Raw genomic sequence first — 288358 nt, forward strand, 5'->3', positions numbered from 1 at the left:
TTTTGTAGGTGGCGCTATCGAACCATTTTGCCACACCTAATTCTGAAACCCATATCAGATGTATGTTTTCACCACTTCTGATGCGTGTGCAAAGTTTCATGAGTTTTCATGCGTGTTTAGGCCCTCAAAAATGTAATTCATTTGGGAAAAGAAAAATGATGGTTTGAGCAATTACAATAAGGTCCTCACACCTTAAGCCCTAAATATCTGAGTTCCTGTTCGTCGGAGCTAATGACTGTAAATTAGAAAGTTGTTCGGCTCAAAGAGAACAATATATATACAGAGTTTGGTGACTGAAGATAAAACTAACCCCCCCACTTTTGACAAAATATTGCATTACTTTTGTCAAAAGATGGCGCTACTGAGCTCCTCCACCACGCCCGTTTCTGAGTCTTTGCCCTTATCTACTGGACAGCATGTCTGATGTGTGTGTTGAGTTTCATGTAATTTGAAGCATTTTAAGAGTCTCAAAAGCAGCGAAAAAGAATGTTATAGTTTGATGTGTTGCCGTGGCAACAGTATATACAATATCAGGAAGTGCTTACCAGCTTTATATCTGCTATGTTTTGCCATTATACTGATGAAGTTTGAAGTAAATCGGGTAAAAATAAGATGGTGATTTCAAAGCATTTTGAAAGTGACACACTTCCTGCTGCCAGTTGGTGGCGCTATAACTTTGACTCACAAAAGTCATATCCATGTGATCAGCCTCTTACAACGAACACACAGCTGAAGTTTCATCAATATGAATTAATGAATGCAGAAGTTATAACACACTTCCTGTTTCCCTTTTCTCGCCATAAATTCGTCTCCTCGCCACAGCCTAACCGTTTGAGGTATCAAAAAGTTGCTCGCAATTTAGCATCCTCAGTGTCTTGACTTCATGCCGAGTTTGGTGCTGATCGGGTGAATCGTCTAGGAGGAGTATCGCAAATTCCAGAGCATGCGTTTTCCGAACAACCCATAATAGCTCACTTCCTGTTGGGCTGACGCATAACTTAGAGCACGAAAGTTGTTCGGCCCGATGAGCTCTATATGTGTACCGAGTTTCATATATGTACGTGCAAGTGTGTTTGATTTATAGACCATGTTTTCAGACCCCACTTTAGGGGGCGCTGTCGAGCCCCCCTGCCACGCCCAGGTACCAGCCTCAGCCCGGCCCTGATGGCCGCAGGTTCCGATGTGTGTGCAAAGTTTCAAGAGTTTTCGAGCATGATAAGGGCACCGAAAGTGCCCGAATAGTCGAAAAAGCTAAATTGTCCTTAGAAGAACAATAGGGCTCTGCGCCCTTTCAGGGCTTGGGCCCTAATTGAAATTCTTCAAAAATCATATTATCCATTAGAAAAGCTTGAAGTTGTATAAGAACTATCTTTTCTAGTACTTTTGAAATAAAAGGTAAGGTGGAAATCGGGCGAAAATTTGTAAGAATAGTAGTGTCGAGTGATGGTTTTTTCAACACAGGTGTAACTGTGGCCATTTTCAGGCTGACTGGAACAGACCCAGTTTGAAGGCTTTTATTTAAAAATGACACCAGCCCTGGACCGACAGAGTCCACTATTTGTTTAAAATATCTTGGATGGATTACATCATTAGGACACAGAGGGTTTAAGATTAGCAATTACTTCCTTGATTTGTTGTAATGAGACACTATCAAAGTTGAGCCAAGAAGCTGATATGTTAACATGTTCAAACATGTCAACATCTACCACCTTTGACGGGCCCTTTAAGAGTATGATTTTATCATGGAAAAAATGCAAAAAAGCCTCACATAGTGCAGCAGAAGGTGTGAAATGTGGTTTACATGGGGGTGTAGCACTGAATTTATAACAGAAAACAATATTTTCGGAGTATGATGGTGTTTGGTGATCATGTTTGAAAAATCTTTTGCCTTAGCTTTCTTGACAGCTCGCTGATACAAAGACAAAGCATTTTTTAAGATTTCATAAGAGATTTGCAATTTGTCATTTTTCCATTTTCTTTCCGCTTTCCAGCATGCTTGTCTCAAAGTGCGAATATTTTGGTTCATCCAAGGACACAATTTAGTTTTTGGTTTATACACCCTAAAAGGTGCAGTTCTGTTTAAAATATCCAGCCAAGCCATACTTAAGACATTAAAATGTTGATCTGCATCCAAGTCAGGTAGTTCAGACTCAAGAGACATGGAAGTACAGACCTCATTAAATAATCTGATAAAATCTTTGCAGAATTGAGACGAGTAAAAACGTACATGCTTTGTGTCAGGAACTGATTTCTGAGAAAGTTGCGGTAGAGACAGATGAAACATAACAGGAAAATGATCAGAAATAAGAGATTCAACGACACAAATATCAGTGATAAACAACCCATATGACAGCACTAAATCCAGTATAAGACCATGAATGTGTGTTGGACGCTTAGAGCACTGAAGCAAGTTAAAAGAGTCAATAATGTCCAGGAACTCTTTTCAAAGTGGTTTCGAGAGACAGTACACATGAATGTTAAAATTGCCTAACAACAGTATACAATCAAATTTAGTAATAAGATGTCCTAAAAACTCAGAGAATTTGTTCAAAAAGTCCTTTGTTAAGTGTGGTGGCCGATAGATTGTTGCTATGGCAACCGGTCCAGACCAGTCAAGTTGTAAAAGTTGGACTTCAAAACTGTTGAACACGGTGGTCGGTAGTAATCGGCACCGAGGTCTGATAGTTTTCTTCATAATGACAGCTAGCCCGCCACCTCTGCTAGAAGGTCGAGGGGAGTTGTAAAAAGAATAGTCAGCTGGGACCAGCTCGGTAAAAGGGCTTATAGTCCAGGCAAAATAGCGTTTTACGACAGACTAATTGAAAAATAATATTTTTCAGCTTAGATCATTTCTATGAGGTGTCCAGAACAACATACTAAAAGTCCTAAGAAATCCTAGTTGAGGAAATATGTTAAATTCTCATCAATCCGAGATATGTGCCAGTAAGGCCAAACAACAATGGACCCCCAATGGGGCTATTTTTTTCCTTTACTCCTATCAAAATGAAACTTTACACAATGAAAGTCGACATGAAAAGTAAAACATTTTGTATTAGAAGTTTCTTTGAAAATGAATTTGAATATGCAAATGAGCAATATACTAATCGAATATGCCCAAAATATTCGATACTCCCTAAAGGGCTTATTTTTTCCTTTACTCCTATCACAATCAAACCTCACACAGTCAAAGTATACATGAATGAAAAGTAACATTTTTGTTTTCCAAGTTTCTTGGGAAAATCTATTTTAAATATGCAAATGAGCTCAACACTATGCCTAATTGACTTATGGCCAAGAAGCCCTAAAGGTACAAGTAGAAAAAACAGGGGCCAAATATCTAACACATTCATGTCCATTTAGTAAGTTAACCTATGCATAAACACGATACATTTGAAGTCACTTGCTATAAAAGTTTTAAATTGACCTTAGGAATTGATTGCCCAATCTTGCCTCCATCTTTCTAAATTAATTTTTTTATTTGCAAACAAGCCTTACCTAATGACATTCCCACACAGATAACATCAGAAAAAGTCAGAATAGCCATCTTAGTCATTAGTAATGTGGTGAGATAACATTTAACATTGAAGTCTGCTACATCCTGTCCTTTTCCTTTCTTCAAAGTGGGAAAGCTAAAAAAAACGTTCTCCGTTTAGTTTTGACCCTTTCTGTCACAATACTTACTATTGCACCCTACCACACAACAAGAACTGATCATTTTATCACTGAAAAGAAATTAATCAAAAACACAACTCGCGACACTAACAACAGAACCCCACAGCATTGATACCTTACAAATGGCGGCTCCGCCCATAATGCACTTTGTTTCTCAAGAAGGTGACATCACCTGACAAAGACTGATTGATTGACATGCTAGTCTGTTGTCTGAAGGCTGTGTGCACAACTAAAAAGAGAACGCAAACCCCACCTACTTTGATTTGATTGCCCATCTCAATCATTTTGACATTGACGAGCGCTGTGGCAAACCAGACTAAAATATAACTTTTAAAAATGCCCCCCTCAATGGCTATGGTGGTTACGGCCCTGCTCTGATTTGTTTATCATATTTATTTTTAAATAAAAGCAACAGAATTGAAATTGCATCCAGTATATCAGCAATACAGTGCATGAGTGTGCATCCTGTGATATCCGTAACTGATCTCTTCGTGTCTGATCCACTACGAAAAGAGAAAACCGCCTGTACTTTTTTCACTCCTCCCCTTCACTGCAGCCGCCTAGTCTCGGCTTAATTTTAGGCAAGGCGCATCTCAAACAAGCCTTTTGTTCTCTTTCATCATCTCATGTTCGAGATCTATCTATGGGAAGGGCATCCGTACCTGACCTCTGCAGAAGCATCCAATTGCATCAAGTCTAATAAGACAGGCAGGAGCGCGCAGCCAATGCCCAGTAAGGCCCCACCCCTTACCTACGGGCATATATACTGCTTTCGCTAATGTATATCAGTTGACATTCGCTTCTCGCGATCTCTGCACTGACACAGCTCGGTCGAATTTGTGCTGCTCACTTATTGTCTGCAGGAGGAAATATCGCCAGATCAGCCTCTGCCGGGCATGACAGTTCTATTCTGCCAGTTTCTGTGTCTGCATTCAGAGCCGCCCGCGCTCTCATTCGTCTTCCTGTTCCAGGGCTGCCGCCACAGACTTTTCTGAGCCTTTCGCGGGTATGTCGCTCTCTCAGTCTGCTTCTTCTGGTGCTAACCTATCACAGGCCTGCCCGGTTGTGGTGCTCTTATCACCACTAAGGATCTTCCTCCGTTCTGTATGGTCTGCTTGGGTCTCAAGCACGCAGAAGAGACAATAGAGGACTTGGAGAACTGCCGTTACTGCCTGGTACTGCCCAAGAAACTCTGGGCAGTACCAGATGCTGCCTAAAAGTTGCCACTACCCAGTGCGGCGAGCTCGACTTGTCGGACTTGGATGTAGGACACAGTGACGACAGCATTCCACTGGGGACCCTCCGGGGCGTGACTACTCTTGTTTGGGCTGATCAGCCCAATTCTGAGTTCCCTGAAGAGGACCTCTTCGCGGATAACCTCCTGCTTGCCGATGATCCGGCCAGAACCGGTGATGACAACGACACTGACACAGGCCTTCTTGGAGTTTCGGAAGATGAGGAGGCCATCTTTTATGATGGTGCTCCCAGGCTAGTGCCCCCATGGCCTCAACATTGAGTGGCCGGCTTCACAGAGCGGCACCGACCAGGAGAAGCACATTTATGATGGTAAAGTGTTGGGAACCTGTCCTGCACTATGGAAGGAGATCATCACGGTTAACAACCTCATTCTCCGTAATGCTTGTCAGGCCACCCAAACCTGCGGGCACTCTATGGCACTTTCCATGGTAAGAGAGCGCGTGCTCTGGCTCAACCTGTCAGGTCTTCCGGATAAAAAGAGCAAAAAGAGATGTATCACAGGGGCCCCGGTAGAACCCGGCCAGCTCTCTTTGGCCCCACATTTGCTATGATGCTACAACGATGTGACGACAAGAAGGAGGACGAGGCCTTCAAGTTGTGTCTTCCCAGGAAGACGGCCCCACGCCAGGCGCCCCCTATTCGTTTGCCTAATCCCCCTGTCCCGGGACGTAATTTTCATCAGGGGAAGGAAAAACCCCGCAACAAGCCTGCGCCATGGCAGAGCAACCCACCCTCTTCTAAAGGCGGGCGTACACGGTGTGATTTTTGCTGTCGTACGAACTCGCAGACGATTTTTTTTTCTCGGGAGAAATCGCGTGGACATCGTGGATGCTCGTATGGTCGCGGCTCGCACCGTGTGAGAGGAAATACGAGACGAGCCGAGCACGTTATGAGCACCTCCCGACCTTACGATCATTTTTAAACATGTTTAAAAAGTTGGGGGGTAGTCGGCCCGATTTTTACCAGCATATGGCTGTCCCCTATTGCCAAATCATGCACAAGCACGTCACATAGGCTCAATCTATATGACTATTATTAGCTCAGTGGCTGCCACATACTGCGTTCACACACACACACACACACACACACACAAACACACACACACACACACACACACACACACACACACACACACACACACACACACACACACACACACACTCTCTCTCTCTCTCTCTCTCTCTCTCTCTCTCACGTGCACTCTTCTCTCTCCCTCTGGTTGTTTCGGTTAAAAGGAATGGCTGTTCTCTGCTTTTCAACAAATCATTTCCACACCTTTTTTCTTTATTTTTTCTATCTAAAGGCAAGCTATAGCAGCAACATCGAAAGCTCCGGTGTCTGTGTTACATGAAAACTCGTATGATCGCGGCCGGCTCGCGGTGCAAACAGTCGTGCCGTGTACCAGCTGATTTGATGCGATGATCAAATTAAATGACTCGTAGCGTCTGCAATATTTCACGACCTTCCGTGTGTCTGAATTCGCACAGTGTACGCCCGCCTTAAGGGGAAACCTACCCCTGCCGCTGAACTCTACCCCCACTGATTACAAACGCAAGTGGCCGGCCTGATGTTTGGCCGATGGGGCGTGGGGTTCACATTCTCGAGCGTCAAGCTCTTTGGACTCTCTTCCTGCCCCAGAACCCCTGTCCAAAAGATGGAAGGTTTCTTCTGTAGGGTGCCCCGTCCGGTGGCTGCCCAGCCCATGTGTTTAGTGGGCGATGTGTGTTCCCCTTTGTTCAAGGGGATTGTTGTGAGGAAAAGTTAAAAAGCAGTGTTAACACACAGCACACACTGTGTTTCCCTCACTCAAATAATAAAGGCTTTGGCCCCAGTGTTTCCCAGAAAACAAAACACACAAAACCCCCACAATATATCTAACAAATCAAATGAATTTGTCATAGAGAGATACCCTCTCTCTGCAGCGAAACCTGCGCGTTTTGTCCCTAGTTCCCCACTAGAGGGCACCATTGCATCACAAATAAGCCAGCTGGGCATGCATGTAGCCAGAACGGCTCAGGTGGGCACGCTCAGGAGCTGTGTGTCAGCCTGGCTTACTGTAGCACCACCTGAATGGGTATTGCACACAATATTACAGGGCTACCGTCTGCAGTTTGCTATGAAACCCCCACGTTTCAGCAGTGTTCTCTTTTCTCACACAGAGGAAAGCACGGCCCACGTCCTGAAGGAGGAAATCTCCTCTCTTCTAAACAAAGGTGAAATTCAGGTGGCACCCCACAATCTGATAAACCAGGGTTTCTATTCCCGTTATTTCCTGGTCCCTAAGAATGACGGTTCCCTCTTTTAGACCTCAGGGTGTTGAACAAACATTTGATAAAATACAGATTCAGAATGCTAACCCATGGTTTGCTTGCCGTGCAATAAAATGCAACGACTGGTTCACATCGGTCGATTTGAAAGATGTTTTTTTTCCACATAAGCTTTTATCCACCACACAGGAAGTTTCTTATTTTCGTCTATCAAGGCATTTGTTACGATTTCACAGTACTCCCCTTTGGACTAAATTTAAGCCCCCGAACTTTCTGTTTGTGTGTGGAAGCGGGCTTGACTCCCCTGAGAATGGTTGGTCTACGGATCCCGACATACATAGATGATTGGCTCATCATAGCCCATTCGGAGGAAAAAGTGTCACAGGACACCTCCCGTATGCTGGCGCACATCACATCTCTGGGCTTCAGGGTGAATATGAACAAGAGCAATTTTACACCCAGTCAGAGGGTGACCTTCCTGGGAACGGAGCTGAACTCAGTCTCCATGCTAGCGCATCTCTCTCAAGAGGGCATTCTATCTCTGATGAACTGGCTGTCACAGTTCAGAGAGGGGACGAGGGAGCGATATCGCACATGTCTCAGGCTAAAGGGTCTTATGGCTTCAGCTATCCAGGTTTTGCCACTAGGACTCCTAGAATGAGGGCACTTATGAAATGGGTTTTGTCACTACATTTCAGCCAGTTACATGATCTTTGCTAGCCTAGAAATCTAGACGCACCCTAGCGGCAGCAAATTTAATCTGCCCGCAAGTGTCGTCTAGGAACTCTCAATACCCTTCTGAGCTGTATTCCTCACAATCTAGACGGGCCAAACACAGAAATTGGCGAAAGGCGGCGGTCTTTCGAATCAGCTTTGACTGCGATTCTGGAAGACTTGGAGTTAAGCTTTTCTCTGAGAAAACAACAAAGAACGGCACTGAAGTCATTCTTAAAAAGGGAAGATGTGTTCGGAGTTTAGCCGACCGGATACAGTGAATGCTTAATCTATCAACAAGCTCTGCTTCACCTTCGTTGCTCTGGTTGGTGTAGCGCTATCCTATCGCGTGCAGAGTGAGTTTGAAAGACAACTGTTTATCCTGCCCCTCGGACCGAGTCCTGTCTATGGTGAGTTTCCAGACCAAACATCTTGATGTGGGTCTGGCTTGTCAGGCTAGATCTTTGCCGCTCTGTAACAGTGATGTGCACCTGTGCTGCAGCTCTACGTTACTGGAAGAATGTGGACTTTTACGCACAGGGTACCCCCTCGGGGACTGTAATGTTGCGGAAAGTCGTGACATAATGTATGCTACTGTTTCACCACATTCTGACATCAAGTGTTGATGTATTCTGATATCAAGCGTTTGCTGGGCCTGGTGTCTATAAAAGCTTTTCTTTGAAATTTACAGGATATTCTTATATTACCACAAACTTTTATATATCAAAAACTCAGGGCAAAGTGGTATTCTCAATACATGACCCCTTTCAATATGGCAGGATACTGCAATACTTGGTATCGTGATACTTCAGCTGGTATAGTATCGTAACATTTGTTCATGACAACCCTAGTTGACAGGCAGGTAAGACATTGCATCAGCAGCATTCGGTCCTAAATGAACATCTTATTGTCCCACACATTCCACTGACTATAAATACCACTTACCTTAGTGATTGCTATCAAGATGTGAAGAGACTTTCAACCAGCATAACAAGAAATGTTTCTGAAAGGAATTGTGTACTCTGCCTTTAAACACACACAGGTCAATAAGCTTTCACAGAAGTTCAAGTTGTATTATTGAATTATAATACAATTTTATATTTTTGTAGTTGTAATAATTTACTAAGGTTGTTACTTGAAAATGCCCCCCCCCCCCACTAATCTTTGTAGGCTATGATTTTGTTAAAGATTAATTTTATAACATTTTAATGAATGTTGCAACTCCCTATTATACGGTCATGTTGCAACATTTGACTTTAACTATTCAAGCATAAACTGTACATAATTTGTAAGTGTGTAGCTGACAGATACAAATTATTTTTCTTGTATTACAAATTTAGCTTTACAATACAAACAGTCTATGAGAAACTCAGAGAAATGCAAGAAGTGCTTTACCCCTGGGAAAGTTTTAAGATCATTTGTCTTATAGGGTGTTTTGCTAATTAAAATGTTGGGTGAGGGGTACTGAATTGTGATTGATTGTTAAATATAACAAATCATTGCTTATCTGATCTGTTTCTGGCACTACAGTTTTTCTTGTTGCAAGGGGTTAGGTCACAGGACCTTTGCAGAAAATAAAAATAAATTTTTACGTTTTCTTAATTGAAAGTCAACTAAACTGACAGGTTGTCCTGTAAGAGGGAAGGGAAGTTATCTTGATTACCAGGGCACATGAATTTAAAATGTAAATAAATAAATAATGATGTGCACGGATGAATCACTGCAATATTATAAGAATTGCCAATTTTGATTTCATGTGACTTAAAAAAAAATTGAAGTAGATTTTCAAAATAAATGTAATATTGATAATGCTCACTTTAAAATTTTTGAGACTCATACGCTGCAAAAAACTGTAATGTAAAGGATATCAAGGCTATTCAAACAATCTGAATCATAGTGTGCACAAATTATTTGTTTAAAATGACGACATGCTTTTCTTAATGGAAAGCCTAAAATATGTTTGTTTTTTTGTGCTACCAGGCCCGGCTCCACAGGGGGGCCATGTTGGGCATGGTCCACCCAATCAGGGTGTAAAAAAAAATAAAAAATTCCACAAAAAACTAGAAAGCAGAGAAACTAGAAACCATGGTCTTCATAAACATTTAATAAACATTCATTGGCGTTTACATGCACTTTCTTAAGCCGATTATGCCCAATAAGCCGACAATGAACATGGTCATGTAAACGCGGTAACCCGTTTTCTTTTATCGGAGTAAGGTCATAAACGGCGTAAGCATAAACCGGTCGGAACAGGTAGTTTTTTGCCTCTTACCTCTATTTCGTGATGCATGTAAACGCATTAACCTGCTTTCTGTCGGCTTATTGAAGTGCGCATGTGTTATAGGTGACAAAAACGCAAATTTAGAGCAGATTTAAACGCATCCAGACAGAGTGAGCTAGCATTTTGCATGAAATAAGGACATATAACACAAACGCAGTCTCGTTTAAGACCCAGAAAATTGTAAAGATGTGTTATTCTCACCACATGTAGCAGAAGTAGAAGGGGTTCAGTCAAAACGCTTCATAACTGCATAAGGGTTAATATGAGCCGTAAATCTCCCGCTGACACGGTGCACGCTTTATTTAACATCACAACTGACATAACATTTGAAAAACTTCAGATATACGGACATTATTATTTTTGACGGCACTACAAGGAAATAACCCGGTTTATAAATAGTCATGTAAACGCGGTTTACTTGCGTTGTCCATTTACTGGTTTGCATGTAAATGGGGAAAACTGGTTATTTCAATAAACTGTTTTTTGGAGTTATCAGCTGGTGTGCATGTAAACGCACCCATTAACTTCATTAAACTGATTTTAAACTGTTCATGCACAAGAAAACTCAAAGGAAACTCAATTTGGTACCTGCAGGCTGTTTTTTGTGCGCACATATGGCGCTTGAACGGACGAGTATACACAAAATTATCCATTAAATTACTATGTCCATTTTAAACTTAAAAAGCCCATTTTGCCGAGAATTCTCGTAAGGACAGTCTTCACTGAGGTAAAATAAAAAAGTGTTATATAAACAGTTTTGGGAGAATATCTGAAATAGTTTAGATCCATGCATTTGGTCTTAAAGTGACAGTAGATTAAAATAGGCTACCTGCTAAAAAAAAAATCCGGCTTAAATCTGCTCTTAATTGAATAACGTTTTTAGCTTTAGTTAGGATGATTATATATTTCATTACATTATATTATTTTGTACCTGAATACTGTTAGACCTACCTGAAGTCCTGAAATACCTCAAAAGCTGGAGCTGGAGCTGGGGCTTCAAAACTCTTTTCACAATACTCCAAAAAAGCCACACATGTAAGCTCATGTATGATTCACACCTAATACTGTTCTTTCATTAATGTAATGTTGTTAATATCGTGTCAAACACAAATATTTCGATGAGAAGATGCTGTCAGGTTTCTCGGTTTCTTCGTCGCCAAAAACCTGGAGTCAGAATGTCCACCCGCAAGAGTGGCGCTGTGCGTTTGGAGCTTTCTGCGAATATCCGGAGGAGAAGAAGAAGAAGGAAACATCCGGGTATTGTTCCGCCGCAAGAGAAACGGATGATTGAAGAAGGAGCTGTACGAGTTTTATTGATAACTACAGGGACACAACCAATCCGTTTCTTTATTCTTTATCATGGCGGCAAGTATATTTGATTATTGTTTTGGTCAAGCTAATATTTTTCAGACGCACACAATTTATGATACAGCGATTGATGGGCTGCTCCTGTACTCAGAAAATGGCGGATAGCCTAAGCTTAATCGAAAATAATTAATCTCTAGGCTCAAAACAATGCTGGGAACTAAAATGGCACCCATTGTGTTCAAAATTAGAGTGTATTTGAGATGACAAGAATTATTAGAATTTGCCATCCGGCATATAACGTTAGTGCACGCAAACAGGAGGCGATAATCTCGATAATTCGACTTATCCAGTGGGACTGTGCATTTTGTAGTGCTTGTATACTTTTGTGTTGGATGTTTATATTGGTTTTGTGATTTTTATCAGGCAAATGACGCCGAGTTCGGCTTGGAAACCTGCAAAACATCCAGGAGCTCGAAGCATTGTTCACGGTCCAGATCGCGCTCAGTGGAGCGAAAGCGCAAGTCAGGTAAACCAGACTCACCAATAATATGTTGCTGTCATTCTCATTAAAATACTCGTTGCATTAATAAACGCACCATCAAATCAATCTGTTAGACGTTTAAAACGCACATTAACGCCCCCACTAAGTCGTCAAAACATATGGGGTGCTTAAGATCTTCAGAACGGGATATTCTTTATTTCGCGATCTTTACGAACCCGGGAGTGTGAGTGAGAAACATGGCGGAATACCACAATATTAATAGGTGTTTACTTATTGTCAGGCTGTTTTATTTACAACAAAAGCTAATTCCCTGCACAAAATATAATATCTTAGCATTATAACAATATGTAACGATAAAGTTTACAGTGGTGTTATTGTTATAGATTAATAATAAAAACATTACATCATATAAAATACATTTCTACTTTCAACATTATTTGTTGTTCAGATATTCCTCTTAAAAAAAAACAACAACAACAACAATGCGAAGTGACCCACATTTGATATTTTTCCACTGAAAATGTGTGCAGTTGACTAATATACTGATGGAGCCACATTAAGATCCTCATATATCTGGAAATGAATTAAGATACTAAAAGAAGGATTTAAGAACCAGAATCAAAAACCAATATTTTTAATACTACAGGCATGCAAACTTGGGACACAAAACACAAGAAGTGCTTTTTCCCATTTTTTTTAACAGTCACTGATGGCATTTTTTTAGGTTAACAGATTTTACTAGACCTACCATTCTCTGTGTAAAGTTAAAATAAAGATGCTGCCATCTTTCTATAGTAATTTTCACCCCCCCCCCCCCCCCCTGCAATCTGGCTCCAAATCTCAGGTGAAAATTGTAATTTTGACCTTCAAAATGGTGAATTACTCAGTAAATATACATAATTTAATATATTCGCTTGCTTTCTTCATTTCTGTATTGCTTTCACCACATTTTGGTATTTTATATTAGAATAAAATGCAACTTTGGCTATGTCTCGCATGTTTAACCATGCAGCAAACATTTAAAATATCTTTATAAACTGTTTAAATATTAAGCTGTCAAATATGTAATTATGAGCATACAAAAACATACCATGGCTTATTTATTGCTAGGATGATGTAAATGCTTGCGAGAGCTTGTCTCACTGTTTCCACAGTGACATTTAAAACTATTTGCCTGACTATGTCAAAAGAGTTTACCCCCACCATGTCTGTATAATGTTCTGGTGCCAAAATATGGCATATAATTTTTTACTCTACATTTGCTTGGGTGTGGCTTCACACTTGGTATTTGTGTTATAAATATAGTATGTGTGTGTAGAATAATTTGGGAGTAATATGAAAAAAAACTAGGAAGGCCTCTGTTACACACACACACACACACACACACACACACACACACACACACACACACACACACACACACACACACACACACACACACACACACACACACACGTTGGTCTATGTGGTTTACAGGGACTCTCCATAGGTGTAATGGTTTTTATACTGTACAAACCGTATTTTCTATCCCCTTACACTGCCCCTGCCCCTAAACCTACCCATCACAGGAAACATTCTGCATTTTTACTTTCTCAAAAAAACATCATTTAGTATGTTTTTAAGGCCATTTGAACTATGAGGACATTTGATATGTCCTCATAAACCACATTTATAGTGTAATACCAGTGTAATACCCATGTAGTTATACAAATTTGTGTCCTCATAAACCACATAAACAGGCACACACACACACACACACACACACACACACACACACACACACACACACACACACACTATATGACTTGCACCAGCTCCTGTACTTAGGCTGTTCTCTGGATTTAAAGGTTGTTTATGCTCTTCTGACAAAAAAAAAATAGACTAGTTGGCAATGTGCCAACATTAAAAAAGAAGCCACAAAGGTTATGAAATGACTGGCGAAGGGAATGGGGATTGGACAAAAGGCTGGAAAGTACCTATATATACAGTTATTGGTCAGAACGGGTTAGATAAACTGTATAAAAGAGATAGGTGCGGTTGAGGTTGGCAGATGTACAGCTAGATCAATAAAGCCTTATCTTGGACAACTAGAGCTTCTTGACTAGGAGATTTCTTGCAAAGAGAGAAGACTTTTTCTACAACATTGGCAAGTTGATATTTAATTGTCTACTTGAAAGTCTAGGCCAAAAGAGCCCATCCTCATATTGCTATGATGTCCATGTTGCTGGGGTAATACCTAAAGCCTTTTTAAAAGAGGAAAGAAAATTGTGATTGTTAAACCATTTTATTTTAAACAGTTACATGTAATTTACATCCTCCAGTGTCCTTCAAGCAATAATTTATTTGTATCTTTTTTTTGTTGTTGCCTTTTAGGAGACAAGAGGCACAGACGAAGCCACAGCAGAAGCAAAGAGGTAACTAATTTTAGTCCATTGATGTCATGTAGACCTAAATTAAACTGGTCACATCATCATCAGTAGTTTTACAGCTGGCATTTCTAGTTTTAGCCCGTGGTAAGTATGCAGCTTAGACAGAAAGGAATGAAATGCCAGACTGAGAAGAAAAGCACTGATATAATCACAAGTGCATGTAATCTTAAATGATATTAATGTTGAATACAGATGGAGAGAAATGTCTGTTTGGGAGCTTTTTTAACGTCCTGTATTTTAGATCATATGATAACATTTGTATAATAAATTACACTCAGCGTGCTAATGCACGAAGAGACACTCTGAACAGAAGACGCTGCTGACAGATAGCAAAATTATATGCCTACTACCTGGACAGGTAACTATCAGTCATTTAAACTTATTTGCCTATAAATAGATCTTTTTGTCTCACAACCCCTTTTTTGTAGATACCAGCTCAGAATTGCAATGAAAAAAAAAACTGAGCGAAAATGGCCATTCCCCATGTGAATGCATGCAGATTTGCACAGTATTATAATCCGTTTTAAAACAACCAAAATAATTTTTCAATTTGGTCATAATTGGCTGTTAACGCTGTAAACCGTGACGGAGTTCATTTTCAATGGGAGAGCAGGGCAGGAGGTAGAACAGACTCATTCGCATGAATCATGCCACTTTGTTGTGTACAACCGCAGCTGCTGAGATACTTTATTCAAATTATATTATATTTAATATTTAGTTAACCTATTCTGCCCTACAAAGCCTAAACACAGTGATTACACATTTTTAGGTTGTGTATGTGTGTGTGAACTGCAGTACAGTGTTATTTTAGTTTTATTCATATTTTAATTAGCTTTAATTTTTATATATTTGGTTTTCATGTTCATTTTAAGTAACATTTTTATTCTCTTTGTTTATTTTACTTTACATTTCAGTTTGTCTTATTTATTTCCAGTTAATAATGTTAGCACTATAACACAAATGTATTTCAGTTTGTTTTTCAACTAATATTTATATTTTATTTTAGCTTTATTTCAACTAACAGAAACATTTTACATTTGGTGACGTACTTACTGAAATGCATAATAAATAATATTAACTACTTATTTACTATAGGGTCAGGTTTAGGCTAAATTACTTGTAGTTATGCATATTTTATTGCTATAGTAAGTATATGTATTAACATCTATGTCACCTTTATATAGTGTTACCATATTTTTTTATTTAGTTAACAATAATAACTGTACTGCAGTAACTATAAGATCCACTCAAACTTTTAAAGCCATTTTTCATTAGGTGTTGTTACTCTGGTTTGCCTTTGTAGTGCAGTATTATCGTTGCATTTCTCAAATGAACACCCACACATTTTATAGAAAAATAAATGCCATTACACCAAAAATGAATAAATACTCACTTGCATTTAACACAATGCAATGTTTAAACCGTAATCATGTCAGAATTAGGATTTTTTTCGTTCACTTGCACAAGCAGGCATCATTAATTGTTTCCATTTCACCCACTTGCACTTCTGTGTTTTACATGGCTTATATGTATGGCAATGTGCCTGTACACATAAGAGATGGCAAGATTGCAAGAAAAGTTTTTCTCGTATCATGTAAAATGACCTTTAAAGTCAACATGAAACTGGATTCCCAACCCAATTTACTTCCATAATGTGACATTTCTAAATAGGGTTACCTCACGATACGAGACTTGGGTCATGATACTGATAATATCACGATAAATCAATTGTGCGATAATATATTGCTAGACAGTCTATAATGATACTTCACAATATCTGTCTAACTGTTAAAAAGAAAATGCCTGTGAAAAGGTTAAAGGCCCACTGAAGTGCCTTGAAACGCGCCGCATTATTCAATGTGTTGACGTAATTTCCCCTGAAACGGCTCCAACTGTTAGCAGCTCCTCCCCTTTTAATGTGTATTAACAAAGTAAATGTTTGTTAACAACTGACCGATTTCAGTCGCAGCTTAGGGGGCGTGGCTTTAAATTCTAGAGAGCATTTTGATTGGACAGAAGATTTGACGAGAAAGTGAAGTCTGCGATGATGTCACCAAAATCTGAGATTCATTTTAAAGGAAGTGGGAGACTGTAAATTTTGAATGCTTATATCTCCTAAATGCAAATTTTGTCATAGTTTTGGAACATACCAGCTTATTCATAACCTTAAGGCTAACACAGTCATACTAAAAGCAAAAAAACTTAAATTTTGATTTCAGTGGACCTTTAAGTGCCGGCATCCCATTAAAACCTCTTTTTCTTAGGCTAGTTAACTTGATCATATTTCCTTCATTATTGTATTAAGCACCACCTCAAGGGGCCATGAAGTAGTGATGCCGGGAGTAGGGAAATCTGTTTAGAAATCTGTTAGTTCTCTTATTTTATTAATTTATTCTGATATTTGGTGCCAGCATATCGATTTTTGCTTTGCATGAGGGAGGACAATGATATATTGCCCTATTGATATTTTGTCCCACCCCTATTTCTAAATGAAATGCCGTATTCTGTATCAAGATACATTTGATTAATGTTGTTTTGACTCAGTGGACTACTTGCACAACTGCTTCGTTATTGCTGCTCAGGAGTTTCAGTGTTCAGTAAAAGCGTTCAGCGCACTTACATGCGTTTGATGGCTGTCAATTAATAACATAAATTATTAATTGAACCTGCTAAAATGTTCCTATAAATATATTTTCATTCCAACTGTGCATTCAAAATATTAAATATATTTTTCCACTACCTGCAGCAGTCCAGTGCTCGTCTTCTCATTAACAGTGCTTTTCTTTTACTGATCATATTTCATACCTTTTGAATTACATTTGTCTGATTAAAAGGATTGCTGTATGCGTTGGCGCTCTTGCCGTTGTATTTTGCAATAATTGTAAGATTGAATGTGCAGGTATGTGCCATAAATAAATGTGATGTTACATATTTAATTAATCATAAACCATAACACGTTAACAGTGCTACTACTTTGAATATTAATTAAGAATTCTGACATAAGCGTGATTACATACAGTGAAATGACTGACAATGAAAAAATTACAGAATAATGATTAAAATATTTAATACAAATAAATAAAGGTTGTGTCTAATTCAAAACAAAAAAATAAAATATACGTTTAAAAATAACCGTAAATTGAACCCTTCCTGTCTAATGTTGGGCTGGAGTTATCAAGTTATCAATGCTGGCAAATGATCATGGTATAAGGTAGATAATCCACAGCTAGCGGTGCATTAAATCAGTGGTTCTCAAACCTGTCCTGGGGACCCCTCACCACTGCACATTTTACATGTCTCCCTCATCAGACACCCAATTCAAATCTTAGAGTCTCTACTAATGAGCTGATTATTTGAATCAGGTGTGTTTGATGAGGGAGACATGCAAAATGTGTACTGGTTGGGGGTCCCCAGGACAGGTTTAAGAACCACTGCATTAAATGATATAAATGTACTTTGCGGAGGCAACCCCTCACTGCCTTATGTCGGGCGGTTCTTTGCCTCCGTCAAACCATTTAATGCCATCTAACGCCCTTACATGTTTTGTTGAGTTTGTAAAATGCTGTACACAGTAATCATCAGAGTATCTTCTCTGGTCTCTGAAAATGTTCAGATTTCTTAATCTTCTTGCTGACATTCAATTTATGTGGCGTTCAGTCAACTAATTGACAAAAGGACATTGAAAATATAAATTTTTTAACCATTTTATAGGAGTATATAATTTTTTTAAACATTTTATCTATAGTATATTATTAGTATATTATACATTTTATAACCGGATATAAATGAGTTGTAATATGCGTCACAAAGCTCGGTGCAAGTAGTCCATTGGGGCCAAATCTGAGTTTGTGGTCAGATATGTGGAGATTTATGGTGGAAAAGATTTAAAAATCAAATTGTTATATTTTGAGACTCTCCCTGCAGGGTGGCTAGCTCAAATTGACTCTCGTGAGCATCTCAACAAATTCCAAAGCTATAATGTGACAAATAAGTCAAGTAGAATAAGACAAGAACATGCAAGTAAATGGGGTTTATTTTGATTTCATGTTGACTTTTTGTAAACTAGAAAAGACAAAGCCAGTTCCAATCCATTAAATCTGTCGAATTCTCACAATGAAGTTTTGCCCTCTGGTAGACCAAAATCTCCCATGCTATTTTTATTTTTTGGTACTGAACTAGGTGTAAATGTGCTGGTTAAATGCACTCTAATTAAACGTAATTAAACGTAACTGTACATGCTGCACTCGGATGGTGGTGGAAGGGCTTTTGTAATTTAAATAGTGTTTTTCTTGTCAGAATTATTTTGGCAAGTTTGTTGTTAAATCAACTTACTAACTCTCTTTATTGCACTATTTTCCTGAAAGAGACCAATTCTTCTTAAAACAGGCACGGAAGAAAGACTCTGAGAAAGCTCTGAAATGTCAGAGTGGATCAGAGGAGCAGATGGAGCTGTCGGATAAAGGGCGCGACAGGCTGTCTGAAGACATAGAGGAGCGACATCGCAGAAAAGACAAGAAGTCCTCCAGACCGAGAAGCCTATCGAGATCACGCTCAAAGGAAAGGTATTTTCGTTTGTCATTTTGCCATTTTGGTTTGATTTCATTCATGGAACAAGTCAGTATGTGAAGGCTTAGTGTGCTTAGATGTGCATTAATGTTTTCCTGAAGACGACATCATGGTCGCAACTGGGACAAAAGAAGATCTCGCTCACGCAGCGGTGAAAGGCGATCGAGGAGTCGCGACAAAAAGAGACGGGCCAGGTCTCGATCAAACTCCAGGGGCAAGCACAGGCATCGCAGCAGGAGCCGTAGCAAGAGCAGGTGGACAAAGATTTTGTGTTCGGGATCTTGTTTGTGAGTGAAACTGAATGAAAATGCTGATTTGTGCTTAAACCGTGAGATGGTCCGATTTTATCTAGGGAGAAGAAGAAGAGGACAGAGAAAGCGCGGAGAAAAAGCCACAGTCGGTCAGTTAGCCCTGTGACCTTCAGGGGTAGAAACACAGCCATGGATGCTCAGGAAGCATTGGCTAGAAGGTAGAGTGACATCTGTTGCCTGGAAGCACAAAATAAACTTTTTGGATTTTATACGGAGTATATAACAGAAGTGAGTACACACCTGTGCAATATCACTTGGTCACCATGAAATCAAAATCATTCTTTTTTTTTTTTTTTAAATTCATGTGCCCTTATAATCTTTAATCAAAATAATTTCCCTTCCCTCTTGCAGTGACATCTCTTCTCTTCTCTGATGATGCGTTTACTGGTGTGAGGGCGGGGCAACCTGTCACTCACATGAGATCGACCAATAGCAAACCACAACCATCCAATCAATTCCCAATAGACAAAATCAAGTCCAGCCCTACATTTGTTTTCTTGTGCAAGAACTCTATATACGTCACAATAGGGAAGAAAAGACTGTTGCATCATCTTTTTCATGTCAACTTGTATCACCTTGCAGTAATTGCATTACTTCTAAGTTGAACAGGTGACCTCACTTTTGTTGAGTTTGTACTTTGGGGCCTGTATTTTAAGGGTGGGTTGCACCAGTAAGGATTGAATTAAGCACAGTTTAGAGCTAATCTAGGATTTGTTGATCTGGGCTTTATTTTAAATCGAATGATGTTGCACCACTTAATTTTAAACCCAAACAAATTTAGCCTTAGGATTAGAATTTACCCTCCATTTACAATTAATTTTCTCTGCCATGATGGATTTACCATTGACAGCAAAACATTTTATATTCCATTTCCTCCTACAGAAACATTCTCTCTGACATAAGTAGTGGATTTCATAAGCCTGGAAATATATTATAGTATCAATTAATGGAGTATTATGGTAGCATAACTTGACAAAACAACTGGCATGATTGGCAGAGTGACTATCTCTGCCCTGTCCTTTTCAGTGCCGCCCAGCAGTCTCGCGTGGAGCGGACATGTGAAACGAGAGGCGCAGTAGCGATCGTTGGCGCTTGCCTTTAAATGCTAAATATATAACTCATATAGGCGTAAGCTTACGAGCCGCCACAACCCTCACACTCTGCCGGCTAAATTAGCTGTTTCATAAATTGCACTGGTATATTTGTGCCAAATCTGTTTTTGTTTTATGCCCAAAATCATTAGGATATTAAGTAAAGATCGAAGATATTTGAAGACTTTGCGACTTCATTTGGACAACTTTAAAGACGATTTTCTCCTTATTTAGACATTTTCGGACCCTTTAATTTGAGATTTTCAAATAGTTGTATCTTGGCCAAATATTATCCTATCCTTACAAACCATACATCAATAGAAAGCTTTTTTATTCAGCTAATTGTCAAAAAATTGACCCGTAGGACCTTTTGTGGTCCAGGGTCACATTTGTAATAAACACCTCTCTAAGACCTGAAGGCACAGCCACTTTTTCGATCTCTGTTCAATCATCCACATATTTGAATTATAGATGCACTTTATATTTAAACCTCCTCACCTGTAAATTTAAAATTAATCCCCACCCAATTGAGATTTAAATTTAAATGGAGTAACAAGATTCAATTTAATCTATTTTAAATATAAATTAAGTCCAGGAATCATCCATCAATCCATCAAAATGATGGTTTAAATGTAAATCTGCTTATTTTTAAACAAGGTTTAAAGTTTGGTGCAACAGAATTATTAGATAAACCTTGATTTAATCTAGATTAAGATTAATCCTAGTTGGTGCAACTCATCCTAAGTGTTTGATTTTGATTGTTCATGATAGGAAATACCCTATTTGTGGAACTAGAATTAAAGCAGGTTTACTCACTTTTGTTGTATACTGTGTGTATGTGCATATATTCTCCCAGAAAATATTATAACTGTTTGACTAGAAATATACTCTAGCTATTAACTAAAACAGGGGCCGGATTCACGAAACATTCTTAAGAAAAAATAATCTTCTCTCTAACTGCAAATTTCTTCTTATTTTCTAACTTAAGAAAAAAAGATAAGAATATTTTGTATTCCCAAAAACTTTTCTTAAGGATGTTCTTATCTTTTTTTCCTTCTTAATATTTAAGAAGTATTCATATTCCCATAGAGAATGTTCGGTTACACTTTATTTTAAGGTGTAATTATATATTTAAGTACTGAGTAATATAAATGAACTACATGAAATTATTATATGTTTAAAATTAGGGTTTGGTTAAGGATTAGTTGCATGTAATGATGCATAATTTACTGTGATTACTATGGTAAGTACTTGTGACATATGTTACAATGACACTGTAAAATAAGTGTTACCAAATGTTCTTAAAAATCACTAAATAACTTCTTAAAGTTAGGATAAACTCCAACCTGTCTCCATACCCAAATGTTAGATGGTTAATGAATTTGTTTGGGTTGTTTCAAATATTAAGCATTAAAACACTGCACTAGCTAGCTAAATAAAAGACATATTGCTACTAGTACCACGACGAGTACTCTAAAGTGACATCAATGCTAGAATGCAAGAAAGACAGAGCGCAGATGAATGGGATTAACCACTGCATCTTGAGACGGGCTCTTTTAAAATAAGGATTTTAATTTAACTGTGGCACAGTAAAAGCAACGCTGAGTGATAAACTCCCATCAAGCCAGTCACAACAAAAATTGTCTGCAGGCTTTTTATGATATCTACGGTAGTCTGCAGGCAGTGCAAAAAGACGGGCTTTAGGGCGTTTTTCATTTAGTGAGTCCTCAACAATACCCATCTTTCATTCAAATAACACAAAATATCTCTTTTAATTTCCTTAAGTGAAACAAAAATCAAGGATGTTCTTAAGAAAATATTTGAGAGATTCTTATAGGGATAGATCACCCAAAAATTACAGTTCTGTCCTTAATTTCTCACTCTCATGTCGTTCCAAAACCCGTAAGACCTTCGTTCATCTTTAGAACACTAAGATATTTTTGATTAAATCCGAGTGCTCGCTGACTCCTTCATAGACAGCTATTTAATTACCACTTTCAAGGTCCAGAAATGTAGTAAAGTCATCCGTTAAAATCATACATATGACTACAGTGGTTCAATCTTAATTTTATAAAGCTACGATAACACTGTTTGTGTGCAAAAAGCCTGTGTAACGATGTCTTTCGTACCTTTCTGGATCTTGAAAGTGTTAATTAAATTGCTCTCTGTGGAGGAGGGGTCAGAGAGCTAGGATTTCATCAAAAATCTGTTCGTGTTCTTAAGATGAACAAAGGTCTTACGGGTTTAGAATGACGATGAGTTATTAATGACAGAATTTTCATTTGAGTGAACTATCTCTAAGATTTTTTTCAAGAATTGTACTAACTTAAGATATTTGTGAATCCGACCCCAATATAAGCAAATTAATATCTCACCTCACAAACCTGTAGTCTGCATACTTAAGTGAACACTGCATCAACAAATGTCAAAGCAATGATTGGCTGCTGTTAGCAGAGACAAATTAAGACACAAAATTAAGTGTTTTAACATGCTGACTGTTAGAAAAATAAGCAGGCTTTCACACTGGCAGTTTAGTCTGATGAAGAGCACTGTTTGCATGACAGATTAGTTATGTGAAAGCTGACGTGCTGATCAGGAAGCAGACTGTGGCGTTGAACCTGAGACTATAGCTGTTTTTCCATCTAAAGTTGCGAATTTAACTTGCGCGCAAAATTGGCACAAAAAAACTGAATATAGCAGCATTTCCATTCTGTGTGTTCAAGAGAACAAAACTCACTTCCTGCTAAATTGGTGCAAAATATCTGGTTTAAAAATGGAAGCTACTGCAATCGGGGAAGAAACTTTGGCTCTTTTTTTCATACATCACTTGAGCCTCAAAGCACACAGAACACAATGAGCGGTTTCATGTCGTCTTGCATTCAGATGCCTGGTGTTTGAGAACACACTCATGAGAGACACTTCTGGGAGGTCATTATACCAAATCATTCTGATGACAGACTTTGGCTCAGGCGTTTCAGAATGACCAAACCAACATTTGAGATGCTGTGCCATGAAACCGATCCGCTGGTTAGTCCAGTTATCCAATCACATCCTCTGTAGAGGCAAAGTCACCTGAGCTTTTAGTTGTGCATCGAGGGATTTATTCAGTAAATGTGTTACCATTGTAGTTTATGCGCATGTCTTCTTAGAGTATAAAATTATCAGCTAAAGTTTTTAATGTGCATTTTTACATTCATGCACATCTTGGCATTTCCATCTAGCATTTTAGTTTTTTTTAACCATATCCAAAAATTCAGAAACAGATAGGTGGATGGAAACAGCTTACGTGATTTCATGTAAGTGACTCAGGTGTGTTAATGTTACATAACTTGCACGCGTGTTTTTGCTGACGTTGACATCACTAGGTCCAAACGTGCGTAAGGGATGACAGTAGTTATGACTTGACCGTGCATACGAGCATGCAAATGTAATCAGAGTTGCTAATGAAATGCTCTGCTCTCGTCAAAAAAACCCTGAGAACAGCATAAAGCCACTTTCCCCCGGACATCTGTTGAATTACGTCTTGTGTCTATTATTGCGCATAATAGAACCAAATGAGTAAAAAACTTGTGATCTGCATTGTGCTCACCATGGCCATTTGTAAAGCAAAATGAATGGAAATGCACCACTGTTCTGAATCCAATGTGTCTGAAGGCAAATCAACACGGCGGTGGTGCCGGAATAATCACACTCTGATTTGGACCGCAGCAAACGTGCCCAGTGTGAAAACCACCTAAAGTATCCAACTAGCTGATTAGTGACGTTTTAACTGCTTTTTAGTCTTCATGCTCAGTAAACACATTCTCTTCACACTCCTAGGTTGGAGAGGGCAAAGAAGCTTCAAGAACAGAAAGAAAAAGAGTTGTTGGAAAAACGGCAACAAGAGCAAGCAGCAGGCAAGTAACTGCCACAAGTTGGCGCAATATTGGCGTAATGGTTTCACATCTGTCCCACTCCATCTGATGGTTTGTTGGTTGTTTCCCCAACAGCAGCTGCTCCACTGTTGTGTGATCCGGTCACCGCTGCACCCAGTCCAGCCCTGAACGTCGCAGCACTGCTTGCCTCTGGCACACAGGTCACTCCCCAGATCGCAATGGCTGCTCAGATGGCGGCGCTTCAGGCCAAGACGCTAGCAGAGACTGGCATTGCAGTGCCAAGCTACTACAATCCCTCGGCGGTCAACCCAATGAAGTTTGCCGAGCAGGAAAAGAAGAGGAAAATGTTGTGGCAGGGGAAGAAAGAAGGGGTGAGGACAAAAGTTGCTGTTATGCAAGGGATAAAGCATCAGCCTGAAGTGGTTGATTCTGCCGTAACCGGCTGGATGTATATATCATGCTTATTACATGGTTACTTGCCACATAAATAATTAGACATAGAATATTGATAGTTTAAATATTTTATTAGGTCTTTAAACCCAAAGCTTTTGTGAAGAAAGCAATTGCTAGCAAGCGCATTTTCAAACTAGATGGCCATTTAAGGAACACTGTACAGTCATACAACTTTTTACATGGCATTTCACCACATAAATACTTATGGGAATAAGAGATATTGATTTAAGATGAAACTGTTTTAAATTCTACCCATTTACTATCATATAACCTACAGTGTACAAAACCCATCGCAAAACGGCAGCAGCTGCGGATGTCATAATTAAATAACTACATATGTGGTTTCAACAACCAGATGCATTTATATTTGTTCGGTTTCGTCTGGAATGAGTCAGACACTGTGTCTAGTATTTTTATCTGCCGCGCGTCTGCACTCTCCTCTTTGTGTCAGTCTTCAGAGTGTCCCATCTCTGACCTGTGCTAACGTCCGTTTACAGACTTCGTAATATTTTCACACAAATGACATTCAGGAAACGATTGCAATGCAGTTTGTGTGCAAGTCCGGAATAGAGATCAGCCACAATTAAACTAAAAACCGTCCGGTTGCTAATTGTGTGTTTGGAGCACATAACCTGGCTGTTTCTGATTTATGGCCGGTCGAATTTGTGCAAATTGCTTTCAGAGAATACATTTTGGGAGCATATGGAGCAATTTTGAGCCAAGATGACGTGGGCTTATTTTTCGGTTATTTAAGATCTACCAGTCGATTGCGACGGTTGGTGAGCACTGCAATAGAGTTTAAGAATATGATGCATGTTTAGCACCATTTGAGAGCATTAGAGCAAATTATTTGAACAAAGTTTTAGTAATAGCATTTATTTCAGAAAGACAAAGAAATATCTTGATCAATTTATTGGATGTTTAAATAAATATACACATTTCTTTCAAAATCAGACAGTTTTGATTTCATAAGAAATCATGCTTTACTGGGACAATGCAAGCTTGGTATGCCTGAAAGCCTCTTCATCTATATGATCATTGGTCAATCTCCTAAATGAACTGACAAACAACCAACAATTGAAGCGGTGATATTCATGACGTTTGATATTAAAAACACAGCATAAATAGGACATGCAGTTTAACATTCACATTTACATTTACATTTAATCATTTAGCAGACGCTTTTATCCAAAGCGACTTACAAAAAAGGGGAGAGTAATAGAAGCAACGAAACAGACAAGGCCAACAACCTGTAAGAGCTGTAAGAAATCTCAATTAATTAGCACAATAAACAATTTTTTTTTATTTTTTTATTTTTTTAAGACATCTACAACAAAAACTCACGTACGCAAAATGCCGAACACTGGATTTTGATAGCTATGATATCAAAACATTCATAATCTTTTCTCATAACTATAGCCTTTATAGTTGGCAGATGATTAAGAATGCTGCATTTTGTAAATAGTGTTGAGCTTGATCAATCATTTTCATTAAAGGAAGCGTATGTAAGATTATTGCCAAAACTGGTACTGCAGTCACTTTCAAATGACTGTATGAATGCGGTAACTTTCGTTTTGGGTCCAATTATGATTATTAACTAGATGTTTATTAGCATGGATATTGGCTGTTTATTTGTACTTATAATGCACATATTAATGCCTTATTCTGCGTGATCATATTCTACATTCTGTAATCCTACCCAATATCTGAACTTAACAACTACCTTACTAACTATTAGTAAGCAGTAATTAGCAGTTTGAGGCAAAAGTTGGACCTTAATCTAAAGTGTGACCGTAATTGTTTAGTGGCAGTTTGAGAATCTGTTATTTCAGAGCATTTCAGACATCAAAGCATGTCCAGTATTAATATATCATTTTTTGTTGTAGGACAAGTCGCAGACAGCTGAGCTTTGGGAGAAGCTGAATTTTGGCAATAAAGACCAAAATGTGAAGTTTCGCAAGCTTATGGGAATTAAAGTAAGTGTTTTTCTGTATTAAATATTATAATTTCTATTCAAAATGTTCTTACTGTGTGTAATGGAGAAATCTCATATGCAAAGGGCCGGGGTCCTTTTATGCTTTTTTATTTTATTTTTTTACATTCTCAACTTTCTTTAAAGGGGGGGGTGAAATGCTGTTTCATGCATACTGAGCTTTTTACACTGTTAAAGACTAGGATTCCCATCCTAAACATATACACAAAGTTTCAAAAACTAATGTTGGACGTTTGATGGAGTATTTCTGTGTTAAAAATACTCCTTCCGGTTTCTCGATACGCCTCCATCCGTTCGTTTTGTTTTTCCGGAAAGACTTGGGACAGCCTATCTTTCTTTTATGAATATTTGAGATTGACTGAAACTCAGTGTTTCACCTCCCCTTTAATGTTGCTGTTTGCGCATGAAAAAAGTCTGCAAAGTACAAAGTCACTCCAGCGGGAGTTATTCTCTATATCAGTGTCACTTTTTCTGAACTCCCTAAAGCGCCTCCTTTGTGGTTGAGCTTTCTTCTGTGAAGTCACAATATCACAATATTCCTCATTTAAATAATTCCCATCAGGGCCTGACATTAACCTATTTGTTCAGCAGCCACTGTGGCTGTGGTTTTTCAAAGTTACAAACTCAGCATTTTTGACATCGATACCATGGAGAAAATCTGCAATATAGATATTTGTAATATTATCTCATAATTTGGCAGCAGGTATATTAGGCTGCTGTTACTTTAAGACCAGATCCATTATACTGTTACACATACGTTTTCTTTCTCAACGGTTTCCGTTCACTTAAAACACAACTTGCTGTGTTTAAGTGAATGCTCACCAAGACCGGCATTTTGGCATTATTTAGTGTTTATTGGACTGTTTAAACTTTAAGCACTATAAGCAGTGAAAAATAACTCAATTTAGAAGTGAGAGGAGTTATGTACGCACAATTTGGGTGTAACCACAAAATCTGTGTTAATAAATAAATGTATGTGCAATAAGCTCAATTCCAAGCTGAAATTCAAGCCCTGTAACAACAACAAGTCTTCATCCGGAGCAAATGAAACTAGTGAGTGAGGAGAGCGTTTTGTGTCAACTCACTGTCGGAGCGATGAGAGAGAGAAAGAAAGCGTAGCTGGTATCGTGCATCTTTTCGGCTGAATATTTCAGTATCTCATTTTTTTTTTTACACTACATTGCACTTTATTTACAGTTTATTATTTCAGATGCCTTTTAAAATGTATATAGTATACTGTATTTAAAATTCATCCCAAAAAAAGTGGTTAGTAGAAGTGACTGCGTTACACGCCACTGCTGAAATCCACCCGCATTTGGCGGGATGTCAAGCCCTGATTTCCACACAAGGCATTCACAAAATATAGGGGCAGGTCCTGGTTTAATCGTATTAGTAGTGCTACTTATGTAAAACTAGCAGTTATGGCAAGCGGTTACCCAATCAAAACACACTAGTCCAGCCGACCAATCAGAGCACATTGTGGTTTAGAGAAGGGAGGGCTTCATAGAGACAGGAACTAAATGGTGCACTGCTGAGATGAAAGGTGTTGCACAATGTAACATATGTAACATTAATGTTTTTTGTTTTTTTTTGAACATTCAAGTCTGAAAACCTATTCTAGTCGAGAACCAAGACTGAAAAATGGCATAAATGGGCTCTGCAATATACAACCGTTCTGATTGATTGTGTTCCCCATAGGGTGAAGAGGAAGCCACTTCATCAGGAACTACCACTGAAGAAGGTCTTAAAACCTTGCAGCAGCAGGAAGAGATGTTCCGCAACCTGGACGTCCAGTACGAGATGGCCCGCTCACAGACACACACGCAGAGGGGCATGGGCCTTGGGTTCTCCTCCTCGTTTTCATCAAGGGGCATGGATGCCGTCTGAAGTGAACATTCTGTACTTGTGCTTCTCGTTTCTGTAAATTCTGGCCGATGTTGCCCCTGTAAAGCTGGTTTGTACGTGCTTGTAGAGAATGCTGGTGCATTAGCGTGCATGTATAATTCATCAGATCTGTCGTTTTATTCATTTTGCAAATTCACATGTAAATACAGTCGATTGCACAAACATATATCATGGCTTGGTCTCTGAAAAGTGTTTAATATTGTAAAGATTTCATTTGGATTTTGGGTGGGGAATGTTACTGTATATTTCACTGTGTTTGCACTGAAACTCTGAAGCTAGCGATTCCTAAAATATCAACGACCAACGCGTGCGAATCCATTTCTGCCTTGGGTATTAGGGGGATGATGCTACATTGTTGATGCTTTATTGCTTTAATAAAATGGTTACTACATAGATATATAAAGGGCACACATTAACATGGCAGACAGTTCATTAGTTTCAGTTCAGAAACAAAAAACAGATTAACACATTTCACAATAAAACAATTTATCATGTAAAATACTTCTCATCATAAATGGAAGATCAAATATTTTTGATATTTGGTGTGTTCATATTACAATAAGAAGAACCCCAGCTTTTACCGTAACATCTGTGCTATCTTAGGTTATTGCAAGTGTGATCATTAATAGGCAAATTAAATCTAGATGGGTTCGGCTTACTCGTAACTAAATGAAATATGTATAGTTGAGTACTACTCAAATAATTAGATTTATCGTTCTGCAACACGCCATATTTGCACTTGTGTAGTGGTAATTAGGGAGTGTCTGAAATAGAAGTTTCCTAACTTTTGCATACGCTTAAAAAGAGCTATTAAGTTAAAAAGAGATACACCTGTAATAATTGATTAATGATAACGATAAACTAAAAAAGCTTTTTTGCATGTAGACAATACTGTCAAATCAACCAACTAAAAACGCTGTATTCTGTTGCCAGGCCTGTAGTTGGCGATGTCACTTGGTAAAGAAACACAATGCGCATGCCCATGTAAGTCTTCTATTTCGTTCAAAAATTCACGTTTTTGTCATTTACATCGAGACTATAATGGTATCGGTTAAAACTTGCACTTCGACATCCGTTTTCGAAAGTTTGCATTTTCAGGCCCCAAAACGCTGTTGTGTAAATGTGTCCAAAACTCTTCCATTTTTAGTTGAAAATCGTGTCGTGTAAACGCCCCAATGTTTGTTTTTCATTTAATATCCTCTTCAAACTGAAGTGCCTCATTGACTTATGATGAACATACATTATTATTGTGATTATTATATTAGAAGTGTACAATACTAATATTGAATCAATTTAGTGCTCTTGTGTGGGAAATTATAGTAATGGATTACTATAAAAGGAATACAAAATGTCTTATTTCATGACCAAGTGAGTCCATTATGCATTTCTCATAAAATGAAGAAAAAACCCTTATTTGTTACATTTGACTTACATTATGTGCTGTTTACATTCACTTTTGCTACATGATGTAGTCTCTTGCAATTTTGTGCCTCAGCCATAATGGAGATGACCTCTTTAGTCTCAAACTTTTTTTCAATGGATATGACTCGTCTAACATCTGGTGACTAATTTGACTCGTGGATGAGATTGTTCTGGTTTGCATCTAAAGCTATACAATGCGCTGACAGCCAGCAGATACACTTCTGTGTCTGGTAGATCAAATTTATTCACATTAGTTCCTCTTCCTGGTTGGTATGAGTTGACAATCCTGTTATTGTTGGAACATTCCTAATCTTGCTTGTGACAGAAACATCTCCTTTTTTCCCCCTCCATTTTTTATTGAGTGTTCATCGGAGTGGCCAAAGACACACTTGACCATGAATACACACAAAAAAAAAATGACTGGATTGGAGGAGTTTAAGTAGTTGTAATAAAAAAAAGTAACAAATCTTTCCCTCCTGGGTCCTCTAGGAATGAATGTGATGCGAGGAATTCTTCAGTAAATAAATGCTCAAAATGCAAACTAAAAATGCCAAAAGTTTACCAAAAAAATAATTTATAATGTCTACATAGCTACTGTGTATCTGAATGCATACTGAAGAAATACCTCAAGAACTGACTTTAGGACCCAGCGGAAAAGCTCATTTGCTCCATATATTATAGAGCTATAAGGCCATCTTTAAGTCATAAAATATGTTATATATTTTCTTTTTCCACAGAGACACCAAAAATGACCCAATGTAAGCTATTTTGAGCTGGGTATAAAATATAGTAACTCATGGGTAGAAACCAATTAAATGATATAAGATAAAAGTATAATTTTAGGGCTTCTGGTCATTTTACCCAAATGGAAAGATTTGTTACAGATTGCAAGGGACAGATGCTTCAATGTTAAGGGCATACATTATGTAGCAAAAACTAATGGGTTGTGAGAAGTGTGATAAATGTGTGTACACATACAGTCTTGTTCAAAATAATAGCAGTACAATGTGACTAACCAGAATAATCAAGGTTTTTCGTATTTTTTTTATTGCTACGTGGCAAACAAGTTACCAGTAGGTTCAGTAGATTCTCAGAAAACAAATGAGACCCAGCATTCATGATATGCACGCTCTTAAGGCTGTGCAGTTGGGCAATTAGTTGATAGTTGAAAGGGGTGTGTTCAAAAAAATAGCAGTGTGGCATTCAATCACTGAGGTCATCAATTTTGTGAAGAAACAGGTGTGAATCAGGTGGCCCCTATTTAAGGATGAAGCCAACACTTGTTGAACATGCATTTGAAAGCTGAGGAAAATGGGTCGTTCAAGACATTGTTCAGAAGAACAGCGTACTTTGATTAAAAAGTTGATTAGAGAGGGGAAAACCTATAAAGAGGTGCAAAAAATGATAGGCTGCTCAGCTAAAATGATCTCCAATGCCTTAAAATGGAGAGCAAAACCAGAGAGACGTGGAAGAAAACGGAAGACAACCATCAAAATGGATAGAAGAATAACCAGAATGGCAAAGGCTCAGCCAATGATCACCTCCAGGATGATCAAAGACAGTCTGGAGTTACCTGTAAGTACTGTGACAGTTAGAAGACGTCTGTGTGAAGCTAATCTATTTTCAAGAATCCCCCGCAAAGTCCCTCTGTTAAAAAAAAGGCATGTGCAGAAGAGGTTACAATTTGCCAAAGAACACATCAACTGGCCTAAAGAGAAATGGAGGAACATTTTGTGGACTGATGAGAGTAAAATTGTTCTTTTTGGGTCCAAGGGCCACAGGCAGTTTGTGAGACGACCCCCAAACTCTGAATTCAAGCCACAGTACACAGTGAAGACAGTGAAGCATGGAGGTGCAAGCATCATGATATGGGCATGTTTCTCCTACTATGGTGTTGGGCCTATTTATCGCATACCAGGGATCATGGATCAGTTTGCATATGTTAAAATACTTGAAGAGGTCATGTTGCCCTATGCTGAAGAGGACATGCCCTTGAAACGGTTGTTTCAACAAGACAATGACCCAAAACACACTAGTAAACGGGCAAAGTCTTGGTTCCAAACCAACAAAATTAATGTTATGGAGTGGCCAGCCCAATCTCCAGACCTTAATCCAATTGAGAACTTGTGGGGTGATATCAAAAATGCTGTTTCTGAAGCAAAACCAAGAAATGTGAATGAATTGTGGAATGTTGTTAAAGAATCATGGAGTGGAATAACAGCTGAGAGGTGCCACAAGTTGGTTGACTCCATGCCACACAGATGTCAAGCAGTTTTAAAAAACTGTGGTCATACAACTAAATATTAGTTTAGTGATTCACAGGATTGCCATGATTGCCCATCCCAGAAAAAAAAAAATGTTTGTACAAAATAGTTTTGAGTTTGTACAGTCAAAGGTAGACACTGCTATTTTTTTGAACACACCCCTTTCAACTATCAACTAATTGCCCAATTGCACAGCCTTAAGAGCGTGCATATCATGAATGCTGGGTCTTGTTTGTTTTCTGACTATCTACTGAACCTACTGGTAACTTGTTTGCCACGTAGCAATAAAAAATATACTAAAAACCTTGATTATTCTGGTTAGTCACATTGTACTGCTATTATTTTGAACAAGACTGTAAATCTATGCAGAAACTGGGTTGGGCATGTTTATCAATCTTGTTATAAAGATCCAATAGCAGAGGCATTGTCATTCTGCTGCACAAGAACCTTCCTTTTAAATTAGAAAAATCTGTCAACTATATCAAATTGTATGTGATTATATGAAAAGGGTGCATAACTTAACCCACAAACAAGATTATCCTGAAAGAAAAATAGCTTCCTTCTGCTCTGACAATGTTCCCTAACTCGAAGGGTTATTTTTTCCGGCAGTACAATGCTCTGATCCACTCAGCCAGGCCAATCAAAGTGTGCATCAAGGATGTACACAGGAATATGTACTTCTGCTTGAAAATTGTGATATCTTTCATATTAGCATCCTTCTGAAAAAGGTTGATATTCCCTCTGATAGTAAAGTTTCTTTTGCAGGTGAGTTAGTTTTTGTTTTCATTGCTCCTGTTCTTCCCCATGTTTATTCGGTCTGTTTACTGGCTCCGCTGTAACTTTATTTGAGATGTAATGTGAATGTATTTGGATTCTGCCTGTTTCTGTTGCTGTTTTTACGCTTTGCCAGCAATACTGTGCCTCTCAGATCATCGTTAAGCCATGCCGGCCAAAGTCAATTTGCGTTATTTCCTCACTACTAAATATTCTACGGTCAACGGTTAGTGGTATTATAACAAAGTGAAAGCAATTGGGAACAACAACTTAGGTAGGCCCTGTGAAATCACAAGAGGGGTCAGCGAATGCTGAGGCACAACAGTGCACAGAAGTTGCCAACTTTCTGCAGAATCAATAGCTACAGACCTCCAAACTTCATGTGGCCTTCAGAATAGCTTAAGAACAGTGCGTAGAGAGCTTCATAGAATGGGTTTCCATGGCCGAGTAACTCATCCATTCCTTACATCACCAAGTGCAACGCAAAACGTGGGATGCAGTGGTGTAAAGCACGCCACCACTGGACTGTAGAGGAGTCGAAACGTGTTCTCTGGAATGACCAATCACGCTTCCCTGTCTGCCAATCTGATGGACGAGTCTGGGTTTGGCTGCTGCCAGAAGAACGCTAGTTGCCTGACTGCATTGTGCCAATTGTAAAGTTTGGTGGATGGGGGGTTAGTGTGTGGTTGTTTGTCAGGGGTTGGGCTTAGCCCCTTAGTTCAAGTGAAAGGAACTCTTTATGCTTCAGCATACCATGACATTTTCATGCTCCCAAATTTGTGGGAAGTTTGGGAATGGCCTCTTCCTGTTCCAACATGACTGTGTGCACCATTGCACAAAGCGTCGGCCAAGGCGTGGATGAGCGAGTTTGGTGTGGAGGAACTTGACTGGCCTGCACAGTCCTGACCTCAACCCGACAGAACACCTTTGGGATGAATTAGAGCGGAGACTGAGAGTCAGGCCTTCTCGTCCAGCATCAGTGACTGACCTCACAAATGCGCTTCTAGAACAATGGTCAGAAATTCCCATAAACACACTACTAAACCTTGTGGAAAGCCTTCCCAGAAGAGTTGAAGCTGTTATAGCTGCAAAGGGTGGGCTGACTCCATATTAAACCCTACAGATTAAGAATGGGATGTCATTAATGTTCATGTGCATGGAAAGGCAGGCGTCCCAAAACTTTTGGCAATATAGTGCATGAACTATGAAGAATAGCCATTTTCATAGCCTACATTTGTGCCCTAAACATGAACATAATAAACATAAAACTCTTTATTTGGAATCATTTGTGTTTTAAGGCTATACAACTATAAAAATGGCACCATGACATATAATGAATAACTGACATACATAACATAATATGCAGAAATAACAACCTATTTGCATATTAGACTGGAATACAATACATGGGCGACTCCAGTGATAAGATTGTGATTGGCAAATTCAAGGATCAGCAATAAAATGGGGTATTCACTGTGTCGTTTCCAGTTTTCTGCCTCGTCACTCAGACCCATCCAGTGTGCAAGAAGATTCCGCATCGCCTCTGGGAAAAGTTCGTTTGCCAGCTCCTCTGGAGGGGGCAAATTCGTAATGTGCTCAATGTGTTGGGCCTTAAAACCTTCGACCCGGTGGCTAATGGTGCTGTTGGCAGCACTGAACTGCTGGCCAAGCCAACCCGCCACAGCCTTTAACAGACAGCTCGAGTAGATGGAGTAGCTCTTAAAATGAGTGTGAAACAGAGCCATCACAGTATCCGTCAGTCTTTCCTCATCAATCATCCCGGTAATAGAGTATTCAACATAGTCCAAGACCTTGGTGGTAGTGTTTAATTGTTCCTCTTCAATATTTGTAAGTAACTTCACTTTTTCCGCTAGGCTGTGAAGTTTCTCAGCAAGTAAAGTAGACTGGCTTAAGTGTGTTTGCTCTAAGGAACAGTAGTCATGGTCTGTAGATGATGAAATATCTGACTGAACTGTGGCTATCGGAGAGCTGTTCATTTCCCCTCTGTCAGAGTGTCGATGGCTTTGGTATGATGGACATTTTGCCAAAATTGTTTGCGACTCTTGATCAATTTGGGGTTGAACGTCCTGGGCACCAAGATGATAGGTCGTGTTTAAGTTGTTGTCATTTATTCGAGATTTCCATAGATCCTTACGGACAGAATTATTTAGAAAAATAACAAACAAAAAACATTATTAGAAATTGTCATCAAATAAATATCACAAAATGACAAACTCAGATTACCTGAAATGACTCCATGATTGAGAGCTGGTCTTGTTTGGTATATAGCTCAAACGCCACTCGGAAAACCCCTTGAACACTATAGAACCACAGACTGTTGCTGGAATAAGGAAGTCGTAGCCCTTGGAATCGGAAATCTAGGGAGCAATGAGTAAAATATTAACCTCTTATAGTTCAGGAATATTAACTATTATCATCCAATGCCCAGGCCAAAATATGATCATCATCACATACCTGATGAGAAAACCAGTTTAGTTGCCAATCCCCGTTTAGCAAATTTGGCATGGTATCTGGATTGGTTTTCACTGCGGACGTCTGTGTCTGAGAACAGATCGGCTCCAAGAAAGAGAGGGATCATCTGATCCTACAAAATAAACTAATTAATGAATACACAAAATCTAATTCATTTGAGAACCACACAAAATTAATGTACATACAGTATATGAGTAAATTAAATTGGGTTTTTTGAGGAATGATCAAGTTCTACAAAAAAAAAATCCTGCAAAAAGTACTTTTCTACACTTTCTTCATTTAAAATGGCTTTACAAGCAACAGTAACACTTTATTTTACAGTATCATTGTTACATATGTTACATGCAGTAACTATAGTAATAGCTATAAATTATGCATAATAACATGACAATAACCCTCAATCAAACCCTAATCATAACCCTATAGTAAGCACATAGTTAATTAATATTACTCAATACTTAAATGTATAATTACAGTGTAACAATGACACCTTAAAATAAAGCATAACCTACTTTATTTTAAGCAGATGTAGTGTGATTACTATATGTACTTAGCAGTAAATGATGCATATGTACAAGCAACAAACCATAAACCATATCCAGTAGTTATTACTCAGTAAATATTCGAGTAAGTGCAATGAAACTGCGCAACCCTAAAATAATGTGTAATCCAAAAACAACTTTAAACTGATATGAATTAAAGAGATTTGTAAACGTTCATTTATTTTATCAATAATCAAGCAAAGGGTGAACGCTCACTTGAAAAATGAGAAGCCACAGTGGAAACCCGGCTGAAATAACCCATCTGGTTTTTGTTGGTCTTCCAGAGCCTGGTCACACCTGGTTTTGCAGGCTGGATTTAAACGTTTTTTGACCACGTCATTAGCTGACCAACCATCTAAAACCAGTTGAACAGCAGCTTGGCCAGGCTGTGGGACCAGATTAAACCAGCTAAGACCAGCCAACCAACATAGACTGGCTTTAGCTGTGTTTTTTCCAGCAGTGAAAGCACCTCTTTGTTATGATGATAAGTAAAGGACATTGCAATTCTTTCCATACAGGGAAAACTATTGCTAAGACCAGCCTAATAAATCAGATGTGACCAGGTGTAGGCTGGTTTCAGCAGGGTATGTGGTAAAAAAAAAATTTTTTTTGTTTGTTTATAAAACACCACTTTTGAAGAAGAATGCACATTGTTATGTATATAGTGTGAAGTCTGATGTTTGAGAAAATATAAGGGGTCACTAACTTTGTCAATTCTTTTACTTTTTTTTATATGGTGAGACAGAAAGAATTAAGTACCTAGGGGTGTCGCACCAAAGGACAACATAAATTAACACTTTTATAGTGGTTCCAAAAAATGAAATATTTAAACAATTCTGAGACACAATATCACCATGTGCAGATGTCATGGGCTTTACAGTAACAAGACCTTGAATTGGGTCCTTCAACTAATTAAAATTGTCAATGGAATAGGCCTGATTTAAAACCAGGATATGGTGTCACACCAGAGGACATGGTTTTTAGTGACAAATTTATAAAGTTCCTACGCTTTTAGAAATATATGGATGAATATAAAATTGTACAATTATGTCTGAGGTATTTTTCTTTTTAATTTATAAAAGCTATAATTCATTGAACCATGCTTGAGACAGTCACACCATATGACAATTTTAAGATTTGGCTAAAATACATTTTTAAAAAGGTTTTATATGAATAGTTCCATGTAAGACACAAATGTTTAACCATTTACTGCAATTTATATGATGACAATACAAATGTTATTCATGTGTGACAGTCACATCAACAACTCATGTATACACGTCCAAATAAACAGTACTATTGTGTTTTTGTTAGTGGTACACTTACCTCATTTGTACTTCGTTTAGTAACGTGAAACGTGTTGTTGTTTGTAAGATACAAGAATCGTATCCTCCTCTTTCCACTCTCCCAATGCGACATGTTGATGAGAGACACTCCTCCAGATGTCATGATGCTTTACAGACAGGAATATGTTAAAAAAGTAGAGAAATTAAGTGCTTTATTGCAAATGACATGACATGCCAGATATCCCATTTAATGTGGTTACAGAAGAGCATGGTAAAACAGCAAACTCTAACTTAGGAACGGTCATATAGCCCGCTTATGCTTAAAGTATGAAGTATTCCTCAGACGCCGTGATGTTTGCATGGATGTTTACTTCCGGATTGGGTCAATCAGCAGACAGCGCGTTGTAGGATTTGCCCTTCGAACCGGACGCGCATTGTGATCATCAAACATGGCGGCGGTGGAGTTTGGAGATGCAGAATTGTTCGAGCAATTCGAAGAGAAAGCGCCAACGCATATTCGTCTGATAGATGAAGACGAGGAGGAAGAGGGTGAGAGTTCAGAGCGACTCCGGGGGCTTCGGCAGACGTTAGAAGTGTGCGAAGAAACGATAGAGCGTCTGAACGCAGAGAATATCCTTCTAGTGTCTCGTCCAGTGCGCGCGCTGGCTTTCGTTCTCGGATTATATATGTATATTTGTCTGCTTTACTGGGTTGTTGAGTATGGATGTATCCCTGCATACAACTGTATTTATTATTGTGTTTTTGATTGTATGCATATGTTAAAAGGCAATGTAGGGGGGAAATGTGTGTGCAAATCAGTTACGATGACAGTATGATTAACGGGATAGTGCTCCCAAAAAGGACATTTCTGTCATTAATCCCTCACCCTCATGTCGTTCCAAGACCCATAAGACGTTCGTTCATTTTCGGAACTCAAATGAAGATAGTTTTGAATGAAGTCTGATAGCTTTAATATCTTTCTGCGTCTTGATTACCTTTCTGGGGCTTGAATGTGGTAGTTGCGTAGCTGTCAATGGAGGGAAAAGAAAGATCTCTCAGATTTCATCAAAATATCTTGTTTTGTGTTTTGACGATAAAAGAAAGTCTTATGGGTTTGGGAAAACCACGAGGGTGAGTAGTTAATAATAACAATTTCATTTCTGAGTGAACTATTCCTGTAAGTTTGCACCAACAGCAGATTTGTTTGTTTGTTTGTGTTTGTTATGGTCAAATATAATAACTGTTATTTTTAATGTTTCTGTTAGAAAAGCATACTTAATTTACAGTTGCACATTCTGCAAGTGACATCAAGCACAAAGACTGAAAATGTACAGGTGAAAAAAGAAAATTGAATGTTTAGTACTTAGATTTGTTTTTTTTAAATCTTCAGTCAAGATGATTTAAGATAGGAAGTTTCTGTAATATAACCACTGGTGTAGAAAGACGATTCACTGGATTAAATATGCTTTTGTATTATCTAATTTCAAAATTAACCTAATCAATCAGATGAAAAATGCTGATACGTTTACACAATACGCTTGTGCACCCCACCCCACCCCTACTATCTGCTATTTCTATTTTTTTTGTTTTTCCCACTGCTTGTTGTCTGTCTTTATATCGAGTGTTGAATTTTGTACCTTAATGATGATCCACATGAGGAACTGAAGAGAAAGTTGAACATATTAAGTCGTCCCACGTGAGTGAATAATAATTATTTACGCTTTATTTTAATAGACAGTTAAACCGGGCATGTGAAATTATTGTTTTATTGATTCAACGGTCATTTTGATGCCAGGGGTATAAAAATAGCAGATTCCAAAACTGATGGGCCACTTTGTCAGGTTAATTATGGAAACAGCATCATTTCCAAGTAGGTACTTTGTGGATCATCCTTCATTTTTTTATGTTTTCGAAAATGTAGTTTTATTGCGAGATGTCACTCTCTCTCTGTGTGTGTGTGTGTGTGTGTGTGTGTGTGTGTGTGTGTTTAGGCAGTGTCGGAAAGATATCGAAGACTTCATCTACTGTCTTGTCCAGAAACGCCTACATGAGTGTAACAATGATCCAGAAGGCTCTGCTCTTCATGTCAACCCACATGTACATCTTTAATATTACTTGACAAGGAATTTGATACAATAGTCTTCATTAGTAAGCAACAATTCTGTTTGTTTCTTTGTTTTTGTAGCATTCAAGTTTCGTCATGGAGGAGAGCTATAAAGCGAAGACTTCCAGTGACTCCAAACACTTAAAAAATGCTTTCAGTGTGAGTTTTATAAAGCAGTGACACATCGCTCATTATTCATATTCATTTAGACCATTGAAGCCACTAAAAATCAAACTTTTTTTTGGTTTGTAGATAATAGGAAGTGTTTTATACTTCACCAACTTCTGTGTTGATAAACTTGGCCAGCCGCTGCTGAATGAAAACCCCCAACTGACCGAGGGATGGGAAGTTCCCAAGTATCCTAAAAGTGTATAGCCAGCTTACACTTGCTGTGCTTTTTGTAATCTAGGTAATGCTTTTACTCTGTCTTACACGTCTATGTACATCACTGCTCCTGAATCATTTTTTTGCAAAGATACCAGCAGATCTTTGGACAGATCATTGCCCTCGAGGGCCAAGAGGTGCAGGTAAAGGAGAAAAGGTATGTTTACAATAGCAGCATTTGGATATTAATATTTTTATGGCATTGCAACCAGGCTGATGCTTGTCTTCAGATGACATTTTTTGCAAATCAGTATTGTTTTAGATTGCTTGTGTTGTCTTTCCAGACCTAGACCATGCTGTTTTAACTGCTGTTCTGAGGCCCATCAGCTGCGTGACTGTCCTGAGGTGTTTCTCTTTAATTATTGACATGATATCTGTACTAGATTGATATTTTTACAGGTGCATTATTGTGTTTTATAATTTGCGTAAGATCATTTATATAACAGTTAAATAAATCAAACTTTGAGCCTTAACTTTTAACTAGGACTGTAGTAACTTTTTCAACTTTACCGTTTAAGCCCAAAGATATGGCTCGTATCAATGAAAAAAGAAAGGAGTTTTCACAGAACAACAATCAGAGCAACCAACGCTACCATGCAGAAGAGGTTGAGGAGCGATTTGCAAAGTACAAGCCAGGAATAATGAGGTCAGCCATCTAATGAAGTGTTTGGTTTTATGTCGGGGTAAAAGAAAATTTGTATTCAGTGTCTAAACAATTTATTAATTTAACAAACTAGTGTAGTCTGAGACCGTGTCGGCTGCAAAGATGAAGTTGATGACTGGCTGTCATCTCCACAGTAGAGTTGTCAAAAGTACCGACTTCGGTATTAATTGACATTTTAAAAATGTGACGCTTCGAGCGGAATTGTAAACACCTCTGACTGGCCATCGTTTTCACGTATTCATCCAATATGTCTTTGATTGGCTACAATGATCAGCACTTCAAAAACATGTTTTAAATATACATCAATGTTGTTCTTCACAGAGCGTTTACACTGATACAAACGGGAGCGTTTGAAAGCATAAGCTCCCATGTGCTTTCAAACGTGCTGATCATTGTAGCCAACAGACAAATCTGATGAGTGTGTGAATACAATGTCCAATCAGAGGTGTTTATGATTCCGCTCAGTGTCACATTTTTAAAATTTAAGTACTGACTTGCTACCAAAGTTAGTACCTTTTACAACACAACTTCACAGTATAGTGAATGCACCTATAGAGAGATATGCACGTTAAGTCAAGTCACGCAGTAAGCACTGTACTAATTTAGCTTCCACACAAATTTATCAATGTTCGTTAGGCGATTTTAAGTGACTAATGTTAGACTACTACTTGTATGTTTCAAATGATAGGCCATGTTTGAGGTCAATAAATGATTGGTGAACGTTTGAATTTCCTGTCTGAGCAGCCGTTTTAACAATCTGTCCATCACAAACTGCGTGACTTCACTTCCTGTGCAGTATTTCTTATTCTCTGACTGACCGACTACAATTTGGTCGACTATAGTCTCTTCTTGTTGACAGTTGTTTAGTCGACTATTAGGAGGCAGGCCTAATAAAAGGCGTCAAAGAATATTCTTAATGAAGTAACCTAAGATCAAAACATTAGCACAAAAAAAATATATACAAAAAAGTATGAAGCAATCCTATTCCCAGATCATTTAATATAGGCTTCCAGATGTTCCAAAATAAATCTAGTTTGTCATTGATAAACCGCTGTATCTCTATATGTATAGAGTTCATCTACTCGCATCAAATGTTAAGCATGTCCAGTTTCCACATCTGGACTTTTGTTCATTTTCGAAACACAAATGAAGATATTTTTACTGTTAGCCAAGGTTGTTTTAACAACTTTACCTGTCTAGTTGTAACTGAATCACAAATCTCATAATTATGTAGCCCGCTTTAAATTAGTATACAATTATATAATTCCTAATTTAGCGAATAGTGTAATAAATATTGCATGTAGAATTATAGACCTCTACACTCCAGTACTGATAACATAACAGATACACTTTGTTTTTCCACCCATATTTCCTTCCCCAAATATTTTAATTTGATAATATAAGGCCCGGTTTCACAGTCAGTGCCTAGATTTAGCCAGGATTAGGCATTTAAGGAGCTTTTATAAACATGCCTTAGAAAAAAGCATGACTGGTGTGCATCTTGAGACAGAACAATGGAACTGACATATTTTAAGATCTTTCAGTTAAAACAGCTCAAAATTGCATTTTAGTCTGGGACTAGAGTTAAGCTTTTGTCTGTGAAACCAGGGGTTAAGGACATTTTTCTGATATGGAGTTTATATTGTCTTTGTGTAGTCAAGACCTCCATGATGCTCTTGGGATTACAGTAAACACCCTTCCTCCGTTCATCTATCGCATGAGGGAGCTCGGCTACCCGCCTGGCTGGTTAAAAGAGGCAGAAATGGAAAACTCTGGCCTGATGCTCTATGATGGTAAGAGTGAGTTTGGTATTTACTTATGGCCAGTGAATTGTAAGGTTTTTTTTTCCTTGAGGGGGTTAGTTGCAGCTGACCACGTCACTGCAAGACCTTCACCTTCCAGAAGCATGATTTAAGGAAAGGATTGTGTGTTTTAAATGGAACTATACCACAACTAACTCATTAACTTTTCTTTGCAAGGATCAAATGATGGAGATGAAAATAACTCCAGCCAAAAGATATCGTACGATGTCTCCAAACTGGTTGACTTTCCTGGCTTCAATGTCTCTACACCACCCAACATAAGAGATGTAAGTGTACATACATTCCAATTGGTCACAAAACAAGCAAAGAAATGTTTGTTTCCACCACCTTCAATTCCAAGTATTGACAAACACGTCACAATATTTCATTCACAACCACCTACAACACCCAGGCATAGTAGTGTAAATTTTGAATGAGCAAAGCATCACCGACTAGTGTTGCACAATATACAAATGCTTCATAGTATTGTGCGGTAGGGAACATAGTGAGCATTGCTCCCTGGTTTTCACCTGTGCATAGTGGGATTTTTTGGCATTGTGGATGTTTCAGTGCACTGGACGGATTTGGGAATTGAGACAGCTCTTAAAATGGCTGACTCCCTGATCAGTGTCCTAAGTACTGAAATAGGGAGCTGATTGAGACGCACCTCTTGTTTATAAGCTGACCGTCAACAAATGCAGATGTGGATGGCTGTATATTATGTTCATGTGAATAAACCTGTTTTGCCTCTCAAGTCTCCTGTTGAAATCAAACAAACCCTTCTGTGTTTCCCCTCAATATACAGGATTTCAGGTCTTTCGGTTCCATTCCAATGCAGCCTCAGCAATGGAAGCAAAATTTTGCTGCTTTTTTAACCAGTACCTTTCCAACGGTAAAAACCCTTTTCGATATATCTTTCTAGTTTATTACCTTTATTGATATTTCCCAAGGAATTTATGATATCTATATGTGCACAGCAGGCCAACAGCTGCACTAAGAGGCGTCATGAGTCTGAATCGACACCTGAGAAGACAAAGAAATTGAGATCTAATTCAGAGCAAGCACACCAGGCATCGGATATGGAGATAGAGTCAGGTACACGGCTGTGTAGGTTTTATGAGCACAGATTGTTCCAGAATACATACTTGACATTGCATTATTGCAGTGAATCTATAAACGTATGTTTGTTTTTTGTTTTTTTAAATATGCTACTTAAAGTAGTACACCAAATTATTTTTTTTATTTTTTTTAGAACCACTGAAATGAAAGTTTTCACTTAGCCAAAAACCTTGACTGAAAATAATTTAATAATCAACTAATCACATTTATTTAATAAACAACAAGTGAAAACTAAGATTTCAAACTCATGTAAACATTTACATTGCACATTAGGCAGTTCTCTATAAAACATTTAATTATATAGTTGTTTCATTACTTTGCTTTGTTATTGAAATATAAACATTTAAACTGTAGCTGAAATAACATTTTTTTTGTGAATTGGAAACATTGGTTCATTGATTTACCAGGAAGCTCAAACGTGATGCGTAACATGAGAATGAACCTCATTGGTTCTCAACTGATGTGCGAGTTGATCAAGGTTTAAATGTGAGAAAAAGCTTAAATTCAATCTGTTCCTCATATAAAGCGACTGAGTCTCTTCAGAACATTTTGGTCTAAACCTCAATTCATATTATTAGTTTTTATCATGAAGAAAATCATCATGATTTCGTCCTTCTATAGATCATGACGCGCCTCAAATGAGATCTGATGGTTTCCAGTTCCACCCCCCACTCCCTCCTGGTACTTCGTCCCTAAGTGTTCCTCCACCTCTACCGCTGGGAACGCCTCCATCCACACCTCCAGTCCCTAAGGGTACTCCACCAGCAACTCCACCTACAAGTTATTCTCCATCCACCCACGTGAGGGGCATGACTGAGGGGGAGGAGTCAGAAGATGGGCTGACTTTGGAGGAACTGGAGGAGCAGCAAAGGCTTCTTTGGGCAGCCCTTGAGAAGGCGGATACTACAACCAACAGCGATTCTGAAGCTGGAGCTTCCGTGACCCCTGTCCCAAGTTCCCCCAGTGTTGTCACTTCGCTTAAGCTTGACACCGAGGAAGAGGGAGAAAAGACGGAGGACTCAAGTCATGCATTTGAAATCAAGAGCACACCGACTTCACCCGCTGGTCTAGTAACCACCTGCGAGGTTGAAACGGTAGATAAAACAACCTGTGACGGACAGGAAAAACATTCAGCTAATGAAAACGTGATCGACTTGCCAGAAGAGATGAGTGATATTATCGTCCTGGATGAAATTTACGAGGAAAACAGTAATCAGGATGCAATGAATGGGACTTCAGCCTCTCCGCAGATAAGCACTCAAGAGTCGAGTGCTCAAGCTGCTGATGACACGGAGGAACCTGCCGTAAATAAAGTATCTTTCGTCCCACACCGTAGCAGATTTGCTGCAGGAATAATCCCTTTTGAGGACACTCCTGAGTTTACAGAAGTTGCTGAAGCAACGGGGGTTTACCTCAAGATTCGAGATTTACTAAAAGGCTCTCCAAGAAATCAGGCAAAAAACAAGAAATAACTGAAGTCGTCTGTTTTTATGGCCCACCTGTGGACAATAAGCTTCGTTTTCTTTCTCTTACAGTCCTTTTGTATGTAGTTTTACTTTGGTGCTTTGTATCTTTTTACTGCTATCGTGTGATTTTTAAAAACACAAAAAGGTTACATTTGATTTGTACCTGGATATTAACTGACTGTGGGTACAGTTTTTTTTTATTATTCTTCCTGTTCAGTTTTCTGTTATTTCAATTATTGCTACATCTCATGGTATGCTCATTTGTATGCCCACCGTAGATAATCTGTGTAATTTATTGTGAATATCTTTCAGCTTAAATTTCTTAAGAATTCTCACTCAATTAAAAGTTTTTAACTGGAGCTCGGTAGTAAAATTGTCATTGCACTTTCATTTTTATTAATACATTTCTTTGCCTGTTCTACACAATCTATTTTATTTTTCTTTATACCATGGGCTGTCTAAATACTCACTTCTCATCGGCTACAAGGTGTGCATTAAAAACGATGTAATGCACCAGTAGGGAGATCGCTCTGCGCACCTGTGACTTAACTACTAATTAGCTGCATTATATTTCTCGGCAGTGAGGTGGTAACAACTTTTTTTGAAGTAATTATTACACGTACACTTCTTCATTAGTTAGTTGAGACGCTGCACAGACGTAGTTCACACTCTGCAAATAATTCAAATAAATGTTATAATTCACTCAAATAAATGTAATCTTACTGCACTTTTTATCTCTGTGTCTGATTTAGAGCGTACCGAGTGCTAGATGTAATGAGTTGTAGCTGACAAAAGGAATTCATTTTAATAAACTTCAATACATTTTTTGCTGCTAACACCTTGAGTATATCTTAAAATACTGAAGTATCACAATATACCAAGTAGTATCATAACACCTTGCAGTATTGTGATAATTCATAATTACAATTTACAAAAGAAACATTTTTATAAATCCATAGATAATTGAAAACAACTAGATTAAATTTTCCACTGAATACTTCATTAATGAGAATGAATAATTGGCTATAGCAAAAAGTCTGTAAACAAATTGCATGATTTATTGTGGTGAATCAATTAAATAATAGGCCTACTTTTAAATGTAAACTTATAACCAAGAGGAAACGAAGCAAGGGAATCATTGACTCACCCAAATTATTCACAATTACGAATTAATTCTGAAATGAAACACCCGCAGAGTGTTACAGTCTAGAAACAAACAGGCATCGCCAGTATTTTGAAGCTTTAGTATCGTGATACTACTCTAGTACTGGTATACCGTGCGACCATACTAACATCAATAACAGCTTTAATATCTCAGTATTGGCAGGTGACCATGGTAAGTGGGATAATCAAATCCACGGCTGTGCATTACACTATTTTAATGCATAATGTGCAGGCAAATAACCACTCGACGCAAAATAAGTGCATTAAAATTGTGAAAGGCATTTACTTAATGTGGTTGTATTTTACTATTTTGTAATAATACGTTTACATAGAAAGGTATAAAGGCATCCAGAGGGTTTTGGTTTTTATTAATATTCTTTGCTTTTGAAACTGTTTTGATTTGTCTTGGTCTTTTTGCACAATGTAAATGGAATGGTAAATGGACTGCATTTATATTGCGCTTTTATCCAAAGCGCTTTACATTTTGCCTCACATTCACCCATTCATACACCGACGGCGATGTCAGCCATGTAGGGCGCCATCCAGCTCGTCGGGAGCAGCTGGGGTTAGGTGTCTTGCTCATGGACACTTCGACACTTGGTCAGGTGGAACTGGGGATTGAACCACCAACCTTCTGGTTTGTAGACAACCTACATGAGCCACTGCCGCCCCCTGCGGCAATGTACGACAATGTATGCAAAACAATTGCAAGGAAGGCTATTAGTGAATTTACTGAATGGAAGTTGCATTGGTACATATTTTTTGGCTTCAATATTTGTATTGTGTGGTAACAAAATTGTATTGTGTGGTTTTATAAAAGTAATAAGGTACTTGAGGCTAGTGCTGTATCATGAATAAGGCTGCATTCACGTGCTCTCGGAATTACTGTAAATAATCCTCATCCCTGTTTGGCAAGGTCAAGTCTTAAAATATTGGACAATTTGTCCTTTATATGACATGGACAAGTTAGTTCAGTTTGTAAAATTTCCACTTCCCAGAACGCGATTAATAATTTATGATATATATATAAAAAAAAATTTTTTTAAAGTTCGAGTTAACTTTTCTTGAAAACTGAATGCTTAATAAAAAAAAAAAGCAATTACATAATTTAGAAGAAAATAGAGCCAAAACAAAGTTTGAATTCAGGTGTTCCAATCACATCCATGGCCACAGGTGTATAAAATCAAGTACTAGGCATGCAGACACTTCAACAAACATCTGTGATAGAATGGGTCGCGATCTCAGGAGCTCAGTGAATTCAAGCGGGGTACCATGATAGGAAATTTCACAAATGGATTTATTGCAGAGATGGCAAAACTACTAAATATTCCACATTCAACTGTTAGTGGTATTATAACAAAGTGGAAATAATTGGGAACAACAGCAACTCAGTCATGAAGCGGTATAGGCCACATAAAATCACAGAGCGGGGTCAGCGCATGTTGAGGTGCACAGAAGACGCCAACTTTCTACAGAGTCAATAGATACAGAGCTCCAAACTTCTTGTGGCCTTCAGATTAGCTCAAGAACGGGCCGTAGAGAGCTTCATGGAATGGGTTTTCATGGCCGAGCAGCTCATCCAAGCATTTAATTCACCAAATGCAATGCAAAGTGTCGGATGTAGTAGTAGTGTAGTAGTGTAAAGCTCGTCGCCACTGAACTCTAGAGCAGTGGAGACATGTCCTGGAGTGGCCAATCATGCTTCTCTGTCTGGCAATGTGATGGACGAGTCTGGGTTTGGCATTTGCCAGGAGAACGGTACTTGCCTGATTGCATTGTGCCAAGTTTGGTGGAGGTTTTTTTTAATGGTTTGCGGGGTTTTTTTCAGAGGTTGGGCTTGGCCCCTTTGCTTCTTGAATGCTTGAAAATTCCCCCAAAACACTCCTAAACCTTGTGGAAAGCCTTTCCAGAAGAGTTGAAGCTGTTATAGCTGCAAAGTGTGGGCCAACTCCATACTAATGAGCATGTAAAGGCAGATGTCCTAAAACTTTTGGCAATATAGTGTATCTTTGTTGCCCTGATCAGATGCCTTCTTAACTGCTGTTTTCACACCTCTATAATTTTTAATTGTGTATTTGTAATTGAGATAAAACTGCACATCACACATTTTTATTCATCTAAATGTGCATGGTGTCAGGATGTTTGTATTTTGAACATCTTTTTACCCCTGTGTGAAGACCGAAAAATAACTATAAATAGAGTTTATCTAGGCCTTAAAGGGCCAAACTATTTTTGGTAACACTTTATTTTACAGTGTCCTTGTTAAACATGCTACAATTAGCTACTGTAGTAATAACTATACATTATGCATAATTACATGCAACTAACCCTAAAGTAAACCAACCCCCATTCCTTATCCTAACCCTAAAGTACTTGTAGATACTTAATATCATTCTATATACTTAAATCGTGGTAGAATGGGGGTTCGGGGGTCAGAGCGGTGTAACTCATCATACTGTCTAAATACAATACACTTACAGTAGTACAGATTTGACAGCATAAGCAAAATCTTCAGTCTAAATCAAAATGTAGTACCTTACACCAGGGAATGGTTTGTGCAGCTGAAGCCGCTGCTTTGCGTCACCTTGCTGGCAAAAGAAAACTAAATTTCAGCATTCTGTGCTGGAAGACAAGGCAGATGTCTGATTATTAACTTTACGCCTGCTCCCTTTGATGAAAAGTCAAATTGCTGCATGTTTATTAAGCCACGTGGCGCCACTGTTCATATTTCTGCTTTGTTCCAGAGGGTCTTCTTGGGTGTATGGGGACATAAGCCAATGAAATGGCAGCATTCTGTGGTAAAAGATGGAAAGGATGTCTGATTATTACCTTAAACTTCATACCTGCTCTCTTTTATCGAGAATCAAATTACTACCCACATGTCTTTTGTTACTTTGTTCTGTTTTACATTATAATACTGTACATAACTACAAGTAATCTTTGTGGAAATGAAGATCTTACCTCGTGACAAGCCATGACTGTCTGGATGGGTTGTGCATTCTTGTGTGGCGACCGAGAGTTCTGAAGCTGGGGTGGCCCGTCCGGTCCTTGCGGGTGCTATTTTTTCGGATCACACGGGCCAGCCTTCATTGAGCATCAATGAGCCTTGGCCGCCCTTGACCCTGTCGCCTGTTCACCATTGTTCATTCCTTGGAGCACTTTTGATAGACACTGACCACTACAGACCGGGAACACCCCACAAGAGCTGCAGTTTTGGAGATGCTCTGACCCAGTCGTCTAGCCATCACAATTTGGCCCTTGACAAACGTGCTCATATCCTTACACTTGCCCGTTTTTCCTACTTCTAACACATCGGCTGAATCCGAAATTCGAACCCTATACCCTTAGGAGGGGACAGCCATTTGTAGGGGTTTCCGAAACCACAGTGTACGTTATTGAGTGCACTCATTCAATCTCACACCGATGTACACATAACAGCTGTCCGAATTCACTCACTTGTTTTCATTCACTCCATCAAGTGAACTAAAGTAGGGAATAGTGAACGAGAGGTTTAGGGGGTGATTTTGGATTCAGCCATCAACTTGAAGGGCAAAATGTTCACTTGCTGCCTAATATATCCCACCCAACAGGTGTGGTGATGAAGAGATAATCAGTGTTATAATATTTACACATATATTATATAAACACATACTTTTATTTTAGAATCTATTAATCACTGGTTATTATTGTTAACTATAATAAACTAAAACAGAAGCTTAGTAAAACATAAAAATTATATTACCTTAACTAAAATTAAAACAGAAATTATATTAAAATAGCCCATCTCTTTGGATAAAAACTTTCACCCATTCAATTAAGTAGCTAGCCTACTTTACTTAATGTTATGTTTTTTGTGTTTTTCTCTCTCTCTAACAGACCTTTTCAAAACATCTAGCATTCATATAGATCATATTTTGTCTAAAGCCTTCACTGTAAAAAAATATTTAGAAAAAAAGTTACCTGGTTGCCTTAAAATTTTGAGTTTATTGAAATTAAAATTTTGAGTAAATACAATGAACATTTTTTTGAGATTCGACAACCTTTATTAAAATATTATTAAAGATTTTGTAAACATATTGGGTAATTGCGTGTGTTTTATTTCTGATGACGCAGTGAAACATGCCAAATTGTGCTATTTTCATGATTTATCCAATTTTTTATGTGGTTCAGATACAAAAATATTTCGAGTTTCTATTTATTAAACAAATTTCCTTCAATGTATCAACTCAAATTTTTAATTTCAATAAACTCAAAATTTTAAGGCAACCAGGTTACTTACTTTTTTAAGTTAAACCAACAAAAACCAACATTTTTTTTTTTTACAGTGTTCGTAAATACTCACATATTCTCAAAGTCACCATCATGACTCAAATAGCTTTGAATGGATAGGCTACATCTCTTCTAAGACTTTAACTGGTTTTAGTCTTGGATTGCACACACTTTTATTCACATTATGTGTCGGTTTGTTTGATATCTACTACATCTCAACGTGTTCGGCCGACTGACCGTGTTTGCTTTTTCATCTTCCCGCCTCCCGTTGGCTATGAACGGGCGGGGCGTCATTGCGTCATTACGCCACTCGTGTCACTACTGAAGTGGGTGCTTGAACGCACCAGGTTAAATCCTTAACCAACGCAGGCGTCAAGCTAAGTGGACTGAAGAGAAATCATCTTTGATAGCGTTTCGCAGCCAGAAAATAAAGCAGGTGAGCACGCGATCGCCGGGTTAAGAGCTCTGGTCAGTCGGTGTCGTGGATCTCGAGGAGATCGCATTTTTTCCATCGGAAGTTGCTAAGTCAGAATTTCCCATCTAATACAGGTTGCTTCTCCTCGGCCCTCACACCGCTCGCTAACCTTACCCGTGTTTGTCATCAGCTGTTTTTTTGCCAACAGAGGCTGCGGTTAAAACGCGTTTGGCCGTGGATGTGCTCTGAATAGCTCTGCGGTGTTATTGAACGCGGTTCTCTATTTTGGTTCGGTTAGTCAAGATGTGACATTGCGGAAAGTCGTCATAAGGTCTAGTGAACTTTCTCCATGTTCATTGCGCACTGGAACTTGCGTGTACTTGAAGGGGGAAAGTCAAATGACGCCCAAATATATCATTTAAATCATTTAGTGTTACGTCGGTTTGTAAACTTGTTTTCTGAGGGTTGTTTTGAACTTGTTTTGTTATGATCTTTGAAAACTTACTCATTAAAACTACTCCTTTGGCCGTTAAGGTGTAAACCTTTACGTATTCGTCATCTACCCAATATAGTTTATTTTCAGGTTTTGTAAATGATATGCTGTTCTTCATGTTGTGTTGTTGTTTTGGTTGATATCCTAAACCAGATTTGGTAACTTTTCAAGCTCTGGCGTAAATCGGCTCAGATTTTGAAGCTCCAGATGTGGCGCCTGGATGTTTACACGCTGCGCTAGATTTTATGCCAATGAAATATTGTATTTGATGGAGTTTTGTAAACTGTGCGCTGCAGCATGTCAACATGTACAAGATTGAATTTTGTTAATGGCCTTTCAAGTTTTGGAACTGCTTCTCTTGTTTTTTCAGTGTTTAACCGGGAGCTTGTTTTCATAAAGTGTCAAGACTCATGCTCATTTGAAGTCGTTCATCTGTTAAACGTTTCTAGGCTTTATTGAAGTTTGTTGTTGTTGTTGTTGTTTTTGTTTTTTGTTTTTTTTTTACTATTTGACTTTGGAAAAAAATACAGTTGTGCAAAACACTTGTGCTGCTGTTGAGGTGGGATAGGGGATGTATGGTTAGGTTTAAAGTCCCCTTGAAACCAAAATCGAAGTTTTTTAGTATAAATACATTAGCCTTACTGTCATAAGCTAGTGTGCTCCAACACACTGACACAATTCGTTATTAAAAGATATAAGCATTTAAGCATTCAGCTTCTCATCAGATTTTCTGTCCAATCCAATGCTCTCAAGAGTCTGAAGCTCCGCCCACTATATTGCAAACAGAAGCTGAAGCTCTTACTGAAATCAGTCACTTGTTCACACATTTACTTTTTAAATAGTTTTTTATGGTGCATAGTGAATTATGTTGTGAATAGGGAACAATTCAGAAAATGTAAAAGGGGTGGTTGCATGGGATTTCACTATTTTAACTTTAGTTAGTGTGTAATGTTGCTGCTTGAGCGTAAACAGTATCTGCAAAGAAACAGCGCTGAAAGTTCAATCCAAACGGAGATATTGTCTTTTAAAGTTATGGCAGTTTATTGCCTACAAAAACGGCCGGTTTGGACTACAACGAGCATCTTCCCGGGTTGGTGACATCATAAACCCTTGCTATTCACCGCAGATGTGACTTCTGCCCGTAATGGTAAGGGGCGTGGCGTTTCCACCCCATAAACACAACACACACACACACACACACACACACACAAAGCTCCGGTCCAGATACACAATATCACAGAGTGGCTCATATGCATCGATGTAGTCCACGAAACGAATCAGACCTGTTTGAATTCTACACAGAATGCTTTATTTTTAATAGCCTTGTTGCCAGCCGAACTCAGCCCTGCCAATAACATTTGAGCTCGACATTTAGTTCAATGTTGTTTAAATTTAGCTCAATTACAGTGTCAATGTTGCAAAGTTCATCAATTATGAAACGAATTGAATTCAGCTATAAGCAGCTCTACAGAAGGACAATGTGTCATTGTTCTGCTCAATTCAATGTTGAATCAGTTCAGTTCGTAACCGTGTTGATGTTGCAAAGTTGTCATTATCTCATTTCAGTTCAATTTATGTTCTCATCCTGAACACTGTAACGACAATGCAGTTTAGTTTATAATATCAGTGAATATTAATTGTATTTTAAACCCCAGTGTTAAAGTGTCTGACTTGGGGTAAGGGAAATGTAAGTTAAAGGAAAGTATTATATCTGCTCACCAAAATTTCATGCCACATACTGATCTACAGTCCTGTATTGAGGATATTTTTCTGAATTACTGTCTTGTTGTATTGCTGAAATGTACAGTAGTGGTTTAGACCTCTTTTGTAAATAAAGTGATACAACATTTGCATTGGTTTGAATGGAAACCTTTTTTGGGTTTCATTTGTGCTGTTTTTCTTGCACTCATCTGCCTTGTTTATGGCCAACAGTGGAGCAAAAAACAAAATGGTGGTGAATACAAAAACACAAACGGCTCATTGGATTTGATCCACACTAGATCCCAGAAAACATTTTTTCAGGTCCACAATCCATCTTTTACCAGCAAGAGTCTAATAATCATTCAGGAGGACGTTTGCCAGTAAATGGATTAGATGGATTATTTAGGATTAAATGTATGTGAATGTTACATTTGGTGAGATCTGTAAAAAAAAAAAAAAAATCTGGTCCCTGTTATGGATCAAATCCAATTACTTTACACATTCCAATTACTCTAATCCATTCTTTGCCCCTCTGATGGTGATAAATGACGGGTGAATGGAAAGCCATGCGACTAAAACAAGAACTAAAGTGAAACTTTGGCTTTGAAAGCTGGCAGTGATACCTGGAATCACTTTGATAATGAAAGTATATTTAAGTGCAACGCCATCATTATAATGAGAACCCTATTGTAATAGGAAGTTGTAAATTCTTTGTGCTTTGGTTGTCCGTACTTCAGCATTGTTGATAAGAGCGCATCCACAATGGGCACGTGGTTGTGAAAGCTGCCTGTTATGGTGTGGGGTAGGGCTAGTCTCTGTTGTAGCATTGCACATTTCGGCACTCCCTTCCTTTTGGCGTCCCCATTACTCCTGCAATTATCCCTTTCTCACAACAGTTATACATTCTTTCAGAGTTATACATTCAACTAGAAAGGTCAAGTAGTAATTAGGGCTATCACGATTAACGCTATAAAAAAGAAAAAACCCTTTTCACTGCACAACATTTCCATTTTTTTTCTATATATAAACATGTTATATGGACGGCTATGACTGCCAAGCTCGCATCTCGTGTTTTTTGCAGTATCTCACACGAGTGGCAAGTTTTTGAGACGCCATTTTAAAAAGGGGTGGTTCCGTGTTTTTTTTCTAGGCTTGGTTGTGTTTATGGGGCACAGTCTTAATACTTTTTTTTTTTTAACGCCATATTTTTCTTATATTTGACCTTTATTCTACACCACTGTCTCCACTGTCCTTTGAACGGCTCGTTTGCTTCCTGCTTCTATGAAGCCCATCCTTCCGAAAAACGTAATGGTCTTAGATTGGTTAGATCATAGACATAATATCCGTAGACGCGCCATAGACTTACGCTGCCTATTGGAGCGGACGTATCAGCGCGGCGCCATCTTGGATGGGTCCCCAATGCGCCGCCCCCCGCATTTATTTCTACTGGGGAAGATGTATTCTCAACAACAATGATCATAACTCCCCGAGTTTTTACCAGATTTTCACACGGTTTGGTTTGTTACAAACTGCAGAGACTTAGTTATGATACAAGACGCTGTCACACATTGACAAATTCTGCTTTCATGTAGAAAGACTTTGTATTACGAGCTTTAACTAAGACATATGGTAGACTATGACATATTAATAAATGTATGAATGAATGAATTTTATATTTTAATAAAGAAACCAGTTTGATTGTTAATTTGAATTTATTTCTCTCACACACTCACACAGGCATATTGATAAATGTATACATTTATGAAATTTATATTTTAATAAAGAAACAAGTTTGATTTTTCACTTAGATTTATTTCTCTCTCACACACACACACTCACTCACTCGCACACACGCACGTACGCACGCACGCTCACACACACACACACACACACACACACACACACACAAACACACACACACACACACACTCACCTTCTGTAACACATACAAGCTCCCATATATACTGTACCAGCTCAGAATTATTATTTTTGTAAAGGCCTAAAGTAAACGTTATAATTCCAGGTCATTCCAGCATCTTACATTACCCTGTCAGGCTTGCAACTGGGACTGGGAAGCTAAAATCCTTTAAAAAGAACTGTTTTGCACAGCTTCTTGCGTATGCTTGCACTCTGTAACTCCAGGGTAGTTAATTTTGCGATGTGTTGCAGCCTTACTTTGTGAAATGGGCCTACAGACACCACAAATGACACAAGCATGAAATGATAATGATGTATAAATTGTAAAATAACCTAAATTATTGTTCAATCTTACTTGTGAAATGTAATCCCATGCGATCTGGTATCAATATTGCGTTATTGCAACCATAAGCTGCATAAAATACAGGCATAATTGCTCGCTCTCCATTGACTCTGAATGCTAGCGTTGAGTGGAGAGACCCAACCAATATGGCGGCGACGCTGGATCACGCTCCAGCACATCATGGGGCGTCTACGTATATGATGTCTATGGGTTAGATGGCCAAATGTGGTTTCCTGTATTTTTATTGGCTGAAGTGCCAAGCACAGGTTGTCCGGAAACGCCACGCCCCTCACCATTACAGGCAGAAGTCACATCTACGGTGACTAGGAAGGCTTTATGATGTCACCAACCCGGGAAGAAGCTTGTTGTAGTCCAAACAGGCCGTTTTTATGGGCAATTAACTGCCGTAACTTTAAAAGACAATATCTCCGTTTGCATTGAACTTTCAGCGCTGTTTCTTTGCAGATTCTGTTCATGCTCAAGCAGCAACATTACACACTAACTAAAGTTAAAAAAGTGAAATCAAATCTCCGATCACAGTAAATGCTGCTTCACACGAGCTGTTTTCATTTACATTTATCATTTACAATTGTTATTTAAATGTTTATCACTCCTGAAACTTTGCAGTTTATACATGGCCATTGCAGCATGAAAAACAAACATGTTTAAATTGGGAATATTGTATTCAGAGGGTGAGCAAAGAACCTCCGTCACTCACTTTATTTTCTGTACAAGCTCAAAAACGGAAGCCTGCTGTTACATATTGCTTATGTGTGCAGTGTGAAATAGACTTTACCAATGAAACCATGTGTTGCATGAACACACTGTTACTGAAATGGCAAAAAGCAAGACATACTCCTGCACTAAACAGGCTGACGTGTTTCTCTTTTCATTCTTTCCAGAGACATCGCTGCACACCTTTCTCCCTCACTTATTTTTTATTTCTTTTTTTTCCTACACTGGTGCTCCAACCTCAACAGTCAATGTTTGTTGGAGAGGAAAAGTGCAAGTATAGACAGACAGCAGTTTCAGAGGAACAATGAGCACATCAAAACCCAGTGGACTCAAAGCGCCCAGCAAGATTGGTAGACCAGGCAATGCTGGGGTCACAAAGACAACTACTTCTGCTGGTAAGGGCTTTTTATCATGTGTAATAATATTATCGTAAACTTTCTAATGTAGTCTATTAGTGAATGGGTATGTTAGGAATGGGATATTCTGCAATGTAATAGGGCTGGAACAATAAATCACGATTCGTGGATCATTTCTGAGATATATAGCCTGACAAGCCAGTCCCACATCAAGATGTTTGGTCTGGAAACTCACCATTGATGGCTCAATCCGAGGGGCGGGATAAACGGTTGTCTTTCAAACTCCCTCGGTAGAATAGCACTACAACCAACCAGAGCAATGAAGGTGAAGCAGAGCTCGTTGACAGATTAAACTTTCGCCGTATCCGGTCTGCAAAACTTCGAACACATCTTCCCTTCTTAAGAATGACTTCAGTGCCGCTCTTTGTTCTTTTCTCAGAGGAAAGCTTAACTCCAAGTCTTCCTGAGTCGCGGCCAAAGCTGATTCGAAAGGCCGCTGTTCGCCAGTTTCTGTGTTTACTAGAAGCACGCAAGCGCAACTTTGCCGTCATTATGTTAAGCCCTGCCTACCGACTCTATACACCATGTGATTGGCCCGACCAGAGTTTACAGCTCAGAAGGGTATTGACAGTTGCTAGACGACACTCGCGGCAAATTAGATTTGCTGCCGCTAGGGTGCGTCTAGATTTCTAAGCTATGAGATATACTGAATGTATCGCAAATCGCGATTCTCTCTGGAATCGATTCTGAGCTTATTTTTTAACAGTAGATGACACTCTAGGCTAGTTTTTAACCTTACGCTCAAATGCTCATGAAGAAAAACGCTTGAACGTTCAGCTGAGTCTGAGAATGTACTTGCACCTCAAAATGCTTTTAGGACTAGATTAATGTAAACGGCCCTATGCAAACACTCTTGAAATTCACTTCAACCTTTTTGAACTTTATGATTGATTATTTTATAGACGATTCAAGTGGTCTGTGTGTAAGGAATTGGAAGCAAGCAGAGTATGGCTGTTTCTAAGCTCTAAATCGATCTCAAGAGAGAATCGCGATGTATTTGGTAAATCTCAGAATCAATACAAAAATCATTTCTCGATTCCCGATGCATAGATTTATTGTCCCAGCTCTACTGTGTAGGAATTACAATTGGAAAAAGAAAGTGAAACCATAAGCGTTATGTTGTATTGTAAATTTAATGTAACACATTACACAATTTAGTTGAATGTTAAAGTCAACATTTAGTTCATTTAAGTGAAGTCTTTCGGCTGTCAAAGAAAATGAAGGGTTATTAAATTAATGTTTAATGGGCTTTTTGAGTAAACATGAGGGCCGTTAAATCTGTTTAAATGTTTTATTCTTTCCATCATTTAAATTATGCATTCCAGTTGACTGGTTTAATTAATGATTGCAATTAGTGAATTAAATAAATTGACAGTTGAATGAATTTGAATGAGTAGTTTGGAGTGAATTTGGACATAATACTCTTGTCACATACCGTTTTTCACCTACTATAGAGTAGGCAACTATGTGATTTCAGATGCATATATATAATGTGACGATTCAGTGTTATTTATCAAATGAATACCAATTTGATCAAATCACTCACACAGTCTACATACTGATACTGCATGCTGTAGAAGTAGTAAGTGCAGTAAAGCCTATCTATTTTCTTCCTTTGGAACAGGTGCTTCTAAACCAACTCAAAGTGACAAATCCTCAGCCGAAGCCCAAGATGCTGGCGAGCAGTTCAAGGTCGGGGATCGTGTCTGGGTCAATGGCAACAAGCCGGGCGTCGTTCAGTTTTTAGGAGAGACCCAGTTTGCTCCGGGCCAATGGGCCGGCATTGTGCTTGATGAGCCAATTGGGAAAAATGATGGATCGGTGTCTGGTGTGCGTTATTTTCAGTGTGAAGCATTAAAGGGTATTTTCACACGTCCCTCCAAGCTTTCAAGCACTGAAGGGGAGGCGGATGAGACGACGACGGCCCCTCCGTCTCGTGCTGCGTCACCGACCCCATCTAATGCATCAGTATCGGCTTCCACCAAGAAACCAGCCACGCCCACTAAAACAGCTGCGCCTGCCTCAGATCTGGTGCGGTCGAAAAGTGAATCGGTGTCCAATCTGTCAGAGTCCGGTTCAGTGAAGAAAGGCGATCGGGAGCTGAAGATTAATGATCGAGTGCTGGTGAGTGTGTTGTGATTTACATTATTGTGTGTCCAGTTAGGATAATTCAAGGTTCTCAAGAGGGTCAGTCAAAACATCATCGGGTTCTCCATAATGGTGAGTGTAAATTGTTGTGTATTACACTTTTAAACTACCCTTAGTTAATGTAAACGGAAGCTCAAGCATGTTCACTTGTCGTGTGAGAACCAATGAGGTTCATTCTCATTTTACGCATCACGTTTGAGCTTCTGCAAGAACCAATGAGGTTCATTCTCGTGTTACGCAGCACGTTTGAGCTATTTACATTAACAAATGGTAGTTTTCAGAGCTTGTCATGTCCTGCAGTGCACTATTCTCCTTTTAAAACAATTTTAAACAGCATTTCAGAAACAAGTTCTTTTGTACTTTTTATTAATGCAACTTTTAAAATTTATTTGAAAGACTCACTTGTCACACCGCAGGACCATTCGAAATGAACTAGTAAAAAAGTGACAAAAGTGTGGGTAACGATTTCTTTGCCTACGTTTGTAATGCATTATAAAGGTATTTTTAAGTAGTTATGATGCATGCATAGTGTTTTATTTTGTATAATAACTGTAACAACTTGCCTATTTGTGGTTATACGAGTATGATGATTTATAACTCAGGATGAGCACCATGTTAGAATCACTTAAAGGAATAGTCCACACAAAAATGAAAATTCTGTCATTATTTACTCACCTTCATGTCGTTCCAAACCCATAAGACTTTCGTTCATCTTTGGAACACAAAGATATTTTTGATAAAATCTGAGAGCTTGCTGTCCCTTCCTTGACAGCTATGCAACTACATTAACGCTTCAAAAAATACGAAGAGATTGAATCCATATGAATTGAGCGGTTTAGTCCAAATTTTCTGAAGAGACTCGATTGCTTTATATGATGAACAAGTGGAATTTAAGCTTTTATTCACATTTAAACATTGATAAGTATTTCGTATGCAGTGTTTAGGAATCCTATTTATCGTAATGCATGTTAAAGGGTTAGTTCACCAAAAAAAATGAAAATTAGATGTTTATCTGCTGACCCCCAGTGCATCCAACATGTAGGTGTGTCTGTTTCTTCAGTAGAACATAAATGAAGATTTTTAACTTCAACCGTTAACCTGCTCCTGACGACACATTGATTTGTTAAGAAACACAACAGTATTTGTTATTTTTTTTTTACCTCAAATCCCAACGATTCTCATCTAGTTTTCCTATCCGCTATTACTTCCGTATGATAAGGTCAAACTGGTGCGATATATATATCCGTACATCTTTAGAACACAGTTTAAAATATTTTATATTTAGTCTGAGAGATTCTGTCTCTCCATTGAAAAACATTGAAAAAGTTTACTGTCCCTTTCCAGGAGGACCAGAAAGGTAATAAAAACATCATCAAAGTAGTCCATATGTGACATATGTATGTTAGTTAGAATCTTTTGAAGCATCGAAAATATTGGTCCAAAAATATTTTCGGACCAATAACAAAGATTCGACAAAGATTCGTTAACAAAGATTCGAACGGTTATGAATCAGTATATTGATTCATGATTGACTGCTGAAATCACGTGACATTGGCGATCCGAATCCTGAATTGATTGGCTGATTCATAACCGTTCAAATCTTTGTTTGAGGATTGAAAACAAACACGGAAGAGAAGACAATGCTGGATAAAGTCGCAGTTTTTATTATTTTGGGTCATTCACACGACATCCATTTAATTTTTGGGTGAACTAACCCAAATTGTTAAACTTCAAAACTTCATTTTTTGACGGAGCGGCAACGGCTCAATGGTTCATGTAGATTGTCTACAAACCGAAAGGTTGGTGGTTCAATCCCCGGTTCCACCTGACCAATTGTCGAAGTGTCCATGAGCAAGACACCTAACCCCAGCTGCTCCCGACGAGCTGGATGGCGCCTTACATGGCTGGCATCGCCGTCGGTGTATGAATGGGTGAATGTAAGGCAAAAATGTAAAGCGCTTTGGATGGCCATAGGGTCTGTTAAAGGGTTACTTCAGCGATTAGCATATGGTTTTGTATCAGTAGAAACCCTGGAGAATATTCAAATTATTGTGCTTTCCCCCCTCATATCTCCCTGAGATAAGAGATTTATGCATTTTATTTCTGGAAAAATTCCTCCTATGATGCAAAATGACGATTTTTGCATCATAGGAGGAATGTTTGCCCAGAGGCTAAAGACTACAGCCAGCAGAGGGAGTCATTTCCGCATGTTTTGAATCCGGCATTGGGGGATGGGAGATAACACTCAGCTTGCAGGGAGAGCTCAGCTTGCAGACAGGATCATTTAAACGGAGCTATGGTGAGCAATGTAAGTCTTTTAACTTCTCAAATTCATTTCTATTAAAGTTAAGCTTGAAAAGGCATGAACTGAAACACGTCAGATTGAACTCGCGTTGTGAATGTATGCCACGAGTGTAGTCGCGATTACCTCAGCTCTCATCACTCGTGCAGTAAGTGCTCAGTGCTGTGAGACTCGCGCGGTGACTCACTCATTATATTATACAGACACGTTCAGTTTTTAATTGTAGTGTCTTCTCTAACTCAGTCACTGTAATGAAGTTGGTGGCGTTGGGAATGGCCTCACAGGGCAGCGAAGCATTCTGGGAATTGTAGTCTTTCATCCCCATGGGACAAAAATAAATTTTCTGTCTTTTCTCAGTCTAGAAGACACCAAATTCAAAAATAATTTCACATTTCTACTGCATTGATGACCCAGTTTAAATACAGATTCATCTTCCCAGCGCTGAAGTACCCCTTTAAAAGCGCTATATAAATGCAGTCCATTTACCCTTTTTTATCTTCACATATTTTAGGTTGCTGGCTCGAAAGCTGGTGTAGTGCGTTTCTTAGGTGAAACCGATTTTGCCAAGGGTGAATGGTGTGGAGTTGAGCTGGATGAGCCCTTGGGAAAGAACGATGGTGCTGTTGCTGGAACCAGGTACTGTGTCCTGTTCTTACATTAGTAACGGTAGATTGTCTAGAAAGAAGGCTAGGAGTTTTACACAGATGGATTTGTGTCATCAGATATTTCCAGTGTCAGCCCAAGTATGGCCTCTTTGCACCAGTGCACAAGGTGACCCGTATAGGCTTTCCCTCCACTACCCCAGCGAAGGCAAAGACCACTGTGAGGAAGACGGCGACCACACCGGGAGGACTGAAACGCAGCCCCAGTGCCTCCTCCATCAGCTCCATGAGCTCTGTGGCCTCTTCTGCTAGTTGCAAGCCAAGCCGTACAGGACTGGTGAGTTACAAATTCCACCTCACATGCATACCATACCTATTTTTGGTTACATATTTTGGCCCAGTTAAGCATGCTAAAGCTGTGTAATTTTTTTGGATACAAGCAGCTAGGGATGCACCGAAATTTCAGCTGCTGAAAATGCTCGACATGACATTTCTCTGGACTTGTTTATGTTTTGCAACAGCCCTTCTGTGTTTAACATGGTGTGATATAGCCATGCTGGTAAAATAATGCTACCCTGTCTGACCTGCTCCTCACATGCTCTGATAATGCTAGCTTTCTAAGACAATACTTTATTTTCGATAGTTAGTCAAATTTAATTTGTTAAATCTGATTCTGTTGCATGGAGCTGAATTGATATTGATATTTTATATATTTTTAATATAGGCCTATTTTCTGTCAAATTTTACTCTAAATAAAATAAAATGTTATTTTATTGGCTTGTATTTTTCAAATTAAGATTCAGTAAAATTATTGAAATAAATTAAAAAGTCTCATGATACGGTTATACAAAAAGTAATCAAAAATAAGAAATCAATAATAATTATTGCTTTTTTTTTTTAATGCCATTTTCGGTTTTCCGTCAAGTGAATCTGGATTTTTTGGTTTCTAACAATACTCACAAGGAATTGCAAAATCTTTTCCCAAATTGGGTTTATATATATATATTTTTTAAATCAATTGATTGAGACAGCTGACATTTCATATTTTGAAATCAGATTCTCTATAAAAAAAAAATTTGAACAATGGAAAGCAACATATATGGCTTGCTTTTCACAAAAAACAACTTGCTTTTGACATCGCCAACTACTGGCCTGGCATGCATAATATACAGTGCGACTGGGGATCGACAACGTTGTTTTGTATGTAGGTAAAAAACAGAAAGAAAAAAACTTCCCTTTGTAGTACTTCACTGTCATGTAAATGTACCGTTACAGTGAAGGTTGTCATGCCTGAACAATGGACATAAAGTCCATATCGGCAATACAGTGTCTGATGTGTTTTTAATATCCTGAATGGCTTTCTCTCTGAAGTTGACAGAGACGTCCACGAGGTATGCGAGGAAGATCTCTGGCACGACGGCGCTTCAGGAGGCCCTGAAGGAGAAACAGCAACACATTGAGCAACTCCTGGCAGAGCGTGACCTGGAGAGAGCTGAGGTTGCCAAGGCAACCAGCCATGTGGGTGAAGTGGAGCAGGAGCTTACGTTACTAAGAGAAGGCCAGGAGCAGGTTAGACCCAGGCATTTCCTCTTTTTATTAGGAATTAAGAAATCGTTGAATTATGAAAACATAATGCACACCTGAGGTGGTAACGCAGCCACAATGGTCGTCAATTACATTATGTGCTTTTATTTAAAATTATTTCTCAGGTTTTTGTCCTTAACTATTGAGTTCTGTCTCAGGTCTTCATTGCTATTTCCAAAATATAATTTTTTAATCGGTAACTCTGGCTTGAGTCTGCAAAGTTAAATAATTTGGCAAAATGTTAAAGGTCCCGTTCTTCGCGTGTTTTCGAAGCTTTGATTATGTTTACAGTGTGCAATATAACATGAGTTCATGTTTCGCGTGTAAAAAAACACAGTATTTTTCACACAATTGACTTATCTGTACAGCGCTGTTTCCTCTGTCCTAAAAACGGCCTGATGATTTCATTGTTCTATGAAGTCCCTCCTTCAGAAACACGAAACGAGTTCTGATTGGGCCAGCGCTTCCCGTGTTGTGATTGGACAGCAGCTTAGCGCACTTTGCCCGGAAAGGTCCCGCCTCTTACCATAACGGGGAGATGCAAGCGCTGAATGCGCTCTTCTCCACGGGGGAGAGCAACGAGACCACGCCCCCTATTTTGCGTGTTCTTGTGGGCGGAGGGTTAGTCAATCTCGCTTTGCATTGAACTTTGAGCTTTATAATTTTACAGGTATTATTTATGCACCAACAGCAACATTTCACACTAACTAAAGTTTGAAAGATGGAATCGCGAAGAACGGGACCTTTAAAGAACTGTAATACGGTCATTGAGAAACTATATAAATTGCTCAAAATAGATTTGTACCTTTAAATAGCAACTTCTTGGTTAAAATCAATCCTATTATAGTATTTTTCACAAATAAAGAAATTGTTAAAAAATTAATTAAAGAGGAAGTAAAGAATATAACCAGTGGCTGATTGCGTAAACAGCTTAGACTGGTCTTACAAGTTAGTCATCAAATTAATGTCTTTAAGACTGGTCACGCCTTTGAGTCAGATTTGTCTCATTTAAATCTAAAATGTAAAACTGCTAGTTAGTCAAAGGCACAGTGGATGTGTCTATGCAACTATGTCCAACAGTGCACTCTAATAAATCTGTGCAGACTGGGAATCAAAAGACCATGTAATGTGACATGAATGTAGTCCAGCATACTTAGAAATCAACCTAGAAACCTAGAATCGATTGTGAATGTCCAGTGACTGCAGAACTCTTCTCTGCATATAATTCACACGACTTGGATCCTTCACACAGATGAACCATCATGCCATATTGTGTTACGTCCCTCGTTAAGTAGATGTTAAAATGTCTAGCATATTATCAGACATAACACAATAGAGATGTGTGCGTGACAGATAGTGAAAGGGAACATGCAAATGAACGAGCGACACTTCTTCAATCTCATTTGAAAAGTATTTAATGTGAATATTATTGTAAAGTAATTTAGTGAAAAGTAATGATATAGAAAGTAAATTAACCAATGTACGAGCAGCCAGGATCAAACAGACATCAAAAGTGGGGAGAGAGAAGGAGCAAACGAATGGTGCTTAAATCAAAGAACCAAACATAACACAACTTCTCTAACTAAAGATTCAAAGCAACTAAACTAACTAACAACAAAAGATGTGGAAAAAAAACATCTTCGACGTCCGCAAACGTCATAACTAAACTTCCTAACTAAACCAAAATCAAAACATACATAACAGCACCACTCCTGAGCCTGGTGTGTCTAATACATGATTTGAGCTACGTGTGTGTGAATGTAGGTCGCGACCTGCTTACTGGCTCACAACCTCTCTTACCCCTTTCACTGCGGGAAGTGAACAGATGACAGGACACTCAGAAACTCTCATAAAGTAACCAGATTTGATTAGACTCTCGGACTGGACTCTCGAACGAGAGACCGTCGTCACCGAGCGTGCTCTCTCTCCCCAAAGTCAGAGCACACAGTCTCTTTCAACTTGCTCCATTCATAAAGAGCCTCGCGACCGCTGATTGGTGGTATCCGCCTGGCGTCAGCGGGACGTCCGTCGATTTACAAGCGATCGTCCACTCACGTTCCAGCTCTGAAACAAAGGCAGCTGATACAAATACACACTCACATATCAGGCCCAGCGTGATCTCAAGACAAAATACGTAACCATGTACGTAACACACAACATGTATACATATGTATAACAAACAAAAAAAACTACGTAGCACTGCGTACGTAACAACGGAGTACGTGTTTTATGCTGGTTTTAATGCATAATTCAGACGATTTTGTGCAGTGTATGGATTTAATTGGTTATTAGATGTTCAAGTACTGATTTAAAGTATATATTGTGTATTTTTTCTGAATGCCGATGGTGTCTTGTCTGCTATAACCAGACCAAGCTCAGTTTAAAGCTACACTGTGTGATATTTTCCCCCATCTAGCGGTGTAAAGGTATATGACCATCCAGTGAATAATAGTTTCTGTTCCTCTCAATTCTGATTTCGTTTTAACTCCTACGGTGGCCGATTTAGTACAAGATTAACATGGCAATCCCCCTCTTCACATTCGACACGGTGCCATCGAGTGTTAAAACGTGAAAGGCGAAGCTTGAATTTACGGGTATGTTCCTTTGGCTAATGTATTTTCAAGATGGAGGAGCAACATGGCGACCGGCATTCGAACCCCTCACCCATATGTATTTTCAATGGCATATTATAAACTTACGAGAATACTTTATTACTTGAAAGAAGTAAATATACATTAATGAGCACATATATTTTTGAAAGAACTAATTGTTTTTAGCTAAGAATAAACTAAAAAAGTTACACAATGTAGCTTTAAAGGTCCCGTTCTTCGCGTGTTTTCGAAGCTTTGATTATGTTTACAGTGTGCAATATAACATGAGTTTGTTTCGCGTGTAAAAAAACACAGTATTTTTCACACAATTGACTTATCTGTACAGCGCTGTTTCCTCTGTCCTAAAAACGGCCTGATGATTTCCTTGTTCTATGAAGTCCCTCCTTCAGAAACACGAAACGAGTTCTGATTGGGCCAGCGCTTCCCGTGTTGTGATTGGACAGCATCTTAGCGCACTTTGCCCGGAAAGGTCCCGCCACTTACCATAACGGGGAGATGCAAGCGCTGAATGCGCGCTCTTCTCCACGTGAGAGAGCAATGAGATCACGCCCCCTATTTTGCGTGTTCTTGTGGGCGGAGGGTTAGTCAACAAACGGTTCTAGTGACGTCATTACAGCAGGAAGTGCAGGGGTGTAGTCCAAACCGGCCGTTCGCTGTAGGCTTTGAAAGGGAACTTCTGTTAAATAAAATATCTCGCTTGGCATTGAGCTTTGAGCTTTATAATTTTACAGGTATTATTTATGCTCCAAAAGCAACATTACACACTAACTAAAGTTTGAAAGATGGAATCGCGAAGAACGGGACCTTTAAGATTGAACATTGGTCTGGGGAGTTTGCTCTGTATTTTCTACTGCACAAGAGGCGTGAGCAACGAGCATAATTCGAATAACTCTGTACGAAATTGGATAGTCCTTCAACAAATCAACTAATCAGACCACAAAAGGCGTGATAAACAGGCATCGATTCCTTTCTTCTCTATCCGACTTCCTGTTAAACCAATAGGTGGTAGTCCAGGCCTGGCAATCCAGGTGGATTAGCCAGTCTGTGATTGGTTCCCGTAAAAGTGTGACAGTAGCAGAATAGATAAATGAAAGCACAGGTTTCCAGACCGAGTTGTAGGGCAAAATCAAACCGCCAGCAGATCAGACTAGGTTTACCCAGTCTAGAAGTATTAGAAAAGTATTATAGCCTTTGGCTTTCTGTTATTAGACAAAACTGTTATAAACTAATGAAAAGGGAAGGACAGACACTTATTTGCATCTGCGCTCAGGCACTGGGTTTCTAATAAAAGTCCCACTTCCATTTGTTACATCCACATGGCACTTTCTTTTTTAGTTGTAGTGGTCAATTTATCGTCATAGACTTGTATATGATCTGACCTAAAACACATTCATTTTTACTAATAACTCATTTGTAACATCTGATTAAATAATGCAGACCGAGTAAAAATGTCTAATACATTTATTTTAGTTGCACAATAAAGTTCCATTTATTTAGTCAATCAGTCCAGTTTGTTTTTCTTACAACTTATATTGATTCAAGTTATGAAGTTTGATTAATGAAGTTGTTTTGAATTGTTTGTGTAGTATGTGTTGGAGGTTGATGCCAAAATGGACCAGCTGCGAGCGCTTGTGGAGGCTGCAGACCGAGAGAAGGTGGAACTGCTCAACCAGCTGGAGGAGGAGAAGAGGTCTAGTATTATTGAATCTACTTATGAACATCTAATCATATTAAAGACACATATTGATGATATCAATTAGAATGACTTTTATTTTTTTGTTTGTATATTGATCATCTTAAAACTAATAGACACAATTTTAATTAATAAGGAACATTAATATTGATGCCACAGGGAACCATACATATTTCTGTGCAATAAAATGCATAGAATAAGAATCTCAATCCTCCTAATATTAGCAGTTTCAAGTGGTCTTTAAAGGGATGGTTCACCTCAAAATTATCATTTACGTTCCCCTCATGTCATTTAAAACCTGTGCCTGTTTGTCTTCTGTGGGGGAAAAAAGAAGATATTTTGAAGAATGTTGACAACCAAACATTTTTGGTGAACTTTGACTTCCATTGTATGAACAAAAAAAAATGTCAGACATTTATTTCAAAATATTTTGTTTTAGGTTTTAAAGTCATACAGGTTGGTAAAGGAGTAAATTATGTATTTTAATCTTTGGGTGAACCTTCCCTTAAATGTATTTGTTTTCTAGTTAATTGATCTCCACAGAAGGCCATAAATTCACTATCTCTGGTAACTTTATAAACTAACATTTACTATAACAATACTAGAATTTATTTTAAGGTTATTACTGACATGTGGTCCCTTTGTACTTTGGTTATAGTTTTGCATGTGTGATCTGTATAATTGAACTTCATGTTTGTTTACTTAAGAGTAAGAACGTAGAATGGAAATATAAGCAGAAAATTATAAACTATTATTATCCCAAACAGGAAAGTGGAGGACCTGCAATTTCGTGTGGAGGAAGCTTGCATTACCAAAGGAGATTTGGAGGTATTTTAAGATTTTTGAGTTTTGATTTTAAAATATCACAGATGATTCTTGGCTGAATTCAGAGAACACAACCTTCAAAGCTGCAGGTTTGAGTACTGTGAGTAAGCAGATGGTATATTGTATTCATATCTGTTATTTATATATTATTCTTTTGAAAACAGAAGCCCTAGAGTGCGATACATCTTATCACAGCAATTTAGCTTTTTCAAAGTCTAATGTGGATACAGCTTACTGTAGGTTTGACACCCCCCTACCATCCTTTTCTCATAATCCTTCAGAAATTATTCAAATATGCTGATTTGGTGTTCAAGAAATATTTCTTATTGTCGTCAATGCTGAAAACGGTTGGAAAAAATATTTTTGTGAAAAACTGACCATCAAAAAAATACTTTTAATTTAGCAAGGGTGTTTTTAAATTGATCAGAAGTGACCATAAATATATAATGTTACAAAATATTTCTATTTTAAGTAAATGCTGTTCTTTTGAACTGTTTATTCATAAAAAAAATCCTGAAAAAAATGTATCAGTTTCCACAAAAGATATTAAGCATCAATTTTTAACATTGATAATTATAGGAGCCATTATTAATAATTGAGCACCAATAATTATAGTTGAAAACTGAGCAAATCATCATATTAGAATGATTTCTGAAGGATCATGTGGTGCTGAAGACTCAAGTAATGATGCTAAAAAAATCAGCTTTTTAGATTTTAAAATATATTCAAATAGAAAAAAAATTATTTAAAATTGTAAAAGTCTTTCACACTGGAACCGTTTAGTGTATTTTTTTTAATCAAATAAATGCAGCTTTTGTGACTTTCAAAAACATTACAAAATATAGTAGTAGTGTAGGTGAGAACATGCACGTCCCACAACACCATGCACAATAGCTAAGTTTTGACTGATGAACTATTCCCTGATTTTGATTTTTACATAAAGATGAGTTCAGTTTTACCATAATGAGAGAGGTTGTGATGATGAAGTGCTTTGTCCCAAGTTAACTTAGACATATATTTGCTGTTTCAAATACTATTCCAAATTCTTTAATTTGTTGGTTTTAGTCATACCAAGGTTACCTGTTAATATGAAGGTCATATTCTTACTAATGGTTCACTAAATTGATTGACCTCTAAGATATAACCAAGCACTCACCTGATCTGCAGTTTTGTCATGTGTGGTTTATTCATAACAAATGTCTTGTGGACGATACCCAACATACTAAATGAAGTGAATCGCTAATTTGTTATCAATATGGCAAAAAGAAAATGTTTTTTTATTTTATATCTGGTCTTTTCTCTTGTCCTGTTTGAGAATAAGGTACTTTTTGTATGTGTTTCCAGCCTTCATTATCATTCATTTGAGTTGTTTTCATGTCCTGACCTACTTATTCAAAAATAGCTTCTGGTCTTTTTTTTTGCTATTTAATTTTAAGAAACCTTTAGCTAATGATTTTAAGTTATAAAACATGCAAATCAGCAACCTAGACAATAAAGTCAATAAAGTCTAGTGCAGAAGCTTTCCATACTTAAACAATTTCTTTACATTGAATCTGTTCGTGAGTCCCTTCAAATCAGTGTGACAATCTGTAGAATTTGTAGGATTTATTTTTTATTGTTTATGTTGAACCCTATGGTTTCTGGCCTCTGGTCATGCAAATTTAAATATCGTCTTTTTAACCACACGTACAGTGCATTCAAAAAGTATTCATGCCCCTTCATTTTTCTCACTCAGCTCGGGTGCTTCCTATTTCTCTATCATCTTTGAGATTTACATTATATTTACGTTTATGCATTTGGCTGCTTTTTTACATTTATCACATTTTATCCGTTCTCGTTCTTGATATCGAAGCCATGGCCTTGGTGTTGCTTGTGTCATGCTCTACTATTTGAGCTACAGGAAAGCTAGATGTTTATATACTTTGATTGGTGTCCATCTGTTGCAAATTTCAATTCATTGGCCATGATTTGGAAAAAAAACTGTCTAAGGTCCAAAGCCACGAGGTCAGAGGAACTGCATGAAGAGCTCAGAGAGTGTGTGTATCTAGGATTGCTTTTCAAAACATCTATCGTATCTTGATGTGTATTCGTGTGTCTCGCATGATTTGTCTCGTGCTTCAAAAGTTCCTGTTAAAGGGACATAGTGGGCATTGATGCTCCCTGGTTTTCATGGTGCATTGTGGGACTTTTTAGGGAGTGAATGTTTCAGTGCACATTTTGCCATTGAGACTGCCCCTAAAATGGCCGACTCCCTGATCAGTGCCCTGACTACTGAACAAGAGAGCTGATGAGATGCACCCTTTTAGTGCCTGAGACAGATCAGATATTTGTTATATTTAACACATAATCCACAATAGCCCTCACCCAACAAGCAAGCTATGTGTAGAGTTTCTGTAAACTACCCCCATAATTGCAAATGGAGGACCAGGCCTCTGGTAACCATTCCAAAACCGAGATGAGATGGTTTTACAACCTAAAGGAATTTAGAGAGAGTTTAATTCACTACAAACCCTTTCAAATCATGCATATAAAATCCCTTGATGTATACATGTATCCTATTTTCTGATCTCATGATTTTTCTTTTATATTGTTTTGCGTATGTATAAATTCAAACTCATTTGAAGGAATTATTCAGAATTGGACACTAGTCAAACAAGATCACATGTATAGCATGTTGGGTATCTATGAACTGCAATTTTAATTTCCTTTATGCTCATTTACATTACATTTTGCTAACTTTGTTACATATTAGTATTGTAAGAATCTTAAAAGTTTTTTTTCTTAACACCCAATCCAATTTCATATGCAAAACACCCTACTAGAAGACAAAGGAGCGTAAAGTTCCCCTCCGAAAATACGACTCCTTAATGGCTCATTGACCTCTTGAGGGTGTGACATCCTCACGTGATCACCGATCATGAGGGGTTTCGGGGGTGAAGATGATGCTGAGCTAGAAGTCTTTTAAGGAACCCTAAGTTTGTTCCAGGCTGCGGCCTTGTCTTTCCTTTCATCAAAGCTCCTCACTGGTTCTCTCTCATCAAGACAACTTCAGCAAAGATCAGCTGGAGCTTCAACAAACTGCATCAGATTCAAATGAGTGAGACATGCAAGTATCAAACTTAGTCTCATTATTTGATACATCAAATATCCCCTACCCCTTTTTAAAGAAGGGTGTGTAAGAACTAAGAAACTGATGGTTTGCTCAAGGCTGTTGATCTGCTGAATTTGTGATAACTTCTTGCTTTCCTGTATTCTGCTTCAGCTCTGCTTCCATTGCTAAACTGTATGCATGAATGTGTATGTATGAGGAACCTCTTAGATTAGTTTAAGTGTTTAGTAAACTCGTTGTCTTACACACAGTAAAGTTTTTTTGGTTAATGCTCATATACTAGTGTTCCTAATCATGCAGTTTTTGGCTACATGCTCTGAGTAGCACTGCACAGTAAGAAAGTTTTTTCCCATATCCTGAAAATGATTGTTTCTTTGTATTACTAAGCAATTAACGGTGAGTGTTCGCTGGACAATCGGGTTAGTTGATTGTGGTATTAATACTCTACATCAAGTTAATTCTTCCAGCTGATGTAACTATTTATAATTAATCATATTTCACTTTTGGGCTATTTTGTTACATGTTAATGGTGGAGAATGCAAGCATGATTAAACAAAGGTTATGAGCTTAAACCACTGTCAACCTAAAAGTGTGCATTTGATGATTCTGGTCATAGGACGCAACATGCAATACAAATTTAGGTCTCTAGTTGCTGGCTTGAATTGGACTTGATGCATTTCAGCATATGTTGAATGATGTCAGTGGTTAATCTGATTTTAACAAAGAAACCCTAACAAAGGAATATCTGTTTAGAGGCATGTATAAACTGTACCAGAAGGAATTATTCTGCTTTGGTTGATGAAATCCCATTTGCAGAATTTTCAGTGTAATATAGAAGGTTGTTTTAAGCAATGTTCCTCTTGTAAACCTTGTAAACCTTGTAAATTATAGTTAGATATATGCCGTTTATCTAAATGTTGATTGTGTATCTACAAGCACATCTACCTGGTGATTAGGGTTGGGCATCGAGAACCGGTTCCAACTTGGAACCGTTTAAAAAATAACGATTCCATTGGAATCGTTTAGAAAATTTGTTTTCGGTTCCGATCATCGGTTTCAAACGCAAGTTTTGGTTACCATGGCCACATGATTTCCTGTGCTTGCGCGCCCGCTTGTTCTTTTAGCCATGGAAGCCCGGTAAACGGCGCTCTGAAGTGTGGATTTATTTCACTTTTAAAAAGCCTGGTCGGCACAGTGCAACTAGAGTTGTCAAAAATATCGATACTGAAATATCTGAAAAGATACTAAGCCTGCTCCGTTTCTACAGTATCGATCCCAGCTGCGCCCTCCTCTCCTCTCCTCTCTGACCGACAGCGAGTTGACACGCGGCCGCATATTCTCACTCAGCCCCCTGAACACAAAGGACGCGCGTTCTGCTGGACTTTTCCTTACGACAGCGTGTTAGTGTTAGTGTTAGTGTGTGATCGGTCTGAATTTCGCGCGGGATCGCACATAATTCTACGAATCCCTCAGATTTCAAGCTCACATCTGAAGCGCACACACACACCGTAATAAAGCCCCCTCTGACATACAAGTGCAAATATTTGCTTCTTTTTCCAGCTTATTATTGGTCAAATACAATCAACTAAATTCTCAGTGCACATTTTGAAGAGTATTAATGTAAACACAGTCATAAACAGTTCAGGAAGAAATGACGAATGAGTAACAGGAACAGTGTTCAGGATCCATTAGTGCGGCAGTTCTTAAAAGGACAGCAGTTATTTGTTATTCAAAGTCAAACTACAAAAAGACAAACGATCACACTGCTCTTGACTGATCAACGTGTGTAACTTTAATGGTTTTATATGAAACTATTGAATTTTTTGCAAAAAAACATTATCCAATGTTATTTTAAATTTAATAGACCCTTTTACTGTTTGTATACAATGATGACGTAGCAACGTATGCGCGCACACTTTGGCAACAAACTGTGGCGAGAATCAGCAGCATGTCAAGCTACGTGAGCGGATTAAGCAACACAAACCGAGAAAGTTATTTTAAAAAGTTGACTTTATCAAATGGTATTCGGCTACCAGATCCGTGTACTCTAGTGGAGTGGATAGAAGACGTTAGCAGATGGCCAGATATAACTTACAGTGGTCGGATATATACGTATTTAGTCGAGAAACCGAGCGTGTACACCCGAGACAAGCATATAAATCACTGGATGCTTATGAATACGTTGTCTGTGTGCATGTACAAAATATCCAATACAATTTTCTACATTTATTCTTATTCTTCACACCAACATACATTTATCCTTTTCCTTACATTTTATGTTGCTATTGATTCGTATGTGTCGACACACTTCTGTTTAAAGTTTTATTTTATAATGCTATAGTACTTTAATAGCAACTATGTTGCTTGCATACATTTCTCAGATGGTTATTTTGCTATTAAACTATTAATAAAATCATTACAAATGAAATTGATAAGTACTGTGATTATTGATATGATAATCTGGGGGTGGGGGGTACATTATACTCACCAGTGGCAGCCAATGTTGGGAGGTTTATTATAAAGCATTAAATTTCAAGTGCAGTAAATGTTTTACAAATGTAATTTTTTTATGCGAGCATTTATGTCCTCGTTCCAATCAATGCATTATTTGCCTGCAGCCACAGGTAACGTTACTGCCGGCGCCGGTTCTTCTGAAACGGCCGTGATCCTGTCGGAATCCTATAAAACTTAAGCTCATTGGTGTGCAATAGCGATTAGTGCAACCGAAAACGCAACAGCCAGACATTTTGATGCTGGGAAACCGTTTTGATAAACTTTCGGAGTTGCTCACACGTTAGAACCACTAGGGAACAACACCACTTCCGTTGCCAAACTGCGTGCGCAACTCTTTGATCATGTGGGCTGTAAAAGGGTCTATATAGCCACTTTGCATTTTTTAATTCAGTTTCTTACCTGAATGTTAGACCTACCTGAAAAAATAAAGCAGTCTATTTCATTTATATATTTTATTCTATTTTATTTATTTGTGCTATTTTTTGAAATATGTTTATTTGTTCTTATTTTATTACTGTTTAGTCGTCTTTTAAATTCAATTTACCATTCGAAATCAAGCTTACTTGTGCTGTGTGTAAGCTATGCAACACAATTACCCTGTTGTAAAAAATACATTGAGTTAGCAAATATTTGTGAGAGAATTTTAATAGTAATTGATCAATGTTTATATAGGAGAAAAAGCTTAAAAACTTTATCATATAAAGTGATCTCTTCAGAAGAACTTTTTGATTGCCTAGACTTTCAAAAGATAGACAAAAAAAAAATTTATATAAAAAATGTCTTATTGACAGGATATGCAGCGTTTTTCCCCCGTGGTATTGAAAATAGCATTGAATATCGATGTGACATGTTTTGACTCCACCCCTCAAAGAATCGGAATCGAGAATCGAAAAGAACCGGAATCGAAAGTAAGAATCGGAATCGGAATCAGAATCGTTCAAATCAAAACGATGCCCAACCCTACTGGTGATTTCAGTATTGTTTTACTTGTTAAACAGAATTACATTTGTAAAACTGTGCTTTATTATTTGTGTAAGGGTGCGTAACTGTGTATGCTTAGTGCAAGTAATAAATAACAATAAAGCCTTGTAACTGCTCCTTTAGAAAGTACAGAAAACATTGAACAAGTACCAGAAAACCAAGCAATTTTACCAAATGTAAGAACAAAGTCTTCATTTCTGAAAGTGCAAACGGCACATGTTAATGGACTGTGTGTGGCTTATATGAAACATGCAGACATTCTTTACAAACTTTGAATTGGCACAGTCAACGAATGCATCACATGTCATATTGTAAACAAACAGCCTTTACTGGCTAGGCTAACACGACCTAACCCTTTGCTTAAGCTAAGCTACTTAGTAGTCCTAAGGCATAAGCCAAACATGTAGCATTATCAATTAGCATTGTATGCTTGAAACTTTTAAAAACTGCTTGTGTGTATGCAGTGTGAAGTGATTAACCATCTCCACTCAACCTACTCCCTGCTTTCTGATTTTAACTTTCTCTTTCCTCATATTTAATTCTTCTCAACTAATTTCCACTTTGAGTAACTAGCATCAAAAAGGAATGCACCTAAAAAGGTTAATATATACATTTCATTAAATTGAACTGTGTAAAGAGAGTTGAATTTCCAATAGCACCCTGGTCCACTGGGATGGGAACATGGGTGATTAGGCATAGGAGCTGAACACGCAGCAGCCTTGAACATCCATGGAGTAATGCCCAACACTAATTTAACAGTCGGCTGTTCATCATTTCAGTTATTTGCTTTTTATTTTTACGCCTCTTGTTTTAGTACGGTTTTATTCTTATTTAACCTCAAACTAGAGCTAGGAACTAGACATACTTTATGACCGTGCTACACAAGTAATCTAAATGATTGCTAAAGCATAACTATAATTTTGAGCACCACTAATAAACACAATCTTAATAGGAAAGCTCATGTTCCTCTTGCTTTCTCTTTTTAGTTTCTTCAGAATCCAAACCTGTGTTGAACCATCAAAGTTCTGATTTTTATTTTGACAAAAAGAACAGTCTTAAGTCAATCAAACCTCTTCTTATACCCCTTTCAGAAAATCTACTTAGGTCCACACAAATCTTAGCATCCTCCTATCCACAGCTAAGATAATAATAGAGTACACACTTGACTTGTTAACCACACCTGATTAAACCTAGCTGTGCATTATACACCTAACTGCCACAATAAACCAAAGTTCCAAAGTCTGTTTGGTCTTGCATAAGTCTCTTGCCAATTACTCTCACCACAAGTGTGCCAGAATGTCACAGGTGCTCAACCTAACTGTCCAGATGGGAGATTTGGAGGCCTGGCAAGGCATTGTGAGGAACACTCTTTTACCCAGGGCTACTGACGACCTAAAGAAACAGAGCCAAAAACAACTGGACAACGAGGGACGAGGACTAAAGACACACGACCCAAGCGAGTGTTACGACCACATAGAGCTGACTAAGGTTGTAATCTCTCTAGCACACAACCTCATGGATCTGAAACAAGGGGTAAACAACCTCATGCAACAGATCACAGAGTCGCGCAAGGAGATGACACGTTCTCAAAGCAACACCGACCAGCTAGAGATCGAGGCTCAGGCCAGGCACAAAGACCCTGGCAGAATGGAGTCTCCGGAGAAAATCAAAATATTTCAAAAGACTCTGACAGCTACTGAACTAGGAGAGCAGCTGGGAAAAGCACTTTTTCACAAAGAGTCACTGTTAAGGACGACAAGTTCTGAACTCTTGGACAAGGATGCCAGAATCAAGGCTTGTGAAGAGCACCTGAAAACATCCAGAGCTAGAATTGAAGCTCTGACGCACAGCTGGACAACAGTGAAGACTAACTTGACATGGTTCAAAGAGAACTGAGACACTCTTAACTGCGGAAGGAACCACAGCAGGAGAGACGTCTCACTCCCCCACATGCGATCAGCAGAGCAACCTCCCACAACCAAGAGCCAAAACCCTCTGATTAACCCCTCGCCAGCCAGTTTCCTGAAAGCCTCTGCAGCCACCGGAGAAAAAGGATTAATTCAGAGGAACCCCGAAACATCACATGGAGTGTCCTTCAAAGACCTCAACAGATTGGCTGGAAAAGTCTACTGTACTCAGCATCAACTTCTGCAGGTGACCATGATGTCCACAAACACACCATTGACTTTCACCTGCAAAGGATGGCCAATGTGGCCACCTGAGATGTATTCCATCTGCTTTGTAAAATCTCCGACTATGAGGTGCAGTGTTTTCTGGACTGACCGTGAGACCCTGTCAAATCAAACTACCAGAAGCTAAAACAAGCTCTCATAAAATAATTATCTGACGAGAGCTTGAATTTGGACTGATCATTTCTTTGGACAGCAAACAGACTCAGCATTAAACAGCATTGCTATAACCAACTCTTCGTCTAGACAAGACAAGCCTTCGTCTGAGCTCGCAATAAACCTGAGATGGAGGAGGACACAAGCTTCAAGAGCCTTTTCTTCTGAAATCTACATCCCATTGTGAGTCACCCTTTAGACATCCTAGCCTGCCCCCAACAGCTGTGTGACCTGATGCAGATGGCCTTTACCAAACACAATGCCTCCTCAAAAAGGTATCCCAAGATGTCAGAGGTTCTGTGCAACATCCAAAATTCGCAGCTACACACCAGAAGGCACACAGCATTGCGATAGCACAGTCCTTCAATAAAAAGCTACAAGAGCTTCCAGTCTGTAGAAGATGGATCGACTGCTGGAAGGAGGAGTAAAAAAACCCTGGGAACCTTACTGGATATCCAGAAGCAGTTGATAGCAACATCCACCTCAACACTCTTCAAACAGGTACAAATCGGAGGCTGCATGAAGACAGCCAGACCTGCCTCCACCTAAGTTGCAGGAGCTGCTGATAGTAGCAAAGACTCCTTGAACAGAACTCACCTGAGGAGTCTTAGGAAGAAAGACCTTCTGAATCCTGGTAGGGCGACAGGTGACACTGTCTCGACACCTGAACCTTGCGTCAGCCTACACCATAACCTGAGAAGAGCATGCTCCACTTCACAACCACGACTGTGGAAGGCACTAACTACCAGATGCATGTCCACTGTTTCTGCACCTTTGCCATCACTCGCTGTCGTCTACAGGTTAGACAACAGCGAAAGGGGGAAATGCAGTGACAGAGACAATCAGACATGCAATTATTTGTTATATTGAACAAATAATCCACAATGCCCAATAAGTAAACTGTGTAGATTTTCTGTAAACTACTCCCCAACTGCAAATGGAGAACCAGGCCCCTGGCTACCATAGAAACAGATAAATCAAGATAAGGTGGTTTCAAGGGATTTAGAGAGAGTTTTACTTCACTTTGAAAGACAAGTTGCCCCTTTCTGTATCTATGTATATTCTATATATAAAATTGCTTGATGTATAAACATGTATCCAGTTTTACTATCTCAGGATTTTCCTTTTACATTGTTTTTCTTATCAATTCAAACTAATTTAAAAAAAGGAATTATTCAGAATTGCACACTTGTTAATGTTAAGTACATGTATAACATTTTCATATGCTGTGAACTGCAATTGTAATTTACTGTATTTAAATTACACTTTGCTAACTGTTACATATTAGTATTGTAAGATTCTTAAAAGTTTCTTTTCTTAACACAAAATCCAATTTCATATGCAAAACACCCTACTAGAAGACAAAGGATCGTAAAGTTCATCCCCCCCCCCGAAAATACTGGGAAAACACTGACCTCTTCAGGGTGTGACATCCTCACATGATCACCGATCATGAGGGGTTTCGGGGGTGAAGATGATGCTGAGCTAGAAGTCTTTTAAGGAACCCTAAGTTTGTTCCAGGCTGCGGCCTTGTCTTTCCTTTCATCAAAGATCCTCACTGGTTCTCTCTCATCAAGACAACTTCAGCAAAGATCAGCTGGAGCTTCAACAAACTGCATCAGATTCAAATGAGTGAGACATGCAAGTATCAAACTTAGTCTCATTATTTGATACATCAAATATCCCCTACCCCTTTTTAAAGAAGGGTGTGTAAGAACTAAGAAACTGATGGTTTGCTCAAGGCTGTTGATCTGCTGAATTTGTGATAACTTCTTGCTTTCCTGTATTCTGCTTCAGCTCTGCTTCCATTGCTAAACTGTATGCATGAATGTTAAATTAGTCTAAGTCAAGTTTAGTCTATTTAATAAAGTCTTCTTGTCACACACAAAGTTTTTTGTGGTTCATGCTCGTATATTGGAGTCCCTAATCATGCAGATTTTGGCTGCATGCTCTGAGTAGCAGTGTTAATTTTGACAGCAAATTTGTAATTACTCATAGTGTTTTGAGTAAAATGCCTTTTAGTTTTCAAGTTTCTTTCTGGTATTAATTCTGCTACATAAAGTCAATTCCTACAGCTGATCTAAATATTTATAATTAACTATATCTAGTTATAATTAATTATTCATATTTCATTTTGAGCTAATTTGCTACACCCTGGCTTGTTACGGCACAGATCTCAGGAGTGCTATTAAAAAGAACCTGAGGGTCACTGGTTGAGCTTCAGAGGTTATGCATGGAGATTTAAGTTAAGTGAAACTTAAGTTGTAACCATCACTGCAGCACTCCACTAATCTGCAAAAAAAGGCAGCACTTTATTTTACAGTCCTGTTCCCCGTGTACATACTGTGTACTTATTGTAGTAATTACTAGGTAATAACTAGGTACTAACCCTGAACTTAAACCTAACCTTAACCCATGTAGTTAGTTACCTTATATTACCCAGTATTTATTACCCAGGTAAGTATACTGTAAGTACACGTATGTACTGTGAAAACATTCTAAGATTCTTTCATCTAAACATGTCTGGAGGACTTTTTGATTTAAGATGAGTAGAGTGTATATTCATGGGATTTTTTTTTTTTAGCATAATTCGGCAACACCACAATGTTAAAAAAAAGTGAAGGGGTTTGAATACTTTCTGAGTGTATTGTGTATATAAACTGTTGTAGCAATACTAACAATATATGTACAATTGTTTCACTGTTCTAAAATGATAGGTCCGTTGTTATAAAGTGAATATCCGTTATAAAGACTACCAAATCTTCTGAAGTCCATCATCAATCCCATGCACAATGCGTATGGCGTTACCTTTTTTATTTATTAATCTTTTGAGTTGAGTTTGTTGGGAAAGAAATCAATTAGTCTGTAAGATGCTCTTAACATCTCCCTAACCTACATGAAGATCTCATTGTGAGTTTTTTTTCTTTTTCTTTTGAGATCAGAATAATTGTTTAAATTTGATTAAGCGTGTGGATATATTACTGGAATAACTAAGTTATCAGTCGTCGTTTCCCCCCACCCCACCCCGTTCCTCTGCTTTTTGTTGTTGTCAAAATACCTTTTTTGCTATTTTTCCTAACCCTCAGTCACTATAATACAGCATGGTGTTCAGTGTCTGGTGTTTTTATTAATTTGGCCATCATCAGCATGTCCATAAGCATTGACCAATGCTCTGCTACAAAGTTTCCTCACACTTTCCTCAGCTGTGGCATTGATCTGACTTGCATTCACAGTTGCATCACAACATTGTCCTTCTCTTTTTCTGCATTACATTTCCACAACTTTCCTCCTCACCCCTCGTCTTTCTGCATCAGGCTGGCATGTGATGGTGGCACTGGTTGTGTTTCTTCCTCTCCCCTTTCTGTACTAACAGACGCAGACGCAGCTGGAGCATGCCCTGCTTAAGGAGCTTGAACAGAGTCTTCTCTTTGAGAAGACCAAAGCTGACAAACTTCAGAGGGAGTTAGAAGACTCTAGGGTAATGGAGCTTCACCTGGGCTACGGGTCAAGGATCACTGAAGATGCCACAAGGAGCTACAGTGCTCACTCAAAAAAAATATTTAGGCATTAATTTAAGATCTATGGTTTTGAATTACATATAAAATGTCCATCTATTTGGATTACACAGTTTTAACATAAACTAATACACTGAAAGAACTATTAGTTCACTTCAAAATGAAAATAATTTGCTAAAATTTCCGATAATTTTATAATTGATGCATATTTGTCAGGCATGCATAAACAAAACCCGTTAGAAACATGTAATGGTACTATTAAAAAGTGTTATAAATGCACAACAACCAGATTTATACACTTATCATCAATAAACCAATTTATTTTAATCCCATATATTTTATATTGCTTGTTCATTATTTCACAATGAACATATTTATGCTGATTCTAATCAATTTAAATAAATACGTTTTTATAATGTTTATTTACTTAAAATGTAATAGATGCAAATAGTTACAAACTATGGCATGATTTTTTTGTGCATAAATCTTATGATTTGATTATGACAGATAATAATCACAAGTTTATTAGTTTAATTAACTGTAATACATTGTTTTATATGCAATTCCAATAAATAAATCTTCAATTTAGCCTAAATATTTTTTTGAGTGCTCCAGCTAAGAAGTTTTTTCTTTTCTTGTCAGGGTGTTGCAGGGATCTTCACTGCATGGTGTTCAATTATTCCAATTAATAACTCATTTGATGAATGATTACTAACACACACTAAATATCTTATTGCTTTAATATCATTGTGCTGAATTAATATACATATTAATATAAAATATACATAGGAGAACACAATTTTCTTTTTATTTATATATCAGGGTTCCCACAGTTTTAAAAACTTTAAAATCAGGGGATTTTAAAACTGTCCCACAGAAATGAGTGCAACCTTAGAAAGTTTGATAGGGAATATACATAGTTGTATTTTTTTTGCCTGTTTCCTCTGCTCTAAAATGTTTCATATTGCTATTAGCAAGTGGTTGTGTTGAGCCGAGGGTTGAGGGTCTTCCTGAATTTTATTAAAATGTTAAAATGTAAAAAAAAAACACAACAACAACCTGCTATACAAATGGGGATTTGATCCTGCAACCATCAAGTGTCAACTGACCGTCTCCTGAATATCAGTTAAGTTGTGGGAATCCTGTTAGATGATCAATTTTGGGGTTGGTGGTTGTTCCCATTCTTGTAACGTCTTTATCCCACCCCAATTCAATCCCAGATTTCTTGTTTCAATGACTTTTTACTTAGAACTACTGCTGAAGGCCATGACACACCAAGCCTGATGGTCGGCCAGATCAGGCCGTCATTAAGTGTCTGTCAGCTCTGTTTTTGTGGTGCGTTTTGCACCGTCAGCACTAGTCAAACCGCATTGGAAGTTTTTTGGCCAATTGAACATGTTGAATCAGCGTCTAGCAGTCGGTGAAAGATATCACTCTGATTTCCTCAAGTTATCGAACCAGTGCACGAAAAGGAAAACAAGTAATTCAAGCAAGCAATAAAGTCAAGAGGGCACACACGGAAGGCTCTTTTTAATTTGGCATATTCATCTTATCAGAGCATTCAAATACAGGAACATTTTCATAATGACATTGCCATTTAGATGGAAGAAATTGATCAACATGATTCATATTTAAAATGGTTAAGCAAGCGCGTTAGTTTATCCGCAGTCCTAGTTTCGGTTTCCTTTTTTGAATGACGCACATTGACTACTGCCACCTGCTAGTATAAATATATAAATCTCACGCAGACGCAGAATGCACATGCTAGTTGGCTGTTGTCTGTAGTCTTTGCGGTGTGTTAATGTCTTTGCGGCCCAGACAATGGTGATGCGAGGGTTGCCGCTAGTTCTTTAATGTGGGTTTGGTGTGTCATGGCCTTTAGGTGGCTAATTGAAAAGAACTTAATTTCTATCAAAAACCTCCTTAATTACCCACGTCTTTCAAACCTGAAAAGATGATCATATTCATACCATCAAGTAAGTTCACAATTATCCATATGGCATATATAGTTTAATAAAATATATATTTTTTCTTTTAGGTGGCCACGGTCTCTGAGAAGTCTCGTATCTTGGAGTTGGAGCGGGATCTTGCGTTGAGGGTTAAGGAGGTAGCTGCTCTTCGTAAGCCATTGGAAGCTGTACCAGGTCAGGATGGGTATCCTGACTCTGTCGTGGCATCCCTCCAAGAGGAGCTCTCTTCCCTACGTACACAGCTGGCTGCTCAAAGCGACAGTCACCAAGCAGAGCTGTTGTCGTTGCGTGAGATCCTTGAGTCTCGAGAAAAAGCACACAGTGAGTCCTTGTCACAGCTCCAGTCCGCCTCAGGTCACTTGTCGAAGGATAATGAGCAGCTTGTAGGTCAGCTGGCAAAATCTAAGGAGGAGAACTCGAAAATCATTGAGGAGTTGCGTGCTAAACTAGCATCAGTTGAGGCGTCACACCAGCAAGTCTTGAGGGAGCTCAAAGCCTCCCATGAGGCAGGCGAAACTGAGCTACGTAATGCTCTGGAGCAGTTGAAATTGACACACAAACTGGAGTTTGAGGAGCTCGCTAACAAGCATTCTTCTGAAGCCATGGGGAGGACGAGTGAAGCCAAAGAACACAAGGCACAACTCATGAGAGCCAATGAAGAGAACGAACGACTGATTGAAACGCTACGCACCAGTCTGGAGAAGGTGGAGGAGCAGCACCTGGTGGAAATGGAGGAGGTGTTGGGAAAACTTCACAATGCTGAGCTCAGGGTAAAAGAGCTAGAGGACACAGGGGTTAAGTTAGGTCAGCAGTTGCATGAAAAGGAGCAAGAAGCTTTGGCGCAAAATACAGCCCTTCAGAGTCTGCAGTCACAGCACAGTCAAGGAACCCAAGAGATGCAAAGGTTATTGACCCAAATAGAGGAGACAAAAAGTAAAGCCAGATCTCAGGAAGAAAAGGTAAGCCATGAACCTTTCAGTGGTTCTTTTTTTGTTTGGGATTTTGTTTAGATTTTGTTTTGTTTTTTGTAAACTTGGTCACACAATTCAAATGACCATATTATAGCCATTCGCGTGCTAAATTTCAACTTTTTTGATAATTAATGATCCAGGGTGTGTTTTGTTGTGATTTGTACTGCACTGGTTTTGTTGACGTTGATTGATAAATCAAATTTTTAAGTAATCTCAAATATTCAACAAACAATTTGATTGGCAGCAGTGGTTCTTGAGGCAAAGTTGTTCAGAATGAGGAGATCTAAAATAAAATACATTTTATGTGTAGTAAAACATCATATAATATACAACAATTCACACGTTAATCATGATAGCGAACCTAATGGCCGTTTTCTTTTGAAATGTCTTAATCTTTGGGGCCGTGACGCAAGTCGAACATGCCCACCAATCCATCAGCCTCTGTTACTCTTATCTAATATCGGAGGGCCAGTTTTTGCGTACATCTGATCATTTTTTTTCTTCTCGCCTTCCATTCGGGGTTGGGTGCGAGGTGGATTTTACAACTAATTAGTCTGGTAGTTTTCTACACATTATTCTGGTTAGCTAGCTACTATCAAGTACATCCTGCACTCCATTTTCTCATTCATTCATTCATTTTTCATTCTTCATCTCATTATTGCGCTAATGTGTGAACAACTTTGCATTAAAGGGTAAGTGTAAAAAGTGCAATACAATTTTTTTTATTTTATTGTTTGATCATTTCATTTGTGTAATGTGCATAATAGGGCTGCATGATTAAACAAAATAAGAATGATATCAAAATATGTTTTAGCATGATTAAATCAAAAACGCTGTAATTTAATGAAATTAATGTATGCACTGCGTGTTTCATAGTGAAGTATGGCACTGTTCATTTACACACGAGCAGCTCATTATCCACCAGGATTGCAGCGTCTCCGAGTGGCTTGGTTCGCAGTAGAAGTTCCTCCACAGGAAACTCCATCTTTGCATGCGCTCTGAGTTTGGGTCGCGATAACTTGCATTTGGGAATGCAACGTGCTAATCATCTTCCCACACTTTTTTTTACAATAGAATAAAAAATATATATTTGTATCAATTTTAGTCATTTTTGTTTTGGGATAATATTGATTAGACATACTAAATAGCCATATTAATATATAATCACAATTTTGCCCATACTTGTGCAGTAATACAAACACGCACAGCAAGCCTAAATTAAAAAAAATTGCAATCACAATTTTTATCTGAAAGAAATTCGCAAACCCGTGCAGCCCTAGTGCATAATACATCCATGTTAACATTACCAGTGTTCAGAGTTTTTTTTTTCTCCATAATGTATAAATCCTTCACTTTTAAGTTCCACTTTGTATGACTGCCACTGTTTTTTGTGTGTGACATTACTCATGTTTTGTCCCCTGTCATTTCCCTTCATTATGGTGGGTACACCTTACTTTAGGTCATTGGGTTGAACTCAGTACTAGAGGTAAAACAGCAAGAGTTGAATGGCCTGTTGCAGGAAAAGAGCACTTTGGAGCAAGAAGTTAGTGTGTTGGTAAGTAATTCTGTAAAATACAACAAAAAAAACACTTAGGCAAAGCGCCAAATTAACTGAAAATAAAAGTACTTAAAGGTATAGTTCAGCCAAAAATGCTATATAGTAGTGAAGTATTCAATTTCGGCCACCTTTTCTTATTATCCTTGACTGGGAATGGATGTCCCAACTATGGTGGCCCTCTGGTACACCAAACCACAAAATAACAGAGTGAAAAATTATTGCTTCAGCAGCCATAGTCCTCAAATCAATTCACATTCTTAATTTTCTAGACACAGAATCTTGAAAAAACATCTAATGACCAAGCCAAATCTTCTCAGACTAATCAAGGTATGTCTATGCACCGGTTACTCTTTTGTTCAAAGTTAAGCCTCAAGCTCAATGAACTTTACATTTACTGTGATGATTGATGTCTGTCTCAGAGTTACGCGAGGAGCTCAGGAATAAAGATGAACAATGCACATCTCTTTCTGCTGAATTACAGGACATGAAGAGTCAATTTGCTGGTCAGTACCAAGTTCATCAATCAATATATGAATCATTTATTTCTGTTATTTACTGTGCGTGTTTATGTCTGATAGTTATCTTTTCATCTTAAGGTTTACAGAGAAATTTGAAAGCAAGCGAAGAAAAGTGTCTGCAGCTGACCAAAGACAAGACTAAACTTGAAAATGACATTATGGATGTGTCAAAGTCATCGGGAGACAGTTCTGCTCTAATAACAAAGCTGAATGAGGAAATCAACCGGAAAGAGAGGTGTGCTTTCATTCTTTTATATTAAACGATTATAAAGTAAATGATTATAAGTGTTAAAGTGCCCTCTATTATGTTAGCTTTCATTTAGTGTGTAATGTAGCAGAATGTGAAATGTCTGCAAAGTTTTAAAGATCAAAAAGCAGGATAAATGCTGTTATTGTCTCTGAGTTACTGAAATGAGTCGTCAGTAATTCCAGTCTGACTGCATGCACGAACCTACGTAGGTTTGTAACTAAAGCACTATTCGCACGGGATTAGTATTATCTATGGACCTCTGTGATTTAGAAATGACTCCCCCACATCTGAGTTTTGCGTGGCGCATTCGCACGGGATAAGCAAAGCCTGTGATTTTACTCGAATTTACTGACTTCTCCCGGATATGATGTCAAGACTTTGTTATATAGCTGTATGAAATCATAAACAGGCATGGATATAGTTTTGATTATTTTATAGTAATAAATAAACAATTTCGTTCAGTTAGCGAACAGACGCCATGAACTGAGCTCAGACCAGCGGCAGGAGTCAGATTTCATTTATCACGAGTAAGCTGACAATATACGGCGGAAGATTCAGTTTCAAAACTAAATATAAAAGCGCCTATTTAAACGATTTAAACAAGCTTGTCATTGTACTGTACTATTCTGTTCTGTTTTTCATTAAGAACAGTATTGATGTTAATATTAAACACACCATTCAATTAGTTTACTCCCAAATTGATACTCATTCTAAAGTGAAAGTATAATCCGTGCAGCTGCACAGGAATTCATAAAGGTGCGCATTATGAATGCAGACTTTATTCTTCGTGAAAGATAAAGATAGAAATGCTCACAGGAAGAAAAAAAACGTGCAAAAATTATAGACGATCCGCCTAATCCCTGCCAAATCACAGAGATGTCGATTCGCACGGGACTACTATTATCACAGGACCTCGGTGTGCGGCGAAATATGGTAGGTAATTTGCAGGGGAATTTTTACTTTACAAATTACAGACATGGCCGATTCGCACGGGATTAAGATCACAGACATTCTCTGCAATTATTATCAAATCACCAGAGGTCCCAAGATAATACTAGTCACGTGCGAATGGGGCTTAATTTGCATAATGCCAGTTTATGTTCTTCATTGGCTGCCTGTGAACAATTTCTGCTTTGACCATTAAACACTGAAAGAGTTTGGTTCACATTGTCAGCCTGTGAAGATGATGCTGTTCATTTTGCATGTACTTCGAAAAGGACAAGGATGCCAAAAAGTCAATGGTTAAAATACGTTTTACACTGATACCACAGCAGTTTGACTCGAAACAACATCACATTATAAATGCATGTCAAACTAAATAAAAACTTACCACTTAGGCTGTGTTTACACTGCAAGTCTTAATGCACAAGTCTGATCTTTTGATCATATCTGAGTTTTTCATGCCTGTGTTTACATTCACCTTAGACACGACTGGCATTAGATATCTGTCTTTACATTAATTCCCTACCCAAAGTGACTGTCGTTGAATACTTTATTATACAAATGGTAGACCCTCTGGTTTTGAATGGCTGTGCCATTATTATTTTTTTTACATTTATTTATGTCAGGTGGCCATGATTATTACAGCTGTCATCATGGATGTTATAGATCTGACCAAATGGATATAGAAAATAACAGTGATGAGAGAGAGAGAGAGAGAGAGAGAGAGAGAGAGAGAGAGAGAGAGAGAGAGAGAGAGAGAGAGAGAATAGCCTAATAGTGAAGCTTGTTGGTTTTATTAGGCTATAGTGGTGTTATCACCTCATTGCTGAGAAATATAATGCAGCTTTCAGTACTGAAGCCATTTTATTTATAAAACTCAAGGGGCAGAGATTGAAAACCAGCTCCTGAATGTTTCTGTGCATGCACATTTCTTTATTAAGTTCCCACCTCAATAAAAAAAAAGCTGTGAGTGAGCGCATACAGACACATCTGCTTCATAATACTATATAAAAAAGCTATCTTTGTGGGCAAACATCTTGCCCTCGCCTTGTGGTGCTTTGGAATTCAAAGGGGAATCGGATGTGCTACATTTTGAAGTGGTTCAGGTCGGATGCGAAAAAATCAGATTTTTGTGTATACACGTGTGCAACAAATTCCACTTAGTGTGCTAGCGTAAACGCAGCCTTAGAAACATACTGCTCAAGTCGTGCTTGCAATGCAAGCAGTAAACCAATCGCAACAGACTGGGCCATCTGACCAATCAGAGCAGAGAGACCGAATCTTTGAACAAACTGTTTTCAGACTGGTGAGGTGATGCTGCAATGTATATTATGAGAAAATTAAAGTGTTTTTTGACCTTGGATGCATGTAAACGTGTTTTAGGAGACCAAAATAATTTTTATACTAGGGGTACTTTAACCTCAGATTACATTATTAGCTTGATTTACACCACATGTGATCATATTTTGGAGGACTAAATGCTGATTTATATTTCTGCGTCGGTTTTAAGTTGGTTTTCTTTTATACTTCTACATCGTTGTCCGTGTTGATGTGCAATTACACTTGAAGAGGGAGCATGTGTCAGCCCCTGAGGGAGGGGTTCTAGCAGACCAATCACACGCTTGTGGTCCGTGTACATTTGACGCACTGTTACATTTTTGGCGAGGTGCACGTCAGACTATGCGTGCTACGCTCAGCCTACGACTTAGCTAGATAGCTAGGTTCAAAGTAGAATTATAAACCAGCCTTAAATGGCAAAATCACAAATCAAACCTTATTTGAGGAATTCGTACCTAATTCACAAATCATATTTAATTTCAGGACACTAGAGGAGCTTCAGAACCAGGTTGCAGAGGAGCGGGAGAAAACAGCTCAGGCTGAGGAGAGTCGTTCTCAAGCACAAGTCCAAGCTGAGAAGGAAGCTAAAATTCTCACGCAGAAACACCAAGCAGAGCTTTCCAACCTACAGGAGAAGATCAAACTTTTGGTGAGAACCTTTGAACTTCTCCAATCTCACCTGTAGGGGTGTAAAAATATAATGTTAATCGATATATCGTGTTAGAAAAATGCGACGATATGTATCGTTGATGTAAATTATATGATTCACGATATAGAGTTGTTTTATCCAAATTACTTTATTTATAAAGTATAATTCACCCAAAAATGTAAATTCACCCTCATGTCATTTTGTTTAACTTCCAAACACAAATTTAAATTTGTGATTGGAAGTTAAAGATATTTTGTATGAAACCTGCGAGATTTCTATCCCTCCATTTAAAGTCCAATCCTATCAAATTTAAAAAATCCCCAAAAATGTAATTAAGGCATCGTAAAAATAACTATTCGAGTCGTCTAATCCAAATCCAAGTCTTCTGAAGAGACCCGATGGCCCATAGCAGGTCATAGGGAGGACCAGGAGGTCCTCTGTGCGGCTAGAGATGCCAGCTTTGAAAGCACGAGTAATGCGTGAAGGAAAAAAAAAGTTTGCAGATTTTCAGTGATATTACATTACATTACATTAAACAACTATATATAATGTTGAATATAAATGTATAACAATGCGGGAATATTTGTGGGTCCTGATACTAATACAATAATAATAATAATAATAATATAATTTTATTAATAAATAATATAATTAAAAATTATTTATTTTGGCCTACAATATCACAAATCCGCGATGCATATCGTATCGTGATTTCAGTATCGCGGTGTGTATCGAATAGTGGCACAAGTGTATCATTACGCCCCTACTCACCTATATTGTTACCAATTGGAATAAAGGCATCATCGTCTTCTGGTGTTTAAGGGGCCATTTACAACGTTTTCAACTAAAAAGATAATACGTTTTGGCCGTTTTTGCCGTTCATTTAGAGTACAACAGCATTTTGGGGGCCTGAAAAAGCAAACTTTTGAAAACGTGTACAGATATAGTCTATAGGCATGAAGTGTTTCTTTAAAAAAGGACACCACCAGCAACTGACCTGGCATGAATAATACAGCATTTTTTAATCAGAATCGTCTTGACACTGGTGTAATCTGTCTGTGAAAAATGTGAAGGAAAAATTTCAAAAAACAAACATTTTAGTCCATTGTTGCTGTGTAAACGTGCCTTAGTGTAATATTTTAACACTTTCAACGTTATAAATTATTGCTTTTCTAACAACTCCCCCTTTGCCCTGTACTTGGACCCTGAGTCTCTAATATGACTTTTCTTTGTGACTCCTCAGGAGAAGAGCGCTGAAGACAATCAGGCTAAAGCCAAAGACATGCATGCATCCGGAGAGAAAGCGCTTGCAGATGCTGCGGAACGCCATACAAAAGAAATGCAAGAATTACACAGCAAGCTTGAAAAAGTACAACAGGATCTCCATGTGTCTCAGGATGAAAGCCTAGAGCTGAGGAAACAGATTGAAGAGTTGAAGACTTTCAAAGAAAAGGCTGCGGTAAGACAGAACTCTTCATTCGTGAAAGAGCATGGGGCTATTTTGGCTCATTTATTGATACACTGGGTTATAAGTATAGGTCTTGAACTACACTTTGAAATGTATTAATTGCTTTTCCATTAAAAAAAAATAATTATATTGAATGTTTGTACATTTAAAAATAATCATCTATTATCTTCCTATAAGCTCAGTCTCATGAAGCTTTGACACTTAAAGGTGCACTATGTAGTATTTTTGCTGTAAAATATCCAAACACCACTACGCCAGTGTCATATATTTTGTTCAGTTGAGTACTTACAATATCCCAAATGTTTGCAACTATTTGTAAATTGTGAGAAAATTGCTATTTTACCTAAGGACCGGGATTAGCGTTTGAGGAAGTCGCCTGTCAATTGCGTCATATCTGCGCTACCCTCGGTTTCGGGTTTTACTTGGCAGGAGCGCTTTACTCTTAGCAGTGTGAACAAGTGAACGGACAGAGTAACGTCATAACATCATTTTAAACACACTTAAATGTATCTAATATGATAAAAAGAGCTCCATTACCTCATAATCATAACCGGAAGAGCGGATCAGTGCAGGCGCCCGGCGAACGTGTCCCGCCCCGTCATAATAAAAGTCCCGGTATTAGCGAGGCGGGTATTTGTTTAACAATCTCTCCAGCAGCCGTGCTCAGCTCCACAACACTCACTCCTGCTCAGCTTTACACTACAGTAACGTTAATAACCTATATGATTCTATATGATTAATGAATGATGATGATGATACTAAAGTATTTGAAGTATTTATTCCTTTAAGGAAATTCAAACATCCAGTAGCTCACACAAGTTACAGACTATTAAAACACACAAATACACAAATTCTAATAAATAGATAAAATAGCCACAGCAACCTATTTAAAACGCTGTACAATAAAAAGCATAGTTTAAAATACACCTTGTCCTGAGAATAAATAATTAACTCAAAGAAATATACACAGACTAAAATATTGCACATGGTCCCTGAAAGTCCTGTGCATCCTGGAAATTGTGCATCCTGGGTTAAAATTAATTAAAACTACATTTAGAACAAATAAATAAATAAATAAAAGTAAAGCTGTTAATGTAACTCTGCCTCTACTGCTTATTTGCACTTAGGCCTCAGAGAAAGCGGAGCAGACTGCACAGGCCTCATTGGAGCAGTTAACCCAGGAGAACCAGCAACTTCAGAAAGACAAGTCTGAGATGGAGACTCTGGTGGCACAGCTCAAGAACTTAAAGCAGGAAATGCAGAGCAAGGTGAGTGCATGCTGAGGACAGGAAGAATTATTTCAAACACTCCAGTCAAACACTCCAGTGTTTTTCAGTTCCGACACTACACCAAACCCAGACCAGATTTAAGTGTCAGAATGTAATAATTTTTTGTGTTGTAGCACTACTAATAAAGAAATGTGCTGTTACTATCCTTAAAGTACTGTTTAGAAGAGAGAACTCTGAGAATTATATCAGGAAAACTAAACCATCCACCTAGAAAAGGTGGCCTGCTGAACAAAAAAAAACATAATTTATACAACCGTAAAGTTCAAATAACATTAAGCTGCATATTTGTTTTGGTTTTTAATTGTACCTTTCAAGTAAAATCGGCCCAATGTGTCCCCTATTGCCAAATCATGCACACCCACATTCCATAGGCTAGATCGATGAGCATTATTAGGCTATAGCTCAGTGGCTGCAGCCATACAGCGAGTGTGCATACACTCACACACACGTGCCGTGTGTCAGCTGTTTTGATGCGATTATCAAGTTAACTGACTAGTAGCGTGTGCAATATCTGTGCAATTCGCACGGTGTACGCTAGAGGTTAGAACGGGCTCAAAAAATCAAGCCCGACCCTACCCGAGCCCGTGCACGTTGTGTCCGAGCCCGGCCCGGCCCGACACATTAACTTTAATTATGAGCCGAGCCCGATTTAAACCCGACCATTGTTCAATACGTGGGCGTTTTGACGAGAGCGAGCCTGTAATGAGCAAAGCGCAGCGAAGCGGACTGGTGAGGCTCATGATAAAACTACATTTAGTTTTCAGTTTTCTCCACAGCGACTGTACAGCCGAATAACATTTTGTTGCAATATTTTCATGTTTAACACTTTGAAGCTGCTTTGAAACAATCATCATTGTAATAGCGCTATAGGCTATAAATAAAGTTGACTTGACTCCGCTCAATAATCCGCAGGCGCGCGCTCATGATCCGCTCACCGGCAAACTGATGTCTGCTCAAATCCAGCTCAGACATTTATCTGTAGCTTACTTTGTTGTTGCCATTAAACAATGTGTTTTTTCCTTCATATTTATGTTTAAATATTATAATATTATTTTTACATTTCATCTGATTATGATGAGTGAAAAGATGCGAGTGGGTCAGAAATGATTTTGGTGGTTATATTTAGTTTAATATTAAGTTTTATTTTGTAGAAAGCATTTATTTCGTTTTGTTTAAATTGTATCTTAATTTTAAAAAAGGTTTCTTAGGCCAATTGCCTGGATTTAATAAATAAAAAGCAAATAGCAGACTATAATCGTGAGATGAAGTCGTGGGAGTGATTGCTTTCATTTCATCTCATGAACTGGAGCGTGCGTCTCATAAATAAACCGAAACTCAGCAGGCTTCTCGCCTCACAGACATGACAAATATGCGTATAGAAAGCTTGAAATGTCCACTTTTAAACAAAACGATTCGAAGATATATAATTAAGCAAAGTGCAGTGTTGACGCGAGCAGCTCTTGACTCAGAGCGTTTCTGTTTATAATGCTGCGCTCCATCACTGCTCGAGCTGTGAGTTTAACACGCATTTTTAAACTAATCCTGACTTGTGCAACTTTGTAGCCTACACATTTGTTTCTTAGTTGTTGTATTAGTTCTTACTTTGCTAAATATGTGTATATAATTTCTGATCATAGCATAGCTTTCTGCCCACCCAATTAGACTAGTAAAGTAGGCTAATGATTAAAAAAACAAACGCTTGATCACGGGCCCGGCCCTACCCGACCCGGGGATAGTGCAGGGAAATCTCAGCCCGACCCGGCCCGCAGGTCGGTTCGGGTCAGGTTCGGGCTCGGGCAGAGAATCTAAACTCTAGTGTACGCCCGCTTTAATATAGCTGTTTGTGAATGAGATTAAAATGCAAATAAATGGAGTTAATGTCTCCCAAAATATAGAAGTGATTCTTAACTACCTGAAACAAACTGTCAGTAATTCCAGCATTACTTCCAGAATGTTTGCAGAATTATTGATATTTGCTAGTGCTTGCTTTAAGTTGCTCATTGTTTTCTCTGTACTTATTATAGCTGGATGCTCTAACAAAGCAGAACTCAGAGTATCAAGAGAATCTGAGTTCTGACAGCCAGAAGATCAGCGGCCTCAGTAAAGAGATGTGAGTGTCTTAATCATTTACCCACACCGCAATTCTTTATAAGCTGAAATTGTGTGATAATTCATTCTAATAAAAGACACTAATAAGTTTGTGTCTCTGTTGTGTGAATAAATGGTTGTGTTTCAGTGAGGAGTTAAAACAAGAAGTCAGTGAAAAAACCCAGGCAGTGGATGCTCTGAAGAACGAGAAGGATAAGTTAACCATGGACCTTGCCAGCAGCCACAAAGACAGCGACATTCTGCTAAACGTATGTTAACCAAATGACATTTTATAATGCACCAGGAAAAGCATTATAGAAATCTTTTTTTCAGTTTTTTATTGTCAGTCAAATGATAAAAAATGTTCAATCGAAGTAAATGACGAGCGGTTTATGTGCTTTTTATTGAAAAGGGTAGTTTGTTGGCTGGATATGTTATATGCCTAATCTAACAATAATTTGAACATCACTTATGCTCAGGTTAGTGTTGTCAAAAGTACCGACCGCGATACCAATTCGGTACTGAAATGTTAAAAATATGACGCTTTGAGCGCTGTTGAGCGGAATCGTAAACACCTCTGACTGGCCATTGTGCTCGCGCTCATCAAATAGGTCTATGATTGGCTTCTTTGATCAGCGCTTCACAAACATGTTGTAAAAATACATCAATGACGCTTTTCACGGAGCGCTTACACAGATACACACAGAGCGTTTGAATGTAGGTGTTTATCAGTCTACCGGTCCGCTGGTCGACTCCTGCTTGTGCTTTCAAACGCTCCCGCTCCTGCTTTCAAAACACTTCCGTGTTGTTTCAAACCGCTGCCGTGAGTTGATCATTGTAGCCAATCACAGGCACATCCGATGAGCGCGTGACCACAATGACCAGTCAGAGGTGTTTACGATTACAGCTCAACAGCGCTCGAAGCGTCACATTTTTAACATTTCAGTACCGATTTGGTATCGCGGTCGTTACTTTTGACAACACTAGCTCAGGTACTGTTATTATTGTGCTACTTTGTGGGAAGTAAATTAATTCTCTTTGCTTTCAACTTAATGCAGCTCAAAAAGGAGTGTGACAGTCTCAACGATCAGTTGAAAGAGATGAAAACGAGGTAAGGAACTTTTCCTAGTTGTCAAAACCAGGTTTATGCATGAGCGAGAAGAAGTTTGTTGGCCCATTTGCGTGACACTGAGGGTAGATGAACTGATCTCTCCTACCGATTCAGCAGCGGCGTTAGCTTGGAACTGCACAAGAGAGCCTTCTATGCGAGAGATCCGCTTCCTGTTTATTCTTTAGCATTAAGAGAGGAAATATAAGTTTACAAATTCTTTCATTTCTGAATTATGTTAAAGTGCCCCTGTTATGCTTTTTTAAAGGTTCCTAGTTTTCATCTGAAAGGCTCAAACAATAGGTTTACATTAGGGCTGTCACGATATTACATTTTTCACACCATGGTTATTGTGGCCAAAAGAAATCATGATATCGAATTCATGAATTTGCAATATCTATAGAAACCTTGGGGGGAAATGTATCAAATACAATCTTTATTTAGTTTTTCTTTTTACCCAACAAACATAATTGGATATGGGAGTCCTCATCTTTTGGAAGTGCGTGCTTCCAAAAAAGTGGACTTGTTTCGCAGCGCAGAAAACAGCATCTTCTCAACATGTCGAGAACTAAATCTCTTCCATTCTAAGCTACAACTCCATTGTTTAAGGGTCAGATTAGACTTTGTTTGCAAACATCCGATAAAGACTATAGCAACCCTCTACAATGCGAGTAAATCTTCACTCTGGGCGACTAAATAATATCTATCATTAGCATTTGGCTAATTAATGCTTAGATTTTACTCGCCAGTGTGTGTTAGAGGCTAAGAATAAGTTTAGCATAGATATATTTTCACTCTTTGAACACTCGAGTGTCAAGCAAACCGTCAAGCGATCTATCTATTTCAGTTCAGCTCAATGGATGCGCAGCGGATCTGTATTTGGCGTACCCCAAACTCTAGTGTGAAGGCACACAACTCGCCGTCGCATTGCTGAGAGCGCTGTGCTTCTCACACGCAAAGAGAGAGTCTTACATACCATGCAGAATTATGCGGTACATGTAAACCATATTATTTGTTGTATTTTCCTGTCAAAATAACAGAGTTCATTTGGAATTATTCAGCTTTTAAGAACAAGCAGATGATATGTGGCCTCAGGTAGTGGGCGGGACTAATTCACACATGACAAACTTTGATTTCAGCAAATCAGTTCAAGCCAATGATGACAACCTGAATAATAATATTCACGAACCCAGCAGCTCAACAGTCTTTAGTGCAGGGGTCTCAAACTCCCGGCCCGCGGGCCACTTGCGGCCCGCAGGATGATACTTTGTGGCCCCCTACTTGACATCAAAGTTTAGTGTGGCCCGCGCGTTGCTCTGAAAACCATTTTTGGCGGAGTCGTTGCGTGTGCCTGGGGTGATGCGGCCCAGCCTGACCCAGAGTCTACTTCCAGTGGCCCCCGGGTAATTTGAGTTTGAGACCCCTGCTTTAGTGTGTTATGCATTATTATCTTATTAATAATTAATCTGATCTATTTATATTATATAACAGAAACACTGAATGACCAACAATATCTTAAGCACCAACACCAGTCAGTCCTAAACTCAGTTAAAATGACAAATATACATTCACACATGGTTACCAAGTTTTTAGTTCTAATTACTAAATTTCTATCATTAAATAATGCTTGACTAATCTAATATCATAATATAATGATTGGGTGGAATTGTGTGTGTGTGTGTATATGTGTATATATATATATATATATATATTAATATTAATATTAATTAATTTAGGCACTTTAAACCACTATAAACTCCTGCTTTTTAGCATTAGCAATTTATTATAGCACTTAATTTGACAAAATGTCAAGAAATGTTTTTGTTTTTTTCCTAGTCAGTCTCTTCCCTACACCCTTAAAGGGGTAGTACTTCAGTGCTGGGAAGATGAATCTGTATATAAACTGGGTCATTAATGTAGTAGAAATGGGAAATTATTTTTGAATTTGGTGCCTTCTAGACTGAGAAAAGACAGAAAATGTATTTTTGTCTCATGGGGATGAAAGACAACAATTCCCCGAATGCTTCGCTGCCCTGTGAGGCCAGTCCCAAAGCCACCGCTACTTTACTGTGACTGCATCACTTTCCCATTGCGTTCATTTCCATAAAATCAGTTCATTTGGAGAACAGACACTACAATTAAAAACTGAACGTGAACGTAAAAAAAAAAAATTGTGAAGACTAAATGTAATAATCGAAATAACCCTTTTCCACTATTAAGAAATTTTTGTTCAAGCGAAAGGTTTCTGTGGATGTAAAACAAAAAATCCCATTGAATGCACACATTATATAACATATTTCTCTCCAGAGAAAGCAGTTTAAGAAGTGAATCTGAAAAGGAGAAAGCAGCAGTTCAGCAGTCTCTCCAAACACAGAGTGCCTTGATCTCAGAAAAGGACAAAGAATTAGACTCTCTGAGAAATGAGGTAACTTCTTCAGTGACAAAAAAAATAGATGTATTATTTCTCTGAAATATTTTTCTCTGTTATCTGACAACATGCTACAGATGCAATTGCTAATTACATGTTATGTAAATCATTGATTTTTGGACTTTTTATAGCTGGATACTCTAAAAAAGCAGAACTCGGAGTATCAAGAGAATCTGGGTTCTAACAGCGAGAGGATCAGCAGCCTCAGTAAAGAGATGTGAGTGTCTTAACCATTTACACACGCCACAATTCTTTATTTTATTTGAGAATTGTGAAATTTTAGTAATTTTTCTTTGATCATTACCCTCTAGAGTAGACTAACCCAAGTTTTTGTTAATGGGTGAAGATCTTTCTTTTTTCCCTTTAATTCCTTTTGATGTCCAACATCTCTGAAGAATATTATTGGACTGTGATTGCTTGAACTCTAGGAAGTTTTACTTTTCTTTTGATTCATATGAAAAGATTTTTAAGATCATTTTTATATAGATTTTTAAAAAAAAGTTGTATTAAAGATACATTTTAAAAGCTTTTTATGAATTTAGTTTTTATTTTAATTTTAATATATAATTTAGGTCACACTTTAGATTAGGGTCCGATTCTCACTATTAACTACGACTTTTGACTCAAACTTCTAAATGCTGCTTATTAAAGGGTTAGTTCACCCAAAAGTAAAGTTTATGTAATTAACGACTCTCCCTAATGTCGTTCCACACCCGTAAGACCTCCGTTCATCTTCAGACACAGTTTAAGATATTTTATATTTAGTCCGACAGCGTATCCAGTAAAACATCATCAGAGTAGTCCATATGTGACATCAGTGGGTTAATTAGAATCTCTTGAAGCATCGAAAATACATTTTGGTCCAAAAATAACAAAAACTACGACTTTATTCAGCATTGTCTTCTCTTCCGCGTTTGTTTTCAAACCTCAAATAAAGATTCAAACGATCCTGAATCAGCGGATTGATTCATGATTCGGATCGCCAATGTCACGATTTCAACAGTTTGGCAGTTTGACACACGATCCGAATCATGAATCAAAACGCTGATTCATAACCGTTTGAATCTTTATTTGAGGTTTAAAAACAAACGCGGAAGAGAAGACAATGCTGAATAAAGTCGTAGTTTTGGTGATTTTTGGACCAAAATGTATTGTATTATATATATATATATATATATATATATATATATATATATATATATATATATATATATATATATATATATATATATATATATATATATCAACAATTAAATTAAAACTGTTAAATTAAAACTGTTAAATTAAAACTATCAACAATTAAATTAAAACTATCAACTATAAACTAAAACTGCTTTTATATATAATACACTTCTTTTGTTTATAGTTGTTTTTAGAACAAGTGGAGTAAGAGTCCTTCACACTGTTTCATGTCTCTCTGTGTGTGTTGAAATAAATGCTGGTTGTGTTTCAGTGAGGAGTTAAAACAAGCAGCTGCTGAAAAATCCCAGGCAGTGGATGCTCTGAAGAACGAGAAGGAAAAGCTTACCATGGAACTTGCCAGCAGCCACAAAGACAGTGACATTCTTCTAAACGTATGTTAACTGTATAATGTGTGCAATTTTATCAGTTTATTTAGTTTGAATCTGAAAGTTTGTCTAACAGAAGTATTCAGTGTCCAGATAATTGAGCAGAAATTATTTTTAGTTTAGTTTTATTTTTGTTGTTGTGCATTGTTTAATGTACCTACACTATATTGCCAAAAGTATTGGGACACCCCTCCTCCAAATCATTGAATTCAGGTGTTCCAAACACTTCCATGGCCACAGGTGTATAAAATCAAGCACTAGGCATGCGGACGCTTCTACAAACATCTGTGAAAGAATGGGTCACTCTCAGGAGCTCAGTGAATTCAAGCGAGATACCGTGATAGGTTGCCACCTGTGCAATATGTCCATTCGTGAAATTTCCTTACTACTAAATATTCCACGGTTAACTGTTAGTGGTATTATAACAAAGTTGAAGCAATTAGAAACAACAGCAACTCAATCATGAAGTGGTAGGCCACGTAAAATCACAGAGCGGGGTCAGCGCATGCTGAGGTGCACAGTGCGCAGAAATCGCCAACTTTCTGCAGCGTCAATAGCTACAGACCTCCAAACTTCGTGTAACTTTCAGATTAGCTCAAGAACAGTGCGTAGAGAGCTTCATGGAATGGGTTTTCATGGCCGAGCAGCTCATCCAAGCCTTACATCACGAAATGCAATGCAAAGTGTCAGATGCAGTGGTGTAAAGCACGCCGCCACTGGACTCTAGAGCAGTCGAGAGGTGTTGCCCATTACATTTCTCTGTCTCGCAATCTGATGGACGAGTCTGGGTTTGGTGGTTGCCAGGATAATGGCACTTGCCTGACATCATTGTGCAAAGTGTAAAATTTGGTGGAGGGGGAATTATGGTGTGGGGTTGTTTTTCAGGGTTTGGGCTAGGGCCCTTAGATCCACTGAAAGGAACTCTTAATGCTTCAGCATGCCAAGACATTTTGGATATTTTTGATTAATTTTGGACAATTTGATGCTTCCAACTTTGTGGGAACAGTTTGGGGATGCCCCCTTCCTGTTCCAACATGACTGCACATCAGTGCACAAAGCAAGGCCTATAAAGACATGCATGAGTGAGTTTGGTGTGGAGGAACTTGACTGCCCTGCACAGAGTCCTGACCTCAACCCAACAGAACACCTTTGGGATGAATTAGAGCGGAGACTGCGAGCCAGGCCTTCTCGTCCAGCATCAGTGACTGACCTCACAAATGCGCTTCTAGAAGAATGGTCAGAAATTCCCATAAAACACTCCTAAACCTTGTGGAAAGCCTTCCCAGAAGAGTTGAAGCTTGCTGCAACGGGTGACCCATTATTAACCCTACGGATTAATAATGGGATGTCATTAAAGTTCATGTGCATGTAAAAGCAGGCGTCCCAAAACTTTTGGCTATATAGTATTATTATGCCTTAAAACATTTTAATGCTATGTTGTAATGATGTGCTAATTTGAGAGCTGAAAGCCCTAAATGTTATTCACTCTTAATGCAGCTCAAAAAGGAGTGTGACAACCTCAATGATCAGTTAAAGGAGATGAAAATGAGGTAAGGAAAAACAGATAGCTTCTTTGTAATGGTGTCATGTACTGTGTTTCATTGATTCATCTGTACATGTGAAATGAATGCAGAATACACACATCATGCAGTCTGTCTTCTGCACAGGGAAAGCACTTTAACAAGTGAATCTGAAAAGGAGAAAGCAGGACTTCAGGAATCTCTCCAAACACAGAGTGCCTTGATCTCAGAAAAGGACAAAGAATTAGACTCTCTGAGAAATGAGGTATTATGGTTGTTTACACAATATATATTTTTTAATCATATTCAAGTAGAATTTTCACACATTACACAGTGGATTTCCAGGTTTGAGAACATATTTTAACACCTAAAGTAAATTAATTTGGTGGCTTTATGCCATCAAGAGCTAGCTTAGCTATAATGGGCAGAAATGATTAGGGATCCAAGAACAAAATGCTGGAACCCTATTATATCTTTAGGATTTTCTTATTTGGGGTCTGAGTGTGAACCATGAAACTCTATTGTTTTGAGATTTATTATCGTTAATGTTATTTTTAGCAGCCAAGCACCAAAGCTCGTTATTGTCAGTTTCCTCCTCCTTCTACAATTGAGTCTATAGCAGCCCTTATAACCACTTGAATGAAAGTTATGACATTTGGCACACAGATAGAGGACAGTCTGAACATTGACCACAGCAAATTTAGATTCTCTAACTCAAAACTTCTAGCACCACCAAATGCTAGTATATTCATATCCATCGTCTGTTTTTCAGAAACACCTACTTTTTCAAACTCCTCCTAAACTGTTCCTCCAATTTTCACAAAAAACAAAGCAGATTATGTTGTGGAGAAAAGTCTTCTCAATCTTGGAAAAGTAATGCTCAAGATGCAGAGTTCCAGAAGTCAAAATAAGACTTTACTAGACAAAGCAACAAAGCTGAGATGCCTGCAGTGCATCTGAACATACAGTTTTACCAGTGATCTCATTTGATCTCCCCAACACTTTTGCCACATTTACTTCTTTAATTGACCAGTCTGTTCTCCTTTTAACTATTTTAAAACATAACTAGTTCCCCAAAGTGATTATTCAGTGTTTCCGATTCATTTTTATCAAGAGAACATGTTGAAGGTCACGTGAACCCAAAGAGTAACTTAGTATCAGTGCAGATGTCATCCGTAAGCAACTTCAGCTAAAATCCCATTCTTTCCCATATCCCATAAGGCCTTCAAAGCAGCTCTTGCTTTTATAGTATTCAAAATTTCTTCTGCATTCTATGGATAAATACAATATTTCATCAATTATCTTAAAGGACAACTCCTGTGAGAAATGAACCTAGGAGTAATTAACAGATGGTTACAGAGTAGATCGTTCTCTGGGATGCGTTTTCATGGAAATCTAATGTAAAGAGTTTTATCTTTAAAAACAGATTAGCTTATAACGCTAGTCTATGGGGCACAGGGTAGACACAGGGTGGTAAAATTAAATCGCTAGTTAATACCACTAACAAGGCTCAAAATAGCCTCACACTAACACGGTAGCATAATGAGGGTCCCTACATGCAAACCGAAGCATTGAGAACTTTGTAAGTGAACAAACAGTTTAATAAGAAGATACTTTATAAACATAGTACATTACGCGTTCATGGACAGGCACCATCTTGGAAAACAGTCTCGACGAATCGATCCACGAACGCTGTGCTAAGAGATGAACTGTGACTTGGAATCTCATATGGTCCGTTGTTTCTGGAAGAAAACACTGAACACAACAGAGAAAATAAATAAATAAAAATAAAAATGTCCATGTTATTACATTTCACAAACTTAATTCCTATCGACCAGCTCACTTAGAACAGCGCTCGTAGATCGACTCGTCTAGACTGTTTTCCAAGATGGTGCCTGTCCGTGAACGCGTAAGGCACTGTGTTTATAAAGTGTCTTCTTATTAAACTGTTGTACACTTACAAAGTTCTCAATGCTTCGGTTTGCATGTAGGGACCCTCATTATGCTACCGTGTTAGTGTGAGGCTATTTTGAGCCTTGTTAGTGGTATTAACTAGCGATTTAATTTTACCACGCTGTGTCTACCCTGTGCCCCATAGACTAGCGTTATAAGCTAATCTGTTTTTAAAGATAAAACTCTTTACATTCGATTTTCATGAAAACGCATCCCAGAGAACGATCTACTCTGTAACCATCTGTTAATTACCCCTAGGTTCATTTCTCACCGGAGTTGTCCTTTAAGGGCATGCCAACAAACATTTGAAATAATATTGATTAGTCAAACCATTCTCAAATAACATAAATGAATTTGATAATGAGCACACCTAAATGGATGTTTCTTCTCTATCTTTGCAACACTTTTTAAGAGTAATTATACCAAGCTTGGTGTGTGTTATGGCAACCATGACCTAAGGGTTATGGAAAGTTTTCAAAATATTTTTGATTTGATGAATGTTGTAAATATAATGGTAAAGTTTTTAAAAAGCTGAAAATAAGGATTTTGCCTTTTTATTTTGCATGAATATTATTCTGTTCACTCTTAATGCAGTTCAAAAAGGAGTGTGACAGCCTCAACAGTCAATTGAAGAAGATAAAAATGAGGTAAGCAACTACAGGAAATGTACAGCAATTTTGACTACTGGATACAAGTCCTTGCTTCGTTGTTTTAATATAGGCATTCTGACCCTGTATTGCCGTATAAATCGATGTAGGATGCACACATTCAATCTGTCTTCTGCACAGGGAAAGCACTTTAACAAAAGAGACAGAAAAGGAGAAAGCAGCACTTCAGCAGTCTCTCCAAACACAGAGTGCCTTGATCTCAGAAAAGGACAAAGAATTAAACTCTCTGAGAAATGAGGTAACATCTTTTGGATAACAGTGTACATGTGCAACTTTCAATTTTGCTTAGTTTTGTGTGTGTGTGTGTGTGTGTGTGGTTCTTGCATGCAGATAGCAGGTCTGCGTGACACGACACAGACGCTGCAGTCCAATCTGAAATCACACAAGAGTGAGAACACTCAGCTGCAGGAGCGCCTGAAGGCCCTCGAGAGGAGTCCAGCTGACGTTCAGATCACCAGCAAGGAAGATGACGCCTCAGGTACCATTCCACACATGATTTATGGCTAGCTTAAACCAGCATGTTTCTATTAAATCAGTTATCACGGTTTAAATGCAAAATGAAACAGAGGATAGAGGAATTCAGTAAGACTATAGATTTATTGTAATCTACATGACCAGTTTGCATGTGTGTTTTTACATCCCAACCAGATGATTCTGCCTCAAAAACATTGAGGGAGGCAAAGGAGAATGCTGAGCATCAGGTATGCAGAGTGGACCTTTTTCCCCTCACATGTTTTTTTTGTTTTCTCCAGTCACGAAAGGCATAATTATATTGACACGCCGCTCTTTTGGCCACGGACCTACAAGAGTGTTGCTTAGACAAGCAATTAGGGTGTTTTATTTTTAAATTTGTTCTGTTGTACCTAGAAATTCGTAATTAAAGGAACTGTATGTAAGAAATGTATTTCAGTTAATCCTAAAATGGCCCTCATGTGTCACTAGACATTAATAAATCATGTTCATTCAAACACTTATATGACTGACAACAGTAGTCCGGCCAGGATATTGTCATTTAAAAGTTGTTGTCGCAGCCCTCAACTGATGTTGATGTTGACATGTTGTGTTTTGGCCTGAAGCTCCGCCCTCCACCTATCGACCAATCATGAAGTCAGTAGTGTTTCGGCATCCGGGTTGCCAGATCTGCTCTAGTTACCACAGCTGCAGCTACAAACGTTCCTGCTGATCCTGCAGCCAATCTGGCAACCTCGAGTCAGGGGGAGAGGGAGAGGGATAGTGATTGCAGTACCAGTTTTGGCCACAATCTTACATACACTTCCTTTAAATGATTAATTCTGAATTAAAAGTTGAACAGTTAAATTCAGGGTCCATATGCAGTTTGGAAAAGCGTGAAATTTGTCATGGAAAAAGTCATTTCCAGGTCTGAATAAACGATGGAACAATTCAAATAAGACAGTTGTGTTTCCAGACTTTTCCCCCTATTCAATTTTCTGAAATATAAATAAAGAATATCTAAAAAATATTTTTTTTGAACTGATCATACAAGCAGTGATTTCAGTATTAAACTGATGTGTGAGAGGTGAATATATGCAGGTTATAAAGCGTTTTTGGTTTCTTTTCATAATGCAAGCGCATGCTATCACTTTGAGAGAACCAATGAAAAATGTACTATAATGTACTTTATATACCAAATATGATTCTGTATGAACCAAATATGAAAAGTATAGAATGTTGACATGGAAAATGTGTAGGAGCCCTGAAAATTGTTCTTCTCATTACAATATTTTGGATATTTTTGTTAGATTATTCTCATAAATCATATTACTTTTGTTATCCATTGCAAACTACTTGAAAACGTTTCCTATCAAAAGCATTTAACGGGCTTATCTTGAATTTGTCCATGCTTTTTAATAAAAGTAAAAAACAAAACAAAAGATACTATAGGGATTTATATTACTAGTCATTTACAGATATCTTACATTTTTGTGTGTGAAAACCTACAAAATAGACATCTAATTTTAAAAATTTGAAGTATAGATGCCATAATGTAATCTCTGAGCAACTTCTCTGGGTTTATTGAATCATGTTAATAGACTTTGCTGATTTCTTTTTGGCGAAGGTTCAATTCCTGAACACTGTTATTGTGGACCTTCAGCGGAAGAACGAAGACCTCAAATCTAAACTAGAGAAAATGGCCGAAGCGGCGCTCAATGGAAACGGAGCAACTGAAATGGACACTCATAACAGGTGCTTTTTTATTTATTTAAATCCCAGCATACAATCCCACGGCATTTATATTCATTTTCAGTTAACTTAATTACTAGAATTACTGGTTTTATATTATTTGACTTTGGTTGCAGATTTTGTAGTAAACAAAAGGTCATTTCGTGTACATTTATAAAGGTGTATTCCTAAATTTAAAGAGTGTTACTTTGTGTGTTACCTCTTGATGCCCAACGACCTGACCTTGGGCTTGACGTCACTGTTAACCATGGTATACGTTTGCTATATAGACTACTGTCTAAGAATGATAACAAATCATAGATCATTTGAAGGTTTTATGGATTTAGTGTCAATCTGCGGTGTCTGTTTTACAATATAGATGCCCCAGCAACAGTAATATTGTAATTTGTGTCAGGAGTACAAATGAAAACATGCTACATTAAAACGAGATTTTCGACTTTATAGAAGCGAGGAAGAGAATGATTTCGAATTCTAAAATCGGAGAGCTCTTTGACCCCTCCATAGACAGCAATTTAATTAGCACTTTAAAGGTCCATAAAGGTAGTAAACGCACCGTTAAAATGTGACTCCAGTGGTTCAACCTTAAAGGTGCTGTGGGTGATTCTCTGCAGATTTTTTTTTTTTTTTGTAATGCTGGTTGAACGTCTCCTCATATCCTAAAAGTAATCACTCTGTTAAGCGGTCTTAATGTATTTTTATAATTATATAACATGAAAAATATGTGGAAGGCATAGAACCATAAAATGTTCATTCAATCCTTGCGTTCGGTCTGAATGATCCTATAGCACGTGTTCCCTGTTGGTCAAGTGTGTTTGCATACCACTGCGCATCCAGTTCACGCAGACCTGCCTGTTTACTCAAGTCAGTTTGAGACATCATCAGAGCGAAGCACTCTCTTTGCAGTACCTCTGGCATGCAAGTAATATTATTGCACACTACCTAAACAAACCGAAAACTTGCTGCATCTTATTCCGGTTTTATGTTTTTTTATTTTATTTGGTATGTTGTACTGTTACTAACTGTGCTATAAAGTTTTTGTGCTGTGCGCGTTCATGCTTTCAGGAGGCGTGGCTTTGGATGGCGATGTGCAGGGATGGTGGGGTCGTACGCTTTCAGTGCTATCACGCTAAAGTTAGCATTGACCCAGATCTCCTACAGCACCTTTCATTTTATAAAGCATTGAGAATACTTTTTATGCACAAAAAACAAACCACCCACGGACCGTTGCTGAACGTCTGATGCATATGACGCTTATCTGAAAACACTTCAGGAGTTTCAAAGTCGTCATCTGATTGGTTGAATTCTACAGGATGTCCGCAAGGCATGTGTGTTGCGTTCTTTAAGGGTCTTCCTGGAAACAAATGGCCTGACGACATACCCCCTCATGGAAGAAGAATGCCATTGTGTTGAACAACGTTCTTGAATGAATAATTATTAGAGGCACGCTGGTCTTATATTGAAGGGACATTAATTTTGCATTTTCATGCCCTTTAACATGACACGGAACAAAACAAACTGTGAGTGGTTGCGTTACGTGTCATTTAAATGTCCTCTTGGGGCGAATTTTGGCTATTTAAAGTCGCGAAAGAATCCAGACCTTCTGTCGTCAGTCTGTTGGTACAAGAGTCATGGTACTCACGTAAACGACGGCAGCCAATGGTACGCCGGCGTTCATAACTTGGAAAACGCTGCATTGAATTTACTACGTCAACAGCGTAGGAGACTTGCACAGATGTGAAAAAATAAATTGTTGAAGAAGTTATTTTTGTTTGTTTTTGCGTAAATATAGTATTCCTGTCGCTTCATAAAATTAAGGTTGAACCACTGGAATCACATGGACTATTTTAATGATGTACGGCCTTTCTGGACCTTGAAGGTGCTAATTAAAAAGCTGTCTGTGGAGGGGTCGGAGAGCTCTCAGATTTCATCCGAAAGATCTTCATTTGTGTTCTGAAAATGAATGAAGGTCATGAGGGTGAGAAATGAATGACAGAATTTTAACGTGAACTAAACTTTTAAAAAGATGCTACAAGTATGCTCATACTCCAAAGGGTTTAGAAAAGACAACCATTTGAGTAAATTTTCCTGTTTGGGGCTCAAAAGGGGGCACGTTTCAAAGGTGTTATTTCGCATATATTTGAATCCGCTTGGGTTACCCATGTTTCACCTTGTTCATGCATCATTTTGTCATGTTGATTTGCGAATAAAATATGGTTTTACACAAGTGTATTTGGCTAAAAAGCTGTTAATATACACGTTTGTTACACAATGTCTAAGAGCCTTGTGTTTTCTACTTAGTCATGATGAGCCAATTAAAAAGAAACCCCCTCCACGTCTCTTCTGTGACATATGCGACTGCTTCGACCTACACGACACCGAAGACTGTCCCACCCAGGACCAGATGCTAGATTCCCCGCCGCACACCACCTACCACGGCAGTCCCAACGACGAACGGCCTTACTGTGACATCTGTGAGGTCTTCGGCCACTGGACAGATTCCTGCAATGACGATCAAACTTTCTAGGGTTTTTCTACCATGATCCCGCAGCATTTATACTTGCAATACTATGCCTTGAATCAAGCGGTGCACAAAAGACTATTGTGAGTTTGTGTGGTTTTTCACTTGTGTGTTTACCACCATATAAGCCTAAGCCTTTCAGTCACTTTAAAGCAAGCATCAATGGTTTACTCAGTGGCAATTTTACCTGCCTTAATTGCACTGAATGACCGTTCGGAGGAAAAAGTATCTTGCAGTGAATGCTCGTTCTTTATATGGTCAACCAGGAAATGTGGAATTGAGGTTCTCTCTTTAAAGGTCTTTAAACTTCAGTGTTGACCTCTAGTGGAAGGGAGGCTTGACTTCTCAACAGCCTTTCACATGTCACAGAGTTTGGATACTGTAAGAGAAGTTAATAAGTTATTCTAGGATTGTGAAAATTACATTATTTCTCAACAAAAAGGAGTAAATATGTCCGGTTCAATCACTTATCTTTCAGGATGACTGTTAGGAAAACGTTTGCCCAAAAAGAATTTGGGGGGAGCAAATAACCATCACATTATGATGACAAATAACCATCATCTTACTGTATTTATTACTTTATTACAAGTTGTGGAGATCTGGAATGTATGAACGGGGGGTTGTTTTCAGTTTTCGTTAACGTCAGTTTTCCAGGTTGTCTGTGAGACATTTATTTGTATAAAGGTCAAATGGGGCATATCTTATGGAAAGAAACTTCATAAAATATCTTTTAAGTGCAAAAAAAAAATCTATGTTGTGTTATATGTTAATTCTAATGTGCTGCTTGAAAAAATGTGTGTATGGCCCTGAAGAACTTCCTGAACTGTCTATAGGAAATGTAGGGCTATTTGGCTCTTCTCCAAGCCAGACATTGTTTTTCAAAATCAAACTGCCTGATAAACGAAGCAGTGAGTCACAATAAATATCGTTTTCAAATAAAATTGTCTTGTTGTCAATCATGAGTGAATGTATTTCCCAAGCATTTTTTTCCTCTTATGTATCGAACTAACCACGCGGTAAAGGTCAAGCACCTCTTGATCGACAGTAAACCAGAAATCTCTTTTTTCAATGGCATTATACTGAATATAATTTACTGTAGCAATACCGTTGATATTAAAGTATTTTTTTCTTTTTTTAAGTTTGCATTTCTTTAATAAGAACTAAAAATCACGAGATTAATGTATTGCATTGTTTTGTTTTGGTTTTAGGTTCAAATTAGTTCAAAATAATTCAAATTTACTAATAATTCAAAGTTCTGACTAGTTCAGAATTCATTCCATGAATCTTCGTTGAACAATTACATAGAATTTTGCTGTTGTTACGGCTCAGGCATTGACTATGTATGGAATTAATGTCTCTGCCATGGAATAAAAAGAAAAAGAATAGAAGATAATTGTGACTTTCTCACAATTCTGACTTTATATCCCAGCATATATATAATTATAAAGTCCAATTCTGAGGGAAAAAAAGACTATAGAGATATAAAAGAATTTATATCTCACAATTTTGACATTTAAAGGAACTGTATTTAAGAAATGTATTTCAATTGATCATAAAATGGCCCTGATATGTCACTAGACATTAATAAATCATGTTAATTTCAAATACTTATATCACTGAAAACAGTAGTCCAGCCAGGATATTGTCATTTAAAAGTTGTTGTTGCAGCCCTCAACTGATGTTGACATGTTTTGTTTTGGCCTGAAGCTCCGCCCTCCACCTATCGACCAATCATGAAGTCAGTAGTATTTCGGCATCCAGGTTGCCAGATCTGCTCTAGTTACCACAGCGGCAGCTACAAATGTTCCTGCTGATCCTGCAGCCAATCTGGCAACCTCGAGTCAGGGGGAGAGGGATATTGATTGCTGTACCAGTTTTGACCACAAACTTACATACACTTCCTTTAACTCACAATTGCAAGTTTCTTCCATGCAATCCTGAGAAAAACTTACTTTTTCTTACTGTTGGACAAAAACACTTAAAATGTCAGCAATAGCAAACAACAAAAATCCAACAATGCTGATAAACAAAATCAAGTCCTGTCAATTCACACCGCCAACAAAACAAATGCCAACAAACAAGTTGGCTGTTGGATTCAGAATTTTATGAAAATAACTATCATGTTCACACTGCCCCGAAAGACACCAGAAAATGCTAATTGAACATGTTCGGGTGAAAACAAACCGTGACCAACGTCGATACCGGTCTGTCAAAACCCAACAAACGTGTTCGTTGGCGTTTGTGCAGTATGAAGTGCCCTCACTCCAGTAAATGTGACATCAGAGTTGATCATTTATTTAAATAAAAATAAATTATTAACCAATAATTGTTAAAAGAAAGAAAAAAGAGTATAGGCTACAGATATTTTATAACAAATACTGCAATATTTGGTAACACTTTATTTTACAGTGTAATTTACGTTACATATAGGCACTATAGTAGCCTAATAACTATTAATTATGCATAATTACAAGCAACTAAACCAAACCAAATGCTAATCCTAATTATATAGTAAGTATATATAGTTACGTACTTAATATTACGCAGTACTTAAAGCCACTAAAAATTAAATGTAATTTTTCACCAATAGAAATAGCTTATTCAAAACAAAGGCATAGCTTGATGACACCTTGATTTGGCAGAGCTTTTATTTAGCCGCAGATGAGCGCTTCAGCTTCTTCCGCTCATGTTTATGTGGTATGTGAGGAAACGCAGCGCTGTTTCATCATATTAGAAATATTTGATTGTGTGAAAGAGATTCTATAATGCCATAATGCGTTTGCTCGGTGGCTACTATGAGACACTTGTTCACACTGCAGTGAGCTAGATCGATATGAGGCATGGTAAAATATGGTACTCACAGTAAATCAAGATTTAGACAATAAGACTATGTTGAGCTTTCCTATATAACAATGAATAATTCCCTTTCAGTCAGTCATGTTCAAGATGATGTTGACTTCACCAACGTTTTGGGATCCTAATACATCGGTGACATCGATGTAACCTCCGTTCCTGGTTAAAATTGCTTATTTGTCTGGATTTAAACATTGTTGGAAACATTTAATGTAAGTACATAAGTCAACAAAATATATAACACTGTTCTAGTGTTTTTTTGGATATTTGAATCCATAAATCTTTTATATTGTGCCTTTAAATGTATAATTAGTGTCTCAAGACACCTTACAATAAATGTAATAAAATATTACATAAAAAAAAAAAAGATTGGTCCATTTTGATTTCATGGTGACTTTTACCTGTCCTAACGACATCTCACCATCAGATTCCGCTGTTTTGTATATGGATGCCTGACTACCACCAATGTATCTTATGGATGGGAACATATAGATAAATGCTAATTTAAAAGGAAAACAGTGTATAGTTCTCTGTGCTCTATTTTCAGGGGTTTTCAATGCCAAGGACCCCCCCAAATATGATGAACCTTTTATGAGGGACCACCTTCCTAAAATCCATCTATTTGTATGGAAAAAACATTTAAACTGTTAGATAAATAGTAACCGCATATTGTTTCAAAACTTGGCTATACGTAGGCTAGTTGGATGTACAAACCTGAAGAACTTTTTCCATTAAAAAATATTTGAGCATACGGCAATAAAGGAGAGAAAAATTTAGAAAGTAGATTTTAACCCCTTTTGCTTTGTCTTTTTATACTCTGAAATCTTCTGGGGACCCATCCCTAACATTCTGAAGGACATCTGGGGGTCTCTTGTTCTAAAACCCCTGCTCTATTTTATTAGAGTTCACGTTCTGCATCTTATTTTTCAACGCCTGTCCAGCGTGCTTAATTTTATCATTTTGCAGCGATATTGCTTTGATATTTTTTTTCATATGTATGCCAGGAACTAACACTTAATTACATTTAAAATGTAGTTTTTAGTCAAATATCCTGATATTTGAATGTGGTGCCAAACGCCCCCCAGAGGAAGACACGCTTAAACCCACCGGAAGTCGTTGTTTAGCTCCACCCCTCGCATCCGCCCATGTCCTGCTACTACATGGGAAGGCGGGCGAATTTGAAAGAGGAGCGGATTCGTTTACATCCAATAATAAGGCGTTATTTTATTTTATTTACTTGTTTGTTATTATCCTACATGACATTGACTAGTGTAAGTAACGCGAAGGTACAGCTCTGTTAGTATAAATGCTACATTGCTGTTGTGATTGTCCCATTGAAAGTGTCTCGTGTGTTCATAGTGTTAGTTAGCTAACGTTAGCCGCAGTTTCTGGATCTGGATTGTCTTGCAAGATGAGCAACACAAATACTCGATCAACGTCGAGGAAAAGCAGCGATCAAATCAGAAGTGGGTGTTAAATTTTTACTCTGTTACTCATAACATTTGGTCTTTTTTTAAACAGGCTTGCTGTCTTATGTAACGTTATGCCGTATGGGATACGTTAAATAAACAGAGGCTTTATGATACTATTTAAAATTATTTATTTTGTGTTAGGTGTGTCTTTTTAAAACACAAATATTGTTCTTTGTACCCAGAGTCAAATGGAAAGAGTCCAGTACGAAGGAGGTCCAGCAGGTTGTCTGCAAATGATGAAAATCTGGCCTCTAATGTTGTGGTGAGTTCACTCAATAATACTAAGACAACGTCTATATGTGACCCTGGGCCACAAACTAGTCATAGGGTAGACTTTTAGAAATTGAGATTTATACATCATTATGAAAGTTGAATAACTAATGGTTTTCATTGATGCATGTTTTTTTATGATTGGGCAATATCTGGCTGAGATAACTTACAAGTATTGAAAAATCGGGAATCTGAGGTTTTAAAAAATCTAAATATTGAGAAAATGTCTTTAGAGTTGTCCAAATTAAGTTCTTTGTCAGCTATATTACTACAATAATAGATTTTTTGATATATTAAAGGTAGGAAATTTACAAAATATATTCATGGAACATGTTCTTCAATTAATATCCTAATGATGTTTGGCATAAAAGAAAAATAGATAATTCTGACCCACTCAATGTATTGTTGGCTATTGCCACAAATATAGTATATTAGTATAGTATATACCCGTGATGACTGGTTTTGTGGTCCAGGGTCACACATATGACTGAAAACATGCAATTGTCAAACATAAATATTTGACATATTTCATATTAGCTTCTCACCAGAAGTTACAAAGAACAGAAATGTCAGGATTAAACTGATAGTTCACACAAAATTTTTAATTCTGTCTTATTTACTCACACCCAAGTTGTTCTAAAGTCAAACCTTTATGATTTTCTTCTGCTGGAGACAAAAGAATGTATTTTGAAGAATATAGGTAACCAAACAGTTGATGGGCCCTTTGACTTAAGTATAGTATGGTTCAGCAAAAGAAGGAAATTCTTTAAATAAAAAAACATTATTTAAGTAAATTAGTCAATTGTAAATTTTCAGCAATCTCATATATCACAAATTCATCAGACTCTTCTGATTAATTCCATAATTTTTTTCCAAGATTAAATAAGGATTTGTAAACATTTGTATGTCTGTAATGTTCATACTTAAATGATTGATTTTCTTTAAAATGTAAAGTGCTTTATAAATAAAATGTATTATTATTTTGAATAATGTTGTCATAAGAGCGTAAATTATATACTTTTTTAAAACATTGACACGTCACGTTTAATTCCAGAAATGTTTATCAAAGATTGTTTGCTTTATCTACTTGAGCAACTTAAAGTAAAGTGACACTGAATTAGTGAAGAATCATTTCTACATAGCCCATTAAAGTTTTAACAATGTAGAGACAATAATTATAAATTAATAGTTTAATTTATTAGTACTTTATCACTGTATACTTATTATAAATTGCTAATGAAAGGATTAGTTCATGTAAAAAAGATAATTTCCTGATAATTTACTCACCCCCATCTCATCCAAGGTGTTCTTGTCTTTCTTTCTTCAGCCAAAAATAATTTTTTTGTGAAGAAAATATTCCAGGATTTTTCTCCACACAATGGACTTCAATGGTCCAACTCAATGCAGTTTCAAAGGAAGGGCCACAGAGACTGCACGATCCCAGCTGAGGAATAGGGTCTTATCTAGCGAAGCTATCGGTCACTTTCAAGAAAAAATGTATATACTTTTTAACCATGAATGCTCAAATTCAGTGTTGTGATTCTTCACTGTGTGTGGCGTCATCACGTTGGTCACGTCCATGACATACGTGGAAGAACCGACCCAGTGTTAAAATAAAACATGCAAAGACTAACACCCTTTACAAAAATAAAGGTAAAACTATGATGTGGGTGATTTTGAAGTTGGAGGAGAACATGAGATGGAGTTTTTACTGCACTGGGTCTGTCCTTCCACGCAACTCACGTGTGACCTTTCCGGATTGATGACGTCATGCCCTGAATAATCACTATATTGAAGTGCATTTGTGGTTAAAAAGTGTGTATGTATATATATATATATATATATAATATTTTCTTTTCTTTTTTTTCTTCTTGAAATTGACTGATGTAAGAACATATAGAAGACCCTATTCCTTAGCTGGTATTGTGCAGAGCCTCTGAAGCCCTTCCTTCAACCTGTTTGTTGCCATTGAAGTCCGTTATGTGGAGGAAAATCCTTGAAAGTTTTCCTTAATCTTATTTATTTCCATTTGAAGAAAAAAAGGCATGAACATCTTGGATAAGATGGGTGCGAGCAAACTATTAGGACATTTTCATTTTGAAGTGAACTAATCTTTGAAACATGCAAGAGTAAACTTGGTTGTTTAGCTCTCTATAATGGATGTGTAATATGCCTTTCACTTTTAAGGCTCCACCTGTGGCTGTGAAACGCTCCATCACTGTTAGGAAGATTGCACCCAGGAAAACTCAGGTAATTCTGACAAACCCAACTTCATGCTTATGATTATTTTGGACTGTACCTCCAATACATAATGTTATCATTTGGAAATGTTCTTCAAGGCCCTGTCTGAGAGTAACAAGGAGAATGTGGAACATTCATCATCTGAAGTGCCAACAAAGCTGTCCAAAGTCTTGACATCATCCCCAGCTGTAGCAACAGTGCCCAAAACCACTGTCCTCTCACCCATCCTGCCTCCTTCATCGCCATCTTCTCAGGCCAAAGAATCAGAGCAGGACCCCGTTTGGTCGCAAAAAGTGCGGCGCTCCTACAGTCGCCTGAGTATGGGCGACAAGTCCTTTGAAATCCCCAAATCCCTGCCTGCACCTTCCTCTTCTCCTAACAACCGAGAGACCCTGTTTGGTTTTGAGAGGCTGCAGACACCAGAGGTGATGCGTAAAACTGAGAGGTCTAGAATTGCTCCTCTGGGCTCTGCGTCCTTCTCTGTGGGTTCGTTCAACATCTCCGCTGCTGATGACAGTGCCTCCAACCCTCCAGAAGTTGATCCAAACATCCCTGGTGTTTGTCTGGGAAAGAAGACGACCAGGAGGAAGCGCGTACAACAGATAAAGGTGAGAGTGAGTCGGGGATGGATGTGGCGATTATTATGGAAGCTAAATTCTATCACAGTATAAATGTATAAAGAATGTTGCTTTATGGTTGCAAAGTTTCTAGAAAGTCTTCTGAATTTTCGGAAATTTTCTGGGATTTATCGGAAATGTACTGAATATTTACAGCCCTTTTGCAACCCTAGGTTGTTGTGATATTATAAACTTGGGATTGTGCGGGATATGAATTCAGGTTTGCAAAAGATATAGAAGACAGGGTTGCGTAGGATATGAATTTAGGATTGAGCAAGATATGAAGAAAAAGTCAAAATTGCAATATGTAGTGTCACATAATTCTGAGACAAAAAGTCTGGATTATGAGACGACAACTCAAAATTGTGAGAAAAATATATTCCATGGTGGAAACAAGTTTCCATAAGATAAAGCATCTCATTTAGTCATGTGCCGATTTTCGGTAATTCGATATACCACGATAATGAATATGCACGATATTGTTCTCGTGGGACAATATCGTAAATAATAATTTATTAACAATTATTAAATATTTTATAATGCACTCAAGAATACTTTGCCCATCAACCGTATAAATGCTCAACACCGCTGTATTCTGCGTCAAAGGGACACACGCTCAGATGTAAATGAGAAGCACATGAACAAGTGAAGGAGACGCGCTAATGAAGTGCCGCTCAGTGACAGCAGAGGGCGCTGATGAACTGCAGAATGCAGCAGTTACCCCGGAAACCCAGCAAACAAAAGCAACATCTAGTGAAGTTTTTAAAGCAGCACTTGGCAACTTTTGCTCTCGGGGTCCCCCTACAGTTGGGAAAAAATAATGTCCTCAACCACTGTCGTAAGCTCTGTCATCCTACAACAGGGGATGCCATCGCGCGTGCATTTGTTGACATGACAACCCTGATAGCCCTGAACTAGTGATGCGCGGGTCGTCTCATAACCCACGGACCCCGTGGGTTATGAAGGTTGAAAAGTTACCTAGTGCTGATTTAAAACAGCCATTCGTTTTTTTGTAATCTCATTGTTCATCACAGCACCAAATACTTAATACTTAACAGGCTATTTATTTTCAAACTTAAACATTGTTTTAATCTGGACTACAACATGCTCTAATGATTAGAATTTTTTGGAATATTTGTCCAAAAACATACAAAATGTTAATTCATTATTACCAAACTGACAATGAAAAATACTTATAAAGAATTAATTATTCTAGGTAATGTTAATTTCTTAGTTACTGTTTAATAACAAAATAACTTTTTAATGGACCTAAGATAAAACTAACAATGATCAGTATTTCTTAGCTAACATTACCAAAAACATTATACTTTCTGTAACAAATGTAGCTATTGCTCAGTCTTTGTTAATGCATTAAATAATGAGACCTTATATTAATTTGTAACCTGTTGTTCTTTATGGCCTTATTCTTTTGCACTTTAATCTGTTTGAAAATTTTACTTTTACAGCTCTGAAAAAAATCAAGAGACCACTTAACATTGATTTCTCATACTTTTTTCCACAGCTGTATATATTTCTGGTGCATTGTATTATTGTATTTAAACATTCAGTTATTTTTGTAATTACAAAAATCGTTCTTAAAGCTGTTATGCTATGACAAAACATTTTTTGCAACTTATTTCAATATCGTGATAACGTATACCGCGATAAAAGCTTCAGCAATTAATCGGCACATGCCTAATCTCATTTAATTCATATTTCACCAAATGGAATTTCATAAATGACTTTCGCTTATTAAACACTTTTTGTTTATTACCAATGATCCATTTGAATTTTCTTCTTTCTCTTTCAGATGTCGGAGTTGGATGTTCTTGCGGCAAAGATGAATGCAGAGTTTGAGGAAGCTGAAAGTTTTGATCTGTTTGTTGAATGAACTTCCAAAAAGAGCCTCAAGTGCTCAGGACATTTTCAGGACACGTCGTACTTTACAACTCATAGGTTAATTATTTTTCATTACGCTTACTGCCCTCTGTTCCCGCTTGCAAAATCTTAAACCGATTAACTAAAGTGTGTTTTAAGAGATCAAACGAATGTAGTTTTGTTGTTCTTATATCATTTATTTCACAATGATACTGTCATCCATTCTGAGATTTCACCGTTAAAAAAACACATTGTTGAAGGTGGTCTTTCTTTGTTTATTTCAATGTTTCTCATATTAGATGGATCAGTTTGTATAAAAATAATTTAGCCCATAGCTCTTTTTTTTGTCACGTTTCACAACTGTAGTAGTCAAATGTTTTAATAAATAGTATTTTGGAGGAGTAAAACTTTTAAAGTCACATTTAAAAGTGTGCGTTCTGTTGTAAAGAGTTTTTCCTCAGATCCTCTGGCAGCAGAAGGAATGATCACTGGGTCATGCTTTTGTCATACATTTATATTCATAAATTATGCCTGGCTTAAATTCCATGAAGCCTCATTTACTTTGAAACTTTATTCAACTTTGAAATGATAGTGGAGTAGTTGTGCTATAGATATTTTAAATGTTTTTTAGATATATAGACATTTACAGGAAACAAATACCAGTGGAAAACCGTCTGCGTCAGCAATCACTTCATGTCCTGTTCCTGTGCCTCACCACTAGAGCGAGCACTTGCTCATCAATGCCTTCATATGTTCATCTATTGTTTATGTGTACATTTTCAGAGCATTTGTTTTGCTGTATATCAGAGGTTGTGTACATTGAGCAGCATGTCAACACAATCCATCCATAATCCACCAATAATGGACCCTGACGGCTCTATAAAAGGGAAGTTGAAGAGCTATTTACATGCTGAAATCAGATATTACACTGATTGAGCTATCCATATATTTTTAAAATAAATTCTTATTTAACATGGTGTTTTGTTGTCAGCTCTTTTATGTAATGAGAGGAAAATAATTTTGACTTTAATAGTTGAGACCAAGACCATCACACAGTTTGGTTACACTCTTTTCCAATGGGTCACTTAGACATTCTACTAACTATAAGTAACTTTACAAATACATTTCAAGAAAACTCTCGTTAGAGTATACTTATGGTTATTAGAATAAGATGATATACTTGCAAAGTTACTTATAGTGAGTAGAATGTCTAAAGTGAACTATCAAAATAGTGTTACCCAAATAATTATTGTGCAATCTAGCAACTGAACATGCTTGACTGAGCTAGAACACATTTAGCCTACATCTTGGTTAGGGCAATTTTGTATTTTAATTGAATAATGTAATTTTCGTTGGGACAGATAAATCCAATCTGCCTGTGCAACAGTAATCATTGATGTGTGAATAGTTCCTGAAGACATGCTGGCAATGAAATCATTGTCCTTGTGTGCAATCTGGCATTATATAATAAGGAAGTTGATAGGAAATAATCGTCCTTATCTGGCTTGTCATCCAGGGCTCAGCTGTGTTTGGGTCTGTGTACATTTGTTTTTTTTTCTGAAGGTTAAATCTCATTGCGGTATGACATTGATTATGATTGTGTGTCTGACCAGTGTTACACAATTGTTCATTGATTGTCTCTAGCACGAAATGGAATGAACGAATAGGAAACACACCATACACACAAACACTAGAGAGCTGCCCATACACTTATAATAGGATTTTTCTTATGATGCTGGCTTCTATTTAAGCAAAAAAAAAAGTTGTTTTGGGATCTTCTGAATATAGTCAGAGTTGAAAATTGTCTTTCATCTACGACAACATTGAAAAAAGTTTTTAATTTGAAACAATTCTACTCAGAAATTGCCAGTAGCGTTCAAAAATAATAAAGAAACATGCAGCAACGTCAAATACATTAAAGTAAAAACATATTCCAGTAATGTAGCTGTAATGTAGCCATGAGGGTGCCCAATCTGACCCCTGTCCACCGCTGAAAGCACCAACCGTGGCATGTGAGCATCAGAACTGGACCACGGAGCAATGAAAGAAAGCGGCCTTGCCTGATGAATCACGTTTTCTTACATCACGTGGATGGCCGGGTGCATGTGCGTCACTTATCTGGGGAACACATGGCCCCAGGATGCACTATGGGAAGAAGGCAAGCCAGCGGAGGCAGTGTGGTGCTTTGGGCAATGTTCTGCTGGGAAAACTTGGGTGCTGCCATCAATGTTGATGTTATTTTGACACGTACCACCTACCTAAGCGTTGTTGTAGATCATGTACGTGGGATGTGCTGAACAGACAGATCCGACCCATTCAGAACCCACCTTGCAACTTACAGGACTTAAAGTATCTGCTGCTAACATCCTGGTGCCACTGCCACATACCACAGCACAACTTCTAGTGGAGTCCATCCCTCAATACCAATTTTACATAAATTTAAGTGTATTGAGCACAATCATATTAAGTTGGGACAAAAAGTATAGCAATTGTGTTGCTATAGCTCATTTTGATTAAGCAAAAATCATGTTTTTCAGTGCATACTAAATATACAAGGAAATAGTTTACGGTGTGGAAAAACTTGTTATAGATGCTTGAGTCTCTGAGGATGAATGCTCTTTACCTGAGATGCTAAATTCATGCAAAACACATCTCATACATACCTAAAGTATGGGGCAAATCACTTACCGTATAGGCCAACATCGACAACCATAACGATAGCATCCACAGCGGATGTTTATTCTAATCGCGTGCTTGACTTGTCTGTCTCTTTAAATGATCGAGCTCGTTACAGCAGGATGGATTCTGATTGGCTCTCAATGTTTTTTATCGTTCATTAGCTGGATAAAATCATGGATAAAATATGTGATTCCAACGAAATCTTTTCTGTGCCGTTATCGTTATAGCTGTGGCTTGGACTCTACTATTCTTCTAATATTGATAATGATTTTTTAATTTATTTTTTAAGATCGTGATTGTCATCCTTGGTGTGAACGATTGATGATATTTACACGTATATTTTTTTTTCTGTGGGCAACATCCAGTCTTTATACTTTAATTATAAAGACTGGTCGATTATTTTTCATTAATGGCAGACAGTATTATGAAAGTATTGGAATTATTCTCAGTACAATCTGTCATTGTATGTGTTGTACACACTGAATTCTTGTGAAGATATTCAACTGTTTTTCTAAATCATATTTAGCTTCAGCAATGTTTTTGACATGTATGACATCAGTGAATGTGATGTTTCACATTGTTCAATTATCTTGGCATGGATTATGAGGGCAAACATGTGCCTGTGAACGTGTGTTATGATTAATGTTGTAAATTTAAATTGATTCTCAATGATTCCATCCTCAGAATGATTCATCAGCTCTGTTGCATTAACATATGCATCAGTAGGGATGCCAGATACAAGCCTGAAGCAAAGGAAACGATGAACCATACTGTAATATGAACTACGTTACTAATGTATCAAAGTTTTATTTAAATAACCTAACAACCATATACAAGGTCAAGTTAAGTAAAAAAAAAGAAAAAAAAAAAAAGATAAATGATACATTTATAAATAAGGACCTAAAGAAATATAATTGATTAACATGCATGCATCCATCTTATTTAATCTGATGCCCTGATAATAATAATAATTTTAAAAAAAAGTAGACACTAGTGCCTATAATGGAAAATAATCTCCCCCTTCAAGACTTATTTTAGCTTTTAAATTGATGTTGTTGCCGTTGTTGCACAAACTTGCCCCGGGCACTTCAGACAGTGAGATAGGAATTATTGACATCCGGTGTTCACACTGTGCTGATGTGCTACTGGAAAATCACCCATGTCAAATAAAGGGGCCGGACGGACATGGATAAAAAAGTTGTGAACATAGCAGAGCTCTCATCATCTCTCTCGAACCCTTCAAACACGCAGCATTTGTTGGTGTGGCTTAGAATACATCATTTCATTTTTTTCTTCTTTGGAATTAAGTATTGCAACTGTGTTTTTAAAATGGTATTCCACAATATTTATTTTTCTTTGATTACTTGAGGAAGTCTGGCTTTTTTTCTCTGTAACCATTTTACGGTAAGATATATGCTAACTAAAAAAAAAAAGAAGTAAATTACATTTGTCTTTTTGTAAATGACTATATATATGCTAATATTTTAAATGGCTACCACTATCATACCTCTAACAAATCTATTATATATTCCCAGAGAACTTCCCATTACGCTGCGAGGCAGAGGACGCTTTGTTGAGTTTTGCAAGTCAAGAACTATTCAATTAAATTCCGTTATCTTTCTGAGACGAAGCAAGAACCTAAATGTCTCATCATCAGATACATCACCATAGTCAACACCATCAGCATCCTCACCATGAGCGCCGGCACTCATCTCATCGTCACCATCACCATCATGGTGCACACCTTCCAGAGGAACATGAAGATAAGAGGTGATACATATATATTTACACGTATTTGTAATAAAATATACTTTTGTACATCTATGTAAAATCAAAATATATAAATGTAATATTGGGGGTTGTATTTATCTTAAAGCACAACATTTTATTACTGTAAAATGCAGATAAATACAACATTAGAAACAATACAAAAACCTGGCATTAAGATGTGTTTTGGTCGATCGGGTCACAAGTGTACGATTTTTTGAGCTTGTCCACTTTCGATCTTTTTCAGAGGTAGTCGAATACACTTTCAATCAGATTTGCATGTAAACGCTAAACTGAACTTTGTCAGCTAAAGATGCAAGTTTAGTTTGAAAATGAAAATCGTAACAAGCACAAGGTTCTCTCACTATTGCTGATTTGTAACACACACTCACAGTGTTCAGCGTTGTCTTGTGGTTGTCAGAACAGAAACAAAAGTTGATGCTCTCTGTATGATTTTCCGTCGTCTCAAGGCACATTAATAAATTGCCTAAGCATTTTGTCCATTAGATCGAAAGATCTGAGAAAAAACCCTAAAAAACAGACATTAATTTACCCGTCCATAGGCCCTCCCCTAGAAGAAATCAGGACAGAAGTGGTTGAAGAGACAGATTAAAACACAGGTGTAAATGGGATTTTGTCTCCCTTGTCTACTTGTGATCCGATCGACTAAAACACATCCTAATACCAGGTGTAAACAGGGCCAAAATGTACGGACTGTCTCCTGATTAGTTGATGGGCATTGCTAAGCAGTTGCTCACTAGCCCAAGATAAAATAACCCACCTTTAATTCTTAATGTTATTCATCAGGTATCATTCATGTCTAAAGCTTAAATGATGTTGGATGAGTTTATACATAAATAAGTCATGAGTTTTGAATAAGCAGTAAAAGTGATCCCTGCCTTAGTAAGAAACACTAATTATTTTTCTTCACTTTCATTTATAGTGCGTCAGATGGCAGCAGCGTTCATCGCATTCATGAGCAGTATACCCATCATCACTCCCAAGTTAAAAGCCATCATCATCATTATCCACAACGTCAAGATAAACATCACACACCGAAAAAGAAAACTCACACTAAAGCTTCAGTGACTTCCTCAAACTCCTCTGGCTCTTCCTCTAGTTCCCTGTCAAATTCTTCATCAAGCTCATCCAGTTCCGATTCCTCTTCTTCTGATTCCTCTTCCTCCTCCAATTCCTCTTCATCCTCTTCCTCCAAATCAAATTTTTCCAATTCTAGCTTTTCTTCTTCCTCTTCCTCTGGTTCATGTTCTTCTTGGTCATCTCAAGCCAGTCTGGAAAATGCCCCTTTGGCTCCTGAGTCCAAGCGTGCAATTAAACGCCCACAGCACTCACAATCATGTATGGACATCAGCAGAGGACGGAGAGCCTTTGAGGATGATGAGGATGATGTAGATACAATGCCTTTACTGGAAGCTGATGGCCAACAGAAGAAGTCTACAAGCATGGAAAAGAACTTGACAGTCAAAGAAAAAAGTGGAAGGACTGCCAAGAAGGCAACATATTCTCGAGAACAGAATGAAAAGGGAAGTAAGGGGCAAGAACAGAATAATGCTAAAGCGGCTGCAAACATAAGAAAGACCAAGTCTATGGAGGTTTTGTCCAGGCGAGTGGATCATGCAGGTGATGGAGACTTGGATGAGAAAGAGCTGGAGAAAAGGAAACAAGAGGCCCGTAAAAACTTTGTGAAGGAGAAGGTAAAGTTTTCTGCCTTTTTGAATGAAATCACAAGGCAGGTGCTTAGCCCATCAAGACTTACATCCCTTGGGGTAACAGATGTTCATCGGCCTTTGAGCCCTGGGCAGACTTCAACATCCCCAAAGGCATTGTCCCCAATGCCTGAACAAAAAAGAGAAAAGAAGTCAAAAATTTCCAGAAGCCGGCCGGGAAGCAGTGCCAGCTCCATAACATCAACTGCTCACTCCCATGTCAGCAAACACTCTCACTCCAGCAAACACTCTCACTCCAGTAAACACTCCCATTCCAAACGGCACTCGCGTTCAAGCAAGACCTCCCGCTCCAACAAGCATCCTTATTCTGAAAGGGACCTCATCAATCAACAACAGCATCGGGCTGTTCCCAGGCATCGTCGTGACAGTGCAAGAAGTGATACAAGCAATACTAGCTCTTCCTCAAAAGGTCTTTCATCTGGGACTGAACGTGGCCACAAAAGTCAGAAGCAGCACCAAATTGGCCCCAAAGAGCAACATTTCAATTCATCGAATCATCGAAATTCACACCACAAATCGTCTCCATCACACCACCATCATAATGAAGATCATCATACCCCACCTTCATGTCCTTGTTCTCCAGAATCAGAAAACCGTCACCATCATTCCCATCCAGAATCTCATCACCATCATTCCCATCAAGAATCTCATCACCATCATTCCCATCCAGAATCTCATCACCATCATTCCCATCCAGAATCCCATCACCATCATTCCCATCCAGAATCCCATCACCATCATTCCCATCCAGAATCTCATCACCATCATTCCCATCCAGAATCTCATCACCATCATTCCCATCCAGAATCTCATCACCATCATTCCCCTCCAGAGTCTCATCACCATCATTCCCCTCCAGAATCTTATCACCATCATTCCCCTCCAGAGTCTCATCACCATCATTCCCCTCCAGAATCTCATCACCATCATTCCCCTTCAGAATCTCATCACCATCATTCCCCTTCAGAATCTCATCACCATCATTCCCCTTCAGAATCTCATCACCATCATTCCCCTCCAGAATCTCATCACCATCATTCCCCTCCAGAATCTCATCACCATCATTCCCCTCCAGAATCTCATCACCATCATTCCCCTCCAGAATCTCATCACCATCATGCCCATCCAGAATCTCATCATCACCATCATTCACCATCGCCATCTCATCACCATCATTCACCATCGCCATCTCATCGCCATCATTCACCATCGCCATCTCATCACCATCATTCACCATCGCCATCTCATCACCATCATTCACCATCGCCATCTCATCGCCATCATGGTACTCATTGTAACCCATCACCACACTATCATTCTTCCCCTGCCGATTCCCATCACCCTTTACCCTCTCCTCCAGGTTCCCATCATCATTCACCTTCTCCTCCTGGTTCCCATCATCATTCACCTTCTTCTCCAGGTTCCCATCATTATTCACCTTCTCCTCCAGGTTCCCATCATCATTCGCCTTCTCCTTCTTCAGATTCCCATCATCATTCGCCCTCTCCATCACATTACCATCATGAAACTCACCGCAGCCCAACACACTCTTCTAAGTCAGGGACTCACCATCATCTTTCCCATCCGGAAGCTCACCACAGTCCTTCTCACAAAGAATCACACCACCATCTTCAACATTCATCTTCACCCCCACATCACCACCATGGAAGTGACGGCACCTCAGTTTCAGAACATTCCCACCATCATTCCCGTTCAAAATCTCACCACTATTATTCGCCTCCTCCTCCTCTCCACCATGGAGAGCATGGTAGTACATCTCATCTTTCTGCTGACTCAGAAACTCACCACCATTCTGGTGTGAAATCACAACACCATCATTCTGACTACGATTCCGCTCATCCCAAATCTCACCATCATCATTCCCATTCTAATCACTCAACCATCCCCGATTACCACCATCACAATTCAGTTTCAGAACTGGATCATCATAATTTCCACGATGATTCTCACAATGAAATTCAACAACACTCTCATTCACATGATGCATCCCCTACTCTGGAACACCATTATCATTCTTCTCATACTGAGTCTCACCATAGTCCTCATCACCATCACTCATCTGACAGTTATCCAAAAGGACCTGCTCCCTCTAATTCAGCCCATCATTATGAAAATCCTAACGCACATTCAGAATCCCAAGATCACAGCCCATCATATTCTAAAGGACACCTTTCCCATTTAGAATTCCACCACCACAGTGATAATGATCCTCCGGAATCTCTCCCACACCATTTCCACTCAGGAAATCATGATAAACCACCTGTTGAATCTGATCATTACCATCACCACAAATCTCAAGAATCCCACCATTATTCCCATTCAAATTCCCATCACCATTCCAACCCTGAGTCTAAACATCCTCAACATCTTGAGCATTCAGAATCTCACCATCATTCCCAACCAGAATCCCACCATCCTCATTCCCAGGATCACCAACATTACCATGACAATCCAGAATCGCAGACTCAGCATTCCCATACAGCACATCACCAATTTCATTCTGAATCAAGCCACTTTCATTCCCACTTCAAAGAGGATCATCACAATGATGACCACTCAAGCCATCTTCGGCACTCTCCAGTTGGTCAGCGGTCCACTTCTCCTCATTCTAACAAGTCAGATTCATCGGCTAGCTCCACTGTCCAGGATGACCAATCCACGGTGAGCTACCAAGAGTCATCTTCCTTCTTTAAAGTGAGTATTTTTTTCTTTAGTGTTAAAGTAGAATAAAAATATACATATTTTATATTATGTATGGTTGGGTTTTCCACATTTGCAACTGTTTTTACCTGTGCATAGGAAAAGGACTCAGAATTGGAGAGATTAATGTGAGTCCATTGTTTACTATTGCATTCTTTTTTTGCATGCGGCCTGCTTAACTTTGGCTCTGGAAATTGCTTTTCAGCTTTGTCACGAGACTAGTGAAACAATTTGCTTTAAGACACTCAGAAATAGAAGATCCCCTCCTGGCATGCCATCGTTCACAGAAGCCCTGTGTCTCTTACAGTCTGTGATTGTTTTCAAGGAGGCATGCGTGCTTGATGGACTGCCTGTCTGTCTATCAATAGGATGTTACAGGAGCAGAATGAGGTTCTCCACCACAACTTGCTGCAGACAACTGTGCGAATGGAATGTATGGGAGCTGAGTTTAAAACTGGGCACCAGGTCCTTGAATCTGAGTTACAAAGAACTCGCATAGAGCTAAACAGCTTATTGGAGCGGTTCACAAGGTGAGAATCAAATCTAAATTTTACTGTGCTATATAGTAAAGTCTATTCTATTCTATTCTATTCTATTCTATTCTATTCTATTCTATTCTATTCTATTCTACTGGCCTATTATGTAATGCATGCACATAAAAATGGTCCAGTCCAAAAAATGCTGTTTTTAATGTGATTTCAGCTAAATCTTTTGATAGTTTTATAATATTTATAAGACTCCAACAAGAGAAACAGCCCTACAGGTTTCTCTATTATTTTCATCTGCGGTAATCCAAACTACTCTTGTGAAATACACTCACCAAAAGGATTATTAGGAACACCTGTTCAATTTCTCATTAATGCAATTATCTAACCAACCAATCACATGGCAGTTGCTTCAGTGCATTTAGGGGTGTGGTCCTGGTCAAGACAATCTCCTGAACTCCAAACTGAATGTCAGAAGGGGAAAGAAAGGTGATTTTGAGCGTGGCATGGTTGTTGGTGCCAGACGGGCCGGTCTGAGTAATCTGCTCAGTTACTGGGATTTTCATGCACAACCATTTCTAGAGTTTAAAAAGAATGGTGTGAAAAGGGAAAAACATCCAGTATGCGGCAGCCTTGTTGCGAAAATGCCTTGTTGATGCTAGAGGTCAGAGAATGGGCCGACTGATTCAAGCTAATAGAAGAGCAACTTTGACTGAAATAACCACTCGTTACAACCGAGGTATGCAGCAAAGCATTTGTGAAGCCACAACACGCACAACCTTGAGGCGGATGGGCTACAACAGCAGAAGACCCCACCGGGTACCACTCATCTCCACTACAAATAGGAAAAAGAGGCTACAATTTGCACAAGCTCACAAAAATGGACAGTTGAAGACTGGAAAAATGTTGCCTGGTCTGATGAGTCTCGATTTCTGTTGAGACATTCAGATGGTAGAGTCAGAATTTGGCGTAAACAGAATGAGAACATGGATCCATCATGCCTTGTTACCACTGTGCAGGCTGGTGGTGGTGGTGTAATGGTGTGGGGGATGTTTTCTTGGCACACTTTTGGCCTCTTAGTGCCAATTGGGCATCGCTTAAATGCCACGGTCTACCTGAGCATTGTTTCTGACCATGTCCATCCCTTTATGACCACCATGTACCCATCCTCTGATGGCTACTTCCAGCAGGATAATGCACCATGTCACAAAGCTTGAATCATTTCAAATTGGTTTCTTGAACATGACAATGAGTTCACTGTACTAAAATGGCCCCCACAGTCACCAGATCTCAACCTAATAGAGCATCTTTGGGATGTGGTGGAACGGGAGTTTCGTGCCCTGGATGTGCATCCCACAAATCTCCATCAACTGCAAGATGCGATCCTATCAATATGGGCCAACATTTATAAAGAATGCTGCCAAAGCCTTGTTGAGTCAATGCCACATAGAATTACGGCAGTTCTGAGGGTGAAAGGAGGGTCAAACACAGTATTAGTATGGTGTTCCTAATAATCCTTTAGGTGAGTGTATATATATATATATATATATATATATATATATATATATATATATATATATATATATATATATATATATATATATATATATATATATATATATATATGACTATATCATATGAATATATCTTAATATTTATCAAACACAGTATTAGTATGGTGTTCCTAATAATCCTTTAGGTGAGTGTATATATATATATATATATATATATATATATATATATATATATATATATATATATATATATGACTATATCATATGAATATATCTTAATATTTATTAAAAGGTCACTTAAGTGTGAGAGTAAACTTTCATGACTATGTTCTTTAACACACTTGCTGTAAGTACACTTCTAAACAACATTTTAAATCAATATGTTTTAATAATCTTTTGTCATTCTTTAAAGACGTGCACTTTTTTGATGTGTTGACTAAAGCACAGTACTTGATTACAGTTTGAATTGTAGTGTGTTATTTGAGATTATATTTAAAGTATATTTTCATTGTACTAAATTGCAACTTCAGAATTACATAATTGTGTAATTTAAACTATAAATACATACAAAGTTTTACAAGAAATAACATTAAATTATACATTTGTTTACCATACATGTACACTTCAACCATATTTCAATAGAAGTTATGAATTTACTTCTTGCTGAACTGGGTCATAAAACACTTTAATGTTCAACTAATTGCATTTAGCATAAATTTGAACTATAATTCATTTTAATTAAATCATTAATTTAACATGCAATTAAGTGTCTGAAAACATTACATTACAGTTATTTTAAAGTATATTCTTTAAAAGTGTATTAGGGTAAGGAAATGTCTTTCTCTTTCATCAGACTTCAAGACAACTACTCTTGCACACAGCAAACCAACCACCTTCTGGAGAAAAAACTGCATTGTGTGGTAAAGCTTTCAATCTTACTAGTTCTGCCTGAATAATTAAGCACATTGGTTTTAACGGATTCATAATCTTATAGTATCAATAAACCATAGATTTGCATAAATACTTTCAAATTTGAAACAAATTTGAGTTTATTGTTGCATCTGTCTGTCTTATTACTTTAATTTAGGCACAGAACATGGATGGAGAGCGTGAGCGACTGAACCAGCGAATCTCTGTGCTCACAGATCAATTGTCTGCAGCAAAGACGACCATCCAGAGTCTAGAGACCATTAATGTGAGAGTTTGATTTTTTGATTTTTATGATCAGTAATGTTTATATTTACATGCTACATGTCCAGCACCAATGTCATATCCCTATTTATGCAGATGTTCGAGTCACATAGGGCTGATTGATTCCGAAAAGTTTTTTTCCGAAATAACATTTTTATCTGGTTCTAGATTCAAATTTTGAAGGTCCCTTTTACACATTCTGTTGACTTTAAGTAACATTGTATCATCATGTCTACTAAGTCTCGTTAGAGTATTAGTAGACTGGTAGGGTTAGGATTAGAATAAGTTGACATATAGTTACAAAGTTACTTATAGCAAAGTCCCTTTAAGACAGGTAATTTCACTCAGCAGCCATCTTTGAAACGTCTCTCAGGCATGCAAGTGCAGCTCCTATCTCTTTGAATAGGGAAACATCAAATTCTCCAAAACTGTTCGCCAAGCTTATGGTATTCATTCGTTTTAGCCAATTTCATATTTGAAATTGCCAATGAAATCTGATAACAACTATCTCATAAATTTTGTTTTTAAATGCTCAAAAATCTAAAAATGTCATGTATCCGCAATCCTAAACACACGTCTCAGAACACTGCCTTTTTCTATAGCAACCGGAGCTTCTAACAGCAGCTGCAGTGACACAATGACTTTACTAATCAACGATTGGCTCTTTAATTTAGAAGGCGGGGCTTATTTGCCATATTGGGCATTGCACTTTCCCCCTGTTCATAAGTTGGAGTCTTTCTATACAGCTCTGGAAACAAAGAGACTACTTAAAGGACAACTCCGGTGAAAAAAACTTGTCGAGACTGTTTTCCAAGATGGTGCCTGTCCGTAAATGCTTAATGGACTCTCTCAGAATGAAACAAAGACAACAAACATCATTAACTTAAGTGTTTGGAGGTTAATAATCAGCTATATGGATTCACACATATATGGCTTTATTTTTCAGTGTGACATACCAGGTCAATGAGATGTTAGAAATACTTGTGCGATGACGTAAAAGAACGATCACACTTTTTTTCTTTTTTTTTTTACGATTCATTGAAATGAACTGATTCACGGAAATGAAACAAACTTCCCATCTACTAGGTAGAGGTAAATAAAAGATGAGCTCTTTTGAACTGAAAAAACGTTTAAAAAGGAGTTAATAGAATCAGTTCCAAACTTTGGAATGGATTCTCAATTACCAACGCCTTCATTCTTTTTTAAATCGATTCCCAGCCCTACCATTATATGACATAAATTCTTATGTGCAATAATTAGTTCATGCTTATTCCAAATATGCCTCTAATAAGCACGAGTTTGTTTAATTTATTGATGTTTCTCTACCCTTTTATTATACTTTAGGTGACATCAATGCTACAGGATGCTCTGGTGAAACATTTGAAGTCTGACGATCCCGTGACTCCACTTCCAGTCGCACCACCTCCAGCTCAGTTCATGGATAGTGACCGTTACGAAAAAGTCTCAATGCATGCCGATGACCAATCGCTGGGAACACTCCCAGAGGAGGAGGAATCTGATTGGTCAGAAATGGGAGAGGAGGCACAGAACTGCACCCTGAGGGGTTCAGAGGAAAATCATGGAAACGCATCGTATTACCAATGGCAGCAGAGGCAAGGCTGTTGGGAGGGGGTGAACCATTATTCAAAGGGAATTGTGGATACTGAGAGCGAATCTGGGGGTGAGGAAAGCAAATGTCATCATCCTCCTCACGGCCTTCAGATACCCCATCTCAAGTTCACCGTTCACCCCGAAACCCTACCGATTCCTGTCGAGGATGTCAGCCTGGCCCGCTTCAAACAGAGTCCTGATGGTCCAGATTGTGATGGCTACCACATCACAGAGGTACGTAATCTGGGCTCTCCTATTCGTGTACTCTCAGCTAGTCTGGAAGAGATCCACTCCATAGGGCTTCTGAAGCAGCAAGAGCATCAGCAGGAACATCATGGCCACCTGAGGAGCAATAAATCCATGATGGACCTCCACCAATCACAAATCGGCACCAGGCAAGTGTCGTACGATGATGAGATTGAATGTAATTGGAGGGAAGCGAACAGCCATGGTGTTGGAGAGGATATAAATGGGATGGTTGGTCTGGAATCTGCTCAAAAAATGCTCAACCACTTTATTCATGACGGAGAGAGTACACACTTGTGATTAAAGGGACATTTTAGAATGGTGAATATTTTATGCATTCATTATTATAGTACACGCGATTTCAGCAGTCTTATAAGATCACGCTTTTCGACATGGATCTAATAAATAATGACACATATTGAATCTTAGGCTACAACGCAAATTAGTATGGAAAAATAAAGGACTAGTGGTAAACAAATAGAACAAGATGAATTGCACTTAAGCAATTGTGTTTTTTATGTGTGCTGAAAAAAGAGGAGGAAGCGAAAGAGGGCAATATGGACGCAGCTAGGGAAAAGAGGACAACTTGGCATGCAGAATTTTGCAAATAGAGCTTGAGGTAAATAGTTTACGTTTTAGCGTCAAGTTGCATTGATTAATACGCCGTTTCATGTTGCATTTTTATTGGCTAATCAGTAGATGTAAATCGAAGCAGCAAACACACTGAGAGATGATCATGATAAATTTCTGACACTGTCAAAAAATGATCGCAGGCTATCTTCGGTCGCAAGGCCGAATCTCTCACTGTACAACGTAGTACCACCATTTAGCAGGCACAACCACAGAAATCGACACGACCGGGCATCTTTCGTCTGGGACAGCCCAAAATTGTACAATGTGTACCAGGCATTAGCCATGCACTTTAGCGACATATTATGACCAATTCTAAAAGAAATGGTACCTAATAAAATGTTGTAATTTAAAGAGGCTATATATAGAAATCAGACACCCTTGTTATTAGCGACACCGGTGGCCGTTAAGTGCACTTCAGTCAGCAAATTATTGCTCTCGCTCGCACTCATAGCGTACAACAGACTGAACATGATATATAAAGCTCTTTTTGAAATACCTTTGCACTGATATACTGTTAAAAAACATCCAGACGCCATCCATGCTGCTGAGAGCGATGCTTAGATGAATGTGTAAATATGCTGCACGCTTTCCTCTCAATAACTAAATAAACGCACAACAAAACTGATAGTGGTGAGAAAACAGCAGCTAAGAAAGCATCTGGTCATAGCGATGTGCATGTTTGCGTTAGCTCTGCATTTCACAGATAGATAAGGTCATTAAAACGACTGATTTTAAAGTATATTTGAGACTATAGGCTTTATAGATCTGGCTTTGTGAGACTTTAGTTGGAATTAATCCTTTTTCTTTGCATGACACATTGTCATTATCCTGAATATTGTATAAGCATTCATTTCTTGTGTACTGAACGGAAGAGAGGCAAGTGTCACACCCTTTAAAAACATCCCGAGTCCATTACATTGTTTCTTTAGTTTTAGATGATAATGAAAGATATTTTGACACTGAATGATTTGCATTGATTTAATTTTCCATCTTGATTTTCTTGTTGTTCACGTATTCGCCTGTAGAAATCGATCTCCTAAAGAACTCGAGGCCACAAGATGATCTCACATTGTTTTCTTGATTCCAGTCAGACGGATAGTTCTTGGGTTTTGTATATAAAGACAAAATTCTTTAAGCTGAAATAATTTAAGCTGTAAAAATGTGCTCAGTAGATATTTATTCATATTTAATCAATATTTATTTGGATTTTTAATGTTTTGTTTGAGTGTGTGTGCTTATGCATTTGTAATTTGTCTAATACTCTTATTTCTAAAGCTTTTTTTGTGTATGATAACTGTAGCAGTAACTTGAAGAAGTGTAAATAGGTAAAACAGCATTGATTGATTAAAGAAGGAGAGAGTAAGGTTTGAAACTAACTAAGGGAAAGGGAGTCGTGTCTTTAAGACTACTTCATATACCGTTTTTTTTAAACAAAGGGTTATAGGGAAATAATTTTGCATGTATGTATCATTCCTTATGTTTTTCCATTAGAAAAATGAAACGTGTGTATAACAATATAATAGAATATTAAAGAATAATAACTTTGTGTTTGTTTTAAACAACTCCTTGTGTTACAGTAGAATGTAATTTTGATTCTGCTGAAATAGTTATGAACCGGTACACCAGCTTCGAAAAACTGTATAATGCATCATCCTACATTGCCTTTCTGTTTAAGATTGTATTAATGTCTATAACTATGCTGGTCTAAATAAATGAAAGTAGAACAAATATGAATGTTGGATGCCTCTTATATTCATCTCAATGAGCATTGTATGCATTTTTATTAAATAATTTACATACAATTGCAACTGAATTCCTATAACTAAAAACATGGCCAATAAAGATGCAATAAAGGATTTATCCATAACTAATAGGAAAGAAAGTTATTTTGCCCTAAAGTGTAAACAAATGCATTATTAATTAATATAAATGTTGTTTAAAATAAGCTACACGTGAACAAACAATACCACAGGGAACTAACTCACACTGAGGGCTTAAATACACAGAGCAAACAAAAGAGCTAACATGATCATTACTGAGAACTGAGGTGAAGAGGATGAGAAACTGGGTCAAATGACAGGCACAGGAAAACAGAAACTAAACACACACATCTCAAGAGTTGAGTGAAAGGTTTTTATTGTAAAAAAAACTTCCTATGGTTTTTGAATCCTTTATTTTTTTAAGAGAAGTGAAGTTGGTTGATGTATAACGTCTTGTCATCCTTCACACATATGGGTTAGGCAGAGCTGAACATTTTCTTTTCTCTTTTTCAGGCACACAATCTAAATACAGTTGTGGTCAAAATTGTTGGTACCCCTGGTAAATATGATCAAATATGGCTGTAAAAAATAAATCTGCGTTGTTTATCCTTTTGATCTTTTATTTAAAAAATTCACAAAATTCTAACCTTTCATTAAAGTAAAAGAATTGAAAATGGGGGGTAAATCACATTATGAAATAAATGCTTTTCTCCAAAACATGTTGGCCATAATTATTGGCATCCTTTTATTAAATACGTTTTGCAACCTCCTTTTCCCAAGATAACAGAGTCTTCTTCTATAATGTCTGATGAGTTTGGAGAACACCTGACCAGAGATCAGAGACCATTCCTCCATACAGAACCTCTCCAGATCCTTCAGATCCACAGATCCATGCTGGCGCTTCTTCTCTTCAGTTCAGCCACACATCTTCTCTAGGGTTCAGGTCAGGAAACTGGGATGGTCATGGAAACTGGGATGGTCATGGCAGAAGCTTCATTTTGTGCTCCGTGACACATTTGTGTGTTGACTTTGATGTTTGTTTGGGATCGTTGTCCTGATGGGAGATCTGACCACGGCCCATTATAAGATTTCTAGCAGAATCCATCTGGTTTTGATTTTTTTATCTTTTAGTATTTGCTAGAATCCATGATACCATGTATCTGAACAAGATGTCCAGGACCTCCAACAAAAAAATAGGCCCACAACATTAAAGATCCAGTGGTATTTTTAGCCGTGGGCATGGGGTACTTTTTATCCCTGTTTGCACCAAACCCATCTGGTAGATTCGCTGCCCAAAAGCTATTTTATAGTTTCCTCAGACCACAGAACCAGGTACCTTTTGACTTTCCAGTCGTCTCTGACAACTGAATATGCTGGAGTTTGTTTCTGGATGAGCGAGGAGGATTTTTCCTTAATCCCTCCCAAACAACATGTGGTGATGTAGGGGTTGTTTGAATTTTTTTTAGGCTTTCTGACCCCAAGACTCAACTAATCTCTGCGATTCTCCATCTGTGATCCTTGGAGAGTCTTTGTGCACTCATTCCTCCTTGCCGTACATTAGGACGATATACACACACGTCCTCTTTCAGGAAGATTTGTAACATCTTTAGTTAAATGGAGCTTCTTAATTATTGCCCTGATGGTGGAAATGGGGATTTTCAATGCTTTAGCTATTTTCCTACAGCCGCTTTCTATTTTGTGAAGCTCAACAATGTTTTGCTGCACATCAGAACTATATTCTTTGGTTTCACTCAATGTGATAAATGATTAAGGGAATTAGGCTTTTATGCCTCCTTATACTCTTGTGAAACAAGACATCATAGCTGGACAGTTTCATGTTCCTTGTCACCCTGGTGTGCTAAAAAATGTAAATATTAATGTAAATATACTTCAGAGATATTTTAACATTTAAAATTCTAGGGGTACCAACAATTGTGGCCAATGTGCTTTAGAGAAAAGCATTTATTTCATAATATGATTTACCCTAGCCTGACAAGCCAGACCCACATCAAGATGTTTGGTCTGGAAACTCACCATAGACAGGGCTCAATCCGAGGAGCGGATAAACGGTTGTCTTTCAAACTTCCTTTTGCACGCGATAGGATACCGCTACACCAACCAGAGCAACGAAGGTGAAGCAGAGCTCGCTGACAGATTAAACATTCGCCGTATCCGGTCGGCAAAACTCAGAACACATCTTCCCTTTTTAAGAATGACTTCAGTGCCGTTCTTTGTTCTTTTCTCAGAGGAAAGCTTAACTCCAAGTCTTCCAGAATCGCAGTCAAAGCTGATTCGAAAGACCGCCGCCATTCGCCAGTTTCTGTGTTTACTAGAAGCACGCAAACGCAACTCGGCCGTCGTCATTATGGCCCCGCCCGCCGACTCTATACACGATGTGATTGGCCCATCCAGATTGTGAGGAATACAGCTCAGAAGGGTATTGAGAGTTCCTAGACGACACTTGCGGGCAGATTCAATTTGCTGCCGCTAGGGTGCGTCTAGATTTCTAGGCTAGATTTACCCCTCATTTTCAATTGTTTTACTTAAATGAAAGGTTAGATTTTTGTGATTTTTTTTAATAAAAGTTCAAAAGGATAAACAATGTAGATTATTTTTTTACAGCCATATTTGATCGTATTTACCAGGGGTACCAACAATTTTGACCACGACTGTAGCTGTTTTTGTTTTTATATTTACGGCTCAAGAACAGGATCTTCCCTTTCGTTTACATGAGCCAGGGATTATGGCTGCTCTTATGGCCGGCTATAAGTGAAGGCAGAACCTTCACCTCGAAACCGAGAGATACTCTTGCATTAGTCTGAACTTTGAAGGAAGGCAACGGTGCTATCATTTCTGCAGTCTACAAAATGCAGCACTGCATGCAGTCTAAATCTAACACCTATCAACTTTAAAGACGGCTTTCAGCACAATGGCTGCCATCTTTCTTCACGGCCCTTCCAATCTCTTCCTTGTCTTTATTCATCATCTTTATCCTCTACATATGTGACGCAATGCAGCGATGCACGGCTTGCTTTGCTGAGCAGACATTGGCCTTGTTTCCCATTGGAGAGAGACATTTTAATAGGATAGGTTATGGATTACAGGTAAGACGCCCAAGACCTCTAACTTTGGCCAAATCCAGTGTGTCTCACCCAAGCATGGGCATGGAGGTGGAAGGGCACCACTCTCACCACTGAGTGGGCATTGGGCTCATTTTTTAGCATCGCAACGGGGGGATCACCACAAAAACGTCTGGACTGACATTGGCTAACGGATTAAGCGACACCGACATACAGAATAGCGTCTGCGTTGCTTGGATGAATTTGAATTGATCTTATATTCTATCAAACGAAGAGTAACGGATTGCACTAAGTTATCTTTTTCTTTCTTTCACGTAACATTTGAACCTCCAGCAGTGATTCCTTTGAAGAGTTCACATTTTGACCACGTTTGAACACTTTTGCCATTTTTTTCACACTCTTCTATTCTTCTAAGTTTACATCATAATACTCTTTCACAATGGTTGTGGGTAAGATGAAGTTAACTTTTCAGAAAAGGGTCAAGCTGGCCCAGGGTTTGTGGCTGCTCTCATGGATGTCAACTCTGGGTGGAGCGGTTACCTTCACTTTAGGATGCTTCCTAAAGACTGAGCTTCGAAGGAGGGGAGAGGTATCCATATAACCCTCATACTTTTCATTTGCTTGATGTTTTTTTTGCTGATAATTTATGCTTTATGCAATGATTTGCTTTGAGCTTTAAAACTGCCATCAATGCAATCAGTGTTTAGCAAATAAATAACTTTTTGTGCAAAGGCATTTTTTTTTTTTTTGTAGATGGCTTTGATTTAGTTTATGAGAATTTATAGAATCTTTTATAATATATTTTTAGATAGAAGTTTATAATATGTACATTTATTAACATCAATCTAATGAATAAATAACTGTGTAAAGGGCTCAAACGATTCAGAAATATCTGGCATGGATTAACCTGAATATAAGTGAATATAAATATTACCTAAGCCGGTAATAATAGGCTTAAGGAACTGTCCTTTACAAATGCGCTCTTCAACTGTCTAGATGGGTCATAATCATCCTGCTGATAAAGAGTGACATCTGTCTTAAGAGGACCATAAATGATTGGCTAGTTATTCGCACCAATATTTTTATTGACATACACACTTATACATATATAGGCTACATATACATACAAACATACAGTGTGTTACTAAAATACATTTTTACATGTTTTTCATTATATATGACGTAAATAGCCACTCCAAAAATGAGAATGATAATATTATGTGATGTGTAATAGAAATAAAATTCTGATTTAAATGTAAAAAAACAAGGAAAAATCCTTTGATGAAGCTTAGGGAGTTACTAATTGGTTTACAACAGTCCCAATGGATTATCAAATTCACTTGACATTTACATCTCTCTGTAAACATAATGGAAAACTAAGCTAAAACTTAGTGCTTTTAATGAATCAACCAAAAGCTTTCCCTTATTCTCAAAATGTATTGAAAATAATTGGGTAATTTAGGGGTTATATCTACTCTAATAAAAAAATGCCCACTCTCTCAAGATTGTTTACCCAAAAATAAAAGTTCTGTCATGATTTACTCCCCCTTATGTCATTCCAATCCATTCCAATCCATTCCCAGACTTTCGTTCACCTTCAGAACACAAATTAAGATCCAAAAAATAATCTGGGAGCTTTCTGTCTCTCCATTGACAGCTATGCAACTACCACTTTGACTCTTTAAAAAGTTCACAAACAAATTGTAAAACTAATCCAAATGAACTGAGCAGTTTAGTCAATCCCTTTATATGATGAACAGATTGAATTTTATTCACATTTAAACATTGATAAGCAAACAAACCGAAGCTCAAACGAACCTGATTGACGTGCAAAAAATGAACCTCATTGGTTCTTGAATAACCTCAAACGTGATGCGTTACACGAGAATGAATCTCATTGGTTCTTGAGGAAGCTCAAACGTGATGCGTAACATGAGAATGAATCTCATTGGTTCTTGAGGAAGCTCAAATGTGATGCGTAACACGAGAATGGACCTCATTGGTTCTTGCTGAAGCTCAAACGTGATGCGTAACACGAGAATGAACCTCATTGGTTCTTGTGGAAGCTTAAACGTGATGCGTAACACGAGAATTAACATCATTGGTTCTTGCTGAAGCTCAAACGTGATGCGTAACACAAGAATGATTCTCATTGGTTCTTGAGGAAGCTTAAACGTGATGCGTAACACAAGAATGAACCTCATTGGTTCTTGAGGAAGCTCAAACGTGCTGCGTAACACAAGAATGAACCTCATTGGTTCTTGCTGAAGCTTAAACGTGATGCGTAACACAAGAATGAACCTCATTGGTTCTTGCTGAAGCTCAAACGTGATGCGTAACACAAGAATGAACCTCATTGGTTCTTGCTGAAGCTCAAACGTGCTGCGTAACACAAGAATGAACCTTGGTTCCTCTCAAGCTTGCTGCGTTTCAGTCAAAGTGTTAGTTGCATAGCTGTCAATGACAGAAAGCTCTCAGATTTCATCAAAAAGATTTTAATTTGTGTTCTAAAGATGAATGGGTTTGGAATGACATGAGGGCGAAAATTAATGACAGAATTCTTTCATTTTTGGGTGAACACTTTTAAGCAAACTCACTGTACAAGTAAATTCAAAATGGACTGACATCAACATCCTCTTGTCTTTTAGGTAATGGACAACACAGACATCCACTGTGTGCCCAACACCTTGATGATTGTGGGTCTGGCTTCAATGGGCATCAATTACTTTGCCAGTCGAATCTGCCAGGACGCCCTAGATGCTGGGCGTTTCCCACAATGGAAGACCTACCTGAAGCCCTATTTTGGATGTTCGATATTCTTCACCACCCTCATGCTGATTGCAGTCATCTTGAGTTACGCCATGAAGGGCAGCCTGGAGTCCTCTCTGAAAATCGGCCTGAAGAACGGCATCCGCTTCTACAAGGACACCGATACCCCTGGCCGCTGCTATCAGAAGCAGACCATTGATCGCCTTCAGATGGAGTTCCAGTGCTGTGGTAACAGTGACTACAGGGACTGGTTTGAGGTGCAGTGGATCAGCAACCGATACCTGGATTTCAGCTCTAAGGAAGTTAAGGAGTGAGTCAAAGAAAATGTCAATTAAAGGGATACAGTAGTTCAGCCAAAACTGAAAATTCTCTAATCATTTACACACCTTCATTTCGTTTTAAATCTGTATTACATTCTTTGTTGTACAGAACACAAAAGAACATTTTGGAAGAATGTTTTATTCCATGCAATGATTTTGGCTTCCAAAACAGCACTGCACCCCATTGATTTTTTGTTTGTTTTGTTTGGGCATTATCCAAGGATTTTCCTAAAGATTTGTATAGAGGTTTAGAACTACATTTGAGGTTAACAAAATATGACAGGATTTTCATTTTTGGGTAAACTATTCCTTTATTGGGTAAATGGCATTGGGCATTTTTTGGGTAAACTATCCCTGTGCTTGCTTTGCTTTGGACAACTATGTGAACTTGAGGAGAACTTTATACCGTACTTCCACCAAAATGGCTTTGAAATTATTTCTGAAAATTTGGTACCACTTTATTTTACAGTCCATTTTCCCATTCATGTTCATATAAGAGTACTTATGAATAACTGCATAATAACTAGGTACTAACCCTGAACATAGCCCTAAACCTAGCCTAAACCCATGTAGTTATACCTTATATTACCCAGTGCTTTCTAGGTTAGTGCACTGTAAGCACACATTAGTGCATGTACTGTAAAACAAATTACTATAGCATTGTTTGCAGATGCCACTTGGCTTGATATTTTGTTTCTAATGCAGCGACATTCGACATTTAAGAAATTTTTGGGAACTTTTGGTAACGTTGTGAGCAGCAGAAAATCTTGTATTACCTGTCGTAATAGTTCACAATAATTATTTTCTTCCCTTTTCTTCATCTTCAAACCTCCAGCCGCATTAAGAGCAACGTGGATGGCCGTTACTTGGTTGACGGCGTGCCCTTCAGTTGCTGCAACCCTAGTTCTCCCAGACCCTGCATCCAATACAAAATCACCAACAACACCGCCCACTACAACTACGAGCACGAGAGCGAAGAACTCAACCTCTTCATTCATGGTTGCAGGGAAGCGCTGGTCAACTATTACATGGGTCTGATGAACACGATTGGAGCTGTAGTTCTGTCTGTCTTTCTGATTCAGGTACATTGTCACAGGGTTGCATGTACGCAATGGACCTTAGTCAGGGTAGATACAATATTTAAGTTACAAATTAAAATAAAATTAATTTTGCACAGCTAGACCTTCAGTTTGATGGCAGAAGTTCTGGACAGGGAACAAACAGAGGCCGTCTGACTGACAAAAGCAACCAATCACAGTTTGTTTAGTTCAGCGTCATGTTTAGGGCGTGAAAATGTAACGTTGATGTCCCTATAACAGACCAGTGTACAACTCTTGGACGTATATGCCCTGAACTTCACATACCCTATATGTGGTATTTAAATATACCACATTATACCAAATATACCAGCGTATAGTTGATTCTGATAAGTGCTAAATGTCACAGTTATAAACACTGCAGGGGGTTTGGCTTCAAAGCGGCTTGGTTTCCAAGCGGAATATTAAAAATTGTGACGCAGCCTACATGTCTCCTGAAAATCCTGTATCAGACGTCCAGCCGTCAGTCTTTTGGTGTAACGTTTGAGGCTGAGAGTAAGGGATAGACATATCAATGATTTCAGTGGATTGCAGTGTTGTACACGGTAAAATGGGATTCAATTCATATAGGCCTAAAGCATGAGTTTCAAATCTTCAACCACCTTTCAAGACAATACAGTAACTCACATTAAACAGATCATCACTTCATTTTCATTGCAAAAATCAAATTGCTGTCTACCCTAACTACAATCAGTTGGTTTGTGGACAATAAGGTTTAGCCAATTATATGTTTAGTTTACCTGAATTCTTTATACCATGCATCGTTACCAAAAAAACTAGATTTGGCATCACTTTAGGTTACATTATGTAGTTACTTACTCAAATAAGTAATATTACTTACTATAGAGTTATAGTTAGGGTTTGGTTTAGTTAGGGTTAGTTACTTGTAATTATACACAATTTATAAGTGCAAGTAGTAACATGTAACTATGTCACCTTAAATTTGAATTCATGCACTCTAAAAAATGCTGTAATGTTGGGTCAAATATGGACTAACGCAACAATTGGGTTGTTTTAAACCCAGCGATTGGGTTGTTTTAATCCTGTGGTTGGGTTAAATATTTGCTTAAGACAACCCAATTGCTGGGTTAAAACAACCCAACTGCTAAGCTAGTCTATATTTGACCCAAAATTAAGTTGTTTTTTTACTCAGAATTTTTTTAGAGTGTACTGCGTGGGTTGCTACCTATTTTTAAGTTCATATTTTGCATAGACTTTAGCAATATTTACTTGTATTCTGGTTTTGGCCTGTGTGTTTACTTCTACTATACCTGTACTAACCAGCCAGTTTATACCCATTTGCCCAATTGTCAATCACATCTTGTCTACAGAGTTCAGTGTTGGCCAGTTTGCGCCTGTTGCAGACGTCTATGGAGGCCGTTGCTGGACAGGAGAATGTGGAGATCGATACCGAGGGCTACTTGCTTGAGAAAGGAGTGAAGGAGACCATCATGGAGTATGTGGATCCTGTGCTGAAGCTCCTGTTGCTGAACCAGGTAACCCCTCCTGAAGCCCAAGCCGAAGCAGGGGCATCTGGAACCGCCACCAGCTAAAGAGTCAGATTCATCTGACCACTGAAATCATTCCAGCTGGAGGCTGAGAGTGCTGACAAATAATCAAGTAATTAATTCATGTTTTGGTATTTTTTTTAAATAAATATATATATACTACATCCATTTATTGACCTAAACGCACATCTCAACGAGTTCATCAATACTCTAAAATGCTTCTAAAATAAATAAACAGTATCAAAATTTCACCCAATTTGAAGTTTTTTTGAATGATGAATGATTCCACTGTCAATTCTGCAGCACTCTACCCCTCACTTATGTTTTATTACCTTGGGGTGAGTAAACGTCTGTTCATTCCTGTCAGGAGAGACCTGGTGCAACTGGGAAATGACTAGCAATGTGCTTAAATTTCCTCCACGAATGGTTGAATATTTAAGAGTGACCGGGCAGTTGTCTTAAATGAAAGCTCTATTACATTCTTTTCCCATTTACAAAATCATACATTCGGTAATATCCCTAATTTTGTAATACTACTGCTACCGCATGGAAGTTGGTAAAGGATTGTAACTTGGAATAACAGAAACATGCTAAACAACACCCTCGTGAAAAAGAAGCCAGCTTAATTGTATTGAATGTGCACTTGTACTTCACATCTTAAAAGGACATTTTTACAAAACTGTATTGCAGGTAATATAATATCAATTAAATAAAAGGCCACTTAAAAAGTTACATTTGTTATTTGTAAAGCTATTTTGATTTGTTGACTAACATACTAGACTTCATCATTACAAATGTGTATGAAATGACATTAAAGCATCTTTTTGTTTACCATTCGACAGCACTAAAAAACAGAATTATGAAATTATATAAATATAAAAGTCTTACTTAAGTGAGTGAAAAGCACTTAAGCTTAAATAATTACATTTAATATAAATTTAAACTAAAATACTTTTTGATTTAATTGTAAATAACATGAAATGACATATATGAAAACATTCAATTTAACTTGCACTTAAAGGTGCAGTGTGTAATATTTATGAGGATCTATTGACAGAAATGCAATCTAATATCCATAACTATGTTTTTAGTATAAAGACCTTACATAATGAACCGTTATGTTTTTATTACCTTAGAATGAGATATTTCTATCTACCCTACATTGCGGGTCCCTTTACAATGAAGTCACCATTTTGCGGCACCGTTTCTACTGTAGCCCTAAACGGACAAACTACTCTACAGAGCGCAAGTCACTCTCTGCTGTCTCAGACGACATCTTTGTCCTGTGTCAGCCACCGTAGCTTTTCTATGTGCTTCGAATGGGAGGGGTGAGCAGTGGCCGGTTGCAATTCACAACCTAAAGGCTAGATGTCGCTAAAATGTACACTTTTAAGCAAATTCTTATGTTATTTATTTGATGAGTACTCCTTTTAAAAACACGCTACAAGTACTTCTTTTTCACAAGGGTAAGCTCCTTCTAATAATCTTACACTGTGTACTTCCCATGACGATAAAATGTTCCAAAACAAATCTTGTTCTAACCAGCCACAACCTTGATAAACGATACTCATTGATACTTGGTTTCTATCTTTATGGCTTCACACTGGGTAGCCCCGCCCACGGCTAAATCTCACTGCTCAGGCAGCTCTGTAGAGCCAGTGGGTGTAGCTTGATGTCCAGCTGGATGTAATGGGTGGAGCTAGACAGTCTAACCACACCCCAACCGCACACAATACCCTATTGCTATAAATAACTCCACCCATTAGATCCAAAGAGGTGGACTAGGTCAAGCCCCGCCCATCAAGACACCACATGGCACTGCAGTGAGCACCACTTGGAAATCTCCACACTGCTGATTAAGGGAACGTTTACACAACACCGTTTTCAACTACAAATGGAAAACGTTTTGTGCGGTTTGGACGTTTATTTACACGTCAACAGTGTTATGGGGGCCTGAAAACGCAAACTTTTGAAAACAGTGCAAAATTTTGACAATTATACCGTTATTGTCTCCGTGTAAACTACAAAAATGCTAATTTGTAAAAACATGGACATCATGTGTATGCGTATTACGTGTTCAGTCTATAGACTCTTAGTGTTTCTTTACAAAGTGACATCGCCATCTACTGGCCTGGCAGCGGAATACAGTGTTTTTAATCGTTTTCGTGGAGCCGTGTGAACGGGGATCGTTTTGACAATTTAGTCGTCTGTACGCGAAAGAAAAAACTTTTAAATTTTTAGTACATCGTTGTTGTGTAAACGTACCCTAATAAATCAGTTCTGATGGTTGTTGTATTTTCACATGCAATGTGGATAAGCAAATTATTTGATGCTGAAAATTGTTATTTAAAAATATACATGTATATACTCACAATTACAATACATATTATAATAATAAATAAATTATTATTGAAACTCTAAAGACACAATTTCATGTGTGTTTCTCATTCAGTGTTAAATGCATGTTGTACACATAAATACTTCATTAAATAATTTTTGGTTTTGCATTCAGCATGGAATTAAATGTATTGTAAGAGTAAAAAGATGGTGTAGATGATGCTCAATGCTCTGCTATGAAACACTGTATACTGCACTCGCAGAACAGAAAACTGTCAGGACTAATAAAATCTGACATTTTGAACTGCTTTGTTGTGTAGTGATATTTTTTGGAAATATGCCCTCATTCTTCTGTCTTTTTATTGATTCTTTCTTTCAGTACAGGTGCATTTAATCACACGATAAGCAAGCAGAAAGAGCTGCACGATCACATGAGCCAGATTTGCACCCACTTTCTCATGTTAAGTAGGTGGATGTCAGAGGCAGGTAAAGGATAATGAAAGATGATGGTTGATGGAACATATGCAGTGAAAGCCCAGTGTGTCTGCGTCCTTTATCCTTTAACCTGCCCTAATCTGTTAATACACAAACTGCTGCACCAGCACTCACTGCATCCAATTATAACTAACAGCAGGAGGGAAGATGAATATACAAATCCATGTCACTTCATGTAGCCTACTTCACTTGCAGTATACGAGTTTGGAATAATTAGGATGTTATATTGTTTTTGAAAGAAGTCTCTTATGCTCACCATGAGCGCTTTTATTTTAAAAACAGTAATATTGTGACAGTTTGATATATTTTAAAATGTACTTTATTCCTGTGAGTGATATACGGTGAATGCAGGTGGGCCTTTTAAAGTCCTCCTGAAATCAGAACGGAAGTTTTTTTGGCTTTTAGCATGAATATGTTATTTATCTATGTTATTAATCCATAGTTATGAATATGTTGTCTTACTGTTATTTATAAGTTCTGTGCTCCAAAACAATGACAAAATTCGCAATTGGAAGATAAAAGCATTCAAAATGTAAATGGAAGCCTGTCCAATCAAATGCTCTCTAGAATCTGAAGTGTCCCGCACCTTAAATAAAAGCTGCGGCTCGAATCTGTCATTTTTTTCACACATTTACTGTTTTCTATATGGTGAATGGCACAGTGCCCTAAATAGGGTATAGGGAACGATTCAGACATGCAGTGTAAATCCATTGTGGTGAATAAAGTCTGGTTTATGTTAGTTTAACGCAAACTCCCACATCGGATCATGTGATCGAAACGGTGCAGACCGCAAAATGTATCAGAACTATTTTAATTCTGCACAAAATGCTGTATTTAAAAATGATATGGAGGAGATAAGGAGGAAAAACTGTTAGAGATTAGGAGGAAACTGTGGCTTTACTGAGCTGAACGGCTCTAGTAAAGCTGGGATATAAACGAAACGCTTTTGGCGGTTTTAAAAAGGGGAGAGCTGTCCGATATGTCCCGCCCTGTGTTTCAAAGGAAATTACATCAGCGCATTAAATAATGCTACACGCTTCAAGGCACTTCAGCTGACCTTTAAGTTTGATTGTACTGTGCGTGGGTTTACACTTTTTACAACATGACAATGATCTTTAATTACTATTTCTTTAAATGATACAACAGTTTAGGTTGATGCAATATGACACTGCTGGGTGTGGCCACATCTGAAAAACAAAGGAGAACGCCAAGCGTGCCACACCAGTACTGAAAAGTGAAGTCAAAGCGCCTCGATCGCCGACAGGTATCTGGATGCAGTATAGCTCATAAAACCTCCATAATGGAACATAGACAAAAAAAATTACACTTCAAATATATATTTTTTCAAAGATGGTTTATGTCATTTTAGGCAATTTTTATCACACTGATGTAAGTTCAAGTGTTCGTTCTTTAAATAACCTTGGTTTTAGTTACTTATTTGACGCTATAAAAACGAGAGATTGGCAGGTGAAGTTGTCACTAAGGCACCAACGGACATTTTCGGGAACTTCATAAGAAGATTGGAGCTTTAACTTCAATATCTTCATTTCCATAACTGTTTTTATTTCACAAAAAGTTGTTGATTAAGCGAGAGCAGTCTATGAGCGGGATCTTGATATCATGGCTCCACTTCACGCTCACTACTGCGCTGACTCCAGACTCAAGATGTCAGCGCTATATTTGGACACTGGAGGCTTCACGTACTACAATGGAAGAGAGAGAAGGTGCGTCATCCATCTTTTTTTTCTTCTTCTTTTTTAAAGTTCCCATAGACTCATGATAGTCTATGGTTATTGTTAATTTCATTGCCTAACTGATTGCTCATGCTCACTAAATGTGAACAAATATTATTTTGACAGTTCCTGTTTTATTTGTTACTACAGTTAACAGGGAATAAAATGCAAAGAATAAAATGTTTAAAAATGTGTTAGGTTTTCTGTAGGTGTTTAATTACTTCTGGCCTACTGAATGTGTTAGATAAAGTGGGCCAGTGGGATTCAGGTGAAGTGGGTGATCTTTAACCTTCAGTAATTACACTGAAATTGATTAAATAAACTGACATTCACTGGTTAGATTAGTTGATGTGTATAATCTACTTTTTTAGTTTTTTGTTTAAATGAGTTTGCCATTAGGAAAGGAAAGAAATAGCAGACAATAAGATGAGGCATTAAAGCATACATCTGTGGAGTGAGGAAATGAAAGGATGTAGATGCAGAATATAAAGCTTTAGTTTTTTTTGTTAATCTTTTTTTTTTTTTTTACAATGTTACAATTTTCAATGTTCCTCTTATTAGATTGTTTGTTGCATGTTATAGTCCAATTTTCAATAGTCTGTTATAGAGTTAATTTTCATTCATATTCTGATATTTAGATTTCATCAAATTTGTCAACATAAAATGTTCTATTAGTTTTTTTCCAACATGAATTAAGTGAATTGGTAAATTCTACTCATGCTTTTAGGTTTGTTGAGTATGTTTGTTTGACATTATGTGTTAATCGATCATGTGTTTTTTAAATGAAGATAGGCTACAGGATGATTTTTGATAAAGCAGGGATGGCCCACTTTTAATAATAATAATATTAATAATGATAATAATAGAGGCTAATAATTAAATAATAATAATGTCATTATATATATATATATATATATATATATATATATATATATATATATATATTAGAATACAAATAAAGACTTTTGTATTTTTTTCTTCTTTTTCAAATAGCTAATATCTGCATCTACACTGTACTGTGGAGCTTCTGTCACTTCAGCAAAATCCTATAGGCCTGTGTAAACCTGCCAGTAAAGCTGATTCTGATATGCAGGGTTGCCAACTCTCACGCATCTGGCGTGATTCTCACGCTTTCAGGCTCTGTCTCACGCTCTCACTCCGCCCAACTCAATCTCACGCCAAATTGCCAAACCTGCTTTTGATATTAAACAAAGCTATAAGCTTTAATTTTTTTTAATGTGTTTTAATGAAATTCAAACAACAAATAGCGTTTTGGCGCTAATGTGGCATAATGTTAAAGCCAGAGGCGTTGAAAAGCGGAGTTGCATGCTCTCGTCTCCCTGCGGTGCGCGCTGGTCACGTGGCCCATGAGCGCTCAATACTTCTAGCGCTCTGCCAATGCATTAAAATGGCTTAAGCGAATACACAACAGTTTCACCATATAGATGTTTGCTGCAAGTTTTGGTAAACAGTACAGCATAGTGTTAGTGTTTATTGATTATTAAGTCAGCCATATTTACAGGATCGTTTTATTATGGAGAGTGATAGAGATTCAACATTGTTAACATTAATGTTATTCTTGTATTTAGCCCTCAGGTATTCCTTACTAATAGGTCACACTCATACTCATTAAATTATATTTATTGAATATTTTGAGGAGATCTTTTGGTACTAAATACTATTTGTGCAACAATTATTTTCAATAAATGACCACTTAAAATATTTTTCTTCTAATATTTGTATTTCTTCTAAAATTTATATTACAATTAGTGTAGTAATTAATATTAAAATAGAGAATTCCAATTCAAAGAGGCAAATTAGAGTCATTTTGTGGCTAAAAAATATTAATGTGTATTTGTAATGCCATTAGGTGCCTTATGGCTCTTTAATAAATATACATGTATCTAATCTAGTTGCTCAAAAATATATTGCAGTCTTTGCATTCTAATAAATATTCAGATATGATGATCAAACACTAGATTTCTTTAAATGTGAAATTTCAAAACTTAAATAACTTGCATCCTAATCTTTTTAATGAATAATGATACTTATATAAGCACTCACAAGTGAATATTAAGGAATGGCACATATAATTTGACCCAAGAAATCTTTGAACTAGTGCCAAAACAAACATATTATTATATACAGTATATATACTAGATATAAACTGATACTGAATCAAGATCCCCCCCCCCCCCCGCCCCCCGGGCCCCCAAAAAATCTCACTCCAACCTGAACTTAAAAGTTGGCAACCCTGGATATGTAGCCTATAAGGTTTTTTAAAATATAGTTTTGAAGCAAGTATTCGTTGTCAAGCTTGTTACTTACCCCATATATCGTGCCATTGTGCCTTGTGTTATATGCATACAACTATTTTTATTTATTTATTTATTGATAACTTCTTTAATCTGTCAGCAATAACAAGTTAAATCTAAACCTAATGTCATCTAAATGATAACAGCTCGACCTTCCACATGACATATCTAGAATTAAACAAGGAATTACAACTTGAGATCCAAAAAGGGTGTGCAAGATAAGTGTCGTTAGTGGGAGAGGTTGTCCTTTAGCACGGGAGTTGGCAAGTTGGATTGCACCAGCTTTTCTCTTTCGCCACCTACACAGAGAACCAACCCGCCCAACCGCTCTGAAAACGATTCCAATAGCGGCACTTACCATCGGAAAGTTAGAATCATTTGAAAGAATCGGTTCGTTCGAATGGTTCATTTTAACGAACCAGTTTAGTAAGTGATTCGAGTCATAACTCAGAAGTGTTCGCTTTGCGTGGTTAAATTCATGTTTTGTAACGAAATTGATATGGTAAAATGCAGCAGATCTCGTTTAATGTTTCCACCCTCTCCTCACACATGTTTAAACAAAACGAACACAGCCGAGTTCACAATTCGAGGTGAATCGGTTCGTGCAAATCAATAAAACGAACCGATTCATAACAACAATTGGTTCTCGAATCAGACAGCAGCACTACTTCGGCTTCCGTAGCTGAAATTATCCTTACTACACTTTCTTCCAGGAATTTATCGTTCAGTTAATTTGCTTTCCAACTCAAACGCGTATTTTAACGCGAGTCAGGTATAACCACACCCGAGAGGAAGATGCAAAGGACTTAAAATACGCCCGTTCAGGATTAGTCAATTACATTTTTAACATGATCTGTCATGGTTGATAGTTAGCACGGTCGCTACCAGGGTATAACTCGTTAGCGGAGCAAAATATGGCTTTATTTGTTCGTGTTTAAGCTATAACAGCGATAACGAGAGCCGCTGAAATGTAATCACTCGCACTGCGATCTTCACTGCGGTTGCTCACGACCTCACGACAGTTGTGTCGAAGTTGGAAATACGGAAATAACAGCCATTTATGGCCCACATAATAATCAATTAACTGCAGTTCAAGTGTTGAAAATACCGCGTATCCTCGCTTTTGTTTTGAACGATATTATTAGTAACGTTATATGGCTGTGCGCGCGCTCCTATCAAACGTGGAGATTAATATTTAGGTCGTGCATGAAGATTAGTGTTCACAGCAGGATGTCAAAGGGATTTGTGAGCTGAGATAATAATAACAAAAACAAAAACATGTCATTCACCCTTTCATAGATTGCAAAGTTTCGCTTTATAACAGAAATCCGTCGACTTTTGCTGTAAATACGTTAATATAGATGTGTGTGCATTGGAAGAGCGGGCTGTCAAAGTCACTTTACTGATCAAATACTCTTGAAGTCAGAGCCATCATGTCAGGGGACAGTAGTGGTAGTGGCGAGGACTCCGACCGGGAAACCAGCCGCAAAGTTTGCACTGTTAAACTCGAGATCACCAATGGTAGGTGTCTGCATCCTCACTCACGAGACTTTACATATTTAACCTGGTGTGTTTTGATTTCTAGCATGGGGATGCTCTCACCACGGTACTTTGATGTGTACCATGGTATTTAAAAAGATAGTTCAACCAAAAATGAAAATTCTGTTATTAATCACTAACCCTCATGTTCTTCTGAACTCAGAGCTTTCTATCCCGCCATTGACAGATACGCAACTACCAATTTGATGCTTCAAAAAGTTCATACAGAGATCGTAAAACGAATCCATATGAATTGAGCGGTTTAGTCCATATTTTCTGAAGAGACTTGATCGCTTTATATGATGAACAGATTGAAATTAGTCTTTTATTCACATATAAACATTCATCAACTCGCACATCAGTTGTGGTAAACAGAAGCTCATTCATTTTCGCTTGACGTAGGAGAACCAGTGAGGTTCATTCTTGTGTTGCTCGTTACCTTTGAGCTTCCGCAAGAACCAATGAGGTTCATTCTTGTGTTTCTCGTCACATTTGAGCTTCCGCAAGAACCAATGAGGTTCTTTCTTGTGTTGCTTGTCACATTTGAGCTTCCGCAAGAACCAATGAGGTTCTTTCTTGTGTTGCTTGTCACATTTGAGCTTCCGCAAGAACCAATGAGGTTCTTTCTCGTGTTACGCATCACGGCTGCATTCAGCCCCGACAAGTTACAAAACGTTTTTTAAGTAGAGCTTTGAACACCTGTTCTGATTATGCAAGAGTGGCAACAATGGCAGTTGAGAAGTCAATTCTTTGTGTTCTTTTTTAATAATTTTCAGAGCCTGATGAAATCGGTATTACGTTTTAAATACTGCAAAATACGCTCAATGTTACAGTCACTGCCCTTGCCGTACAGAATAAAAGAGAACATCCCAATCGAGTGAATGGATTTGTGGAAACTGTGGTCCTCATTATTGTGGTGTGGTGCAACATTTGACTCGCATTTTAAGGATTTTTTTTTTATTGTGAGTATTAGGCTTATTATTATTGCTGATCACTGTTGTTATGCAATGATGATATTGTAATATTTACCATTATTCACCCATTGTGCAAGCTGTCTCTTTAATACGGCATGGTTTATATACATGCTGCTGCTGATTGACATTTTTTACACACCCACCAAAAAAGAGAAAATGTATCTCAACCTCTGCTGCACACTGTTTCCAGGAAACATGTTGTTCAACCTGGAAACTGTAGCAAAACGCTGCGGTTCATTCTTGCGTTACGCAGCACGTTTGAACTTCCGCAAGAACCAATGAGGTTCATTCTTGTGTTGCGCAGCACGTTTGAGCTTCAGCAAGAACCAATGAGGTTCATTCTCGTGTTGCGCAGCACGTTTGAGCTTCAGTAAGAACCAATGAGGTTCATTCTCGTGTTGCGCATCACGTTTGAGCTTCAGCAAGAACCAATGAGGTTCATTCTCGTGTTACGCATCACGTTTGAGCTTCAGCAAGAACCAATGATGTTCATTCTCGTGTTACGCATCACGTTTGAGCTTCAGTAAGAACCAATGAGGTTCATTCTCGTGTTACGCATCACATTTGAGCTTCAGCAAGAACCAATGATGTTCATTCTCGTGTTATGCATCACATTTGAGCTTCAGCAAGAACCAATGAGGTTCATTCTCGTGTTGCGCATCACGTTTGAGCTTCAGTAAGAACCAATGAGGTTCATTCTCGTGTTATGCATCACGTTTGAGCTTCAGTAAGAACCAGTGAGGTTCATTCTCGTGTTACGCATCACGTTTGAGCTTCAGCAAGAACCAATGAGGTTCATTCTCGTGTTGCGCATCACGTTTGAGCTTCAGCAAGAACCAATGAGGTTCATTCTCGTGTTACGCATCACATTTGAGCTTCAGCAAGAACCAATGATGTTCATTCTCGTGTTACGCATCACATTTGAGCTTCAGCAAGAACCAATGAGGTTCATTCTCGTGTTGCGCATCACGTTTGAGCTTCAGCAAGAACCAATGATGTTCATTCTTGTGTTACGCATCACGTTTGAGCTTCAGTAAGAACCAGTGAGGTTCATTCTCGTGTTACGCATCACGTTTGAGCTTCAGCAAGAACCAATGATGTTCATTCTCGTGTTACGCATCACGTTTGAGCTTCAGTAAGAACCAATGAGGTTCATTCTCGTGTTGCGCATCACGTTTGAGCTTCAGCAAGAACCAATGAGGTTCATTCTCGTGTTACGCATCACGTTTGAGCTTAAGTAAGAACCAATGAGGTTCATTCTCGTGTTGCGCATCACGTTTGAGCTTCAGCAAGAACCAATGAGGTTCATTCTCGTGTTGCGCATCACGTTTGAGCTTCAGCAAGAACCAATGAGGTCCATTCTCGTGTTACGCATCACGTTTGAGCTTAAGTAAGAACCAATGAGGTTCATTCTCGTGTTGCGCATCACGTTTGAGCTTAAGTAAGAACCAATGAGGTTCATTCTCGTGTTGCGCATCACGTTTGAGCTTAAGTAAGAACCAATGAGGTTCATTCTCGTGTTGCGCATCACGTTTGAGCTTCAGCAAGAACCAATGAGGTTCATTCTCGTGTTACGCATCACGTTTGAGCTTCAGCAAGAACCAATGATGTTCATTCTCGTGTTACGCATCACGTTTGAGCTTCAGTAAGAACCAATGAGGTTCATTCTCGTGTTGCGCATCACGTTTGAGCTTCAGCAAGAACCAATGAGGCTCATTCTCGTGTTACGCATCACATTTGAGCTTCAGCAAGAACCAATGAGGCTCATTCTCGTGTTACGCATCACGTTTGAGCTTCAGCAAGAACCAATGAGGTTCATTCTCGTGTTACGCATCACGTTTGAGCTTCAGCAAGAACCAATGAGGTTCATTCTCGTGTTGCGCATCACGTTTGAGCTTCAGCAAGAACCAATGAGGTTCATTCTCGTGTTGCGCATCACGTTTGAGCTTCAGCAAGAACCAATGAGGTTCATTCTCGTGTTACGCATCACGTTTGAGCTTCAGCAAGAACCAATGATGTTCATTCTCGTGTTACGCATCACGTTTGAGCTTCAGTAAGAACCAATGAGGTTCATTCTCGTGTTGCGCATCACGTTTGAGCTTCAGTAAGAACCAATGAGGTTCATTCTCGTGTTGCGCATCACGTTTGAGCTTCAGCAAGAACCAATGAGGTTCATTCTCGTGTTACGCATCACGTTTGAGCTTCAGCAAGAACCAATGAGGTTCATTCTCGTGTTGCGCATCACGTTTGAGCTTCAGTAAGAACCAATGAGGTTCATTCTCGTGTTGCGCATCACGTTTGAGCTTCAGCAAGAACCAATGAGGTTCATTCTCGTGTTACGCATCACATTTGAGCTTCAGCAAGAACCAATGATGTTCATTCTCGTGTTACGCATCACGTTTGAGCTTCAGTAAGAACCAGTGAGGTTCATTCTCGTGTTACGCATCACGTTTGAGCTTCAGCAAGAACCAATGAGGTTCATTCTCGTGTTGCGCATCACGTTTGAGCTTCAGTAAGAACCAATGAGGTTCATTCTCGTGTTGCGCATCACGTTTGAGCTTCAGCAAGAACCAATGAGGCTCATTCTCGTGTTACGCATCACATTTGAGCTTCAGCAAGAACCAATGAGGTTCATTCTCGTGTTACGCATCACGTTTGAGCTTCAGCAAGAACCAATGATGTTCATTCTCGTGTTACGCATCACGTTTGAGCTTCCTCTAGAACCAATGAGGTTCATTCTCGTGTTACGCATCACGTTTGAGCTTCAGCAAGAACCAATGAGGCTCATTCTCGTGTTACGCATCACGTTTGAGCTTCAGCAAGAACCAATGAGGTTCATTCTCGTGTTACGCATCACGTTTGAGCTTCAGTAAGAACCAATGAGGTTCATTCTCGTGTTACGCATCACGTTTGAGCTTCAGCAAGAACCAATGAGGTTCATTCTCGTGTTGCGCATCACGTTTGAGCTTAAGTAAGAACCAATGAGGTTCATTCTCGTGTTGCGCATCACGTTTGAGCTTAAGTAAGAACCAATGAGGTTCATTCTCGTGTTGCGCATCACGTTTGAGCTTCAGCAAGAACCAATGAGGTTCATTCTCGTGTTGCGCATCACGTTTGAGCTTCAGCAAGAACCAATGAGGTCCATTCTCGTGTTGCGCATCACGTTTGAGCTTCAGCAAGAACCAATGAGGTCCATTCTCGTGTTGCGCATCACGTTTGAGCTTCAGCAAGAACCAATGAGGCTCATTCTCGTGTTACGCATCACATTTGAGCTTCAGCAAGAACCAATGAGGTTCATTCTCGTGTTACGCATCACATTTGAGCTTAAGTAAGAACCAATGAGGTCCATTCTCCTGTTGCGCATCACGTTTGAGCTTCAGTAAGAACCAATGAGGTCCATTCTCATGTTATGCAGCACGTTTGAGCTTCAGTAAGAACCAATGAGGTTCATTCTCATGTTATGCAGCACGTTTGAGCTTCAGTAAGAACCAATGAGGTTCATTCTCGTGTTACGCATCACATTTGAGCTTCAGCAAGAACCAATGAGGTCCATTCTCGTGTTATGCATCACATTTGAGCTTCAGCAAGAACAAGTAAGGTTTGTTATTGCACCTCAAGCAGGTTAGGTTGAGCTTCGGTTTGTTTGCTGATCAATGTTCAAATGTGAATGAAAGACTAAATTTAATCTCTTCATCATATAAAGTGATTGAGTCTCTTCAGAAAATTTTGACTAAACCACTCAATTCATATGGATTAGTTTTATGCTCAGTTGAGGGTCAGAAAGCTTTCAGATTTAATTGAAAAGATCTTCATTTGTGTTCTGAAGTTGAATGAAAGTCTTACGGGTTTGGAACGACATGAGGATGAGTAATTAATGAAAGAATTTAAATTTTTGGGTGAACTATCCCTTCAATGAGTCCATCTTTACTTATGCCACTAATGCTTGATTTTTTTCCATTGAAATTCCAGCTCTGTATTTTTAATTAAAAACCTTGATGGGGAAAGCAGTATTATTTTTCCAGTCATTTAGGTTATCCACCATAAGTAAATGTCCCTTTTTGGAATTGGCCAGATGTCATTGCTTCTACATGCACTGTGTATAACATTATTCAAATAAGTGTGTGGGAGGATTTAAAAGGTAGGAGAGCAAGATTTGTTGTGTAAATTCACTATTTGTCTGATTCCTTTCCCAGCAAACCTCACCGGATATACTGAGAAAGTTGGCATGGAGAACTTTGAACTTCTCAAAGTGCTTGGCACCGGAGGTGAGCGCGCTTCTCTGTATTGTCCCATTACGGCTTTGTCCATCCCGTAAAGGTCATGGGAATGTTTATGCTCAATCAAAATAGTTTTGAGTGATTATGAAAGAAAGTCATGATGAAAGAATAATATGAATGATGGCTATGAAGTTAGAATTATGGAGTAGATCTAACACATTTTATACATCACAGGGCGTTGACTGTGCAACCATTTCACTCGCATTTGTGACTAAAATAGATGTGTGCGAACTGTACAACGTATTTTGGAGCATGTGAGGGAATAAAAAAATCCCTGCCGATCAGTTTTTATTTTATTTAAGATCATAAATTACTCAATACCTTAAATGGTTATCTTAATAATTATTTTAAGGTATCTTATATTTTGGGGATGGAAAAACAAATTGCGATACTGCCTAATGTGATTTATTAAACTTGATAGATAAATGTGAGCGTTTCGCGTTTAAAATCCTGAAAGTGCCGCTGTTGTCTAAAACCAATTTTTACTTGAACTAAGCAAATGTTAGCTCACATAAAATCAAATGTATATTTTGTATTGAAATTTTTTTTTTTCATTTAGTTCAAAATAACCTGTCATTTAGTTTCATTAACCTGATGTACCAAACTAAAGCTGAAATAAAATTGGATAAAAACTATTCAGACTTCACTATACAGACAAAACAACAAAAACTAATAAACAAAAGCTTACTAAAACTTTTAACTAAAATGAAAATGAAATCTTTCAAAAATATTAACAAAAAATATCTCTGTGATACTAAAATAATCGTAGTATGGCTGGCTATATATATATAAAAAACAAAAAAACACATGAAAATGAATAAATGCAGAATTGGTTTACCCCTAAAGTTTCTAAATAAGCTCCTAAATTTAGTAGCACAGGTGCTCCTTGGGGAAAAAGTAAGCATCAAGCCCTGCAGCTAAATATATGGTAATATTAAGTTTTATATCTCCAACTTTTATTTTTTGCTGCAAATGAGCCAAACACTTCTTTCCGGTCATTCAGGGAAATAATCATCTAGAGACTCAAGACCCATAATCAGACGTAGCATACGCCCAAACGGTCACCGTTATTCTGCTAAATAAGACAAGCTCCTTGGTCAACATACACAGGAACAACATTCCTGTTTGGGAATGTAGTCCTACCCGTAAACCTAACCCTACCCATGAGTTATCCGTGAAATCAGAGGGAAACGACAGGTGAAGAACTCCGATGTAGACGCTCCTGGTTGTGAGCCTAAACTTGACAGAAACTGTAACCTTGGCTCTCAAATCTGATTGGTTGATTGGAATGTTGTTCATGAATCAACAAAGATGGGGATCCAGGAATATGTACTTTGAAATCACACAGCCAAACACCCTGTGCATCTTTAATGCTGGCTTATTAACAACATATGAATAACAGGAAGCATTTAAGTAGTATTTGTATAATTGTTTTCTATCACAGTCTTAATTGTCTGATGCAGCTGTAGTTAAACCAGATTTGCATAATGTGTAAATATTGTGGCTCTTTAGGCTTTTAAAAGGTTGTTTGAGTGCAGAAGTTACTCAAAGCACAGGTTTTGTTAAGTACACATTGGTTGAGCTTATCCCCGCATCTCTGCTTTTCCTTTTCTTTATCAGCTTACGGGAAGGTATTCCTGGTCAGAAAAATCAGCGGCCATGATAAAGACAAACTCTACGCCATGAAGGTTTGTACTGTCTACTATCACACATTAATTTTTGCTTGTCCTTCGAATAGTAAAAACAAACATAAATAGGCACTTTATAATTTACATATGAGTTATGAGTTATAATGTGCTGTCACCCTGCGGTTTATTGATTAAATTGCCATTTTGGGAGCACTTTACAACAAGGTTTCATTAGTTAACTACTTTAGTTAACATGAACTAAAAATAACAATGTGTCAGCATTTATTAGTCTTAGTTAATATTCATTTCAACATTTACTAATACATTACTAAAATCAAAAGTTGTATTTGTTTACATTAGATAATACATTGTGAAATATCAACTTGAACAATATATGAACTGCTCTATTTTTATTAAAGGGGGGGTGAAACACTCAGTTTCAGTCAGTGTCATGTCAATCTTGAGTACCTATAGAGTAGCATTGCATCCTGCACATCTCCGAAAAGTCTTTATTTTTTTAATAATTATATAAGAAAGATGCGCTGTTCCGAGTCTTTCCGAAAAAGCCGAGCGGGTGGGGGCGTATCGTGTGAGCGGAGCTAAATAATGACGTGTGCTCGCTGCTGCTATGTTGAGTCGAGTGCGTCGTAAAGCTGTCATCCCTAACAGCGGGAAAAAAACTTTATTAAAAATAAAAATATGGCTTTTAATCAGATACAGCCATACATCTATGATCCGGAATCAGACCCAGAGGCTGCAGTTGAACAGGAGCAGCAGCAAAAACGACTAGAGCAGGACGTCTCTATGTGGTACAAGTTATACACTAACTATATAATATGCTTAGCGGCTTGTGTTATTTACATATTTATACTTGAATTATATCGTCGTATTTTTGTCTTTGAAGGTGTACATGTGGGAAGTGCAGTTGTGCACGTGTGTTTGTGTGTTTACGCGTGGTTTGTGTAGACAGTAAGCGGACTAAAAAAAACACAGACATTTGAAGCAGTCTCACTCACCCTTCTAACGTTGGGACTGCTCCATCATTCAGCATTAGGCGATTGGGAAAAGCCGGCGTCAAGCTGGGCCTTGTTTATGAAACAGTCGGCACCGAAATGCAGCGAACAGATATAAACATTCGCGCAACTCAGTTGCTGATCCGGAAAAGCAAATTACATCCACTGTTGCCTTAACGCGGGGTTTTTGGCGAATCTGTGCAGGACTGTCTTGGTCTGGCAACCAAAAACGCACTTTTTTGGTGACATTGTTATGTGCACATCACCTGTCCAGCATCCTACAAGCCAGCGCTTTGATGGGCGTAGCCTGTTACTTTCACTCTCTCCCTCTCTCTCTCTCTCACGCGCTTCCGGTAGAATTGTCCGTAAGGCCCATACAAGGAAATTCCGCCCCCGTTAACGTCAAAGGGGACGCATGATCTCAAAAAACTTGCCGAAACTTATGACTAACCGGAAGTAGTATTTTTGACAAAGAAATACTCCCATCAAACGTCCACCTTAACTTTTGAAACTTTGTCTATGTTTAGTATGGGATTCCAAGTCTTTAACAGTGTAAAAAGATCAGTATGCATGAAACAGCATTTCACTCCCCCTTTAACATTACAAAGATAACTATTAGAACTATAAAAACATTTTTGTTACCGGTATTTGAAATAAAATAAACATGAACTAAAATACATTTTAATGTATTATTTATTCAGAGTTGCATAATATGCAACATTTCTCATTTTTGTTTGTTGAAGTGCTAAAATAAAATCTAAATCAAATGAAACAAAACTTACAAAAACATACTAAACTTTTAACCAAAATTAAAATGGCGCAAAGAAAAATCAAATCGAATTCAAAATATTACCCAAAAACTATAATACTATATCAATGATACTAAGGGTGCATTCATGCGACAACGATGCACTTTTGTATTTTTTCACGTACAGTCGACAAAGTCTCAGTGAAAACGACTAAAAACACTGTATTATTCATGCCAGCCCAGTGGATGGTGATGTCACTTTGTAAAGAAACCCTACACACCTGTTGTCACTGTTTTCTCAAATGTGCATTTTTATAGTTTACACAGAGGCAATAAAGGTATTGTTTTCAAAAACTTGCACTTTGAAATCTGTTTGAAAAGTATGTGTTTTCAGGACCCAAAAATGACACTGTCAAAGTCAACGTTGTCATTTTTAGCACATTGCTTGGCGATTGTTAAAGATGAAATTGTTCCTTCAGGGAACAACAGTAATACATTCACAAGGTTAAGAAAGACAACAGTAAATGCAGACGATAGTAATACAGAGTTTGTTTTTAAAAAATGTCATTATTTTTCATACATTTTACCTTTATTCTACACTGCTCTGTCCCTTCTTGTAAAAACGGTTGATGATTTCCTGGTTCTATGAAGTTAGTCCCTCAAAAATACACAATGGACACTGATTGGTTAGCTGGCCCAGTGTGTTGTGATTGGCTAACCACCTAGTGCACTCCAGCCTACTCTTCTCCACAGCAATAAAAAATGGCCTCGTCCCCCTTATTTAATCTTCTCAGAGGGCTTTATGTAAAAAATTGAACCCGCTGATGTCAGCGAGTCTGGAGGAAAAGGCTGTAGTTCCCTACCGCTGTTTGCTGTAGTCCTTAGAAATTGATTTCTTTAAAAGCAGATATCTCCCTTTGCTTTAAACTTTGGACGTTGTAACTTTGCAGTTATTGTTTATGCTCAAACAGCAACATTACACACTAGCTAAAGTTAGAAAAGTGAAATCGTGTTTTACCACCCCTTTAAGTGTTGTAAACGAATGGCCAAAATGCATAAAAACTTTTGTGTTTTCAGTTGAAAGCAGTGTTGAGTAAATGGCCCCTCAAATAACACTGGTTCAAATGTTATTCATCTCATTATTATTATTATTATGAAATAATTGTATGGTCATTTCTCCTGTAGGTTCTGAAGAAAGCAGCCATTGTTCAGAAGGCAAAGACTGCCGAGCACACAAGAACAGAGCGACAGGTGCTGGAACACATTCGCCAGTCACCCTTTCTGGTCACCCTCCATTACGCCTTTCAGACGCAAACCAAACTGCATCTTATACTAGGTAAGCACAGGAGTGTGCTATTGAAATATTGCATTATTTCCCTCCTGCGTTAAAGGAATAGTTCGAATTAGAATTAGACCCCATTGACATGCATTATACGAGCAACGGTTGGAGTTAAAAATCTTCATTTGTGTTCTACTGAAGAAACAAACACACCTACATCTTGGCTGCCCTGGGGGTAAGCAGATAAACATCAAATTTTCAGTTTTGGGTGAACTATCCCTTTAATATGCAATTCGAATGATGTGCACAAAATAAATGGTGAACAGTTGTCGCTCAGAAGTTTTTAGTAAATTTCACAAACATTTGCAATTAATTAAAGATGGTGAAATTTTGAAGTAGTAAGACTGAAATAGTATTTTATTGTGCAACATACTCCAATAATATGCATGTTTTATTTACATATTATCATAATTTTTTTTTTTTTTTTCTATTGCCCCTACACTGCCCCTGTCCCTAAACCTACCCATCACAGGAAACATTCTGCATTTTTACTTTCTCAAAAAAAATCATCCTGCATGATTTATAAGCATTTTGAAAAATGGGGACATATGTAATGCCCTCATATTTCAACCTCTCCTTGTAATACCTGTGTCATACCCAGATCATTATACACGCACACGCACACGCACACGCACACGCACACGCACACGCACACACACACACACACACACACACACACACACACACACACACACACACACACACACACACACACACACACACGTCTGTTGTAATGCCATCTTTTTATGAATGAAGGCCACTATCATTGATACTAATACTGCTACTAATATCTCTATTAAATTGATAAAAAAAGATATTAAATGATTGATATTAATGATAGATATTCAGCATAACAGTATAATTGAAATCTGTCAATTTTAGCATTTATTAGGCTTTAAAAACCTTTTACTTTAAGTCATTTTAAAACATTCTTCTCTTCCACTTTACCTGTGGCCTTCCTATATAATCAATATAAAGAAATGGGATAAAGTTACCAAACAATTGACAGTCTTAAGTTAACTGCATAAATTATACATTAAATATAGATTAATCCTTATTAAAGCTAAAATGTTCTATCTTTGTTTAACGCTAATGAAAGACATCACAGCAACTGGTTTATGAGGCTGCTGTGACTTTAAGATCTTCCTTTGCCGAACATGACGTGGATCTGACGTGCTATCGCTCTTTAAGTTAATTTAAGATGTTCTCTAACTCATTTAAGACTGCTCTTATGAAAATACTTGACAACAGGCATGAAAGAGAACCTGATTCTGGTGCGCTGTCTTTCTGCGTGTCGTCTGTCATAGTCAGGACATTCACAAACAGCGCAGCAGAATCTTTTATCTTGTGGTGTTTGAATGGTTTAAAAGCAGTAGCATGATTAAGAGCGTGATCATATAATGTAACACTAGCCACAGGATGACCGTAAAAATGGATGCTGCGTTAAATATTTTTAATGCGTTAAATGTAAAACAATTATTGCATGCGCTAATTTTGAAATAACTAATATATATCAATTAAAAAAAAAAACTTTAAAGCCATTTTTTTTAAGTATAAAAAAGTATCTAGTGCAAAAAAAAACACTAAATAATTGGGTATAATATAAGACGAGTTTTCAGCAATAGTAACCGTGTTGTTAAATGTACTGTTACTGTGATGTAAAATTACTCATCCCCAATGATGTAAGACATTGGTCATACCGCCCACCTCTAGCTTCTAGCTATTTGTCCTTCAGTAAATTGATGTTTTGTTGGAAAATTTTGTGAGTGTGTGTTTGTTTCGGAAGACTATGTGAGTGGAGGAGAGATGTTTACTCACCTGTATCAGAGAGACCATTTCTCGGAGGATGAGGTGAGGATCTACGTGGGGGAAATTATTCTGGCCCTGGAGCATCTGCACAAGGTATGACCAGCTACTGTAGTGTCTTCTGACCACTCCTTCATTGATAAGAGTAGAAACACACTTACAGATAAATAAGTTAGTGAAGTTAAATTCACTTATTCAACTAAATAAATATGATTAATATTGTTTAAATTGTTTTAATTTTTCTTTGAATATACTTATTCTGAAGTATTTGTAAATTAAATCCAGATAAGTTTTGTAATCGCTGTTTACGAGAAGCATAATTAATTAGAATTATCGATAATATTTTATTATACATTTTTATCAAACTGAGATCAAAAAGGTGTCATGAACTGTTTTTTTTTAAATGTTGTCTGAGGTCAACTAATGACGTTTGTGTAGTTTTTACATTCAAAAACATCATAACTAATCAGTAATAGGCTATTTCCTACACTGGTTTTGAGGCTCTCTCCTGAACGCTGGGTTTTGATGGGCGTAACACTGGAGACTTGGAAGTAAACGCCCACGGCTAGGATTGGAGAAGATTTACATATTTAATGAGCTTCAGCTTCGCTGTCATATCTATGCCCCCGTCAGTTCACATGAGGGAGGGATTATTTTGAAAGCAGCAACTGCAAAGATTCTCTCGACCACAGGACTCGTAAACGTCTTTATCAAACAAACACAATGATTTATTTCTCATCCACCTGCGACTGATTGGAATATTTTTTCTGTATTACATGGCCCGCATGATCAGTCGATAAGCATGAACACGCACACACACACACACACACACACACACACACACACACACACACACACACACACACACACACGTGCTCAACCAGATCAAGAAAGAATTTCTGTCGACGGCGTACGTTTTGTTAGCCCGTCTGGAAAACACACAGCCGCCGGACTATAATTACTACATATAAAAAATAAGTTTTACTCACATAAGTTTGTTGAACCATTCCTGACGGATCCATTATAGAAGGCACAACATTGTGTCTGCAAATCCAGCACCTGAGACTTGTTTACAAACGATTCCGCAGGGAAATGAACCGAACACACAAATGTTCTTCGCCACATGAGCTGGAACTTTTATTACAAATAAATGATGTATCACACATTCCTAATATTATAATCTGAAGGAAGCTTATGCAGTGACTGTTCTTCCACAATATCTTGCTATCTTCTTCCACATGTTTGTTGCTACTGGCTAGTGATCGACTGAACAGCTCCATGAGTCGGTGGGCAGGGCTACTGAATTACACATTCTGTAGAGGGATGTTTTGTCGCGTGATGACGTAAGGTTAAAGCACACAATCGTTTTCTGGGCCTGCGGTATATAAAAGCTTTTCTTTGACTAAAAAGGAAGTTTTCAGCTTTGAATCTTACAGGATAATCTTATATTACCATGACCATTTATATATATATATCAAAAGCTCAAGGGAAAGTTGATTTCTCAATTCATCACTTTAAGATCAAACTTTGAAATTAATTGTGATAGCTATAAAAAAGAGATTATGGTGAGATTTGTGTTTTTTTTTCTATGGAGACAGATTACCAGATTTTTCTATTAATCTTGTTACTTTTGTGTTTCCAGCTTGGCATTGTGTACCGGGACATTAAGCTGGAGAACATCTTGTTGGACAGTGATGGTCATGTGGTTCTGACAGACTTTGGACTGAGTAAGGAGTTTCTGGAAGAAGAGGTGGGAAAATAAAAACAAATAATAAAAGAACTAATGAATAATAACTGTAGTTGATATTTTCCTCTCGTTGTACCCATGTTGTGTTGTCATGCTGATGTGCTTTGTTCATGTGTAGAAAGAGAGGACGTACTCATTCTGTGGCACTATAGAGTACATGGCACCAGAGATTATCAGAGGGAAAGCTGGCCACGGCAAGGTGAGAGGGGATCTCACAACCATTTCACATTTCGAATTGAAAGGGATAATCGAAAAAAGAGATAATTGCACACAGAATTCTTTTATTTATTTAGAATAAAATTTCTCTATACCTAAGCACTTTTCTTTTTTTGTTCGGTAACACGTTTGTTTTTGGCTTTTTCAGTTGCTTTTCTCATTTACTTTTTCTCTGCATGGTACAACTTACTTTTTGGCATTTTTCCACTGCATGGTGCGGCTCGGTACGGTTCGCTTAAATAGTAGCACCTCGGTTGAGTTTCCAAGTGTGCCATACAATACTTAAAAGTGAAGTATAAACACTGCAGATCTCTGATTGTTCAGAGAGAATCATCACTACCGTCACTAGCATTTTAGGCTTTTGGGACCGTGATATAGCAATTGAGACCCTAAACACATCGCTAAATTCAAGATTAGTTTACACTTGTGCGCCGTCCAGCAAATCAACTGATGTTGTCAGCTGCGCTCTTAGACTCTAACGCCCGTTTCACACATACTCCGTCTGCAGTGCGTTTTTTTTTTTTTTTCAGTACCCATGTTAACGGATTACAGCTTTCACACTGCACGCGGATGCGGTCCGTCAGTCCGTTCCAGGTGCGTTGCGTCTGCAGAAGTGAGGTGATCGTTTTCGTACCGAGTCTATTTTTTGCTGTGCTGCACTGCTGCATTAAAGCGATAGAACATTGTTCGCATTAAAATAAACATGTACTGACGCGAAAATCTATTAATTTCACCACAGATGCATATAATTTAAAATATACTCTTATTTTAAAGTCAATACATTGCTTTTTTTTCTCAAGTAAAGCAAGGAAACCTTTGAAAACTGGCATTTAGGTTAAAAAGTGCCATAATGGATGGCACTCCTCCTTTCTTGGAGGTGGAAAGCAAAGTTCTTTATGACCTGCAGGATTTCTTTTAAAAGGCTTTAAAAACGAAAGAAAAGATGAGAGTCGGGTGTTTTTGAATAGCCTATTGTAAGTTTCTAATTTAAAATGTTTGTGATTTTTGGCTATAACCTGTTTAAATGTTTTGCCATTTTTGTGAGCTAAATCTAATGTACTAGGCTATAAAAATATGAATTAATGAATTGAATAAAATGTTGTTTATGTTGTTGTGTAGTAGCCTTTACGTTAACCTGACTTCTATGAAAGAGTTAACAACAAGAGTTGCAATTCTGACGAGCCATGTTCAAGTAACAACTTTTGGAAAAATAATGAATAAATGCTGTGTTTGTGGTATGCAACACCGGATCAGTTGCGGACTGCAAACGCAGCATATGTGAAAGCACAACAGGGCATGCGGATGCTGCAACGCACACGCAACGCAACACGCACCGCACACGGACTGCAGACAGAGTATGTGTGAAATGGCCGTAAGACTCTTAGACTCTTTAGCAGTGTTTTGTTTTGCTGCCATCAGCCTCCTTTGAAACAAACTTCTTAGTGTAGAGGTGGCACAATTATATCCATCATTCTATAATCCCACCCACTTTAAAGCGGTGCTAAATGTGGTGGAAAACCAAAGCGGGGCGAGCCGTGCCAAGTCGTACCACGTTGTGGAAAAGCGAAGCGAGCCGTATCAAACGTTACCATGCAGTGGAAAAGCGCTATATGTTTCCATCCCAAGTTGCGAATTTAACTCATCCACAAAATTGGAATCTCGTATAAAACATTTGCGAATAAAGCACCGTTTTTATCAGCTGCATTCAAGAGAACAAAATAGTCACTTCCTGATGCAAAATATCTGTATAAAAAATTGAAGCTGCCAAAATCGGGGAAGAAACTGTGGCTTTTTTCTTACATCATAAATGACTGGCGTCTCAGAGCATGCAGAAACGCAACAAATGCTGTCATTGATTTGATCTTCTCTTCAGATGCCTGGTGTTTGAGACACTTGTGAGACGCTTCTGGGAGGTCATTATATCAAATTATTTTGATGACAGACTTCGGCTCAGGTGTTACACAATGACCAAATGAATCACATCCTCTGAGGCAAAGTCATGTGAAGTTTTTTGTTGCGCAACGAGGGATTTATTCAGTAATGAATGTTTCCCTCATAGTTTAATGTATATGCAAACCGTCTTACCAGATAAATGTATCCACCTTAATTGAGCGCAAAAAGCTGAGCTTGGTATTTTTATCACACGTTTTTTTTAAATGCGAAATCCCAAAATGCACATAAAAATAATTGTATGGAAATATGATTTTCATGACTGTAATTTAAGCGATCTTCCTACAATTGTCTTAATTATATTTTGCCTCTCCACATTAAAGGGTCATGAAACCCCCCTGCTGCAGCGGTGTTTTTTCACACCTTCGATTTGAAAAAGCTTGTTAAAAGGGGAGTGGTCGACTGTGAAAAGGTGGGATGGTATTGTGTGGAAAGAGGGAATGTTTGCATAAATAGGGGAGTGTCAGTAGGTGCATTAAGATTAGCGATACCAACAGCAGCAGTTACAGCGGTTCTGAGACATGTTCTTGGTTCACGTTGGCATTGTTTACCACAGAGAGATTAAATGAGGGATGAGTACAGCGAATGAGAGAGCTATGAGTGGCGTGCAGCAGAGATCGCAAATCATTCAGCTCTTCAAAGTTCAAACCAGCATAATTCAGTGAGAAATGAAAATAAATGTTATTCTGCATGACGAAATATTTTGCAAACGTGATATAACTATATTTGTCCAAATATGCACGCTGTTTGGCAAGATGAACAACGCGCCGACGTGATAAGAGAACGTGAACCACCCAACATGCGATGTGATAGAGATGTGTAATTCTAGATCGGGGTAAAAGCAAAGAGGTTTGAGGCTAGTCTCGACCGCGCATTGCCGTGACGATCCGCGCTGTCTATCACTCGGCAGCTAAATCTATATTTGTCCAAATATGCAGCACACTGTTTCACTAAGAGCCCGAACACATGCGGTTTAGTGCATGGCTGTGACCACAAATAAAACGGAGAGGACGTGGCTTTTGTTCATTAGCCTACAGATTACAGATTGGTTATTTTGCACTCCTGACATAGATAGTCAACGCTTGCAGGTTCGGCGTGCGATTCCTCAGGTGAATTTTACTTTACCGAGCCTTTGTAGCAAAGGCTTCCACAGACGGCGCCGGTTACAGCTCGCTCGGCGCCCTTTACGTTACTTCGTATCAGCACAACGCCTAGCTTTCCTCCGTGACTTTTCAGCACGCTGCTTCCAAAACTTCCCCACCATATCTCTACAATAATGATGTAAGACGAGCCTGACAGAAGTGACTGTCTCATGCATATTAACTAAATTATCTTGTATGCATACTACAGCGCAGGGATTGGACTGAATGAGCTTCATGTCATGAATATATATCGAGAATCGCTCAGAGCGGCCGACGTCAGCATGTGCCCAGCAGCCCATACTTGGGCCGAAAAGGCCGTGCCGACGTCAGCATTTGTGACGTTGCTCCGACTAAGCTTTTCAAACCGGAAGACAGAAATCGCTCTGAAAAATGCAAAAATAACTATTTTCACATATGCATACCATTAATGAGTACCCTTAGTGTTTTCAATGATGTGCAGCCTATACATATCTGTTTACATCTCAAAAAAAGTGTTTTGGGGTTTCATGACCCTTTAAGCCGTGATGAGAGGAATGTATTTGTAATGTTGAATTATAAAAACATACATATTAACTTTTAAATATATATTTCTCTTTCCATATTACAGCCGTAATAATTTTTTTTGGTGATGATGACTTTTTTGCATTAATGTAATGAGAATTTGTGGTCAAAAAAAAAAAAGTTAATGTTCATCTTAAGCCCTGTTTATAGCGTTTTAAAACGCATAACTTTTGCTACGGTTATAACTTTTGTCTACACTACTGCAGCGTTTTCAAAAAACTTTTTAAAACGCTGCATACCCTTTTTAGTTTGAAAACTTCTAGGTTGTGTATTAGTGTAAATGCTCTGGAAAATTCCATCTTTATAGAACAGGATTTCTAGCTTCTCCAAATTATGATTGGTGATTTATAATAGTATAATAGTGGTAATAATTCATTCCTTCCCTTTCTGTAGGCAGTGGATTGGTGGAGTTTGGGGATTCTGATGTTTGAGCTGTTGACGGGAGCGTCTCCGTTTACTTTGGAGGGAGAGAGAAATTCCCAGAGTGAGGTGTCCAAGTGAGTCTCACCTACACACAGATCCCATGATTCAAATTATGTTCTCCTAATGTCCAGATACTTGTGTACTAAACTTCCAGTGACAACAACTGTTATGACTGCATCTCATAAATTGTTTCCCAGAATTAAAGTAGCTTTCTGTCTCTGGCAGACGAATCCTGCGCTGTGAGCCTCCATTCCCTTCGATCATTGGGCCCTTGGCTCAGGATCTCCTGCGAAAGTTACTTGTGAAAGACCCTCATAAGAGATTGGGCTCTGGTCCCAGAGGAGCCGAGGACATCAAATGCCATCCTTTCTTCAAGGTTCTTTTTTTGCTTTTCATCTGTTTTTATTCCTCACATTTGATCTCTGTGTTCCTTTTTTGGTTAAAAATTATCCAAAATCCCTTTCTGAGCAAATACATACCTAGCCAAAACTATCTCCTTACCTTAGCCAGATTCCCAATGGTAAGCATGTAATAATGTTATAATTTGAGTGGTACTGGTATTCAAGCATCTAAATGTCATTGTCACATCTGTATACATAAACGAGGAGCCGGCTAGTAGGCGTCACATGTGAGGATGCTGCAGGTGGCGGATCATTTATAGCCTTTTCTCACAGCAGCTGGAATAATGAAACTTATCATTTTGATGGGCGGATTGTAATCCAGAAAGAGCCAAACGACAATCATAAGTGACAGCTGGAGATTCACCTGTAGTCAAAAGCAAAAAATTAGACTGTACAGAAATTGAAATCTACAGGTAACGCTAATAAACACTAAATACACAGTCACACAACGCTGATGTTGTTAACATTAACAATTTGAGAACAAAGTATAACAATAATGATAATTTGTATGGCTTGTGATTTGAGCTAAGCGATCTTTAGATTCGATCACTATTGCTAGTGGGATTTATTGTAATGCTTTTTGTTCCTCAGTTAGTCAGAACAAAAGTTGCAGACATGTCACTTACATGTTCAGTTGACATTTTCAGGTGAAAACTCTTGTTTTGGCATATATTCATTAAACCTGCAGGGCATATATTTATTTAATTGAATCACAGCCTTTGTGAATTCACAGTGGCGTTGTGGTTTAATAATCGTGGAATGCGCCACTTCCAGTGTTTTGCTGGGTACTCAACTCACTTTGTTTTTTTAAACGCTTACTCAAATTTAATCGAGGAATAGTGGCAAGCCTAGTTTAACCAGAACACAAAGTAGTGGCACTTGATACTTCATTATATAATACAGTGTCCTTCATGCATATTTGAGTAGCTTAAGTGTCCACATATATTTGGTGTCACTGTAGATTGTCACATCTCAACTGGTTGTTCTCTGTAGGGCTTAAACTGGTCAGACTTGGCAGAGAAAAAGGTTCAGAGCCCATTCCGACCAGAGCTGCGTAATGAGTTGGATGTGGGTAACTTTGCTGAGGAGTTTACAGGAATGGATCCGGTCTATTCCCCTGCCAGCACACCACCTAGTACAGACCGTCTGTTTCAGGTATTCACACGCACACACAAACACACTTGTGTGTCCCTTTCATGGAGACAAATACATGCATACAATACAATAAATCTTATTTCTTGCCACAGCCCTCTATTATTAACATCAACATTGTAACTTTACACATTCATCTACAGTTACAGTTCAGTAGCTTAACGCCTATTCTCTTAGATCAAGTCACACACACACTTTTTAACACCTTCTCCGTCATCTACTGTGATCAGTGTTGTTCATTTTATTCAGCTATTACTCACCCCTGCTGAAACCAGACCAGTCTAACCAGCTAAACACCAGCTTTACCAAACTGGGAGACCAGTTAGACCAGTTCAAAGAAATAATTCACCCAAAATTTATTTATTGTCATTCCAAATCTTCTTATGTGGATTTTTATTTTAAAGAATAGAATATTTTGTCAGAATGATAATAAAACCCGCAAGCCACTTAAGCTGGTTCAATTTGTTTTTATTGTTTTACTGTTGCCAAATGAATCTCTGTAGTGATCCAGTGTCCTTTTTCTCTCAGGGCTACTCGTTCGTGGCTCCTTCTATCTTGTTCAATAAGAATGTGGTGATGGCAGATGTTCTGGATGCTCATGTGAATGTTGACCGGCCTGGTTCTGCTACAGTCCAGCGCAGTTCTATGCTAAAGGTAAACCGCTGGCGGGATTTTTTTTTGGACAACATTAGTATTTGTGATGCACTGATATTTTAGCAAGTAAAAACATTCAGCAAAAATTACATTTAGGGAAAAAAGGTAAACTATTTTATTTTCTCTGTTTTTTTTTTCCAGGACTCTCAGTTCTTTCAGCACTATGAGCTGTGCCTCCAGGGGTCGCCACTGGGCGAGGGTAGTTTTTCTGTCTGCAGGAAGTGCAGAAACAGGCAGAGTGGTCAGGAATATGCAGTGAAAATCATCAGCCGAAGGTAGAGACATTTAACACTTCATCCCACTTCACTATCCACAACATTTGAGGTTTTAAAGTTATTATTTGAGGTAATAATAAGAATATTTTGAATTCATACAAATGAATTAAGAAAGGTAAGCATTAAGAGCATTAAACAATACATCTTTTTAGTAGAAAAGTCATTCAAAGCTACTGAAAAAATTATTATTATTTTATATTATTAAAATTATATAAAAAATTATATTTTAAAGTCCTTTTTAATGTAAAACAATATCTAAAAAATGTTGGCACTAAAGGTGTTTGATATTGAAAAAAGAAATATCTCAACGTATTTTTATATATCGATAATTCGATAATATTTTGCTTAGTGTGTTTTAGTGCCGGTACCCTGGCTAATTTAGGCCTGCATAATTGTTTGTAAACTTTGATGTATCAAATATAAATATATATCTTAATTCTTACATTTAATCAATAAATTCAATTAGAATAATACAACATTATAGGGCTGCAACCAATCCAATAAAAGCATCATCAACAAAAGCCATGTTTGCACTGCACAGGTGACACAGAAGCTGCCAGTATCTGAAGTGACAGTTAGATGCATTTACTCATCTGTGCATTCAATATGGCTCAGAGGTGGCATATAGGCATTTGCACTGCAAGTACGCTTGTAGTGTATTTTGCTTAATTCATTTGGTCCAGACCAAAAAAAAAAATCCTGGTCTGTTTGGCATTCACATTGCCATTTTAACATCGAACCTAAAGGAATAGGGATGTGTTCACAACCTAAATGGTCAGCTTTTATTACGTGTACTCATGAAGGAACTTAACAAACATCCAAAACAATTGTGTGTAGGGCTGGGCGATATGGCCAAAATGTCATATCCCGATATAGCTCATTTGATATCCCGATAACGATATGCATAACGATATAGCAATTTTTCTGTTAATTCAGTTTATGAATAGTCTATACAAAATTGCAATGTGGAAATGCAGTTTGAAATGATATACAAAACAAATAAAGGTAGTATGGACTACATTTTTATTTTATTTAGAACCTTTTTTTCAAGCAAGACTGTTGGTAAAGTTAACACCTGCCTAGGAATGTTAACCGATGACCGTTTGACCGATGGTTGACCGTATCAACGTTAACCGATCAAAGTTGTCAGTTAAAAAAAAAAAGTGATCTCTAAATTAGGCTATTATAGACAGTGGACTAAACGCTACTACAGTTAGCCATCTCATTCCAAAATCTTTTTGTGTGAAGTGAACATATCCCTCGCACTCAATTTTTCATAACTCGCCTGTTTGTACTTAATAAACCAATAAAAACATTTGGCGCGAGGTCACAGCGTTTGGGTTTGCGCGCTCACAAGGTTTGCAAAAAAGTAAACAGGCTAAACACTCGAGGTTAGAGCCAGAGCAGACGACAGTATGAAGCGTGCAATTCGCTTAAGATGGGCTTACATTTGGAAATATATTACATCTACATTTCAGTGGTAACACATAAAGTGTTGATCATCTTTCTTTATTATTGTTAGCACTACCTCGAACGAAAGCGGCGTCTCTTCGGAGCTGTCATTTTCTTAAATGAGCCGCGGCAATGTTTCAAATGAGCTTCTAACACTAGACAAATGCCTTTATTTTCAACGCGATCACCTCGTACCCAAACCATTTCGAAACTAAGCAGCCATTTGTCCTCAGATTACAAACAAGCTCCTCGGCGGCGCGTTTGCGGGACTCGTGTTTCGCGCTGTGCGGGATTTAAAAAAAGTTAAGTGAGTGGAAGGGAGGCGGCAGCGCTAGGACAGTGTGTGTGTGTGTGTGTGAGAGAGAGAGAGGGAGCGCGGCTCGCGGCTGTTATTTCAAATAGCGCAGCATATTTTAAACTAATCGGTTAACCGGTTTCAACCGGCTAATGAGGCTCGGTGGTCGGTCAAGAAAATTTTTAGTTTTCGCCATCCCTACACCTGGCATTAAAATATTTCAATATATGGCTATATGATGTGCCACGTGTAAAAGCCTGTTGCAGCGTCTGTGTCTGAAGTTTGTTTTGAGCGCTTATGCCACCACTCTGGCATAATTACTCTGAGAATTACCCTGGTCTGAACCGCGTCTACTACCGTCTTCCTCCATGTTTGTTTATGTATTGCAGCGTGCATGGGCATGCCGTGGCGTGAGGTGCATCTTGACGTAAAATTCTGCCGTAAACGCCTTATCGTGGCGTAAGCGATAGAGCCTTATATATAACGATAGACATTTTCTATCGTCCAGACGATATATTCGTCATATCGCCCAGCCCTAGTTGTGTGTGGCTAAATGTGCTTGTTTTACGTGTGTAGCTACATATGATGGTATTTTGCCCAGCTGAGAACTTGTGAAGAGCTTATAAAACATGCTCAGGAGTCAAAATACACACAAATAAACCAAGATCTGCTGCAAAGAGTAGGGTTGGGACGGTATGGATTTTTTTTTTTTACCGCGGTTGAAAAGCAAGAAATTCCCGCGGTTCAGCGGTAAACCGCTTTTAAACCCGTTATATAAAAAAAAAGACGTGCAACAGGCGTAGCGCCGCGCCCCCTCTTGCGCGTATTGTTGTGAGTGCCCCACACATTAATCTTTTTCTATAGTTTTCTCTGTAAATTAAATTAAAAGTATAACTAATGCATATATGCTATTTTAAATACTGTACTGTATTCCATATAGCCTACATTTTACATTAATAAATGCGCAAACATTTCATAAGCATGCGTGTTTATTTTCCTATTTCCTATTTTTTTAGTAATTGCTGCTTGTTGCTCTGAGATGCGCAAAAAAATTTGTTGGCATTTTAACTGCATTCTAATAGGCTGCATTAAGCAGTGATGTTGTTTGGTCTTTGTTGACATACTTAATAATGTCAGCTCACATGTCATTAAATCAACAGTTGTGATATTATCCATGACGATTCCCCACTTTCTGCCATTGTAGGATGGAGGCCATGACTCAGAGAGAGATCGCAGCACTACGCCAGTGTGAGTCTCACGCGAACATCGTCACACTCCACGAGGTCTATACTGATCAGGTATGTCTTTGCACCACTGTATATATACCTCGCTATAGAAATTTTGCTGTTTTAAGCTAATTATAATATCTTCAGACTAATCATAATCATGTCCATCTTTTTTATAATTTTAATTTTGATTTTTTTACTTTTGTGTACATACCTGGTCACATACAGTATGTTCCAACACTACTGTCACTACTATTATTTTTCATTCCCATTTTCTCCGTTCCATCCCTCCTAGTACCATACGTATCTGGTCATGGAGCTGTTGCGTGGTGGAGAGCTGTTGGAGCGAATAAGGAAAAAGAAGATGTTTGCAGAATGGGAGGCCAGTCAGCTGATGAAGAGCCTGGTGTCAGCGGTCAGCTACATGCATGAGGCTGGAGTCGTGCATCGAGACCTCAAACCAGAGGTAGAGCAGTACAGAGAGAAAGAATTACAAATATAACAGATTATTATTATGGAAAACTAGCAAAAACTCATTTTTGTGTCCGTGATGTTTGCTCAAATAAGCACCTCTCATATTTTCTTCAGTAATTACAATTTTTAATTGAAACAACAAAAACTGTAATTAAAGTTTTAATTTAGCTGAAACTGAAACCCCTTAAAGGGTTAGTTCAGCCAAAAATGAAATTTGTCATTAATGACCCTAATGTCGTTCCACACCCGTAAGACCTCCGTTCATCTTCAGAACACACTTTAAAATATTTTATATTTAGTCAGAGAGCGTATCCAAGTGTATCCACACTGTACTGTCCATGTCCAGAAAGGGAATAAAAACATCATCAGTAGTCCATATGTGTGGACTACACATCAGTGGGTTAATAAGAATCTCTTGAAGCATCGAAAATACATTTTGGTCCAAAAATAACAAAAAGTACGACTTTATTCAGCATTGTCTTCTCTTCCGCGTTTGTTTTCAAACCTCAAATAAAGATTCAAATGGTTATGAATCAGCGGATTGATTCATGATTCGGATCGCCAATGTCACATGATTTCAACAGTTTGGCAGTTTGACACACGATCCGAATCATGAATCAATACGCTGACAAGTTAATTACATTTTTGGGTGAACTAACCCTTTATTGGCACCCACCTATTTGAGAATAGATGTGAAAATGTAAACTTCAATGGTTGTAATTCAAGAATATAGACCTCTGTTTGGTCTTGTTTGAAGACAGATTATTGCTGAAGTAAAAAGAACTTGAAAATGAATGTGAAAAAGTTGTTTAAATTTACTGTAAATCAAATGTTTTTATTTTATATAAAATATATATTTTACAAAATCATTTTTACTGTAAAATTACTAAAGCCGTATATCTAACCAAGTTGTGTTCCAAATTTGAAATTTAAATCACAAAAAAATTACGTTCCTATTAGATTTTGTTTAGGCGATGTACCAAAGATCGCCACCGGGTGTCACGCATTCCTGTGATTGTTTTTTCTTTTTTCTTTTCTGGTTATTTTTTTTAAATTAAAATTAATAAATTTATTTTCAAATATCACTTATATCACAAAATAGTTGCCAAATATGGATCCTTGAGATACTTTTCTGATATGCGTTTTGTCAGGATTAGTTAAGGTTGTGGTTTTAAAGCAGCACCAGGTAACTTTTGCTCTCGGGGTCCCCCTACAGTTGGGAAAAAATATTGTCCTCTACTACTGTCGTAAAGCGTCTCAATCAGCTCCCTAGTTCACTAGTCAGGGAACTGATTAGGACATAAATCAATGGGCTGACTCCCTGATCAGTGCCCTGACAACTGAACAAGGGAGCAGATTGAGACGGGCTCTTCCCCTAGTGGGCGGTGGCAGATTTAATATTACAAAACTACTTTAAAGCAGAACTAGGTAGCTTTTCAACTTTCATAATATATTTTCAAGACTCTTGTGATGATACATCGACTTACAATAGGTTGAATGACACGTCTGCCATAGCCTGATGGGGTCTGTATCGTTTTTAATCGTACTTTTAAACTTCGGGTTTCGGGTAGTAACCCGAGAACAAAAAGAACTACAAAATTCGACTGCTTTATGGCGTGTACGTCACTTTCACCACTTCCTTACATTCGGACGTGCGAGCCCTCGTTTGTTTGTCGGATGTTATAGTCATGTCCAAAGCACATTTGTGTTCCAAAGGTCCAATTAAGCTCTTATGGAAATATTGATTTGATTCACTTAAATCTGACAAATTTTCAAACTGTTTGACAGAAATCAACATCTCAGGAAAATGATATGGGGTTTCTAATCAAAATATGACTTTGTTACGAAACTGTGATGATTTCATACATGACCTCTGTAGAGAATGCCGGGACTTAAAGTGTGTTTATCAGGCATTCTTGGAGAATTGGAAAATACATTATACATCAATATTCTTATGAAATATGAGGTGGTATTATGAAAATATTCTCAATTATTACTCCCATTATTACACATCTTTTTTCATTACATTTTGCCCCAAGAATACATTAATATGCAAATTAGATCCAGTGTATAGATGCATTGCATAGAATGGGAATGGCATTTATGGGGATTTTACCCGTGTTATATCAAATCATTCTGTCTCATTTCATAGCTCAGTTGAGAATCGTCTTTATACAAAGTTTGAACATAAAAAGCTTAAAGCCATTTTTTTTTTAAATAAATGGGGTCTGTTTTCTTCTACAGAGGGACATGCATAGGATAACATCTTTTCTTAAAATCTTTTTTAAAAATGTCTTTTTATTAAATTTGTTTCTTATGCTCCAATGAAAGAAATGACCTAAAAAACAAAACCAAAAAAGAAATAATAATAATAATTAAATTATTCTCAGGGGCATATGTCACGACTCATTAAAGAGCATCAAAATGTTATGTATTGTTAATTTTTATTATAGAATTGATGGAATTTGAAAGCTTGGACCTTATTTCATATCAAAAGTAACAAATTGAACATTGTCATTCAGCTGAAACCGAAATTGATTTTCACTAAAATTTCAGTGCATCACAAATACTAATGTTGTCATGATACTCAAATGTATAACTTCGATACAATACCTTCCCATTACAAATCTAGTGAAATGCTATAATCATCTGTCCACAAAATCTTTTCTCATTATGCGAATTTGAAAAAAAAAGAAGAAGCATAAATGGTGCATATCTCCCAAATGCATATTAAACTCTGCATATGCAGCACACGGGATCATCTGCAGGAACCAGATCATGAGCTGCACACACTTATTTAATTAAAACACACACTGCAGTGTTTCAACTCGCTGTGAGAGAAGAGCGAGAAAAACCTCAGCTGGCTTCAGTGCATCGAGAAATGAGTAAAAAAGAGATTTGATTATTGAGAATCGATTATGTATTGTGTGGATTCATTGCGGTTTGAACAATAGAATGGCAAACAAATAAATTAACGCAGGGATGGATAACTAACTAACATAGAGTGAAGAAATGAGCAGCCTTAGTGCCTTTCTAATGAATTCTCTCTCTAAACGTCTAAATGGATGCTGTCAAGCGTTGAGGAAAGCATTATGCTCACATCTGTTGCCGCACTAACTGGCCGTGCTCTAGACGGTTTCTCGTTCTCTCATTCAGATCTCCCGTCAGCTGTGTGATCATCACTCGTAGTTTGCTTGATTTCACTTCTGTGATATTACGTATTCAGCATTCACTCTGTGCTCGGCTATCCATGTGCTGATTTCGTCTCCGTGCTGTGGAATTTTAATGTGCGGTCCACATCTGATGACTGTCAACATTAATCTTCATCAGCGGGATTTTTTTCCTAAATGAGATCTTTCGGCCATCACAATATGATACGCATTGCACGTTTCAACATCGCGATGAATCATAATTGGATCAGAACATGCACATTAAGTCAAATGACTGTAACATAGAACATCTTGTGGTTTATTGTGTTGAAGCATAGCAGTATGTCACGTATTGTCTCTCTGTTTTTCACCTCCACTTGCAGAACGTGCTGTTTGCCGATGAGTCGGATGACTCCGTGTTAAAGGTGATTGATTTTGGTTTTGCGCGGTTGTTTCCAGCGGGGAGCGGCAGTGCCCCCCTTCAGACCCCTTGCTTTACCCTGCAGTACGCCGCGCCAGAGCTCTTCCACAGCTCGGGATATGACCAGGCGTGCGACCTCTGGAGCCTGGGGGTGATCTTGGTATGTGTGAGCGTTTATATATTTATGAATGAAGTATTATTTTAGACCGGACCGCCGAATGTATTGTTTTAGTCAGGGGAGAGGTCAGTGTTGGAGAATATTATTACACTGTAAAAGTTACCTGGTTGCCTTAAAATGTTGAGTTTATTGAAATTAAAAATTTGAGTTGATACAATGAAGGAAATTTGTTTAATAAATAGAAACTCAAAATATGATTGTATCTGAAACACATAAACATTTTGATAAATCATGAAAATAGCACTATTTGGCATGCTTCACTGCGTCATCAGAAATAAAGCATACACAATTACCCAATATGCTTACAAAATATTTTAATAATGTTTTAATAAAGGCTGTCGAATCTCAAAAAATGTTCATTGTATTAACTCAACATTTTAATTTCAATGAACTCCAAATTTTAAGGTAACCAGGTAACTTTTTTTCCTAAATATTTTTTTTACAGTGTAGGGGTATAACAATATATCATGTAACAAATACATTGCAATTTATATTTATTGTGGATAGTTCGCCCAAATTTAAAATGAATGAGTGAGGGAAAAAAAGGAGTTTTAGTGTCAGTACTATAAGAAACTACTATATATAATGTATTATAATGCAATAGGGGAATATTTGTGGGTGCTGATAATGTCAAATGTCTTGTGCTACCAATAAAAAGTGCCTACAGCTTCAGAATCAGGAATATTTTTATTCTGGTGTAACCATTGTCCTGTGCTTTGGTTTACCAACACCAAGTCAAACATTTCCACTCCCAATGTAATATTAAATTTAGCATTTTAATCAACAGTACAGTTTGTGTCAACCTTTTACCATATGTCCTGGAGGATCGTATTGGGAGTTCGGTATCGTGATATGTATTGAATTGTGACATGAGGGAATCGTTACACAAGTGTTGGGTGTAACTAGTCACAAGTAATTAGTTGCTGTAATTTAATTACTTTTCCCTGAAAAGTAAAGTAAGAGATTACTCTTATTTTTTCTGCAATTTAATTAGTTACTTCTGATGTAATTGAACTAAATACTGTGTATAGACTGTGGAACAATTATATATAATACAATAGTGGAATTAACATATGTCTAACTTTAAAATGTGTGTTTTTATGTATCCTCACATTTCACAAGAGTAATTTATGTAGTTTTATATTATTTAGTTGAATGAATTAAGAGCCATTTCATATCTATCCTTGAATTACTAAGGATTTTTGGAGAGAGTAATTTGTACAGTAATCTAATTACACCATTGAAGATAATGTGTAAGTAACTAGTAATTCATATTTTTTTTAGAGTATCTTACCCAACACAAATTTACACCCCTTAATAATTTGTTACATCAAATTGAATAAATAGAAAACTTTAAAACATGAGTTTATTTTGATAAATTCCAAAAGTAATCTTTACTTCTACTGTTCAAATGTAAAAACCAAAATGTAATTTGCTAATATTATTAATGTTGTTCTTTTTGTCAGTACACCATGCTCTCTGGCCAAGTTCCATTCCAGAGTGAGAAAAAAGGCATGACCTCATCGCATGCAGCTGACATCATGCACAAGATCAAAGAGGGAGATTTCTCATTGGATGGGGAAGCCTGGAAGGGTGTGTCCGAAGAAGCCAAAGATCTAGTGAGAGGTACTATAAGTGCAAGATTTGTTAAAGGATGACTTTATTATTCTTTATATAATTAATATTGCACACCTGGTTTGATTAGAGTTTGGTATGTTTGGACTTGGATACACATCCAGAAACTGTACCAGAGTCTGCATAAAAAGGTGGTCGGGTACGGTACATGTAATCTCCATTATGGTTCGCCTCTGATATAAATGTGATCGGAAATGAACCGCTGTGGATGATGTGTGATTAAGCCAAAGTGTGTGTGGTCCTGGTAAACCCCATTGTTTTGGTCCCTATGAGGAAAACAGCTAATAAATCAGAATTATGGTTCTTTGATAATGTAAAAATGCAGTTTTCTGTGATTTTGTACGGTTTAGGATTAGAGAATAGAATATATATGCAATAAAGTACTATAACGAAACGGGAACGAAACGGGCTATACAATCCAAACTAATAAACAAAATGTAAATAAAAAACATGGTTTGTCTTACCTTACAACTCTCCGCAAAACAAATATAAATCCCATCATTTCACGTCAATGAAAGCAACAGATATAAGCTGCATTTAGGTAGCCTGGATGCCAGACGAATTTAGCCCCGCCCACAACATTTTTAGGTCGGGCGGTTCGGTCTGGACTCGATCCATAGAGCAGTAATCCCCGAACAGAAACTGTTCGGACCAATTAAATCATCAGGACGGGCTTTAGATGATGACGGACAGATGATCAACAGTAACGTAATCATGCACGTCATCAAAGGGGCTTGGATTATATTTGTTCAAATGGTGTTTGGGTGGTAAAATGTGTGTTATTTTGGCAAGGTTGCTTGCTAAAATTCACACTCATGGGTCTATACATCACATAATAGTCGCTTTAACAAGCAGACATGGAAAAAAATGCAGACTTGGCAACACAGTGCAGTTGAGTTCTGTTGACATTTGACAACTAACGTTATGGGTCACGTTGCTCTGATTGGTTATAAGTCTATCCAATTGATGTCTTTCCTGGTTCGGTTGAAACACGCCCCATAATCACAGCCCAATGGAGCAGTATCAGACTCATTTTCTGACTTGAATTGAGTATGACCACGTCAGGCATTCAGGTGTACTGGTAAGATCATTTGGTCGCATTAGTTAGAATGATAATGAATATTATTGTGTTTTTGAGCATCTGAGACTTACTTTCAATTTCACTTGCGGCAGTTTGCGTGTTGGTTTTCTTTACTCATTTCCAGCGATGCATGTTGCAGTAGCGCCCTCATATCTGGCTACAACATAGCCTATAACACGCTCTAACATGTTAATTTTTTTTAACAATTTGCCAGGTGTTAAATTTATATATGTGGTTTAATCAACCATATGCATTCACACTGGCCCAGTTTCGTCTGAAATGTGTCTCAGACCACCTTCTGAATTGAATTGTTTGAAATAATTATTTTGTCTCAAGAATTAGGAAGGCATTTACTCTTGGTCTTTTCACAATTGTATAGATATCTGATCAGAGAAAACGCATTAAGTGGCCAGGTGTAAAAAGGCCATAACTCTGGCAGCTGCGCTGAAGGAACGCTCACTGCTGCTGCTGATGGCAGGGACTCTGAACTACTAGCCAGTCTTGACAGTCGTGGAAGCATGGTCTCGTGATGTTTCCATCAGTACAGCAAAGCTCATAATTTCGTTTAATAAATGAATGTCTAAAACATAAAAAGGAGAAGCCTAAAACAGGCCCGAAGCCCAGTCGCGTTTGAGGTATGACGTGAAAATTGGCCTAGAGCCCAACCCTAGAGGCATAAATAAGTCCAGTCAGGGCTCTATTTCTGGGTACTCAAATTGTTTTACGTATGGAAGGGAGGAATCTCTTCATCCACCATTGGTGGAGAGGTGACAGAGTAATGAAGTCAACCAGTATATATGTCTATTGAAAGCATGGAAACCCAACGTGTGTGTGTGCTTACTGACTTTCCTGACAAGCTGGACTGACACTGCAAGCAGAGAGATAAACCTTTGTAGTACAGCAGAAGATAGATGCACAACATTGAGGCACACAACATTATCCACTTTGCCGCCTTCTCCTGCATTGTTGTTACCTAGCAACAGAAGTAAACGGATTCCATTTTAAGGACACAAATGTAGCGTAGTTCTGACCCCAAACGTACTGGTGTACTTAATTATAATTAATAAATTCATTTTAATATCATATATATATATATTCAACATTTCAATATCCAATTAAAAAATAGAAAAATTGACAAGCTATAGTTCAAATGTTTTTCTGTCTTGCCTATCTTAAAATGTAATTTAAAAAATGTGGAAATTAGCAGAATTTTTTTTATACAACCTCTTATTTACGTAAACATTTGACCCAAATGCTTGTTCAACTAGTAAAATGATTAGTTGCATACCATAATAATAGCCCATTTTAAAAGTTTCTAGCATTTCAGTTTAAAAAAAAAGTGTCCATATTTAAAATGCAAAAGCGCTGACATTATGGATTTGGACAGCAATAAAATCACTGACTAGCCCCGGTAAATTTGAAAATTACCTTGCGTCCACATGAGAAACAATTACTGTCTGAAACTGGCTATAGATTCCTTTTTATTTTTTTGTTCATTTCTGTATCTAAAAATCAGATTCAGTAGTAAAATCAGATGGCCGTTTCTGAGATTGGATATTATCCTTCCTTACCTTTACAGAAAATCCATTTGGATAACCTGAATGTCATTTAAATCAGGTTTAGGATTATGGTCCAATTGAGGATTCACTCAGAAAAGCCCTTGCTACAGGATCTGCTAGTTCTTCTGTGAAATTGGTGGGTATCGTCCATAGTTACTGAATTGCAATCTATGGGTTTAGAACACTGAGACATGTGAAAATTACTTGCGTTCACCCAATACTTGGAGTCTCTATTGATTACGACCCGAAATAGCTGCAATACGTTTTAATACCTTTATAGCACTCCAAAGCTTTTGATGAGTGAGTCCTGACCCAGCCATCAGGGACCTGCAGGCACTCGAACGCATTTCAGTCCAATTTCAGCACAAGTGCTTGTTATTATAGCTGTCATTTGATCATCTAGATTGAGATGGATGAGGTTCAGAGCCCTGGTGGAAGGAAAGAGTGTGATGGTCCCCGAGGATGGTGGTTTAGTGGCTGAAGGATCCTTATATTGGCAGCCCCAGAATTAGCTTCCATCTCAAGTTTTATCTCCCTCTTCATCTTCACAGGTTTGTTAACCGTAGATCCTGAGCGGCGGCTGAAGCTCTCGGCTCTGAAAGTGAATGCCTGGCTTCAGGGAGGTGGCGTCATGTCCTCCACCCCTCTCTGCACCCCTGATGTCCTGGAGTCCACCGGCCCGACTGTCCGTACCTATGTCAACGCCACCTACAAGGTCAAGTATACATATTTTTGTCTGCTGTATTGAGTAGTGATGCACCAGAGTAAAATGCTTGTCATGAGGAATGTTATTTATTACGTACAGTTACTAGCAGTACCAAATGGAATAACAAAAATAATGCTTGCTTTTGTGATTGCTGATGTTGGTACATCCGTTCCTTCTTCTGCATAAGAGAGATTAACCAGCTCATCTACATCTAACCTACATACAATATAAAATACATTGATGATAATTATGTTTACATGCACACTCATAATGCGATTATAATTGGATTTTGCCAATATTGCGATTAGACTTGTTAGTGCGCCAAGAGTATCACTTTCACATTGTTTGTTTTTGTGCCCGAAAGGGCAATTCGTTTTTGCAACAAGACCAGCAACATGCATAAAAGACATTTTACAAACATTAAAACACCTAAAAAACAACACAAGTTCAGCCACCCAAATGTCTACCTACCTCCCACAACTCCTCCCATTCCCGAAGAAACCGCTGCAGGAATAAATGAATGTTTATACCTATTGCTTCTAACAGTGGGAGATCTAAGTCTAAGAAAGGTAGAAAATTAAATTCAGACTGTAGGGGAAGGGAGTTATTCATTAAAATGGATTGGGCTTTCCTTACGACCTGACAGTTATACAAGTCAGTAGGGTGACTCTGATGAGCTCCCATAGTTTTACTACTGGTATTGACTATTTTCACCACCGCATTCTTATTTTTAACACTAAGGCCGCCATACCAGCATAATGAAAAGAAAGTTATAACTGACTCAATGTAAGACTTATAAAAAGAAGTCCTCAACGACCTATCAATATTAGACTTAGATCCTTTCCACAAAACAGGTCTTGTTGGCCCTTTTTTACAAATAATCTCCACATTGGAATTAAACTTTAAACTACAAACGAAAATTTCTAATTCTACAAATTAAATTTAAAACTAAAATTAAATACCCCAAATACTTTTCCACCAATTCACCATTCTGCTCTTTAATAATTGTGCTCATTAGGTCCGTTTGATTCACTTTCGATATCTATTTGATTAACTTTTCGATATGTTAAAATCGATAAGCATATCCTTTGTTTTAGACACATTTATTTGCAGACATTGCCCGTCACACCACTACGCGATGGTCATTCTCATCAGCACGAAGGAGTCTCACAACAGCTGAATCATCTACGTATTTTAAAATAAATCTATTTTCATGCCTATTTCGGCAGTCCAAAGATCAAAAGCTTCTCTACTAAGACATGTGGTTGTATCATATTAAAAGCTGATGAAAAAAAAACAACAAATAAAATTCTAGCATGAGTCTGCATGCCTAAGTATCAAATTGAGCAGGGTAGCTGTAGCATCTCCCACCCCTCGTGCGGGTCTAACTAAAGGGGGTCAAATGAGTCTTCGACCTTCATAAGAAGCTCTTTTTTCCAGCAATCTTTCAGAACTCTTAATTACCAAGGTAGTTAAAGCGACTGGCCTAAAATCATTTAATATAACTGAGTGAGTAATTTTTGCCACAGTGGAAGTTTTCCATAATCTTGGCACCTTCTGTTGATCAAGTGACAGTTCAAAGATGTAATAAAAAAAAGGTGCCAATTGTTCTGCACAGGAAATAAGCGTCCGACCCTCGATGTTATCAAGGCCAGGACTTTTCCTGGCTTTTGAATGTTTAAGCGCATTGATTTTTCAGCAAAAGGGACAAGGCTACTGCCAGATAAATTAATTTTTTTGCTCACGAATAATGTCACTAAAATCATAAATATTAAAGCTTGCATAAAATTCATTAAATGTCTGTGCCAGTTTAAAATCATCACTACTTCCTTCCATTACCACTTTAGAATGTCTACTATGTCTACTTAAGCCATCTTACACTGAGGCCAAATTATTATTTTTTAATAATTATTATTCTATCTTTCCTTCATATTGCAACTTTGGTTATTTCCAGTTTCACTTCCTTTTTCAGCCGATCCGACTCAATTAAATTTCCTTCCCGAAATGCCCTCTTTCTTTTAAAAAAAAGCATCTTAAGTGATTGTTATCCATGGTTTATCATTTGGATGCACTTCCACAGATCTTACAGGAATATTATCGACACAGTAGTTCACATAACAGCGAACAACATTAGTAAGATCATCTACATCAACACAGGACTCTTTAAATATTTCCCAGTCAGTACATTCAAACAACCTATTAAACTTGAAATTGAATCTTCAATCCAAATTTTAGACTGTCTGATTAGAGTTTCCCCCTCTTTAGGGCTGTGTAATACAGTGGGATCAGTTGGATACAATTATGGTCAGCCCCACCTATTGGGGGAAAAGGGAGAGATGTATATGCACCCTTTATCGAACCATAACACAAGTCTATAGTCCTGTTATGTCTAGTTAGACATGTGACACATTGATGGAAGTCTCTCAGAGTCTTATCCAAAAGACAATGGTTAAAATCACCCATGATTAACATTGGTGCATCAGGAGAGATACGTCGCAATCTCTGGGTTACTTGCTTTGTACTCTTAGCGGCTTTATCCGCATTTGCTCTGGGGTTGAACGATATGGCCTAAAAAAAAAAAAAAAGATTTACGGTTTAAAATGAACCGTACTTAAAATCAATCTGCAGATGACAAAGAAATTGTTCAAAAGTTCTAACTTTATTTTGTTTAGGTAAAATATCTGCGGCTTGGGGTCCAAAACTTTCAGCATGTGAATAAACCCTGACTATTACACAGTATAAATGGGCATTAAATCTTTTGTAGTATACATATCAAAGGTTTATGAATTGAAATTCAGATAAAATGAACTTTTATTAACAACAGTAATGTGCAAAAAAGTATAGGGAAAATTAAATATAATGCTTTTATTAAATATAGGTTACCATTGTTATTCAATAGTCTCACACTGAACTGACCAACAGTTTATGTGATTAATAAAGGAGCTCTTTACTTGTTTTCTGTGTAATTGAGATTTTTTTTGGTTTTTCATGCCAGGCATTTAATTATTATTATTTTTTAATAAAAGTGCTTGTTTGCAAAACGGTCTACACATAAAAAAAAAAACAAAAAAAAAAAAACATTTGACAATTGTTTTCCTCAATACCCCTTTAAACTTTTAGTTTTACAAATCATCACTTTAAAAATAACATTAAAATGGGATATTTAGAGCTTTGGAGTGCTGGAAAAAAGTGTGAAGCTCTTGAAACCCCTTGAAAAAGTGCTTGAGTTTCAATCTCAAAAGGTTGTACGAACCCTGAGAAAAATAATCACAACAACAATAAATCCATGTCGTGTTACTACATTAAAATCATGATGAATGTTGGTGATTTGTGACTGAAACCCCTGACTTTTGTTAATGATGTTTCTCCTGGTCTCCACATCAGCTCTGTTTGATCTGATATCAGTGGTTTATAACAGAGATATGAGCCGAACGCTTCCACTAGATCTCGCAGTAGCGATGCTGTGTGTGAGTTCGTGTGTCCGGACTTCAAACACACTTTGCAGCGTTAATTTGCATTATTGTTAATTTTTCTGCAAAAAAACTAACCAATTACGAATGACACTTTGTTGTAAGACACTGTCCTGTTTGTTTGTGTAGCCTATCTCTATGGCAAATGCGCGCGGGGAGGGCTGAGCCATTACGGGAGCCCAGAGGGGAGCGTCGGTGGAGGTTAAAGAAAAAAACGATTTTCATTCGCAAAAATCGACATAAACTACACACTCGAGTTATTCGATAAAATCGGTTTATCGCCAAGTCCTAGGTGAACGTAAACAAAAGTAACAAAAATTTGAGGAAATTTGCATTAAAGATTTAAAGTGGGGGTATACTCGTAAAATTAAAGGTTCTTAAATGGTTCTTTGGCAGGGTGTATGGTTCCATGAAGAACCTTTAATAGACAAAGAACCTTTCCATTGCACAAAAGGTTCTTTGAAGAGCAAAAGGTTCTTAAGATTTTAAAATGGTTAGAAAAAAATGGTTCTTTAAAGAACCTTTCACAAAACGCTTCTTTAGGGAACCAAAAATGGTTCTTCTCTGGCATCACTGTGAAATCCATTTTTGGTTCTTCCTGGCAACTTTATTTTTAAGGGTGTACCGATACTGACAGCAGTTCAACTTCTTGAGTACATAGTCTTTCTCTCACAATAATATTCTTGCAGTACATTTGATTCACATAGAGCCAAACTCGTCATGCCCGTAGTAGTGGCATCTCTATCCAGACGAACCGTCTATGGTAATGTCTGAGTCTCTGTCAGAGAGCCATGTCTCTGTAATGGCCAATACACATGCATCTCTAAACTCCTGTTGGAACCGCACATGATCTTGCAACTCATCCGTTTTATTTAGAAGGAATTGAACGTTCATTAGAATAACGGATGGTAGGGGAATACGGGAGAGAGATTGTTTTTTCAGCCTTGCAAGAAATCCACCTCGCTTACCAAGTTTTCTGGGTCTCCGTGGATAATCACCCATCGTTTTACTCTCTCCATGCTGCAGGTTTTTGTAACCGTTCAAGTTGGAGAAAACAAGATCAGTTTGCTTGTTAACCTGAGGGATATTCTGCTGCGGTAGAAAATCTCTACTATATCTGATTATTGGTTGATTAGACTAAGAATAGACTAAGAGTTCGCCAAAAAACACGACATACACAAAAACAGAAAGGCCTTCCATGTTTGTCTCCCAACAAACAATTCATCAAACGATCCGTTTATATTCCTTTAGTGAAACTTTCTTCAGACTGCTGCCTCAAAAGAAATAAAAAAGAAATTCCATGTGCAACTTAAACAAACATTTACATATATGCATTTGGCAGACGCTTTTATCCTAAGGTACACATTTTACATTTTTGTCAATTCTTGTCAATTCATTTGTCAACTTTTTTATCAATTGTACATTTTTGTTAATTCAAACGCACAAAGAAATCAGACAAGCGTAGTCTTTCTGCCAGTCGCCGCACGAGCATGCGCCCTGGCCTTTTACACAGTATTCCCTTTATAATCACTAAAAGCTGTCACTCATTAATGAACGTGATCTCAAAAAGTTGAGTTTACATAATGTCTGAGAGGATTGTCGTGCGCGTAGAACTCAGCACTGGACAGAAACTCGAGCAGTGAGCTGATTCTAACCTCAACACCTGTGATTGGCTTGTCTGGCTATCCCCAGACCAAGCTCAATTTAAGATTGGTCTGGGGAGTCTGCTCTGTATTTTCTACTGCACAAGAGGCGTGATCGACGAGCATTATTCGAATGACTCTGTACGCAATTGGATAGTCCTTCAACCAATCAGACCACAAGAGGCGTGATCAACAGGCAACGACCCATCGCTTCTCTATCCGTCATCGTGTTATACCCGCCAATGGCACGCCAGATGGATAAGCCAGTCTGTGATTGGTTTCCGCATAAGTGTAACAGAAGCAGTAGAAATGAATGTACTGGTTTCCAGACTGAGTTGCCGGGCGAAATCAAATCGCCGGCAGATCAGGCTGGGTTTACCCAGTCTAGTGATTGGCCATTGCTTCAAGAAATCTAAGAAACATTACTCACTAGGGATGGGTACCGAAACCCGGTATTAAATTAGCCCCGGTGCTAAATTATGAAAGACCGCAGTATCGATAAGCTCTGACGCTGTCAGTTCTGCTGTCGGTACTGGAGCAATGACACAAATACACTTACTATTTACTTTTGCTACATAGATATTGTGAATTCTATATTGCCAGTGGTTTCTATAAGCAATAATATTAAACTATGTGTGTTACATTGTTGCAAGTCGAAAACCAGAAGAGAGGGAAAGCGATCTCTCCTGCGGATCTACAGTGTTCATGACATGATCAGTCCATGCTTAATGAGTGACGATGGCCAACAAAAGCTTAGTCTGGTTATACTTCAGGCCTGTGATATTAATCTAATTGTATTTTTGATTTTTGGTTGCCAAGAATTATAAATAGATGACGAGGTAAAACTATTATTTTTTTTTATTAAAAACGTTACTTATTGCGCAACTTCCTTCCCTTCACAGCGGTGAGCATTGGTTCCCCCCAAACCCTAAACTTAACGTCAGAACCAGCACAATCTGTGATTTATTGTTAAATGCAGTCTCTACTGTTGCTAAATTTAGGGACATGTTTGTTAATAAATAGATTGCGCTATTAAAGGGTTACTTCAGCAATTAGCATATGGCGTTGTATCAGTAGAAACCCTGGAGTATATTCGAATGTAGCGAAAATACAGATACACACTGGATCCTTTGCCAACTCTTATTCGCTAATAATATATGCTCTTATTACCTAAACCAGCAGTTATGGGCATCTTTTCCCTCTAAAAGCAATCAGTAGCAGAAGCAGCAGGCGGCAGTGGTCTGAGGGAGAAAATTACACGCTATTATGAAGTCCGTCTCCCTCTATCCGGAGGGGGGCACCAAGCCCCCCTGACTCCCCTCTGGCGCCGGGCCTGTTTTTGTTTTTTTTCCCATGCTGGAAACCAATGCTGCCTCTTGTCTTTTTGCCACTCTGTGGGCATACCCTCTATTCTCTGCTTTAAGCTCATAATCGCAGTAACCATATTCACATTAAACTATGTGACGTAGCCTATGCTGATTTTAATCTCAATAAACACGCATGTAAACACCTTAATCGCATTATTACCGCTCTGACCAAAGTGCACATGCTCTGTTCTACATCAATATCGTGTGCCGTTCACACAACTTCATGAATTAACTCAGTGACATTATTCTGAAGTTCTCTCTTCTCCAAATCACTAAACTCTATCAACACAACTTGCTTTGCAGTCTCTGCTCCGTATCTTCATCTAGACGACACGAAGAACGCGACAGCAGTGTACTAGCGTAGGTAACCCCGGCATTGCAATGTTCATCACGGTGCCAAATAATATCCAGTACATCCATAAAAAAATATTTTGAACTTGATGTGAGTAGACTAAACGGCCCCTTTCATAGTAGGGATGTGACGGTGAGGAAATGTTCCAACTGGTATATTGACGTGTGACAATACCGGTATTACCGACTGGGGTTTTAAATCACTAATTCTATCTCAATCAATCAAACAATCAATCAACTTTATTTATATAGCGCTTTTATAATGACGATTTTTTTCAAAGCAGCTTCACAGTGTTAAACAGGACAATATTGCAACAGAATTAGATTTGGCTGTACAGTCGTTCTGGAGAAAACAGGGATGTTATCAGCTTATTTTATCATAGAGCGACAATGTTGGCAGATCAGTATTATAGTTTATAGAATTAAATAAGACCTTATTAATTCATTTTATTTGTATGTTTAGTAGAATAACTTGGATCATAATTTTAGTGTCCTCAACCGAGCAAGCCAAGTCAAAGGCGACCAAAAGAACCAAAACCCCATCAGGGCATGATGGAGAAAAAAAAACCTTGGGAGAAACCAGACTCAGTCGGGGTGCCAGTTCTCCTCTGGCCTATTAACACACCGTGTATGATTATTATTCTGGCAACATTACAGGTCAGAAATCATATTAGATCAGAATATTAAACATTTCTGGGTATCATGCAAGAGACAAGTTTATTTAGGATGGCGCGTCGATTAGACGAGAGGATGAATATTTGAATCTAAACCTAAAGTAAAATACACACGGCTGTTCAGGCATTCATAATGGATTGGATTATCGCTAAATTATCATCTTTGACCGTTGTGCCATGTTTCGCAGCTTTGTCAATGTGTCACGCTCGAGACCCAGCCTTCTTTTCCATTCTTCAGCATTGCAGAAGTTGGATACTATTATGCGCATCTCTGGTTTTTAAGAGCAAACACGCGTTCAATGTGGTCAACATTGAAAATATTTTGGTGCTGATGTGTGAATCGTATCGTTAAAAAGCCAGTACGCCACTGCGTGAACAGCATATTTATGTATTTACCATTAAAGTCATTCTGGTAATTTACCAGTATTGCTGTGTGAAAGAAGCTATTGACGGGTAAAATATAACCATACTTATTAGTGAATAATTAAAATAAGTAAAATTCTATATAAACTGGAGTGAAGAGTTGTGCTTGTCATATATACATCTTACTTCAAAGCGTTTCTAAGGATGCTGATTTTTAAAAGACAGATTGAGATGGCAAATGGGAACACATTATTAGTTTAATAACTTAGTCAATCAGGAGACTAATATTGATTACGTTACGTGTCCGAAGTTGTAAAGAGCGATACATAAAACATTACCATTCTGATACATGGACTAGACCATGTGTGAATGAGTGGAGGCGGGGCTCATTTACATATTCATGAACCGTGTATACTAAATGAAGCAAGGGCGTAGTTACGTTCAAGCTATTTTAAGGCATGAATACTTTTTTTTTCACAGGAAATAACATTTTAATATGACATTTTGGAGATCAATGAGCTTTAATGGGTGAAATGATTGTCTACAGGGGGACTTTAAGATTCTTTGTTGTGTAATCTGTAATCTGCCTTGCGTCATGATATATCTTTGCTCCCACAGGCATTTAACCGGGGGAAGCGTGAGGGGTTCTTCCTTAAAAGCGTCGACAATGCGCCGCTAGCTAAACGTCGGAAGATGAAAATGACCAGTACTGGTGTGGAGACAAGGCGCAGCTCATCCTCCTCATCTTCCTCCTCTTCCTCATCCGCTTCCCATTCCAAGACGCAGAATTGCCAATCTCTGAATCCCCATGAGGACCCTAAACTGTGACATCTCCTGTTGCTCTGATGTGGTGAGAGAAGAGAATGTATTGTAAAGGTTTTACAGGATGAAAAAGACATATAGAAAAGACTAAAGCGAAATAATATAACCTTTATATGTCAGCGAATTCAACATTTTATCGAAGTCTCTTCAGGAGTAAAACCCTGTGCGGGCAAGATCAACATTTTGCAAGTCATTTGGAGGAAAAGAGGATTTTTAATCATGGTGGCTCTCTGTAAACACGATGCCAAGGAAATGATCTACATTACAAAGGAAACTCAGATGCCGTTTCTATTGCAACAATTTTTTTTCTTCTTTATCATTTGAGACTATAGACATTTTAATGAATGTAAAAATTCTATGTCATGTGGTGGGGTTTCTACTTGTATTTAGAGAGCTCTTTAACTGCAAAGACGATTGAATCTGAGATCAGGGAAAGCTGAAATGTTATGAAATGGTGGTCGAGAGAGCCACAAGAGAGCAAAGCCATATGTGAGAATTACAGTGGACTTGTATTTTAAGGATCCACCGAGCAAAGCTTTATGTGAGTCATGTACATATCACTACTTTCAGAAGTTTTCTCGATGTTTGCATGGTATAGTATTTTAAACGTTTTACATTTTTAGAAACCTATGAAGTCAGACCACACCAAGTCACCGAATCACCAGTTACAATACAGGACTTGTCAAGGAAATTGATGAGGATATTTCCTCATTTCTACCCTCACTTTTGGGTGAATCTCACAAAGGAATGTCAGTTGTATTTCTCCTCAAAATCAAAAGAAACAATTGTTTAGAAATAAATTATATTATATTGGTAACAATTTGTTAACATTAGTTTATGTACTCTATTAACTAACACAAACTAACAACGAAAAATACATTGGTTACAGTATTTATTCATTTGTGTTAGTCAAAAACAAACAGTATTAATTAATGTTAACAAATACAACTTTTGATTTTAGTAATGTAAGTGTTGAAATTAATATTGACTAAGATTAATAATGTTATTGTTAATTCTTATTATATGGTAACACTTTACAATACAGTTTCATTAGTTAACTAATATAATATAATTATTATATTTAATTAAAGGATCATTAAATACCATTAAATGATAGTTAACCACAATTCCCCCTTCCAAATTGTTGGGGGGATTCTTTACTTAGATACGGTAATGAAAATGATTGTCCACACATTATTTTTTTAAAATTCAAATCAGCACAATTAAATTGTGTACCAATTATGCCATGTGTAGATAAAATTGTACTAATGTGAAAAAATGATGAAACATTTTTCATATAATAATAATATTCCATTACGGTAATTAAAAAGTACTATAAATTGTATTTCTAATGCAAAAATAATTTGATGTGAAATATACCCAGACGTTTCTTTACAGTTACTGTGAGATTCACCTTTTTCTGCCTTGTGTGTTTTTATTGCTAATTATAACGTGACGTGTGTAGAGATCACTTTATATACCATCTCTAACTTATGCCGGGTTCAGACTACACAATATTTTTCCCAACCAATCATCACTTGCCGTCTTTGACAACGTTTTATGTCATAGAGAAGGCGGAACTAGCGACTGACTTCAGGAAATAAGAGTGTAAACAAACACCGGCTGTGTCAGAAATCACATGCTCTCTTGAGCAGGTGAAGTAATTACTTCACGGCCGCAAAAAAAAGTATGTTCTATATAGTATGAATGTAATCCGGACGTACTACAGTCGCCATGCTGTCATTTATAAATCCTAAATCCTCTCCCGTGGCCTCATGGGATAGTAAAGTAGCTCAGCAGAAGTAGGTCATGCGTAGAGTTACGTGCTACTTAAACACAAAGAAGCTGGCGAACGGCAGTCTTTCGAATCAGCTTTGACTGCAACTCTGCAAGACTTGGAGTTAAGCTTTTCTTTGAGAAAAGAACAAAGAACGGCACTGAAGTCATTCTTAAGAAGGAAAGATGTGTTCGGAGTTTTGCAGACCGGATACGGCGAATGTTAAAACGATCAGCTAGCTCCGCTTCACCTTCTTCGTTGCTCTGGTTGTAGCTCTATCCTGTTGCGTGCAGAGGGAGTTTGAAATACAGCCATTTATCCCGCGTAGGGAAGTATGTGATTTTGGATGCAGCCACTGGCTACTGAAGCGATGTTTTAGCTTAATGCTAAATCCAGTGCTCACCAGGTTCCAGAAGCACCTCGGCTATTCGCTCTGTCATGGTAGGCCCACAAGGAAAAATCATAAAAGCAGGATTATTGTTGCCGTAGCTCAACAAACCTCTCCTCCTTTGCGTAATCCTACCTAGAGCCTAGTGTAGAACCAAATTTTTTTTTTGAGACGTTGTGAAACTATGACACAGTATACAAGATAAAACGATAATTCTTGCGTTATGCGATCGATATTGTCATTTATGAATCACCACGACACCCTACGTCAAATGGATTTCGCCAAAATCAGGCTGATATCGTGTAGTCTGAACCTAGACTGATTTTTAAAAAGTTTGTATATGTGAAACGGTGGCTTTCGAAATCAGATTGTCATCATCTTTATCAGTGTACTTGAAATGTTGTGCTTCTTTAATAGTGCGCACACTCTTGTGTCTTCTACTGAGCTGTGAGATCCGAACATCCACTGCCTGTTCAACTCTTATCTAGCGACTGAAAGGGCTGAGGTTCACAAGACAGCAATCAATCCCTCACATTCTTAAGGGCTTTCACATCCACACTGTTATCCAATGGCAAGTGTGAGAAAAGATGGCAATGGCGTCCCTTCCTATTTCTCTTTGTTATTAACCGTCTTCACAGCCATTAGTCTTGCAATATTTTCAACTTGTAGTTTGATGTACAAGCATTCAGACATTTTAGTGTCGAGTCTTTCTGCTGAACGCGCTGTATAAATCGACCAAACAACATTTCGGATTCCAAACGCGTGTCGAGCTGACGGTTTTATGAAGATGCAAACAGGTGTCGAGTCCCAGTAAAACGCCTCCAACATTGTTATATAAACTACGCTTTTCTTTTAAGAGGTGTGCAGCTGGCAGGTATGAACAATTTAACAGTCAAATTGATTGTTTGGCACTGTTTTTATTGAAATATCATATACGTCTTTTGTTTGTGCCAAAATAATCAGTTAATGGAGGATAATATTGTCTGTAATACAGTTTTGCACACGAGATGCACTAGTCGGGGGTTTTATGCCTTTGTTTTTCACAAGCGATGCTTCTATCAGCTTTACATTGATGGAAACGGTGCAACTGTTTGTGAAAAGAGTGGAACAAATTCAGCACATTCTGATGCGTATCTGCAAGGGGTTCAAATGCAAGACTTTCAGATGAAATCAGCAGAGTTACGTTGCGCCGTATTATGAACATGAGTTTGACTTTGTCTTTTAAGGGATGATGAACACTGATTTTACACTATTGTTTTAGGTAACTTCTTCTGTCGCACAAGTTTTTCATGTCAATGTGTTTGGGCTTTAAAACAGTAATTTTTTTTTGTATTTATTTCTTTTTACTTGCTCTCTATATATCTTCATTCACAGTGTTAATGGCTTTCTGCTTAATGTAGTTTAGATTTTTGTTGTTTAAGAACCATCTTATAAGATCACGTGCACTGTTAGTTATACAAATGTACATTTTGATAGCAAAATTTTAATAGATATGATTTGATGTATGAAGGGTGAGCTTGCTGTGTCTTGTCTTTTATGGCTTGAGTTTGGTCTGCGTATTTTATGTTAAAATTCTGATTTGCATGTTTTGTTTTGTTTAAAAAAAAAATGTTTTCCTAATAACTTAAATGTTCTGTCTCTGCCCAAAAAAATGTTTTGTAATAAAAGAATTATAGAGTGGAAATGAAATGCACTTTTGTAAGAATAAATGAGATGCATTGCTGTGCTTTAAGAACAATCCAAAGCATCAAGTATAAAAATATACTCCTCTCTAAAAATGTTTCTTCTTTAGCCATTTTTACTGCTATGTAACTCCCACTTCGATGCTTTCAAAAACGTAAAAACGTAAAAACAAATCCAAAAATGAACCTCATTGGTTTTTGCTGAAGCTCAAACGTGATGCGTAACACGAGAATGAACCTCATTGGTTCTTGCTGAAGCTCAAACGTGATGCGTAACACGAGAATGAACCTCATTGGTTCTTGCTGAAGCTCAAACGTGATGCGTAACACGAGAATGAACCTCATTGGTTCTTGCTGAAGCTCAAACGTGCTGCGCAACACGAGAATTAATCGCATTGGTTCTCACACGTCAAACAAACACGCTTTGAGCTTCTGTTTACCACAACTGATGTGTGAGTTGATGAATGTTTCAGCATGTAAATCGAGTCTCTTCAGAAAATTTTGATTAAACCACTCAATTCATATAAATCAGTTGTACGATCTCTTTATGAAAGATCGGTCATTTCATTTGTGTTCTGAAGATAAAGTCTTACGGTTTGGCATGAGGGTGAGTAATTGATGAAAGCATTTTCATTTTTGGGTTAACTAACCCTTTAGGATTCTGGCCTGACCCCCCAGATAGATGACCAACTCTTGAAAGTGTGCCAGTGACTGTTGGCAGTGTGAAATAAATGAGGAAATGAGAAATGTTATTTGTTCCAGGCAACTCCACAGTGCTAATCCTTTATTCTGAAAACCTTATTGCATCTTTGAAAGTGTGTGTGACCAGAAGGGTCTTCCAAAGAGCATGTCGCCACAGGGACTTACGGGTCCGTAATTAATCTTTGGCCCGAACCATCTTGATAGTGAGGGGGAGACTATGTACAAAATATCACAGGTATATGAAATTATATATATTTTTCAGCTGTGGTGGAAAAGACAATAATTTTAAAATAAAACTATTTAGTCTTTGTAAAGTAATTTCATAGCTAAAAAATGTTCTAAATTCAGTTCATTATTTTATTTAAATATTCACAAAAATCGTAACATGTCTGACAGTTTTTAAAACATTTAGATGGTTTTATGATTATTTCTCTATTTTTATTTATTTATTTATTTACACAATCTTAGATTTAACGTAATAAATAGCCTACTATTTATGATGATTATCATAGTTTTTGAGACTGGCTAGGTTTTATTGTTTTACTGTTGTGATCAATGAATAAATCCATTCTCCAAACCGCTTGTCCTGAGAAGAGTCAAAGGCACAAAATAAGACTTTTTAAAAGTTATAATCCAAGAGCATAGATTGTTGGCTGGTCTTGATTTGTGTGTGTGTGTGTGTGTGTGTGTGTGTGTGTGTGTGTGTGTGTGTGTGTGTGTGTGTGTGTGTGTATTTCACTCGCAGAAATACAAATTCTTGAAATCGAATTCAATTTTAACTAGTAAAAACTATAATTCTTGATATCTGTAATTGTATTTATACTAGTTACATGTCACCATAGGCTACCATACAAATTTGATTGTTGATATCAAGAATTGATTTCTTACTAGTTGAAATTCTAATTTCACATACCAGAAATACAGTAAAAATCATAATTTTACTATCAATTAATATGTAGTTAGGGCAAATGATAATGTTCTGTTTTTATATCAATAATTTGATTATCACTAGTGACAATGTTTATTTCTGAAATCAGGAATGGGATTTTTACTAGAAAGAAGGCCATTTTAGATATGTGAAATTACTGTTCTACTGATAGGCTATCAGAAATAACATGTTAAAATACATTACAGATATAAAGAATTAACATATCAACTAGAGACATTTGCATTCTTGGTATCAGGAATTTATATTTCTTAATAGTAATAAAGTAATTCTTGATATAAAAATTAAGATTTTTACTAGCCTATTAAGAATCGAGTTTCTGATATGTGAAATTGGAATTTCTAGTAATAAATAAATTATTGATATTAATTGAATGGCAGCCTATGGTGACACAGAACTTTAGTGAAAATACAATTACAGATATCAAGAATTATAGTTTTTACTAGCTGAAATTGAATTTTTGATATCAAGAATTCGTATTTCTGTGAATGATGACGGCATTGTTGATATCAAGAATTAACATTTTACTAATTGTAATTCCTGATAGGCCTACAAAAAAGCATTTTTAGCATTTTAACCGGTGAAAACTCAATTGTTGATATTAAAAATGTGTGTCTAGAGGCCTGTTGCATAAAACTAGTTGAACAAACTCTGAGTTTCAGAATAGGTTTAGAGTTGACAAATCCAGATAAATCCAACCTGGTTTAGATCAAGTTGAACCGTTTCTCAAAGCTCGGTTTAAAATTTCTCTGTCAACTCAGGTTTAATCCAGAGTTAGCAATAAACTGAAGCGCGTGAACCTGAAAGTGTGACGTGCGGCAAACAGCCAATCACAGCGTCCGTTTGATTCACTTCTCTTCTGAAGACTGAGAGATCGTTTAGAAAATGATCATGAAATTAAATGTGTTTACAAAACAGGAATAAACACTGCTGCTGTAGCGACAGTTTGAGAAGGCAGCTTAAAGAATATCTCACTATAGCCTATCAATGCATGACATGAATCAAAGAAATATGTCTAATAATTAGGTTCACAAAGAGCTCAAATGAATACACGTCGTTTAAAAGAATTATGAATGCATGTATTATATGTACTATTTGGCTACTTGTCAATCAATATAGTATTTATATGAACATATATTAATTCAAAGTGATTATCATTCATATAATATAATAAATACTTAGCATTAAATGATTTTAGAGAATTTAAAGAATTAGCACCACAATTTTATTTCTATAAAGTTTTTTCATTATGAACCGCTTTAATTTGGAATGAGAGATACAGGGGGTGTGGCTTTATTGTGGCTTTACTTGTAGCTGAGTGGTCCAGGTTAGGTTTGTGATCTCTAACCCAGAATAAAACCTGCTCCAGAGCTGTTTAGCAGTGCAGTGTAAGTTACCATGGTGATAAACACAGCTAAAAACCAATCCATCTTGAGCCCGAAAAACTGAGTTTGCTCAAACTAATCTCGAACTTACCTAGGTAACAACTGAAACCAGCTTTGTGCAACATGCCACTGATTTCTGAGAGTGAATAAAAGTCAACACGGCTTGCCATAATCGAATCGGTTAAACGGGACTCGAACGCGATTCAGTTTGAACCATTCAGTCTCGCACTGAATCATTTGCAACGGTGTCTTACACCATAACGAGGCATTTTAAGACATAAACAAAAATAGCGGAAGATAAAGTGATATTCACCTGCAGTCCTTTATATGAAACTGGCAAATGTCTTGTATCGTGGCAAGCGTTGAAGCAGATGTTTATTGCGCGCGTGAAGCTCGTCAACGAGCAACATACACAGGTAAAGACAAAAGAGTAGCCTATTTATGTTCACTTTTTTTTATGTGGAGTGTACTAGTGGAAGGCTAGAAACTCTCCTTCTGTGGTGTGAAGCTGCTAAACACGAAAAAAGACGAGGAGAAGCGGATCGGATCGAACTTATGGCAGGCTATAAAACACCGTCTTAACGATGAATGTGCCATGACGTAATGCTTCAGACAACACCTAATTTCTCTCCTGCAGTGCCTGGTGAAGCACACCAGATGTCAGTGCGACTCCTACTGCCTCTCACCAGCATACTGTACATTGTAAGCATCGCGTAAAAACGGCCCTAATGCGACTGTCAACGAGTCATTAATCAAAGTGATGTGTAAGCGGATCATTTGCATAGGAAATTGTGATATATCGAGCATGACACAAATGGATATGAATGGAACAGTAAATCAAAGAGATTCCATCAATTATAATTGGCCCCTTCTGGCTGTGACCCAAGGTCTAGTGGTGACTGCTAACATGCACCACTTATTATTTCAGAAGCTTCTTGCAATGAGCAGACACACAAGCACGTGTGAGCACCCACAAATGTCTTCACATCAGTGCCAAAAATGAATGAAAGCCTGCTACAGCTCAGTCTGACCTGTAGTAAGTTAAAGTGTCTCACACTTTTAGGTTTACTATATAGTATCTTCTCTCGCTTCTGAATTATTAAGCTGGTGGAGAGTGAGCGTGACCCCACCGGTGTCAGTAAGAGCGTCAAGCTTGATTTCATGGCATATCTTCAGATTTCAGCATGAATTTTTCATCTTGCCTTTCCAAAAAAGCGTTTCATTATTGAAAAGCCAAATATGAGTACAGCACTATGTGCAGAGTGAAAGTGCGTGATTGTTTGTGACACTTCACTGCTGTAACAACATCTTCTCAAACCAAAGCCCTTGGGAAGGTATAGGACTGTCTAATGTTTCCAGGTAGAACGTACCATAAAGATTATCAAAAGTTCCTTTAGTCTATATTGTGAAAATCTGTAATAGATCTAATGCAGTGGTTGTCTGGTCATCAGCTCATTAGTAGAGACTCCAAAACTGCGTCTGAATATGCCTACTTTCATACTATAGGCTATTGGTGAAAAAATCAGCATGTGAGCTGAGTATGACCAAATTGATCTGCTAATAATGTGGTATGCAGGAAAGGATGTTTTTAATGGATGTCAATGGAGGAGGCTTTACTACGCTGCATAAACCGCTTTTGAAAACAGCTTATCATTTAATTAATTGACAGCCCATTGGCTAATCTTCAACATTTTTGCTCTTAAATATTTATTTTTAAGAGTTTACACTGAAAAAATAATAATAATACGAGATTATTTTCTTTATAAGAGAAGTCACAGACAACCGTGTGACAGGTATGATTCAGTTTATGGCACTTCTATGTTATCCACGAACAGTGATTGACAAAATAAGGTGATGCCAAGGCTGATTGGTTATCAAGGCACACATGATCCAAGTATATCTTACACTTTCTCCAATGGTTGAGCCAAGGACCCTCATCCCAATAATAAGACCATCTCTAGTAGTACATTCGAATTTCATTGATTCTGATCTGCTAAGGACACCTGGATGATCTACCTTCCATTAACCAAAAGGTGCAGTATACATTTACCTGAATATTTAATCCTTTAGCAGTCCCACTGAAGTGCCTTGAAATGTACAGAATTAATCAACTTGTTGAAGTAATTTCCACTGAAACAGGACGACTTAGCAGGACACATCGAACACCACAAAAAATAGCCACTAGTATTTAGTTTATATCACAGCTCAGCCAGAGCCATTGAGCTCGTTAAAGCAGCAGGTTTCTAATCTTTAACTTTTCCTAATCTCCTTCATATCGTTCTGAATGGGTCCGATATGTTTTCTGGTCTGCGCGGACTCGATCCTGTGATCCTTTCTGTACTGTCATGTCTCTGAACTGGAGCTGCATGTGAAACTAACGTGAAACCAGACTTCATTCACCCCAATGGAAAGCACTGTCTAAATCGTTCCCTATCCCCTATGTATTGCGCTATGTGCCATTCACCATGTAGAAAATAGTAAATGTGTGAACAAATGTGAGAACAAATGAGCTTCAGTGTCTATTTATGATCCAGGTTTAGATTCTAGAGAGCATTTGATTGGACAACTTCAGCTTCTCATCAGATGTGCAGAGTGATGTCATCAAAATCATTGATATTGGCAGAAGTGACAGACTGTTTGAATGCTTATCTTCTAATCGCAAATTTTGTCATTTTTTTTGGGAGTACACTAGCTTATAGATAACAATAAGACTAACATATATACTAAAAGCCAAAAACTTTTTTTAATGATGTCAGGTTAATGTGACAATTAACCCAAAATGGAAAACAATAATTTATGTTGTTCCAAACCTGTATGCATCTACTTCTTCTGTAGAACACAAAATAAGATATTCTGAAAACTCTCAGACAATCATTACTAAAGTTGTTTGGCCCTAAAGGTTTTTTAAGGGGTGATGAATTAAGAAATCAAATTTCCGTTGAGCTTTTGATATATAAAAGGTCATGGTAACATAAGAATATCCTGTCAGTTTCAGAGCTAAAAAAAACTTCCTTGTTAGTCAAAGAAAAGTTTTTATAGACACCAGGCCCAAAAAACGATTGTGTGCGTGTAGTTCAGTACCCCCACCAACCGACTCATGGAGCTTTTCGAATTGCGCTATCAAACAGCAATAAACATGCCGAAGATAGCAAGATATTACACTGTTCCTGGTTGTGGAAGAACACAGTCGCTGCATAAGCTTCCTTCGGATCCTAATATTAGGATTGTGTGTTACTTTTTTTAAATGAAGTTCCAGCTCACATGGAGAAGACATTCGTATGTTCGCAATCGCTTCATTTCACTGCAGAATCGGTTGTAAACAAGTCTCAGATGCTGGAGACACATTGAAATTAAAACACAATGTGGTGCCTTTTATATTGGATCCGACAGGAATGGTGCAACACACTAATGTGAGTAAAACGTGTTTTTATAGGTATTGCATTGTTATAGATCGTTTTGATTATGTGTACGTGTCTAGAAGAACATACCTTTAGCACGCTGGACTCAGACACGTATGGGCCAGGGCTCACAAAGCACAACTGGGCCTGTGTGTTTTCCCGACGTGCTATCAAAACTTAAGCCCGTCGGAAGGCCAGTGAATCTCAAATAGTGAAATAATATTCCTTTCTTGATCTGCGCTGTTCACTCTCTCTTGACTTGACATTTCAAGGGCGCGCACAATTCACTATTTTATCACAATTTTATCGACTGATCGGGCAGGCCATGTAATACAAAAATAATATTCCAATCAATCACAGGTGGATGAGAAATGAATCATTGTGTTTGTTTGATAAAGACGTTTACGAGTCCTATGATCGAGAGAATCATTCTGGTTGCCGCTTTTAAAAGAATCCCTCTCTCATATGAACTGACAGGGGCATAGATATGACAGGGAAGCTGAAGCTCATTAAATATGCAAATCGTATCCAATCCTAGCTGTGGGCGTTTACTTCCAAGTCTCCAGTGCATCACTCCAATCAAAACCCAGCGTTTTGGAGAGGCAAGCATTTGTGAACAGCAGTTTTCAGTTCTTTTCCACAGATTCTCGATTGGATTCAGGTCTGGACTTTGATTGGCCATTCTAACACCTGGATATGTTTCTTTTTGAACCATTCCATTGTAGATTTTGCTTTATGTTTTGGATCATTGTCTTGTTGGAACACAAATCTCCGTCCCAGTCTCAGGTCTTTTGCAGACTCCATCAGGTTTTCTTTCAGAATGGTCCTGTATTTGGCTCCATCCATCTTCTCATCAAGAAAGATGAAAAGCATACCCAAACCATGATGCTGCCACCACCATGTTTGACAGTGGGGATGGTGTGTTCAGGAGGATGAGCTGTGTTGCTTTTACACCAAAAATAACATTTTGCATTGTTGCAATTTTGGTTTCATCTGACCAGAGCACCTTCTTCCACATGTTTGGTGTGCCTCCCAGGTGGCTTGTGGCAAACTTTAAACAACAAGTTTTATAGATATCTTTAAGAAACGGCTTTCTTCTTGCCACGCTTCTATAAAGGCCAGTTTTGTGCAGTATACAACTGATTGTTGTCCTATGGACAGAGTCTCCCACCTCAGCTGTAGATCTCTGCAGTTCATCTGGAGTGATGGGTCTCTTGGCTGCATCTCTGATCAGTCTAATCCTTGTATGAGCTGAAAGTTTAGAGGGATGGCCAGGTCTTGGTAGATTTGCAGTGGTCTGATACTCAATTTCTCAAAATACTTCAATTTCAATATTATCACTTGCACAGTGCTCCTTGGGATGTTTAAAGCTTGGAAAATATTTTTGTATCCAAATCCGGCTTTAAACTTCTCCACAACAGTATCTCGGACCTGCCTGGTGTGTTCCTTGTTCTTCATGATGCTCTCTGCGCTTTAAACAGTCCTCTGAGACTATCACAGTGCAGGTGCATTTATACAGAGACTTGATTACACACAGGTGGATTCTATTTATCATCATTAGTCATTTAGGTCAACATTGGATCTCACTGAACTTCTGGAGAGAGTTTGCTGCACTGAAAGTAAAGGGGCCGAATAATTTTGCACAACCAATTTTTCAGTTTTTGATTTGTTAAAAAAGTTTGAAATATCCAATAAATTTCATTCCACTTCATGATTGTGTCCCACTTGTTGTGGATTCTTCAAGAGTTTTATATCTTTATGTTTGAAGCCTGAAGTTCAAGGGGGGCCGAATACTTTCGCAAGGCACTGTAGTAGAGTCCAGCGAGGTGCTCTGTGTTGAAAGCATATTGTTTGTCTATTTATTGTCTGTCTGTGCTAATAAGAAAGCATGGCAAGCGAGCAATTCAGACGTTGTGTGCACCCGTGCACACGCTTCATTACGGGTTCGGACACACACCGGCTGTGTGTGCAGTGTCCCGGTGCGCAGCACGCTCAGGCGGCTCTCGAGGGGGTCGCCTGCAGCGAATGTGAAAAGCTGCTGCTTTTTGAAAAAAACGCGGGCTCAGCCACCACGCCGGGGCTTGCCAACGAGTTGTGTAAGTCATGGGAAAAACCATACTTAGCATGCCTATCGAATCCACCAGTTTTGGATTTCGGTTGTGTTATTGGCATGTCTGAGGCTGGCTATGGGATGTTGCCTCGCGTAGTGGAAGTACTAGTGAGCTATTTGTCTCCCGAAGCGGCATCGTCCCTGAAAGCTCCGGTTCTGCCCACCAAGCCATGCAAGGACACTTCATCCCTGGTGGGCAGGGCTTATAAGGTGGCCGGGCACGCTGGTAGTTGCCTGCACATCATGGTGGTCCTGCAGGCCTACCAAGCGGAGCTCTTGAAAAAGCTTGATGAGGGCGAGGGGCCGTCCCCTGACGATCTCACTGAGGTCAGGAAGGCCACCGACTTGTCTCTCCATGTCACCAAGGACACGGCCCGTACTATCGGCCGCTCCATGGCTGGATTGGTGTGCTTTGAGAGACACCTCTGGTTGAATCTATCGGGGATGAAGGATAAGGAGAAATCCTTTTTACTGGATTCCCCGATAGCTCCTGCGGGTCTCTTCGGCGGCGCGGTAAACTCCGTCATCGAGAGATTCCAGGAGGTGATGAAACAGTCGGTAGCATTTCGGCAATACCTCCCTTGCTGCTCAGGGTCCTCGGAAAAGGCTGTCTCAAGTGGGCTGCCCCGGCCATCCACTAGCGCTGCTTACTGGCAAGCACAAAAGGTCAGAGGACTGGTTTGTGACGATAGATCTAAAGGATGCATATTTCCACATCTCCATCCTTCCTGCCCACAGAAAGTTCCTGAGGTTCGCTTTCTGGGGCGAAGCGTACCAGTATCGGGTTCTTCCTTTTGGCCTAATTCTTTCCCCTCGCACCTTCACCAAGTGCATGGATGCAGTGCTGGCCCCTATCAGGCTCCAGGGCATCCATGTACTCAATTATATAGACGACTGGCTCATATTGGCCCAGTCTCAAGAGATGGCAGATCGAGATGTCATTTTGGCCCATTTATGGTGCTTGGGCTGAGACTGAACACAAAAAAGAGTGTGTTGACGCCCTCCCAGAGGACCACGTTCTTGGGAATTGTGTGGGACTCGACAACAATGCGGGCCCGAATGTCCCCCACGTGTGTCCATACGCGTGGAAGTTTCAGCTATTAAGCTAGGCCACAGCCGCACTGTGAAGCAGTTCCAGAGACTTCTGGGTCTCATGGCAGCAGCAACTGCTGGTTCTGGTTCCAACATGGTTCTGTTTGGCCTGCAATACATGAGACCCCTCCAGTGGTGGCTCTGAACCAGGGGGTTTTCCCTGAGGGGAAATAATTTTCGTATGATCAGGGTAATGCGCAGATGCCTTCGTTCCCTCGTCATATGGAAAGATCCTTGGTTCCTGTCCCAGGGGCCAGTGTTGGGAGCGTCATAGTGCAGGAAGATCCTTTCAACAGACGCCTTCCTCACAGGTTGGGGCGCGGTCATGGAAGGCTGGTTTGCGAGAAGTCTGTGGAAGCTCCAGCATTTTTCTTGGCACATCAACTGCCTAGAAATGCTAGCAGTTTACAAAGCTCTATGGAGCTTTCTCCTGGACCTCCACAGCCACCATGTCCTGATAGGGTCCGACAGTATGTCTGTGGTATTGTATCTGAATCATCAGAAGGGTCTTAGGTCACACCTTCTATGCAAGTTGGCTCACCAGATCCTACTGTGGTCCCAGGGGAAACTGTCATCTCTCAGAGAGATGCACATCCCAGGGGACCAGAACCAGGGAGCAGACATCCTGTCAAGGCAGGGACTCAGGCCCGGGGAGTGGCGGCTCCACCCCAAGGTGGTGGAGGCCATATGCGAGAAGTTTGGCCTGGTGTAAGTGGATTTGTTTGCATCTCAACCCACTGTCCACTGTGGTTCTCCCTCAGCCATCTGGCTCCTCTTGGGCTGGATGCCATGACTCAGACGTGGCCGAGGCTTCATCTGTATGTATTTCCCCCGATCGCTCTGCTCCCAGGAGTTCTGGAGCGGGTCTGCCGGGAGGGCATCAGCCTTCTCTTAGTAGCATCCCGGTGGCCGACCCGAGTATGGTTCTCCGACATCGTGGCACTCCGAGATAGCCTTCCATGGCAGGTCCCTCTGAGGAGGGATCTGCTGTCTCAAGCAGGGGGCACAATCTTTCACCCTAGACCGGAGTTGTAGGACTTCTGGGTCTGGCTCTTGAGGGGTTCAGTACTTAGAGGATGGTCTGTCAGCCGGTGTTGTTGAGACCATTCTCAGCTCCAGGGATCCCTCCACAAGGAGACTGTACAGCCTAAAGTGGAATGTCTTTTCTACCTGGTGTCGAGAATCCAGGATCCAGTCAACTGCGCTGTGGCTTCAGTGCTGGAGTTCCTCCAGGACCGTTTCTCCGCCGGCCTAACCCCATCCACTCTGAAGGTGTATGTGGCTGCCATTGGGGCTTTCCGCTTGCCTATAGATTCTGGACCTTTGGGTAGGCACCACTTGGTTGGAGGGTTCCTCCGTAGGGCTCGGAGGTCTCGGCTCATTCCAGGGTCCCAGCCTGGGATCTGGCAGTGGTCCTCAAAGGGTTGGCTGAGACCCCCTTTGAGCCACTGGAGTCGGCTGAGGCGAGAAACCTGACCCTTAAGGTGGCCTTTCTCCTCGCCGTCACTTCTCTGAGGAGAGTGGGGGACCTCCAGGCCTTGGCAGTAATGCCAACTTGCCTAGAATTTGCCCCTGGCGGGCAATGTGCCCAAGGTTCCATCTGTGGGGATGAGGTCAGTGTTTCTTCAGACTTTTCATTCTCTGCCTCACGTGACATTGCACAAAAAAACGTATTCAAAGTCTAAAATGTTTCTTTCAATTTGTACGTTCTTCACACTAAGAAAAAAAAGTTCCTTTTAAGAACACTTTTGGAACCTTTTTTTTTTTTTTAAAGAGTGCATTAAATTGTTTTTATTTTACGAACTATAAGTTCTTTGGGAAACCCAAAAGGGTTCTTCTGTTGCATCACTGCAAAAAAAAAAAAAAAAAAAAAAAAAAAAAAACATTTTTGGGACAGTAAGTAACCACACAGAACATTCAAGAATCACCCACATAAGGGAATGTAAAATTCTAGCTGCAAATATACTATACTAATTCTACCAAATAGGCAGTACATAGCATACTGCGCAGTATGCAGTCAGCAGTACATTAGTATTCTATTCTACTCGTAGTCAATCTGTCTCACCTGCCTCCATCTTCCCCTCGCTCATGCACCCCACTCTCTCTTCTCATGCTCACTTACTGCACTCAGTGACATTTACACAAGATACTTTAATATTGCAATAGTCAACATCTGGGAGTGGATCTGAGACATCAAACTCTGCTACAATGTACACACACACACGCACACACACACACACACACACACACACACACACACACACACACACACACACACACACACACACACACACACACACACACACACACACACACACACACACACACACAGCAGTGCTGTACTGAACAGCTTCTCTGACAGTCATATGGTCATAAAATCATTTACGTTTGAACAAAAGAAGCCTTCATTTATTTATTCGCCAGTTGAGTATTGTAAAACATTGAACGTCTGCCACAAAACTGCCACGCTGGGAGGTTTCGGGTTAGATTATTACATCTTCTGCTGCAATTTTCTGACCTTTCAGATTCCCTTTGTGAAGTCTTTATGTGTGAAAGATTTCCTAGTCGATTTCACCTTTAAAGTGAATGGATTCTGTAGGGAATGCCTTCCGTTATTTAAGTATATAGTATAATTTTTTATATAATAAATAATCATTTTCTTTGCTTTTTAGTTCATTACCTATTTTGAATGTTTATTGTAATACAAAACATAAGCCTTGCTGGTTATAAAATAAACAATGTGGAAAGTGGGCTAAAGATATTACGTGTTATATACAATGTTTTATGTATAAACATTATGCCATGCCTTTCCTATTTAGTTAAACTGTTTTGGGGTGGGTGCTATGATACATTTTAACCCTGTCATTTGTATGCATCAAATTCACACCAAATTGTAACTAGGTTTGTCACTACATCAAATTGTTATTAATAGATCAAAACCAAAGTTCCCTTTCTATCGGTCACGTTCCCCGTACATCGGAACTGACCAACGAATTGTGGACCATTTTCAGAAACCAATCTACTTAGAATGTTTAAAAATGAGCCAATGGACATTAGCATACGGTTCACGCATTCCACGCTCCACCTTGCAGCGCGGGTATAAATACGGAAGTGGAATACTGCATCTTTGCTTTCTACTTCGGAGCCGAAACATTACTGCCTCATTCTGTTTTTCTACGAAGAGTGTAACGAGTCTTCTGAGTCTCTTGAGAAGGATCGCTTCTTCCAGCAGTTTTGGTGAGATGACGCATGGAGCGGCGGTTGCGTGGAGAAGAAACTAAGCAGCTGTTCTCACAGCTCACTGGGTATTTTCTTCTTAAATGCTCACAGCGGGTTTGTATCTTTCAACCTGTGTGCCTCGGCACTGATAAGAGCGTTTTTTTCTTTTCTATAAGAGCAACACGGTTTGACCCTGCATCTTTTTCAAGATGTCATTCAAACTGTATGTTTCTGGATACCATCGTTTTCTGTCCCCAGTCAATGGTCACAATCGCTGTCTCACATGTTTGGGCTTTCATGAATGACTCATGTTTCCATCGCAGTATTACGGTCTAGACTGGAATACCTCAAACCGGGTGGAGTCGCATTGCGCATCACCCAATCTAGTGGTCCTCCCATTGTAAAGCAGAGGGCTACTACTTTGACTGATGCCTTTGGTGGAGACCTAAGGGTTACAGTGAGGCCATCCCCAAATGGTCACCAGGCTCCTCGGGCCTCTCCCCCCTCTGCTGCACCGGTAGAGCTTCCAAGAGAGCATGCTGGTCCTTCCCGTGGGGGGCCAGCCGTTCCTTTTGGGGCTCCAGCTGAGGATAAGATTTCGATAACTGCATCGGGGGACGAGCTATCTGAACATTTGGCTGCATTGCCCCCCTTCGGGTGTACTAACGTTGCCTAAGTCTGATCCAGAGCTCAGGGCTATGCTTTCCCGGGCCGCCGCAAGTGTCGGGCTCGAGTGGAACCCTCCACCATGTCCCGAACCTTCAAGGTTGGATGATTGGGTTTTCAGGACGGCCCGTGCTGCTTTTTAGCGCCTCGCCCCGGTGCCTTTCTTCCAGGAAGTGCATTAGGAGCTTACAAAATCAGGGATAGTGCCTTACAATGCTAAAAAAGAGATCAACTGACTCTTCCGTCCTCACTAGCCTCAATGGTGGCATGGCTAAAAGGTATGTGCAGACAGCCCCAGTGGAGCAGTTGGTAGCAATGCTACTGTGTCCTAAGCCCGCAACCAACTGGAGGGGTAATCTGTGTCTCCCCTCCCAGAACGTGTAAGTTCTTGTCCACACTAACGGGCAAGGCCTATACAGCTTGCGGAGAAGCTGTGTCGTCTTTGCATGCCATGGCACTCCTGCAGGTCTACCAGGCCAAAGCGCTAAAGGAACTGAACGAGGGTAGTTCTGACCCTGGGCACATGCAGGAACTGCGTGCAGCGAAGGACCTTGCCTTCGGGCGACAAAAGTCACTGCATGCTCTCAGGGATCAGGCGATGTCCATGTTGGTGGTCCAGGAGCGCCACCTGTGGCTGAACCTGTTGGATATGCTTGAGACAAGGTGAGCTTCCGCAATGCCCTTGTCTGCCAGGCCGGCCTCTTTGGCGACACCATTGAGAACTTTGCCCAGCAATTCTCGGTTGTCCAGAAGCAGGCGGAGGTGATAAAAAAACAATCTTATTCCAATGACCAGCTGCTGCCAACACCCATTCGCTGGCCGCAGCACCTCCGCCTGCTCGCCGGTGAGGGTGTCCCCCTACGTCCGCCTCCACACCAGCTAAGCCCAAGCAGCAGCCTCCACCTGGGCAGCAGGGTGCCGGGTATAAGGGTGGAGCCCAAACCACGCAGGGTCCCGCAAAAAGCCGCCGGCACGTACAAGTGCAAGTGGCCCTGAGACAGGCACCCCAGGATGCCCTCCCTGCATATTTTCCTTGATTGCAAATAGTCGTCCTGTCTCTGCAGATGAAAACCACCCCCAATGCAGGATGCTGCCACCACCATGCTTCACTGTTGGGACTGAGTTAGACAGGTGATATTTTTTTCCACACATACAGCTCAGAATTAAGGCCAAAACGTTATATATCTTGGTCTCATAAGACCAGATAAGTCAGGTGTTTTTTTTTTAGCAAACTTTGATGTGTCTTGCACTGAGGAAAGGCTTCTGTTGGGCCACTTTGCCATAAATCCCCTACTGGTGGAGGGCTGCAGTTATGGTTGACTTTCTACAACTTTCTCCCATCTTTCGACTGCATCTCTGGAGCTCAGCCACAGTTATATTTAGGTTGTTCTTTACCTCTCTCACCAAAGCTCTTCTCTCCTGATAGCTCAGTTTGGCCAGACGGTCAGCTTTAGGAAAGCTTCTGGTCATCCCAAATGTCTTCCATTAAGGATTATGAAAGCCACTGTGCTCTTAGGAGCTTTAAGTGCAGCAAAAACATTTTTGTAACCTTGGCCAGATCTGTGCCTTGCCACAATTCTGTCTCTGAGCTCTTTAGGCAGTTCCTTTGACCTCATGATTCTCATTTGCTCTGAGATGCACTGTGAGCTGTAAGGTCTTAAATTGACAGGTGTGTGGCTTTCCTAATCAAGTCCAATCAGTATAATCAAACACAGCTGGACTTAAATGAAGGTGTAGAAGCATCTCAAGGATGATCAGAAGAAATGGACAGCACCTGAGTTAAATATATGTGTCATAGCAAAGAGTCTGAATACTTAGGACCATGTGATATTTCAGTTTTTTTAATAAATCTACAAAAATGTAAAAAATTCTGTTTTTCTGTCAAGATGGGGTGCTGTTTGTAGCCTGGCTCCACCCTACTACATACTTCCGATCAGTTTTCATTTTCATTCAGTACTACGTCTGGGACTGCATGTATTCTTAGGTTTTCTACGAACAAATTTTTACCAGTCCAATCAGCGAACAGAGGGAGAATGATGACGCTGATGTCGTGCGCTAGTTTGAGTTGTAGTTCTGTAATGGCGGCGGAGAAAGATGCGAGCGAAACCATTCAGTCCGTTGTCACACCGCTGCCGAATTTTCAGAAGTTAAAGCTGGAGCAAGAACAATCTTGCTGGGGTTTGTTGCCGGCCATGGTGTTGTGGCCCACCTCCCAAACAGGGTATATTAGGGAAAAGTTTAATTAGTGGTGAAGGAGTTGGCTGGGTGAAGCCCTTCAGTAATTGTTTCTCGTGGGGTCGGAAGGTATTGCCATCATTTACAGGGATAGTTCACCCTGAAATTAAACTAAAGCCATATTTTACTCACCCTGCTGTTGATTCAATGCCCTATGTACTTATATCCCTTTTGGACCTCAAAAGCAGTAATTTTAAAATTAGTTCTGCACGCCATCCTTCCTATAAGCCACGTCCAGAAGGTAATGAAAACATCATCAAAGTAGTCCATATGTGACATCAGTTGGTTAGTTAGACTCTTTTGAAGCGTCGACAATACATTTTGGGCACCCCAAAAAACGACTTTATTCAGCATTGTCTTCTCTTCCGTGTTCCTCAAATAAAGAATCAGACGGTCATGATTCAAGATTCGGATCCCGTGTCAAACTGGCAAACTGCTGAAATCACGTGACATTGCCGATATGAATCATGAATCAATCCGCTGATTCGCGACCGTTTGATTCTTTATTTGAGGTTTGAAAACAAACACAGAAGAGAAGACAGAGCTGAATAAATTCATATTTTTTGTTATTTTTGGACCAAAATGTCGACGCTTCAAAAGAGTCTAACTAACCAACTGATATCACATATGGACTACTGATGATGTTTTCATTACCTTCTGGACGTGGACAGCAAGTGGGCATACACTTACATTCAAAGGACAGAAAGCTCTCAGACTGAATCTAAAATATCTTAAACTGTGTTTAAGAGGACTGAGGATGAACAGAGGTCTTAAAGAAATTTCATTTTTGGGTGAACTAACCCTTTAAGGTGATGTAGTGACTTATTTATATTATTACTGAGTAATATAAATGAACTACACATACTTATTAGTTACATAAGGTTTGGTTTTGGGTTAGTTACTGGTAAGTATGCATTATTTACGGTTATTATTATACAGTCCCTGACAAAAGCCTTGTCGCTTGTGTACAAATTGACCTAAAGTGCCGCTGAAATATATTTCTAATCAAGATTTTTTTTACAAGAAATGGCTCATTTTAATCCCACCAGCTTTTGTGATAATGTTTCAGTGAAAAACTAAACTTTCAAAAAGTATTCTAATATTCACAGCTTGGTAAAGCCCATTGAGTCAATTTTTGCAAAGACATAAGTGTTGTCACCTTGTCATATGAGCTTCACCTGTGACTAATAATGGATCAATTAGGTCTCAAGTGTGTATAAAAAGAACCCCAGTACACTAGACCTTCCCATCAACTGCAACTAGACCTCTGCAAACATGCCTAAGATTCACCCTGAGACTAAAGTTTTGATTATCAAGAGGCTGAAGACCAGATCCACTGCTGATGTGGCAGACACCTTCAATGTGTCTCAGCTTCAAGTACAGAGGATAAAAAAAAGATTTGAAGAGACTGGAGACATTTTTGACAAGCCCAGGTCAGGCAGACCCCGCAAGACAACTGCTCGAGAGGACCGTTTGTTGGCTCGAAAATCCAAGGCCAGCCCATTTTCCACTGCAGCAGAGCTCCACAAGACCTGGTCACCTGAAGTCCCTGTGTCAACCAGAACAGTTTGTCGGATTCTGTCTCGAAATAGCCTTCATGGTCGAATCAGTGCCCAGAAGCCAGCACTAAACAAAAGACAATTGAAAAACCGTGTGGCATTTGCCAAGGCCCACAGCCTGCTAAAAGGATGGACGCAGGAAAAGTGGCAGAAGGTGGATTTTTCAGATGAATCTTCTGTTGAATTACACCACAGTCGCCGCAAATATTGCAGGAGACCTACTGGTGCCCGAATGGATCCGAGATTCACCCAGAAAACAGTGAAGTTTGGTGGCGGAAAAATCATGGTCTAGGGTTACATCCAGTATGGGGGTGTGCGAGAGATCTGCAGGGTGGAAGGCAACATCAATAGTCTAAAATACCAAGAAATCTTAGCTACCTCTTATATTCCCAACCATAAAAGAGGCCAAATTCTGCAGCAGGCCGGTGCTCCATCGCATACTTCCATCTCCACATCAAAGTTCCTCAAGGCGAAGAAGATCAAGATGCTCCAGGATTGACCAGCCCAGTCACCAGACATGAACATCATTGAGCATATGTGGGGTAGGATGAAAGAGGACGCATGGAAGATGAAACCAAAGAATATTGATGAACTCTGGGAGGCATGCAAGACTGCTTTCTTAGCTATTCCTGATGACTTCATCAATAAATTGTATGAATCCTTGCCGAACCGCATGGATGCAGTCCTTCAAGCTCATGGAAGTCATACAAGATATTAAATTTGGATCTCACAGCATCACAACTTAATTTGCTGACATATTTTTGTATTTGCAGTAAATTTGTTCAATTTCTGTATAAGCAACAAAACTTTTGTCTTGCCAAAATTTGACCTTTCTGTCTTGATTAAATGATAAATATTTTTTCTGTCAAAATTATTTATTTCAGTGCATTAAACATCATTTGGGAGGGTTTTAGCTTTTCATATGAGCTATTTCTAACACCAATGAATTAATTAAAAGTCAGGTTAATATCAGGTATTTCTAGAAAATAGATAAAATTGTTTAGATTTTATCATGTTGCTATGTAGTTGCTTGGATGTTTTTTTGGTGATAGCCAATGCTGGGGTGTTTTGGGTATTAACGTGTCCAAGTCTCTAGATATGGCTTGGGTCTATCTTTCAGTGTAAGGCCATTTTATCATTGCTGTAATTCTGAGTTTATAAAAGTAACAGCACTCTACACCTCAACGAGCTGCATGATATGAGGAATCATTCATAATGTGTGATGAGTTAGTTGCCAACGTTTAATATTTAGGTCCGAGTCTGTGTTCAAATCAACATAATGGATCGCAGTAAAAGTAACAGAGATGCTTGCAAGCAACACTATCCATTAATTAATTCATTCATTCATTTTCCGAACTATTTGCCCAATAGGGTTACAAGGATGCCCATCCCAGCGTTCCGGGCCGTAGGCTGGGGACACACTGGATGGATGGCCAGTCCATTGCAGATGTGACACACTTCTAGTGTCATTAAACCTAATTAAAAGAAAATGAATGCAAACTTGTGCTGGAAAAACATTAGTGATTAGTGAACCAAATTACACAAGTGTCAACCCAATCAACAGTGAATGCCCAAACCAACAAGCAATCATTAACCCTGTCCACTCAGCCCACATCCATAGCAGCAACACATTTACAGCTCAAATTTACAACACCAGCCCTCACAAGCAACATTTATATAGGAGTGTATCTGAAACAAGCTTAATGAATTCCTCTGCTTAGTCTTTTTGGATTGGGGAGATAGTTGGGGAGGAAATGATGCCTTATCTTTTACATTAAACACAAATGTGTATAGTATTTTAAGCATATGAAGCCTACTTTATCATAATTGATAAATAAATTTGGCCTCTACAATATCAACATCTTTATATTGATCAAACATTTGCTGATTATCGAACACAATCTCCTACATGCCTTCTGTCATCTGATTGATACTCTAGTTTATTTACTTTTTTTGTAGTTCATTTATTTTATTTTAGTTTTAACAAATAAAAGGACTTTTAAGGCAAGACACCCCAGGTGAATATAATAGATCACTACTAGATCACCATACATCCCCAGCTGATCAAGAATTGCTAACTTTTTCTAAAGTTTTCTAAAATGTTATGTTTAAATGTGTAAATGAGGAGATATCTAATTAAATATGCACCAATTTGCATACATCTCTAGAACAAAAATCTGAACATTGGATAAAGCCAGGTTTTAAATTCTTGTTTGTTTTTGACATTAGAGTCAAAGGATTTTACAGAGGGGATTTTAGATAGACACAAAACAGAAGTATACTGCCAACAGCCATTTAGGAATAAAATGTATAAAATCAGGCAAATTATATATGGACAAACCCCTCTGTAAAAACCTTTAGAATATGAATAAAACTGTTAAGTTAGCTGCTTAAGTGGAGATTTCTGGTTCAGTGTTTTCGGTCTCATTTTGAGAAAATGACCTGTAGAGATATGTAATTGAAATCTACATACACAAGATAAGTGCTATCAAAGATAAACTTAACAGTATATTTTTGGATGTTTTCTTTCCACTATCTGAGTATTAAAATGCAAAAAAGGTTTGCACACTAAAAGTAATTTGATTAGTTTCGATTGGGAGATAAAGAGTACAATGTTTTTGGCTATTTGCCTTTGTCGGTGTAACGATTTCACTTCTCAGTAATTATATAAAAAGGACGCTGCATGTCTTCAGGTGATCATGAACATAATTAAACAATTGACTATCTGAAAAACACTTAATGAAAAGCGAAAAATGCCAAAATCTCAAAACTGACAGATGCATGATAAAACTGTGTTTTTTTGTTTCTTGTTTCTTTAAGTTTCTTGCCTTAATATACAGTAATTCTAAAAACATCCATGGTACACCTCTTTTCTTCACTCTCTCTCTTTTTTTCCTCAAACTGATTTTTAGTAAATTGAATAATACCTTTTATTTTTTATTATTTTAGGATGAACACTTACGGGTCTGAATCAACTTGATTGATTACTTGACTATTCATACATAATTAAAAAAAAAAGTTTTGCTAATAAGCAAATAAGTATGGCTAATAAGTATCAGGCTTTTAAAAAACATTTATTTGTTCATCTCTTAGTCATCATTAACTGCATTATTTTGCCCCACAATAAAAACTACAGAGCTTTGATCATAAAGCATTTCATATCATCTTAGTAATGTAACATGTAGGTAAGTGGTTGTAAATGTAGACATGTACATAAGTAGTTCTACAAGCCCTGGTTGTGGTTATGATTTATGCAATCTCCTGAGTATTTTGGTTTTGTCCTATATCATGTGCGTTACTACAGCCACAACTTAGACATATTTTTGGAAAATATAGAGTGGCAGCTGATATGTATAGACTGTAAAAAATGTATTTTTATGATTTGTTATCGCAACTTTTTTTTTAAAATAATTTGTCAAATCAACTTAGATAATTAATTTGGTTCAGATAACATATTTTGAGTTTCTATGTATTAAACAAATATCCTTTGTTGTATTAACTAAACAATTTTAATTCAATTAACTAAACATTTTAAGGCAACCACACTGTACATTTTTTGTTGGTTTTTGTTGGTTTAACTTAAAAAAGTAAGTAACCTGGTTGCCTTAAAATTTTGAGTTTATTGAAATTAAAAATTTGAGTTGATACAATGAAGGAAATTTGTTTTAGAAATAGAAACTCAAAATATTATTGTATCTGAACCACATAAAAATGTGATAAATCATGAAAATAGCAGTATTTTGCATGTTTCACTGCATCATCAGAAATAAAACACACATTTACCCAATATGCTTACAAAATCTTTTAATAATATTTTAATAAAGGTTGTCGAATCTCAAAAAAATGTGATTGTATTAACTCAAAGGTAACCAGGTAACTTTTTGTCAAAATATTTTTTTACAGTGCAGGTAACTTACTTTTTATGTTAAACCAACATGATCAGGCCGTATAAGCCTGATATGAAAAGTACACCTTTTGTTTGTTAACCTGTTAAGCTGATTTCTAAATTTTGAAAAAATCCTAAGAAATGTATACTCAGACTAAAACAAATACAGTTTGTGAATCCTTTGCACTAAAAGCATAATTATGGTCTCATTTGAAAGCAGACACCTGGCAGTTTACTGTAAAGTCAAAATGATAATATTTTTTATAATAAAAAAAAGCTATAATAAGCTTCAAAGTTTTGTAAAGTTATAAGAAATTTATTTGTATGATATATCTTTATGAAAATAAAATTGAAGTGGGCCTTGGAGAAATCTAGAAATGCACTACAGCTAAAGCCACAAGTCTGACCATGTTATATTTCAGATCTGAAGATGATCAGTCTAAAACTCTGCATTTTATTAAACGTTTTACAAGATCGTTTCATGTGATTTTATTTTGAGATATCGCTGAAATATCAACTGATGTTTATTGCCACATCTTCTCAGCTTTCAGTCGCTGTATTGCCTCTATTGTTTAGAGGTGCAAACTGCCCCATTCAGTTTGTCTCCCCGGCATTCACACTTCTGCGGACTGGTTATGGCTCCAATTATTATTCTTTTGACTGCATTATAATTACTAACGATTCTCTATTCAAACTGTTCTATTCAAACCTCATTTCTAAATCAAACCTCTCACTTTACCCTCACTGAGACTCTATTGAATGCATTTCGTCCAAATAAGCATTTCAGTAGTTTTACATTTAGAAAATGTTCATAAAAATAAAGTATTTACTCAGTGGCAGGTGCATCTAGGGCAAGCTAGCATGTTAGCTTAGCACACCAGCAAAACAACAATTTATACGATTAAAATCATGTTTTATTCAAAACTTGCTTCATATCACTTTATATTTTATATGTAGAGTGTTTTATATAACAATACGTGATCTCATATAGCTTCGGGTCAAAAAATCTGACAGAAAATATACAATGCTAAAAGCTATGTGGAATAGCATTGCATTATAAATATCATCTATTATGAAACCACCCAACATGGCATAAAGAACACAGACCAACCATATATTGCCGCGATTGTGTGTTTATTGTCTTAAAACGTGTTTATCTGCATAAAATAGCGATCTGACGATCCCAGGGAGCTGTGTGGATATGTCCATATGTCAGATACTTCCTGAATGTCACATGGTGTGTCTGTTCTTCATGTGTTCCCCATGGGGTGAATTTTCAGTAGTACAGCTTTCCAGCGCCCTCCGGCTGCCAGAATGAATTGAAAACACAGCATATCACAGCCTACTGCTCTCATAATCATACATCCGCGGATTTTGGATAAAGATTGAATAAATAATACTTCTCTGTATAGAAATTTGACTCAAACGTGTGAGAATCTATCAATATTTCTCCACATCTGCACACTTTTGAAGTAAAAGCCCTGAGGGAAGTTGTTTTGTCGAGTGTCTTCATGACGACCAAGGAGGATTTTTTTATGAATGGGAGCAAATGACGCGCATATTACAATCAAAAGGTAGCGACGCCTAAGATCATATTCATAACTCCTGGAACATATTAACACATTACGGTCACTATAAGACTTTGAGAATAAAACAGAGGTAAAAAAATTAAACTTTAGTCTTAGATCTTTTTAATGATGTATAGTTTGTCAAGGTAATTACTTACATCTGATAGTAATTTTGAGCTAATTTAAACAAAGAGACCTTCAGTGCGTCCTCGTCCTCGTGACGGTTATCAGGTTAATATTTTACAATAACCTGTTCAAATTTTTTGTGTGCCTTTTTTTCCGACTTTTACTTAAACTACTGCTGACAAGGATTCTGTAGAGTAGCCTAACACAAAGCTTATTTGGCTATTTTTTAATACAGTAGATCAACTTTTTTTCCCCCACGTACCATTTTAGATTTCTCTTATAGGTGACTTCACATTAACCAAGACATACACTTGGCTAAAACACTTCTTCAAACCTTATGAAAGATAAGTGTGAGCACTTTGTTTTACAGTTTTGCATGTACATGCTATGTACTTACTGTAGTAATGAGACCAAAGTGTAATAACTAGTTACTAACCCTAAACCTACGCTTAACCCATGTTGTTACCTTACATTAGGCAGTATTTTCATGAGAAAATGAGACCAAAACTGTAAAATAAATTGCAACCAGATACATCCCCAAAAAATAAGGTAACACTTTGTTACATTTTACAGGTAGTTACTAGTTATAACTATTAATTATGACACTAACCCTAAACCTAATCCTAACCTCATAGCATGTACAGTACCTTTGTTTAATTATAATTACTCAGTACTTGTATGTATAAATGTATAACTACACTGTAACATGAAAAAAAAAAAATCTAAATGCCATTCCAATTCTGTGTGACTTACTTCTGTGAAACACAAAATAAAATATTATGATGAAGGTTAGTAACCCAACCGTTACCATTGACTTGTTCGGAAATAAGAAATCTATTAGAAGAGAAAGATTAAAGAAAAAAAGTTATATTTTAGAATATATTTTGAAGAAAGTAATTTATATTTTACATTACATGAGGGGGAGTAATTTATGACAATTCTCATTTTTGGGCGCACTATCCCTTTAAGAAAGTAAATACTGAAAGGTCAATCTTGAACTCATGTTGACTTTAAGGTGAAGTTGAGTGAGTGTTCAGATGTGCGGCAGGCCGGCGTGCTGGGAGGACAGATGCTATGGCAATGTTTCAGATATCATGTGTCCTGAGAGAGCGAGAGAAAAGAAAACCAGTGAACTTAGCCTACTTTTAGTGATGTCCCGAGCCTCTCAACTTCCCTACCCCACCTCGACCTGCACACATCCACACACACACTGTGCTGTGATAGGCTTTCAGTTTAGGCATTGGATGCATTGATTCAATGATGGCTGGGAAAAAAGCCATTTTCAGTTAGTGTGCCACTTTAAACCCCCACCCCGCACACTATTCTTCAATTCCATTAACCTCTCTCCTCACTGGCTCGTTCCCTCGTACCCCTCCTGTGCTCTCACATCTCTGCCGCTCGCTCCGCCCCCCCCATTCCACTCATCCCTTCATTTCTGGTTCATTTCGGAGATCTGACCCTGTCAAGCCATCTCTACCATCCCACATTCTAATTATCACTCCTTCCATTCTTCATCAGCTTCTCCTGTTGTTTTCCATTCTCTTATTCCCCACCATTTTCTCGCTGTTTCACTGCATGATTAGCCATTCAAATTCTGTGCCAAATGCAAATATTGTTTGAAGGGATAGTTCCCTCAAAATGAAAAATTCTTATTTAATAAACCTGTTAACATTTTACATAGGTACCTTGTTGTCTGAAGCCTTTATACTGCTATTTTTTTTATGTAAAACACAAAATTAAAGAATAGGAAATTTACAATATGGTTCAATTTGTTTGTCAGTACATTCTACAGTATGAACCATATTTCAAAGACACTAGAATGAAATAATGAAGATCCTACTAGCTGTAAGGTGGTCAAAACACTCTAAAGTTCAGCTAATTGGATTTAACTCTTTCCCCTCCATTGACGAGTTATCTCGTCTTTTATGAGAAAGCGTTGTGGCAAGCAGGACGAGGCAGAGGGACCAGAGAGAGAGAGAGACCAGTGCGGCACAAGATGCAGAAACAAGCGATAGCATATGTTATCATATGCATATGTAAAATAACGCAATCATCAACATTAAACAGCTTGTAAATCAAAACGTGCCTAATGTTACAGAATGAAATGTGGACCAAGGACTGTGCAAGCATTAGGGCTGGGCAATTATTATTATTTTTTTTCAATTAAAATCTGGTCGATTCAGAATCGATTCTCAAAGGCCACGAATCAATTGTTTTCCATTTTTATTTCCGCTAACATTGAATATAAAATTAACATAAATCTAATTACTAGTCTTCTCCACTAGATGTCACCCATTTGCTATAACCAAGAGGCGCACATCATGCATCCATTCAGTGTTTAAATGGCGGCTTCCGGTGCGTTGTCACCTTTTATAATGCTGAGGTGAAATGCTGCAATAATACTAAAATCTGCAGAACCATTTGATGTGACAACACACACACAGCCGAGCACACAACCGCTAACATTAGGCAACACATGACATCATGACTTTACGTAAACATACACGCCACTTTCTAAAGCCAAGTGGCGTGTTATCTGTACGCATTTTGAGCTATCCGCTTGTATGTCTACGCTGTGTGCTTCCGCGTGTATGTCTACGCCGTGTGCTTCCGTGTGTATGTCTACGCCGTGTGCTTCCGCGTGTATGTCTACGCCGTGTGCTTCCGTGTGTATGTCTACGGCGTGTGCTTCCGCGTGTATGTCTATGCCGTGTGCTTCCGCGTGTATGTCTACGCCGTGTGCTTCCGTGTGTATGTCTACGTCGTGTGCTTCCGCGTGTATGTCTACGCCGTGTGCTTCCGCGTGTATGTCTACGCCGTGTGCTTCCGCGTGTTTGTCTACGGCGTGTGCTTCCGCGTGTATGTCTACGCCGTGTGCTTCCGCGTGTATGTCTACGCCGTTTACTTCCGCGTGTATGTCTACGCCGCGTGCTTCCGCGTGTATGTCTACGCCGTGTTTTCATCGAAATTACCCAGAACAATTTGTCCCAGGGACTTTTTGCCCCCAGACCTGTTCCTGCATTTCGATTGCAGTCTAATGTACCGTGAAGATTAGTCAAATTAGTTCGGTGACGTGACTGTGCGCGACTTTCCAGTGCCCTGCCCACTGGATTTTGTTCTCCGCATAGCCTGTACCTTGTCTGGCTATCACCAGATCAAGCTCAATTTAAGATTAAACATTGGTCTTGGGAGTCTGCTTTGTATTTTCTACTGCACAAAATGCATGATTGACGAGCATAATTCAAATGACTGTACGCAATTAGAAAGTCCTACAACCAATCAGACCACAAGAGGCGTGATCAACGGGCAATGACCCATCCGTCATCGTGTTAAACCCACGAATAGCACGACAGGTGGAGAAGCCAGTCTGTGATTGGTTCCCCCAAAAGTGTAACAGAAGCAGGATAAATTATGTACAGGTTTCCAGACTAAATTGCCGGGCGAAGTCAAATCGCCAGCAGATCAGGCTGGGTTTACCCAGTCTAGCCTTAACCTGTTTGTCTGCCATATTTTTAAAACTCCATTGCTGATTTAAATAGCAAACAATAGCTTACTGTCATATAACAGAGACGGATTCAATAGCGAGTGAACAAATGAGTATTTATTTCTCAGAACACAGTTAGTATATAGAAAGAGGGTTAGATACATTGGCAGGCATTGATCCAGGTAGCGCAGGGACTCAATGGGCAACCAGTTCCGGGAGATAATTCACCACGGTGAGTACATCCACAGACACTGACAAGAAAAACTCGGAACAGCGAACACCAGAGAAAACAGAAGGACGACAGGACTGGATCACAGGACAGCACCAAACGATCTGACAAACACAAGGTGGTTAGCAAGCTGTAAAGTAGACCGGGTAATCAAGTGCAGCAGGTGGTGGTGATGATCTGATGCATGTATCCTACTCACACACCACACACACACACACACACACATAAGAGACAGAATGAACCAGTGAATTCATAAACCGTGACACTTAAGGCTGCAACATACTCCGCAAGAACAGAGAAAAAAGTTCCCGCTCCCAGGGCTGCGAGAACAAAATGACGTCATTTTTTTCTTGCAGCCCTGGTTCGGGAGTTCTCACAACTTGTTCTCGACACATCGCCTGAGCAGAACTTTTTTCTTGTGGGTGTCCGAGAACTATTGTGTGATTGGTCATATATTTAAAGTGGTCATGGTTAATGCGGAGAAACGCAGATGATCGGCACCTGCTTGTCTCGTGAAGTATGAATGTACTGGCCAGAACGAACTTCGTTCTTGTTCTTGCCAGCTCGAGAAAACAAACAAATTTTTTTGTTCTTGCAGAGTATGTTCCAAGCTTTACTGCACACACCGAAAAGTAGTGGTTGAAATAAAATGTTGCGTGGAGTCAACCAATCAAATTGCTGTGTGAACTCAACCAGTCAGCATGTTCAGCGCTCAAGTCATACCCCTGAAAGTTCCTGGGCCTTGAAAACTTACTTTTTTGAGAGGGAACTTCATACCCGGAACTTTATTTTGACCCTGGTCCTCTGTGGGGGGATAAATATATATATACTTTATATTTAAACTTCAATACATTTCCATTTAATTGCAATTATATTGAGTGTCCTGGAGCTAAATAATAAAAAAAGCAATACAAAACTTGACATTTTATTTCAATGTGCACATATGGGACAATATAAGAGTCACACCTGTAGCTACATAAATATGGTTATGAAACTATGTGAACAGACCCTTTTTCTAAAGTGTAAATGTATATACTGTACGTAAACTAACAAATCCTCTTTCATCTCTCTCCCTCTATCGCTCACTAAAGGACAGATAGAGACACGGAAAAAGAGCACAGTGAGTCTGGCACACTGACCCAAATGGAGGTTGCTGTGATGTCAGGCATGGTAAATGGCATATTTTTACCATTTTAACTCTACAACTTTTTTTTGAATAACAAAAACATTTTTGAATAACAAAAAAATCCACACATATATTTTGATGTCCCAAACACACAACTCTAACTTGCATAAGTTGCATTCATTTGTGAATCGCTTCCTCTGCATTTGTGGATCTTTTCTTGCACATTTGTAAATCGCATGGATTTCTAGCGTCTTGACTCAAACAAATCCACAAATAGGTAGACTCCTTCCACCGTCTACTTAAGCCAATCAGATAACAGCCATTTCGTGCTGACCAATCGTAGCACGTTCTCGCTCCAACCAATCACGTTTTGGCCAGTGCCTCAAAAGTTAATAAGTTATGACCACTGATCTATAATTAGATAACAGACCAGAGCCATAGAGCTCTCAATAGTTCCAAAGAACTCCGCGCTGTCAATCTGTTTAAATAGGATTAAGCAGGATAGACAGCATTTTCACTATATTTGCTAGCCTGGATGCCAGCCGAACTTAGCCCCGCCCACAAAATGTTTAGGTCGGGCGGGTTGGTCTGGACTTTATCCATAGAGGAGTAATTATCCCCGAACAGAAACTGTTCGGACCAATGAAATCATCAGGGCGGGCTTTAGACGATGACGGACAGATGATCAACAGTTACGTCATCAAAGGGGCTTGGATTATATTTGTTCGAATCCTGAGCGGAGAGCTTGTTTGTATATGCCTTCACCTTCATAATTTCTCTCAAAAATGATGATCGTGTTGGGTAAATACTCTGTGTATCATTAAATTGTTTTATTTTTTTACAACACCGGCAAAGATTGTTTATTCAGCGTGTGTGCAGACAGGGTTGCCAAGTTTTTACAACAAAACCTGCTAACTACTAGCCCTAAACAATAGCAACCCAGTGCAGTTGAGCTCTGTTGTCATTTGACAATGCTTCGCTTCGTTGCTCTGATTGGTTGTAGGTCTATCCAATTGATGTCTTTCCTGGTTCGGTTGAAACACACCCCATTATCACAGCCCAATGGAGCAGCATCAGACTCATATTCTGACTAGAATTGAGTATGACCACGTCAGGCTATATATTTGCAGCAATTTCTGGCAAATATGAACACAATATGTGCATTGACTTCGCCAAGGCTTTACAGTAGCATTTTATTCTGTGGAGAGATAAAGAAGAGACAACGTTAATCTTCATTTGGGTCACGCGAGTACAACATATGATTTTACAGCGTTGAGTGTTATAGCCAATCGTGCATTTTTATTGGAAATATTAACCAATAATCTGTTTAATTTACTGTGAATGAGAATCCTCTCAGTATTAGTCTCAAGGTTCATACAGTCTCAAAACGCTGAATTAATTTTAGTGCAAGTTTTTCCACGAATCGTCTTCAGTCATCTTCAAATCCTCTCATCATAAACTGTTACCGTTAAGTAGTCAGATATTTTTGTTTTTCATTAGACTTTGTAATGTTCCCTACAATTAGCCTATTTAACATTCCAGGACAAAAAAAGTAACAACAGTTTTATTTTAGTGGTATAAATTTGATTAACTATAAAAATTCTTTCAAAATAGAAAAAAAGGCTAATGAGCCAATAAGTGTTCCTCTTCTGCCATCTACTAGCATAGTGTTTTATTTTTATTTTTAAAGGTCCCGTTCTTCGCGATTCCATCTTTCAAACTTTAGTTAGTGTGTAATGTTGCTGTTAGAGCATAAATAATACCTGTAAAATTATAAAGCTCAAAGTTCAATGCCAAGCGAGATATTTTATTTAACAGAAGTTCCCTTTTAAAGACTACAGTGAACGGCCGGTTTGGAATACAGCAGGAAATGCAGGGATGTAATGACGTCACTAGAACCGTTTGTTGACTAACCCTCCGCCCACAAGAACACGCAAAATAGGGGGCGTGGTCTCGTTGCTCTCCCACGTGGAGAAGAGCGCGCATTCAGCGCTTGGCGGGACCATAGACTGTAAAAAAATATGGACGTAGTGTCCGTGACGTCCCCCATAGGATTTCGATAAGCGTAAAAGAAGCGTAAAGTAGGGGCGAGCTGGGCGTTGCCATCTTGTGAGCGAGTCATCGCGTGTCACTCCCGGATAACAGAAAATGGGCAAAAAGGAGGGATGTGCGCGGAGCTGAGGTGACGCAATGACTATAGACGGCAGATAAATGGCTATCCACTTGTAACCACGCCCTTAATTATGCAGAACTTTAAGGCTTTATATAACGTTAACGAATGAGTTATAAAAAAATTCACCCCCCTCACAGTTGTCATGAAGATCAAAATTAGCCTTATAGGCCAAAACCACAATTTGTACCAGGCTCATACAAGCGGTTTTTTTTCTGCTGTAAAGTTCAGAATTTTAACATGGATATCAATGAGATTCTGCTCCCTTCTGGAGCCTGTCCCTAGTGGCAAGTTAAGGAATTACAGTTTACATTACTTCCGTATTGGCTTCAAGAGAAATCGCGGGAGGTTGCCTCTTGGGCGGGACCTTTCCGGGCAAAGTGCGCTAAGCTGCTGTCCAATCACAACACTGGAAGCACTGGCCCAATCAGAACTCGTTACGTATTTCTGAAGGAGGGACTTCATAGAACAATGAAATCATCAGGCTGTTTTTAGGGCAGAGAAAACAGCGCTGTACAGATAAGTCAATTGTGTGAAAAATACTGTGTTTTTTTGCACACGAAACATGAACTCATGTTATAGTGCACACTGCAAACATAATCAAAGCTTCGAAAACACGTGAAGAACGGGACCTTTAATGTTGTCAATGTCCTAATGTTATTTTAATACTCGAAGCATACCCAACAGGTGAAAATAAAGGAATGATGCTAGAATATACATAATTTACCCAAGAAAGAAATTTTAAATGGTGGTTAAAAAAACAGGGCAACTCTTTACATTCAGGCGCTATACATTATTCCTTGAATGAATATAATCACATTTGACAGAAAGATCTCAGAGAATCTAAAAACTGTTGAAATGACAGATAGCGTCTGGATATAATAGTTTTAGCAGTGATCTCACGTCATCTAACTGCAGTTATGCTGGAATTATTGGTCGCTCGTGACACACGCTCTGCATTCCTCACTTCCTATGGAAGTGTCCTAATCACTGATCTATATAGTTTAATAGATACATAGATTTATGTAGATCAGTGGTCATAACTCTGTTTTTCAGCGGCACTGGCCAAAACGTGATTGGTTGGAGCGAGAACGTGCTCTGATTGGTCAGCACGATATGGCCGTTATCTGATTGGCTTAAGTAGACGGTGGATGGAGTCTACCTATTTGTGGATTTGTTTGAGTCAAGACTAGAAATGTTTCAAAATCCACGCGATTTACAAATGTGCAAGAAGAGATCCACAAATGCAGAGGAAGCGATTCACAAATGAATGCAACTTATGCAAGGCAGAGTTGTATGTTTGTGACATAAAATATATGTGTAGATTTTTTTGTTATTCACAAATGTCATTGTATTTATTTGTGCATCTAATTCATTTTTGTGAAACTCCTGCATATATTTTATGGATGTCAACAATAATACCCCCATATTTAACAGACATTTTTGTTCTATACAAATTGCAGGCCTTTTTTCACAAGAAATTATAAGGCAAAATTCCTGCAAAGAATCGTTATATATTTTTTAGACCTCTCATGTGAGTCAATTTATTTAACCAGAAATTTCCACAAGGTCAGGCAGAATGCTCAAAAGAGAGCTGAAACTGAGCAGAACATCAGTCGGACTTTTCATTAAATCTTTAACTAGATGAATGAATTGACCAGTGTATGTAATAAGAAATGACAGAAAATCTAATATAAAAATATTGAACTAAAAGTCCACTTAAAGAGAGTACACTATCATTAAAGTCCCCATGTAATCAAAATGGAAGTTTTTTTTGGATTTTATGAATTAGTCTTACTTTTATCTATAAGCTAGTGTGCTCCAAAACAGTGACAAAAAGATATAAGTATCGAGTCTCTTACTTCCACCAATATGGATCAATGATTTTGATGACAGGCACTTCAGCTTCTCATCAGATGTTATGTCCAATCAAATGTTTTCTAGAATCTATAGTTAGTAGAAATCTAGACGCACCCTAGCGGCAGCAAATCTAATTTGCCGCGAGTGTCATCTAGCAACTCTCAATACACTAATGAGCTGTAAACACCAAACTCTGGACTGGCTAATCACATCGTGTATAGAGTCAGTGGGCGGGGCTTACTATAATGACGGCCGAGTTGCGCGTGCTTCTAGTAAACACAGAAACTGGCGAACGGCGGTCTTTCGAATCAGCTTTGGCCGCGACTCTGGAAGACTTGGAGTTAAGCTTTTCTCTGAGAAAAGAACAAAGAACGGCACTGAAGTCATTCTTAAGAAGGGAAGATGTGTTCTGAGTTTTGCCGACCGGATACGGTGAATGTTTAATCTATCAACAAGCTCTGTTTAACCTTCGTTGCTCTGGTTGGTGTAGCGGTATCCAATCGCGTGCAGAGGGAGTTTGAAAGACAGCCGTTTATCCCGCCCCTCAGATTGAGCCCTGTCTATGGTGAGTTTCCAGACCAAACATCTGATGTGGGTCTGGCTTGTCAGGCTAATAGTGTTATTTGACAATGAAATAATATTATATGTACTATATTACAACTTCATCATTACAAATGTGTAATTACAAATATGTGTGACATACAAGTTAATAGAAATTATATTAAATATATTTAGCTTACCATAATTCAACGCATTCAGCAGTACACTTTAACAGAGTTATGAAATTACATATTAATTAAGTCCTAATTAAGTGGGTCAAAAAAGAACTCTTAAGTCCAGCTAATTTAAAAATTAAAATACAGTGGTGACCAAATTTCCAGAAGTATTAGAACACCTGATAGATCTGAAAATATTAACCTTTTCTTGCCTCCAAAACATGATTTAATTTCATAATGTTCACGAAACATGCAGATGGTTGCTCTGACCGCCAAATACCAGATGAAGTGAGTCGTACTGTTTCTATCCAGTTTTAACTTTAATATTTGATATGTCCACCTTTTGGAGCAATTACAGCAGCACATCTCTCTGGCATAGTGTCAATATATTCCCTGAGAACTTCAACACTAATGTTATCCCATGCCTTCTGCAACTGAAGCCAAAGGCTTTCCTTTGAATGTAAAATAGATCTGTCCAGTTTATTTCCCAACTTGCCCCAAATGTGCTCGATGGGGTTGAAATCTGGACTTTGAGGAGGCCAGTCCATCATGTTCCAGCAGATTCCTTCTGTTGCAGCCAGTTCCAGTAATAGTTAGAAGAATGTTTCAACTGTTCACATGGAAAATAAATCCAGGCCCAATTTTTGACCACCACTGTAAATGTAAATTATAATACATTTTCATTTAATTGCAAATGACATTAATTGAAATGTCAGAAAACATTAAATTTTGCTCGCACTTAAGTATATTAAACAGAATCAATTCTGTCAAACAATACAACAAACTACAGGTTATTACTAGGCTACACTGTAAAAAATTATTAAAAAAATAAGTTACCTGGTTGCCTTAAAATTTTGAGTTCATTGAAATTAAAAAATGTAGTTAATTCAGTTAACATTTTTGAGAATTTACAACCTTTATTCAAATATTATTAAAAGATTTTACATATTGGGTAATTTTGTGTGTTTTATTTTTGATGACGCAGTAAAACATGCCAAATTGAGCTATTTTCATGATTTATAAAAAAAAAAATTGTGGTTCAGATCCAATAATATTTAGATTTTCTGTTTATTCAACCAATTTCCTTCATTGTATCAACTCAAATTTGTAATTTCAATGAACTCAAAATTAAGGCAACCAGGTTACTTACTTTTTTAAGTTAAACCAACAATATTTTTTTACAGTGTAAGAAGACTTGCATGGCATGACTCTTTTCTGAGAATGATTCAGTCAGAAATCATTCATCAAAACTATGGTTTTGTTGTAAATGCCAGCACATCATGTTGCAGAATGAAGTGGAGATTTCTGAGACGACTCATCCTCTCTAAGGAGAATCGTCTGAAGAAAAGACCGCTGATCCCAGTGGACCCTCTGAATGAAAGACCACACTGTGTGAGAGAGGTAGAGGGGAAAGGGTGACAGTTCTGTGAGAGGAGAGAAAAAAGAAACAGGAGATGATGAAATACTCCATGTCAGATTCAAGAAATAACGAGTTATCTCTCATTCACAGCTCCTGTTTTTTTTCCTTTCTCTCCATCATTAAGAGCACCCCCTCTTTATCTGATCCACAGGCCAGTGTGCAGTTTATTAAAAATGAAGGTAATTTTAAATGAGCTGATAATACAGCAGCAGCCCCCCCACACCAGTGAAAGGGAAATAGATGGAGGAGGGCACATTTCTGACAAGGTTAAAGAGAGGACAATGAACAGGGGAGGAATGGGGGGAAGTAAAAGAAGGGCGCGAAGAAAGACTTATTGAAGGGGGTGAAATGTCTTCTAGCATTTAGCATTGCCCTGCCTCACAGCTTTCTATTAGAGAAGCGTTAACATGGTCACCTTGAACTTCTTTTTGCTAGACAGCATAAATTTAGCAAATGGGGGTTGGTCTTAATATGACAAAATTAAAAGGCAAGCGTCACTATTTCTCATACTTAGAGATTTATTAAAACCCTCAAACCTCTGAATGGAATACCGTCTCCTCTCAGTGGTTCAGTTTTTGTTTAAAATACAATAATAAGTCGAATTCCACCCAATCTTTTTTGCACTCACGCACACGCACACGCACACGCACACGCACACGCACACACAGTAGGCTATATACAACGATCATACGTCCCCCTGTTGCTGCCAAAACAGCCCTGACCCTTCGAGGCATGGACTCCACTAGACCCCTGAAGGTGTACTGTGATATCTGGTACTAAGATGTTAGCAGCAGAGCCTTTGAGTCCTTTAAGTTGCGAGGTGAGGCATCCATGGATCGGACGTGTTTGTTCAGCAGATCCCACAGATGCTCGATTGGATTGAGATCCTGAGAATTTGGAGGCCAAGTCAACACCTCAAACTTGTTGATGTGCTCCTCAAACCGTTCCTGAACCATTTTTGCTTTGTGGCAGGAGCATTATCCTGCTGAAAGATTCACAGCCACCAGGGAATATTGTTTCCATGAAAGGGTGTACATGGTCTAAAACAATGCTTAGGTAGGTGGTACGTCTCAAAGTAGCATCCACATGGGTGGCAGGACCCAAGATTTCCCAGTAGAACATTGCCCAAAGCATCACACTGCCTCCGCCAGCTTGCCTTCTTCTAATAGTGCATCCTGGTGCCATGTGTTCCTATAGGTAAGCGACGCCCACTCATCCATGTGATGTAAAAAAAAAAAACGTGATTTATCAGACCAGGTCATGCCCATGGTTGGTGCTTTCAGGGGACAGGGTCAGCCTACGCTACAAACTGTGATGCACTGTGTATTCTGAAACCTTTCTATCAAAACCAGCAACTTGAGCAATTTGAGCTACAGTAGATCCTTTGTTTGATCAGACCACTCGGGCCAGCCTTCACTCGGCCTTCACTCGGCCTTCACTTGGCCACCCATGACCCTGTCACCGGTTCACCACTGTTCCTTCCTTGGAGCACTTTTGATAGACACTGACCATTGCAGACCGGGAACACCCCACAAGAGCTGCAGTTTTGGAGATGCTCTGACCCAGTTGCTAGCCATCACAATTTGGCCCTTGTCAAACTCACTTAAAATCTTATTCTTGCCCATTTTTCCTGCTTCTTTGAGGACAAAATGTTCACTCGCTGTCTAAAATACATCCAACCCACTAACAGGTACCCTGATGAGGAGATAATCAGTGTTAATCACTTCACCTGTCAGTGATATATAATGTTATGCCTGATCAGTGTGTATACCGTGTTGGGGGTAACACATTATAAGTTGATGCAAGTTACATAATCAGATTCCTCTTGTTCAAGTAACTGGTAACTTAATGCATTTTAAATTTACAACAATTACTTTTTAAAATAAGCAACACAAGTAACTTTGTTTTGATTTATTGACTGCATGCTTTTACTCTTCTCACTTGCACAAAAACAGATTCAGTATTCCCAGTAGCAAACCGTGGGGTTTCAGTCAGGGCCTTCACTAACGATAAACACACCCCATGCCGCCTCCCGCATAACAACACCACATACACCAATACATACAAAACACAATCATGCACAGTACTGTTACCAACCCCACTTTCAAAAGTGCTCGTTGGGAAGGAGGCAAGCAACATAAAAGGACACACAAGGGAAGGCAATTTAACTATTAATTAATACTACTGCACTCACATATCCCTGTTAAGGCAACTGGTGAAATGAATCAAAATCAACTCACTGGCACAAATAATAATTATAAAAATATAAAAAAACACAAACCAACAAGAACATCAAAAGAAACAGAAAAAACGCAGCTTGTCAGCTAACGTTACCAGCTTGCCATCAGGATGCACACGGACCTCATTAGAATGCTGCTCATCATCTGCGCTAGCTAGGCAGCAAGAGACATGCTAGCTGTAAGCCAGTCATAGTGGCTTAGTGCCGACACCTTGCTGGGCTTCTGGGACGTTCTATCACTATCACTATGGCTATTATAAAAACTTGCCAGATTAATTTAAACGCATTAATATTAAAAAAACATGAACAATTCTAATGAATGTAATATGGTGCATATATAACCCTCCCTGTTTGAACTGCCCGCTCCAAGCGGGACTCGAACCCGGGTCCACGGGCATGGGTCAGATGCTCTAACAAAGAGGCTATAGGCTTCAACTTCTAGTGTCAGTCTATCACATCTGATCGTCACCAGAGGGCTCCTTCACCTCAATATTTATCCCCATTTCGGACTTCATTCCCCATAATCCTTTGCCCTGACTCATCAGCCATCATTGTTTACACCTGTGTGCCATTAGCCTCGTCACTGCAGTCTATATAAACCTTGTTCACTCTGCTATTCACTGCGAAGTCTTGTAAATTGTGACATTGCAATTCTGAGCGGTCTCCCATGTTTATTGTCTCTTGGTTTTGGATCACCTGCCTGTCTCTGGACTATTCTCTTGCCTGTGTTCCCTGCCTTGTTGTGTTGTGTTTGTTTGGACTGCCTGCATGTATTTTGACCTTGCCAGAACTCCGGACTTCGATTGTGAACTGCTGTCTTAATAAAGTTGTATTTGGATCCCCAATCTGTTGACTCGTCGTTACACAGTCACTAGAACTGTTAGGTCTTAGGTCAGAGCAGTGAGGTTTACTTGCACAGTGACTACTAGCTGGCATCTCTTACACTCACCCCCTTAAACCTCATTCTCTGCGTTCATTTCTTCTCCGTGTGGGTGTTGTAAATCAATAATGCTTGTGCTTCAAGAACTCTTCTTCCATTCATTTATTAACTGTAGCACATAACACCGGGTGAGTGAATGTATTCCAGCATATTCCTGCTGGTGCTATGATAAAACCCATTTTTCACACTTCATCAAAATCTGACTTTTCTTGATATTGAATATATAAATGTTGTTGCTCAAATTAGATCACACATTTAATTTACAGACAAATACAGCTAGAATTAAGGAGCTATCAAATCGCATGACTTACCGCTGGCTTTACACACATACACTTCGCCACTCAATTTCTCATTAATGCAATTATCTAATCAACCAATCAAATGGCAGTTGCTTCAATGCATTTAGAGGTGTGGTCCTGGTCAAGACAATATCCTAAACTCCAAACTGATTACTCTATCTAAGTATTTCACAATCTGCTCATTTACTGGGATTTTCATGTACAACCATTTCTAGGGTTTACAAAGAATGGTGTGAAAAGGGAAAATCATCCAGTATGCGGCAGTCCTGTGGACGAAAATGCCTTGTTGATGCTAGAGGTCAGAGGAGAATGGGCCGACTGATTCAAGCTGATAGATGAGCAACTTTGACTGAAATAACCACTCGTTACAACCGAGGTATGCAGCAAAGCATTTGTGAAGCCACAACACGCACAACCTTGAGGTGGATGGGTTACAACAGCGGAAGACCCCACCGGGTACCACTCATCTCCACTAAAAATAGGAAAAAGAGGCTACAATTTGCACAAGCTCACCAAAATTGGAGAGTAGAAGACTCTAAATGTTGCCTGGTCTGATTAGTCTCAATTTCTGTTGAGACATTCAGATGGTAGAGTCAGAAATTGGCGAAAACAGAATGAGAACATGGATCCATCATGGCTTGTTACCACTGTGCAGGCTCCTGGTGGTGGTGTAATGGTGACACCTTTGCCCCCACTCAAGGATGATCAGTGGAAACAGGATGCACCTGAGCTCAATTTTGAGTCCCACGCAAAGGCTGTGAATAGAGGGAATGCACGTGATGTCACCCTCAGCTGGAGTGACTACAGTTACGCCCTATTGAGTGGCAAAAAAACTGAAAGGCAGCACTGGCTTGCAGCGTGAACGCAGCGGAAACTTACAAAACCAGGCCCAGCGCCAGAGGGGGGTAAGGGGAGGCTTGTCCACGGACCCCATGGACATCGCTGTTCCGCGCTTGAGACGGACTTAATAATGGCATGTCATTTTCCCACTCAAACCACTGCTGCTGCTTCTGCTTTTATGCTGGGTTCACACCAAGCGCGAATTGAGCGTCAAAATCTAGTTTGACGCATTAACATTTTGAGTCCATTTGCACGTCCGACGCGCGTAGAAATCGAGCATTTGAAGCGAAATAGACACCTGTTAAAGGTGCTCCAGGTGAAATATGTCCTAAAACACCACTCTTTTCATTTTCAAAAAAAAAATGTTATGCATTAACAGCCACACATGTGGTTCAGCCAACACACTACCTGGATTATCTTCATTGCATGTATATTTAAATAAAATATAAAGTTGTGAAACTTCACTTCCCCCTCAGTCAAAACGATTTGGTAGGCAACAATAGATTAATTGGACCAAAGATCGCCCATTAGATGTACACAAGACAAATAATTTGTCATGTTTAACCTCTACAGAGACATCCGAGCTAGCGGAAAACGCCAGAAGGACTGGCCGAGGAAAGGCTGCTCTCGCCGGGGTTAACGAACGCTGAGCTCCGGAGATCGCCTGGATCTCACAACTCCAAAATTGCAAGAGTATTCTTTTTAAATAGGCTCTGTCTTTATAAGTAAAGCACATATTTGAGCTTTAAACAACTACATTATCAACTGAAAAGCATTAAAACTACATTTAGTGACAAAATAACAGTATTTTTTAATTATATGCAGGGTTTCTCATCACATCACTTTACCACGTGACAGCAGCAAGCATGCTCTTCATTGGTTAACATGGCGCAAATTGCCGCCAAAGTTCAAATGTTTCAACTCGGCGTAGGCGCGAATTCGCTTCAAAAACTTGAATGCACAAAAAGCACCACTCACGCTTAACGCGCAAGACGCTCAATTCGCTTCAAATTCGCGTTATTCGCGCTGCGCGAAACGTGTGTATCGCGCCGCAGGACCTACAGACGCGCGTCAACGCGCCTTTCCTTTGACTTAACATGGAAATCATTTGCTCCAGACGCTCTATTCGCGTTCGATGTCAACGTACCTTTAGAGGGAAAAGCTGCCCATAACTGCTTGTCTGTAATTCTCCTTAAGAATTCGTAACAATAGCATATTATTAGTGAGAAGGAGATAGCAAATGATCCAGTGCGTATCTGTATTTGCACTTGTCAAATGATTACATTTCCATTTCAGCTGTCAGCATGCACATTATGGATGAACACAATGTTTAAGTTTCGACCCTGCTTGGAGAATTCATCAGCAGGTCAACTGAGAAAAAGCCCTTTTTTGGAAAAGTGTGAAAGCCCTTAGGTTCGCAAAGTCACAAACGTTAGTTCTTTTTCTGAATGCTGTGTGATATAGCCTAGTGTTATGTAATAAAGGCTTGATTTATTCATTTATTTTGTTTCGTTTTATTAACAATAAAGATGCTGCATATGTTTATCCAGTAATCGAAGTGTGCGTCTCTCCCCTGACTTTCCCAACAAAAATCCCGCCCTGGAATGTATACGCCAAAATGAGTTTATCCGCGTTTTTCGCGTGCATATGATATGCACTTTATGGCTTATTATACACACAAACCACATTGCTCGTCTGCGAAAGTGCTTATCAGATTTTAATTTGCTCCAGCCACAAAAGCAAAGACAATAGCTTCTATTTCAAGTTGTCCTTCTAAATATCATGACTGTGTTTGTGAGTTGTGAGTGCATTTACGTGCACACAGTCTTAAATCGAATGGAATAAGAAAACCCTATCAAAAGTCCCTTACTGCACTTTAGCATACTTTTAAAAAGAGTGGTTATGGAAATACTATACTTTAAAAGATTATGTGCAAACTAAATGTAATATTTCTGAACACTGAACTGCATGTTATTCAAATATAAATGAAAATGTATCATAGTTTAAGTTTATATTTAACTGAATTTTAGAGTGCTTTTTTGACCCACTTAAATAGGACTAACTTTATACATAATTTCATAAATAATTCTATTGTTGAAGTATGGTCAAAGTGTACTGCTGAATGTTCTGACATGCTATATCATTAAAATATACTTATTATTTTTATCAAAAAAGTGTAAAAAACATGCTTTTAAATATATTTGTACTTAAACATTTGTAATGAAGAAGTTGCAATTTTTTACATTTAAAATATATTACCTTTAAATGTAATTTTGAATAGTAGATTACAGTTACATTAATAATCAAGTAATTTACATGTGCTGACATGTCAGCGCATGAAAATAAGTACACTTCTTAAAAATACAAAAAAGATTATTAAAAATAAAATATACTTTAAATGTCCATTATTGCAAAGTACTCTTTTAAAAGTGCACTTACTATACATGTTAAGATCATAAAAGTTTACTCTCTTTAAGTACACTCATGTGGCTTTTTATTTCATTATTATTACATATCCAAGTACAGTTCTTCAAAGTACACTACAGGTGCACATTCAGTACAATTAAGTGCACTTCTTTTTCCACAATGGACCCTTTTCACAGACTGTGATAACGTGTTTCCACTGTTATTGACATCGTAAATCACGTACAAAAGTCATGCACATTTATAACACTTGCTTTGTGTTTTATTACTTTTAAATGTCAGACAACAGCTTAAAGCTGCATTGTGGGTGTTTCTAATACAATGGCTGAGGGAGTGACATCATATTTGACATCTTGCTTTCTTCTGTCCACCATAATTAGTGGCATTTTGGAAAATCATCAATTCTATTGTGGATTTTTTTATTTTGCTAATGGAGCAAATAGGAATGCAAACATTATATTTTTTGTAGACATTTACCTATGACGACTTTTAAATCTAAGAACCCTTTGAAAGTATCACACAATGCTTTTGATTATTGCCTCAGTTTGTGTGCAATAATGCGACTTTAATGCCCTTTTATTAAGATGTGTTTTGGTCAATCTGATCACAAGTGGGTAACGCTAAGTACAGGCGTAAAAAGGGTCTAAAATGTTTTGAGCTTATACACATTTGACTAGTTGAAAATGCATTCACCTGGATTGCTTTCGTAGTTTAAACACTCATGTGGTCGAATGCATCCGAATAGCAGTAAAAGACCGCCTACTCTACGACTGCTGACCTAATACATTATGGGAAACATGCTAGCAAGACAAGGATTTAAACTTTGTCATCTGAAGTTTGGTTAAAAGACTAAAACATACCAAGCACAATGTTCTCTTCTCTGATTTCTAACACACACAACGTTCTGCATCGTCTTACGGCTGTTAGAGCAGAAGCAAAAGCTGTCGCTCTCCATATGTTTTTCCATCGTCTCCCGGTGTGTTCATATGTAAATTATGCAAGCTTTTTTTGTCCATTAGATCAAAAGACATACACCCCCCCCCAATTACCAGCATTTCACAATAATTAACAGTACTATTTTACAGTAACTTGTTGTAATTAAGTTTCCCTGTAATTTCCCAATTAATACCTGTAAAAACTACAGTATCCTTGGATTTTACAGCATTTAACTCTTATTTTACAGTAAAATATTGTAATCTAAAACCTGCTGTTATATCACAACAAGATCATCATACATGTATATATGTATGTACACGCACGCACGCACGCACTATATATATATATATATATATACATATACACACACATATACAACTCTGATTTTTTTCAGAGCTAGCTATATCTATCTATCGATCGATCGATCGATCTATCTATCTATCTATCTATCTATCTATCTATCTATCTATCTATCTATCTATCTATCTATCTATCTATCTATCTATCTATCTATCTATCTATCTATCTATCTATCTATCTATCTATCTATCTATCTATCTATCTATCTATCTATCTATCTATCTATATATACACACACTTTATAATAAGAATTTATAATCACTATTATAATACAATTATTTGTATTTAAAAAAAATAAACAAAAAAACATGCAAGTTTATTTTAACTTCAAAAATGCAATTTACTAGGATTCCCCCCCCCCACTGTGCCTACTTCAGAGATCACTTTTCCCACCTAATTTTGCCTACCATCAAATGCCTTACCTCTTTAGAAAGCTGAGACCCTGTAGTTTCTTAGGAAACAAGCAGAATAATTCTATGAAGTAGTGGCACAGAGTTATAGCAAGAAACAAAACCATTTGTAAATCCGTCAAGATTTCAGCAAGATAATAGTATTTATGTTCGTACAGATCACTCATCTTACATCCGGTTCCACACAGCCCGACAGAAAGCTTGACTGTGACAAGATGGCCGCCGCTGATGACGATGGTGACTCCGCCGTAAGAAATCTAGCCTTCATTATGGATATCTATGATTAGATCTGTCACGGTTCATGAATTCATCGTTTCGTTCTGTTTGTGGTGCGTGGTGTTGTTGGAGGCGAGATTACTGAGATTACTCATCACCGATCACTCTCACCTGCTGCACCTCATTACCGGGCCCATATATTCCTGTCTCACTCAGTCTTCTGTCAGATCGTTGCAGTGTGTTCTGTGGGTTTCCTGGTCGTTTCGTATTTATCGTGGGATTGCTTCGCTGCGGCTCTGGCTCTGGCTCCGGTTCCGGTTCTGGTTCCAGCCGACCGTGTCTGCCCATGCCTCCCTGCTTCACGGAAACACCCTGAGCTGTCTTTCTGCCTTGAGACCTTACTATTCTGATCTAGTGTGTATTGAACTTTTATTCATTCGCAATTGGATCATTCTGTTCTTTCTCACCAGTGCACACGACAAGATTTCATGATCTCCTCTTTCACAATTAATATTTAAAAATATATATTTTTAAATGTGATTTCCGAACAGCTACAGCCATTATCATTGGACAGCAGAGCTAGAATATAATAGTCAGAGGAAGAGAGACTTCACTATCAGTGGTTAGGAGTAAACAGGAATTCAACCATACAGAGTGTTCAAATAACAACTGTCTATCAAAGAGCAGAGCACCTGTGTGATTGCCCATCATGGAGTTGGAAAGCAATAGACAGAGGGTAAGAGTGTGTAATAGAGTGTGAGAGAGTGTCAGAGTGAGTGTGTAAATGGAGGCCTATCATTTAGCATGGGTCAATCTAGTGAAAGCTTGCAGCAGCTCTAAGTGTCTGGCATTGCAGCAAATTGAGCTGAATGTCTTTCTACACGCATAAACAGAGCAGAATACAGATTAGCCAAACCAAAACTCTCATCAAATAGTGTGTGTGTGTGTGTGTGTGTGTGAGAGAGAGAGAGAGAGAGAGAGAGAGAGAGAGAGAGAGAGAGAGAGAGAGAGAGAGAGAGAGAGAGAGAGAGAGAGATTTAAATGTATTCATAGTGTAAGGTTCACGCTTGTCAAATGACAGTAAATTTAGTTTTTTGTGTAATGTATCAGATTATATGATGATCAATTATTCAAATTAATCACATCTAGTAATATTTGCTGCTTTATTTTCATACCACTGAACATAAATTCATTCATTAGATGTAGAGAATGGAATGCAATTTCTGGCCCAATATATGTAGTTAAAGGTAAATGGACTGCATTTATATAGCGCTTTCAACAGACCCATGACCCCCAAAGCACTTTACATATAGCCTCACATTCACCCATTTATACACATTCACCATTCAAGCAGGAGCAGCTGGGTTAGGTGTCTTGCTCATGGACACCTCAACACTTGGTCAGGTGGGCCCAGGGATCGAACCACTAACCTTCCAGCTTGTAGACCTCTTATATGAACCACTGAGCCACTGCCGCCCCAGTGTAGTTGCTTATGGACCATTATCATTAGAGCACACCTCAAATCTATGATGTTCTGGTGTCTATACGTATGACCCATATTACTTTTAAATATGGCTCTTCGATATGATGTAAGTCTGTGAAATAATTTGTCCATTAACCAGGCAAGCAATGGGTCTAATAGCTTAGGAAAATATGCTCTGTAAAAATACTAATAAATTTGATAACTTAAAGCTGCAGTCTGTAACTTTTTGCACTCTAACGGTTAATAAACAGATCTGAATGCTCTTGTGGAAGAACATTAGCCTAGAAATCTAGACGCACCCTAGCGGCAGCAAATTTAATTTGCCCGCAAGTGTGGTCTAGCAACTCTTAATTCCTATCTGAGCTGTATTCCTCAGAATCTGGACGGCCCAATCACATCGTGTAGGTAGGCTATAGAGTCGGCGGGCGGGGCCATAATGACGACGGCCGAGTTGCGTTTGCGTGCTTCTAGTAACACAGTCTTCTAGTAAACACAGAAACTGGCGAACGGCAGCGGTCTTTCGAATCAGCTCTGCCCGCGCCTCCGGAAGACTTGGAGTTAAGCTTTCCTCTGAGAAAAGAACAAAGAGCGGTACTGAAGTCATTCTTAAAAAGGGAAGATGTGTTCGGAGTTTAGCCGACCGGATACGGCGAATGTTTAATCAGTCAGCGAGCTCCCCCTTCACCGTCGCTGCTCCGGTTGGTTGTAGCGCTATCCTATCGCGTGCAGAGGGAGTTTGAAAGACAACCGTTTATCCCGCCCCTCGGACTGAGCCCTGTCTATGGTGAGTTTCCAGACCAAACGTCTTGATGTGGGTCTGGCTTGTCAGGCTAGAAGAACATTGCAGCCGGAGATACTTCTCTCTGTTTATGTCTATGGTGAGTCACGGAGGGACTGTGCTCCTCCGCAGCGGTCTGAAGTAGTCCCAATATAAACACTTCTTTTAAGTGTAGCATAATGATTCAGGGTAAGACAAAAACACGGTTTGGAAAATTGATTCATTTTGTATATTCTCTTTATATAATCTATGTAAATCTTTTGTAAATCACAAAAAGTTACGGACAGCAGCAGTTTTAAAATAGTGATTGAAGGCCTAACTGAGCCAGGTGCTTTTGGGAAAAGGGTTGATCTTTGCTCTTTATCACCTAAAGGGTTAGTTCACTCAAAAAAGAACATTAGCAAATGATTTACTCACCCTCAAGTCATCCTAGGTGTATATGACTTTATTCTTTCAGACAAATACAATTTGAGTTATATTAAAAATGTCCTGGCTAATCCAAGCTTTATAAAGGCAGCGGATTGTTGTCTCGTTTATGAATTCCATAAAAGTGAATCTATCCATCATATAACTGCTCGGGGGGGTTAATAAGGGCCTTCTGAGGCAAAGTGGCACATTTGTGGAAGAAAAAATATCCACATTTTAAACTTTATAGACTAAATTAACCAACCTTCGGGCAGATTGCTCTACGTATCGATTTATGCACTGTAAAGAAATATTTAGAAAAAAAGTTACCTGGTTGCCTTAAAATTTTGAGTTCATTGAAATTAAAATTTTGAGTTAATACAATGAAATTTTTTTGAAATTTGACAACCTTTATTAAATATTATTAAAATATTTTGTAAGCATATTGGGTAATTGTGTGTTTTCTTTCTGATGACGCAGTGACATTTCTATTTATTAAACAAATTGCCCTCATTGTATCATTGTATCTAAATAAACTCAAAATTAAGGCAACCAGGTTGCTTACTTTTTAAAGTTAAACCAACAAAAAAACAAAACAATTTTTTTTTACAGTGTGGCGAAAAAGGTAACCCTTGATGATTGTAAAAAAAGAGCGAAACATTGCAAATCATTGACCTATACTATAATTACAGCCTTATGGATTAGTTCATTCATTAAAATGAACATTTCCCCAAGATTTACTCACCATTAACCCATCCTAGGTGCATATGACTTTCTTCTTTCTGATGAACACAATAAGAGTTATAATAATACATATCCTGACACATTTGAGTTTGGTGGAAACACGATATTTTACTTTATAACATGTTAAAGGGTTACTTCAGCGATTAGCATTAGTAGACTTTGTATCAGTAGAAACCCTGGAGTATATTCAAATTATTAAAGACTACAGCCAGCAGAGGGAGCTATTTCCTCATGTTTTCAAGCTGCGCATGGGGGATGGAGATCACACTCACAGCTCAGCTCGCTGCTGCAGGCATTCATATAAACAGAGCTATGCTGAGCAATGTAAGTGTTTAAACTTCTCAAATTAATTCCTATGAAAGTTAAGCTTGCAAAGGCATGGACTGAAAAAGCACCAGACTGAACATGCGCTGTGAATGTATGCTGCGAATATTGTCGCGATTACCTCAGCTCTCATCACAGGAGCTCATACAGCTCATTCATGGTGGTGAATGTAATTTGACTCCTGCTGCGTTTGTGCTTTGACACTCGCGCGGAGAATCACTCATTATATTGAACAGACAGCTTTTAATTGTACTGTCTGTTCTCTAACTGAACAGATTTTATGAAAATGAACGCAGTGGGAAAGTGATCCAGTCACAGTGATTCAGTAGCGGTGGCTATGGGAGTGGCCTCGTAGGGCAGCAAAGTATTCTGGGAATTGTTGTCTTTCATCCCCATGAGACAAAAACATTTTTTTTCAGTCTAGAAGGCACCAAATTCAAAAATAATTTCACATTTCTACTACATCAATGAGCCAGTTTATACAGATTCATCTTCCCAGCACTGAAGTACCCCTTTAAATATTTTTCTTACACAAACGCATTGCTTCAGAAGGCCTTTATTAACACCCGGAGCCGTGTGGAGTAAGTTTATGATGGAGCTTCAAACTCGTCCGTTTACTACCATTATAATATGCCATTGTTCATCATATTCACCTAGGATGGCTTAGAGGTTGAGTAAATCACTGGCTAATTTTCATTTTAGAGTGAACTAATCCTTTAAAGAGCAGCCACATTTACCGTTGCTCTACAATTTTTTATTTTTATTTAATTAAGTCATCCTAATGCGAATTCACACTAACATAATTTTGTGTGAAGGTGGAAAAGTTGCAGATTTAGCTCACTTGAATTCACCACATTGACTAACAAAAAAGCTGCTTGGTTTAAAAGTGATATCTGTGTGAGCTATGCTTCATGCATCTCTAGGATATTGACAAAAAACAATGGACCTTTTTGCAGCAAAATTACATTGACGTATCGATTATGTGACAGCACCTTTAAAGGGTTAGTTCACCCTAAAATAAAAATGAAGTCATCATTTACTCATCCTGGTACTGTTCCAATGCCGTATGCCCTTCTTTCCTTTTCAGACCACTCTCACTAATAGCAGTGAATCACATATAACATGTCGCATTCCAAGGGTTCTGGGGTTTGGTGTAAAACTGCAATTTTATGTACAGTCCCTGACAAAAGTCTTGTCGCTTGTGTACAAATTGACCTAAAGTGCAGCTGAAATATATTTCTAATCAAGATTTTTTTTACAAGAAATGGCTCATTTTAATCCCACCAGCTGTTGTGATAATGTTTCAGTGAAAAACTAAACTTTCAAAAAGTATTCTAATATTCACAGCTTGGTAAAGCCCATTGAGTCAATTTTTGCAAAGACATAAGTGTTGTCACCTTGTCATATGAGCTTCACCTGTGACTAATAATGGATCAATTAGGTCTCAAGTGTGTATAAAATGAACCCCAGTACGCTAGACCTTCACATAAACTGCAACTAGACCTCTGCAAACATGCCTAAGATTCACCCTGAGCCTAAAGTTTTGATTATCAAGAGGCTGAAGACCAGATCCGCTGCTGATGTGGCAGACACCTTCAATGTGTCTCAGAGTCAAGTACAGAGGATAAAAAAAAAAGATTTGAAGAGACTGGAGACATTTTTGACAAGCCCAGGTCAGGCAGACCCCGCAAGACAACTGCTGGAGAGGACCGTTTGTTGGCTCGAAAATCCAAGGCCAGCCCATTTTCCACTGCAGCAGAGCTCCACGAGACCTGGTCACCTGAAGTCCCTGTGTCAACCAGAACAGTTTGTCGGATTCTGTCTCGAAATGGCCTCCATGGTCGAATCAGTGCCCAGAAGCCAGCACTAAACAAAAGACAATTGAAAAACCGTGTGGCATTTGCCAAGGCCCACAGCCTGCTAAAAGGATGGACGCTGGAAAAGTGGCAGAAGGTGGATTTTTCAGATGAATGTTCTGTTGAATTACACCACAGTCACCGCAAATATTGCAGGAGACCTACTGGAGCCAGAATGGATCCGAGATTCACCCAGAAAACAGTGAAGTTTGGTGGCGGAAAAATCATGGTCTGGGGTTACATCCAGTATGGGGGTGTGCGAGAGATCTGCAGGGTGGAAGGCAACATCAATAGTCTAAAATACCAAGAAATCTTAGCTACCTCTTATTCCCAACCATAAAAGAGGCCAAATTCTGCAGCAGGACGGTGCTCCATCGCTTACTTGCATCTCCACATCAAAGTTCCTCAAGGCGAAGAAGATCAAGATGCTCCAGGATTGGCCAGCCCAGCCACCAGACATGAACATCATTGAGCATATGTGGGGTAGGATGAAAGAGGATGAAATACGAAACCAAAGAATATTGATGAACTCTGGGAGGCATGCAAGAATGCTTTCTTAGCTATTCCTGATGACTTCATCAATAAATTGTATGAATCCTTGCCAAACCGCATGGATGCAGTCCTTCAAGCTCATGGAAGTCATACAAGATATTACATTTGGATCTCACAGCATCACAACTTAAATCACTGACATATTTTTGTATTTGCAGTAAATTTGTTCCATTTCTGTATAGGCGACAAAACTTTTGTCTTGCCAAAATTGGACCTTTCTGTCTTAATTAAATGATAAATATTTTTTTCTGTGAACATTATTTATTTCAGTGCATTAAACATTATTTGGGAGGGTTTTAGCTTTTCATATGAGCTATTTCTAACACCAATTAACAATTAGTGGCGCAGTTCACTCCGACTAACCTAACACACACTTTGCGAGAAATCAAGACTAACAAAAAAATGCGACATGAAATACAATCCGTCTCTCTCTTCTCTGAGGTGAATATATCTGTTGCGTTCGTCGCAATAAGAAATGATTGCTTTTACATCTTTCAACTGTCATTCTGACTGTCAACTGGAGTTCCGGTTCAGAAATATTCAAATCAGTGAAGAAAGTACACTGATACTTTTCTTTTCTTTATTTGAGATTTCTAGGGATTGTATTTCATGTCTTGTTTTTATCAATCCTGATTTCTCACAGCTTGCGTGCTTTAAGTCTCATGAGTCTCATGAAAGCCCAGTCATGCAAAGATGATCAATGATTTTCATTAAATAGTACATTATATTTTAGTTTGTTTTCACCAAACCCTTTTGTATACCCCCAGAACACTTGAAACACGACACATGTTGCATGGGAGCATTCTGAGATAATTTTGCATCCTTTTTTAAAGCTTGATGTTGATCACTATTGACTGCCATTATACGGATGAGAACAAACAGGACATTTTTATTTTATTTCTCCCTTCGTGGTCTGAAAAAGAAAGAAATGTAAACAACATTACAGTAGAACAATTTTCCTTTATGGTTGAACTTCCCTTTAAGTCACTTTCAAACCAAGCAGATTTCAGTTGGTCATCGTAGCAAATTTGTGTGACCAACTTCACTCTAAAAAATGCTGGGTTAAAAAAACAACCCAAGTTGGGTTGAAAATAGACAAATCCAAAAATTGGGTTGTTTGAACCCAGGGAATGGACTTATTCAAACAACACAATATCTGGGTTTGTCCGTTTTCAACCCAACTTGGGTTGTTTTTAACCCAGCATTTTTTAGAGTGTGCAAAATCTGCATGGGCAAATCTTTCATCTGCAGAATTCCTGGATTGCTATTGAAATAACTGGATTTCGCCTATATAAATTTGACATACTACATTAAATGTGACCACACCATTACAAAAAGTAATCATGTGGCTTCAGAAGACTTTAGATACAGCACACAACTTTTTAATACATCTGAATATCCACTGGATGGATATACCTACAGTATATTATGTAAAATTTGTAGGCACATTAGTAATAACGTTATTAAAGGACAACTCCGGGGAATTTTTAAGTTTATCTTGATCATTATACCTTTGTGAGTACAGTCTATAGACAAAAAAACAAAAAAAACTACCCGGATTGGTGCTTGCAACGCAGAGTTATTACAGCTAATTCGCAGAGCCCCCCCTCAGCTAAAACAGCAGCTTTGGGGGCATAAACGTAAAGGGTGTCTTTGTGCCTCTTAACAGACACAAAATGCAATTAAAATGTCTGTCCAACATGAACAGGGCCCTTACATGACAACGAGATGACTTTAGCCACTTAGCCATTGTTTAAATTCACCTAAACAGTGTTTTAGACCGCTAGCTGTATCTCGCGCTGATGTCCCGTAGGAACGCAGTTGTAGCCGAAAAAAGGCAAATAGTCCAGTTGGGAAGAGCGTTGTGTGTGTAAAGCATGATTATTTTATTACTGCACATCTTTTCTTCAAGCCATGTGTGCCCAAATAGAAGGATAAATAAAGTTTACATTAGCTCCACAGTGGCTGCACCCTAGCCTGACAAGCCAGACCCACATCAAGATGTTTGGTCTGGAAACTCACCATAGACAGGGTTCCATCTGAGGGGCGGGATAAACGGTTGTCTTTCAAACTCACTCTGCACGCGATAGGATAGCGGTACACCAACCGGAGCAACGAAGGTGAAGGGGAGCTCGCTGACTGATTAAACATTCGCCGTATCCGGTCGGCTAAACTCCGAACACATCTTCCCTTTTTAAGAATGACTTCAGTGCCGCTCTTTGTTCTTTTCTCAGAGGAAAGCTTAACTCCAAGTCTTCCGGAGGCGCGGGCAGAGCTGATTCGAAAGACCGCTGCCGTTCGCCAGTTTCTGTGTTTACTAGAAGACTGTGTTACTAGAAGCACGCAAACGCAACTCGGCCGTCGTCATTATGGCCCCGCCCGCCGACTCTATAGCCTACCTACACGATGTGATTGGGCCGTCCAGATTCTGAGGAATACAGCTCAGATAGGAATTGAGAGTTGCTAGACCACACTTGCGGGCAAATTAAATTTGCTGCCGCTAGGGTGCATCTAGATTTCTAGGCTAGCTGCACCCATCTTTGACCACGGAATGGCATTTTTCTTCAACCGGCCCCGGCTGTGTTGTGTCTGTGTAAGTTAGTCAAGAGTTCGCTGCAAATTTTAGCATTCTGTTGCCACAATTCGGAAAGGCACAAACTTGAACCATTTCTTCTTCACTTGTGAGCCCGATCAGATCATCACTCACTCTACGATGTCCGGTTCACGAACGACTCGTTCTTTTTAACCGGTTCTTTTTAGTGAACCGGTCGAACCAGTTCACCAAATCGGGCTGAATCGTTCTAAGCGGTTCGCGTCTCAAATCAACGCTGCTCACACAAGTTACTTTAATTGCTCATTTTCTGACATGAGTGACAGTCCCTCCGAATAGAAATAAACTAATGTCTTGAATTATATGTTGTAACTAAAACCGTTCACTGAACTGAGTCATGTTTTGCTGAGAGAACCGATTAACTCAGGAGCAAATGATACTGAGCACATATGTGTAACTGAACGAGCAGCGGTTCTCAGATCAGCAGGAGAGATTTGAAAACCATTTCTTTCAGACACGATCAATATGGAGAACCGATGAGCCGATGAGCAGACCCTCTTCATACACACGACGCTCTTCCCAACTGGACTATTTGCCTTTTTTCCGGCTACAACGGCGTTCCCACGGGACTTCAGCGCGAGATACAGCTAGCCGTCTAAAACACTGTTTAGGTGAATTTAAACAATGGCTAAGTGGCTAAAGTCATCTCGTTGTCATGTAAAGGCCCTGTTCATGTTGGACAGACATTTTAAATGTATTTTGTGTCTGTTAAGAGGCACAAAGACACCCTTTACGTTTATGCCCCCAGCTGCTGTTTTAGCTGAGGGGGTGCTCTGGGCATTAACTGTAACAGCTCCGTGTTGCAAGGACCAGTCCGGTCCGTTTATTGTTCTATAGACTGTACTCACAAAGATGTAATGATAAAGATAAACGTAAAAATTCGCCAGAGTTGTCCTTTAATTATTTGATTGTATTCGTCAAGCTGCTTTCAAGGGTCCTAGTGTTTACACTGTCACTGCATGAAAAAAGGTGTATCCGGACCCGTATACTCCTGTATACACTGCTGAAATTCGGAAGAATCCGGGAGTATACTGGCCGGATAGGTCAAATTCCATGGATCTGTATATATCCGTATACATCCGGAATGATACCAAATCGGATGTATGTTGTGGCCGTATACTTCCATGCTACAGCCATTTGTTGCCATGGCAAGTAATCCCATCAGGTTTTTTCAGGAGACATTTTCACACCTCTGAGCAGCTTTGCCTCCCATCCCCTATTGGCCTTTCAACTCAAACTGGATTGGTTGTTCTTTTAAAACCACTCCCAAAACCCAAACTGCTATTGGAGGACAGGGCACATTGAAAACCCAGTAAAGTGATTTTATTGGTTACTTTTAAAACTTAGCCCACCCAGGGCCTTATAGTTTAGTGATTTGATTGGTTATAGGTCAGCTATGCAGATACTGCTCATACACCATAAACCCCACCCCCCTCTCCCCCCAAAGGAAAAATACACACAAAAAACAATTTAGGAAAATATGGAATATTTATTAAGGTACATAAAACATTACCAAGAGCATTTTAAACAAGCAAAAGAATAGAATGGAGAAACAAAAACAAGTGAACAAAATGTATTTAAAAGGGATGAAAATGTAAAGAACAAAAAACAAAAATAAAGGCATTTAAAAGAAACAAATAAACAATATAACTATATAAAATAAACACAAGTTAAAATGAAAGGGTAAAAAAGGCATGAAAAATAAAATTAACACAACATATTTAAAAGTTGGCGATATAAAGAAATAAATACACAGTGTATCTAAAATGTAACATTATAAAATGAGACAATGCAAAAATGTAAACATTATAAAATTAGAACCAGAATGTTAAAAAAAGGTTATATAAGATACATAAATGTTCTAAGTAAACAATAAAAATAAGTGAAAAAAAATAAAAATCCCAAAGAGCATTGTAAACATATATTATAAAATGAATGGGGGAAAAAAAGTGAGCAAATTCTATTTAAAGGACGGCGATGTAAAGGAATAAAAGAAAAAAAATGCATATAATATATGTTTTAAGTAAACATATATATATATATATATATATATATATATATATATATATATATATATATATATATATATATATATATATATATATATATATATATATATATATATATATATATATATATATATAAGTGGAAACATTTCCAAAGAGCCTTGTAAAAATACATTATAATGATGCACTGATGATGTGACGTCTGTATCATCCCATTTAACAAGTCTGGTTCGTGGCACTTGGCAGAGCGCAGACAACCGTGGTTCTGTTTGGTGGAGACCTCACCATCCACACTGGCCTTCCATCAACAACATCATCTTTATCAAACATCTGCTCTATTGTTGCGGTCTCTCACAGGTCTCTTTCTGCGTTAGCTTGTACAACCCTGGACCTGGTCTCCAGCAACTGCAAAACATGACAATAATTTAACCACTAAAACACAGACTGTTTACATGTGCAACAATAATGCAACTATGTATTCTAAGAGTACGGTCTTAATCGCAGGAAGGTGCTCACATGACAAGCAGAACTCTTCACTCCAGTTTACATGCAATTTGCATTATTCACTAATGAGTATGGTTATGTCACACTCAGATTTGATCAAAGTATTGGGTTTACATGAGGTAAAGTTTAATCACAATATTGACAAAATCATATCTCCTAAAGAGAAAATAAATGCTTAGCAAGTGTCTTAACTTACCCTTCACTTTCTTTGACGGTTCTTTGCCATGTTGTTCATGGTGTGTCTTTTTTTGGGCCTTTTCAGGCTGAGCCACAGAATACTTCCTCCGTGGTGTCTCAATATGTCTTGCAACCTGATAAATAAATCATGAATAATTGTAATACCAATAAAAGTAAGCAAAACAAAGCACACATGGTAAATATTAATATAAAATTACTTTAAAAAACAATACAATCTTTAAGATTACCTTTCACACATTCAGGGTCAACATCTGTAACAGTTGTCCTTAATTCTTCAAAGGAAAATGGTCAAAGCGAGGTTGTGTGATGACTATTCTGGGGGGAAAAGTTGCAGTTATAATTAATGAAATTCAGTTTTGGCATTTCAAATCCATATGACGTTAGAAGTAGGTTAACCTAACATTTACAGTATACAATAAGCAGTCTTACCCAGTTTGTGGATCGTATTTGTGTGGGTTGTTCTCTGAATTGGGTTTCACACAAAGGCACCTTACAGATTCCTGTAAAGTTTGAAATTAAAATGCGTTTAAACGGATTCACAATCTGCAAGAACCACAATATTTTCAAGTTTGAATCAGATGGCCTTCAAAGTAACCGCTGGAGACAAAACACATAACGTTATTAGGCTAACCTTAATTGTAAGCCAACTTTGGTTTACAGGCACATTATATAACAATAACTGAACTTACCTCACGTTACGTGCCCTTTTAAATCTTTTCAGTGTTGTTCGGCTCTTCCTGTAAGTTAGTCTGTGCTGCTCATACTTTTGCTCGAGAGAATAAAGATGCTGGAGAGCCTCTTGGAGAAGATCAGCCCGTTCATGCTGTGCAGATATTAAAGTAGTTAGCTGACGAGATATAGCATTCTGGCCGGAGATCAGCTGCTTCATCAAGGCATTCACAGTAACTGGGCTTGAGCTTGAGGCTGCTTGTCCTCCTTTGTTCAGTGGAGTAGAAAAACTAAGGTTCCTTTTACTCTCCATATGAAATCTGTCGAAAATGATCGATTCCAAATCTCAACCAAACACCACAAAAAAAAAACAATCCGTTCTCTGTACTTCCGGAAACAATGCGGAGGTTTCAACTTTCGCGCGCTTGAAACAATACACTGCTATTGGGTGCGCCTCCGTCACCACCTTTATTGTGAGTGGTTGATTTCAAACCTCAAAACGCCCCCTCTTTGGCGCGTACTGTTTGCTTGCTAATCCCCACTCAAACCACGCCCTCGGTATGACGCGTCGCAGGTGTATCTTTAATTTGGTGCAAAAATATAATGCTGGACATAATTATCTATCAACATGGAAGGACAACCACCTGTTGATAATAATACGAGAAAGAGAGCTCGGCGGTTTTGCGACCACTGCAACGAGAATGTTTCACATGCATATTTTTATCTTCACAAAAAAAGTTTTTTTTCACAATGGAGCGATTACAGCTGAGACAAATCACAACACAGAGCTGGAAGAGGGTGCATGTGATGAACTTCATCCAGACGAAATGAGACCTGTGGACTGGGATGATGCTGGTATTCATTTTGGTAAGTTACTGAATTTTTTTTTTTAATGTAAAACCAAATGACAAGTAAAATAAGATGGTGTTCACTGATGTTCATGATCTGCTTTGGTTAGAGTTGACACACAATAGTGATTTGCTTGTTTTCAGAATGTAGTAAGTTTGTGTTTTTTCCAGTATAGGCATAAGTCTTGTTAATACATTGTAACTTTTATTTATTACAAATTTGGTCATAGCTGTATTTGCTGAACATTTAAATCATGACGGGCCATTCATAACAATAACTAAAGTTATTTGGATAAACTATTACGAATGGCCCATTAACATTTCTATGGCCCATCATGACCTGTACACATGCTGTACTGTAAAGTGCATATGTGATTCTAAGGGATTTTAGTAAACAGCTGCTAACTTTAAGATAATGCTAGACAAATGCTTAGCTCCAGCCATTAATCAATTGGTATTGTGAAACGTTTCACTGTTTAAACTAAATCTTTGTATTTAGCTTGTGTATGTAAATTTGTGTGTAGCTAAAATCGTTGTATTGTTCTTTAATTGTTACAGAGGACATTGGAGACCAAGAGCAAGTTGATTTCTGCATATTTGAAGAAACCAAGCATTTACATGAGAACCAAGATTCGGCAGATCTTCTTGATTTATCCATTACTGAAGGCAAGGCTCCTTACATTTAAATTGATGCACACAGACAGATGTGTATTGTTACACTTACACTTCTATTAATTTTTTCTAAAAAAAAAAAAAAACTCTAACAAATGTCTTTTTTGAAGAAGAAGAAGAAGAAGAACGCAATGAGCTGCTCAGGCTTTCCTTGGAGCTCATTGAAACGTCTTCAGATGATGACAGTGACCATGAAGAGCAACATGTCTTTACAGATGGTCAGCACTGAACATTTGGATTATAAAGATGACAAACCTGAAGAAGACAATGACAATAGAGACAGCTCTGCTTTATTACTTGTAAAGCTATTAGCAATAATGCTTTTAACCTGGCAAGCATTGTTCAACATTTCAGACAATGCCATCACTGCACTGCTGCTATGCCTCAGACAGCTGATGGCTCATTGGAAATATTCTTAGTGTTGATTGGTGTCTCCTGGGTTTGTCACTGTGGCCTTTGGTTTACTCAGTTGGGGACACACAAACTATAACACTAAATTTATGATCTAAGTTATTCAACTAAATATACAAATAAAATGAATTAATTAGGTCTTATTTAATTCTATAAACTATAATATTGATCTGCCAACATTTTTGACCCTACAGCCAACTAAAACTTTGTTGCAATACTGTCTCGTTTGACACTGTGAGGCTAATTTGAAACAATCGTCATTGTAAAAGTGCTATATAAATAAAGTTGATTGATTAATGCAATTTGCTGGTATGATTCCCAAGACTTTATATTAACTAAGAAAATATACAAGTACGACAACTTCACTGAATATGCTGTCTGTCCAAATAGATGAGAAGCTTCAATGGCAAGGAATATCTGTACCCCAAACTAACCTATTGTTACAAGAAAGTAACTCAGTCATTAGAGACCTTGGTAAAAAAGACCTGGGTTTTTTAAAAAGAGAGGCGTGGAGAGAAATACAAATTCTTGGACGAACCAGTCCTCGACCCAAATGCAGAGCTGCGTGCTGGAGTCATTAAGAGATTTCTTATAATCAGTGTTAAAAACTAACACACGTCCTATACGCCATGTTGTTGCAAAGGTTTCGTGGTTGCACCCTCATCCAGACAGATGTTTCTTTGGGAACCCTGTGGAGGTATGGCACACAGACATATTTTGAGCATATCTGGTTTTTTTTTGTGTTTTTAAAGCCATGTTTTCATTATTTCACATTAATGTACATTCCTTTTTATTAAATGTTATTGTTATTAACTGCATTTTGTAAAACTTCACAATAAATGTGTGTTATTCTAAAATGGTTGGTTAATTTTCCTTTATTTGTTCCATTCAATTCCTTAATTTAAATACTCTGTTTTTGTGACTATATGTCCGGGGTGTTTATTTTGTAGTGTTTTTATAAAAACTTTGATTAAGAGTCATAATCCTCAATCCTGAAGTCCTCCCCTGCCACCCCTCCCTCTGAGAACAGCCAGCACCTCAGTGTCATTAACATATGAAAGGCCTTCTTCACACCTAACAGTCACCAGTCCTAGCACCCAGCAGTGTTTCCGCTGTATATTTCCGTGAAATTTCACGGATGCCTGTATATGTCCGCATATGTGAGGTTTCCGGGTGTATCTTGAAATATACTGTTCCGTGTTACTCTGATCCGCTTTTTCCCACATACGTCCGGTAAACCTCAAATTACACAGGAGTTTACCATGCCCGGATAATGCCGTATTCCAGGGTTTTCATGCAGTGTGTGTAGTCAACACAGTCTTAGTATGGAAACATGAGTCACTCTGCTTTCTCACATTCTCTCTCTCTCTCTCTCTCTCTCTCTCACACACACACACACACACACACACACACACACACACACACACACACACACACACACACACACACACACACACACACACACACACACACACACACACACACACACACACACACACACACAGAGAGAGAGAGAAGCAAATGTATTCTAGCTAACAGATGCTCTGCACCTGCAACCATATGTATCTATGGCAACTCCTTCATTGCGCTCCACCTCTGCTCCGTGATCAGCAATAAGAGAGGAGGACAGCAGCACGAGCCAGCGGAGTGGAAAATGAGCCCTCTGATTGGGATTCTTAAAGAAGGTTTGTGTGATTGGTAATTTCACAGGCCTCTGGAAGCCTGAAGGAGAAGATGAAATTCACACCAGCTTCAGGAGCTCCGGTTTCTGATTAAGGCTCAGCTTATACAAGGAATCAAATCATTCCTCGATCCTTGTTTCTCTTGGCTGATGTCCATAACCAACAGGAAATGTGGGAACCTTTTGCACAGACCTCCATATGTTGTGTTTTGCCTGCTGAGATTCTGGTGTCCCCACTAAGCTTCTTAACAAGATTAACCAGCAGGTCAACAAGCATCAATGGAACGTCCATGCTGCTAAACTAACATCAAAAGCTATGTTTTCTGACCAGACCTTTGTGAAACAGTTGAGATATTAAGAGAATTGATTTTTTTCTCTTTCTTGTGGATTCTGTGCTTTTGTGTGAGTGTGTGCTTCTAAACCTGAGCCTTATGGGACGTGTGCAGACTCACCATTGTCCCCTCCTCACCAACACTGTCCCTGTGCGACGCCTGTTTCTCCACCCACAGCAACAAAGACAGTTGTCATAAGGGACATGAGAGATCTGTTGAGAAAGAAAGACAAAAATGAAAGACAACATGATGAGCATATAAAACTCATAAAAACACCAATTCACAGCAGTTTACAGCTTAATGAATGATCACGGCTGCTGATCACTGATTGGCTATCCCTTACGAAAGGAAAATATATTTACCAATATATTACGTGAAATATATTATAATATATTGTAAATACATGGAATAATATATTGATGGTATTATACAATATATTATATATTGCAACATTTTTGCAACACACGAACTGTACCTCCAGGTACGTTTACCTGCACTTTTTGGGTGAACTGTCCACCGGAGGCGCTCTGCCAACCTGATCTCACAGAATGAATATTTATAGCCTAATTTTATATTTTGGAGTCTATTTTCCAACTCCACTCCTACCCTAAACCTACCAACTCTCAACAATATAAAACACGTAACAGCCCACATGTATTTATTGCAAAAACTGACCAAAAAACTGTATAAAAGCATTAACTCGTGTTGCATTCCAAGTCTTCAGAAGTCATACAATATCTTCATGTGAAGGACAGAGTTGATCTTAATGTTTTAGTCATTAAAATGATGATCACGTTCCTTTGTGAACAGAACACGTGCACATTTCTAAAGTTTAAGTGATAGTTCACCCAAAAATGAAATTTCTGCATTACTCATCCTTATGTTGTTCCAAACCCGTCAGACCTTCGTTCATCTTTGGAACACAAAGAAATTTTTGATGATCCGAGAGCTCTCTCACCCCTCCATAGATAGCAATATAATTAAAGGGATAGTTCACCCAAAAATGAAAATGTGATGTTTATTTGCTGACCCCCAAGGCATCCAAGATGTAGGTGTCTTTGTTTCTTCAGTAGAACACAAATTAAGATTTTTTTAACTCCAACTGTTGCTCGTATAATGCATGTCAATGGGGTGTATTTCTATGAGAGTAAAAACACACAGACATACGAATCCATATTAAACCCTGCGGCTCATGGCAATACATTGATGTCTTAAAACACGACACGATCAGTTTCTGCAAGAAACCAAAGAGTATATATGTAATTTTTTCCCTAATAGCAGACTAATCTCATCTAATATTCCCAATGCCATTACTTCTGCCGGAGAAGGTCAAAACCCAGCGCGATCATATATATATATAAATCCTCATTAGTGCCTACGCGATTCGGTCGAATGAGGAATCTATAGAGATAGATAGATTTCTTTGGCATTACACATGTACAAGTACAATGCAACGCAATTACATATGGAGCAAGCCTCCAGGCCGCAGCTATTAAAAGCGCCGCTACCCAATCTCCTGATCTATGTACACATATCTATATATTATATCTGATCGCGCTGTCGTTTTGACCTTCACCGGCAGAAGTAATGGCATTGGGAATACTAGATGAGATTTTGTCTGATATGAGGTAAAAAAAATAATAACATAAATACTGCTAGGTTTCTCGCAGAAACGTACTCGGTTACTTTCGTAACCTCGGTTCCCTGAGAGAGAGGAACGAGTATTACGTATGGGAAAAACTCCTTTTCTCGAGAATATGAAGCAAAACTTTAATAAAGGTATCCATGTAAAGCGCAGTGCCGCTGAACGGCCATAGCTCAGCGCGAGGAGCGCTCTGATTGGCCGGGCCACGGCAACTGCAGGAACCTATGGTGAGGCGGCTGAGAGGAACGAGCCAATGGGGGGCGTTCCAGAAGCCCGCCGAAAAAAGGTGCTTATATTTGCATACAGGAGGCTATATAAAGCCCTAATTTTGCCATAGGTGTCAGGTTTTTAGATCGACTGAAGCGATACCTGAGAAGCATAGACACGGCAGGGAACGTAATACTCGTTCCTCTCTCTCAGGGAACCGAGGTTACGAAAGTAACCGAGTACGTTCCCTTTCGAGAGAGGTTCCTCGTATTACGTATGGGAACACAATGTAAAGCGCCGTGTGTGCTGACTGACCCAGTATGCCCAAAGCACATGTAAATAACCCCCGAGACACCGAAGAGGCGGCTATAAGGGGGGGATGAAGAACCGGAAGAGTCGGTTCGTTTGAACGGCTGATCGGACATAGTCGGATCTTATGATAAATGAAAAGTGCTTAAGGACTGATGTGTACAGGCCAAAACTAAAAGCAATCTGTTTACCAGGGTCAAGATAGAGCCTAGATGGAGAGAAGCCCTGCTTGTAGAGCTGGAACCTCCAATTTATAGAATCTGATAAAAGTGGACGGAGAGGCCCAGCCTGCCGCCGCACAGATATCTTCCAAAGAAATGCCACACAACCAAGCCCAAGATGAGGCCATGCCTCTAGTGGAGTGGGCTTTAACGCCTATAGGGCAAGTCAGGTTTTTAGACTCATATGCCAGCGAGATCGCGTCCACTATCCAGTGTGAGAGTCTTTGCTTCGTGACAGCACAACCTTTAGTGCGGCCGCCGAAGCAGACAAACAGCTGGTCCGACTGCCTGAAGGGGGAGGAGCGCTCCAGATACAGTCTCAAAGCTCTGACCGGGCAGAGTAGATTCGCGTCCTGTTCACCCTGAGATGCGGGTAAAGGAAGCAGAGTAATAACCTGTGCTCTAAAAGGGGTAGAAAGCACTTTGGGTATAAAACCATGTCTCGGTTTAAGAACAACTTTGGAGTTGTTGGGCCCGAACTCGAGACAGGACGGACTCACTGAGAGTGCGTGTAAGTCACTCACACGTTTAACCGAGGCCAGAGCCAGCAGAAACGCGGTTTTGAGTGATAAAAGCTTTATGGTCGCGGTCTGGAGAGGCTCGAAGGGGGGACCCTTCATAGCGTCTAGAACCACCGCGAGGTCCCAAATAGGAACCGAGGGGGGGGCGAGGGGGGTTCAATCTCCTGGCCCCTTTAAGAAAATGTACAATGAGCTCACTTTTCCCTAGTGAATGTCCCGCAACCTGAGCGTGGTTAGCTGCTATGGCGGCGACATAAACTTTGAGCGTGGAGGGGGAACGACCCGCGTCCAGTAGCTCTTGGAGAAAAGCGAGCACTTCTGTTATTTCGCATGAGCGTGCGTCGATATTTCGGACGGCACACCAGTTAGAAAACACTGACCACTTCAGAGTATAGAGCCGCCTCGTTGAGGGGGCTCTAGCTTCCGCTATAGTGTTCATAACTCTGTCAGAGAGGTTTCCCGATACCAGTTGATGGGCCATACGTGGAGGGCCCATAGTTCGGGACTGGGATGCCAGATCCCCCCCTTCGCCTGCGTGAGGAGGTCTTTCCTCAGCGGAATGGGCCATGGGGCTGTGTCTGACAGCTGGATCAGATCGGAGAACCACGTTCGGTTCCTCCAGAGCGGGGCTATTAAAAGCACCGCGGATGCTGTCTCCCTGATTTTCTTGATGGTTTGTGGTAGCATCGCGATCGGGGGGAAAGCATATAGCGGGAGGCTGGGCCAGACATGGGCCAGGGCATCCCTGCGTTTGGAGAAAAATATTGGGCAGTGAGTGTTGTCTTCTGAGGCGAAGAGATCCACTTTCGCTCTGCCGAAGGTGTTCCAAATTAAGAGAACCGTTTGCGGGTGAAGAGACCATTCCCCTGGGGAGCTTTGTTCAAATGCCTTAGATCTAGGATGGGCCTGAGCTCTCCGTCCTTCTTTGGAACGAGAAAGTATCGGCTGTAGAAACCCGACTCGCTTTTGGAAGGGGGAACGGGCTCCACCGCTCCCTTCTCTACCAGTTTCGAAATCTCGGTGCGAAGCACGTGACTGACGCTGCTTCTCACCGAGGTCTCGACCACGGCGCGAAAGCGCGGGGGCCTGCGAACGAACTGTAGCGAGTAGCCCCTTTTTACTATGTTCATAACCCAATTTGATACCCCGGGCATGGCTTGCCAGGCCTGAGCCCGACACGATAGCGGCTGGAGCCGGCGCGGATAAGGGTCGCCTACTAGAGGGAACTCGGTAGCTTCCATTTTGTGCTTGAGACATAGAGGGGATAGTGCTTATGTGTGGCGGCGTGCACTGTGGAGTGGGCGCCGGGACATTTATAGCATGGGTGGGAGGGGTGAATGAGTGTAGGAGTGCAGACTGATGTGTGGGCACATTTACTACAGAGAAAATGCTCTTTTTGAGATTTATTTGGGTCGCCGTGATAACGGCGTTTGTGTGCAGGCGAGTGCGTTTGACAACGGGCTCGTTGGCTGCTAAACTGAGGTCGGCAGTCACCTGGGTGCAGGGAACTGGGAGACCGGGAAGGAGAGATGGGGGTCCGGCCGAGGCGAGACCTGACCATCTCCTTTTTATCCCTGCGGCTAGGACGGCTTCGGAGGCTCGGGGTTCAACACAAGCCTGGGTCGAGGTCCCCGGCGTTCAGGCCAACTGCTGCGGTTCGCCGAGCGGGAACGTTGGCGCGGTCCAGAAGAGGAGCGAGGCCGGGAAGGTGGCTCTGCCGGCTTAGCGGGTTGAGAAGGCGGGGGTCTACCTCGAGAGCGTCCCTGGCCTGAAGACGAGCTGGAGCGCTTAGGCAGGAAATGCCTCATAGCCTGCGAAGCCTTTTGCGCTTCAGTGAAACGCTCCGCGAAACCCACGACTGACGGGCCGAAGAGACCGGTAGTGGAGATGGGGGCGTCCAAAAAGGAGGCTTTATCCGCGTCCTTCATCTCGGTCAAATTCAGCCAAAGGTGCCTCTCTAAGACCGTCAGGTTAGCCATATTTTTCCCGATGGCTTGTGCAGTGGCTTTAGTGGCGCGAAGGGCCAAGTCCGTCGCGCTGCGGAGGTCCTTCAAAACCTCGGAGTCGGGGACAGACTCATCCAAGGAGCGGAGAAGTCTGGCCTGGAACACCTGAAGGACAGCCATGGTGTGAAGGGCTGCGGAAGCCTGGCCAGCGGAGGCATATGCCCGGCCAGCGAGAGCAGAAGTGGTGCGGCAGGGCTTGGACGGGTGCTGAGCCCTGGACTGCCATCCTCTGGAGGAGGAGGGCGGGCAGATGTGCGCGGCGACAGCCTCCTCGAGGGGAGGAAGAGACTCATAGCCTTTTTCCTTAGCGCCGTCGACAACGGAGAGCGCTGGGGAAAAGGCGGATCTGCCGCGAGCAGAGTAGGGCGACTTCCACGACTTCGTAAGCTCGTCGTGTACCTCAGGGAAGAAAGGCGCGGGCTTCTGAGGAGAAGAGAGGCGGCGGCTTTCCAGGAACCACTCGTCCAATCTGCTGCGCGTTGGCTCATCGGGCTGGGACCACTCGAGACCGAGGTCTTCCACGGCCCTGGAGAGCACGCGGATGAGTTCCGCGTCGACGTTAGATTTGGCGCTCGTGGCGGTCTGCGTCGAAGCGGGGGGCTCCGAGACAGAAGCTGACCACTCGCTACCAGAAGCGGCTGTGGAGAGGCTGTCCTCATCATCCTCTGGCGACGGGCCACCGAAGGAAACCGAACAGGCCGCTGTAACAACAACGACTAATGAGTTTAATGTCTCGGGGAATAATTAACTCAAAAGGGATTTAATATTCAATATTCATGAATTTATGAATATGATTTGCCAGTTGTTCATTACGTATTAAAATTTTCCGATAGGGAAAATTGTTTAATTAAATACAAGTAACCCTTTACGGAATTGCTTGAAATTATCCTACTAAGTTTGTCCTGCAAATTAGTTATAGACTTTTCAAATCAATTCTCAATAAAGGGATTACTGCTTTACGAGCGCATAAGAAACATTAACTTTACTGATCAGGATAAGTTCAATATTTCAAATGGTCATACAGTTTACTTTACTAACATAGTAGCATAAGCAGTTAGGTAACGTTTAGATCGCAAGTTTCATTGACTTTGTGTATGTGGCAGAATAACAGATTCAACTCATTAAATGTCTTTTGAAGGTTTAATAAACACAGACTAAAAATAACACTACAATTCACACAGAAAGTACATACTAAATATGCATCAAGAGAGTAGAAGTATAGATATTAACGAAAGAATACATAAAAGAGAATAATGAATAGACTGAAGTTAGAGAGAGATAAAAGAGAGAGAGAGAGACAAAGAGAGAGGGAGAGAGAGAGACAAAGAGAGTGGGGGAGGGTAAGAAACAGCTTTCCTTCAGTTCAACCAAATACGACCTTCACGGAGTTAATTTATCCCAACGGGAGAATAACACACCCTCTTTACAGCAGTAAGAATAAGAATACTTGCATTCTTTTTGGTTTCGTTTTGGCTTCTCGCTTGTGTGCGTATGTGTCTCTGCGTGTCTCTGCGTGTCTCTGCGTGTCCGGCGGTCCTTTCCGAGGTTGGGAGGGAAGCGGCTGTTTGCTTTAGCGATGCTTCGTGTTCTTGAAGATCGGATTGTAGAAGAGAAGATTTTTGGAAGAGATGAGGCCTGCTTGGAGGGCCTGCATTGGTGGCATGGCTTAAGTGCCAGCCCCCCCCCCGTGGGTGTTGGCTCCCACAGGAGAGAGTTGAAGAAGTGAAGAGAGCGGAGTAAGAGAACAGGGTAAGAGGGAAGAGCCTGTCTTCACTGGTCTTTTTAAGGTCTGGAAATAGTCCCACCCTCCAGGGTTAGACTTAACCAATGAGAGTGTTGGGATTTCCCGGCGGGAAATTCCTCAGCAGAATTTATAGCTCTTTGTTTAAAAGTTGGACTCAGTGGGTCTCTGAGTTCTTCATACTATAATTAATGCAACAAACACACACTGCATTTTCTGAATAAGTGATATACATGGAAGTGTAAGTCGTGAAGTGAGCATTAATTTGATAGGAGACATGACATATATGAGGTTATCTGAACTAGTACTTTGTTAAGACAAAGACAAAAAGATGCAAAATACCATACAGAATAAACATTTTACAAGACAGTTATGTGTTTACATATAATGTCCTGGGGTGCATGTTCATTTATAGATGGTTTGTCTATAATTTGAGGCAAAAGCTCTGTGTCTTAAACTCTTTGTGTATAAGACTTCATGTGGCCACATTCTTTCCGGCCATAAAAAGATCTTATCAGATGGTTTCCAGGGTGACTGAAGAATCTCCCTCTGTTGTGTTGGGGGAAGGTATGCTAGTGAGCACAACTTTCAAAACATATTTGTTAAATGTAACTGGCGATTGTGTGTTTGATTCGCCTGAGTCGCTACATAATCCCCCCTTTCGCTAGTTGTTGTCCCTCCTATGGACAACAACGAGCGATATCAAAGATTCAGGAAGATCAGACACACCATAGCCATGTTAGGCTCCAGTTGTTTGTGTCTCCTGAAGTGATGGTCGTTCCACGGCAGATAAGGCAGACAGTAGCCCAGTTCAGGTCTCTGTGCTTGTGCAGCAGGTGTCGAGGCAGCAGGTGCCCTGACGGTGCGTCACCTGTCATCCAGAAGTCCGTTTGTGTGGTGCAGGTGTGCTGTGGGCTTTCTGCAGCCCTGGGTGGAACCATGTTCCTCGCAATGGCCAGTCAGTCCTTTAGGTCTCCTGCCTAGGAAGATGGACTGTGCATCTTGACACTTTTATGTCCTATGCTGACTAGGAACTTTTCCAGAGGGTGCCTCGCATTGTGGCCAGGCTGGGTGCCTTCTGGTGATCCACTTTGGTTTCTCTGTTTCAAAGTTCAAAGTCATTGGGGTTTTGAGAATCCCTTCAGAGGCGGCCTTGTGTTCGTTAAAGGCCTTCTTTCTCAAATCACATGCATGACATAGTGTGGGGCTTGGCAGTATTGCCTACAAGGTGACTACCTGGTGTTGGAGGAGAAGGTTCTTGAAGCTGGTATAAGGTTAGGCAGAGGGCTTGGGCTCCTCCCCCCTTTTGCGTTTGTGTGCAGGGCTGGAGGAGCTTGCGCTGCTGATGTGAAGTTCCGGAGAGTACGTCTTTCTTTTGAGGATTCATTTGCAGTTGGTGATCAGCAGTCCAGGTTGCTCTCTCAGTACGATGCCCGAGGCTGGACCCGGTGTGATGATGTCTGGTGATGGCTGGCCTCTGATTGTCTGGAGGCACAGGAGCATGATCACGGCCGCGTTTCTTAGGCATTTCCAGATCTGTTGCATGGCCTCAGTAGTGAAGTGGATGCCTCTGTCTGAGTTGATTCTCAGTGGCAATCTTGACAGGAAAAAGATGTGATTCATCAGGTGGTATGCCGTGGTCTGGACGGTGTCGTTGGGTGCTGGTTGACACTCCACCCACTTGGTAAACTGGCACACCACTGTGAGAAAGTACTTTTTGCCTTTTGTGGACCTGGGCAGGGGTTCTACCCGGTCGATTTGTAGGTTTGACCATGGGAACGTGGTCCCTCTGTGTTGCAGTGGGGCTCTGTGGCTCGGGTTTGCTGGTTGGAACTGGCAGCGAACTAGCCATTCTCTAACATACTCTGCCGTCTCTTGATGCATCCCAGGCCAATATGCCACCTGTTTCAGTGTGTCATACGTGGCTCTGGTGCCGTGGTGTCCAGCACATGGTGTGTTGTGGGCGTACATTAGCATCACCCCCCTTTGCGACCGTGGCACTACAAGCTGTGGCGCTGTGTTGCCATCGGGTGCACACCAGAGAATGTTGTCCATAATACGCATCATGTGTCTGGAGTTATGTAGATGCTTGTGGCTAGAGTCATCAATGAGCTCAGAGTCAGTGATAGGGTGGTTGGAGGGGTCTGAGAGGTGGTCAAGAATTGTCTTTATTGCAGTGTCAGAGGTTTGCATATCCGCAATATCGTTGTTGGAAATTTGCGGAGTTAGCGATAGCAGCTGCAAGGCCGGCATTGTAGCCGGTGTCGATCGCTTGCTGTAGGTTAGCACTGCAACAATGGGGCTGGATGTGGGGTTTGGGGGTGCCCACATGTCGCCGTGTGTTGTGTTTTTACTGATTACATTGCACAGTGGTAGACTTTTGGTTGAGTTGTCTGCCCACAGTGCAGGGATACTGTTCGTTGTGATAATGTCATTCAGCTGTAGGTCATTCATGACCTGGGGGCAGAAGGCATCAGAGTCTTTGGATAGCTGAAATGTGCAAAGTAGCGAACTTGAACTTGGCTTTGGGGCTGAGGCTGTGTTGTCACAGTGTGCTGCAGGGGGTCCCGTGGCCTTTGTGGCCTGGCAGTCTGGCTCTGTGGGAGTTCCCGTGACCTCTGTGACTTGACAGTCTTGCTCAGACGATGTGTGTGTCTGAAGGGGCAGAGGGTCACGCACTTGAGCCCAGACTTTCAGCTGTTTGAAGTCCAGTACGGGTTCGAAGCGGTCCAGCAGGTCTTTTCCGATGAGAAACGGATAAGTGTTCATAGGGGAGATATAGACTGGGTGTATCAGCCTCATAGGTCCAATTGTCAGGTGGATGGAAGCTACGTGCTTGAGCTGGATGTCGTTTTGGCTATACGACTGCACATTTAGCTTACAAGTGTGAAGGTTAAGGGTGCGATTTTTCCTCTGTGCTTCAAATCTGAGTCTTTCAAACAGTTGGGCGGATATAAGCGTGAGGTCGGAGCCAGTGTCCACTAGGGCTTCGAGCTTAAATTCCCTTTCCATAGTGATAGTCAGATAGAGTTTTCGAGCCATCCCCTTCTCGATTAGGTTTCCCAGGAGTCTTGGTGTGGGGACCTGTGTGTTGCTTGATAAGCCGTCTGGATATGTGTCAAGTGTCTCATTATGCGTGCAAATACTCAAAACAGCGCTTTCTGGTACGCTGGGCTGCACCATGATACTGTTTCGATCAGAGGCTGTTGCTGTCAGCTGTAGTGAGTGTGTGCTGCTGACGTGTGGGGGTGCAACAGTTAGTACACTAGTCCGTGGTTGGGGAACAGTGTTCAGGGTGGATGATTCAGTTGCTGGAAGGGCGGGAAGGTTGATTTCAGGTATCATGTCTAGTCGTGCTGTACCTGGTCCGTCCTTCTTGTCTTCCTTGTGAGGTTTCTGTCGGAGGAACTCTTTTAGGATCTTTATGAGCTCTGTAACTTCAGAAGCAGCTACACTTTCTTTGCCAGACGTGGGTTCAGGTCTGGGCCTACCATTGTCCCGTCGAGAGTGGCCTCTTCGCTGGCTTTCTGGGCGAGGCGGGTCCCAGGATCCTTCAGAGCGATCGCTCTGGTACCGTGGACGGTCGCCATTATGACCACGCTGCCTTCTGCTGGCTTGGAGTGGTTTGGACTCTCTGTTGACGGGTCGGTAACTGTGGTTCTGTTTGGCGCCCTCTAGGGTTAGCTCTGGGTGGTGCTCAGAGACAGGGCAGATGGTGGGCTGTTTTACAGTCTTTTCAGAAATGGTTTTCTGTTTGACGTAAGCTTTGTGAGCCAAGTCTCTTAACTGTTGCGTGCCCATGCTGCGCGGGCACGCCAGCACCCCCAGGTGGTAACTGATGGTAGGGTGCAGGTTTCGGAGGAAAAGAGTTTTGAAGTTGATGTCCTCTTCCATGCCTGGGTCGTTACGTGTCCCGAAGTAGGCACGTCGCAGTCTGTTATAAAAGTTCTGTGAGGTCTCACGTCGAGCTTGCTTGAGGTCCATGGCAGTGATGAACCCCTGGTCTGACTCGGGGTCGGAGTACTCACGAATTAGAGCTTGTCGTAGATGCCAGTAGTCCGCTTTGATGGCCTCTGGTTGTCGATCCAGAAAGCACCGTACATCACGATTAGACGTGGCCCTGAGCAGGTACAGTCTGTCCCAGTTGTTCGCGTGAGCGACAGTTTGCAAATAAAAGTCTATGTCTTTTAAGTATGCGTGGACGTCGTGTCCTCCTGCCGGGTCTGGGCTGAAGGTAGGAATATTTCTGGCCAGCTTGTCAAGGTTCTTTGAAGCTTCGTGGCTGTTGACCTTGACTTCCTGGAAGGGCGTCCTTTCTTCTGCTGCTGACGGGGATTCTTGGAGACTGGCGGGTGATCTTTTAAACAGGGGACTGTCGTCCCCCCTCGTAGCTCTTGCTTCGTGGCTAAAATGTGCGGAGTAACTGGTCAGGGGAAACTGTGTGTTGTGTGTTTCCCCCTTCCGGTAACGTTGCACTATATATGATTGTCTCAGTTCTCTTTGCACCATGTCAAGTTCATTTTTGAGCTCGTGTCTTTGCTGGATGAGCTCGTCGATCTCGGCTTGTGCCGACTGCAAATGTTTTGCATAGACTTTAGCTTTAATGTCTCTGTCTTTAAGTTCATCAGTGGCTCTCTCCAGGAGGGATTCGCCACGCCGAAGCTTTTCGTCGAGGTTTTTCCTGGCGTCTTTCTCTGACTGTATTCGTCGGTCGGTGTCACGACGGAGCTCCTCCAGGGTCTTTTGAAGTCTTTCTATTTCTTTTCTTTGTTCTTTGTCTGTTTCGTCGTCTTTCTCTGTGTCTAGAAGCTGATCTAGACGAAGCTGGGTGAGGGCTTGGTCTCTCCGGGCCTCCTTGGCTTGAAGCTTTAGCGTTGCTGCCTCCTGTTCCAGGTTGTCGTAGCTCCCTTCGCTTAGACGTGCCTGTGCGATGAGGACGTGGGCGAGGCTTCCGAGGATCTTGGCCACTTCCTTGTTGGAGTAGCTGTGCGTGGGGTCGTGTGTCATCAGCTGGTCTAGCTCGGTGTCCAGTTGCTTCTGGCTCAGCTGCCCCAGACTTCCTTGACTGGTGGCCGTTAGCGCTTCCAGCCATGTCGTTAGGCGGTCCCACGGGACGGCAGGGCTGGGGGCACGGGACATTACTGCGAACGAGAGAAACACTGCACACACACACACACACAGAGAGAGAGCCAATGCAAGCTTGTTCTAAGCTAACGAGCTATCGTACGGATAGCTGGGAATTTTGGCTAACTGATGTAGACAGTTAGATAATGAGACAATTCAGACAATTAGGTGGGCGGTAGCCCTGGGGGTCACTTGGTGAACTGCTGCTCGGTCGTCCCGGGACTATCTAATTCTCCTTGGGGTCTCTTGGTGAACTGAAAGAAACACAATCGTGATAGTCCAACAGTGAGGATAGGAAAGAGCACAGTGGAAACAAACACAAGATGAATTGGTCTGTAATGAAAGGAATGTCAGCGTGCGCGCCGGGAGTGTTAGGGAAATTAATTGGCTAAATGCTCAAGATATACTAAAATTCGGCTTGTACTATGGGTTATCCCATTTAGCTCATCCGGGGTGGATTGAGGTCGCTTAAGTGGAAGATTAAATATCAAGAGCAATTTAGAAAAAGGCAAAAGTTTCTGTCAAGTAATGATAAAACAAAAAGCACTTTTGATACCGTTTGTAATTACCAGACTGAGCTTTATTCCCAATGGGAGGGGAAAAGAAAAACTTTTGCAGAGAGAAAAAAAAAAAAAAATAAACAAAAATAAAAATAAAAAATAAAAAATGTTTTAATAAAAAAAAAAATTAATTAAAATTAAATATTAAAATTAAAAATTAAAATAAAATAAAATAAAATAAAAGAATTAGAAGCTCAACTTAATTCAAATTAAATTCAAAGCAAGTTTAAATGAAATTTAAATAAGCCTGTAAAGAAAATCAAATAAAAGAAAGCCAAATCAAAAATCTTATCCTATAACGATTAATCTCTAAGTGGGAGTTATCCAAATAAAAGAATTAATCAGGAAGGGCGTAGGGATTTAGTGTTGCGCTGACTTAACAGGGTATAACCACACGGTGGCGTCCTTCCTTCCAATTGGACTGTCTGTGACTTAAACCTAATTTCACTTTGAGTTAGAGGAAGTTATGTTTCTTTTTAAACTTCAAATTCGAATAAGGGTGTTTAATCAGCGAGAAAGGAGACTTGGTTGTTGCTAGAAAAATTGTATAAATGAAACTGTGTACAACAGTAAGCAATAAACAATTTATAGGCTCAAACTTATTTTGTTAAGGCAGAATCAAATAACGGAGAGTGAAACTATCCGAATTTATCCACACGATGGCGCTATTGCGCCCGCCCTAGACTACAGTTAGTTAGGCGGAAATGCTCACCAGATGGCTTTGTCTGGTTCTAGAGTCGCCCTCCGGCGTGCTGCAAGCGGCGTTGCAATTCTTGAGTCGCCCTCTGGCGGTTTGCAAGCGGCGTTGCAATTTCTGAGTCGCCCTCGCGTTCTGCAAGCGGCGTTGCAATTCTTGAGTCGCCCTCTGGCGGTTTGCAAGCGGCGTTGCAATTTCTGGGTCGCCCTGGCTTTCTGCGCTTTACTGGCTCTTGCAAATCATTTACAAATGACTGGTGCTCTAGATGCACGCGTAACAAGACGGGTGAATGCAGGAATTTTCCGTCTGCCTATTCACGCATTTTACCTGGACTCCAATAGACATTTATCAATATGGCTGACGGTTTTCAGCATCTCTGATTCAAATGTTTTAGGTCTCAAGTCTTTGGTTAGCTAAGCCAGACTTAAACCAGGAGTTATCGTTTATCTTAACGATATAATAATTATTCTGAGGCCCCTTATATTGTACAGGAGAGTCTCGCCCTGTCCCAATCTTCCGCAATGATAGAAACTTTCCGTAGTTCAGATCAAGCGGGATAACGCAACGTACGTGTCTACAGACCACATCAAAATCTCATTATTTTGATGGAACACATAATATATTGCTCGAGTCAAATGTATGGATTTTCTACAATACATTCGTTTGGAAATCACGCGGATAACCCTATTGTGCCTACGGCTGCAGGGGGTTTCGGAGATCACGCGGATTTTCGTACCGTTCATATTTCATTAATATAATCCGGCTACTTCAACATTTCTCAGCATCTGTTTATGCTTGGGTTCGCCTTGCGCGTACCGTTCAATTCACAAAACAACACCAAAACAAAACGAAACAAAAACGCGCGTGCAGGTTATTAATACTCCAAAAATACACAATGAATAGAATATGAATATCATTCACACATACACAAACGTTTGAAACTTGCCCGCATTTTTCTCCACCAAATACATAGTGCGAGAATACTGATGAGTTTAATGTCTCGGGGAATAATTAACTCAAAAGGGATTTAATATTCAATATTCATGAATTTATGAATATGATTTGCCAGTTGTTCATTACGTATTAAAATTTTCCGATAGGGAAAATTGTTTAATTAAATACAAGTAACCCTTTACGGAATTGCTTGAAATTATCCTACTAAGTTTGTCCTGCAAATTAGTTATAGACTTTTCAAATCAATTCTCAATAAAGGGATTACTGCTTTACGAGCGCATAAGAAACATTAACTTTACTGATCAGGATAAGTTCAATATTTCAAATGGTCATACAGTTTACTTTACTAACATAGTAGCATAAGCAGTTAGGTAACGTTTAGATCGCAAGTTTCATTGACTTTGTGTATGTGGCAGAATAACAGATTCAACTCATTAAATGTCTTTTGAAGGTTTAATAAACACAGACTAAAAATAACACTACAATTCACACAGAAAGTACATACTAAATATGCATCAAGAGAGTAGAAGTATAGATATTAACGAAAGAATACATAAAAGAGAATAATGAATAGACTGAAGTTAGAGAGAGATAAAAGAGAGAGAGAGAGACAAAGAGAGAGGGAGAGAGAGAGACAAAGAGAGTGGGGGAGGGTAAGAAACAGCTTTCCTTCAGTTCAACCAAATACGACCTTCACGGAGTTAATTTATCCCAACGGGAGAATAACACACCCTCTTTACAGCAGTAAGAATAAGAATACTTGCATTCTTTTTGGTTTCGTTTTGGCTTCTCGCTTGTGTGCGTATGTGTCTCTGCGTGTCTCTGCGTGTCCGGCGGTCCTTTCCGAGGTTGGGAGGGAAGCGGCTGTTTGCTTTAGCGATGCTTCGTGTTCTTGAAGATCGGATTGTAGAAGAGAAGATTTTTGGAAGAGATGAGGCCTGCTTGGAGGGCCTGCATTGGTGGCATGGCTTAAGTGCCAGCCCCCCCCCCCCCCCCCCCCGTGGGTGTTGGCTCCCACAGGAGAGAGTTGAAGAAGTGAAGAGAGCGGAGTAAGAGAACAGGGTAAGAGGGAAGAGCCTGTCTTCACTGGTCTTTTTAAGGTCTGGAAATAGTCCCACCCTCCAGGGTTAGACTTAACCAATGAGAGTGTTGGGATTTCCCGGCGGGAAATTCCTCAGCAGAATTTATAGCTCTTTGTTTAAAAGTTGGACTCAGTGGGTCTCTGAGTTCTTCATACTATAATTAATGCAACAAACACACACTGCATTTTCTGAATAAGTGATATACATGGAAGTGTAAGTCGTGAAGTGAGCATTAATTTGATAGGAGACATGACATATATGAGGTTATCTGAACTAGTACTTTGTTAAGACAAAGACAAAAAGATGCAAAATACCATACAGAATAAACATTTTACAAGACAGTTATGTGTTTACATATAATGTCCTGGGGTGCATGTTCATTTATAGATGGTTTGTCTATAATTTGAGGCAAAAGCTCTGTGTCTTAAACTCTTTGTGTATAAGACTTCATGTGGCCACATTCTTTCCGGCCATAAAAAGATCTTATCAGATGGTTTCCAGGGTGACTGAAGAATCTCCCTCTGTTGTGTTGGGGGAAGGTATGCTAGTGAGCACAACTTTCAAAACATATTTGTTAAATGTAACTGGCGATTGTGTGTTTGATTCGCCTGAGTCGCTACACCGCTGCATGAGAGGGACGCTGTTCCTCCTGGGTGAAGGTGACCGGCGATGGCGAGGCACGCGGGGAGTCATCCGGCGTGCAGTCGCCAGACCGTTCCGGCAGTCTCTGGTCGCGGCGTTTCTTGCGGCGCGGCCCAGCGGCAGGAGGAGGGACCTGGTCGAAGGTGGCGAGGCGAGCCCGAAGGGTCTGCAGCGCCATCTCATCGCACTCGGGGCAGCCGCCCTGAGAGAGTGCGAGCTGCGCGTGGTCCCGTCCAAGGCATGCCACACAGATGACGTGACGGTCGCCGCCAAGGAGAGGAGCTCTGCAAGAGCCGCAGGAAATGCGAGGCATTTGAAACAACGCCCCGCGCTCTTTTAGGAGAAGAGAGTAAAAAGGATACGATCGCCGGATGGCGTAGCTGGAACGGCAGAGAAGGCGGAGAGGGAGTCCGTCGTCCTCAGCTGCAGGTTCCGCTGGTGCCTTTTCGACGGCGGTTGCTTCTTCCGGAGGTCAGCGAAGGTATCGCTGAAGGAGATAAAATCTGACACCTATGGCGAAATTAGGGCTTTATATAGCCTCCTGTATGCAAATATAAGCACCTTTTTTCGGCGGGCTTCTGGAACGCCATTGGCTCGTTCCTCTCAGCCGCCTCACCATAGGTTCCTGCAGTTGCCATGGCCCGGCCAATCAGAGCGCTCCTCGCGCTGAGCTATGGCCGTTCAGCGGCACTGCGCTTTACATGGATACCTTTATTAAAGTTTTGCTTCATATTCTCGAGAAAAGGAGTTTTTCCCATACGTAATATGAGGAACCTCTCTCGAAAGGGAACCGATCGTTTCGTGTCTTAAGATATCAATCTATTGCCATAGTCTGCAGGGTTTAATATGGATTTGTATGTCTGTGTGTTTTTTACTCATATAGTGACTCACATAGAAAACACCCCATTGACATGCATTATACGACCAACCGCTGGAGTTAAAAATCTTCATTTTTGTTCTACTGAAGAAACAGACACACCTATGATACCATGAATTTTCATTTTTGTGTGAACTATCCCTTTAACACTTTCAAGGCCAAGAAGGACAGTAAAAAACATAGTCCATATGATTACAGTGGTTCACCCTTAATTTTATGAAGCGGCGGTAATACTTTTTGGGTGCAAAAACAAACAAAAATAATGACCTGTGCCAGCGCCCTATGCAGTTTACGTTGTATACAAATTAAGAAAAGAAAATGCGAGAATAAAGGATGACATCTACATAATATTCAGAGAATAGTTGGGAGCGAGAGAAGTTTTAGCAATAGAAGGGAAGACAGCATAATATCACGTCTCAGAATACAATTGGAGTTATATTCATAAATGTCTTGGCTCTTCCTAGCTTTATAATGGCATTGACTTCCATAAAAATGCACCTATCCATTATATAACTGCTCCACACGGCTCTGCGTTTGTGCATAAAAAAATATCCATATTTAAAACTTTATAGACTAAAATAACAAGCTTCCGGCGGTCAGCAGTACGCAAGTCAAATGTAGAAGTGCAGAGGAAAGAGCAAAACAAAACACCGGTCATCAATTTAAGAGAGGAGGGGCTTGAGTTTGTTGCCCTGCCCTATCCACAAGACGTGTCAAAGCTTACAATGCACATGTACATCGCGTCAGGGGTTACACTTTTAGCGCAAGTCGACTTGTGTTTACCGCTGACTGCCGGAGGTTTCAGTCTATAAAGTTTTAAAAATGTATATATGTTTTGCAGAAACACTTTGCCTTTATTAACCCCACAGAGTGGCATGGCCCACTTATGATGGATAGATGCACTTTTATGGAAGTCAATGCCAATATAAAGCTGGGAATAGCCAGGACTTTTTTAATATAAATCTGATTGTATTCGTCTGAAAGAATGTCATATACTGTACACCTATGATGACTTGAGGGGGAGTAAATCATGGGCTAATGTTCATTTTAGGGTGAACTAACCCTTTAAGATTTACATGTAATTTGTTGTTTACAAGGTTTTCATTATTATTATTATTATTATTATTATTATTATTATTATTATTATTATTATTATTATTGTTATTATTATTATTATTATTATTATTATTATTATTCTTATTATTATTATTATTATTATCCTCAATTATTTAATTTTCCTGCAACGTCAATGCGCCACTCTCCATCCCAGTAGATGGCGCAATATGCACTAAAAGCTGGTTTGCCAACCATAATAAAATGTCAAAGAAGACGAAGATAAAGTAAACACTGCAGTGCATGTGAGCACCACAACGCATGCGTGTGCTTATGATGCAGGAGCTACACTATATTTACAATGTAAACTGTGAAGATCTTATACGGGTTTGGAATGACATGAGTGTGAGTCATTAATGACAGAATTTTAATTTTTTGGTAAACTAACCAACTAATGGTGAGGAAACCAGCACATTTCAGTGATGAGGATGAGCATTTAAAACGTAACATATGCTGGTGACACAGCCATGTAGATCTTTACAACGCTGAACACAGCATTATTTTATAGAGTAATATAACTTGATAATCTAACATCTTCATCTGTATAATTTCATATATGGACAGGCTATTTCAAGTCTTTTTTTTACCATAAGCCTTTGTAATGTGCTTTGGTTCATTGCAATACAGCCACACCACACCAAGTCAGGCCATTTTATGGTCTACACTGACAGGTAAATGGGATATTATGCTGGGAAATGGAGCAATGAACTCCTCCTCTCCCTCCCTTCCCATGTCCTTCGTCTCTCTTTCCAGTGCTGCCGACATCCATGCTTATTTACTGCCTTTTTACAGCATTGATTGGGCCTGTGTTTGTTTTACCTGTCGCCCGACCCATACATCAACACTTTGGGAGGGAAGCGAGATGGTGAGAGAAAGACATGGTAAAAAATGCAGTAAGGAAGAGTCAAGCAGAGCAATAGATTAGCTATGGCCTTGTGGTTAGAAAGTAGTGGCATTTCCCTACACATTCTCCCTATCCTTCCTATCCGTTCTCCATTGTACTATGAATAAAACAATAAAAAATAATTAAGGGCATTATATAAGAAGCTAAAGATCGTTGAGGTTTTGAGTTAAATCAGAGAATGTTATGTAACTGACTGGTTGATTAATGAAATTCTTTGTACAGAAATCCGGTGAGGTCCTCAGGGCATTTACCTGCACTAATTTCAATCAAAGTATCACAGCAATTAGGCACTTCATAATGCTCAACACCGCATAAAACATTTGGGAAAAATTACATTTTTAATTATGCATGTATGTGTGGTGTTTTACTTTACAGCTTAATTGTGTGTAATTGTTTCAATGTCAAAACAATTTGTCATTCTATCCCAGCGTAATGTGCAAAGACAACTTCAACAACAGAGCAGCTCAACATGTCAACTTCCAACTGGATTATATTTTACTAAACAATGACTGATGGGAATCAATATGCGATAGGGAGGTAAGTATGAGTGTTTAGGAAACTTGTATGGAAATATTAAAGCATTAAAGGGATAGTCTTTTTCTTCCTTTTTGTGATGTACACTCACCTAAAGGATTATTAGGACCACCATACTAATACTGTGTTTGACCCCCTTTCGCCTTCAGAACTGCCTTAATTCTACGTGGCATTGATTCAACAAGGTGTTGAAAGCATTCTTTATAAATGTTGGCCCATATTGACAGGATCGCATCTTGCAGTTGATGGAGATTTGTGGGATACACATCCAGGGCACGAAGCTCCCATTCCACCACATCCCAAAGATGCTCTATTGGGATCTGGTGACTGTGGGGGCCATTTTAGTACAGTGAACTCATTGTCATGTTCAAGAAACCAATTTGAAATGATTTGAGCTTTGTGACATGGGGCATCATCCTGCTGGAAGTAGCCATCAGATGATGGGTACATGGTGGTCATAAATGGATGGATATGGTCAGAAACAATGCTTAGGTAGACCGTGGCATTTAAACGATGCCCAATTGGCACTAAGGGGCCTAAAGTGTGCCAAGAAAACATCCCCCACACCATTACACCACCACCACCAGCCTGCACAGTGGTAACAAGGCATGATGGATCCATGTTCTCATTCTGTTTACGCCAAATTCTGACTCTACCATCTGAATGTCTCAACAGAAATCAAGACTCATCAGACCAGGCAACATTTTTCCAGTCTTCAACTGTCCATTTTTGGTGAGCTTGTGCAAATTGTAGCCTCTTTTTCCTATTTGTGGTGGAGATGAGTGGTACCCGGTGGGGTCTTCTGCTATTGTAGCCCATCCGCCTCAAGGTTGTGCGTGTTGTGGCTTCACAAATGCTTTGCTGCATACCTCGGTTGTAACAAGTGGCTATTTCAGTCAAAGTTGCTCTTCTATCAGCTTGAATCAGTCAGCCCATTCTCCTCTGACCTCTAGCATCAACAAGGCATTTTCACCCACAGGACTGCAGCATACTGGATGTTTTTCCCTTTTCACACCATTCTTTGCAAACCCTAGAAATGGTTGTGCGTGAAAATCCCAGTAACTGAGCAGATTGTTAAATTCTTGGACTGGCCAGTCTGGCACCAACTACCATGCCACGCTTAAAATTGCTTAATTCACATTTCTTTCCCATTCTGACATTGAGTTTTGAATTCAGGGCCTGGTTTTTCAAAAGGTTTAATCCGGATAAAATTGATCAGGATTAAGTAATACTTTTTTGTGCGATCCGTGATCATGTAATCCAACTTACTTTTGGAGCCAGTTTTTTAAAGCAACATCGGATTGGATCAATCTGATCTGGATAGGAACTTTTCAGGATCACTAAATCTGGATAACCAGTGCTCAAACATGATAGGAAATCACAAAGTAGAACTATATGTAAAGAGCAACAGGCAGAATAGCCAGTGTAAGGTCAGTATAAGTTTAATTTTAATTGAAATGAAAACACACACATTTAAAAAACTAAAAACAAGAAAAACCCCACTCTTCCAGCAGTCCGCTCATCTGAGACCTACAACACAAACACTGGACATTGAGGATATTTATAACAAGTATCAAGTATACTGTAATCATTGCATGCATCACTAATAAATATTCTAAAAACAAAAATATTTTCGATTGTGATGAATATATATATATATATATATATATATATATATATATATATATATATATATATATATATATATATATATATATCAATTAGTGACAGAATAAAATGTATTGTTTTTGGTCAATTTTGACAGCTGTTTGGGGGATTATTTTATGAGGCCAATCTCTTTCTACTTTGTTGTAGGCCTATACTGAAAGGCTGAATACGTTAAAGCCTACCTAATCACTGAAATTCGCCTTTCTCGCCTTTGGCTTGGCTTGCTCAGTTGGGGACACTAAAAATATGATTAAAGTTATTCAACTTATTATACAAATAAAATGTATGAATTAGGTATTATTTACTTCTATAAACTTAAATACTGATCTGCCAACATTGTTGCTATATGATAATTTAAAATAAGCTGATAACATCACTGTTTTCTCCAGTACGACTGTACAGCCAAATCTAATTTTGTCGCAATATTATCCTGTTTGACACTGTGAAGCTGCTTTGACACAATCGTGATTGTAAAAGCACCATATAAATAAAGTTGATTGATTGATTGAAACCTGACAGATGAACAAATAAAATTAAAACATTAGGAATAAATAGGATATCTTGTTGGATACTGCATGATCCAAATATAGTATTATTTGATATATTTTTAAAGTTTTCATTACATTTTGGGCATGAAATCCACGCTGAATCCACCCTTCTGATGGGATCAGTTTAATCCAGATTTTTGGGATCAAAATAATCCAAATCCTACAAAAAAGTTCTGAAAAACCCAAACTAAAGGTTTGATCCGGATCAAAACCAAGATTGGATTACGTGATCTAATCCGATTATGTAATCCGTTTTTTCTTTTGAAAAACACATTTTCAAGATTTGATCCAATCCGTTATCCAAAATCCTAGTGGATTACTTTTGAAAAACTGGGCCCAGGAGATTGTCTTGACCAGGACCACACCCCTAAATGCATTGAAGCATTTAGACCATGTGATTGGTCGATTAGATAATTGCATTAATGTGAAATTGAACAGGTGTTCCTAATAATCCTTTAGGTGAGTGTATATCTGAGTGAAATGGCTTAATATATGATAAATTGCTGTATATAATTATTATAATTTTTTGACTGTTCTTATTCATAAAATTGTTTGTGGAGATTTGGGAAACAAATTAAAATTCTTGTTTCTTCAAAAATCAATGCTACAGCCAGTTAGTTTACTTTGAATTGTGCGTTCCAGGTCAGAATGTCTGCTTTTGTTTTGGTCTGTGTGATCCTATCCACTGCCAATTTACCCAAAATTATTTCGACATCCCAGGTTGCCAGTTGGTGGAAAACACAGCAAATTGCAGCCATGGAAGCGTAGTGTAGTCCATGGCTCAACGGGCCAGGGCTTTTTGCCAGCAAAAGGGGGACCAACACAATATCATCATGTTATGCCTGATCAGTGTATACTGTTAATATCAATCAAATACAAAGAAAAAAAACAGAACAAAGCACTCTCTGCTCTTGTTTGAATAACTTTAGTAACTTTAATAAGAATATATTTCTTGAATGCTGCTGTTAAATGTTCTGGCAAGTAGATAAACATGGCAGACTGATTACAGATCACTGAGGGCGGGGTCTATGGCAGAGTCCAGTTGTGGGCGGGTCTTGAGCATAGAAACTGCAAACAGCTTATTCTCAGACACTGCTTATGATTTATGGGGATTAAAAAGGAGGAGTGGGTGGATTTTTACCATTATAGGGTAGTTTGCTCACACACACTGCCGACACACATTTATGTTCAAACACCATGTAAAACTGACTTTTGTGTCATCTGTCCCCTTTAAACTGGATTTTGTTTAGGGTAGACTTATAACAATAATAATAAAAAAACCTTCTGTTTCTGTCAAAAAAATCGAATTATATCCAATGTTCACAGTTTTGTGTGTAATACGCATTAGATGGCTATGCGGGAGACTATGACAGAGGCACAGAAGTTACACATGACAGCTTTAATGTGCTTTATTTTTTAAATGTATTGTGTTTTGAATAATGTGTTCAAATAGGTCTAGACACACTTGTGTGTGCCACACAACCACACACCAGACAATGATATATCTCTGTCTGCTAGATATATTTACGAATCGTGACCCTTTTGCTATACCAGAACAGCGTGAATTTACTTTTGTCAGCATAAGCTGAATTCTACCCCCGCTTTAGAAGCCTAACTCCCATTCCTGCTTACTGAGGCAAACATGCTCTCTCCACATCCCCCCACCCCTGGGGAAAAGGGCCTCTAGCTCATCTCTGTTTTCCTCTCTGCTCATCCTTTTCCACTCCCAGTATTCACTATCTATCTATCAGACGGAAATGTGAGTGGTGCTTGCCCGGGGTTGCCATAGGGCATTGCTATGCTCTTGCTAAGGTGTTCTGACTGGTTTCTAGCATGTTCCTATTACTGTTCAGGGTAGTTGCTAGGGCATTGCTAAGATGGTTTATAGGAAGTCCTAGGTGGTTGCTTAGCCTGAGTCAAAAGAGCCCAGCCTCTGTAATATTCTGGGGTATCATTTTTCTTTTTTCCTCAAAGACTACGTCTAGAACAGATACAAAATGATGATCAAAACAGTTCGAGTCAATCAACCCCCTTAAAGCTTCACAGTCCTGTACCTTGTCCTGGGTCAACATTTCATTCAATATCTTAAGTTAAGTTTAGATTTTTGATGATTGCGTTAGCTTACATATGCGTCAATGCTTCTATCACTTGTTTTTGTATCCAGTGTACTCTTCGTGCATTTTCAGAATATGTGTAATAGCGCCCCCTACCCTATAACACTGAAAACATACGCTGCACCCGAAATCTAATACTTCCCTATTATACAGTATAGTATGTGAAAAACAGTACTCCAAGAGAGTAGTATGTCTGAATACATACAAAAAGTACCCATATGACCTACTATGGGGCGGCAGTGGCTCAGTGGTTCATGTAGGTTGTCTACAAACCGAAAGGTTGGTAGTTCGATCCCCGGTTCCACCTGACCAAGTGTCGAAGTGTCCATGAGCAAGACACCTAACCCCAGCTGCTCCCGACGAGCTGGATGGTGCCTTACATGGCTGACATCGCCGATGGTGTATGAATGGGTGAATGTGAGGCAAAAATGTAAAGCGCTTTGGATGGCCATTGGGTCTGTTAAAAGCGCTATATAAATGCAGTCCATTTTACTACTTCTGCCGAGATTATGAAGTGTGCATTCGATGATCACTTTACGGTTTCACTTCATTTTGATGGTCCCTTTTGAACATTCGTTTGACTATAAGTAACATTGCACCTACATCTCTACTAACTCTCATTAGAGTTTTAGTAGACTGGTATAGGGTTATGGTTAGAATAAGTTGACATGTAGATGCACAGTTACTTATAGTTAGTAGAATGTCTGTTGGAGGACCATCACAATTAAGAGTTAGCAAATATTAAAGCAGAGAGTTAGTAATACTCTGATGAGAGTTAGTTGACATGAAGTTGCAAAGTACTTATAATCATTATAGTCAACAATTTATAAAATGTCCATATGCACAAAATGTCCCTAAATGCATCTCAAATTATAAATTCAAATACATTTAAATAGTCTTAAATTTAAGCATTCAGGGAAAGCAAGAACTGACAAAAATGTAAAATGTGTACCTTAAAATGCAATGTAAGTCACTTTGGATAAAATTGTCTGCCAAATGCATAAATGTAAATGTAAGCAAAATGTAAACAAGAGCATAAGCTCCTCTTACAAAACAAATATCAACACTTATCTCTTTATTCAGACTGTACTCATAGTCAATGGGAAAGGAAATCCAAGTGCGTTCTTGAAAAAGCTTTGAAAACATTTCCACTCAGATATGTATTAATAAACTTCACAAATAATAGACATATGGTATTATTTTCAGGCAATTTGTAATAATAATGAATTCATTTTATTGATAATTAAAAAAGCAGCTAAATCACTGCTCATTTGCTAACATAATTACTTTAATGCATATTATGATTGACTTATTTTTACATTTTCATCAACAAGGTTGAATTAATTTAATCACTGGTATACGAGTGCCAAATGATTGTATGCATGTTCTTGAGTTAGCATAAATAAGAACATTTTCATATCAGCTCTGAATGCCTTTATAAATCCCATTTTTTTCCTCACTTGTGATGTATAAGATATTTAGTATTGTATTTAGTATGAAATCCTTTCGTGGGGGAGGCCTTTGGTCTTTATAGACGGATTGTATCAATGCTTCAATATAAATCTATTGGATTTGTTCACTTGTTTTATGATCCAGCAGACAAACATTGTCTTGATTACTTGATTAAGGAACATTGCTCCTCAACAAGCCACACCATTTAAGGCATAAGTTATGCTCGTAACACAAACGGTGCAGGACGAGGTATACGGCAACGTTTCATTTCTAAGGTTGTGGAGATTGTTCAAATCCTGAATTTTATAAGGCCAAAAACAATAGTGATGCTTGCCTTTGCAAGCACCATTAATAATATAAAGTATCTTTGGGCCTTTTCCTTGGTTGTCTAAAAACCCAAATGCTTGACCGTCTTTTATTATCTTTCTCTGACTGAATGAATAGATAGCCAGACTCTTTTGTGTGAGAGTGCACTTGCATTTGGATTTTAGCTCGGAGGCATCAGGTCCAACAAAGACTGCATTACAATGTACAAAACTCAATATCCTAGTGCATCTTGTGTAAAAGAGGTAATATTTCTGCTTCAAAACATGCTAAGAGCAAGATAAAATGCATCTATTGTTGCCTCCCTTTGTTGTCATATATTCAATACGCAAAGACTTGGCAGGCAGAGGGCAACCTCAACCTCAAAGATGACATTGGTCTAAAGACTGCAAAAGACAAATAACCACGACTGAAACCCCCCACCGCCAGAGGGATGCGGTAATAGACTCAGTTGTCCATTTCTTCAGCAACACAAGGATGTCAGTATGTTATAATGTTGAGAACACGTCTCAAAGCTCATATGTATCACAGTCAATATGGCTGTATTGTTGTCTAGTCCAGCAGAGGCAGACGTCTGAGCACTGACACAATGGCTGGTCCAATTTGCTGCTCATTATGGCCAAGAATCAATAGCTAAGTTTACATGCAACCAAATAATAGCGAGCTGAACAAGCTGTAGTTGTTGATAAAAGGTTACTTCAGTGATTTAGCATATGGCTTTGTATCAGTAGAAACCGGTAGTATATTCGAAAATGTTCGTGCATGTGCATTCTGGGAGTTGTTGTATTTCATCCCCATGAGACAAAAATGTATTTTCTAGAAGGCACCAAATTCAAAAAATTATTTCACATTTCTACTACATTAATGACCCAGTGTGCGTTAATGACACAAATGTTGTGTGAAGTGGAATAAAACTCTACCTCCCCTCAGTCCTCACTTTACTCTCATCCACAGATATTAAAGTAGCCAGACAGAAGAGTTCATGAGCTCGTCGTCTCCTAATCAGGACCCGAAATAGGTAAATATTAAGTCTGCAATGTTGGAGAATAGTATGTTTAAACAGCACTCAGTATATTCGTTCCTTTGCTCATCTTCGGAACACAAATGAAGATATTTCTGATAAAATCCGGGAACATTCTGACCCATCCATAGACTGCAATGTTACTGCAACTTTCAAGGCCCAGAAAAGTGGTTAAAACATTGTTAAAATAGGCTACTCCATGTGAATACAGTGGCTCAACCTTAATGTTATTAAGTGACGATAATACTTTTTGTGCTTAAAAACAAATTAAAAATAATGACTTAATTCAACAATCTCTTCTCTTCCCTGTAACTCTTCTTACACTATTTCCTTTTATTCACAAAATACAGCGCTTCCTAGTTCTACAGAATAATGGTGGCTCACTAAGGATATATATTACTACTCAAAAGGAAGCAATGTGCATCTTTTAGGGGTAGATTGTCCCTTTTGCAGAGCATGATCCCATGATCACATGCATGCATTGTGGTGCTTGCGAGAATCGTGTTGGAGAATGGAACAATGAGATTGTTGGATAAAGTTATTATTTTTGTTTGTTTTTGCGCACAAGTATTCGCGTCACTTAATAATAATACTAATAATAAGGTTGAACCACTGGAGTTGCATGGACTAATTTATCAACATCTTTTCTGGACCTTGAAAGTTGCAGTAACGTCTATGAGGGGTCGAGCTCTCGGATTTAATCAGAAAGTTTTTCATTTGAGTTCAGAAGATGAACAAAGGGCTTACAGGTGTGGAAAACATGAGGGTGAGTTATTAAAGACATCAATGTCATTTTTGGGTGAACTATTCATGTAATCATAAATAATGAATTTTTGTCCTAACCAGTGGATTATGTGCTTTATTTTATTATTTATTATTATTTATTGATTATTAATTAAAAGTTTGAATATCATGTTGCGTGATTATAGCCATACTGAAAGGGACAATTCACCTCAGATTTTGGAAACAAGAATGTTCAAACTGTGAACAAACATCGACAAAGATTGTTTCAATCTCTCAATTTCTCTTCAATTTCATTTGTCTTGTAGTAGCCTCCTGGGACCCAGTAATAGACTTTTGTCCACTGTAGTGGACATTATATTTTAGTGAGTTTCTGTGACATCACACACGTCACAGTTTTGAGTCAGGATGTCCTTTATAGAGCACATTCAGGGCTTTGCAAAGATACCAAATGTTTGGAGGTTTCACCAGGACAACAACAACTTCTTGGTCTTTAAAAATGGCTGACATTAATGTTTAGCACTCTTATGGAAATATGATAATATTTTGTAATTATAATTTAAATCTGATTAATTTTCTAATTGTTTGTTATAAATCAACATCTCAGGAAAATGCTATGGGGTTTCTAATCTAAATATGACTCTTTGTTACAAAACAGGGTATTAATTTCATAAATGTCCACTGTAGAGGACACTGGGACTTAAATCATGTTTATAAGGCATTTTGGAGACACAACAAGTAAATAGAAAAATAAATTCCTATGAAATATTACATATTATTTTGAAAATGTTGCCAATTATTACTCCCCTTATTAGGCTTCTTTTTTTCATTACATTTTGCACCAAGAACACAATAATATGCAAATTAGATGCAATATATCGATACATTGTATTGAATGGGAAAATCCAAGTATGGCCATTTTACCCACATATTGCATAAAGTAAGATGGTATATCAAAGCATTCAGTTATATCTTTTATAACATAGCTCAGAATCATCTTTAAAAAAAGTTTGTTTTAAAAAAATCCTGAAACTTAAAAATGTATTTGTGAATTAAAAATAAATCCCATTGTTTTTGCCTATACATGCAATATCATTTCATTAAAAAAAATTCACAACTGAGTCCTGGTGTCAACTACAGAGGACATATCATAAAATATGAATATAATATAATTTTACAAAAAAATAATCTGTCCATTTGTTTCTTATGCTCTAAACAATCTAATGACATAAAAAAATACAAAATTCAAAAAACTTTTTTTTTCTGGGTCCCAGGAGGGTAGTGTCATGTCTGGTGTGAACAGACAAATTGCTTGTCCCTGGAATCTTGTCACATCATGTCTGGTTAGGACACAATGTAAAGCCAAATGAGCTTTTTAATGTGATGCTTAGGGCTGGATAAAACTCAAATCTCTCATGTCTCAACAATACCCTGATAAGCAAGAGGTAGCTTATTTAAATAGTAGAACTTCTTCTCGATGAAAGTGCACTATCATCGAGAAGAAGTTTTACTTCTTGCGATTTCGGATGCTGCGTTAATCACTATAAGAGAAGTGAATTGTGCCATCTCTGTTGTGAGAACTGAAATAAAGGTGGGGTAAGTGCTATCTGTAAACCATTGTTGATATTTCAAATCACCAATCCAAACACGCCCCTACCCCCTAAAAGGGTCTCGGCCCTATTTTGATAGCGCCGCCCCACACATATGTAACCCAGGCAACAACTATGGCAGAATCTGTGTGTTACTAATCCAGGTTGAATATTTAATGAAAAAGTCATCCCTTCTATCACAAAAACACAAACAGTTCTCATGAACAAATTGACAGTACACGAGCCGGCAGTCCAACTAACGACATATTACAATTATGTAATTATGTAATTATGATTAGGATTATATAGATCATGAAAAGAGGAAACAAACATATATTAGGAGTATAGTATCTTACTTGTCGGACACATTGTGTGAGCTGATGCTTGAAACAGACAGTAAGGAGCTCTAGATGCTCCATACAGCGTGGAAATGAACGGGTCTTTGTCATCGCTGAAGTGAATGACAATACAATTGCAGATGGACAAACAAGTGAACATGACACACGAGCATATTCAAGCAAAGCTGGCATATATTAGTTCTCGGCTAATGTCCATTATGTGTGTCGTGTGTTTTGACTAATGACGCGCACTGAGCCTCTCTTCTCACCATCAATAGTAGACACGCCCCTTAACTGCTGATTGGCTACAAGTTTATTATTCCACTCGGCCCGAGTCCTTTTTCTAAAACGGTTTTGAAATAACACTTACCCCACCTTTAAACTGACGCTTTCTGGGCCTTATTTTAACAATCTGAAGTGCATGATGCAGGGGCACTTAGGGCATGTCTGAATCCACTTTTGCTAGTTCAACAACAGAAAAAATGGTCGGCGCACCAGACCTTAATGAGCCATGGGTGTGTTTTGGCCATAACGTGCAATAAACCAATCAGTCTCATCTCCAATTCCCTTTAAAAGCCAGCTGTGCTCGCACCATGGTGGACTCGCTATTTACATTTGCAAGTGGATAGACGTTTCTCCAGAGAGGAATACTATTATTTTTAATATTTAAAAATGTTTGTGTGCTGCTGCGCATTCCCGTGTGTGTAATAAGCAGAGTGTGCGCGCGTTGTGCATCCGCCCAAAGGTTCACATTACTAAAGCGCTCGTTAAATAACACAAAAAATACTGCGCTATTGACCAGGGCTGCATTTTCCAAAAGCATCGTAAGCCTAAGTTGATCGTAAAGACCATTGGTGACAATTGTTCTATGATCAAATTAAAGGACAACTCCGTTCGATACTGAGAACCGATGAACCGATGAGCCGATAAGTTTCCACGGGACTTCAGCGAGAGACACAGCTAGCCGTCTAAAACAGGTGAATTTTAACAATAGCTAAGTGGCTAAAGTCATCTCGTTGTCATGTAAGGGTCCTGTTCATGTTGGACAGACATTTTAATTGCATTTTGTGTCTGTTAAAGCAGCACTAGGTAACTTTTCAACCTTCATAAAATATTTTTTAAGACTCTTGTGATGATAAATCGACTTACAATAGGTTGAATGACACGTCTGCCATAGCCTGATGGGGTCTGTATCGTTTTTAATCGTACTTTTAAACTTCGGGTTTCGGGTAGTAACCCGAGAACAAAAAGAACCACAAAATTCGACTGCTTTACGGCATATACGTCACTTCCACCAACACACACACTTCCTTAAATTCGGACGTGCGAGCCCAACTTTGTTCGTCGGATAATATAGTCATGTCCGAAGCAGCACAGACAAATAAGAAAGAAAAGGTTTTGTTGGAGGAAAGCAATAAGAGGAAATGAAAAAGTGATGTGATTAAAGGCAGGACGAGAATCAACATGTGACCAGCGTTTGCTCGTCGGCGTGAGCTGAAGGAGGCGTGCCCGACCGATGCTGTCCTGCTTGTTACGGTGAGCTACCACTCAAACATTGAACTGAAGTATCATATAGATTCTGTAAAACGGTAACCAATAGACTATAATGACGCTGGCTTGTAAACGTGAGTTAGGGTTAGGGTTAGGTTAGCCTAGGGCTAACCTCTGGGCATTAACTGTAACAGCTCCGTTTTGCAAGCTTCAATCTGGTTTTCGTTTTTTTCTTCTTCTATAGACTGTACTCAAAAAGGTATAACAATCAAGATAAACGTAAACATTTCCCGGAGTTGTCCTTTAAGCTTACGATGCTTTTGGGAAACAAAGCCCTGGTTTTTGTTGGTCAATGGTGCAGTCTTTTTCAGTTTCCTAAAAATAGAAATGTGCCAAGCATGCGCTTGAACACACCTCGTTTTCAGACCAGCATAGGCATGGTATAAAATCATACAAGTATACATTTTCTTTTTAATTGATTATTAAATTGTTTAATTATGGTTTATACAGTTTCCATGTCAGAGTTCAAGATAAGTAATCTGTTGATTACTACTGGAGCTGCCAGTTTGCTAGTTTCAAAGAATTATTAAACAAGCAAGGAGAAGCATTCTGGAGAGACTTATATTACATCTTGTAAAAAGTGGCATAGCAGTCTCTTTTTTTCCCTGAAAATATTGCCTTAAAATACTGTGGAAACTTGGCGAAGATATATATGATATAGCAGTGTATAGTCCTGCTAACTGCAGCCTGTTTGGTGTCCTGCAGCATTTTCATTGTTATTGGTTTGCTATTTTACAGCAGACAGTTTTATACAACAAAACCAATAATAGTGTATGATATAAGAGAAAGGAAAATAGTGTAAGCGTGAGACAGACAAAGGGAATACTAAAACTGATAGAGACACACACTGTAGGAGGAATCACTGTAGGGGTCTGCTGTTGTGTCGGGTTGGTTGCGCAAACTACACTCATCTTAATTAGGCTCTCAGGGCAGTGTGTATGTGTGATAGCGCCCGGCAGAGGGGGGGCTCAACTAATCTCTCCTACTGTTCCTGTTTACTGACTGTCTCTCTGTTTGCCTGGCAAGCCTCTCTGTCTATAGAGGTTAAGCTGTTCTGCATTTCCTCTGCAGTGAATTAGAAGAAATCGTTGGGAATTGTGCTGGTATATAGTTTAGCCAAGGGATTGTACCACATCTCCTCCAGCTTTTTCTGGCCTTGTCACAACAGCATTAGGAGCAATTTTGTGGCGTAGCTATATTTGGCTCTCAGATCCGCCTGTAAACTTACTATTTATTTAAAAATAATGTTTTCAGTGGCTGTCAGGGCATTGCTATGACGGAGTGATTTTGAGCACATTTCTGGTTAAAGAGCCTATCCATAAATCTCTCTGATATTCTTATTCTCCCTAGATATGATTGGTTCATTAATTCAAAATCTTTGAGATCTTTGTGTGTGTGTGTGTGTGTGTATGTGTGTGTGTGTGTGTGTGTGTGTGTGTGTGTGTGTGTGAGCCTGTTTATGTGGTTTATGAGGACACAAAGGACACAAATTTGTATAACTACATGGGTATTACACTGATATTACACTATAAATGTGGTTTATGAGGACATATCAAATGTCCCCATAATTCAAATGGCCTTAAAAACATACTAAATTATGTTTTTTTGAGAAAGTAAAAATGCAGAATGTTTCCTATGATGGGTAGGTTTAGGGGCAGGGGCAGTGTAAGGGGATAGAAAATACGGTTTGTACAGTATAAAAACCATTACGCCTATGGAGAGTCCCTGTAAACCACATAGACCAACATGTGTGTGTGTGTGGGGGGGGGGGGGGGGGGGGGGCGTTTGAGCCTGTTTGTGTGTGTGTGTGTGTGTGTGGCAATTGTATAATCTGCATTGCTGTCCTTTCCTCCTTATATATCATTAATTTCCATTGCATACACTGTACAAAATTATATGTTCAATAACTTATGACTACATGTGTTTTTACATTGTCTTAACTCATCAAAATAAGTTAAGTAATTTTAAACTTTTTTTATAAGTTAAACAAGATGCAACTCATTTTTTAAAGTCAGTTTAACATAATCTAAGTTGAAATAACTGAAACATCCAAATCGATTGTACTTAAAAATTTCAGGCTGTGATTTTTATTTTTTATTTTTATTTTTACAGTTTACGTGCTTTGTGATGTGATCATATAATATTGATTTTTAAACACCCGTCATTAAAAAGCATATTTTGTGCACATATTTATCTTGGTATACTATCAAAGTGTAGATAAAGGAAGTGACTCACACAGCCTTCTGGTGTTTCTTTAGACTTTCCAGGAAGGTTGTTCTCTGACTCGTCCCATGTCCTCATAAATTCACATACGTCATGCAGCCATCACCCAGACACATTCATACCACTTGCAGCATTGCTCACAGGTCTATGAACCGACCAACCAACCAAGGTTATTATTGTTTTTGCATTTTCAATTTCACTTTCTATAAATTACTTTCATTTTTAATGCAGAAGAGTAGTCTTGTGAAAAAGAAGTGCACTTAATTGTATTGAATGTGTTCTAGGCTACTTCAAATCTTATATATATATATATATATATATATATATATATATATATATATATATATATATATATATATATATATATATATATATATATATATAATATTGCAGCCTCATATGCAACAAACTGCAATGCACGTTGTATTCTGACACCTTTCTATCAGAGCCAGCATTAAATTATTGAGCAATTTGAGCTACAGCAGCTCGTCTGTTTGATCAGACCACACGTGCATCACTGAGGCTTGGCCGCCCATGACCCTGTCGTCGGTTCTGACCGCTTTTGACAGATACTGACCACTGCAGACCGGGAACACCCCACAAGAGCTGCAGTTTTGGTGCAAATCCTTACGCTTGCCCATATTTCCTGCTTCTAACAAATCAACTTTAAGGACTAAATGTTCACTTGCTGCCTAATATATATACATATAATATTTACATATTGACACATCACTTGTGTATTGTTGCAGCAATTCTTATAATATATAGTCATATATTAACACAATATATTTTTCTGCATTTTTTCAATAATTTAATATTTTGACCGTTCATATATGAAATATAAAGCATGTTCTTTGTGTAAGGCAGGCCTGCGGGCAATACCTTTCTGAGCCTTCATAAATTGCTGATCAGGCAATGTATATAGTGTTTTCTTGACTACAGAATTCAGCTGTCATCACTGACTGAAACAAACCTGACATAACGGTGTCATCAGAACTTGGATGGAGCTGTCATGGCCACCAGTACATGTTTAGATGTTAACAAGTGTCCAGGGGTGTCCACCCCTGTTTGACAGTGACTTTTATCAGCAAGATTAGCACATAAAAGAGTTACATTTTTATGTTTTTTATTTAATGACAAGGTTGACCCTTCTGAAGGATCTCCTTACACACTGTCTTTTCAGTAATAAACTCTCCGGCATCTCTTTCTTTTGTAGCCAGTACTAGTCTTTGGCACTTACCGTGTGTGTTTGGTGTCTGACTGACACTGGCAGATGTAGTGCATGTTCTTATTTGGTGAGCATTTCTACTTCCAAATCCCAAGCAAACTATTTCAGGATTTATAGAGGTAGTCAAAAACCTGGCTCTAAGAATCAGATTCCAAACTAAAAAAATGTAAACTGCCAGTTCAAAATGAGTCTGCTTGAAAGATGGTAGAATGTTAAAGTTTTATTGGTCAGATGTGAGTGAATGCACAAGAAAGTAAC

At 38.8% G+C, this 288358-nt stretch overlaps 8 protein-coding genes across 16 annotated transcripts; 7 read left to right on the top strand and 1 right to left on the bottom strand.

Moving 5' to 3' along the window:
• The first annotated feature begins 11402 nt into the window (after positions 1-11402).
• On the top strand, positions 11403-28790 carry rsrc2 (arginine/serine-rich coiled-coil 2). Of its 4 annotated transcripts, XM_067437701.1 has the most exons (10): positions 11404-11556; positions 11923-12025; positions 14375-14415; positions 18817-18992; positions 19098-19250; positions 19349-19465; positions 24218-24294; positions 24388-24644; positions 26613-26702; positions 28418-28790. In XM_067437701.1, the coding sequence occupies exons 1-10, from the start codon at positions 11551-11553 to the stop codon at positions 28604-28606; spliced, it is 1209 nt and encodes a 402-aa protein (XP_067293802.1). In that variant the 5' UTR covers positions 11404-11550; the 3' UTR covers positions 28607-28790. The 4 variants fall into 4 exon arrangements, with proteins under 4 accessions (XP_067293803.1, XP_067293802.1, XP_067293804.1 ...); XM_067437702.1 differs by lacking the exon at positions 19349-19465 and having other exon boundaries at positions 11403-11556; XM_067437703.1 differs by lacking the exons at positions 11404-11556; positions 11923-12025; positions 14375-14415 and adding an exon at positions 14428-14788 and having other exon boundaries at positions 18795-18992.
• Positions 28791-34336: 5546 nt separating this feature from the next.
• si:ch211-110p13.9 (uncharacterized protein LOC562347 homolog) lies at positions 34337-37788 on the bottom strand. The gene is made up of 5 exons (XM_067437708.1): positions 37697-37788; positions 37446-37572; positions 35560-35689; positions 35329-35462; positions 34337-35234 (listed from the first exon to the last, which is right to left on the bottom strand). The coding sequence occupies exons 1-5, from the start codon at positions 37708-37710 to the stop codon at positions 34461-34463; spliced, it is 1179 nt and encodes a 392-aa protein (XP_067293809.1). The 5' UTR covers positions 37711-37788; the 3' UTR covers positions 34337-34460.
• A 10-nt stretch (positions 37789-37798) lies between these two features.
• Positions 37799-45678, top strand: zcchc8 (zinc finger, CCHC domain containing 8). 3 transcript variants are annotated; one of them, XM_067437705.1, is made up of 14 exons: positions 37800-38035; positions 39059-39101; positions 39201-39275; positions 39397-39502; positions 39591-39668; positions 39762-39865; positions 39985-40050; positions 40178-40238; positions 40412-40539; positions 42214-42350; positions 42537-42646; positions 43165-43251; positions 43337-43454; positions 44100-45678. In XM_067437705.1, the coding sequence occupies exons 1-14, from the start codon at positions 37855-37857 to the stop codon at positions 44948-44950; spliced, it is 2145 nt and encodes a 714-aa protein (XP_067293806.1). In that variant the 5' UTR covers positions 37800-37854; the 3' UTR covers positions 44951-45678. The 3 variants fall into 3 exon arrangements, with proteins under 3 accessions (XP_067293808.1, XP_067293806.1, XP_067293807.1); XM_067437706.1 differs by having other exon boundaries at positions 43340-43454; XM_067437707.1 differs by lacking the exon at positions 39201-39275 and having other exon boundaries at positions 37799-38035.
• Positions 45679-50655: 4977 nt separating this feature from the next.
• On the top strand, positions 50656-108574 carry clip1a (CAP-GLY domain containing linker protein 1a). 4 transcript variants are annotated; one of them, XM_067437709.1, is made up of 31 exons: positions 50656-50813; positions 56149-56376; positions 58022-58521; positions 61359-61483; positions 61570-61786; positions 62821-63018; positions 67232-67335; positions 68106-68166; positions 80486-80590; positions 82666-83556; positions 85028-85123; positions 85396-85453; positions 85546-85629; positions 85723-85879; positions 88658-88823; positions 90067-90282; positions 91419-91559; positions 93605-93690; positions 93817-93937; positions 94727-94779; positions 97084-97201; positions 97336-97421; positions 98658-98778; positions 100270-100322; positions 100440-100557; positions 102840-102892; positions 103034-103151; positions 103244-103391; positions 103562-103614; positions 104991-105118; positions 107414-108574. In XM_067437709.1, exons 2-31 carry the CDS (start codon positions 56286-56288, stop codon positions 107637-107639), a joined length of 4692 nt encoding a protein of 1563 aa, XP_067293810.1. In that variant the 5' UTR covers positions 50656-50813; positions 56149-56285; the 3' UTR covers positions 107640-108574. The 4 variants fall into 4 exon arrangements, with proteins under 4 accessions (XP_067293810.1, XP_067293813.1, XP_067293814.1 ...); XM_067437711.1 differs by having other exon boundaries at positions 50693-50813; positions 56227-56376; XM_067437712.1 differs by lacking the exon at positions 85028-85123.
• A 3029-nt stretch (positions 108575-111603) lies between these two features.
• cdca5 (cell division cycle associated 5) lies at positions 111604-117941 on the top strand. The gene is made up of 6 exons (XM_067439918.1): positions 111604-111757; positions 111846-111952; positions 112141-112220; positions 114416-114478; positions 114568-115077; positions 116897-117941. Exons 2-6 carry the CDS (start codon positions 111898-111900, stop codon positions 116975-116977), a joined length of 789 nt encoding a protein of 262 aa, XP_067296019.1. The 5' UTR covers positions 111604-111757; positions 111846-111897; the 3' UTR covers positions 116978-117941.
• A 4830-nt stretch (positions 117942-122771) lies between these two features.
• si:dkey-273o13.3 (filaggrin) lies at positions 122772-132358 on the top strand. The gene is made up of 8 exons (XM_067437501.1): positions 122772-123125; positions 123742-124045; positions 124153-125873; positions 125979-126007; positions 126248-126409; positions 128732-128798; positions 128966-129073; positions 130414-132358. Exons 1-8 carry the CDS (start codon positions 122772-122774, stop codon positions 131224-131226), a joined length of 3558 nt encoding a protein of 1185 aa, XP_067293602.1. The 3' UTR covers positions 131227-132358.
• A 4128-nt stretch (positions 132359-136486) lies between these two features.
• rom1a (retinal outer segment membrane protein 1a) lies at positions 136487-144400 on the top strand. The gene is made up of 4 exons (XM_067439919.1): positions 136487-136988; positions 139048-139478; positions 140324-140570; positions 141917-144400. Exons 1-4 carry the CDS (start codon positions 136839-136841, stop codon positions 142136-142138), a joined length of 1050 nt encoding a protein of 349 aa, XP_067296020.1. The 5' UTR covers positions 136487-136838; the 3' UTR covers positions 142139-144400.
• Positions 144401-149631: 5231 nt separating this feature from the next.
• Positions 149632-196026, top strand: rps6ka4 (ribosomal protein S6 kinase, polypeptide 4). The gene is made up of 18 exons (XM_067437714.1): positions 149632-150494; positions 155680-155751; positions 157384-157451; positions 160338-160488; positions 162278-162393; positions 163940-164047; positions 164163-164243; positions 168307-168410; positions 168562-168712; positions 169731-169892; positions 170418-170543; positions 170685-170818; positions 173770-173863; positions 174087-174257; positions 177798-177995; positions 179480-179639; positions 182840-183003; positions 191481-196026. Exons 1-18 carry the CDS (start codon positions 150407-150409, stop codon positions 191688-191690), a joined length of 2358 nt encoding a protein of 785 aa, XP_067293815.1. The 5' UTR covers positions 149632-150406; the 3' UTR covers positions 191691-196026.
• The last annotated feature ends 92332 nt before the right edge of the window (positions 196027-288358 follow it).

Source organism: Pseudorasbora parva, chromosome 3 (assembly GCF_024679245.1).
Source record: "Pseudorasbora parva isolate DD20220531a chromosome 3, ASM2467924v1, whole genome shotgun sequence".
Taxonomy (NCBI): domain Eukaryota; kingdom Metazoa; phylum Chordata; class Actinopteri; order Cypriniformes; family Gobionidae; genus Pseudorasbora; species Pseudorasbora parva.

Coding starts and splice junctions, on each gene's coding strand:
- rsrc2 (XM_067437701.1), top strand. Junction 18,993..19,097: donor AGATCACGCTCAAAGGAAAG/GTATTTTCGTTT, acceptor GTTTTCCTGAAG/ACGACATCATGGTCGCAACT. Junction 26,703..28,417: donor GCAAGCTTATGGGAATTAAA/GTAAGTGTTTTT, acceptor TGTTCCCCATAG/GGTGAAGAGGAAGCCACTTC.
- si:ch211-110p13.9 (XM_067437708.1), bottom strand. Junction 35,690..37,445: donor CTAAACGAAGTACAAATGAG/GTAAGTGTACCA, acceptor TTTATTTTGTAG/GATCAGATGATCCCTCTCTT. Junction 35,235..35,328: donor CAATCATGGAGTCATTTCAG/GTAATCTGAGTT, acceptor TCTGTCCGTAAG/GATCTATGGAAATCTCGAAT.
- zcchc8 (XM_067437705.1), top strand. CDS start 37,855: ATGGCGGCGGTGGAGTTTGGAGATGCAGAATTGTTCGAGCAATTCGAA. Junction 39,102..39,200: donor AACATATTAAGTCGTCCCAC/GTGAGTGAATAA, acceptor TTTTGATGCCAG/GGGTATAAAAATAGCAGATT. Junction 39,276..39,396: donor GGAAACAGCATCATTTCCAA/GTAGGTACTTTG, acceptor GTGTGTGTTTAG/GCAGTGTCGGAAAGATATCG.
- clip1a (XM_067437709.1), top strand. CDS start 56,286: ATGAGCACATCAAAACCCAGTGGACTCAAAGCGCCCAGCAAGATTGGT. Junction 91,560..93,604: donor AGCAGGAAATGCAGAGCAAG/GTGAGTGCATGC, acceptor TACTTATTATAG/CTGGATGCTCTAACAAAGCA. Junction 100,323..100,439: donor TTAAAGGAGATGAAAATGAG/GTAAGGAAAAAC, acceptor TCTTCTGCACAG/GGAAAGCACTTTAACAAGTG.
- cdca5 (XM_067439918.1), top strand. CDS start 111,898: ATGAGCAACACAAATACTCGATCAACGTCGAGGAAAAGCAGCGATCAA. Junction 111,953..112,140: donor AAGCAGCGATCAAATCAGAA/GTGGGTGTTAAA, acceptor CTTTGTACCCAG/AGTCAAATGGAAAGAGTCCA. Junction 114,479..114,567: donor TTGCACCCAGGAAAACTCAG/GTAATTCTGACA, acceptor ATGTTCTTCAAG/GCCCTGTCTGAGAGTAACAA.
- si:dkey-273o13.3 (XM_067437501.1), top strand. CDS start 122,772: ATGGACATCAGCAGAGGACGGAGAGCCTTTGAGGATGATGAGGATGAT. Junction 123,126..123,741: donor AAAACTTTGTGAAGGAGAAG/GTAAAGTTTTCT, acceptor CTTGTTCTCCAG/AATCAGAAAACCGTCACCAT. Junction 124,046..124,152: donor CACCATCATTCCCCTCCAGA/GTCTCATCACCA, acceptor ATTCCCCTTCAG/AATCTCATCACCATCATTCC.
- rom1a (XM_067439919.1), top strand. CDS start 136,839: ATGGTTGTGGGTAAGATGAAGTTAACTTTTCAGAAAAGGGTCAAGCTG. Junction 139,479..140,323: donor AGCTCTAAGGAAGTTAAGGA/GTGAGTCAAAGA, acceptor TCAAACCTCCAG/CCGCATTAAGAGCAACGTGG. Junction 140,571..141,916: donor TGTCTGTCTTTCTGATTCAG/GTACATTGTCAC, acceptor TCTTGTCTACAG/AGTTCAGTGTTGGCCAGTTT.
- rps6ka4 (XM_067437714.1), top strand. CDS start 150,407: ATGTCAGGGGACAGTAGTGGTAGTGGCGAGGACTCCGACCGGGAAACC. Junction 160,489..162,277: donor CAAACTGCATCTTATACTAG/GTAAGCACAGGA, acceptor TTGTTTCGGAAG/ACTATGTGAGTGGAGGAGAG. Junction 179,640..182,839: donor AGCCAAAGATCTAGTGAGAG/GTACTATAAGTG, acceptor TCATCTTCACAG/GTTTGTTAACCGTAGATCCT.